This window comes from Scleropages formosus, chromosome 3, assembly GCF_900964775.1.
Source record: "Scleropages formosus chromosome 3, fSclFor1.1, whole genome shotgun sequence".
NCBI lineage: Eukaryota > Metazoa > Chordata > Actinopteri > Osteoglossiformes > Osteoglossidae > Scleropages > Scleropages formosus.
In genome coordinates, this window is record NC_041808.1 from 16,234,912 (window position 1) to 16,460,365 (window position 225,454).

General features: G+C 43.1%; 12 protein-coding genes across 29 annotated transcripts; 8 read left to right on the forward strand and 4 right to left on the reverse strand.

Moving 5' to 3' along the window:
• Positions 1–19,196: 19,196 nt before the first annotated feature.
• Positions 19,197–125,116, reverse strand: LOC108935166 (microtubule-associated serine/threonine-protein kinase 2-like). 5 transcript variants are annotated; one of them, XM_018753539.2, is made up of 30 exons: positions 124,533–125,116; positions 101,922–102,060; positions 101,514–101,647; positions 61,818–61,849; positions 53,095–53,186; positions 43,999–44,074; positions 42,641–42,661; positions 41,911–41,989; positions 40,079–40,233; positions 36,796–36,871; positions 36,318–36,527; positions 33,002–33,103; positions 31,087–31,219; positions 30,491–30,558; positions 30,298–30,389; positions 29,827–30,035; positions 29,400–29,538; positions 29,037–29,169; positions 28,777–28,942; positions 28,572–28,673; positions 28,356–28,478; positions 28,084–28,187; positions 27,788–27,942; positions 27,278–27,588; positions 26,267–26,443; positions 25,948–26,174; positions 25,590–25,712; positions 25,055–25,191; positions 24,147–24,334; positions 19,197–23,663 (listed from the first exon to the last, which is right to left on the reverse strand). In XM_018753539.2, exons 1-30 carry the CDS (start codon positions 124,596–124,598, stop codon positions 21,748–21,750), a joined length of 5,685 nt encoding a protein of 1,894 aa, XP_018609055.1. In that variant the 5' UTR covers positions 124,599–125,116; the 3' UTR covers positions 19,197–21,747. The 5 variants fall into 5 exon arrangements, with proteins under 5 accessions (XP_018609055.1, XP_018609052.1, XP_018609053.1 ...); XM_018753536.2 differs by having other exon boundaries at positions 26,267–26,446; XM_018753537.2 differs by having other exon boundaries at positions 41,911–41,992.
• Positions 125,117–125,810: 694 nt separating this feature from the next.
• Positions 125,811–133,236, forward strand: ipp (intracisternal A particle-promoted polypeptide). Of its 2 annotated transcripts, XM_018753250.2 has the most exons (10): positions 125,811–126,162; positions 126,581–126,993; positions 128,156–128,367; positions 128,467–128,686; positions 129,336–129,491; positions 129,684–129,851; positions 129,935–130,072; positions 130,428–130,550; positions 130,686–130,906; positions 131,396–133,236. In XM_018753250.2, exons 2-10 carry the CDS (start codon positions 126,615–126,617, stop codon positions 131,618–131,620), a joined length of 1,842 nt encoding a protein of 613 aa, XP_018608766.2. In that variant the 5' UTR covers positions 125,811–126,162; positions 126,581–126,614; the 3' UTR covers positions 131,621–133,236. The 2 variants fall into 2 exon arrangements, with proteins under 2 accessions (XP_018608766.2, XP_029105827.1); XM_029249994.1 differs by lacking the exon at positions 130,428–130,550.
• A 1,465-nt stretch (positions 133,237–134,701) lies between these two features.
• Positions 134,702–136,671, reverse strand: tmem69 (transmembrane protein 69). Of its 2 annotated transcripts, none has more exons than XM_018753782.2 (3): positions 136,548–136,671; positions 135,956–136,113; positions 134,702–135,643 (listed from the first exon to the last, which is right to left on the reverse strand). In XM_018753782.2, exons 2-3 carry the CDS (start codon positions 135,998–136,000, stop codon positions 134,900–134,902), a joined length of 789 nt encoding a protein of 262 aa, XP_018609298.2. In that variant the 5' UTR covers positions 136,001–136,113; positions 136,548–136,671; the 3' UTR covers positions 134,702–134,899. The 2 variants fall into 2 exon arrangements, with proteins under 2 accessions (XP_018609298.2, XP_018609295.2); XM_018753779.2 differs by lacking the exon at positions 136,548–136,671 and adding an exon at positions 136,205–136,294.
• A 74-nt stretch (positions 136,672–136,745) lies between these two features.
• gpbp1l1 (GC-rich promoter binding protein 1-like 1) lies at positions 136,746–147,978 on the forward strand. Of its 3 annotated transcripts, none has more exons than XM_018753777.2 (12): positions 136,746–136,960; positions 139,803–141,083; positions 141,708–141,822; positions 142,456–142,585; positions 143,117–143,454; positions 143,987–144,062; positions 144,198–144,394; positions 144,933–145,040; positions 145,386–145,541; positions 145,631–145,758; positions 146,058–146,160; positions 146,313–147,977. In XM_018753777.2, the coding sequence occupies exons 3-12, from the start codon at positions 141,763–141,765 to the stop codon at positions 146,463–146,465; spliced, it is 1,449 nt and encodes a 482-aa protein (XP_018609293.1). In that variant the 5' UTR covers positions 136,746–136,960; positions 139,803–141,083; positions 141,708–141,762; the 3' UTR covers positions 146,466–147,977. The 3 variants fall into 3 exon arrangements, with proteins under 3 accessions (XP_018609293.1, XP_018609294.1, XP_018609292.1); XM_018753776.2 differs by having other exon boundaries at positions 136,747–136,960; positions 144,933–145,073; positions 146,313–147,975; XM_018753778.2 differs by lacking the exon at positions 144,933–145,040 and having other exon boundaries at positions 146,313–147,978.
• Positions 147,979–148,773: 795 nt separating this feature from the next.
• Positions 148,774–155,084, reverse strand: nasp (nuclear autoantigenic sperm protein (histone-binding)). 7 transcript variants are annotated; one of them, XR_001966176.2, is made up of 14 exons: positions 154,172–154,396; positions 153,720–153,833; positions 153,424–153,504; positions 152,820–152,929; positions 152,146–152,445; positions 151,778–151,833; positions 151,341–151,414; positions 151,183–151,256; positions 150,767–150,955; positions 149,998–150,170; positions 149,832–149,885; positions 149,251–149,359; positions 149,008–149,131; positions 148,774–148,930 (listed from the first exon to the last, which is right to left on the reverse strand). XR_001966176.2 is itself a non-coding variant. In XM_018753301.2 (14 exons), the coding sequence occupies exons 1-13, from the start codon at positions 154,264–154,266 to the stop codon at positions 149,045–149,047; spliced, it is 1,479 nt and encodes a 492-aa protein (XP_018608817.1). In that variant the 5' UTR covers positions 154,267–154,395; the 3' UTR covers positions 148,775–148,930; positions 149,008–149,044. The 7 variants fall into 7 exon arrangements, 6 of the variants coding, with proteins under 6 accessions (XP_018608817.1, XP_018608818.1, XP_018608819.1 ...); XM_018753301.2 differs by having other exon boundaries at positions 148,775–148,930; positions 149,251–149,322; positions 154,172–154,395; XM_018753303.2 differs by adding an exon at positions 154,894–155,084 and having other exon boundaries at positions 148,776–149,131; positions 149,251–149,322; positions 154,172–154,216.
• Positions 155,085–161,159: 6,075 nt separating this feature from the next.
• prdx1 (peroxiredoxin 1) lies at positions 161,160–166,384 on the forward strand. 2 transcript variants are annotated; one of them, XM_029250500.1, is made up of 7 exons: positions 161,160–161,230; positions 163,114–163,230; positions 163,669–163,822; positions 164,281–164,403; positions 164,677–164,807; positions 165,041–166,059; positions 166,306–166,384. In XM_029250500.1, the coding sequence occupies exons 2-6, from the start codon at positions 163,125–163,127 to the stop codon at positions 165,121–165,123; spliced, it is 597 nt and encodes a 198-aa protein (XP_029106333.1). In that variant the 5' UTR covers positions 161,160–161,230; positions 163,114–163,124; the 3' UTR covers positions 165,124–166,059; positions 166,306–166,384. The 2 variants fall into 2 exon arrangements, with proteins under 2 accessions (XP_029106333.1, XP_018609228.1); XM_018753712.2 differs by lacking the exon at positions 161,160–161,230 and adding an exon at positions 162,527–162,990.
• On the forward strand, positions 166,073–171,029 carry LOC108935249 (HORMA domain-containing protein 1). The gene is given in 11 exon segments (XM_074559690.1): positions 166,073–166,450; positions 166,847–166,910; positions 166,997–167,033; positions 167,113–167,133; positions 167,289–167,315; positions 167,493–167,615; positions 167,617–167,797; positions 168,211–168,455; positions 168,725–168,767; positions 169,061–169,101; positions 170,070–171,029. Coding segments are annotated over 11 exon segments (1,005 nt in total). The 5' UTR covers positions 166,073–166,281; the 3' UTR covers positions 170,124–171,029.
• A 1,170-nt stretch (positions 171,030–172,199) lies between these two features.
• Positions 172,200–184,490, forward strand: uck2b (uridine-cytidine kinase 2b). Its single transcript, XM_018753129.2, has 7 exons — positions 172,200–172,698; positions 178,729–178,888; positions 179,952–180,048; positions 180,857–180,999; positions 181,190–181,287; positions 182,487–182,535; positions 183,304–184,490. The coding sequence occupies exons 1-7, from the start codon at positions 172,594–172,596 to the stop codon at positions 183,438–183,440; spliced, it is 789 nt and encodes a 262-aa protein (XP_018608645.1). The 5' UTR covers positions 172,200–172,593; the 3' UTR covers positions 183,441–184,490.
• A 4,570-nt stretch (positions 184,491–189,060) lies between these two features.
• LOC108935161 (mago homolog, exon junction complex subunit) lies at positions 189,061–191,266 on the forward strand. The gene is made up of 5 exons (XM_018753517.1): positions 189,061–189,205; positions 189,298–189,356; positions 189,758–189,868; positions 190,238–190,320; positions 191,134–191,266. The coding sequence occupies exons 1-5, from the start codon at positions 189,118–189,120 to the stop codon at positions 191,231–191,233; spliced, it is 441 nt and encodes a 146-aa protein (XP_018609033.1). The 5' UTR covers positions 189,061–189,117; the 3' UTR covers positions 191,234–191,266.
• On the forward strand, positions 190,250–196,023 carry czib (CXXC motif containing zinc binding protein). Of its 2 annotated transcripts, XM_018753516.2 has the most exons (9): positions 190,250–190,320; positions 192,362–192,567; positions 192,656–192,739; positions 193,227–193,283; positions 193,767–193,848; positions 194,151–194,182; positions 194,370–194,447; positions 195,490–195,555; positions 195,698–196,023. In XM_018753516.2, the coding sequence occupies exons 2-9, from the start codon at positions 192,562–192,564 to the stop codon at positions 195,773–195,775; spliced, it is 483 nt and encodes a 160-aa protein (XP_018609032.1). In that variant the 5' UTR covers positions 190,250–190,320; positions 192,362–192,561; the 3' UTR covers positions 195,776–196,023. The 2 variants fall into 2 exon arrangements, with proteins under 2 accessions (XP_018609032.1, XP_029105990.1); XM_029250157.1 differs by lacking the exon at positions 190,250–190,320 and having other exon boundaries at positions 192,030–192,567.
• Positions 196,024–196,103: 80 nt separating this feature from the next.
• On the reverse strand, positions 196,104–201,668 carry LOC108935158 (carnitine O-palmitoyltransferase 2, mitochondrial-like). Of its 2 annotated transcripts, XM_018753514.2 has the most exons (6): positions 201,603–201,668; positions 201,045–201,270; positions 200,049–200,129; positions 199,860–199,966; positions 198,443–199,747; positions 196,104–197,728 (listed from the first exon to the last, which is right to left on the reverse strand). In XM_018753514.2, the coding sequence occupies exons 2-6, from the start codon at positions 201,221–201,223 to the stop codon at positions 197,400–197,402; spliced, it is 2,001 nt and encodes a 666-aa protein (XP_018609030.1). In that variant the 5' UTR covers positions 201,224–201,270; positions 201,603–201,668; the 3' UTR covers positions 196,104–197,399. The 2 variants fall into 2 exon arrangements, with proteins under 2 accessions (XP_018609030.1, XP_018609029.1); XM_018753513.2 differs by having other exon boundaries at positions 201,045–201,660.
• A 36-nt stretch (positions 201,669–201,704) lies between these two features.
• On the forward strand, positions 201,705–215,736 carry scp2a (sterol carrier protein 2a). Its single transcript, XM_018753515.2, has 16 exons — positions 201,705–201,845; positions 202,878–202,935; positions 203,170–203,241; positions 204,139–204,270; positions 204,637–204,701; positions 204,856–204,982; positions 205,183–205,246; positions 206,313–206,399; positions 206,506–206,656; positions 206,874–207,021; positions 207,168–207,275; positions 210,330–210,483; positions 211,615–211,714; positions 213,383–213,512; positions 213,949–214,028; positions 215,045–215,736. Exons 1-16 carry the CDS (start codon positions 201,795–201,797, stop codon positions 215,138–215,140), a joined length of 1,623 nt encoding a protein of 540 aa, XP_018609031.1. The 5' UTR covers positions 201,705–201,794; the 3' UTR covers positions 215,141–215,736.
• Positions 215,737–225,454: the final 9,718 nt, after the last annotated feature.

Sequence of the window (225,454 nt, forward strand, 5' to 3'; positions counted from 1 at the left end):
TTCCAATCTTCATCCATCCATCCATCTTCTGTCCCACTTGTCCTAAAAGGGTCGCGGTGGCAGCAGGGAGAGCAGAGAGGCCCAGCCGCCCCTGTCCCCCGCAACTTCCTCCAGCTCAACCTGGGGGATCTTCTATTGTCCAATTTTGGTGAGCCCATGCGAATTGTAGCCTCAGTTTCCTGTTCTTAGCTGACAGAAGTGGCACCCAGTGTGGTCTTCTGCTGCTGTAGCCCATCTCCTTCAAGTTGCGACGTGTTGTGCATTCAGAGATGCTCTTCTGCATACCTCGGTTGTAATGAGTGATTATTTGAGTTATTGTTGCCTTTCCATCAGCTCGAACCAGCCTGGTCATTTCTCCTCTGACCTCTGGCATCAACAAGGCATTTTCACCCACAGAACTGCCGCTCACTGGATATTTTCTCTTTTTCTGACCATTCTCTGTAAACCCTAGAGATGGTTGTGCGTGAAAATCCCAGTAGATCAGCAGTTTCTGAAATACTCAGAACAGCCTGTCTGGCACCAACAACTATGCAACGTTCAAAGTCACTTAAATCACCTTTATTCCCCATTCTGATGCTCAATTTGAACTTCAGCAGATCATCTTGACCATGTCTACATGCCTAAATGCATTGAGATACTGCCATGTGATGGGCTGATTAGATATTTGCATTAACAAAGTGGCCGTTGAGTGTATCTGCCCAGAAAAGAGTAAAAAAAATATATATATATCCAGCTGCTCCAGTTTCCTCTCACAGGCCAAAGACATGCTGTTCAGGTTCACCCACAGTGTGTGAGTGACACAAAGAGAGTGTGTTCCAGTGATGTATGGATGAGTGATCCAGTGTAAATAGTGCATCTAGCAGTGTAAGTCACCTTGGTGAATAAGGTGTGTGGGCTGATAACACTACATAGAGTTCATTGGAAGTCACTTTGGAGGAAAACATCTGCTAAATAAATAAATGTAAATGTATGTCTATGTCTTTCACATGGAAGCCGCTGCTAATGCAGGGTGGTCCCACAGCAAACACTGATGTCACACATTTCTGCTACATATTTCCCCGAGGAGTGCCAAGGAAGCTGCTGATGCCACCTCCACTTAAGTGATATGCAGCCATGAGTTTTATGGTTACTAATTAGACCTCACAGTCACACTACAGACACAAACCATCACAATTTCCTCAGAGCAAGTGCTGTCCAAGGCAAACAATGACTATTCAATCACACAGTCATGGACTAAAAAAAAAGTTTTGAAATCAGTGTGAACTATTTTCAAATAAGACCAAATTGACACTGGAGGAAATCTGTAACACATACTGAAGTTAATAACAATTGTCTTTATTTACCTTTAATTGTCTTCTTAGACTTGTGAATTGTACATAATACTATAAATGGGGTGGTTATCCACACACTGGCTACTGCAAGGAAATAAAACCCCATTTCAGTGGCACTACAGACACAGTCCCTCAAGGGAGTTGGGAGGGCTGTTCACCAGCTCACAGTGTAAATTACTGCACCAGGGATGAGCAAGTGTAAAACTTCCTTATAGGGTTTCCAATTCAAGGAGCAGCCTACTGTTAATTAAAGTTCAATCTAGTAGAAATAAAAAATGTGCTAGTTCAACACATCACAATCTATAATTCATGTTTTAGGAAAGAGTATAAAGCAAAAATAATTTAAAAGAAATATAATGGTATTAAAAGGCAGCCATTACAATAAATTTAAGGATTGCAGTGATGCAGCTCTCTAGCAAGGCTGCTCCAAGAGCAGCTACAGGGGAATAAAATCAGAGGAAGACAATGACCGGTGCAGGATATTCACTGGTATGCTGCTATAAAAATCACAAATTACAGGGCTTAAAAGGGACTTCAGCAGAACGCATGGAGGTCATAAGGCCAAGGGAATGACTGAATGGGAATGCATTAAACAGATAATTATTCGCACAGCTGATGTACGGCGTCCGACATTTTTAGTGCGGGAGTTTCCGAGGAATTGCTTTGCATAGCAGATACCCACAAATTGAGCTGTACAAACAGAGCAGCAGAGAACGTCTGCCGGTCCAGGTTATATGGTATGCTTGTTCATGTGGGTGTGTGGAGGCCTGTGTGGATCAACCTGTTAAAGTATCTCTGTGCGTTACTGTGAGCTGAGTGAGGTACGTGGTTGAGGTCTTTTGCTATAATGGTTCATTTGCGACACTCAGACATAAGAGATATCTGTCAGAAGAAGTGTGTGTGAGAGAAAAAAGTATTATCTGCCAACGCAGCACACATTTATTGCTCTCTGTCTGACAGAGCGTGTGAGTGTGTGAACTAAAGTCCAACCCATCAAATTAATGTTTGTTTCTATGCACAGGAATGGCCTGCTTGAGCCTGGCACTCTTTCCATTCTGTCACGGCATTGTGAAGCCCTATCAGCATTTCCATTCTCCAGCACATGTTCCTTTACAAGCCAAGAGTTTGTCTGTTTCACTGCTGCTGAATAATTTGTTCAGGGTATTAAGAAGTTATGCTGTGCATAGCCATAACATGGCCCATAAACCTGAACAGGGTGGGTTTTCGTAGCTCCTAAGTTCACAATGCAGCCCTGTTGCAGGGTTTAGAACTATTAGTTTCTTAACTGGCACCTTCACTCATAAAGTATTAAAGCTGGTACAACGTAAGTGCTAAAACCGTGTCCTTAACCATAACATTATGTTTACTGTCTTTATAGGAAGACACTGATGACTGAGAGACAATATGTTGACAATGTATCCATCTTGCAAAAAAAGGAGAACTAACTGTTCATTGAAGACTGTTTATTGAATGCTTGCTATGCCTCACGTTTAATGGTTCCAGGTTTCAATCCCTCCTTCTGCTGTGGTACCCTTGAGCAAGGTACTAGGATACTACTTACTCTCAGTTGCTCCAGTAAAAAATACTCAGTTGTATTAAATGGTAAATCATTTTAAGCATATTAACATTTTAAAGCACTTTGTAGAAAAGTATCAGCTAAAACAATAAATAAGTAGTACCTAGATTCTTGAAGCAATTGTCAGGAAGATTTGTTTGGAAAAAACAGAAAGCTATCCAACTAGTGCAGCAAAACAAACAAATACTGCATGAACTATACCAGTAATGACTTGGTACTGGATTACTTTACTAGATTTTCAACACAACTGAATTTGGTCAAATTGCATGTACTGGCTGTTTACCCTGGCCGTATTCTTAAGCTACGATTCAACATAAGCTCTTACAATGGGACAGCTGCTAGTGTACTGGTTAGAGCTGCTGCCTTTGGATACAAAGGTTGCAGGTTTAAGTTTCACCTCCAGCTGTAGTACCCTTATCAAGGTACTTACTGTAAAATTGCCCAGCTGTGTAAATGAGTAAATAATTGTAAGTAGCTTAATGGTATAAGTTACTTAGGAGAAAAGCACCTGATAAATACCTAAATGTAAAACCACTTTATGGGTAAAAACTAAAGCCCTTTCAGGCATATATAATGAATTTCATTGTTTTTGTTCGGTATTGCTTCTGCATGCAATTTGCTTAATAATGAAAAAGCCTTTATGCAACTACTTGTTCATATGGTGGAATGTGACAAATTGGCTGTATGCAGGAATCACATACCTGCATCCAAATCTCTTCTTCTGTTGATATAATGCACTCTTTGTATTGTTCTCCAAGATGTACATCCCTCTGGCGAAAAGTATCTGCTAAACAAATAAATGGAAATATAAACAAGAATATATTAATATCCAAAAGAAACCAGACAACGTAAACAAGAATACATTAATATCCAAAAGAAGCCAGTCAATTTTAGTTACACAGCAGAAGACTTTGCCTCATGTGATACCATCATACTACAATCTACTGTATACATGCAAAGTGAAAATAAAACATTCAAGTCACGTACCTTGCTCAAAGGCACATCAGCAAGGTCCGTCATGGACAACTTTTTGGTCACAAGTTCAGTTCAACTTTTGAGCACAATGACGTATGCTTTGTTATAACATCTCCATGACATGAAAGTGGGGATGAAATTTGTTTGAAACTCAACAATCCTGGTTGCTACAGTAGTATATTAGCACTGACAAGCATAACACTTGCAGTGACAAACTGTCTGTTCCAGAGCCAAAAACAAGTCGTCAGAATCCCTTACATCATGGAAGCAGAAGGAACCACAGAGAATGAAAATACACTGGATTAACTTCAAACTCATTTTAAACGACACCTACTTTTTGTATTTGCACCAAAAAAGTCAATATTCAGTGTACCAGTATACCATCAAACCACATTCAAAACTGACTGCAACACTGAAAAGCTTGGATGATTAAAACTTGGACTCTTTATATGAAAAAAATTACATTAGAAAAATCAGATGAAAAAGTTGTGAACTTTTTTCAGTCAAGCAAGAGTTTTACTGTCACACTCATGTGTACAAGTTCTGTATATAAAACAAGATATTTCTCATCGATTGTAATACTCATCGATATCCAGAGCAAGTTTCTTTGACCGTCATTAAAAATAAAGTGACCTGTGTATTTCTTTCTCCAAAGCATATTTTATGCCACAGAGCATTCGAACACAACGTAACGCTTTTACGGCACACTTAAAACAGTATGAGATGGGAGAGCGTGGGGAGTCCAGCAGGCTGCAGTGTACTCTCTAACACACGCTCAACAGATGGAGAGAAATACAAATTCAGAACAAAGATTCACAGGACACAGCATCTGGGCGCGGTAAACCTGGCACTGAAACACTACTAAATCAATGATCATGAAAGTTTAATAGGCCTCCCAAGGCTTGGTTAACGACTACAATTGTTTCCCTGTTTACTGAATGTTTCTGTTTGGAGCAGGGTGTCTTTACTGAGCTCTGGCTTTTGTTTGGGAAGCTGGAGATGAGGGAAAAACAGCAGAGCAGTCTTTCAAACACTGCAGTTCTCCTCATACTGTAGAGACTCAGGGCATCAGTACAGGCGGCCATGAGGGTCACAAAGGCTGGAATGTCCTTTTTTTCCTGTAAAAACTACAGCACGCACTAGTGTCAATTGTATACACTTTGTATTTCTACTGCAATAGTTTCTTTGGCCACCAGGTGACAGTATGGAGCGAAAAAAAAAAAAAAAAATTCCTCTGGTTTACTGACATCACAGAAACTTAAAACTTATTATCTGCCTGCTTTCCTCAGTTTTTTTTAATAATTTCAGTTATGTTAATTTACTTGTCTGAAACCTTGTCTCAAAGCCACTTACAATTTATTGAAATTACTAATTTTTACTCTATCAGTTCAGGGTATGAACCCGAGTCAAGGAGCCTGAGGCACAACATGAGGTGCGATTCGAACGACTGCGCCACCTGTTGCGCTAATATATCTGCAAAGCAACAACTTCCATCGACAACTGGTATTAATGAAGACAGTTTGGACTTGTAAACGAACGTGTTAAATACTGTATTATACAGTTTCAATTATATCTGAAATGAACTGCAAACGTGGAAGAACCAACAGTCAGACATGATGAGCATCATCATCATCATCATCATCATGTCCCTCGCCAAGTTTCTCTCAGCTTCAGCCTCGGGCGTGTTGGTAACAAGTGTTCAAAAATGTCAGGTTTTATTACTAAGGGGCATATGAATTTACACATTTTTTATTTCTACACTCACCTGTTTCTGTTAATGCAAAAACAGTTAATTTAGCTGTTAAAACGTCCATCGCAAAGGCAACAGCTACTCTGCCTCACGCCACCCTCCTGAAAGGAAAAGGAGGAAAGTAGGCGGAGGAGGCGGGGTATTTCTGTTGCAACCGTCGGCTGTGCACCAATCAGACGAGGCAACGCATCGTTTGGGAAGCTAGACGCCAGTACTATTGGATTGTATCGATGTCAGTCACGGTGCCTGCTATCGCAGGGCAATATTATATAGTGACTCGCAGCTTTCGTTGCGTTACGTCGGCGAGCGCATTTTTATTTGTAAACGGCCGTAGTCAAGTGCCGGTGCTTGAAAATTTGACACGGCGAATACTCGTTTTAGGCAGTGTTTATTTAGTATAACCATTAAATCCCTGTGGTGTAGGCGTAATTGGAATCCCGTAAGTGGGTTTTATTGAATTTCTCATCAACGGGGGAGGCGTCAATAAAACTGAGACAGTGTGAGAGTCAGTATATGTGGTGTAGTCGTCTAATAGAAAAGTCTCCGCTTCCTCTACCAAAATTGCGTTTCGTACAAACATCCAGGCAAATAGTATTTCTCAGAAATTAAACTATAAGATATGGAAAAACTACGTTACACTAATAGTTTCAAATTCATTTTAGAGCATTCGTTTTCCTGTTAAAATACATTAGTCTAATAGTCATTATAGTTTAAATTGCTGATTTAACTCCACCACATTACTTTATCTTTGTGTGTATACTAGCACCCTTTCTGGCAGGTTTGTCAGGAGAGCTCAGTAAAAGAGGCATTCAGTTTGGTCTACCTTATATTATTTCCCTGAATTCTGAAAGGTTGGATCTATATAAATTGCAACTTGCAATAAATATATACATATATATATATACAGTCAGTTTAAAATGCTAAGGCAGTTGGTGACGTGTATACGTCGTGGGGTTAACTGGCGTTGCTATCCCTTGTTGAAACACCCGGCCGCACTTCCTCTCTGGGCAGGATGTGAGCAAGGAGGGGACTGGAGCTTATGGGGGCATCATTAGTTAAGCACTGTGTAATCTTCCACAGGAAGAGCTAGATAGCCAAAAGGTGAGGGAGAGCTGCTGTTCCTGGCACTGACCGTGAATGTGAAGGGCTCCTGTGTTCCTTCGTGTTCTATAAACAGCCACTGAGCTCATGCTAACGGAGTTAATAGAGCTTCCATGTAGCAGCCTGGAAACCACCGCCACTTAGCGATGATGTCCAACAGACGGTGCCGTGGCGCTGGTGGATCTGACACACGAACTAAATTTGTTCTGATGTACCGCTCAGTCCAATCACCTGAGCTGGAGAGCCTCCTGGGAGTTCAGAATACCGAAGGGAGTCATGCTAATTTAGCTCTGATAATGCTTCACCTTACATCTTCACGCAGAAAATGGCCACTTTATTCAGTGTGGCTATCGCTCACGTTGATCGTATCAGAGTTAGTCTGCTATCCACACATATAGGCACAGACGCACAATCAGTCCAGCAAGTAAAATACCAAAGTTAGACACAGTATATATACTGTGTGCCTCTCCAAAACCAGCTCCTCCAGCATTGAGTTACCCGTTATAACCTCTTATAGCAACATGTTTCAGAGCTGTGCAGACCTTCATCCTAGTCACACACTAGCTAAAACCACTTGTCCCAAGTGGGGTCGCGGTAAACCGGAACAACCCGGCAACGCAGGGCACGGGGCTGGAGGGGGAGGGGATACACCCTGGACGGGATGCTAGTCCATCGCAAGGCACCCCAAGCAGGACTTGAACCCCAGACCTGCCAGAGAGCAGGACCCGACCAAACCCACTGCACCACTGCCTTCATCCTACACAAATATACTGTATAAGTCACACACAGGTATGTCCCTCGATGTAATTGAAGCTAGCAGGTGTTATCAAACAAGTCTAACTGTCTCCCCTTCCATCACACTATTTGTAAAACCATCTACTGGGCATAGAGAGACGGAGCTTCTCGTTGCCCACTGAGGTTAAGAAGAGGCCTTGCTGAAATACTGTCAGTGTGAACATGTCCACTGTGAACACTTCAGTTAACATGCAGAAAGGCCCAGTTCCATCTTTTTGAACTCAACACTTGTAATGTTGCAAAGACTTTTTACTCCATTTTACTACACAAAATTTTGACTTCCCTTCTCCACATACTGCGCTCTGATGCATTGTCTAAATGAAGGGTATTTCTTTAGATGACAGAAGATACTAATGGTTCATTCATAGCAAACTTGTGTCCTGGCAAAGGAAATATCTGTCCTGAGATGAACTGGAAAGTGAGGAATAATGGTCGTTTTCACAATGGCTAAGAGCGTAACACTTGGGACTGAACAGGTCCGTCACATTTGTGTACTGTACATGGAGCCTCTTGTTTGCTGTTGTGGTTAACAGTCATAGCATGGACAGAGCCTCATGACTGCAGGGACAATGTTGAGTCAAGAGAAACCTCCCCAAGACACTTTGTTTGTACAAAATCCCAGACATCTTTGTTTCTGCGAACCATTTTCCAAAGTACATAGCCTGTGTGTTAGATGTACTGAACAGTGCAATGAGAAGTAGGGGGTGGATATCATTACTTGTTTGGCACAAAATGTCAGAATGAAAATAAATATGCACAATGTGCCCTAACAAATCCGAATAAGGTAATGGAAACAACTTACTGTGATATTTTCCTGGCACCTTTCAATTTGTAAATTTCATTGACTTCGGTATTCTTTGTTACACCCACAATGCTGTGATGTTGGATCGGATTATGTGCATGAATGAGGTTTTTAAATTAAAACAATACTTTTAGGTTGAAACATACTTCTCAGACTTCACTCATGTGGGTTGAAACTTCAGAACCTTGGTGTTCTTTTTAAAATCCCAACTATATCCCGTTCCGGGGCCAGAATTCACCATTGACATTTCCATGTAGGCATAGACTGGACCGGACAATCTGTTAGATTGACTGAAGCCAGGTTTTGAATACCTGAAGCATATTTTTTTCTGCCAAAGGTGTAGGTGGAATGCCACAGCAGAATTTTTTGCTGGGATTATTTACTATGTGGTTAGCCAGGTAAGATCACTCACTTCAGTGCACAAACTGGGCGTTATAGACCAGGCAGGGGTTTCATCATGGGCGTACTTTACAATGTAGTGTGACTGGGGGTTTCATGGCAATGGAACAGGTGTGTGTTTAAATTGACTACAGTACCTTATTACTGGCTGCTTGCAGTGAGGATGGACTAGAACTCCCGTAGGTGTTGACTCGCCTGCACAGTGACATGTGAGTCACAGTATGAAAGATAAGATGATCCTATGCATGCTGCTCTCTGGCACATATGGGAAGGTGATTTTGCTGCGGCAGCCAAAGGGGGATGACCCATTAAAGATCCTAGACACAGTAAGGCAAGGGCCTCTCCAGAAATAAGACTTACTATTCAAACTTTAGAAATTAGATTGATTAGACGGTGCAAATTATTCCCATTAAGCAGGGAATCCTCCTCTCCCATTTCTGATTTGTCCCATGGCTCAAGATGGACATTGCCCTTTTGTTACTGATGACCTGGTGTCTTATGGAATGCAACTGTTACCAATATGATAGCTCAAAGTGTACTACACAGTACATTACTTCAGGTTATGTTCTTCGCGTAAGGATGCCTGAGAGCCCCCCCCCCCCCGAGATGCACTGTCTGCTGTTATAATGAAACTGACAAGTTCACAGCATTTCCTTCACCAACAGTCTACAGGGTAACTCGTAGCCCTTTTTATTTGAGGAATAAAGTTAACTTTTTAGAAGTTGAAAGAGTGGGTGTCAGAAGGGGAGGGTATTGAAACCTCCAAGTTTTTGCTGATGTTTGGCTGTTGCCTATAATTCATCCACAGCACTCAAGAATATGCATTACATAATCCCACTGTGCCACGGAGGTTTATTCTTGATCCCTTGCCGGGAGTTTATCTGACAAGCCACAACTCACAGTCCCACCGAGACACACAGGCCCATTTTGTGCACAGTCCCTGCTTCTTCAGCATGATCTGGAGCCCAGCCAACAAGGTCCCCCAGTTACAAACTGTCCATATGGGTTCTGGACACAACTGGACATACTCTTTTTTTGTCTTGCATATGTCAGCAAATTGCTACATTGATTTTATGTTTCTTGATGTATCCATGGTAAACCTAAGTAGAAAATGTCTCACCCCGTTTTTTCCTTGTAAAACTATCTTGGGATAGGCTAAGGGTAGTCTCTTAAACTAAATTTCATATCCTGAAATGGCTTCTGAGAGGTTTTAAAATGAAGAATTTTTGCCCAAAAATTCCAACTAAATTAAAACCACAAAAATCTTGATACCCTGTTTTATGGATGATAATAATAGAAAGATGCAAGCGTGAAACAGTATCTACTGCTATTTGTCAAACAGAAATGTATTTATTACTATAAATCTGAATATTGTCACATTTGGGAAAAAATCACTATGGTTTTATCATAGGCATCTTGTACTTACCACTTGTTGAAAAACACAAAAAGCATTCGGGGAGCATGCAAATTCCTCTTGGCAGGTTACATTTTTTCAATTTAAAGAACTGATTAAAAAGAAAAATTCACTGAAAGTGGTATTCACAAAAGGGAGTCGGAGAACAGTGCAACCAAACACTGCCCTCCAATGGTTTAACTGAGTATTTATTACATTTACATTTATTTATTTATTTAGCAGATGCTTTTGTCCAAAGCAACTTCCAATGAACTCTATGTAGTGTTATGAGCCCACACACCGTATTCACCGCAGTGACTTACACTGCTAGATACACTACTTACAAGGTGTCACTCATCCATACATCAGTGGAACACAATCTCTCTCTGTCACTCACACACTATGGGGAACCTGAATAGCATGTCTTTGGAGTGTGGGTGGGAGGAAACCAGAGCACCCGGAGGAAACCCACGCAGAGAACATGCACATTCCACAGACTGAGTGGGGATCGAACTCACGTCCTCTAGCACCACCCAGGTGCTGTGAGACAGCAGCTCTACTCGCTGTGCCACCGTGCTGCCCCATTATTATTATTATTATTATTATTATTATTATTATTATTATTATTATTATTATTATTATTATTATATATAATAATATTTTATTATATATAATAATAATAATAATAATAATAATAATAATAATAATAAAATGAGATTCTGAAAATGATCAAAATTCCCCGTGAAATCCACAAAGTGCATGGAAACTTGGACTTATGAAACTTCTGTGAGATAAGAAGCCATGGAAGAGCACATGAGTTTGCCGACATACCCATACTGCCATGTGACACACCTAACCACAGTTCTTGCAGAGATTGCGCTTGAAAGAAATCGGTCACACGTAAGAAACAGCAGGTGCGGTTAGTGTGTCTTCCATCAGCAGGAGAGTTTGGTGATGCAGACATCTGTAGACGGTATCAGAGTGGGGGAAAGCTGCCTTTGTGCCATTCAATTTACAGTGAGGGTGGTGGCACTGCGCTCAGGGGAGAAGTATGTCCACCTGTATCAAGGCATCTTCATCTAGCCTTGGTGGCAGGTGATGCCTCAGTATGGCAGCTCCAGCCATCCATCACAGAACCTGGTGCACACAAGCACTGCACTTTTCAATACATTACATCCTGATGACTTTTCTTCTTCCACTGTGGAAAACAAATGTTAGGAGAAGGCCATTAGCCAGGCGGCACAATGCTGCTGGGGAAAGCAACTAATGATGTAAGCCAGCATCATTCATTCTCTGAGTTTCAGGTGAGATGAGGTGAGCAGGATCATGGCTTATCTAGATCCTGTACAAGCACTGATGGAGCTGCCTGTGAAAGATTACAAATGATTTTTTTTTTTGCCCTGCAGTCTGTTTCCCCCAGAGTGAAGCAAGCGGTGGCTGTTTTTTAAGAGGAAGACAACAAATTTATGAATCCTTCTTACAGAATAAACTAATAATGAATTTTAAACACTTGTATCCAGACTGCTGAATATTTTTATTGAGGCGTCTCAGCTCAAGTACAGTGTTGTTGGAAATTAATGCTGTAGCTTCTTATTTAAATGGGACACCAGTGTTATGATTATGCAGTCTCATGTAGTCTGTAGTAAAGCATAACAACGGAAAGAATATTTCACACACATTTTATCAATTCATTTTTTTTTGGAATTACCTACATTCTTCACATAACAGGGCTAATTCATTCCAAAAAGTCCCCACATTAGATAATTCCCATTGCAAAGGGGTTAAATTACCATTATTTGTTATGGAAAAAAATGAAAATGAATTAAACATAAAAAAGCTAAAATTAATTAAAATACCAACATTAAAGCTATTTTTGTGCATGACAATAATGCCAACATAACGTAACAAACTGATCATTTTCAGAAGCTTGTCTTTTCATTTTATATTTTCATTAATTTATTAGTAGTAGCTACTTATCCTGTGGAGGTTCAGAGTTTTGAAAAATACCCTGGAAGCTCTGGGCATGAGACAGGGTATATCCTGGATGGGGATATTTTGATAATTTTGCTACAGATGTTTATGATATAAAGAAGTAAAATTCACATGGTCACTGCCTATGTCTTTCACTTTGCAAACCACACTGACACTGTGCCATCATAGGTACTATGTAACATTACAAATGAATGTCTGATGCTAGACTTACTTAATTTGATCGTGAGATTGAATTTATTTCCATTACTGTAATAGCGGTGGGGGGTGCGGTGGCGCAGTGGGTTGGGCTGCAGTCCTGCTCTCTGGTGGGTCTGGGGTTCGAGTCCCGCTTGGGGTGCCTTGCAGCGGACTGGCGTCCCGTCCTGGGTGTGTCCCCCTCCGGCCTTACGCCCTGTGCTGCCGGGTAGGCTCCGGTTCCCCGCGACCCTGTATGGGACAAGCGGTTCTGAAAATGTGTGTGTGTGTGTGTGTGTGTGTGTGTGTGTGTACTGTAATAGCATTCATATTCTTAAAGCTGAGTAGCAGTTCAGTTTAAACAACAGTGGATATTCACATGTTATAGTTTAATTTCTAAAAGTTTGTATTAAGGGGGAGCAAGTAGTATGGTAGTTAGAACCTTGCACTGAATGGACCTGGGGCCTGATCCTGCTGTAACACCCATGATCAAGGTATTTACCCTGAACTGAATAAACATTACCCAGCTGTATACATGCACAAATCATTTTAAATATGTTAACACTGTAAGGGAGAGAAATATGTCAGCTACTGTATATGAATTAATCATAATGTTGAACTTGCAATTTCATTTGTGGTCTATATGTCAAATGTGGTCTATAAGTCGAACCATCAATCCATGGTTTTGACTGGTTCAGAATTTTTATATGATAGGAAGTAGGAAGCATACAGCTGAATTTGTTATGGAATAACACAGTAATAATAATAATAATAATAATAATAATAAGAAGAAGAAGAAGAAGAAGAAGAAGAAGAAGAAGAAGAAGAAGAAGAATACCATGTTAATAATGAAGGAAGTTAGCCAGGCTGTGAGGCACTGACGGTCAAAAACTTTTTGGGTTTCACACACCAGATGTGTATCTCTGTTCCAAGTAGAATGACCATAAAACAGTGAAAATGCCATTGTACTGAATAACAGGCCTGTTGTACGGAGAAAAGGTGTGTATTTTCATAAGCCATTGCACCATTGATTTTACTGTATTGGACTGGTGTATGAGGACTGAGTGTACTGTGTTTTGATGTCAAATCTATTAACAATCACTTTGGAACTCATAATCTGTACTTTTTACCCAAACCTTAACTGAAACTGCATAACCATTCAAGTGTGAGTTGAGTGGATTTACGTAAAAGGAATCCATGACAAAAGAGGGTCTCCATTGGACAGGTAGTTCCACCAGTAATACCTGCTTGTTTAGGAAGGCCTCAGCCTTCGTGGTGTCCCTATGGAACAGTTGGTCCTTGGATAGCAGGCTCTGCCAGTTCTCTTAATTCTTTTGCTTACGGGTTGATTGCTTCTCAACACACACAGTCTGAAACTGCTGTTCCCAAGCGGGGTCACGGCAAACTGGAGCCAAACATGGCAACACAGAGTGCAGGGCTGGAGGGGACACACCCAGGAAGGGACACCAGTCCATCTCAAGGCACCCCAAGCAGGACTTGAACCCCAGACCTACCAGAGAGCAGGCACAGGCCAAACCCGCTGCACCACCACACGCCCTTCAACAGACCACAAAAGTTTTAAAATTTTATTATATGTTCAGCAAGCTAGACATCACATAATCGCATTAAGTGGGAATAAACAAAGCTGTCTGACTGTGGCACAGGTTAAAAAAAATCCTAACCAGCAAAAGTCAACCTTCTAGTGTCACTAGCAAAAATGTAAACAGGTACAGTTTTTCTAAATCTTAGGAAAGAAAATTACCTGGGGTCCAGTGAAATACATGGAAACTGATTGCAGGCCCTGCACAGTATATGACAAATACAAGTGTTCTACACAGTTTACTGGGGGCGGGAACATGTTAGAAAGAATAACTGGATGTGATAAGTACTGCATATTAAAGTGTGAGCTTTTGGCAGCCAAGCATCATATTGCAGCAAACAGAATAAAGTGAGTTATTCAAAAAGAAGATGAGATTGAAAAGAACATAATTGCTCTAGTCATCCACACGATCAGTTTTGGCCACCAAAGTCTGATGACTGTCTCATATGACAACCAAGTTTAAAAGATTGGGTCTTGCAAAAACCCCAACCTTCAACATTTCAGTTACATTCCAGTACCTTAAACAAAACAATATCTGGCACAGATCTTTAAAAGTCGGTAGTGGGTTTAGCAGGAGGGCTCCCTCCACAAGAGGACCTCTGAATTGGGGATCATGGGGCACAAGGTTGTTTCCCTTGGATGATCCTCCAGTCCAATAAATCCTTTATCTGTGGAGGTGGTCTTCCATGCAAGAAAAGCAAAACCCCCCTCCACTTTTTGTCATCTTTAGAACCCTTTCCCACTCATCTCCAGCACCTCACACCCAGGCACTGCTGGCACTCCGCAGAGGGCCTTGTGGGAATTGTCTATGGTCAAGAACCACACTGTAACTGACCATTTCCATTTAATCAATGTAAAGTCTGACCTACTACCTTCTGTATACAGATTCCCCTCTCCAAAATCTCCTCTCTAACCTTGGGAAAACAAAGGTCACTTCCGAGCCATCCTGTATTTACTGTGTAGTAAACACCTGTGACACGAACAGGTATCTGTGGTGGTGTAAGCTGTCACAGCTGTAATCCTTAAATGCAATTACACATAAACAGGCACTGGCTCATTGTGCAACGAACCTTTTGCACAGCCACATGTTTGTCAGGATTTTCTTTGGGTGCTCCAGTTTCCTCCCACAGTCCTAAGACACGTTTCATGTTCATGTATATATATATATATGTATATATGTGCGTACATATATACATATATATATATATATATAGAGAGAGAGAGAGGGACATATATATGACCCGCGTTACTGTGTTTAAGCGGGAAATGTGTTTAATGTGAATAGTTGCCGGGTAGGCTCCGGTTCCCCGCGACCCCGTATGGGACAAGTGGTTCAGAAAATGTGTGTGTGTAAATAGTTGCATTATGGGAAAAACGAGTAAAGTAGGTGGGCAACCATTGGGGGGACTTATGGGCAAAATGATGGGGTGACCATGTTTGCCTAGGAGAAAGAGAGAGGCTGGGGGTGCTAAGGCAGGTTGGCTTGGTGTATAGGGCCTTGAGAAAATGGAGTCCTTGGATCAAGAACGTTATTTCTCTGTGTGTTGGTGTTCAAACAAATGTTTAAGATGAATGTTGCTTGTGTGTTCTTCTATCTATCATCCAAACCTGGGGTGCTGTGTGCCACAATATATGTATATGTATCTCCCATCCACAGGACACTCTGCCTCATGCTATATGTCTCCATGACAGGTTCCAGAAATCTGTGACCCTGAACTGGACAAGTGGTTACTGACAAAAGGATGAAGGCAAGACCTTAAGAGTGTGTTAACTGAGTCTAATTTATTTTTGAAGCAGTTTAAGAAAAGATGTAACCAAACAGCATATCCATGATAGCTCAACGTGATGTACTGTACAATTAAAAACAGTAGAAGAAATTCCATTCCGCATTCTAGCATCAACAGCACTTATTCTGTACCTTCTTCTAAGTTCAGGAATGAATCCATCTCAGTTTCAGAATGAAGGAAAACTCCCCATTCCATACTTTATTTTCTTTTCTTTTTCTTTTGAAACCCATTTTCCCCAGTGCTCCCCATTTGCTCCCTGTCAGTGGTGGGGTATGTGGTTTCTGCTTGGTGCTCTAATGAGTGGTTCAATGGCACGAAGTGCTGTCAGGGAGAGGCCTCCGGAACCATTTATCATGTGCTGCTGGCTGTCAGGGCTCCTGCAGGGGGTCACATGGTCATGGTGGAGTGGAGGCCAGTCCTGGGATGAGCATGCTCCCCAGTACAAAGCCGGCGGGGGGGTGGGGTGTTCAGGCCATGCAGAGCACTGAGACCAATTATCTTCTCCTTGCTCCAGTCTCAGGATGAGGCAGTTAAGGTAGCCATGGTACCTGCTAACCCCTTCTGTCTCACAGTTCACGTGCAGAGAGTGTGTGGTGAGACATCAGGCCTCCAGAGAAAACACAGTGGTATTCAGCTCATACCATGTAGTCAGTCAGCTCCACAGTGATAGGGACGGAAATGCACTGAGGGGCCTTCACAATCTTCCCAAACCACTTGTAGGATTCTAAGCTAAAAGGTACAACTTATTCCATTAAATTTCACAAAGCCAAATCAATTTACCCATTAAAGCATCACAGTTGTAATACCAGAAACTTGATATCACACTCAACGGAGACATTTGATTCATTACATTAACAACACAAATCTATATTTCACAGGTAAAAATGAACAAAATCCTGGTGGACTGATATTCTCTCCTACATCAGCGCATTTTGAACCATGGATTCAATATGTTGCGTTACAAATGAGAATGACAGGAATACAATGCAAGTAAATGAGCAGAACATTTACACTTATTCACTTAGCAGATGCTTTTCTCCAAAGCAACTTCCAATGAACTCTGTGTAGTGTTATCAGCCCACACACCTTCTTCACCGCAGTGACTTACACTGCTAGATACACTACTTACACTGGGTCACTCATCCATACATCAGTGGAACACACTCTCTCCATCACTCACACACTATGAGGAACCTGAACAGTATGTCTTGGGACTGTGGAAGGAAACCAGAGCACCCAGAGGAAACCCACCCAGACACAGGAAGAACATGCACACTCCACACAGACTGAGCAGGGAATCAAACCCATATCCTCTTGCACTACCCAGGCAGCGTGAGACAGCAGCACTACTTGCTGTGCCACCATGCCGCCCATCAATATGTATGACCACCAATAGTATGAATATGAGCACTCTAGAATGACAAAGAGGCTGGGATATGCAGCTAAAGATTTTCTTAAGAGAGATTCTCTTAACATCATTCTTGAGAGAATCTGCCACCCAGGAGTGACTCACAGTTAAAAGGACAAAGAGAAATTGCACTTATTCAGTACTTACAGTAGCTGTAACAGCAAGGATGGTGCCATGGCAACAGTCATTTCACTTCTTGGATCTTCTTGGGTCCACTTCTTGGGCTTGGACCAGACTCTTTCAACAGAACCCGTCCTCACAGAGAATGAAAGAGAGTGACCGGTAACGGAACAAACTGCCTTGGTCACAAATACTGCTATTAACGTCCAAGTTGGAAGTGTTCCACAGCCCAGAGAATATCTCCATGTCAAATGACATTTTGAATTACAAAACCAAATGTCCAATACTTCCTGAAATGTGTACTTCTCTAAAAATGTGTCTGGTTAAACAGGCTATAGTTCTATAATGAGGAGCAGGAATGTGTTGTTCTGTAGGATTTTACAACAGCACACTCACACTGTCTGAAACCACTTATCCCAAGCAGGGTCACAGCAAACCAGAGCCTAACCCAGCAACACAGGGCACGAGGCTGGAGGAGGAGGAGGGGACACACCCAGGATGGGATGCCAGTCCACCACTAGATACCACAAGCAGGGCTCGAACCCTAGACCTGCCAGAGAGCAGGACCTGGCAAAACCTGCTGCACCACCACGCTCCTCCATGCAAAAATGACATAACATTATTACAAAGGTAATTACAGCATTCAAAATACTTATGAATGCAAATTTGTATAAAAGACTGCTGAAAAGAATGAAATCATCTTGAAGGAAATTTAGGTTTGAAATGAACCAACTGAATTTTAATGGCTGAACAGATAAAAAATTCCTCTTAGTGGCTAGGACACTGCACATTTCTGCCTCTCACCGAGTGCCTTGTGGGACAAGGCTCAGACAAATGGGTTATTGATCGACACGCTGACCGTTCCACCGCAGTGCTCCGCACGCACACTGCTAAGCAGACTTGAACCTGAGCGTGGGCCAGATGTTGACTAATGAGTACCTTCTGGGTGGCCAAATCAAGTATTCTGCTCATTTGCTCTGATCAGGTCCCTCATTCATTCCCCATTCCTTCCCCAAATTCTTCCTAAGGTTTATGTACAGGTGTCCCATGAAGGGTCCTGCATCTTGACTCAGAGTGGAGGTGCCTTCTAAAGATACATTTAGATGTCATGGGTGCAAATTTCAACAGAGAAACAGCCAAGCAGAAGCAGAGTAAAAAGTGGATGCCAGCTCAAATCCCATGTGTAGCCATACTGTCACACTCTTATGGAAGGTTCTTAGCCTGAATTTGTGTAGCAGAATATCAAACTGTATAAAATTAAAAAGAACTGTAAACTACTCACTGCAGGGTACTTCGAAAAAAAAGGTCTGCACTAAGCAACAAAATAGCACTGCCACCTCAGAGCACCTGAGTATTGTGAGAAAACATAGGTTCAATCCCCGCTCAGTCTGTCTGGAGTCTGCACGTTTCTCCTTGTGTCTGCATCGAGTTTCCTCCGGGTGCTCTGGTTTCCTTTCACAGTCTAAAGACATGCAGCTCAGATGGATTGGTGTTGCGAAATTGCCCGTACTATGTGAATGGATGAGTGACAGTGTGTGTGTGTGTGTGTGTGTGTGTGTGTGTGTGTGTGTGTGTGTGTGTGTGTGTGTGTGTGGCTACCCTGTGACAGACTGGCATCCCATCCTGGGCGTACCCCCTTCAGCCTTGCATCCAAGGATTCCGGGATAGGCTCTGGTTCACTGTGACCCTGATCAAGACAAGTGGTTATCTAAAATGGATGAATGGATGGATGGATGGATGGATGGATGGACTATGTTACAAAATGAAATGAAAACCTGAATGCTGGAGAGAGTGATGTGTTCCACACTCAGAGAGGATTACATTTGGTGTGTGGTGCAAAATCAATGTGAAAGCAGGAGCAAACATTGGCTTTAGTTCAGACTGGCTTCTGTTTTATTTCCTTACATCTGAAGGGCAAAAGTGGCCAGTAATTTCAGTCAAGGCTGGTGGCTGACCAAAGGATCCAGATGCATCTGACGGAACACCATAGGCAACCCTAAATGATCTATACACTCTTAACACTGCAATGTGATCAACCCTGACACAAAAATGTGCAAAAGTGAAGACTACTTTTACGGTACAAAAAAGTACCAAACTTAAGCGAACACAGCAAATTGGTCCAAGTATAAAAAAAAAAGTAAAATAAAAGAAGGGACAACTGGAAAGTAGTTACCAGGGACTGTAAAATATTAAATGGTCATTCAGAGCCTATTCAAGTACTGAATGCATTCGGTTATTGACAAAGTCGTGGGTTCTTAAAGTGACAAATCCAGCAACAGAATGACTGCTGAGCTGCTCGGGCTTTCACTTGCCTAAGGAAGCATTTCACATGAGCCTGGTTTCTCTCTGCTTGCACAGAGATCATGGTGCAGGAAAGATGTATTGTGACCAGTGGGGTCTCCTAACATCATTAGCAGTATGGAGCCTTATGTGGTCTCCTAAAACAAACAGAAACACAAATTCTCACATACAGAACCACAACACACTTCTAGCAACATCCAGCTTCACTGTCCCTGAGTAAGAGACACTCCACATGACAGATCCAACTGTCAGAGTCAAAGACGAAAAGAGTTTACACACCAACAACAATTTACGCATGTCCTTCCAGCATCCAAACTGAAATACAACAATCAAAAAATAAAGAGCTGTATCAAGTGAAAGTAGCTATTTACACAGTCAAACATTTAAAAGTGTACATATTGTACTTGTGTACAAAAAGTACTTTTGGATGGAAATGACAGTGAAATAGACCACTTTGAAGGCAAGCTATGAGACTAGTCAAAGCCAACAATGGCCATATTTAGCATGGACTAGGTGGGAACAGGTGCTGGAGTGTAAGGTCTCTTGGGCAGAGCACACCAAAGACAACACCTCATCAATTTTTCGACGTGGGCAGAATATGATGTGCTGCAGAGTCTATCTAGCCTGTTCAGCTGGGGAACAGCTGATTTTCCATCATGCTCATCATGCCAAAAGAGAGGGACAACAGGGCACACCCTCAGTATCTGTACTATCAATACTGGGTGAGGCTGCTATTGTTGGCACCATTACCAGGTGCTGAAGGCCATGGCTGAGTCTATCAGTGTGGGGATAGCACACACTAAGAGCAGCCAGCCTACAAAGCAGACCATAATGTTTGTCAAAGAAGGTGAAAGAGTAGAATTGGTATCCATTGTCACTTCAGGAAACCTAGTGATGGCACAAGCGTTGCAGTTAATGGTTAAATTATAAAGGCAGCTTTGGATTTCCAGCCACCATCAGAGAGACATCTCTGATGTCAGAAATCAAACTACTGTCTCGAGGTGCAGAAGTAATCTTGTTGGAGCTTACAGTCCCGGGGAAGAACAGATAGAGGATGCCAGTGAGAGGAAGAGGATGTAGTATGTGGGACTAGCAGAGCAGGACCAAGGTGTGTTTCCATCAAGGTGGGCTGCAGGGGCTTTGCAGGGATGTCTTTGTAAAGACTCTGTGATAAGTTGGGTATCACAGGTACTCAGACCAGGGAAGGCTATTGCAGTTATCGAGGCTGTGGAGAGGGTGGGTATCTAGATGGCTGTGGATCAGGAGAGGTGAGCCGTGGGTTCAAGGTAACGCTACTTGGATGCAGGCCGGGGTCTGATCAAGTCTGGACAGGTCTTCCAGGTGACAATGTTGAAAGACCTGAAATCCCCAATGACCGTAGGTTACATTACTGATGATGTGTCCAAGTACAAGATGTGAATAATAAATAATTGCATGACAGTAGAGAACCAGATGAACACACACTGCCTGCGATATAAACGCTAACGAAGTAGTTGTATTTCCATCTCGGACAAAGAGCTATCATCACAGCACAGTACACCGCATCCAACTAAGTTAAAAGTATCATATCATATGTCTTCTGTAAACAGAATAATTCCAGTTCATTTGGTCATTCAGTTATCACAATATAAAACCATAACAAAACACAGAAATAGGAGAAGTCAATAAAGTAGCTGATGCAGACTGAACATTGATGATACAGGTTATCCATTTACTTTAAGTATTTATACAAATTGCTAAGTATACGCTTCCTTTATTGCTGTGATACATCCAATTCTTCCAGAAGTGCCTTAAGAAATAGCATGCAGATGAGTGTGAAATATCATATTCTTTAAGGCACAACCTGTTCCATTATCTATTAAGAGATGAAGGCTCTAACAGCGAAGTGAAAAGTGAAGAGGAATGGGAAAATAAACTAAGCAAATATGTGTGTGTGTGTGTGTGTGTGTATGAGTATGTTTAACCTCACTCTGAGGGGATCAATAAAGCTCAACATCTGTGTCTCTAGCTCTGCCCTTATAGAAAGAAATGCTGACTAAAAGACGGTACAAGGACTTTCACTGACTGAAAAATGAAAAATAAAGTATCAGTCCAGATGGCATTTTGCTTTGAAAACACAGAACACAAACAATCTTGGTTAAACTTCTCTCACTTCAGTGCTGTTAGTCCTTTTTTTAACTTTACCATGCATTTTTTAATTAATATATTCAAGTAACAGTCGGTCTTTACTCCAAACGATGCTGTTATGTTTTCTTGCATGTCTTGTCCTGTGGTAAGGCAGCCAGCCTTTGTGCAGCACGTATGTCCTGTCTCCTCCTCTGGTCTGGTTCTGTGGGCAGAACCTCTGTCTGTGAGGGGATGTCCTTATGTGATGACTCCGCCCCCTCGGTTGCAGTGACTCTTGGGATACGAGAAGGTGAGTCCATCGTAATGGGGTGTGGTCTAGGAGCAGGGTGCTGCCGAGAAGGTCTGGAGGGAGGGCACGCAGATGCACCCAGAGCAGTGGAGGTTTTTGGTATATCCTGCTCCTGCTTCAGTTCCTTACTCCTTGGATGGGCAGTCTCCTCTGGCTTCAGGTCCTTTCCTTTATCAAGGGCTTCTCTGGAACTGGGAATGCTCAGTTTGACTGGCCCAAGCACACTCTTAGCCACCGTTGCGAGATGGGATACCACCCTGTCCATCCCGCACTCGGATGCTGGCCCCACTGTTGCAACAGTCATAGCCTGCCTTCTGTTGTCTGCCTCCTTCTTTTCCTTACTGGTCCCTACAGAGGGGGTGGCCATATTCCTTCGTTCTGCTGGTGGGGTACTCATTCTGGACTGGGTCTCACGGTTCGTCTTCACAGTCTTCTCCTCCATTGTGTTTGGTGCAGCGTTCTTCTCTCTGGATCCCAGGGTGTTGACGTTCCTCCGGTCTTGCGGGAGAGATGTGGTTGGAGCTGAAACTTCAGCTGCCCTCAGAGGAGCTTCTTTGCTGTGGGGCAGTTGTTGGACCAGGGTGGATTTCACAGGGCACACTGAGGCCTTCTCGCTAACCTTCTCAGACTCCTTTATCTCACCTGGACCTCTTACTCTCACAAAGTGCAACGCTTTAATCTCTTCCGGTTTCTGTTCTGCAGCGGCTTCTTGAGCCTGTACTTGCTCCTGTTGGATGGGGTGTGAGGAAATGGTGAGCGAGTGTGGTGGTACGGTTTGTGTGGGGGGTAACAGGAACCCAGCGGAATAGGAAACAGGGCTGTTTTTTAGCGGTGGGGGCATGGATCTTCGTGCCGTGGCTTGGGGTGGTGAAATGGAGTCCTGCTTGCTGGAGCACGCAGGTCTATCATCCACCCAGCAGCTTGACTTTCTGCCCTCTCGGCCCTCCTCGGTCCCGTCATTAGACTCATCCTCGGAAGAGTCCACTTCATGGATAGCATCTTGCTTTTGGAGCGACTCCCGCCTCTCGGCGCGGTCCTGTCGAATAGCTGACAGCTTGTCTTTCAGCTTGCTCTTGCCAAGCCTAAGGGTTCCTGGCGCAGCCTCTGGGCCCTCCACAGAACCAATCTTGCGTACTGGAAGCTTCTGCAGACTGCCCTTCTCAACCGGTGTCAGCCTGGAACCAAGCAGAGCCTCGCCAGCAAGCCCTTGGAGGCTCTGGAGGCTGGAGTCCCTCTGCAGAATCTCCTTCTTAAAATCAGCGTGTGGGACATCCAGGATGTGCTTGCGGGCAGTGCTGGGAGCAGAAGCAGAGGATGGCAAGGAGGAAGGGCCAGCAGCAGAAGACAGAGATGCAGCCAGCTTTTCAGCAGACTGCACGCGCTTCAGCAGTGGAGAGCGGGGTGGTTCCGTGCTCTTGGGCCGAGAGATGTGGCGCACCAGCGGCGGGGAAGATGAATGCAGCTTGGGAGGAAAGGGCTGCCCTGTGACTGCAGTCCCCAGAGCGTGGCTAGGCAGGGGAGAGGGTGAGCGCTGCGGCGAGTGGCCCTGGGGTGTGGGTGATGGGGTGCGAGCCAGTGGGGATAGTGGGATGTTGCCTGCTGACTTGCGACGAGGTGAGCGGTACTGGCGCTGTAGCTTGGGGGCGAGGCCATGAAGTGAACTGGGCCGGATGTGGCCAGAACTTGCGGGGGAGTTGGGCACACTGGAGCTGGGGGAGCTGCTCTGGGATGAGTTGCCACCAACTGGGAGGGACAGGAGAGGTACAAAACACTTCTATTAATGTATTGCTTCCTTAATACTAAATAGTTAAGATATGTGCAGAACACAGAAGGAACACAAAAGACAATTTAAAAACACATTGTTAATGCATAATTCATAGTAAGCAACTGGCCGCAGTACTGTATTGCTACCACCCATTGCTTTCTTATGGTTTTTATTATTAATGAAAAGTAAGTTAAAGGCCAGCAGACAGTGTATTTGTAAAGACACAGTGTTTCTGGTGGCACTTGCTGTAGTTGCCTTGTGCAAATTACTGAGGCCTGATTGCTCCAGTAAAACATCCAGCTGCACATATGGGAGAAATTAAAGAAATGAAAGTATCCACTATGAGATGCAAAATAATCATGAACCAGTCAACCCCATGTGAGCAAAAGGGTGATTCAGACGCACTCTCCCAGACTGCATTTTAGATTTTCGTGTGTGTGTGCGATGCAGCAGGGTTGTACCTGAAAGGGTAGAGTCTGGGGTGGAGCGGTAGCCCTGGGTTGGGGAGCGTGGGGACAGTGCGAGAGTTGGGGATCCGGGAACGCTCTCGCTGGAGGACAAAGATCGATTCAGGGAGGAGAGACTGCGGCTGGTGTGCAAGAAGGATGACTGCTTGGTGATTTTGTGGAACAGGGAGGTCCTCTTTTTACTGTTATGTGAACACATACAAAAGCACATACAATCACACTTTTTAAATTATTTTGTTTACTAAATATATATTTTATTTCCAAAGTACATTAGAATTATCATGATTGAAGCAGTGCCGTCCTAAGTTGTACAATATGCAACTATAGTTCATATTCACGTAACTTGACTAATAGGGGTCTAATCATACCACAGACCAGTCATTCTATTGTATCATTTGTATTATTTTATTTATCGTTACTCACATAGTTTAGTTTTCTCAACTTTGTAAGCAACTGTAATCAACTATTTGCTATTTATTTATGGTTGGATCCTTGCAAATCATTTAAAATATTAAAATGAAGTTTTTTAAATTTCCTTTTTTGCCCAATACTCAACCACTAACGGGAAAAATACTGATGATCTTAACGAGAGGGAGCAGGGAACCGCAAACAAAACAACAATTTCCAAATCCAGTAAATCACTTAAAATATTTTTTTACAATTCGATTTTAATTTTTCTGATTATGTAGCAACTTTGTAAGATTTTTTTTTAAATTCTGGAAAATACTATATAGCTAAAAAATATTGTGATGCACTGGACTGCTCGGTCATTTCAATACCCAGTTAACTAACACCCATTCATCAGCAGATGAACTCTACAATGCATGAAAAATCAGATGACATGTTAAATGACATGTAAGTTACAATAAAATAATGTGTGATAAAGGTGGATCCTCACTCACTTGTCCTGGCCCTCTTTGTTTTTGGTCTTCTTGTTGCGACGAGCCATTTTGGACTTGGAACCAGCCTTGCGAGCTGGGCCCACTTTGATGGAGGTATTCTCGAAGGGAGTGGCGGAGATGGAGACCTTACTGCCACTCTGAAAGAGACCACAGTAAAGACTGCGGAGCCGAACCTAAAGCTTTGCGGGAAGTACAACTCGGGATGATACTAAGCCTGTCTGTGAGTACAAATATCTGTTTACGTGTGTTAGAGACCATAATTTGCTAACTTTAACGGTACTTTTCGAAGAGATGGTTACCTCAAGGACAGCAAATGTACCCACAAAATGAAGTCACTTTTTGTGTCCGGCCAGTAAGTTCAGTCAGCCTTTAAATAAATAAGAGTTCAAAAGCATTTTGTTTGTTGTCAGCTTTCATGTTTTTTATGTTTTTCTGGGGTGGCAGGACAAATTGTTCGTTGCATCCTCAGGAGGAACGCAAGCGTGCATGTGTGCGTTTTAGTGAATATGTGTACCTTTGTGTGTGTGTCCCTTACCTTGAGGATGAGCTCGACCACCTCCGTATGAACCAGGCCATGCACGGGCTCCCCGTTGACATGGGTGATGAGGTCTCCTTCTCGCAGTCCTGCCTCGTGGGCGGGGCCACTGTCGTCCACATGCTGTCCCACACAAAGAGACAGCAAACTTAAGTCACCCTTTGGACCCAGCAGTCTAACATTCACATTTCACCAGTTGAAGCAGTCCTTTCCCCCTCAGATTTTCTCCGTAAAATAATTTATACTGTAAGTACAGCAGTCAACATGGCAGTTCAGGAACTTGACTTGTGGCTAATATTAAAGGTTTAAGAGTGACAGCAGTGCCTGAAAGTGGTCTCATCTTTCCAGTCCTACTCACCCAGACCATGTGGTGCACAGTATACACATCTGTGTGGCCCATGTAGACGCGGATGGCCCGCAGCGTGAAGCCATACTTCATGCCAGAACGGTGGATGATGATGGCAGGTCTGGCGCTGCTGACGGCTGGTGAGAAGTCCCGACTGGGCGAGGAGTCCCGTGATGATGGGTTGGAGGAAAGTGAGCGGGGGGACATGGGACTTGCCAAGGGGGAAGTGCCATGGTGGTCTGGCAGAGAAGTGAGGTAAGGGATAGAGGGATTAGATCAGATGGCCAGCAGTTCAGCCACACACTTACCTCTCGAGTACTAGTGGGAGTACCTGCAGGAATGAGGAGTGAGAGAGTGGTGGCCGATGCGGATTTGATGACTTTGCTCAGAGGCCGGGAGGGGGGCTTCTCCAGCGTCTCCCCAGAGAGCAGCCTGTGGCGTGCGCGGCGGGCAGCCAGGTCGCTGATGGCCTTGGGGGCAGAGCGCTCTGACACATCACCCACGCTGCCTGCTGTGGAGGATGGAGTTACTTACATACAGTGGGACCAGTAACCAGTAACTGACACACAGTGGGACAAGTTACTCCCAGAAATGGTGAAAAATTATTCTTAGCAACTTGACAGTGTTAAATATATCAAACCTGGACTAGTATAACGAAATGAGATTCACTGTTAGTGATTTTGAAAAGTTCTGTTTTACTAGACATTAGAGTTGGTGAGGAAATACAGCTTTGATAGATCACAGAGATCTTTTGATGCTTAGCGATTTTATAATAAAATCTCGAAGTGCATACAGCACTTAAATTTATTTTACTTGTTATTTATTTATTTATTCATTCAGCTGACACTTCTCTCTAAAGCAACTCACAAAATTAAGCTACTCACAAATATTTACCCATTTGGGTTATTTTACTAGAGTAATTAAGAGTGTTACAGCAGTAGGTGAGAATTAAACCAGCAACTTTCAGATCCAAAGGCAGCAGCTTTAACCACGATGCTACCAGCTGTCCTATTTCAAAACAAGCCTGTGAAGGCTGTGAATGTGGGAATTATGTGCTTTGTGGGAGCTTATGTGCAAAATCCTGCATTATATCTCTAGACAAAGTGCAACCTATTACGTAGCTGTATTAGGAATTCCACTTGCATTGCTGTAGCCCAAGTGGCACAAGACAAACCAAAAATTTCTGATTCTGAAGTTATATGGGGCCAAAGATGGCTAAGGCGCAGATTTCAAACATGAATGCAAGACCACAGAAAAGACCAGGTCCGACACATAGGTGATAGCTTGACAGTGATTACGCAAGGCAGTGGATATAGGTCCGTTATATGAGCACAAAACTCACGAGTGAGCGTGGATCTGCTCAGCTGGTTGCTGGTGGAGCTTAGGGTCATGGGGAACTCATCAGGCTTCAGCTGCCTCTCTACATGTTGCTCTGGAACAAGTGATGACATGTCATCTCCCTGTGCAATCTTGGCCTGGTTTTGGAACTGGAGAATGGGGCTGCCCTGGCTGCTGCTCCCTTCACTCTCCCCAGAGATGGCAAAACGGGGCATCTCGATGATGGCCGAGCAGCAGCGACGACGTACTGTTAGCGGGGGGCTAGAGTCGCTCTCTGTGTGGGAGGACTCTGAGACAGAGAGGCGCTTCCGAAGGCTGCGGAGCACAAACACACACGTACACGCATGCACACAGTAACATATGTAAATACATGTACAACTGATAGCATCTTTTTGTGTCATAGTGCAAAATGCCTTCAGTGTATTAATTTCTTACATGGAGAATGTGTAGGTAGTAATAAAGTAAGAACTGCATTAATTTGTCATTCAGTGTTGATAATGAAGGAGGAACTCACATCTCTGGGGAGCCCACCATCCAGCTGCGGTCACGTGACTTGAGGCTGCCTAGGCTATTGACACGGTCACCCCCCTCCTCACTCAGGCTGCGCTTGGTAGAGGGGGTGGCTCGTTTCTCCTCATGAAGGGACAGGCGCTCCATGCTGCTATACACCTGGAGGGAGAAGGTGACACTGTTGACACTCTTTGTCATCTGATATGAATCTGCAATACTCATTAACAATGATCCATGGACAGAAGGATGTGAATTAAGGTAATAACCAGCACTGATCCAAGACCATTAACTGGGTCTAACCTTGCTAAATCGTGGGGAGCAGGAAGAGAACTGCCGCATCTCCACGTGCTCGTCATCATTGGTGTCTTCCTCCGAGTCCACATGCTGGTACCTATCGGAACGAGCTGGATGGGAGGCAAGAAACACAGAATTACTCAGGCCCTCCATATGGCTAGACTGGCTACCTAAAACCATAAAGCATTGTGTTAAAACGCAAGCAGGACGGGGCCTCAGTTATTGGACCGTATTGCATAGAATAGAGTGATGACCAGCAGTAAATAAAAATGCCTTACTGTCAAAGTAGCTGGTGTCATCTTCTGATTCTAGCTGAGGGATGAACTCTGCTTTCTGCCTCAGAAGGCCATTCCAGTCCAGCTCTGTGAAGAAGCGGTGTTGCTTCACCTCTAAGGCACTGCCTGCATAAACACACATGCCGTGGCAATAGAGACAGTCTGTACTGAAACAAAAAACTATACAGCAGAGCTAAACTGAAAGACACAAGGAAGCACCTGTTCCAAGCCGTTCCAAGGGATTCTGGCGAAGCAGCTTAGAGATGAGGTCTTGGGCATCAGTGGGCAAGGCCTCTTCTTCCTCTGGCCAGGTGATCTTATCTATGCAACACAAAAAGAGAAGCATTAAGTTCCAGTCATACAAAGTACATAAAGGTGTAGCAGATATTGTGGTTAACACAAGATCTGTAAAAATGGTACTGACCACTAATAACTTGCCCAAAGAGTTCCTCTGGTGTGTCTCCAAAAAATGGGGCACAACCCACCAGGAACTCATACAGAATGACCCCCATGGCCCACCAGTCCACTGGCTTGCCATACCCCTGCCGCAGAATCACTTCTGGGGCAATGTATTCTGGAGTGCCACACACCTGTGAATGCCACATCATATGGACATCAGACAGTAAACACTATCCCTTCAATGTTGTGCCCCCTTACATGGCTAAAGATCATCTATTGATCTACCTGTTTGTCCAGGAACTCGCGTGTGTCCTTCTCAATGTGACCTTCATAGAGATTGGTGGTCAGACTCATCAGGCCAATCTTAGACAGACCAAAATCAGTAAGTTTGATGTGTCCCATGGATGTGATGAGTAAGCTGCACACAAAAAAGAACACAAAAGTTCTATTTAAAACCACTGTCCTGAGATTTGTAAAAAGAATTTTGTTTCTCACCAACAACCAGACTAAGACTTCGTAACATCAGTTAAAACAACAAAATAATACAATTGCTAAGAGCACATTTTAGGGGACACAACACTTAAAAGACCAAAGAATGGCTGCACTTCCTTCGGCTGTATTTAGTTGTGCAAGGAAATCAAGTCTTACTTGTCAGGCTTAAGGTCCCTGTGGACAATGCCATAGTTGTGGAGATATTCTAGAGCCAGGACTGTCTCAGCAAAATACATCCTGGCCATGTCCACGGGCAGTGCCCCAATATTTTTCAACAGAGTGGCACAGTCACCACCTGGGGAGGGAAAGGCAGTGGCTCTGATAAAGATTCACCAACCTTCATTCCATACAGTATATAACTCATTTTCTCTTATGAAGCCTCATTAATTTGCAAGTAATGCCAAATCCTTCCAGTTGCACATTACTATGAAAGGAATGGGCTTATTCATTTCATAAACGGAATAGCTTCCTTTATGTTTCTGCAATCCAGGTACAAACAGTGAGATGCAGCACAATGCGCTTATGTTTTTTGCTTCATCATGAGGTACAGTGCTATCTTATGATGACATCCAGTGACTTATACCTTCCACATATTCCATGACCATGCAGAGATGCCGGCGTGTCTCGAAGGAGCAGAACATGCTGACCACGAAAGGGTTCTCAGCAAATGTGAGGATGTCACGTTCTACAAAGGCCTGCTGGATCTGGTTCCTGAGGATCAGGTTTTGCTTGTTGATCTTTTTCATTGCAAAGCGCTGCCGTGTTTCCTTGTGGCGTACCAGGTACACTGCCCTGCAGAGTGCAAAATCACAACACAGTAGTCAGAAATCCTGCTGGGGATGGGAAACATCTTACCACATTAAGCGTTACCATTCACTCCTGAAATGGCCGTCAAAGCATCCACACAGACGCTGCATTTTTCGAACTCCATGCTCCTTTGGATTCTAAATAACTACGTTTTTGTAGAAGTTTGTGTCACGTTCACTTGAGTGACTGCAAAGTGAACTTATAGTAAGTCTGTGCTGAGATTTTTTTGTATCCAGGACTGACTGACCCATAGGCCCCATTGCTGATGAGTTTTATGTTCTCAAAATCTTCTTCCCGTGGAGTCTTGGACTTTGTTTGTTGCACAGAGGCACCACGACTCTGAAATACACCATGACAGAGGAGGGACAGTGGCAAACCTGCATGTGTGGAGACAAACAGCAGTCATGCAATGCTATGGTTCCTTCCACTAGGATACTAACCTCCGCTGAGTCATCCGTCTCAGGGGTGTCAGGATGGCCACTGTCGTAGCTGCTCAGTTGGGCCATTTCTGCAAGGTGTCAGACAGTCAGACAAGCTTGAAAAATTCAAAGCTGTTTCAGGGCTTTAGTGAAAATTTAACATTTTAGCACCAATTAAGAACACAGGGACATGACAAGGACTCTGCCTTAAGGTTTCTGTGAAACCCTTTGATATTAACATTAGCGCAACTCCGTAACCAACAATGTGGATTATACATAAATTGTATTTTTGCTGAGATGTACGTCGCTTTGGACAAAAGCGTCTGCTAAATGAATAAATGTAAATGTAAAGATGCTATTGAACTGTACTGTATCGTGCTATTAACTCATACCAAACCCAGTCGTTTAGAAAATGTGTATAGTTACGAAGTATTTAAATCAAACATCTGAACAAATGCAAAAAAATTTGGTCTCCGATTAATATTAACTGTGAATTTTAGGTGTATTCTTATATATTTTTATACTGTATATGTCTTCCGACAGAATACATTAGTTTTCTTGTTGCAGAGACTAAGGTTGATTCTGCAGGATTTGGCAGGGCTGTGCTGAGCACACACCCTCCAGGGGATCCCTGGTGAGACCCAGCTGGCTGATGATGTAGCGAGGGATGTCCGACTTGATGCCCTGGCCTGCTTTGGCATGGCCTTCAGCTGCTTCAAGCAGGTGGTAGAACTCCTCAGGGTCAAACTCCTGCAAAACAGGGAGGGAGAATAACTTAGTGCATGGCATGCACATAGTAACCTGAATAGACACACACAGAAAATTAAAGCTTCTCATGGACCAAACCATTAAGCGAACTACAACTGAAAACTCCCTCAAATAATAGTGTGACAACAGAGTGACAATAATGACAATGTCTCATACCATTAAATTTGCATTTACGTTTATTCATCCAGCTGATGCTTTTTTTCTCAAAGCAGCTTACAATGTTAAGCTAAGCTACTTACTGATTTACCCTTTCATACAGCTGGGTAATTTTTACTGTATCAATTCAGGGTAAGCACCTTGATAAAGGTACTATAGCAGAAGGTGAGATTGAAACCTCGGCCCTTCAAAAGCAAGTTAGTTGCTCTAAACACTACGCTACCTGTTGTCCCTTAAATGAAAGCAAACCTAGATGGACAATAAACTGGGATTTGCTGAGTCTATAGATATTGCTTTTACTTTGTTGGCTTCCAAATAAGACGTGCAGACTCATTCTCTCACTAAGCACCCAGGTGGCAGGCAGCTGAGCTCCCATTTTTCGCCTCGTGCGCTGTCATAATTTGAGACTTATGACATACGTCAAAATTCCAGACTGAAATTAAGAAGTAACGAGGCACTTTGGAGGAGAAAAAAGCACAAGGTCTTGTGATGGACAGAGCCGTTGCACTCTGCCATGGATATAAGAGTATCAGGAGAACCAGTAAAACCTACACATGAAGCTCACAACTGCTGGCATTATAGTCACTGTAGAGATTATTTCTGGACCTCAAAGCATTTACCAGTTATGCTGTACTACAAAAATAACTGTTTAATAAAGTATATTTGTAAGGAGAAATGCTTGCCAATATGACTTTGACTGAATGGAAAATGTTGGTAATGGAAAGTTCTTGGTAGCTTGGTAGGAAAACAATCAAACTGAAGTATTAACTGAAACAATGTATTTGAAACCTGGATATGATTAATGCCATTTTAATAAAAAATTCCTGGAAAAGTACAAAAAATAAAGTATACAAAAAGCATAGTCATGTGAATGTCTTCAGTCTAGCCCTAATGAAAAGTTAAATACATTCTCAGCAAAAATGCAGGAGAAACTGTTACAAGTGGTACTGAAGCTTCCAGAAAAAACTAAATAAAGTGTTAAAGGCCAGCTCAATTTGAACACAAAAGTGACAGCACAACACGAACGCATTTTGGCCATCATCCTTCCTCACCCTGCACAAACATTGGTAGGGCGGACAAAAAAATAAAAGACAAATAGAGAAAGTCATGTGATAATAACTCAACAATGGTTCAACAACTACCAGTGGGAATGAGGGTTAGTTGGACACTGGCATCCATTGCATGGCAGGGCAATTCTTAATCAAAATAGATGCCTGAGGTAACCTTTACATTGGGTGTGAAATAAAAAATGGAGAACAGAACAACAAAAAACGCACCATCTATAACACGAAAGAAAATAAACTGGATAAGTGACCATAAGAAATAAAAAAGTAATTAAACATAAAATTTAAAAAAAATGGGGTAACAGATGGGTCTAGGGTTCGAGTCCTGCTTGGGGTGCCTTGCGACAAACTGGTGTCCTGTCCTGGGTGTGTCCTCTCCAGCTCTGCGCCCTGTGTTGCCGGGTTAGGGTCCGGTTCATCGTGACCCCGCTTGGGACGAGCGGTTTCAGATTGTGTGTGTGTGCGCGCATGTGTGAATTTGACTTTACCTCACCCCTTCACCTCCTCACTTTGCCCACCCATCCAGATCTAGCACCCTTCTTACCAAGCACTCCAGCAGGCGCGCAGGCCGGGCAATGACAATCATCAGCTTCCTCACCAACTGTGTGACGAAGGTCACCTCTGCGCTCTCTGACCGCTCATGTGCCTGTTCAATAAGAGAGAAACAATGATCAGAACAGCGACTGGAAAACTAGAATCACAGCCGTCAAGTTAGCAAGGACTCGCAGATATGTGAGTGCAATGGATTTCAATAAGCACAGGTTAGATGGTAGCTGAGAGAATTTTAAACACCGTCAAACACGTCACCACTTAAAGCAACTCTACGTTACTTCTATCACCAGCATGTACATACAGTATATCATACACGCTCCGCAAAAAAAGAACAGCACAACTGGTTAAACTACTCAATAGGTGCAAAATACATCATCACAAAAAAACAGATTAAAGTTTTTTAAAATGAATGAAAAATAAAAAATACCGTCTTCACAAATCTCGTATTTGATGCAGATTTTTTAAATTCCATAAATGTGTACAACATTCATAATCATGTTATTGATTAGCAAGTCAGGAACACCATGGATATGAGTTGAAATAAACATTCTTACAATATATTCCTGCTCTGTTTGAGTGTATTTTTCTTCCAACTAATGACAGAATGTATGAATGCAAGTTTTGCTGTGCAAAAGACAGAATTTTTTTTAAGAAGAATATGTAAAGAAAATGAAATGAAACATAGAATGGGTCTGAAGCAGCTTTTTTAAAATGAAAATTAAATAGACTAGAAAAATGTTTCCACCTTTAAAAATGTGTTACTCAAATATTAACATGAGGAAGCACCGTATATCCTCACCAACCCCCCCAAACTGTTAAAAGTACACAATAAGCAAAAATTGAATTATCAAAGCTACGTAAAATACCACTGAAATCATAAATAATGTGGACAGGAGGTAGGGATGTTAATGGAAGTCTCTTTGATTGACAGCATTACAACCGAGGCTGAAATCAGCCCATGAATAATTTATGGTAGTAATGAAGCCTGTCGCTGACCTAACGGAGGGAAACGTGGTCTGCTGGGTGGCAACGTGTGAGTAATGACCAAGCATGAGACCTTCTCCCTTGAGCGGGAGGCCTAATTAGGCACAAAGACAGACATTTTCCTGCAAGAAAAGCAATGTGCTTAGCTGGCATTTTTTGCAACCAGGTATCAGAAACTTGATCTAGACCCCCCCATCTGCCCTCCCACCCAATGATTGTCAATGGTCTCAGAGACTGCTTGTATTGAAGCCATAAATGCAAAGAGTGAGAATTTCAGGTCCCACTCTTGACAGAGGCAGCTGTACACCATCCTTCTCAGACCACCCCTTGGCAGGACTGAACACTACTAAGACAATGTTTACAATAATGTGATGCTTTTCTCCAAAATGAGTTACAATTATTTACCCATTTATACAGCTGGGTAATTTCACTGGAAGATTTTAGGGTAAGTATCTTGCTCAAGGGTACTACAACCAAAGTGAGGGATTGAACCCATGACCTTTGGAGCCAAAGGCAGTAGCACTAATCACTACACTACCAGCTGTGTGTTCAGTGTCAATTCATGCTGTTTTTATTACATAAATTGTATTTTCTTTGACAGTTTTTACCTTGCTCAGGAGTAATACACCAGCAGGTGGGATTTAAACTGGAGACTTTTACATACAAAGGCAGCAGTAGCAGCTCTAACCACTATGCTATTAGCTACTGACTACTGACATTGTACTCAAAAACACGCTATACACTGCCGCACACGTCGCAGGATCAGAATACTTTAATCGAGAGCATGCTCTGGCAAGACAGATATATAAGGAGATGCTGTAGTACACAGTACTAAATGTCCTACTTCGGCTACTTGGTATCAATATTACGGTACTAACACATTATCACAAAAAACCACTGGAGAACATTAATCTGAAACAAGAGCTTTAGAAATAGTCTTGTCCCTTAATGACACTACAAAGGCCCAATGCGTACATAGTATAGCTACCAAGAAAGCAGCAAGGAAAAGAACTCAACTGATGAAGAATCATGTAAGAGTGAATTCCGCTTGCAGTCCTGCAGAAAATGGTGCAACATCTCGTCTTTCTCCAGCCTTCTCTGCCATGATATCCAAGGCATCCTCCAAAGTAATCTGTTAACCCGGGACAGATGTTCGAAAACACCGCACTCAAAGTCTCTATGAGATGTCTAGTGCACGCAACCCCCAACGATGAGTCCTCCAATCAGCTGTTCCCAGAGACTCGTGTATAGCAAAGCAGCGATTTGACTGATTCGAAGTGTGCATAGATGCTGGGCTGTTTAAATGCACAATCCCCACCTAAGCCCACCCCCTTGTAAGGGCAACCTGCACAATACTCCCAAAGCACCCACCCCTCTCTCCTCTGGGAGTCCCTACCTCCTGGTTGGCTGACAATCTCATTTGTCAAATAAAGCAAGTCCTGGGAAATGTACAGAAAACAGAGAATCTCTGGGTCCATTGACAACAGAATAGACACAAGGATGATGGAGACCAGTGCTAAGGCCTGTGAATCACTGAGACTGTAACTGAGCCAAAGGCACAAGTGATTAACAGGGCTGGTCATCAGGCGGTGTGCAAGATTGGAAGTCGTGGCATCACTCCCCAGCTCCCCATGACCGTAGCAGCAGAGATAAATAGAAAATAATAAAGACAGATCCAACAAGTGATACTGAAATAACCAGCAAAGAAGACAACAGACCCGCTCCAGAATGCGAAGGCAGACATATTAAAGCAATGTTTGTATTTTTACTGATTCACAAACAATTTAATTAATGTAATTTTTCCTAATTTTTGGTGGAACCCTTGAATAAAATTGTATTGAAGGTCATCAACAAGTAACAACATGTAGCTTTGTCACTCTTTCCAGCATTGACCTGTAGCTCATGGAGTGCCAAACTCTACCAATCACTCTTTAAATTCAGATGAAATTTGGCTTTTTTAATCTAAAGAAACAGGATAATATCTTAAAATAATAATGAATAATTAGTAATAATTATATAATCATAGCGGTGGCGCAGTGGGTTGGACCACAGTCCTGCTCTCTGGTGGGTCTGGGGTTCGAGTCCCGCTTGGGGTGCCTTGTGATGGACTGGCGTCCCGTCCTGGGTGTGTCCCCTCCCCCTCCGGCCTTACGCCCTGTGTTGCCGGGTAGGCTCCGGCTCCCCTGTGACCCCGTATGGGACAAGCGGTTCTGAAAATGTGTGTGTGTGTGTATATAATCATATAATAATAATGAGCAATAATGAATCTGTATGTGACCCCAAGCGAGCCCATTTGACCCTTCAGCATATCCCTGTACACTCACATCTTGCAGCAGCTTCTCTAGGTTCTCCTGCAGCTCGTAGAAGTAGCGGGAGGTGATGAGGCCTTCGCGGGACTTGTCCAAGCAATCACGGGACAGCTCAATCAACTGGTGATGCACAAAGCTGAGGACCCCATCAGCCAGAGGCATCACCTTGTCTGGTGCAAAGGAAGCCAGGAAGTCTGCAAGGCGTTCCTCCATTTGGGCTGTTGCCTGCACATAGTGAGAAGTATATGAAGGAGCTGGGAGGGTGATGACAGTTGAAGCAAGGAGAGTTAGCTTTGGTATCACAGAAAAAGCACCTAGATGCACCCAGACTAGGGTATCTTCTAATGTTGCCTTTGTGATCTTCTAAAGATTCTTATAACTTTCTTTTTCATTACCCATGTTATACTGCAACTGTTAAGGGTGTTTTTGGTTTATCATTAACTATTACAGTAAAATTGCTTTTATAATTTCTCAGTTGTGACACTGTACTCACCTTTGGGAACCGCTCCTTGTATACATGATTCATCATGACGATCTCATGGTCGAATGAGACTGGTGATCGGCCAGGGCTGCAACATAACCCATTGAAGTGTGGGGTCAGTGGTAGCAAGCAGAATGCCCCATGTCCACTGGGCTTCTGTGGCTGAACAAATACTGTATGGTCATTGGCCAAATGCTTTTGTGTAACGGGCTTGGTCACAACCACACTAGTGAGGATTACAAAGGACCATAAATCTTGCTGAAGTCATACACTCACTGCTACTGCCTTTAAAAACTTAGAGAAGTTCCCACTACAAGTGTGATGAGTCTTTGTGGAGCGATTCCAAACACCTTGTCATTTGTCATGCTTCACTTAATACACCGAAGGGAAAAGGGGAAAGGTTTACTCTCAAAGTCAGCTAAATTCAACTCAGCTTCCATCATAAATAAGAGGCTTTAATCGCTGAGTTGGGTTCCCACAGCACCTCAGGCAACACGTTGCAAGAATGAAGGACTGAAGTGGGAAAATAACTGAACTGGTCGACTTGCACAGATAGTAGAAGGGGGTGGAAGATGTGAGCTGGGTGCACTGCTGTTTCCGGCAATACACTCTGTATGTTTCTGGTGGCACTGAGGGGAATTATGAGGAGAAAATCAGTATGGCACCAACATCTTAAAGCAACAGGGATTCTCTGACTCCAGAGAACAAAGAAGAAAGTGCATGTGACTGCCACATGAAGTAATGCATTAGGTCATTTCAAACAGCTTGAGAAACCAATTACTCGCACAATCGTTTGAGACTGGACAGACGGCACAGCAGTGTGTCAGCTTCCCCAATTCACAATAGGTATTTTCTTGTCAAATCCACACACGGTTTTCTTCTCCCCTAAATTCTCACTGCCCCACAGTTACTCCAACAGGCTGCAAGCCCTCTCTAGTTTGACAAGAAATAGACAACAGGAAAAAAAAAGCCACATGCTCGATGGCCCTCGAGTCTTTGATCAATTGGCATTTTCAGAAACAGCTCTATTCAAAATTTTAATAAAAGAGATGCCACGTTCAGCAAAGGTCAGCCATGACATTGACTGATTCGCTGCCGGAAGCAGTAGCATAAATTGCCAAATTGGGAGAGTGATGGACAAGTTGAAAAGCTTTAAAGTGATTCACTTCATTGGAATAGTGAAGGAGATGAGTGTAGGAACTTCTCTGAAAAAAATAAAGAAAGTGCTCATTCACTCATATCTTGAAGGAAACAAAACAACATTCAGTTGGTAGACACAAGGAAATAAATCATTAAAACAGCTTGCCAATACCATCAGTCTCTTAGCTGGAATACAGGTCACCTTGAACTTATATCTGCTCTGAATTTACATTAATTTATTTAGCAGACACTTTTCTCCAAAGTGAACAATGCTGTCTTCCAATGAACTCTATGTAGTGTTATCAGCCCACACACCGTATTCACCAAGGTGACTTACACTGCTAGATACGCTACTTACCATGGGTCACTCATCCTGCACCAGAACATACTTACCGGTGGTTTACACCTTCAGACTAGGGCACAGGTGTACGGCACAATACACTTACTTAATTTCATGTGAAAACTCATTAATTTCTATGTACTGTCTCTATAGAAATATTGCTCTATGAAATGTGTGTAAAAATTCAGGAAACCTTTACAGGATCCACAAATAAGAAAGCAATCGCTTTTTATTTTTGATAAACTTATTGATATTGGACCATTTAAAATGACAAGCACTGAGTAAATCAGGAGAATTTCAGTGAGCTGCTTTCAATACCTGTTTTGTAAATAAAGGCACGCTCCTTTATGCACCATAACGGCTGCAGTACCATCAGGTCAGGCAGCTGGGAAAATGAAAGGCCTAATTGACCGTGACGATGGCTGGTGTGTGGTGAGGCAGAGAAAACATTCCTCGATGTGGTCGTGCCTGGAACCATCAGCCCTGTAATTACATGGGTAACTGATTCGCCACAGAGCGCTTCAACACTGTTGGCCCAGAAAGGTTTAAAAAAAAAAAAAAAAGGTTGAAAAAAGAGGAGAAATGCAATGGAGAGACAAGCTAACGGGCTAAACCCTCGATATTCCGATTCTCTTCTCTCCCAGCATCACCTAATGAAATCTTGGATCTAAACCTCCAGACACGTCTAAGAATTGTGAGAAATGAATGAGACTCAAGGCACACAGTGGCTCTGCAGAAGGACTAGTGAGACTGCAGAAACTATCCCTCAGCAAAGTTTAGTTCTTAGAGTGACTGTGCCTTCATATGGAGGAGCACAGAAAGCCTGCGTTCTGAATACGATCCTCTAAACATAGCACCCTGAAGGCATCCCTATTCTTGGTGAAATGTCCATTGTGTGTCAGATAAACCCGAATTAAACTCACACTCACTGCAGGTGCAGCACCAGGCTCCACGTCAAAGACCATGGGAATTTACTGATTTCACAAGAGGCCAGATAACTGTCATCCTCACTGGGTCATGACAGAATGGCTATGAAATCAACATGACTGGAAAAATACACTCTGGTTTCTTCTTCTACCAGTCTCTACGTTTCACAACGGTGAAAGGTTTTTACTCCAAGCCCAGTTCATAAATCCACAGTATCTACAGGAATGGGAGAAGACCACAAGCAGCTCATATAACATTCATAGATTGAAAACCTTGTATTAAACACCGAATGTCTGCTGTCACCATTCAGGGAACAGAGAAGGATTTAGGGGCTCTTCCAACTTGTTATCTCAATCTGAAACGCTCCGCAAAGATCAGCCTCGATCCTGGTACAACTTACGGGCCCACTGTTAAAGCAGACAGAGGAGAAAGAGATAAAAAAAGCTTTGATGATATTTGGAGGAAACCTTAATTGCTGTATTCCAGACAGTGCCTGCAGCCTTGGTACAAAGAGGCGATTATTCTAAGGCAGATATAGGAACACAGCTTTGCACTTGGTTCATCCAAAACGGGGTCTGTCAGGCAATTGCAGAGACGTAAGCATTGATAACGAAGGGAGCGCATTATCACTGAAAAGTGTCAATGCTGTCAGCTGAAAAGACATGGCTAAAAGTAAGCGAAGAGCCAGCCCTTCAGAATTCTTGAGCGCTGCTTGAAAGAAGCACAGCACTGGTTTTGACCTTTCAATCCCCATCAGAGCCAAAGGTTGAGCAATCACAGTGGGCTGTCTGCAGAAGGGGGTGTGGGTAGTGTGGGTAGAGACTGAAAGGCCACTGAGGCGTGAAGGTTAGGTCTGAGAAAGACGAGCGGTGGTCAAGAGGTACAGACCTTAAGCTGCGTGAGCGGGGGCGCATGGCAGGCGAATGGCGGCACTCCTCGTCAGTCACGCTCTCCGAGCTGAAGTGCTTGGTAAGGAAGTGCAGCTCGTCAGCCGTGGGCTGGAAGGGGAGCTGGTGCAGCTTCTCTTGGGATGAACATGACGACTGCAAGGGGCCGAGAAGGCAGGGTCAGAAGGTGTTGCTTAAAGGCCAGAGGATGAGGCAGGAGTTAGACTCTGATTACGGGACCATACTTATAGACACACCAGTTCCACACAAGAAGGGGTTAAATTGCCCCATTATAGGAGAGGTTGAATTACCATTATAGTCTCTCCCCACCTTGCAAAGCTACTGTATGTCTGAAACACTCTTTCTCTAGTGAATTCTCAGAACTTGAGCTGTTAAAGGCATTGTGCAGCATTTTTAATGAAAGTTTGATTCTAGATGTCCTTCATTTCATCACAAGATTAAGCCATTATTTATGTTAGTATAATGGTATTCATGTTATAAAAGTTGTTAAAATTATTTTAACAATTCCCTTGTTACATTTATCTGATTCTTTTCTCCAAAGGGACTTACAGTGTTTAGTTACCTACTCATTTATACAATTCAGCAATTCTACTGGAACAACTGACAGTAAGCACCTTGCTTAACGGTATGACAATTGGCGGTGGAATTCAAACCTGCAACCTTTTGGTCTAAAGGCAGTAGCAGCTGTAACCACTACACTACCAGCTACCCAAGGTTTAGAGGTTCTTTTTAAAAGTTTGAATTGAATATACTATTTCAGATGTTTGTGATCAAATCTTTGGTGCGGTGGTGCAGCAGGTTTGGCCATGTCCTGCTCTCCGGTGGGTCTGGGGTTCGAGTCCTGCTTGGGGTGCCTTGCAATGGACTGGCGTCCCGTCCTGGGTGTGTCCCCTCCCCTTCCAGCCTTGCGCCTTGCATTGTCGGGTTAGGCTTTGGTTTGCCGCGACCCCATTCAGGACAAGCAGTTTCAGACATTGTGTGTGTGTGTGTGTGTGTGTGAATTTCTGTACATATGACTCCTAAAATACAATCTGATCTTCATACACTTCCATATCTTCATCAAAAGAATTGCTTAAAGGTTCAAGCTTACTCACAGAAAAAGTATGTGAACCTCTGGAATAATGCCATCTTGAAAACAACGTAACTCGAGTCAGGTATTCTACTCAATTCAGGTGTAGGTGTGAGACCTCCTGCTATATAAAAAATACCTACACCATTTTGGTTACTTGATCTTCACAACAGAATTCTGTTGAAGTGCAATGTGGCCCAATGAAAAGAAATTTCAGAGGACCTCAGAAGAAGAGCCGTTGAAGCTCATAAGACTGGCTTCAGGGGCCTGGATGGCTTGCAATTATTGAGGGACCAGTGAATTCTAAGTTGTATCGGGAAACTGAACAGCAGAATGTCATAAGGGTTCATTTACTGTTTCCATCAATGACGTTGATTGTTTTAACCATTTGTTCAAAAACATATGGCAGTGTAAACGTTGCGTGTGTTGTTTGTTAAATAACACTCTTCATTCATTATTATGACTTTGAAGAACATCAGATCACATTATAAAGAATTTCATGTTGAAATCTAGATGAAAGGATTTGCAAACTTTTTTGCAAGTGTAGTTGGCTTTCTTATGGATGAAGTGTGACTGCAATAATGAACTGTTGGAAGTGATATATGTCTTCATCCATCACCTATACTAAAACAGAAGGGTCTCGCCACCACGATTCAAACCCTACTTGGAAACTAGCTGTCATTGCTTCCATGGCAATCTAGGGGAGTTCAAAGACAAGGCTGCAACATGGGTTACTCTCTCACCGACACTGTGGAACTGGGTGTGTTGGTGCCGTAGCCCGAGGAAGGCAGGGAGGCCAGGGACCAGCGCCGGCCATCAGTTCTACTGAGGAAAAACAGGGAGACAGTGTCAGTGGGTCTGAGTCCCGCAACACACTCAAAGAAGCACTCAGGAATGAAGTCAACAAGATGCCATATACACAGCAATTACTTCACAAATGACATGGCAGGCCAGTGAAAATTAATCATCTTTAGGTTTGAAATTGATTATGGTAGCCAGAGTTGCAGCAAAAAGCAGCACTGCTTCACTTAATCAATCATGACCCTATTGCTTCCTGGCAAACGGTCCACAGTCATGACAGATTTCGCAATGATATAAAGAACTTCTTTAAAACCAGTTAGTATGGCTGGGAACATTGCATTGGACTCTTAAAACACTGCGAAAAGACCACCCAGTGCACAACATACACTGAAAGCAGGGCCTACAGAGAGCAACTAATAAACAAGCAGCAAGAAACCAGAGGGAACTTCATCTTCTGATTTCCAGCTAATGAACATGTCACACTCTACCACATGTGATGGTATTAGAGGAGCACAGTGGCTGAAGGACTGATGAGTTATATGTGGACAATCTGGAGAACACTCCTTCTAGGAAGCAAGCCATGCAGAAATGGAAGCAGGAAGAAGAGAACGATGGGAGAGGAGATGAGGTGAGCAGAGGGCAGATGAGGGCAAATGAGGTCAGACGGATTACCTGTCAGCTCTGTGCCCGTGACTGTGTGGGGGAGAGGACAGCGTTAGATTCAGGTGCCTGTGACACCTATGTGAACTCAGTTAACACATCCGCACTCTCACACCAATGTTCTGAGCTGTTTCAGGCTCTGTGAATGGATTCAAACCCTTCGCCCACCCACAGCCCGCTTCTTTTGCTACACAAACATAAAAAATTGACCACTGGAGAGTGACAGACGAACACTGACATCATTCGCCTCCAGTGCAGGGGCTCTAACTCTCTCACAAGGGGGCACTCTTGCTCCAAAGTTGCTCCAAAAAATTGCTACTGACTGACAAAGCTTCATGAACTAAGTCCAAGGAAACTAAGGTTCCACCCACACATGTAGCACAGCGAAGAAAAACGCTTAAAAATGCTCTGATTTTCTAATTTGTTACAAAAACTCTGTTCTCCTGCAAATATTTTCTCACAGCAATACCTGCAAAAAAATATATCATAGGGGCTTTTAATATGCGCATGGCAGAGTGGCACAGTGCCTTGATGGTGCGAGAGGACGTGGGTTCGATCCCTGCTCAGCCCATGCGGAATTTACATGTTGTCCTGTGTCTATGTGGATTTTCTCCGGGTGCTCCAGTTTCCTCCCACAGTCCAAAGACATGTTGTGCAAGTGGACTGGAGACAGCCATAGTGTGTGAGTGACAGAGAAACAGTGCTTCACCGGTGTATGCATGAATGTAAGTAGTGTATCAAGCACTGTAAGTCACCTGGGGTGAATAAGGTGTAGGCTGATAACACTACACAATGTTCACTGGAAGTTTCTTTGGAGGTGTTGAATGAATAAAGGTAAGATAGATTTATATCGGTTTTTTACAGTTTTACAAGAATTTAAGATTATATGCACTGGCTTCTAAAGCTGTGAATGATCAGCTTATGAATTTTTGCAGATACAAACATTTTTTGCATTTTTATTATTTAGCTGATTCTCTGCATTTTCCTTTGTATTTATTTAATTTATTATTTACATTTTAATCCATTTTCTAAAATTTGTGTTTAGGGAGCGAATATGACGAGTTGAAATGTTGATTTGAAAAAAAAGAAATGTGCAAAACACAACCAGACAATAAACTCATGCTGGACAGTTTGTGTCTAGGGTCTGTGATGCTGGTGATCAATAATAGCTATGGAAGGTCTATAGGTCTCAGTTGTGCTGTAAGTTGAGGGGTCACTGTTAGTAAATATATTTGTTACAGATTGTGCCAGCAGTCAAGCTGGACCCTAATCGTAACAGTCCAACTAGGTGAGACCAGATTCTGTGTAAGAGTCTCTGAGCAATGACACAGAGAGACCCACAGCTGAGCTCCTCTTCCCACCCCTCTCACCTGCGTGCCTGGACGAATGAGAAGTGAGCAGCCGTGCTTGGGGAGAAGTTCCGGGGACTGTCCAAGGGGCTGCTCCCTGAAAATGTCAAAGTGACAGGAAGGGGAAGATGACAAGACAGAAGAAGCAGTTCTGACTTGACGGGTTACTTGATAGATGTAGACAGAATTGCAGAAGCGGCAGTCAGCTGCTGTGAATGTTTTGGATATGAAAACACCAAGGGACATCAGAGCCATTCTGACAGCAAGCTAACACCCTCTGCCAAGCCCCTTTTCACAAGGGTAAGCCAAAAAGTATTGACAATATACACACAGTCAACAACCGCTTGTCCCGAGCAGGGTCACAGCGAACCGGAGCCTAGCCCGGCAACGCAGGGCGGAGGGAAGGGACACACCCAGGATGGGACGCCAGTCCACCACAAGACACCCCAAGCAGGATTCGAGAACCCTAGACCCACCACAGAGCAGGTCCTGGTCAAACCCGCTGCACATCCACAGTATATTTACGGAAAAACAATACCAAAAGAACACACAGTTCACTTGAGCATACTTTTTCAACACACTCACTCCAACTTTGGACCAGCTTCTGCATGCGCTCGAAAAAAAGATTTCAGCTGAGTGACGAGCCAGGAATGCACTGCTTCATTCACTGCATGGCCCATGAGTGTCTTTGAGTGGACCAAGTGGATAGTAGCCCAAAGGAGTGAGATCTGGACCGTATAGAGGATTCTCCAAAAAACCTCAGTCTTCAGGTTCTGAAGAGTTTCAAAAAGTCTGCACTGCTGTGTGTGGGTTGTCATTGTCATGCAACAACACTCCATCTTCACACAGTAAGTCTCAATGTTTACTGTGAATTGCTGGCTGTTTGTCCCACAGCGCTGCACATTAACGAACACTGATTACTTCTGAACTTCTCTCAACATACACATGTTCCAGTCTCAGGACCTGCGTGTCCCAAAAAACTGTGAGCATCATTTTTCCAGGTACTGGCTGTGTCCTGTATTTCTTCTTTACAGGTGATGTGGGATGCATCCATTCCAGGCTTTGGTGTTTGCTCTTTGGCTCACAGTGGAGGACCCATGGCTGGTGTCCAGTAATCATGAGTCTCAAAAAGGCATCACCTTTGTCCCAATAGTGGTTGAAATGGTGCTGAAAGATTTCCGAACAACATTGCTGGGGTTGGACGGTGGCAGGGCGACTAGCGTACTGTCTCACAGCGTCTGGGCAGCGCGAGAGGATATGGGTTCGATCTCCGCTCAGTCTGCGTGGAGTTTGCATGTTCTCCGTGTGAGTTTCCTACCACAGTCCAAAGACATGCTCTTCAGGTTCCCCCCATAGTGTGTGTGTGACAGAGAGAGTGTGTTCCACTGATGTATGGATGAGTGACCCAGTGTAAATAGTGTATTTAGCAGTGTAAGTCACCTTGGTGAATAAAGTGTGTGGGCTGATAACACTACATAGAGTTCATTTGAAGTCGCTTTGGAGAGAAGTGTTGGCTAAATAAGTAAATGTAAACCGTTGTTTACATACTGTGCTGAAAGTGATAATGGATCTGTGCTCATGATACCCCTTCAGCCAACAAAATAACAGATAACAGCATACTGCTCTTCTTTGGAGTATCCAGAAAGGGGAGCGGCAATGTTAACATTGATATAACATACAAAGAATTAACCAGAGCAGAGTATACATACCATTGACCTTAATAGCCATAAAATTTGGAACATAAGTTTTCCTAAGGTGATTTTCCAATGAAAATGTGTTTTGGAGCACACCGACAATGAGCACACTGAACACCGCTATTCACAGTGATCACAGAGCTAAGAAACAAGAGTTAAGAACCTTGGTGCTCTGGAGGAAAGTTTTAATGGCTCTCAGCACGCAGTGTAGGGGACAGTGTAAAGTTTATTGTTGGAGGCAAACATCAGTTTCACAGAACATAAAAGTCAACAAGCGATCAAAAGCAATAAAGATGACAGGGCAAAAGTCTGCCTGCATTTGTACGAAAGAGAGAAAGGAGAAATTCAGCATTTTTATCGAAACAGAGATTTTGTTTTACTGAGATTTTTATTTTTACTGCGCTAGAGTATAACAAGAGAGGTTAACCCAGGACTTGGACCCAGAACACTATTCTTCTTCATTTTAGAATTGCATGAGTTGGGGTTGCTTGGATGGACTCACATGAACCTGACTCAAGATTGATTATCATTAATAATACGAGACACCTTGAGCATGTAAAAGAATTTCAACATCTATTTAAAAAATATAAAAAGCTTAGAGAGCATTAAATGCATGGTGGCACTAATTAAAAGAACCAGCTGGAAAAAACAAAACACAAAATGAATCACGATGAAAATTCATTGATCAAAAGGTTTACTGTAACATGGCACAAGTATGTATTTTAGTACTGGCACAAATACGTCTTTCAGCAAGAACTAATATCATTTTGACAGGGAAAGTTTCATTGTAAAAATAATTCTTGGTTTAAAACTATAACAATGTGTTTGTATAGCATACAAATACATAAACAGAAGGTCGTTGCAGTAAATACCTGTAAGGGATACTGAATATGATTTTACTCTTTTCCTTCCCATCAACCCTAAAAACAACTGGCATTTAACTATTCACTCTCCAAAATCACAAATACAATGCTGGTCTTTTAAAGCTAATCCAAATGTTGCTGGAATTTGATCTGTAGTCCTCAATTGTGAACACATGAAAGGGAAACCATGGGGGGCTGCGGTCAAGACAACAGCACAATTAATCAGCCCAATCAATCGTAAACGTAGGCAAACCCATTTGAGCAGCACAGGAAACTGAGCACAGACTGGTTCAAAAATCCCCCTCATCAATTATGCATTCTCCCCAAGGCTCTTACAGAATGTTAAATATTAATGAGTGCATAATTCCCTGTCAGAAAGTAAACGGCCCCCAACTCTGGAGAACAGGGGCGCTCAACCAGAGGGGATGGGGGGAGACAAGAGATACAAAGAAATATGAGATGTGTCAAAGCATGTCGGCGAAGCCCTCCCCAAACCAACAGACATGAACAAAACGCACAGCCTTCACACCGTTACACTTCTGTGCCACATGGATGTAGGCTCTGTCGTTTTTTCACTGCACGGACTGATGTTATTCAAATTGAAAAGCATTTTAAGTGCTGAACTGACTGGCAAACAGATGTGTCAACACTTGACATAATGGGATCACAGTGAAAGGGTGGACTCGAAAATCACCTCATGAGGCTGCAGAAATAGAAAAAGTGAAGCGAAACTGGTTCCCTTGACCCAAAGACCTCTCGTCTCCTCTCGTCTCATCTCTTTTGCGCCTGCACACTAGGCGGGGAAGACCTCACAGGGCTGCCAATATGTAGAATTTTTACTCTCAGTAAATATCAGCCTGACCTTTTCTTGAGCAAATCAGCCAACAGAACCTAAATGTACATTTGTCTCAGTGTACTTTTCTAAACGGTAATTCTCGTTCACCTCCAAAACCTCAGTAACGCAGAACACTGCCTTTCCTAAAGGCATTCGAAACTTATATTTACTTCTTTAACTGACACTTTTCTCCAAAGCAACTTACACTTATCGATCCATTTACACAGCAGGGGAACTTCACTGGAGAAATTGAGGGTAAGTACCTGGCTTAAGGGTACTGCAACCAAGACTCAAACCAGCAAGCTTTGGATCCAAAGGTAGCAGCGCTAACCATGATGCTAACAGCTGTCCCCCATGCTAACTCATTTAAAATAGGACATTCATGCATTCAAAATTGTTAAAGGGAGACGTTCATGAGCAGTACCATGCAGCCGATGGAAGCAGATTGAAGTAACAAATGAAAGAGATTCTCTAAAGTGTTCAGGTAGATAAGAGTCTACTACACCCATAACACCTGGATTTTCTCTTTGTGTTTTAAATGAGTATGACACTCATCCAGTTCACAAGACTTACGGAACCAGATGCTGTGACTGAAGCCAGAAAGTGATAAAAACAAATTAATTATGTAATAATACAAGCATTGTGTAACCAGAGTGAATGAAGTGTAAAGGTACAGCATGCAGATGACATTTAGCTATCTCAAGGGAACAGTCCTCTATTACAGCGATCACACCAAATACGTGTCACGTCAGACGACTATTCATCTTGTTCATACAAAGGAATAAACCAGGTTTAAATGCTTTTTGTGAGGCTTTGGTTCTTACCCCAGGCTCTGAGGGACGGAAAATGTTAAGCCAGACTTTTGACTCCTGGGCTATGGGACCTAGTGGGCTTTTGGCACTGGGGCCTGGAACAGACCACATCGGTCACTCAACCTGTCAAACTCCTCAAGCATCGGGCATCTTCCTTCAGCTCATAATTTACTTGAGAGGAAATGAAAACAGCACTTATCTGACAGTTTCTAAGCCATTGCTTCCAACCTCAGTGTTTGCAAAGGGTATTTTTCTTGCAGTGCGAAGGCATATCACATATGAGATACCTATCCGGCTGTTATTCATGTTAGATTTATGAGCTCATACATTGAAAATATTAATTTTTGTCAACACAGCTTGCGTTGCTTGTTAACGGCTGTGGAAAAACAGAACGTCTATCCCAACAAGCGGTTCTCTCTTCCCCTGACCTCGCATGCACCCATACACGCATGCGTACGCACGTACGTATGCATTGAACGGCGATAACTGGACGCAGTTAAGCAACAGCATTTTCTCCTTACTTCTTTCAGGCTCGGTTTGTTCTCTCGGCCGTAGTCGAGAGGCGAGAGAGAGTTAGGTTCTTATCCACAGTTAAGCGGAAGCCCAGCGTCTAAACTGCTATTTTCCCCTGAAGAAGGTGGAAGGACAGAACCAGCAGATCTCAGAGAAGAGGGTGTAGATTAGGAAGCAGAATGCAGAACAACAGCTGGGTTTGCTCCAGTAATGCCAGATAAGCGCTGGATGCGATGAGGAGCTTGGGCTGCTGTGTTGACACAATTAGCGTATAACCGCATTTTGACTTCTGCACACTTTCCTTCGTGAAGAGCGGTGCTAGTAGTTACGTGACAGTTGAGGTGGAAAGGTAACAGAAGCTCCCAGGGTGCCTCCCCAGGGAGAATGAAGGTTGCCGTTTCCTGTAATGTGACAGAACGAGCCAGCAGACATTTCAGGTGGCCTTAGGGAACCGAAAGCTGTCGTGCTGTGCGGGTACGTGCGTGGGCTCCCGAATGTGCCTCTGCTGCCAGGATTGTTCCAAAAGTTTGGCAAACAAAAGACTGATTCTTCCATCTGCTTGTGGGACATTCAAGTGCCATTAACAGCTATAAATACTGTCTAATACGGGAGATACTGCTTCACAATGATTGTGGCGGGAGCATTCTTCACACAGTCAGACAACCTGAGACAGTGCTTTGTTCCTCCTTCATTCTCACATCTAACTGTGCGGAGGTGGGCATTTCACATTCAGCGAGCACAGAACAGCGTTCCATATTTCCACCCCATTCCCACTTCAGCATCTCCTTCTAATGCTTCGTGTGCCAAGCACCAATAAACACAAGAGAAAATCCTCTGTTCCACCAATAAACCTAAAAGAACATCCTCACTTCTGCCATCAGTAGAATCAAATACAATAACATGACCTTTCAGGAGAGGTCAAAGGCCACAAAACTCATCCATTGTGGGTGAGAAAATACAGTAAGTAAGTATTTTAGGTCAAATCTGCACATTTTTGAATAAAAGCACACTCCATTCACTAAGTCATGAATCCATCCACATCCTGAGCTGCACACTCAGTTCAGGGTCACGGAAGGGACACAGCAGCATGTTATTATAAGAGACAATCAAAACATCACATTTATTCAGCAGACACTTTTCTCCAATGCAATTTGCAATGTTAAGCTTCCAACAACTATTTACCCATTTATATACACACACTGGCTGAAACCGCCTGTCCCAAGCAGGGACAGGAAGAGCCGGAGCCTAACCTGGCAACACAAGGCGCAAGGCTGGATGGGGAGGGGACACACCCAGGACGGGATGCCAGTCCATCACAAAGCACCCCAAGCAGGACTTGAGCCCCAGACCCACCAGAGAGCAGGACCTGGCCAAATCTGCTGTGCCACTGCACCCATTTATACAGCTGGATTTTTTTTTTAAAGTTACTGGAGCAATTTAGGGTAAGAACCTTCCCACAGCTGGAGGTAAGATTCAAACCTGCAACCTTTGGGTCAAAAAACAGCAATGCTAACCACTACACTACCAGCTGCCCCCCACATTAATAACTGTAGCTATTGTGAAGCTATTTCTGTAACATCTAAGAACCATATAGCCACGTTTAAATGTTAAGGAAACGGCCTTGTTGCAGGTCATTTACGTCTAAGTGTGGCTGTTTCTTTCTGTCTGTCCTTCCAGCTACTTATTCTACACACTGTGCTGCATAGTTGGTTTCCTGTGGTACAAATGAGGGAAGGTTCTTCCCCATGTGTGCAGATGACAAACCCTTGCTGGGAGAATAATAGATTGGGGTAATTGAAATGTTTTGTATCTGAAGTTAATTATGCAAAAAAAAAAAAAAAAAAGGCAGAAAAAAATGATATTCAGACCTCATAGTGTGACTGAAGACCAGGGGTCCATCTGAGTGGAGCAGCAAGCTGTCGCAGGTGTTTTAAATCTGTAGACTTTGATTACCATCTGGCCCAGTGTTTGGAGATAAAGCTGTTAAGGTGTGTGCTACACAACTCACAGCCACTCACACCTGCATACGGCCTCCTGCAGTCCAGCATGACAGCAAAGCTACAGCCAAAATTAGAATGGAAGGAAATCTCAGAATGAGCTCACCGTAACAAGTATGTTAAGTGGAGCCAAGGACAAGATATGGAGTTTAAAAACATTTCAAAATATATATTATATTTATGCTTATTCATTTAGCAGATGCTTTTCTCCAAAGCGACGTACATATCAGAGAAAATAAAATGTGTACATTACATTAAGAGAAAGAGACATGGCTGCAGACATGTGACTCTTAAGTAAACCTAGTTTGGTACCTTCCACTTGATGCACCGATGTTCATTGCTCAAGTAGGTGCATAAAACGTAAGATAGATAAATCCTGATAACCTTCCTACAATTTTTTTTTTTATAAGGCACACAAACATTTACATACAATGCAGGGGTAGCGGCTGTATAAAGGCTTGTCTGGGGATGATCATAAAGTTATGGTGCATGAACATTTAAACCATACATGAGCTGGAGAGGTGTAACCTCCACCCCAATCCCAAACTGCATGCAGCTGAACTTAACTCCTAAAACACATATGTACAATATCAAGTCATGGAAGTAGATTTGTAAGCCTTTTTAAATTATTTTATTAGTTGCATTTAATCATTTAACTGATGCTTTTCTCCAAAGCAACTTATAACATGAAGCTATTTAGAATTTTTTACCTTTTTATACAGGTGGCTAATTTTACTGGAATAATTTAGGGTAAGTAGCTTGCTCAAGGATACTACAGCTGGAGTGGGATTTGAACCTACAACCCATGGGTCTATAAAAGCAGCAAATCTAACTACTATGCTACCAGCTGTCCCACATTTTTAAAATTGATTTCAATAAATTAATAAATAATAAAACTAATTAGATTTTAATACATGAACGAATCAAGCAACACTCGCTGCATCACACAGATAATTGTTAATCTTTGCAATCAGTCTTCGCACCAGTGAACGGCTCACAATGATACATTTCCAGTTATCATAAATTAGCTGAACAGAGTTAAGATCAGAGGCAAATTTAGCCTTGGGTACCGGGTATATTCATGCTTTCCAAAATGTTCACAGGTCAGTTTGTACAACTGGGAGACTTGAACTAGCCATAGGTCACTGTAGGCACTTCCGTGGTGGACTACAACAGGCACTGATATGCAAGAGGCATTCGGACACTGCATTGAATGTTCCAAGCCTTTTGGTGGCAGAACTGAAAGTAAAGGAGTTGGCAATGTGTTTTGAGTGCATTTCGGAAGCGTCAATGACATCTGGCGTTCGGAGTCCGTGCCTCATCTCCTACCATTCAGATGCCTCAGTAAGAGAGATTATCTGTAAACTTCCATTATGACCTTTTAACCACTTCATTAGCCTTGCCATTTTGAATCATTCTCATGTCAAATTGTCCTCATGGCTCAATTCTGCTTCATTACACAACTGCTCAGGGAGATACTGATTTTGTGGGAGGCCCATTACCAGGCTTTCAACTGGAAAACCTGATTCAAGTGTTATCTGCAATGGCTGTTCTAAGGGAGTGCACTACTGAGAGCTCAATTTGTGCTTCAAAGACTACTCAAACGTTGAGCCCATTGAGTCAAACCTTTGACCTTGTTTAACCACTTTCTTGAGTTCAAGTCCTCATTATAAAAAGCTGTCTAGGTTGGACAATCCACAGACTTCCTGCCTGTAGCATGGACCTCAACATTTCAGCGTGACAAAGGAGTCTGTACACAATCTCAGAGCACATCTGTCAAACTGCTGGTCAGTTCAGAGGTCTACAATTACACTTATTCATTTAGCAGATGCTTTTCTCCAAAGTGATGAAGCATCTCATAGAAAATACAATGTGTGCATTACATTAGGAGAAACAGACAGAGCTGCAGACGTGTGATTCTTAAGTACAGTTAGTTTCTTTCACCAGATGCACCGACGTTCATCACACAAGTAGCTGCATAAACCTTTACCAGAATATCGACAATTCCTAATCACTATCCTAATAGTATTTCTTTTTGAGATACATATAAACATTTACATTACATTGCAGGAGTACCTGTGTAAAGGATTGATCTGAGCATGATCATGAACATTTACATATTACATGAACTTAAGAGATCATGGGCAAAGTGAGTCCAGAATACATGAGTTTTAAGACCCTTTTTAAATGTGGAAAAAGATTCAGCAGTTCTGAGTGAGAGGGAGAGGTCGTTCCACCACAACGGAGCCGGAATCAAGAACCTCCGTGCTTTACCTTTCGTGCGTGGGACCACCAAGCAGGCAGATGTGGAAGAGCGTAGCAGTCTGGTTGGCGTGTAGCGAATGATCAAGTCTTGTAGATAGATGGGAGCAGGTCTACAAGAGCGCGGGTGTGCTTGCTTACCTGGGGGTCCGTGAAGAGGAGAGTGAGGCCTGGGCAGGGTTGGTGAGGTGCTGGATGTCACAATGAGGCTCTTGCGGTTGCTGGTTCGACAGCTGGGGAACAAAGCAAGAGAAAGAGAAGCCATGACTTGTAAACGGCAAAATAGGAGGCAAAGGCTAGAACCACCGCTTGGCCAAGTTTGAGGAACACCATTTTTGTGGTCGAATAGTGATATAAAGTGCAGCTTTACACATAAGTGTAGGGCAGAGTCTCAATCCATCATTAACTTTTCAATAATCATTTCATATGATTATTGTCCTTCCCAATACGTTCCAGAGTGTTTTACATAAGAAAGTGCACAAAGCTAGTATTTACTAGCACAAAGTACGTGCAGTTCAAAAAAGTAAGTGCAGAAGAAATGCTGTGAGTGAACACCATGCTACATTTGCATGTGAGTGTATGTTTCCTTTTCATCTTTCAAAGCAATGGACCGCAGGAACAAGAGAAACACAGGGACCCTGACCATCACCACTGACATGGTGCTTTCCTCAGGCCTCCTCTCTCCCCCTCTTTAGCATCCATTAAAAAACACTAAGTAAATAAATATATGAAGTGTCACTTAAGTTATTGTAAACTATCCGAATTTAATGACAATGCCACTAAGTTCAACTCAAGATGCACTGTGAAATTCAAATTTGATCGTTTTTCCTTTTGCGGCTTTTTACAGCGCACAGCTACCCGAACAAGGATATTTTACACTGGAAAACTCGTTCCCCTCGGAGAGCGTCTGAGTTTCAGGACGATCAGAAGGACAATTCAAACTGATTAAAGAATGAAATGTATTGAATATGGTAGTAGTACGTGTGGAAAAGTACTCAAGACTGATATAAATACACCCTGTCACACAACACCGATAAACCCAGTCTGGTTTTTTTATGAGGATTAGGAAGCACATTGTAATTAGCACCTCTGCTGCATCTGAAACAAGGCGAAAGGTGACGATGAACCAAACGGCCTTATTAAGACCTACCCTTAAGCAAAAAAGTAGCACACACTGAATCTTTCAGGACGTTACAGCTCAATTTTTTTAATAACTTCAATTCATGCAGCACATAACTAACTCTGAAACTCTCCAGAATGCACAGTGCAGTGATTTCAGCAGTGTCTTTCAAAGGAGTCCTCACACCAACTTGGGAATTGGCGCAGGAGGCACGTGAGAATTTGGCAAGGCATCCTTGAATTCTGCCTAGGCCCTCGGCTCTACTCTGCCAGATCAGCCATCTAACATCAGCTGAAGTCCAGCACGCTGCCCTCGATCAATGGGGGCTGGCCAGTATGGTGGGGCTGCTTCTCAGGCAGGATCCTCCACGGTTCACTTTCACACAGTTGATACAGAGCTCTAGCACCACCTGCATGCCTGAGTGGAGCTGATGGGAGCAGCAGATCTAGGGCAATGGGGTATAGAAGCAGCCACGTGTCAGCAGCTTGCCTGGCTGGGCTCTTGAAGGAGGAAGAGCAGACGAGGAGTCTTCCACCCATCACATGTTCCCTGACCGCAGAGATCAAAAGAGGGCAGGGGCAGCTTTCCATGCCTAATATCCTCCGCAATCCAAACAGGAGGATTCATTCATAGCCAATGTTCGTTCATTTATTTCATTTTAAGGATGAGGTATTCGGGTCACCAGTTGGCTGCCGAGCGAAGATCACAAGACTTTGCCCAGGAAATCATGCTTTAGCATCATAAGATTACTAAGATCTTGCTATACCAATAAAGCAATTTGAATTAGGATTTGCACAGGAATGTCCATGAGCGGTAAGCACTAGATTTCTGGTAGGAAAAGAATAATAATGCAATGAAACAGATAAAAAGAAATAAACATTACTGAAAAAGTGACTAAATCCTTATTACAGTTGTCCTGCAGAATCCATAATCCCATGGGGAAGTGCAGAATCCCTCTGAGTTTTTATGGTGCATGGGGGGGGGGGAGTCATGACAGCACGGGCCATTTCAAGTTTGCCTTAACGTCTTAGGGCTGTTATTAAGATGCCCACCCCCATGCATAAAGCCATAATCAAATGTGTTTCTAATACCAGATCTTCCCTGCAGTCTCTGAATCATCCCCCGCTGAAGATTTCCTGAAGGCAGACTGACGTCTGAGCTCAAAGGCCTGCGCTCCATAAGTGTGTCAGCTCATTAGAACCGGTGTGCCGGGTGCAGTGGGTGAAAGGAGGTACTGCAACACGGGAAGGCTGCCGTCACCAACCGTGCACGAATCTCATTGTGTACATGCACAGCTGAGGAGCTAGAGGAGTGCATGGTTACTGGGCAAAAGTGAGTCCATTGGCTTACCATCTCTGTGATGTTATATTATTCATATTGAGGGTAAAATCCAGGATCATTCAAAACCATTATTGTATCTTCTTCATGGATTCAGTGGATAATTACTTTATAAGGGAACATAAGTGCATTCTCCAACAAGGAGACACAGTTAAAGTACTTTAAAAAAAAAACTCAACCCTTCAATCAAGACTACTTTTACTGAACGGATGGTTTTGCCAAATGGTGAAAGAATTTAAATTATACATTCTCACACTGTAAAAAATCAATCTTTAACAGAGTGCTAAGCAAGGCTGCAGCATAATGCTTTGGCATTCGTCTATTTACCGTTTGCGTGGCCCTTGTAGCACACCATTATCCTAGGAAATATTTTGGCCACACAGAAAGCATTGTGTGCCAGGAATTTGAGGCGACGATTTCTCAGTTATTTATAATGACCCCCAAGCACCAGCTGTGGCTATCTTTCCACCACTGGGACTAATAATTGAGAACACCGCTCAGGGAACCTCGAGAACACAACTTAGAAAAATCCTATCTGGCCATCTTTCTGACTACTTGCCAGCCAGCTACATGAACATTATCTACTCAGCCATGTTTCTTCAGAAAACTCCACTTTGGATGGAGCAGCATAAAAAAAAAGGGCGCAACAGGCAGAATAGTGGTCAAAGAGAAGGTTATTTGCTGATGTCCCTGTAGGGGTTCTGACATCCACAGAGTGAACTGAAAGTAAAAATATGTAAAAGTGAGCAAAACTTGCTTCCAATAAAAGCACTGACACAGTGGCACAGCGGGTGGTGCTGGTAACTTACATCTCCTGGGTTGTAGATTAAGGTTTGGGTTTGAATCCGATTTGGTCTGTATGAAGTTTGGATGTTCTATAAATGTTCACATGGCTTTCTCCAGTGTGCTGAAAGTCCCCTCCCACTGTCCAACGACATGAGTTCCAAGTAAACTGGTGACTCTAAATTGCTTTTATGGCGTGACTGCATGAGTGAATGTATGTGTGCGATTGCCCAGGAACGGACTGACATCCCATGCAAAGTGTACCTCGCTTGCTTCTGGGGATATGCTCTGGACCACTGGGACCCTACATTGGACAAGTGGTTACTGATAATGGCTGGATAGATGGACAACAATTGCAAACTAAGTGAACTACGTTACTATGCACCATGAGTAATTCATGATTATAGAGGTCAGTGATACACCTACACATCTACACAAGAGATGTGCCAAAACTAGCGTACCAAACTGCACATCGGCTTGACATTTTAAAAGGACAATGTGACAGGCGACTGGTGAAAGGCAGTCATTTAGTTCTCAGAGACTCTGGTTCACTTCAGAGCATGAGCACTGGAGCCTGGGGGACACATGAAGATGAGGGATAGATCTCCAAAAAAACATGTAGGAAGGTTGGCTCCGTAAGAGCTGTGACCTCTCTCATTTGTGTCCCTGGACTCCAGTGAGGAGGTGAAAGGAGGGATGACAGCCCGGGTCCTAGTACTTTCATAGGATACCTGATCCACATTGTCCAACTGGTTGGCAATGATATTCCGGGAACCATGCCCTCAACACGTCAGTGTCTGTTTTCACTATTATACCCAGCTGAGCACTTTAAAGCACCCATCCTTTAGTCTGCTCTTACAGTACCAAGGGCTTGAACCCTGCAAGGTCTCCAGGGACAGAAAGTGCAGGGCACGGGTAATGTGGAGCTCCAGAAAGGTTCAGCACAGTGACAGATTATCACTTCTTCTCCCTATCTCCCATTCATCTTGTCTGTAGTTCACAGGCTTATACACAAACAGTTCACAGGTAGACTGATCAAACTCTTAGCTCCAAGCGCACAACTCCAGAGATGAAAGGAGGAACCCAATAAGTGACGAATCTGAAGGCCATTAACCCTGTGCGGTATGCCCGGTCTACACGGGAGGAGAGGTAAGGAGGAGGGAGTACACCCACAGCTGATCCTCAATATTTGTACAATTTAATCCATGTATCTAAAAATGAGAAGGTGAATGATGAGACAGAGAACCAAAGCATGGACAAGAAGGTCAAGAAGGGTCGCAACACCCCCAACAGCAACGGTCAACCCGACCCTGAGGACCAGAACCCCTTCTTACTGACACTAGTTTCCCCTGACACTCTTACACTGTGTAAATAAACTGCACGTGTGCTCACCTACATTGGAGATCCTGGGTCCTCCTATCACACCCCGTTCCCATTTTAAAGAGGCTAACACGATGATACAAATCGGTTTCAACTGTCACTAGTGTTTCTCTTCACAATGGGCTGTTAAAGTGTGGTCTTGGAGATTTGTTCTACAGCCAGGCAGTGAACCACCCCATCCAACTTACTATCTTACTACTATACTTACTACTATCCCTCCCTTTCAACAGAACCTGCTCCCAAAGACAGGGAAGCAAGAAAGTGTGAAGGGTCCATAACCAGCATGGCAACAGGGGTAGTGTAAAAGAAAAAAAAAAAGGTAATCCAACATGGAGCAGTAAGAGAACTGTACAGCTTCCTCACCGCCTTCTTCTGACATGTGGGGGAGCTCAGCTCCATATGATGAAACCCAACACAGCCACGTTCTTTTCGTGGATAAGCTTGCCTTTGCCGAGGGAGGAAATTGGATGTCACGCTGAGAATATCCTGTTACATAAAGCACAATCCCAACAGATCTGGGTCATCCGAGTTTTTTGGATTTTCACATGAATCGGGCAGAAATTACGACATGTAATCCCTGCGTGCTGTTGGTGAGGACAGGATGTCAGGACAGAGGTCTCTGGACACCGGCATGGAAGAACGAGAAGCCGGCCAGGATGCTGACGTTGACGACAGCGAGGTCTACAATTTCCACACTTGTGAGCAGGGCAGACCAGGGGCGACAGCAACACCATATGCACCACACAGATTTATGAATGACATTCAAAACAATTACACGTGGGGTTTATTACGAAGCATGAGGACTTTTGCCTAAAAAATAAGAAACGCAGACACCTTAAAGCAGAGTCAGCAGGGAGCATTATGAGTCAGAGGCCATTTCTTGGAGTCGCAAATCTCTGCTGAAGGGAAACATCCTCCCTGCTGCCCAGACACTCACCATGCTCATCTTTTCATTGGGAAGGACAGTGGCTTTGTAGTACAAGCTATTCTCCAAGTATGACTAACGTGTCCTTCTTCTTTGACCAGGCAACAGAGGGACAGTGAAGTTTCCAACAACGGAAGGAAGTGAGCATTATCACCACAATCTGTACGTAAAACACACATTAAAAGTCCAGGTCGGGTTTTCATCTTCCAGCTTTCACCGGAAACACAGCTGCCTGACCTTCAGCAAACACCAAGCAAAAAGGCAAGAAGCTAGTACCTCTTGGAGCGACGCAGCATGCTCGTCTCATGCAGGGAGAAATTGGAGAGCACTGTCCAGAAGGAGTCAGACATGGCCCATGGCTACCCACGCGGCTGGAGCGAGAGAGCCGAGGGTGGGGGTCCAGAGCGGCGGGGCATGAAGCCGGAGGACGTTGCTCTCAGCTGGGCTCGGAGCTGCTCCAGCTTTCGATGCTGCCGCTCATGTAAGGAGCTTCTGCATAAGGATGTGTGTCTCTGTGTGTGTCAGTGTGTTTATGTGCACTCTCCCGCTCTCTCACTCTCTCTATCTCTCTCTCTCTCTCTCCCCACCACTCTGCTATTCTCCACATGCTCACGCAAAACGGCAGAGTGACTATTTCCAGTGTGTCTTTAACGGTACCAACAGCTTTAAAACGGGCAAAGCGTTCACAGATGTACTATTCCATCTATGCACAGTGTTCCGTCGGTATCTCCCTACACGGCACAAAATTCAAGAAATGCTAGAAACGTGGACAGTAACAAAAGCTTGTAACTTGATCAATCCCAGGGATTCAGTATGTTTCATTGATATTATTGTTCCTTTGTACCGTGGGTATCGTCCTGATTCTGAGCTTTGACCGTTGCCATAACAACGCCACACTCTGCATCCTGTTCCCTCAAAGTGACCACACAACACTCGCTGCTGAGATCCTACACAAGGACCCTAAATGCACATGTTAAAATGGTAACACCTGACTGGTTATATGTACATGGAAATCTGAGCTACCAGCCTTTCACAGCCCAGGTACAACACAAAAGAAAATGCTGTCCTTCTTAGGTTAGGTATAGGATTTGCTCCACGGTCAGCAACATTTTTGTCAACCGCTCCATGTGGCAAATTGGATTCCAAAATCAGACAACGATACCTAATTAAATCTTCAATTTTATTGTACAGCTGTGCTTTATTGAGAATTGAAAAATCACGAATAGAAAGAAAACAGGGAAGTCAACGGTGGGGAAAAAAACACTACAAACACTGGTATCTCCAGCCTGTCACGAATATTTGTGTACTCCCACAAGATTCAACATAAACTGGCTACTTCCAGTTCTTTTATCTGTGTTTAGTGCAATGTGGCTCAGTGAATGAGCAGCCATCCATTCATCCATTATCAATAACCACTAACCCAGTGCAAGACCACAGAAGTCCAGAGCCTACGCCAAAGCAAAGGGGGCATGAGGCCCCCTTCATGGAATACCAGCCTATCACAGGGCAATCACACACATTCATTCTTACACACAGACACACACACACTACTGGAAATTTGTAGAAACAACTTCACTTAACTCACGTCTTTGGACTATGGGAGGTAAATGGAGCATCTAGAGGAACCTCGCACAAACACAGGGAGAACATGTAAACCACACACAGACTAAGCCCGACTGGAACCCACATCCAATCGCCTGACCCAGGAGCTGCAAGGCCCCAGCTCTACCTGCTTTTCCAACAACTTCAAGTCCAAATACAAACCTGCAACTCTGGAGATGAACTTAGAGATGGAGGTAAAATGTGGACTGAATTCAGATTAACAGTCAAGATTTGAACGGCCAGACAAGCAGAAAAATTAGCTGAGTTTCATATGAGAAGTCCATCCTTATTTTTTGTTAAATCTAACAGTCAGAATAGTACTTTAATAAGTTGATTCAAGAAAATTTTGCTTTTTCTATCTTTGATAAAGAAATAAGGCATCTATGTATCTGTACCTAGGGCATAACAGCATCGGTGAATGAGTTGGCAGGGAAAGCAACCAAGGGGGGGAGGAGGGAGGTGCTGTGTCCCCCAGAAGCTGTATCTAGTGGGGTTCCTGGGCAGCAGGTCAGGCTCCTGAGTGAGATTGGCGTGGGTGCCAGGTTGCTGTCATAGTACCAGTGCATTAGCTGGCCAGATTCTTTGCAGGGAGCCCTGGAGCAGGAGAAGTCCGCGTGTTAAGGTCTTGCCTGAATTTCAGGGCAATTACCCCATGTGCCCACGTTGAGCTGCTGAGGTAACCCTCTCCTTCAAACCCGTGTCAGCTGTCGTGTCTGCTGCGGCAACCAAACAGCAGGCACCGCACATTTACACAGCGACATGCGCCGCTCACATACGTGTCTTCGGACTGTGGGAGGAAACCCACACAAACTGCACGCAGGCTGAAAGACACAGGGGTCGATCTAATGTCCAATACCAAGAGTTCAGGCACCGTGAGGAAGGCGTGCTACCTGCTGTGCCATTGTGCTGCCCGCTGTCCTCCAAGCAACGAGCGCTGGATGTGACACGATTTGCAACGTGTAAGAAAATTTAACAGACAAAGAACACATTAATACTCAACAAATAAAGTAGGTCCTTTACAATTTGTTTTGTTCCTTCTGGCAGCCGTCGTTAAGTAATCTTCCCACTCAATAATGAAGCACTGCTGCCATGCTTTGTCTCACTCAACCGGTGTGTCACATATAAATCACGTGGTTTCACCAACTGTGCTTTATTCCACCTCGAGTGTGTTTCTGCGCAGCTGAGTGGCTTTGATTGCTGCCGCGGTATCTCTCCGGCCCAATAAAGATGGAACGGAAGAAAGCACCGTTACAACGGATACTGCATTTACTTTTATTTTTTCAGCAGATGGTTTTCTCCTAAGCGATTTACAATTCGTGGTGTATGAGTCACTATTAACATGCAGATTTCGGTTCAGCAGCGCCGCAATATTACAGCTTCAGAAGTGTAACCGGCAGTATTACACTGAGCTGCATATAACTTTTGAGACAGAGCTAAAAAACAAAATATAAATAGTAAATATAAGCAGTAATATAGACTTATGTATATTACAAAAATAGGAATCTGGGTCCTGTATCTTCCTGCCTAACCATGAGTTCAGTTTGCATCTCCTCACAGCTTTTACAGAGAACAAGCATGCAGTCTTTCTCACTGTGCAAGTAACGAATTCTGGTGAGGTTTAGTTTGTTTGTAAGCCAAGAAACAAAATGGTCTTCGCTATCTAACAAGCAGTGTCTGGCAGTCCGCGGCGACGGAGGAAGCGGCAGTGGTACTTACAAACTGCCCCTTCTGGGAAGGCTCAGCTCCTTCTGAAAGAGAAAAGAACAGAACACCATCAGAGTGCATTCGAACCCGGGTCAGTACCTGCAGAGGCCCCATGTTGTTCCGAACAACAATCGCCAACCACAAAACAGGCTGAAAATCCAATACGGAAAACTAGACTGTTGGACACACAGCATAAGAGGTGGGGCAGGACCTCACAACTGCACTGAAAATGTGCAACGTGATGAAGTCCACTGCTGTTTTTCATTCCTCTTAATTTATTTTCATTCATTTAGCTGACACTTTTCTCCAAAGCAACTACAGCATTAAGGTTACAATTATTTACCCATTTATATAGCTGGGTAATTTTATTAGAGCAATTCAGGGTAAGTACCTTGCTCAAGGATACTACAGCTAAAAGTGAGATTCAAACCTGCAACCTTTAGATCCAAAGGCAGCAGCACTAACCACTACACTATCAGCTGTCACTAATAGCACACTAACTTGTACCATGGGCATAGTGGTTAGAGCCACCAACTTCTACCCAATCCCATGTCCTGCTATAGTACCCTTGAGAACGATAATTACCCTGAATTGTTACAGCAAAACTGACAGAGCTGTAAAATGGATAAATCATTATAAAGAGGCATCATTATAAATCATTATAAATATAATCTGTAAACTACTTTGGAGGAAAGTATCAGTTAATCAAAGAGCTAAGTCAACTAGTCAAGTTAAGTATTCCAGGTGATCCTTCAAAGGGTTTACTTCTCAGCCCTCCCCACTAGATGGAAGCACTCAGCTGCTCTTCAGCGGCAAAGTCCAAGACGGACTCAACAGTCTATTTTTCATCCTCTTAAAAGAGCCGAGCTCACAGACTCAACAGTCTGTCTTTCGCGTGTACTTCAGTATGAGCACACTTGCGTCGTAACGACAGCAGCACTGGAGAGAGATCAGCAGGGAGCTCCGCGCGGCTTCCTTTCGGGGTTCATCCGAGTGCACTGCTGACCTGTCCCCCAGAGCGCTGCCATATGCCCAGTAAAACCTACCCCGAGTGGCCCGTGTCTGCCACCAGGTGGGGGAGCTGGCAGGCACACGGTCTCTCACTGGCACTCGCATACGATGAGACGCGTCCATGGCGACAGTACACTATGCAAGAGCGACGTACAGTACTGTACAGCATAGCAGACTGCACTACAGTACACTACGCTGTTAAGATACCGATGCTTCGCACCAGAACAACTTGCACAGCTGCACATTGCAGCGGAGCAGTTCAAGTGCATGGAAACCTTGGGTTACAGCTGTAGTTTCTCAACTGCTGCACGTTACTCTGCGACACAAAGACGAAAAATATAAAGACAACATAAGGAGATGGAGCAGAAGAGCAGGGGATCCCGATGATCAGCCATACTAGCACCTGCCCAAGAGTATAAAACAAGGATCTGCGTGGGACTTGAACCAGCACCCTTCAGGACACACACTCATATATTGTGGAACATTCTGCTGTCACAGGAGAGGCGCTGTCAGGACAGTACGGTGTGATTCTGCTGCGATTCATGTCACTAACAGGCGATGGATGGGGCAGCGTCAAGCCCATTTTCTGTTTCTGTTTCTAAAAAGAGCACGTGCATCCGGAGTCGGGCTTTTTAATTAGCGAGCAGAGCAATCTGGCACAGAGCTGCCTGGCAGCAGTCAGAGTTTGGAGGTGCTGATACGAGTCTTTGTCTCTCGCAGCAGCCAGACAAACGCTTCTTCTCGAGCAGGAGGGGAACTCGGTTCAGAGGCATGACTTGTGGAGCCTGCTGTCTTTGGGAGCTGCATCTGAAGACAAGCATGCCGTATTGTCTTTAGCCTCGTGAAACACTGTATACTTTTACTCCATGCTAGGTTTGTGTTTCTTCTGTCTTTCCCTGAAAATATAACTGAGCCTAGAGACATCCCAGAAAACAGACAACTTTCAGTCGTACTAAAGAGAAGAGAAAAGAGTTTCACCATAATACACAACAGTGACAAGTAGTGCCAAAAAAATAACTATATGAATGCACAAAACTTTCTTAAACATAAAATCCCCTTAGATAAAACCACCCTCTAAGTAACAAAGCAACAACTTGAATAATAATACCGCAAACTGATATTCCCGCTGCCTTCCGTTACTCAAAAACATACATCTAAGGTCAACCAGTGGCAATAAACTTTCTTCCAAATGTGATCGAGTGACTGTGTGACTCTATCAGTGATTTGCTTCCTGTGATATATTCTGGATCATTATAACCTTAATGATCCCACAATTAACTGTTTAAGCAGATACTGAAACTACTTGAATGGATGCTAATCGTTTTTCATACATTCTGCTTTACAGGAGATAAATTTGATGATCATCTATTTTATTTAATATCACTGTTCCTTTTTCACATAGTAAAGGAGGCAGAAATATTCCTGTTCTGTCACTTATGCTGAAGTGAACAGATGTCCAGAAGACTGTAGAATAAGACCTGTAAACACTCAACACCAGACCATGCAGACTGAGCTCACCCAGGCCCAGGAAGTGTGGAGGAGGGTGAGGAGAGGGCTGATGCTGAGCGGGACGGAGACCAGGACGAATGAGTCTCAGCGGTCGAACAGGCTGATGGGACTGGAAAGAGGAAGTGCAGGTGGGAACGGGTGTCCACTATGGCATTTCTCAAGTTCAGATTCGCATCGGGGCTACAAAAACAGAACATCAGCAGGGTGACGACCTGGACTGGCCTAAAGCAAAAGTTGTTATCCGTGACAGAGGGCCAGGACACTGCACCGTTTGGAAAAGTGCTAATAATGAAAGTGAGGTTGAACTTTGGATCACGTGAAATGCGTGCTTTAATGCAAATCTTCCTTTGTTTAAGTCAGCAGGAGAAATCCACATATTCCATGAGCTCTGCTTGGTACTCGGGTTCACCTTCCGCTAGTTAGCAGACACCTCTCTTCCATGCAGCTTCAGTAATTTACAGATTAATACCTGAATCGTTCCTGCTGTTGAATCTTCACATCAGACACTATTCTCCACTGTGATGCATGGTTCAGAGTAAACAAAAGTGCACAAAAGTAAAGAAGAAGCGAGAATTTATATGAAGATGACTGGCAAGATGCGAAAATGTACGTGTCGAGAACCTCCTTGAAATTTCGATGGGTTCCAGCAGTTCTGAGGTAGACAGGAAGCTTGAATGACCAACCTCAGGGCTAGAACCAAGAACCGACAGGTTTTTGAATTTGGATCTTTCATGAGTGGGACCACCAAACAACCAGACATTTTTGCTGGAGTATATCAGACCGTGTCTTGTGGGCGACGGCGTAATAATCCTTTGACCGTCTTGTAGGTTGCAACCAAAGTGTTGAACTTGGTATGGGCAGCTACAGGGAGAGACAAGGAGGGGAGGCACACCGGGACGCTTTGGCAGGTCAAACATAACTCATGCTGCCCCACTTTCGATTAACTGGAGAGGTTTCATGGCAGAGGCCGGAAAACCAGATGCAGCAGTACTGGTAAGAGTTTATTTACTGAAGTCATTCAGATTCTAGTGTTTAACATTTGCTTGGTCTCAAGTATAGTCCTGTAAATATTATGGTGCCTATAGCCTCTTACACTGCCTCCAGTGACAGTTAAGGCTCTCAGTCTGAGGAAGTGACTAAAATTCCACAGCTGTGACACACATTTACATTTACATTTATTCATTTAGCAGACGCTTTTGTCCAAAGCGACGTACATCTCAGCAAAAGTACAATTTATGCATTACATTAAGAGAAAGATTCATAGCTGCAGACATGTGACTCTCACATAAACCTAGTTTGTTACCTACCACTTGCTGCACCGAGCTTCATCGTTCAAGTAGGTGCACAAAACACAGGATAGACAAATCCTGATACCCTCCTGACAAATTTATTTTTTTTTAATATTCTAAGATACACAAATAAGCGCACACACACACACACTGGCTGAAACTGCCACGGGGTCGCGGCGAACAGGAGCCTAACCCGACAACACAGGGCGCAAAGCTAGAGGGGGAGGGGACACACCCAGGACGGGACAGCAGTCCGTCACAGGGCACCCCAGGCAGGACTCGAACCCCAGACCCACCAGAGAGCAGGACCCGGCCAAACCTGCTGCACCACCACACCCCCCAGTCACAACGCTCAGTATCCAATTAGAAAATACAAATGATGCTGAATTAATTACACTCATCAGGGTACGATAAGATGATGGAATTAGGAATTTGCATGCTCTCCTCGTGTTCGCATGGGCTTTCTCCAGGTGTGCGGCTTTCCTCCCACAGTCCAAAGATATGTGTTTTGGGTGAATTTTTGATTCCAAACTGTCCATAGTGTGTGTGTTACATTACTCTGGGGTATAGATGGCTGAATGACTCTAGGTAGTACACTGCAGTGTATCTAGCACTGTAAGTCAGCTGGATAAAAAGGTATCAAACATGTAGTGTAAATGAATTTTAAGTAATTATCAGTTTTTTAAATCTTAAAAAATGATAAACACGCATAGTACATGTTCATGACACTTAGCTACTAATACACTTTGAAAGTGTTTGAGAAGAGTCTGCCAAATCAAAAAATCTAAATGTAAATGGAAAAAACATTGATGCAACTTGTGACAGAAGGCAGAACAGATGATTATAACTGCATGCAAATTCATTTCACTTGTCCTTTCAAAAAATTAACATGCAACAACACATGCATGGAGATAGAAAACAGGTATGCCATAAGTATGTGGCATTTCATGCCTGCTGAAGAATATTTAAAATACATAAAGAATTTGTTGCATTAATCACCTGTTTCCACTAATTTAATACAATTATGCACCTAAACCTTGACTTTATAAATAATTAATAGGACTTGAATAAAAATTGCCATGACAACATTGAAAATGTATCTAGTTTCATCCAGGAAACCAGCGATGTCTATAATTAAATAAAATTATTTTGCCTTCTGCATTCAGTTACAAAACCTCCAGGTGTTAATAAGCTTGGGGGACACATTCTCCATAGACTTGCTCTGTTTTGTGACACCATTATCATTCTCCACAAAATTAAGTGACAAGATAATTAATACATTTTTATTGAGTTTATTGTGTATTGGGTTACGCTGTTTATTGTACACTTACGAAACACATCTTGTCTTTGTGCAGGTCATCTCCTGTAAAGACATGGGTCAATGATATGAGGTCTCTAAGTCTTCCATTCTGTGGTTCTCACTGTGTGGACTCAAACAGCATGACTATGAAAAAGGGCAAGGCCTGCCAATGATCACAGAAATAGTAAGCAAACAAGAAATAATTCCAGTTTGTGTGTGACCTTGACCCTATATACTGCATTTTTCCAAACCAGGATGGGAACAGCAGTAGAGATCTAACCTGCTTAAAGCAGAAGAAGAAAAGAGCACTTTCAGACCACAGAGCAGACATCTTCCAACATTGCCCCCAAGGTGTCAAAAAGCAGCAATTCTCTTTACAACAAGGGTTTGCCTTATTGATGTCAGGAGGTCAACAAAGTCAGAAGAAGCTATTTAGGGAAGTCAGACAGGTGTTTTTCAGATCCTTTCTAAAACTAAACAACAGTAAGTAATGCTCAGCTTGAGGTTAAGAAAACATCCCACTTTTATACTTAGTATTTCATGACCTGAGAAATGGGACCTGTTCAAAGCAGAAAATTCGTCCTGGATCAATAGAGCATACTGTACCTTCCTCAAGAGAACAGCAGAAGCCCCCTGGGACTTGAAGCCGAAACGTTAAAGTAACAAATTTTTTAAGTCCTCAACCGATGCCAGCTTGCTGTTGTCCCGTTTCGTTTTCTTTCGTTGACTCCATGGGTAAGCGCTAGTTACTCATTCAGGCAGATGAGTCACAACCAGTGCGATTTCATGTATAATGAAATAGAAGTACAGTGCACACAGTTTTAGAGAGTCTGGTATCACTGGTGGCTTCTGCTCAGAGCCCTTGAGCCACAACCTGGAACACACGCAACGAGGAGGTAACTGGAGCGTAAGCGACCCTGTTCTCCGGACAAGTTACCTACAGATTCTGTGCGTGTGACTATTTATCGTTTTTCTAAATGTTCTTGTAACAACGTATACGACAATAATTTTGCACCAGGTAGCATGGTAGTGCAGCAGATAGTGCTGGTGCTACACAGGTCCCGGGATATACATTTTGATGTGGGTTTGAATCCAACTCACTGTGAAGCTCTGTTTGTGTGGAGCTTGCATGTTTTCTCTGCGCTCATGCGGATTATGTTCCAGGTGGTCCAGATTCCTCTCACAGTCTCAAGACATGCTTCAGGTGAATTCATGACTCTACACTGCCCATAATATGTGCATGTGTGAGTGAGTGAATGAGTGTGTGTGGTAGCCCTGTGATGGACTGGCATCCCATCCACGGTGTATCCTGCCTCATATTCTATGCTTCTGGGATAGACTGTGGACCACCACAACCTTACACTGGACAAGCAGTTATTAATAATGGATGGATATTTTACACCATTGTTCCAATGTGTGTGCATACATTTCTGTAATACTAGATAATACAACCTAGTATTATACTGTATTACAGATATTTATACTCACACATACAGGAAGTAAATGAATGAAAGTGACAATGAAAATCTTATAGGCTCAAAGCCCACAAGTTGCCCTGTTGATGTAGCACTAAGCACTGTGTGAATTTAACTGCTTCAGTAAATATTCAGCTATTTGAATGGGAGTAAAATAAAAATGTACGACTGCCACACTCGTGATATTAGTGTTATAGCAAGGCTAACAAATACCTCAAACCTGATAAAAACTACTAGTTAGCATTATCAGCGCTGCATTGAACTTATAAGTGTCCTTTAACCAAAAGCGGAATAGTGGGAAAACTACATGGATTGAAATTTGACAGTTCTAGTTCCCAGACAGTCCCTGCTATTGCACCTTTAAGGAAAGGTACCTCTCCTTATCATAATTTATTAATTTAGCTGTCACTTTTCTCTAATGTGACTTACAGCATTAAGTTTGTAAACTAAGTGACTTACAGTGATTTACAAATGCATACACCTGTGTAATTGTTTTTGTGTAATAACTAAGGGTAAAGTACAATGGCCAGGGTTACTACAGCAGAGGGAGGGGTTTGAACCCTGGTCCTTCTGGTGCTAAATGCCCCAAGAAAATATCCAGCTGTTAAAACATATGTACAATTTCAAAATCCGTTAAACGAAACGTGCGCTGTAAGCTCTGCAACAACAATGATGATAATAATGAGATAGATGGATATTGCTCCTTATCCACCGAGGTACTTCCACAGAGCTCCTGCAGTTCACCTGCAACCCAGCACACAGGTGTGGGATAAAGACCCTCCAGTGCTTTACTCCTGAGTGAAAAGTCTTTCAAGTCTATCTAGGGAGTGCACAGTGGTAAGTGAGGAATCCTGTGCCACATCAGCAGCACAAAGCCAGAAACAATGGCCCAGAGACATGGCTGACAGGTGCTGACGATGATATTCTATTGTTCAGGCTGACTCGATTAAGCCAAAACCCTTGCAGATCATTCTCAGGAAATGAAGGAAAGGCAATATTGTTTTTGTCAAGAAGTCATTTTCACAAAGAATCATTAGTTTCCATAAATAAAACTGTCCACACGTAGAGACTCAATACTGTCAAACAACGTACATGTGAATTACCAAAGCACAACTGTGTATGAGATAATTGGGCTTTGTTGTTTAAATGTCATTCACAAGACTTCCTTTCAATTTTAGGTTTTTGATTGCTGCCCACCAATCTAGCCCAAGGCTGTGTAAGCAGGAGGCATCTGTCTTATATCTCAGAGCACGAATAGTTCTCTTTTCCTCTGAGAGATCGCCAATCACAGCAATCCAAAAAGACGACATCAGTCTGCCAAAGGAGTGAATGCACTCTCCAACACTAAAATATCCCAGGGGGAGGAGGGGTGACACAGGTTCAAACTAAGAATGTATGAAACAGTCCACCGGGTAACATAACCCTAGGGACTCCTATACACACAGGGCCAGTCCTAGGTTCGACATGGCCGCAGGGATTATGTGAATTGTATCTGCCATCAGCTTCTGGTCACTACATTCATCTCCTCTGCCCATATGCTTGTGACAGCACGTCATTTACCAATTCACTTTCTTAAGGGGGAACTCTAGCACTGGACAGCACGGCATGATTGTGGTATCTCAGTGGATTATATTTATTTATTTTGTTGATGCTTCTTTTCAAATCATTTTACAATCATTTACCTATTAGTATAGCTGTGTAATTTTCACTGGAGCAACTGAGGCTAAGTACCTTGAGCAAGGGGACTACAGAAGGAAGTGTGACTCAAACCAGGGTCCTTCAAGCAAAAGATGGCAGTCCTAACCACTATGCCACCTACTGGGTTAAAATTCTGTAGCACAGATTATACCATTCTGTTTTTTTTTTTTTTTTCACAATTAACAACCTGCTGAAGCATATTTTTTCCACAAAAATGCACACTTCTCAAAACTACGATAGATAAAAGATTTCTAGTTCTTTATTCAGGACCATGCCATCCCTGTACATTTAAATCAATAAGGGTGCCTGTTGTCTAGTGTTTGTCTTGATTTGGTCTCTACCTTTGACACAGTGTCTTTTTGCTTTTCATTAAGGATGTAATAAACATCCCACGGGTTAAGAAATAGCTGGAATAGTCCCAGGAATTAGCAATATCCAACAGCTGCTATCCCCGTCACCGGAACGAATGAGCAGGCAGCTGTTCAGACATTGCAATGCATCATGGGCAATTACCACATTAATTCTTCATTACCAAAAAATTCAGCTACATGTACTACATCAGATAAAGGTAAACACTCCAATCTTAGGTGCCCCGATGGAAAATAATTATATTGATATAGCGAGAGTTTCAATACTAATGCTTTTGCTATGAAAGAACAAAATATTTGCCAATTCAGTACCCATACAAAGTTCCTGCACAACTCGGCAGGGTGTTTTGTGTCTATGTGCTGCTGGATAATGAAGAATTGATCAACTATAAGTAACCCCGATGGAATGGCATGCGTCTGAAAGATGCTATGATAGCCACGCTGGTTGATTCTGTCATGATGTTGCTAAATATGAACAACACTTTGGACAGCAAACCCAGATCATGACACTGCCTCCTCCATGCTGGACATCAAGAACTACACACACACACACACACACACACACACACACACACACACACACATTTTCAGAATAAGGCTCTCATCCTCTCATGCACTCTGTGTCTCAAAAACACTGGTGGTTGAAATATTTTGAATTCTGACCCATTGGTGTATAAAACCAACTTCATCTCCTGTAGTGTTCAATTCCTCTGGTAACAAGCAGGTGTACTCAAGCATGTGACTGGTGAGGCAAATCAAGAAAAATCTGCCAAAAACAAGGTGTTCCAAAAGAAAAATAGCATTTCATGGAAGAATCTGCTTGTGAGTTCTACAGGCAGCTACTTGCGTAATACTTCAGCTCATCTGTTTTGTTTATTCTGAGTTGTCTCCAATTTCACTTTGGAGAAAAGCATCTGAATTTTGTGCAATATGAGCTAATTTTAAACTACCGGGATACATTCTTTCCTACAATCAACTTCACTTAGTATTCCAAAACAGGTGCTTTAATGTATAAAAATACTAGTTAAGGTCACCAGAATTTTTAATGTACAGTTGGTTCCCTTTTACAAACTTCATAGAGACCGAAAGCTGGTTCATTACTTGAGCAGTTCGTAATTTGAATGTGACAGGGGGCCAGCCAGGGACTCATCATCAATTCTGTATGTAATTCTCCTATTATGTGTACAGGTAGAAAAAACACAGTGGTATTGGACTAAGTGACTGTATTTTGATAACTGCATGTCTGCATCTGTAGTTCTCTGTTTGTGAAATCCATTTTTGATTACTCTGAATTATATGCTGATTACATAGGGAGTGCGGTGGCAGAGTGGGTTGTCTCCGGTGGGTCTGGGGTTTGAGTCCTGCTTGGGGTGCCTTGCGACAGACTGGCATCCTGTCCTGGGTGTGTCCCCTCCCCCTCCAGCCTTACGCCCTGTGTTGCCGGGTTAGGCTCCGGCTCCCCACAACCCTGAATGATACAAGTGGTTCAGACAATGTGTGTGTGTGTGTGTGTGTGTGTGTGTGTGTGTGTGTGTGTGTGTGTGTGTGTGTGTGTGTGTGTACTGATTCAGAGAAAAGCATCTGCTAAATGTATAACGAATGTATAATGTATCACTGTTGGATACTGCTTCCGGGGCAGCTGGTAGTGTGGTGGTTACAGCTACTGACTTTAGGCCTAAAGGGTGCAGGTTTGAATCTAACCCCTTGCTGTTGTGCGCTTGATCAAGTAACTTACCCTAAAACGCACCAGTAAAACTATCCAGCTGTACAACGAGGGAAATAATTATAAGTAGTTCAACATTGTAATATGCTTTGGACAAAACCCTTACTTAAATGTGTAAGTGTATAAAACCTTAATGTCAACAACATGAAAGCTCCGAGTGGTCAGAGGCAACAGTATGTTTTTGGATGGGAACTGAGCAGCAAAACAGACTATCTCACTCCCATTTACCAAGGGGAGAGACTTCCACTCCCTCTGGTCTGGACTGTCTGAGTGCCAAGGCAGGTGTCATGCTGGAACAATGGAAGCCGGGGCGAAGGTGAGTAGGACCCAATCGCAGGTTCCGTTTATTAACAGACAAAGCCAAGGGGCAAGACGAAGGGCAGTAGTCGGGGATCGGGGACAGGCGAGGGTCGGGCGATGAGCGTCCAGGGTTTCCTGGGACAGGCAAGGGATGTAAACGACGAGCTGACGCAAAGATTGGTAGCCAGGAGATCAGGAACTTTGAAAGAACAGGAATCGTTGGAGACACGGAAGTAGCGGTTGCTCGAGTGAGGTTCTGCAAGCAGGCGTGGAATCCCGGTCCTTTTATCCCATCCCGCCTTGATGAGAGGCAGGTGTGGGTGAGGTGAGCGTGACAGCAGGTGTATTTACAACACAGAAAACTAAAGAGCTCATGCAAAATTCACTAATATCTGATATGAGTGTAAAAATAAGAAACAACAGCAAAATTTTAAGAAGAAATTTTAAAAACTATGTTACATGTTATTTCCCTTGAAACACAGAAAACTGCACATCAACTTGGAGCCAGAGGTATTACATGGAGGGGGATGATGATGGAGTGTGCTCAGAATTGGTAGATGTGTACAAGCATGGGATCATCTACAGCTTGTTCACCTTCTGTTCACTTCTTTCACGTCATCTCCACTCTTGAAAAACACTTACTGTTCACAATCTCTATGTCAGCACATTAGGTAAAGCGCAATTCAAACTGGTACGCCAGCTATCTTAATAGGAAATAAACTAAACTAAATCGGTATGGTTACAGCTATTCATTTAGCAGAAGCTTTTCTCCAAAGCGACATACAACTCAAAATACAATGTGTGCATTACATCAACAGAAAGAGAGACTTAGATGTAGATGCGTGATTCTAAAGCGCACTTAATTTGTTACTTTCCACCATATGAACCAAGCTCTCAAAAGAGTGAAAAGTTCATTACTCAAGAGTTCTTAAGTAGAGGACCAACTGTGGTTAAAATACCTTTGTGAAAATTTCAGGATTTCGACAAAACTGAATCTGTTCAACCTAAATAGACATATATCATCACCACTCCCACAGCTACATGTTGTTCAGGACGTGAATTACACTATGCTCTAAACTATGCCATTTGCCTGACTACCGATATATGTGGACAATTCCAGAACATGGATCTGTCAAAGATTCCTTGATCACTACACTCTGCTTAAGTTCTTTGGTGGCACAGCAAGTAACGCTGCTGTCTCACAGCACCTGGGTAGTGTGAGAGGATATAGATTCGATCCCCACTCAGTCTGTATGGAGTTTGCATGTTCTCACCATGTTTGCGTGGGTTTCCTCCGGGTAGTCCGGTTTCCTCCCACAGTCCAAAGATATGCTGTTCAGGTTCCCCCATAGTGTGTGAGTGACAGAGAGAGTGTGTTCCACTGATTTATGGATGAGTGACCCATTGTAAGTAGTGTATCTAGCAGTGTAAGTCACTGCGGTGAATAAGGTGTATGGGCTGATAACGCTACACAGAGTTCACTGGAAGTCACTTTGGAGAAAAGTGTCTGTTAAATAAATAAATGTAAATATGACAAAATGTACACAAAGTGTTTTAAAGGGCTAAATAAGAGAACCCTTCAGGTGTACTTCCACTTAAGAGATCACATTCGGTGCTCATAATGTTTGATGTGTCCAAAGAGATGGCTGAAATCAGCTGTGGGCAGGTTCCTATTTCCATTGTATCACTAATCCAGAGTTCAACTGACTATTGAGAACAACATGACACCAAGTGTGGCCGACGAAAGACACAGACATAATATTCCAGTCATTCATCACTACCGTAGCCGGATCCTTGCTGCTCATTCCAACACGAGCTGTGTGCCACACAATGTAAGGAAGAACTCATCTGCATTTCAGTTTGAGTATGTGTTTGTCAGTCCTTTTTCGATATAATACTGTCTGGAAAAACATATTAAATAAAAAAAATACAACTCAGAAATACACAAAATGAAGATACGATCCTCTGAAAAACATTTAATTTGTTAAATTCCCAGTATCATATGTTGTGTGTCAAATAGGGTAGAACGTGCTCAGTGTTGGGTTTTTTCTTTAACTGACGCTAAGTCACAACTCACTGGGTGTCAGAGGTGTGCATTAAAGTACCGAAACAAGTGAGGGGAAAACGAACATATGCTACAGTATATGTCATATTTAAGTATACCATACTTTGCATGTGCCATCAAGAAATACACCATCTGTATACATATACTACACCACACTCCTGTAAACTGGCAAATGAACAATTCAAACAGCCTCCTTTCTGTCTTCAGGAAGGACCTAACCATTTTACACCAAAAGGGGATAGCGATAATGCACAACCATGCAAACCAAGTACGTACTGACTAAATTACACATTAATCAATGTATAAGTGATTCAATAAGATATTCCAGTTCATTCATGCACCTTAAAATCCCCCATTACTGTAACGTACAATGATTAATCAAAACCAAGTAATTACAAACTTCCCCAAGAATGAATTTTCCCATTCAGCTCCAAGTGAGAATCTGCACCATAGAAACAGGCAATATTTAAAGTCACCTAAAACATTACTTGGGTCCTTTGGTAGATTCAAGCATGAAGTGCTGATGGGTGAATAATACACAGGCAACACTCGATTATCACACGTTACGCATAACAGAGGGAGTTGACTGTCTGACATAAAAATGTAGCCAACTAAGTGTATGCTCGCACTGTTTGCTCTACTTTTTGGAATGAATGGATGAGTTTGTCTCCTGCAGACACTTAACTGTCGCAGACCTGCTCTATCACACCCACATAAAAATGCATCATTTTGAGTGACTACTTGTAATAAGTAGATTAAGAGTGAAGCAAACAGAGGATGGAAGGTAATCACTACTTTAGCTGACTCTGCTCCCATCAAGGCACCACATGCAACGGCAGAGTGTCAGAGACCACGGCAGAGTGAAGCAGATTAATGCAGACTTCGCTAAACAGACCTATTGTGCCCTTCATCCACTCTCATTACTGGACACCGCAAGGAACAATTATGAATATGAAATGCCACCTACACTTTGTGACATACTACATGTGAACCAGATAACCTTCATACAACACAAGATTCAAAGCCCTAGTTTCCGTGTTCCCTAACACAGCTTTTCCACAAACTGACCAGTCGGTATCTCACCCCATCAGTTAGAATACAGAAATACAGTCTACCACTTACAGTGGCAGGCAATTTTGGAAAGGGAAAGGAAACACCGAGGAAGCATCCAGCTGGCCTAAAATCATTAGCGGATGCCGCTTGCGCTCTTCTAATAAACAATTATCCTGCCCATTACCCATGGCTATGAATGGCCTTGCGGCACGGATTTCCGAAACAGCGGTGTATCAGGAAATCAATTGTAAAAACAAATGGATCTCCCAGTGCAAAGCCTTGAACTAACACTAATCACCTTGCTGAACTTCTCTGAAGAACACTAGCACAATCAAATTATCTGACACCTTCACCCAGAATTAGTTCCCAAATACACCTGGCCCTCAGGCTAGCCATCCAGATACTTAGTCAAGCGTCCAACTCCTGGCAAGACGGAATGCCTTACCTGCCCTGTCCCGTCCGCCGACTCCTCCAGTTCCCTTAGCAAAGTGAGCTTTGCTCCATACCAGCTGAGAGAGCGCCTGCTGCCCAGGCCTCTGCTGCCCTGATCTACGGACGGAAGCCTGGGCTCAGCCATAGTCCCTTACTGCTTAATGTGTGAGCAATGCAAAGGCAACGCAAAAGCAATGCCACCAGCACAGCTCATTATAATAACTTCTAATCCGTTAAACAGAAAAGGAGATTATGTGTTATGAAATTCCACAATCAATTAGGTGCCTGCACTGCACTGACATCATTCGGGAGCCAAAAACGAGATTAGGGAGGGCTAAGAGTGACTAGGTACAGAGGTGAAAATGAGCTGATTTTTTTCTCATGCTTTCAGAGGAGGTATGGCAACCTGACACAGCAGACAGCAATGAAGAAGATGCATTACTCTGAGAGGAGACAGGCTGTAAATACCCAGGTGTTCCACAAGGCTTGGCTGCCCACAGGTGCCCAGATGTCTCCTACCAGTCTGACACAAACTGTTAACGAAGCAGCAGCAGTCATTTAAAACACAATTTTGACAAGCAGACACTCTCACAGAGAAGACCAAAAACCCATGCATTAGTGAGCGCAACATGAGACCCCTCAGACTCTTACTGTCACTTAGCATTTTCTGCTGGGTGAACCTGACTTGTGATTCCTGTACTACTATGAAATCAAACTTGATGAAATTGAGTTGATAATGGCTAAGAACATGACTAAGACCCATTTTACTATTTCCAGGGTGTTCCATTTCTCTCTATTGCTTTCAGTGCCCTTACTTCCCTCAGCTGCATCAAGTTCCACACCCCCCAGGAGAGCTTAGTGCAATGAAGCAGTTGAGTGTACAGACTGTCCATCAAGCTCTCATGCCATCTAGAATAGAATTTACTGAATCATCAAGCAGCCTCAGGCTATGCTGAGCCAGCAGACAAGCCCAGCTTTTGAGGCCCCCAGGCCAACTGCCACCTAACCCTACCCCTCACTACATAACAAATACCCCAAACAGTGAAGCAGGCCTGATGGGCCACCACACGTGTATGTACGCAAGAGCTGCGCTCGCTTCAAAAACCTGGCAGTCACTTCACCCACAGGAGTTTTGCTGATGCTGACAAAGTAAAGGAGCTTACACAAACAGACCTTCACTCCAGCATTCTGTCATTCTACCCTTATTCACTCCACAAAAGAGGCTGTAAAAACACAGGCTCCAGAGTGTGTCCTGGGGCTGATTCATTCACCCTGAACCCCTTTTGTTGTGTTGAAACAGTTGCATACAACGGCACAGTTCGACAGGTTGATGTGGAGCTCCTTGCTCTCCTAGAGCCTGGCCAGTCCCAGGCTGCCGATCCGGGACAGAACTCTATTATATTCCTGCTGGCACCAGAAGAAGTGGGTCACTGGGAAGTCGGCACCCCTTCAGGCCACATGGCACCCTGGAGGATTTACTGAATCAAAGGCCCACTGCAGTTCACTAGACAGACACCGCTGGACAGATCAGCCTAGGGCCCTTGTCTCATTCATCAAGTCACTCAATGTGTGCTGGGGCTCTGTATTGACACGCCGACTCATGACTGAAGGTGTGTCCCTCAGGCTATTAGGTAGCATAGTGGTTAGAGCTGTAAAATTACCCTGTTGTATGAATGGGCAAATCTTTGTAAGTAGCTTAACGTTATAAGTCACCCTGAGAAAAGCATCAATGAAATGAATAAATGTACAAGACCTCCACTGACGTAGTGTCTGTGCAGGGCTTCTCTACTTGCGTACTTCGAGTCCAAGGAGGAATTTAGACCAGGAGTGCAGAGTTCAGTGTCCTTTATTACACCAAATAATCAGATAGTCTTGTGGTCATACTGTGCTCGGGTAAGAAGTGACTACAAACAGTCTTTTTCACTGCGGTAAAATAACACCTTTTTTTCTTTTTTTCTTTTTTTTTTTTTAACTTCAACCAGTCTTTTGTCTGCATATCACAGACACCATTACTGTTACAGTCTGCAGCCACATATTGAGATCTATAGTTAAGGAACATGTTCATGAATAATAACAAATATCAAAGTAATGAAAGAGAGACAAGGGATGCTAGAATAGCTTATCAAAATATCAAATAAATGTTTTAAAGCATCAGTGGTATCCTTTCAGCATACGAAACTGCTTCCAGGAAACTGTACCAAGACTCTGCTGTGACTTAACTTGCCCGTGGGGAGTTCTCTATGAAGAGTCCTTACCTGCAGTCCTCTGCGTCTCAAGATGCTGGAGTCATCCATGCTTCCAGCCTCCTCCTGGGGACAGTGCCACACCAGGGACTGTCGAGTAGAGCACAACGATGCAGTTGCACAAGGAGGTCCACGTGTTCTTTTCTTTCCCTGTTTACGGGATCACAGTGCTTCCATTGCTGCGAAATGAGTGCTGTCCTCCAATTTGAAGAAAACCTCCTGGAAGAAACCTTTGAAGTAGTGCAGATATTCAGGTGAAAATGTCCTCAGGGTGCACCTTATGCGTTCAGTGCGGTGCTGTTCGGGTCCGTGCTTCCAACTTCCTGCTCATCCACGTATCCCCCCCAGGGGCTCCTTACAGAGGCAACTCCTTCGCTAACCCCCGAGCGACTTGAAACACCGTTTCTTTTTGTCCTCCGAGGCCAAGCACAGGAGCTAGTGTCTCGTTGCAGATCTGCCCCGGAGCTCTCTCATAATGACAAGGTAAAGGTATAAACTCAAAACAGCAGTGCTGTGCGATCTATAAGGCGATCTTGACTGAGTGCGTGCCTATCGCTGGTATGGTGCATATATGCGTGTGCGTGCGTGAATTTCTGTTTCTGAGGGCTGGCTGAGCAACTGCTAAGACAGCAGGAGATCTAGCTTTGTGCATCTCTCCCTCTGTCTCTCAGTTTGTATATCCTGGAGCTCACCCCTCTAAGCGCTTCTTCCATTCATCCACTCCACAGAAGCTCCCTCTGAGCATGCTCCGTGCACAAGATCCGAGCGCTCCTGCGATGATGTCCTCATCGGTCCATTCTGCTTGTGTTATCCTTCACACGTGTATGCTGTTGCTCTGTATCGCTCCCATTCCACCTTTTTCTTAAGGACAGGCCAAAAGCTTCTTTAAATATTAGAAGTCATCAGACACCTCAAAAGGAGAATTTAATGTAAACTAAAATATAATATAAACTAAGAACGATCAGTCCTTGTAACTTCCGACCAAAACCTGAGGAAATGATCTTCTCTTTGGTACCTGCAAGGTGTTGGTCCAAAACTTAATAGTTGAAAGAGCTTAAGATGTACAGAAAGGGCAACAAAACCTGAAGTACTCCTGATCTGAATATTCAAAAATGGTCTTCAAAGTCCACAGCTGTGAAGATGTCAAAACGTGAAAAAAGAGACACCAGTGCTGCTCCCAGGCTACCAGGAAGCCCACCAACAATGGCACCACCACCCGAGGCTCCTCTCTCCCAGCAGGACAGTGCGTTGCCTCCCAGGTGCCAAAGGGAGCAGCTGTTACATCAGGGCTAGCCGTCACACTCCCCCCCTCCTTACCGGTCCGTTCTGCACGTGGGTGACACAGCGTGGCTAAGAACTGGCACCGCAGCTCGAGAGAGAGGTGCGCCAGGGAGCACCACGCACCCCTTACCCTCTGGTATCTCCTGAATTGCACACACAAGTCGGCAGCACTGCGAATAACTCGCTGTCACTCGTGCTGCACAAACGACATGCCTCTGCTCCCCTCCTCCTCCGTCACTCTTCCACAGCACGGTTCCAGGAATGGTCAGCTGGAGCAGGTGCTGACTGACCAGCGGGAATAGGGACACCGCTTCCTTTCACAATGCCCCTGCTCGGAGCTGCACTGCTCACTCGCCGCCGTTCGTTTCCTCCCATCGGTCCCCTCCTCATCTGTGTCCCACCCCCCTCCCTCCTCTACCACGGCAACGAAGCTCACACAGCAGCGCCCCTCCCTCGTGCTCTCTTCCTCCTGTCAGCTGAGCCGCTCAGGAGTGCCCGCAGCCACCAAATGGCCAATTGCACACAAGTGAGCCAGGAACTGATTTGCATAAAATGAATGGGAGTTAGAAAGCTCCTCCCACTCAGCCATCGAGGGCTACCACAGTTACCAAAGCCCCGTCTGCTCAACACAAGAGAGACCCAGTATTCAACTGCTGCTCCCACCCCCCCACATACATATACTTTCTGCTACAGCAGACCTACAGCGCAGTTATCACACCGGGGATCTGCGTTACTGCAGCACAAAGGACAAGGTGCTGGGAGAAGGTCCATATGAATAAATAACAAGGGCCATCTCCACAGCGCCCATGTGAAGAGGTGCCAGCAACTCAGGGGAGCAGACATGCAGAGGTGGTGACATGACTGCAAAGAGCTCCATCCCCTCCAGGGCAAGGCCTCCCACAGCCTTCATCCTCAGTGACAGCAAGGCTGAGGGTTCCGATAGCTGTAATGATGGAATGATCGTAAGTCCCCCTGAGATTGCACACGCTGAACATACCCTCCTGTCCATTCCCTTTATCAGTCTAGTGCTTTTATACAAACATGGTTTTTAACAACCGTCCCTTTAACAGCAGCGAGACTCAACACTGTTTTAAGTCAAGATGTCATGACACTAAATGCATTGTGCATTAAAAAAGTAGATTCGAAGAGAAGAAAATTCTTGAAGTAGACATGATGGGATGCAAAAACACAAAATAAAAAAACGCTTTCCACACGGTATCGGTTGTTTACACTTGTTGGCGTGATCGCTACAGAGACTGTGAGGGTGGTTCAGTGGATGCTGCGGCTTGCTGCCATCGCCCAGCATCGGGAGAGCGTATCGTACCGCATATCGCAAGCACGGGAACAGATCAAAATTCGAAGTACGGGTTCTACTGAATGCATATTGCTATCGTACCATCATAACTACAAAAAATCGTAAGTAGAGGAGCACCTGTACTACCTTATAGTAAGGTACTATGGTACCTTATAGTAAGTTTTTATATTAAGGTTGTATGGTATCAAAATCTTTGCATATCTTCTTTCAAATTTTATTCTTATTTCACAAAACAGAGGGGTGCGGTGGCGCAGTGGGTCCTGCTGTCCGGTGGGTCTGGGGTTCGAGTCCCGCTTGGGATGCCTTGCGTCGGACTGGCGTCACGTCCTGGGTGTGTCCCCTCCCCTCCAGCCTTGCGCCCTGTGTTGCCGGGTAGGCTCCAGCTCCTCGCGACCCCGTATGGGACAAGCAGCTCAGACAATGTGTGTGTGTGTGTGTTACACGAAACATAAGAATTTATTGATGTTTATTAGTTATTATCTGATTCAGATTTGCTTTCTTATTTTAACAATATCTTCAGTCAATTTTCAGTCAAATCTTTTTTTACGTACTAATATGAACATGTCAATATGAACATGGCAAACAACACCAGTCAGCCACATTAAAACCACCTGCCTAATATTGTGTAGGTTCCCCTCTTGCCGCCAAAACAGCTCTGACCCGTCAAGGCATGGACTCCACAAGACCTCTGAAGGTGTCCTGTGGTATCTGGCACCAAGAAGTTAGCAGCAGATTCTTTAAGTCCCGTAAGTTGCGATGTGGGGCCTCCATGGATCGGACTTGTTTTTCAAACATATCCCACAGACGCGCGATCGGATTGCGATCTGGGGAATTTGGAGGCCAAGTCAACACCTTGAACTCTTTGTCATGTTCCTCAAACCATTCCTGAATAATTTTTGCAATGTGGCAGAGTCACTGCCATCAGGGAATACTGTTGCCATGAAGGGGTGTACGTGGTCTGCAACAATCTGTTGGTAGGTGGTACGCGTCGAAGTAACATTCACATGAATGCCAGGACCCAAGGTTTCCCCGCAGAACATCGGCCAGAGAACCACACTGCCTCTGCCAGCTTGCTTTCTTCCCACTGTGCATCCTGCTGCCATTTCTTCCCCAGGTAAACGACACGCATCTAGCCATCATCAATTTGTGCTACAGTTGTCCTTCTGTGGGATCAGACCAGGCGGGCTAGTCTTCGATCCCCACGTGCGTCAATGAGCCTTGGGTGCCTATGATCCTGTCGCCAGTTCACCGGTCATCCTTCCATGGACCACTTTTGGTAGATACTAACCACTGCATACCAGGAACACCACACAAGACCTGGTGATGCTCTGACACAGTCTACATATCACAGTTTGGCTCTTGTCAAAGTCGCTCAGATCCTTATGCTTGCACATTTTTCCTGTTCCAACACATTAAATTCAAGAACTGACTGTTCACCATCCATCCATCTTCTGTCCCGCTTGTCTTAAAAGGGTCGTGGTGGCAGCAGGGAGAGCAGAGAGGCCCAGCCGCCCCTGTCCTCCGCAACTTCCTCCAGCTCAACCTGGGGGATCCCCAGCCGTTCCTAGGCCAACTGTGAGATATAATCCCTCCAGCGGGTCCTGGGCCGACCTCGGGGCCTCGTCCTAGTTGACCGTGCCTGGTATACCTCTAAAGGGAGGCGCCCAGGGGGCGTCCTTATCAGATGCCCGAACCACCTCAACTGGCTCCTCTCAATCTGAAGGAGTAGCGGCTCTACTCTGAGTTTCTCCCGGATGTCCCAAGTCCTCACCATGTCACAGAGAGTGAGTCCCAGCACCCTGCGAAGAAACTCATTTCGACCGCTTGTATCCGCGATCTTATTCTTTCGGTCATCACCGAGAGTTGATGACCATAAGTGAAGGTAAGGACGTAGATCGACCGGTAAATGGAGAGCTTCGCCTTATGGCTCAGCTCCCCCTTCACCACTACAGTCCAGTACAGCGACCGCATTATTGCTGTCGCTGCTCCCAGTCTGTAGCCGATATCACGCTCCCTTCTTCCCTTACTCGTGAACAAGACCCCAAGATACTTGAACTCCTCCACCTGGGGCAAAAACTCTCCCCTTACCTGGAGGGGGCATACCATCCTTTTCCGTGACAGAACCATGGACACTTTGAGGTGTCGATCCTCATCCCCACTGCTTCACACTCGACTGCAAACCGTTCCAGTGCGTGCTGGAGGCAGCCACGTGACGGTGCCAAAAGGACAACATCATCTACAAAAAAGCAGAGACGTCACCTTCCGACTCCCACACAGAATGCCCTCCTGACCTTGACTGTGCCTTGATATCCTGTCCATGAAAACCACAAACAGGAGTGGAGATAAGGCACAACCTTGGCGGAGTCCAACACCCACACTGAACAGGCCTGACTTAATGCCGAGTATGCGGACACAGCTTTCGCTCCGTACGTACAAGGACCACATGGCCCGCAGTAGTGGCCCCGGTACCCCATACTCCCGAAGCACCTCCCACAGAATTTCCCGGGGAACACGGTCATAGGCCTTCTCCAAGTCCACAAAACACATGTAGACTGGATTAGCAAATTCCCATGCCCCTTCAATGTGAGAGGATAAAAAGCTGAACCACTGTTCCACGGTCAGGGTGGAATCCGCATTGTTCCTCTTCAATCTGAGGTTCAACTATCGGCCGGAGCCTCCTCTCCAGCACCCCGGCATAGACTTTCCCAGGGAGGCTGAGAAGTGTGATGCCCCGATAGTTAGCACTGACTGTTCACTTGCTGCCTAATATATCCCACCCCTTCACAAGTGCCACTGTAATGAGATAATGAATGTTATTCACTTCACCTGTCAGTGGTTTTAATGTTGCAGTTGATCAGTGTATAAGGGTAAATTTACCATATATACTCAGTAAGAGGCAGCAGGTGGCTACCGCATTCCAATCAAAAGATTTGTCCTCTCTATGTAGCACATTTGAAGAAGGAATGAGCCAAATGAATACACACACACACAAACTTTCTGAACCACTTGTCCCATACGGGGTCACAGAAAACCAGAGCCTAACCCGGCAGCTCAGGGCATAAGGCTGGAGGGGACACAACGAGGGCGGGATGCCAGTCCGTTGCAAGGCACCCCAAGCGGGACTCGAACCCCAGACCCACCGGAGAGCAGGACTGTGGTCCAACCCACTGCGCCACTGCACCCCTGCACCCCCGCACCCCCACACCCCCCCCAAATGAATACGTGTAAGTCCAAATTACAGCCAAAACAAGACAACTGAAACTGATTTAGTACTTCAAACATCTCTCAAAAATCACCAACACTGGTTGCCTGTTTTCCATTTTGAAGTGGCAGTTCAGACTAGATGCAGCAAGCCATAATAGGGAATGGATAACACACAAATGCCGAAGCACTTCAGTATAAGCAGCAGTAAAAGATTACCAGTGCAGCCTGTTGTAATTGTTGTGTGGTGCATTAAAAAAGCAGAAAAACATGCACTCATACTTTCATTCACTCAAAACAATTTACTTATAGCAATGTATCCTTTATCAGGCATATATTTAACGGTAGTAAGGTTGTTGGTTTTGATACTTAGCCATGTGCCCCGACTCTTGCAGGTTTCAAGCCCAGCACTGATGTGCCAGAGAGAAATTCTGAGCATCAGTACTTCATTGAAACCTTCAGCTATACACTGGAGTGCAGTTAAAAATTGTGCATTAACGACTGGTGATGTAAAGGAATTTGATTTTCTTTTAAAAAAAACTTTCAAAAGCAATGAAACACATAGGTGTCCATGCACTCCCACTACTATGGATCACTAAATACTAACCTTATGTTTAGCACACACTGGGGTCTGCTGGCTACATGTCATACCCCCCTGTCTCCCTAACTACCTACATCTCCTGCCTTTTCGCATAACTGGTTCTATACCCAGGGGGGCTGTAATTGGACCGCAGTTCAACCAGAAGGCTGCATTACAATCGATCTGTAACACAGTCTCCTCTAACGTGACTGACCTATGGTCACACTCTCCCCACGTAACTAAGAATCCATTTCACATCGACAGCAACACCCAACGTAGATAGATGCAAATGCAGCAAAGCAGGAACACATCTATTTATCAGTTGTACTGATTTGTAATTGATTGATCGTTTTCAGATCCGAAGAACAATGGTATCATATTGGTTCATCTCATTAGGATCACCTTTCCTGCAACAGTGCTTTTCCATAGCACTGCGGTAAAATAATGTTCTGCCTTAAGGCTGACTCACTGTTTGAGGAAGCTTTTTTTCTTCTACATCTACGAGCACCAAATGTGGAAAAACTCATTACTGAGCCAGTGGGATTTTTCTAAAACAAGAGCGTGCTTTGCCTGAAATGACCCCATGTGACAGTGATGGGACTTAACAACCCCTTGGGCTGAGTTTACTTTTTATTTGGTCTGTTTTTTAATTTCTCAGACAAAACATTTACCAGCGAGCTCAGGTAAACTAATTAGCGAGCGAGGAACCAACTGGGTCAATACGTCAAACCTCACATGGCTCAGTATTTCAAACTTCACTGTGGTATTGAGCATACTGTCACACACGAAAATGATTTTCACATTAATCAGTAATGCAGGTAACTTCAGATTTGGACAGCAAATCTTGGATTGTCATTTTGTATTTGTAACGCTTGTTGTTCTTACAAGTGTATAAATTGCTTCCTCCTTCCTGCTCTACTTTCATGTCAGCAGCTCTTGAAGGAAGAGTGAAGAAATGACAGTCAGCTAGTAACTCTGAGACACAAAAGCGTAGGAATCCCCAAGACACAAGGTATTCGGATCTCCACGAACCATCCAGAGAACGGTACCAGAATAACTAACACATTTTCACATTTTAAACACAACACAGCGCAGGTGTGAAAAGTGACTGTACTGTCAGCTTCAGAAGCAGCAGCGTGCCTCAAAGTGAATCATACTAGTGAGTCCAAAAATAATTTTGCATTTACATTCTCCCACCCAAAAATGATATACCATCACGACACCTCCATGAGCCATGTCATTAGCAGTTTGCTGTGTTTAATTTGATTCAGCCTGCTAGCTTTTTCATAGCACTGCCATCGCAAACACACCCTCTCTAAGTAATTCCGCGGTGCAAGGAGACACAACTTCATTTGCCTGCGTCCAGGGGCTCTTCACCAGGAGGCCTGTTAATTTCATCCTGCATAAGCACATGCTCTGAAAAAACTGAGACCAGTGGAGACCTATTCCTACTTAAAAATGAAGTAGGAATGGGTCTCGGGAACCAAGGGAACCAACTGGTTGAAATCCATTCTAATGAAAAACACAGCGTGGGACACAGAAGAAACGGAAAATACACAGCAGTCACAGTGCCAAAGGTGAAAATCTTCCTCTTCCCTAAGTCTGTCCCGATGACGGTGACAGTCTTCATCGTCTCTGTCATGCCTTCAGCAGAAGTTGACAGTTTTCATCTACTGTGTCCATCCAGCTGAAGGTAACAATTTTCATCGTCTTTGTGTCTATACTGCCGAAGGTGAGAAGCTACATTTTCTATATACCTGCAGAGCTGCAGCCCAGTTCACCTTCTTTCAGCCAATGTCTCGACGGAATCACATGATCAGCCTCCAACACTAAGTGGCCTGCTGAGCCCTGGGTCACAACGCTGTAATCAGATGAAAACTGGAGAGGAATGAGAGCAATTAGTAAAAACAACCAAACAGGGGAAAGGGAGTGAGTGAGCCAGCCACAGCCACTTCCCCATAAAGCGGTGAACCACAGCCAATCCAATATGCTATATACTGGCAATAAAGGCTTCTGGGTTCTCAGGTACACTGGTATTCCGTCGATCTAAAGCAATAAGGATGTTGTATTTGATTTGGTCAAGATTTTTCCCTTTAAGATGAAAATTAGATCTGGGGAAAGGGAAGGTTCGGAACATCAAAGGCAACGCACATTGTCAAAACCGTATTTGTGCATTGAGCACTTCATTGTGTAAATTAAATCTGACATCTTCAGCATTCAATGTTCAAAGCATTGTCACATACTGAATATTTAATCTTTGAGCATGATTCCTGTCATAATTCACCAAAAACATTGAAAATGCATTTCTTATGCTATGCTCAAGTCTTCAGCATTCCTCATGTTTCGACACTCCACGATTTGGATCTGCTCTCCTGATAATATTTACAAAGCTTCTCAAAAACTGATTGAGAGAAACACATCAAAATCAGGAACGACAAGGCCACATTTTGTAAGGTTGTAATACTGACTAAGTGGTCTATCTCGTATCTTACCAAGATTTATTAACAAACCATATCGTGTTGTGTTGATAGACTATTTGTAGTGCTTTGAATTGTATCCATTTTCAACCTGCTCAGGAAGGAAAAACAGTCTAAACCATAACTAATGTGCTAGAGCAATATTCTCAAATTTCATAACCATGGCCCATGAACAAATATATCAGGTGAGACAAAATACTGCCCACAAATGTGGAAAAAAAACTGAGGCTTATGTATTTTCAGGCACGTATCTACACAAATATAACAAATAACCAATGTACAGATGGAGTCTTTTATCTTATGGAGACTATTAGAAGGTCACAGTAAATGCTACCAACACAAATGTAGACTGACAAATTAAAAAGTAGATTTTTACTGAATTACACTTCACTATGTATTGTAAATAAGGTGTGATCCTTGATGTGGTGGAATACTATCTGTTACCAAGCAGGAAACAAGCAGAATGCACTGATGTACTATAAAAGTGCTTCTCATTCTCCCTCGAGAACACAGGTCCTGTCAATGAACTTGGGCTCTCTTCTTACTGATACTCTAGATGGAATAGCAACTGAAACGGTGAGCTATCTGAGATGACGGCATTGCGTGCCGGACTGCAAGACATTTGCATAATGCTTAGCACTGCTATTGAAAGAAGCAAGCGTTTGCGCTCAAGGCTAAACCAATCTGAATTGTGGACAGATTACCACACACTAACACAGGATACAGGACAGTTATTCATCACATGAGAGCTTCTACAATGAGCAAACAACAAACTCACCTTCACATGTTGAACTGACACCCTATCAACCTCCGCAAGGCAGGCCATCAGAAGGTTTTTGTCCTCGTCAAGCAATCACCTAATACCTTTGCTGACAGTGAACCTCAAGGTATGCTAGTGCTTTGGTGAGGAAAACTAAGCACACAGAGTGATGAATTCAAAGCAGCTGGTGGAGACGCTGACCTGATAATGGTACGGTGGCACAACGAGTAGCGCTGCTGTCTCACAGTGCCTGAGTGGTGCGGGAGGATGTGGGTTTGACCCCCATTCAGTCTGTGTGGAGTTTGCATGTTCTCCCCGTGTCTGCGTGGGTTTCCTCCGGGTGCTCTGGTTTCCTCCCACAGTCCAAAGACACGCTGTTCAGGTTCCCCCATAGTGTATGAATGACACAGAGAGATTGTGTTCCACTGATGTATGGATGAGTGAGCCCGTGTAAGTAGTGTATCTAGCAGTGTAAGTCACTGCGGTGAATAAGGTGTGTGGGCTCATAACACTACATACAGTTCATTGGAAGTCGCTTTGGAGAAAAGCATCCGCTAAATAAACAATGGTAAATAACCTACTACTACGAAACAACATCAGTTCCACTGCCACAAAAGAGGAGCTTACATCCAATGGCAGAGTCCTTTAGCATTTTAATTGACATAAAGATTCACACAGATCACAAATAAAACCAGAAAAGCCAACAGTGAAGAAAATTTCATATCAACAAAGAGTAAAAGTTTCTAAATTCGAGTGTCTACAGTGGTCACTGCAACAGCAGACTGCTGTGTACAAAAACTGCTATATGCAGTAAAAGAGTTATGACTATCATAACCCTTTGGTAATATTTTGAATTAGAATGGCCTTACATTATCATTCATAATGAAGAACTCCAGCACAGGTGAAAGAATTCCGTACCTTTTGCTAAAAAAAAAAACAAAACACACCCCCTAGGCAGGAGCTTTGCTTTTAAAAATTGTTATTGATAAGACCGATCAATATTGGGCAACTGGCACATGATACATCAGCAGTTACACGATGCCCTACTTGTCTCACGATCCCTTTAAAGCACATAGGTGTCCTGAGGTTACACTAACCCTCAGACAGGGAGAAATCAATACTACACAGATAGGCCGGGTTGCTCCACCTGCCGCGTCTCACGAACGGAGAGCTGGTTGCAGGGGTGAACAGCCTCTCCGTGCTGCTCTCCGCACCCAACCCTGGTTCTCTGTCTGTGAGAAACAAGCCAGCGGAGGTTGAGACCCCTACGGGGGGCCCAAGAGAGCCGAAAAACAGGCGAAACTAGAAATAAATGGACAGGCAGAAAGACTACCAGACTCCTTTAGAGACAACGGGAACAGACTGTCCCGTCTCAAGCAGGATCATTCACAAAACGAACAAACACTCACTTATTGCAATGAGCCAATCAAGTTCAACAGCACTCACTAGAACACATTAATAATTTATTAAGACAGAATGGGCATAATGCTTGCATTGAATACAGCCTATCAAGCTCATACATGACTTTACTGCGCCATGGAAAATGTGTCATTTTAAAATGAAGGAGTATAAAATGAATACAGTGTGGTCTCAATATTCATAATCAAATGTTATGCCTACATGCACAGGCAGCTGGGAAATTCACTCACCCTGTATAATCCGGGCGGTGAGTGAGAAATGCGAGCGACCTTTTTAAGCACCGTCCTTTGGTTAACTGTAATATCAAGAATGAGAACTGATGGAAGCGGAGGGGTTAATTTTTACATTTATGGTAACACGACCAAACAGGGCTCCTGAAAAGAAGAAGAGGACCAGCAGAAATGTTAGTTTAGCAACAGAAGAATGAGCCAACAGTAGGAGCTCTTATATATGTTTATCCTTTCCTCTCTACATGGGCTCCCTTCTCTTTCTTGCACATAGCACAGGAGACTGCACAGAGTCTGTTACCTGCAAACGCTCGAAGATTAGCGTTCAAAATGTGCTTTTACGACAGTCCGAAGCTTGAGAAACCAGCGTCAGGTTCACCCAATAGCATGGGAAGTTACAGCAGATGCTGAGAATGCTGCTCCTCGGAGGTGCGAATTAAAGAAATCGCACATCCTTTAGAGAGTGAGTGAGTAAGGTCAGAGGAGACATTTCACACCTGCACCAGTCTTTGGGTCTCCTGTGACACCAGGGAGAGACCATTGCACAGGCTAATAAACAAATTAGCAGTTTCCGCACAGCTAATTTCTCGATTGTTCACGTGCTCAATCCCTACATCCTGTAGTGAGCATTAAACTATAAATAGTCCAAAGTCCTAGAAAACATTACTGACTTCGACTTCTCACTTGTGGAGCATGCTTTGAAAAACTACAGGCAACTTGCAGTAACAATAATATTTGAATATTCATTACTACACACACACAGTCTGAAGCCACTCAACCAGAGCCTAACCCGGCAATACAGGGCATAAGGCTGGAGGGGGAGAGGACACACACACCCAGGATGGGACGCCGGTCCGTCACAAGGCACCCTAAGCAGGACTCGAGCCCCAGACCCACCAGAGAACAGGCCCTGGACAAACCCGCTGCGCCACCGTACCCCTCTATATTTATTATTCATTCGTCAGAATTTGATAATCCATCTCATGTTTACAACACCCAGGGAATACATGACTTGTGGATTCTCGTCATTCACATAGTTAAAATTATGACATTGGCGTCACGTGCGAACCCCGACATAAAGAATGAAACGCACAACAAATGTTGAAGCTGTTTGAAATAGTCTGAAGTTGGTCACAGAAAGGAGATCCTCCAGAGCTGGTATGCACATGGCTGAAATACGTGGGGTTAATTTAGTTGGCGCTGTTCAAAAACTGCTACAAAGGCAGCAAAGACTAAGGAGAGCTGGTCGATTCACCGAACCGATGTTAGTAAAAGTCCCTGATAGGTGTTGCCAAGGAAACATAGCACACTCATGCCCCTTGTCAACGGCTCAAAGAGGCGAAAAAAACAGATACAATCTTCTATATTTTCAAGGGCTTCCCATTGCAGTGGAATGGAATCTCAGGGGTCGGTCTTAGCCACATACTGCTGTCTGCATACTGATGAAAAGGACACCGGAGTACAAGTGCGTATGAACTGGAAGTTGATATGGACAGGAAATTACTTGCGGAAGAAATGGGAAGGCGTTCACACACTCTGCAAGCATTTACTGAATAGCGCATGACCCCATGACGCTCAGTGCCACTATTTTTACCTGGCTTGTTGCTCGAAAAGTTTGACTCGTGGTTAAAACCTCCATGACTTATGCAACATTTCACCAAGCAAGACGAGTCCCAGCCTTATTAAAGCAGAGAAAAGAATTACATTTGTCTCTCTCCAGCTCATTTACGGTGTAATTGTTCATGCGTCGTAACTTCATGAGCATCCCCTGATACAACCTTTATTCAGCCACTACGCCGGCATTGTACTCGCTTATTTGTGTATCTTAGAATGTTTATTAAAAAAAAAATTGGTAGGAGGGTATCAGGATATGTCTATCTTGTGTTTTATGCACCTACTCGAACGATGAACCTCGGTGCAGCAAGCGGTAGGCAACAAACTAGGTTTACTTGAGTCACACGTCTGCAGCCGTGTCTCTTTATCTTAATGTAATGCATAAATTGTACTTTAGCTGAGATGTACATCGCTTCGGACAAAAGCGTCTGCTAAATGAATAAATGTAAATGTAAATGTAAAATGTAAATGTCTGCCTCCGACTCCATAGAAAGGCCAAACTTATGAAACATGTAAAATTCACACCACAACGTTTTTCCAGGTCGTCAGACTTTAGCTACTTAGTGAGTCTTATCTAGTGTAAAAGTGCGCGATTAAAATAATTGTCAAGATCAGCTGTTCTTAAACACTTATCCAAGCTGCAACGTGTGTTTACGTTAAAGTTTTATGTTACAAGTCCATTATGATGTATTGCTGAAAATTTGAATGCCCACCTGGGGGGGGGGGGTACATTTTACTTGCAGCCAACAGGCAGCCAGCCAGAAACAGAGACCACAAGGACAGTTGTGATCGTTGTGTGTGTTTAGTCCTCCATCGGAGCCCCATCCCCCAGCAGCAGGCTAAGTCCACACTCACATACCAGAGACCTCCAGCAATGGACAGATGGGTCCAAATAGCGGCCCTTGAACTAGCCGCAGGTGGACGGCGCACTCGGCTTTGACTCTGCCCTTCCCCAGAGGCGTTCCTCTAACAAACTACCTCAGCAAGGAGTCAGACGTGCTCACACTTCCAAGGAGAAAAGATATTTATTCAGGTTTCACATACAGACATCAAAACAGAACATTATAAAACACAGTAGGGCGTGCAAGGACTATGAATGCTAAGAGGGCAGGTATGTTTGGTGGTAAAAACACCACTACAGCAGAGCTGATAGAAAAGCAGACTTTCATGTTTTTTAAACAACATTTTATATAGATAACAGCAATTTCTACCGTATGGACTAAAATAAACGAAGCAAACTCACAATACTGTGTGCCGCTGATTCTATATCCCTTGTAATACTGTGTTTATATTTCATATCTATGCAAGGAGTCAGAATCCAGGAAGCCCAAGGGTCTCATTTACAGAATGTCAAACTGCATAGATTAATTTATAAATTGGGCATTCCCATGGTGTAGACATGATTCACCATGGTTCACCTGCCCACTATTATGGATATTTGCTATTTTCAAATACAATAAGGACAGTGGCAATACACACCACTAATTATGCACACACAGTTTCATGAATTGCGTATCAACACATCTTAACAACTTTCAGAACAATCATAATATGACCATACATGCAAAATGCTTTCCTTCAGAGATTAATCTCCAATTAATGTACAAAATATGAAGATTTAAGGCATTTAAAACACAATCAGAAGCAAGAAAGATAAATACTGACTAGGCTAAATGATACAAGGTGGTGTTAAGGTCCATTTATAAAAAGCAAACCGATGAACTAGGCAATTTAATATGAAATTAGCACAGACTCTATATATAAGGGCCCTGGTGAGGCTTCCTGCACTGTTCACACAACAGAGGACTGGACCCTGAAGCAAGCTGGACGGTCATCCAACAGCCCAGCCAGCTGGCGGGATAAAAATGATGGCCGGCGGCCACTCCTCCTCGCCCTGCGCCTATTGATTGTCTCCTCACTGGGAGCTGAAAAGATGAGAGCAGCCAGTGAAGGACAGTCCCGGTCCAAGGCCACTTTCCTACAGTTCAAGGCCGACGAACATGGCTTAGTGACTTGCTGAAGATAATCTGGATTCCGTTTTCACCCCCGAAAAGATCGAGAAGGTAAACACCGGGCTTAGGCACAGTCTGACGGTCAATTGCCTACCTTTCACACGGTTTCAAAGGCAGAGAAAATGCATTACGTCTCCTGGTAGCAAAACTAAACGTTTCTTTTGAAGTCTTCATCTCAGCTGTGCAATTCCCTTCAGAAATTTCTGAACAAAATGCGTCAGGCAATCATATCAACAAAGGATACAGCCTTAAGCCCTAAATAATGTATTTTTTTCCAGTTGGGCTGAAAATCTGTAGTTATTCTGCGAGGCTGAATTAAATTTAGGAATAATGCATTTTAATTGCTTTCTGTTCTTCCGGGGCTTCACATACGAGGTTGTAGGCAAAGTTCGGAATGACCATGGAAGTAAAAGTAGAAGGACAGGAGCAGTCGGGGAGGAAAAACACATTGTTACAGTGATGGATGAGGAATCCCAGAGAAAGAAACACAAGTAAGTCGGCAGACTCTACGTACATCAGCCCTCCTCATACTTGTCTAGGGTTCAGCCTCCACCGCAGAACAAAGGGACACTACTTAGAATGACAGTCTGACACCTAACTAGAGTGCAGTCAATGTTATTTGAAACATTCGAAAGGTGACGGGGGCATTAAGCAATAAAATAAAATGCTTACTTTAGAATTAAATCTAAATTTAAAAGAAAAAAGTTTCATTTCAAATAATGAATCAGTAAAAAACTACCATAGTTAAGAACTGAAAAGAATGCACTGAATGAGAGAGTAAAAATCGGACACACACACATTGTCTGAAGCCGCTTGTCCCGAGGGGGGTTGCGGCGAACCGGAGCCTAACCCGGTAACACAGGGTGCAAGGCTGAAGGGGAGGGGGCACATCCAGGATGGGACGCCAGCCCGTTGCAAGACACCCCAAGCAGGACTCGAACCCCAGACCCACCAGGGAACGGGACCCGGCCAAATCCACTGCGCCACCGCACCCCCCGGAGTAAAAATCAATATTTACAAATAAAAAAAAGAATATATCTTAATATTATGAAATCGTGCTGCACTAATCCAAGAAAATAAACAGAACTGCTTCTGGTAATAGGAAATTATGGCAGCAAATGCAGAAATTTCAGATGGTGGTAAACTGAAGAGACCACTGAAAAAATATATTAGCCTGAAGAGTACACACAGGAGAGTACATGTCTGCAAGCAGTAGATCTCACCTGATTACCATGCAACGTAGTGAAGACTGCAAGTTCTAAGGAAAGCAAGAGACCCTTCGTAATGACAAAGAAATTAATGACACCAATGAGGATTTAGTACATTTCACAGATACAGATGCTTTTTAAGGTATGGATAGTTCTAGAAAGAATGAGAAAGGTTTACACAGATCCGATTGGTATGGATTAAAAACACTGTACAGCACGTTATGGAGATGCTCTGTGACCTTCTCCTATACCCCTCTGCATTGTCCTCATGGAAATTAATGAGGGTCTCTAATGAACACAATACATAAGAAAATGGCAAACCTTCAAGCAAAGCAATTAACCTATAAAGTGTGTATCGAAAAGGAAAAAAAAAAGATGTAATAAGCCACGAAGGGAGCAGCAGAAAAAGAGATATGAACCAAGGAAATGACACAATTAAAAAAGCACACAAATACAGTAAGTAGGAAGTTATTTTCCAGGTTTTCTGCATTTAAATAAAGTTTTAACTGAAAATATAAAATGCATGTTTGCCTGATGGATAAACTCTATTCTTTCTGTCTTCAACACATGAAAAAGGCTTCATTTTCCAGGCACCGCTCAGAGCTTCAGTCAGATAGGCAGACACAACACAAGATGTGCTGTCTTTTCAAAGAGAAACTCCGTGAAGAGAAGTTTCTTGAATCATCTTAATGCCTGCCCATTTAGCGATGAACGTTTCCTGACAGATATTTCATGCTCCAGTGTAAACATGCAGAATAAGCTGTTTCCCCAGACTCGAGCTTCAAGTTCTCTCAGCACTTTAAATTGGGTCAACCGTCAGCTTAAAAAGTGCATTGTAACCAGGGAATTACGAGTTCAGAACAGAATGAGATTTATGCTTCTTTCTTTCTTTGCTAATAAAGAAGAAATCCTAACGACCGACAAGTCACAATAATAATCTAGAATAGAGGAATCATGACTGATCTTAATGTTTTAATTAGCGAAGGAAAAATACAGTCACAAATTATTCAAAAGCTTCACATTTAGCCAGGCTGACTGTGTTACTTTCTTAAGTAACCATCATTTTAAACAAGACAGAAGTAGGGGCAGCAGTGGTGAAGCAGGTAGAGCTGGTGCATCATAGCTCCAGACGGTGAGTTCAAACATGGTTTTGAATCTGGTTCAGTTTGTACAGAGTTTGCATATTTTCCCTGCGTGTGTGTGCTTGTCTCCTCCAGGTGCTCCGTCATTCTCCCGCAGTCCAACAGCATGTGTTTCAGGTGGAGTAATGACTTCAAAACTGCCATTAGAGAGTGTGTGCGAAAGAGTATACGTGACGCCCTATAATGCCGTCTTGTCCGACATGTCCCTCGCCTCCTGCCGTATGCTTCTAGGATAGGCTCTGGACCACCGCAACCATATGTTCTTCAAGCAATTACTGGTAGTGGATTGAAGACGGAACTGACTTGTTCTCTCAGTTCTAAAAAGAAATATTCTAAGACACCAATGACAAGAAAAAAAAACAAAGTTACCATTAAATCAGTGGCAGACACTGATTTGTAAAATTTAAGAGTTACATTCATTTAGAATCCAAGGGCACTACACACAAACACACACACACACACAAACACACACACACACACACACACACACACACACACACACGCACACATACACACACACACCGGCTGAAACCACTTGTCCCGAGCGAGGTCGTGGCGAACCAGAGCCTAACCCAGGAACACAGGGCCCAAGGCTGGAGGGGGGGGACACACCCAGGATGGGACGCCAGTTCGATGCAAGGCACCCCAAGCGGGACTCAAACCCCGGACCCACCAGAGAGCAGGCAGAGGCCAAGCCACCGTGCTCTCCAAGGGCACTATACCTCATCCCAATCACAAGTGCAAATTGAGTCCTGAACACAAAGTGTACTGCACACAGCAAAAAGTGGAGCGACTCCACTTAAAACTCACATTAACTTCACAGAATGTGAACAAAGCTTTCCCAGACCTTCAAAGTGTGCCAACCACTGCAAGCCAGGGATTAATAATTTGAGATGAAAGAGAATGAGATGTATGCTTCTTATTCAGTTGGAACAATTTAAAGTTTTCTGAGAACTTCACCGTAACTGGACTTCTTGAAGGCTGTATATGACTTTGTGTAGCTCAGGGGTGCCCAAACTCTGTCTTTAAGCCTTTCATAGAGCCTTTAATCTCATTGGTTGCATTTTTCAATTAACTGGTGAATTTATTCTTCCACAAACGGCTCCTTCAGATTTTTAAATGACCTACTTGCCTGGGGGTCCATATCTGAGCACGACCAGACTATGTGGTGGATACGGAGACCTTGACGAGTACATAGTTCTGGTCTTTCCTACTTTATTGACCAAATGAACACTACCTCTGTATGACTGAGCAGTGAGCCTGAGACTGCACTATGCCACTTCCCAATCTCCGTATCTAGGCTAGGTGTAGCTATCTTCAGAGCCACAAAGTAGGCGATTCCCTGTGTGAACATTATTTTATGCCATATGAATAATGAGCAGGGTACTGAGGAATACGATTAAAGGGGAGAGGGGAGTGACTTTCAAAGAGGTGCAGATTTTTTTGTCATTGCCCTACCTTTCCCCTGGTGGTGCTCTGCTTCGTGGAATCTTGAACAGTACCTCTGAGGTACATGTCCGCATTTGCTTGGAAAACACGTGTGGGGATCATGGCCGTTGGCAGGGAGGAATGGGAAGCGCAAGGATCATCCCCTGCACCTGCACCACAACACTACAACAGGAGTGAGCTCCTCAAAATAGCCACTAAAAAGGGCTTGCTGTCCGGAATATGCCATATTAAACCTAGAGCAGAACTCTTTCATTTAACATTATTACACAGACGCTAAGAAGTAGTCCCGGGTGCTGTCGTTCACAGCAATCTTTCGTAAAACCGCTCATGCAAATTTCATTGCGAACACAGATGGAAACCCCTTTGTGGGGGGAAGCGTGATGAATAAGACAAGAAAAACTTTCCGAAACTAAAAGTTTAATTACAATTCGGTCCCCACTGAGAAGTGAGTTTTGTGACCATTTTTGCATGCATGTGTTCATAAGTCTTTTTCTCCCTGTCAAGGGCAATAAATGTTTCAAACGGTATCTCAAAGACAACACAGTGATTCATATGCCACACATGCCCTTTTCGCTACTGTTTCCATGGTAAAGTACTAACCGTACAGTGTGACACTACTGTCACATCCGTTCATTAGTCGCTGAAAATCGCCATGTTCCCACGGTTTAAGGCTAACCATGGGTTTTGCGGTGGTTATCCAATACAAGAGTTTGCCCTTAGTTTTTCCCCAGTACGTCATTACAGAATTCAGCCACGCTCCCTTCAGGTGACTCTGTTTGGTAGCTTGTAGAGTTATTGTTACGCAATGTACCCACTCATGCAACGCAAAGCCACGTTGAACTTGGGAATGATCAATGTTCTAACCACTCCTTGCGCTACGGTTTCCCAGAAACAAAGAAAATGACTGTGTTTCTCAGTGTATCACATGACAGAGTGCAATAAAAGCACTAAAAGACTGGCTGGTTGTACAACTGGACCTCTTTCTATCAGGCAAAATTTATGCGGTCCCAAACTACCCAGCAGGGGCACTGAAGCCACAGAATGCATCTCTTAAGAAATGAGGCGTATGATTTAATTGCTTTCTGTGTAGCTCAAGAGGCAGCTGTGCTTCCACTTAGTACGCAGACGGCCGTAGGATCAAAGGCCTCCAAATGAATGTGCCCATCTTCACATTCATCACACTCCAGAGACGGACCTGTACTCCACACTTCAAACAAAAGCCTGGAGAAGAAGCGGGAATAAAAAGGTAAAACGCAGCTTGGTCCTGTTGTGTTTTGGTGAGCTTAACCTTTACGCTTCTTTGATACCTCATGAGCCACAGACGAACCAGAAATAAAATGCAACTGCATGATCAAAATCCCCTGGCATAATAAAGACATGCAGCAGAAAGCAAGCATTCAAATGTAAAACTTCACAACTACAAGCACTTAACTAAGAATCCTGGGTATCTGTGAGAGGATTTTTCATGCATGGATGCTCTGCTCTCGTTTAGATCTATTATTACTTATTCATTTCGCTGAAGCTTTTCTCCAAAGCAACGTACGGTGTTTCACTTAGAAGTTTACGTACAAAGCCACTTGCAATTACTGACACATTTTTTAGAGCTGGATCATTTTTACTGGAGGAATTTCCGGTGGGTCTGGGGTTCAAGTCCCGCTTGGGGTGCCTTGCGACGGACTGGCGTCCCGTCCTGGGTGTGTCCCCTCCCCCTCCGGCCTTACGCCTTAGGCTCCGGTTCCCCGTGACCCCATATGGGACAAGCGGTTCCGACAATGTGTGTGTGTGTGTGAATTCAGATTAAGTACCTTCATCAAGGGTACCGTAGCAGGAGCAGGGAGTCTCATCTGGACTCTGTGATCGCAAGGTGACAGCACTCAGGGATACCTTGTTCTAGGTCTCCTCAGACCTTGACTATTGCAGATACTACCGTGAAACAGTTGAGCGATGACTTCAGGTGGAGGCTCACTCTGGGCAAGGTTACTGTGGAAGACGAGCGCCATCTGTTCTATGGAGATGCTCCTAGGCAGGCAGACTGACATCCCTCCTCCACTGGGACCTGCTGCCGCCTCCCCACCCCCCCGCCCCCTCCACAGCACCACCTGTCCCGAGCCACCGCTCAGCCACACAAACACATTGGCTTTCTTTTCGCATCAAACCATCCTGTGATCATTATTGTTTGCCACTGCAGTGCTGAATGCTCCACACTTGGTTTGTGCTGAATGAATGGTGACTTGAAGAAAGAGTACTTTTTAAAAAACTTCCCATCATTCTGCACCAGCTGCATGATTCTAAGTTTGACATCAGTCTTAATGCTGCCCAACAACACCGCCCCTCATGCACAAATTCAGCACACAAACATCTTACTACATACACCAAAAAATTTATGAACAGAATAAGTGGAAATTCAACATCAATTACTTCTTATGTAAGTGCTGTAGAGGTCAGCAAAAAAAACGCACAACTTATTTTGTAATTGGTTGTGTGGGTAAATAAAACATTGAACTGTCAGAATCCTTAAAAACTATTTGAAAAAATATGCATAACTTATCATCAATTTATACAGTAACATTAAAGGAATTTTAGGGACTGGGAATAAATTCTGAAGAAACAAAATAAATATTTCCAGAGGGTTTTGGGGGATGAAATGAGGAGAGCTGTTGAGGGTGGAAAGAAGAGAAAGCGAACCATTCTCAAAAGCCCATAAAATACATCATCCCAAAACCTTTTGACCACAGACTTCAAACACCAACAAAGGCGTTGTTTCTAAATCAGTTTGGTTTATACGAAAGGCATTTTTCCACCCCGCTGTTATACGTATGGACTGTGGAGCAGTACTTGCTTAGAGCAGACAACAAGATCGAGAAGGAAAAAAATTGTTTGTCAGCAGTCAAACATCAAGGCATGATCTGATTCTACAGATTCCGATACCTGCGCCGTTCCCTGCGTTACCTTCCTCCATAACAGTCTCCAATATGTGACATTACACACTCTCCTGGAGAGCTCATTCGTAGCAGCGCTACAATAAATTGTCAGCTGTGCTAGTGCGCCACCTTCTGTCAAAACCGCAGCTGTCGCCCAAGTGTGAGACAAACCCACTAGTGGTAGTCAGTTTGCAAGAGACTTGAACAACTACATTATACTTACATTTATTCGTTAAGCAGATGCTTTTCTCCAAAGCGATGTACATTTCATAGAAAATACAACGTGTGCATTACATTAGGAGAAAGAGACAGTTTCAGACGTGTGGTTCTTCACACGAGTAGCTGCGTAAAACTTTTATCAAATACAAACAAAAATATATCCAAATGCACCCACTTATGCATCTTAACTGTATTATACTCTTAGCTTTCTTACGTGTGACTCACAGTTTTACCAAAGGAAATTTTCACGTACAAATTAAAGGAAAATATTTACTTCACATTCGATGGGTTATCGGTTTCACTGTCACACCTGCGCATTCCAGCCAATGAATCCAGTCACTGTTTGTCCTTCACTTTTGTTTGTACTGCTTCACTGTGACTATGGTTACGTGCCTGAGTCTAAGCAGCATAAGCTGCAGTACCTTACATCTGCAACAGCTGGAGCTGTAGACAACAAAACGAAATCAAAAACACATTAGCACACGTCTTCCACATGCAACTGTGCATCAGATGCATCTTATTGCCAGATGTTTAGTTGTGTGTCTCTCTTCCTTACACGTCGAACACGTCATTTTTTTCCCTTACTAACCCTTCAATCCCACCTCTTACCGCTTTGTTGAGATGACGAGCGCTATGACTCCATGTCTCTGACAAGGGTATTTTTCGAAAGTGTTTAACCACTGAAGACTGCATTTAAAATATCAATACAGATGTTGAATACAAAGATGCAGAAGATTAGCGATAATAAAAGTCACAATAACAAAGAGCTTTTCATATTAACCGCTTATTGGGTACTGAAACGGTGACGCTGTGGATTTAGGGGTCAATGATCTCAGACATGAAGGAGCGAAGACTGCAGATACAAAGCAGAACAAATCCATTCTACCTCATGTAAGCACAAAAGGTGGAGAAAATGCTTTGTGAGCCTCTTCCGTTGACAGGTTCTGTCTTTTTACCATCAGGGAAAGCAGGGCGCAGTGCGGCAGTGGACTCCACACACAGCTTGCCACATGCATGGTAACGTGAACCCATACTGCTCACAGCTACACACTGAGCTCAGGGGCCTCAGCAGCAACAACAAATGATCATGTAACAAAACTGTGAACGTGCTGCATAACGCATCATAATTGTGATTTTGAAAAATAATTCGAAAACATATTGGCACGACTCGGGGTCATCTAAGGCAGAATGTAGCACATTGGTTGAAGGCTAGAAGTTGGTTAAAGTATGTTCTTTCAGAAAACATTCAGTACATTTCAGTAACATTCATGTCGGAAAAAACGTATCAAGTGCGTGCGCTTCGGTGTGGGTTTGGTCATGTAGCTGTGTTTGTGTTTGTGCATGCACCGTGATGGGCTCTACGTGTACGTTTGCAGGTGTGCACACGTGATGCACGTGGCAGCGTTTTGTGACTCACCAGGCCAGCGGTGAGCGAGGGTGCCGATTGGCCCATGGACAGGCTGCGCATGCGCAGCAGGTTGCTGGCCTCTCCAGGTGGTTGCTGGGATACTCCGCAGTGCAAGCTGGCAGACAGAGGCAGGAGCTGCTTGCCTACATGGTGCGAGGAGAGCAACAGTCAGCTCCCACAGGAAGCCAACCAACAGACGACGTAATTGTGAAGGAAATGTAAATTACGACATCATTTACTCAGATAAATAGTGACCTAATCCATTTGTGCAAGAACACGAAAGGCTATGACATAATGTTTACTGATATTGCAAAGCTCTGTGGGTGAGTGTGTGAGTTAATATGATTTAGTGTAAACGCTTGTGTTTGGTGGGACATGAGCTCGTCTGCGAGGCAGTCCTGTCCTGAACTTGCTCACCGTACAGCCCAGAGCCCAGGGGGCCATGCCGCTCCTCCTGGCTCAGTTGCCGCTTGAGCCTCACTTTCCCGGCACTGGCAGACAGATCCGGGTTACTGAGCTTCCGGAACAACAGGCGAGGTGGGGCGGCGAACTCCTTCTGCCGGGGAGAGGAAAGAGGAGCACGTCTAAAACCACGACACTCAGCACAGAAGCCACATTGGACATTCCTGTACACGTGACATCATCATATAAACCGGAACACATCCGTAATCTTCACCCACCGGTGACACACGGGCCTGGAATTTAATCGCACTGGTGGCATGTCCTCAGTGTAACCCATCTTGAGAGACATCGCTCGCTCAGGGTGGAGCAGCTGCACGGTAGCTTACTCATCCTAACCATATCCTCACCACACTCTCACAACACCAGCCAAGGCAACAGAGAGCACCATGCCCGGATGTCCAGTCTCACGCTTGTCCGAGCCGTGCGATTCCCACCCGACATCCTGGATTCTTTGAGTCACTTGATGTGGACTCACAGAGCAAATAAACCCCGTGATGCACAATTGCAAAGCATTGCATCAGACCAGCGCTTCCAGGCTGCTCGATTATGTTGCAACATTTTCCCACATGCTCTCATTAATGTACTGATGGCATGTTCTCATTCATCTTTGCTGATTAATAATTAAACAAAGAAAATACTTATCAAAATAAGTGTGACACCCTGTAACAACCCCCCCTTATACTAAACTTTTAAACTTGCAAATGATTTCATGAGAATGTGTGCACTGTAAGGGGGGCGCGGTGGTGCAGTGGGTTGGACCAGGTCCTCCTCTCTGGTGGGTCTGGGGTTCGAGTTCTGCTTGGGGTGCCTTGCGGCGGACTGGCGTCCCGTCCTGGGTGTGTCCCCTCCCCCCTTACGCCCTGAGTTGCCGGGTAGGCTCCGGTTTCCCGCGACCCCGTATGGGACAAGCGGTTCTGGAAATGTGTGTGCGCAATGTACGTAGAAAATATTGCCGAGTCTGTTATTGCACTATTGCACACATTTGGGCGGAATTACACGTGTTCCTCTTCCCTTCGTAGAGGGTTTCCTCAAGACTTTCTGAAAGCGTAGCTGTTCTTGGCAGGACAAGAATAGCGTAGAGTAAAATAGAGTAGCACTGCTGTCTCACAACGCCTGGGTGGTACAAGAGGATGCGGGTTCTGTGTGGGTTTCTTCTGTGTGCTCTGGTTTCCTCCCACAGTCCAAAGACATGCTGTTCAGGTTCCTCCATAGTGTGTAGTGACAGAGAGTGTGTTCCACTGATGTATGGATGAGTGACCCAGTGTAAGTAGTGTATCTAGCAGCGTAAGTCACCTTGGTGAATAAGGTGTGTGGGCTCATAACACTACAAAGAGTTCATTGGAACTCACTTTGGAGGAAAGTGTCTGCTAAATAGATAAATGTAAATGTAGAATGACACAAAATGAGGATCAGAATGGCAAGTTATGGTTAAAAGATTCACACAGCATACATGTACACATAGACAAAACACCTAAATGGTATGAACGGAAGTGAAGTTTTGATGCACACAGGAACGCCAGCGCCGCTACACTCCGCAGAAAGTGGTCCCTGGTTTGAGTTACGTGCCTGTATGACACAAGCACGGCTCTTGGGACCGTGACCGGAAGCGATTCGTAAAGCAAGGAGCACAAATCATTTCTCCTTCCGTTGAGCTCCACACCAACAGTAGGCTTTGCCAAAGCCACGAGGCAGAGCTGATCCAGAGCAGAAGGAAAGAGTTGAGCAAAATGACCGTGGTGGTAGGAGATATTTAAACAGAAGTGTTCCCATCTGTATCCGCTGTGATGCTTCTGCTCACTACCCTGACCATGTTCATTTGAAGTTTTTACTCAATCCATGTTTCCTGACATGCTGCGTGCCTTCAGAAATAACAGCCCAGTACACATATGCGTATCAACCAACTTCACAGGAAGGCAGACATTAACCACTGAGGACCAAGCCATAAAGCCACAAAACCTTGTCTGGGATACAAGTAAACCATCTGATTGCGCAGTGCTGTCGCCAGCTGGCCTCATGGATGCTCTTTAAGATCTCCACAGTGGACACTTAGTGGTAACCTGACGGCGCCTGTATTGTACTGTGCCTTGGCTTGGAAGGAAGAGGATGACAAGAAGGATGGAATGTAGGACCAAAGTCACAGCAGCTAAGTGTTTTGGGGGGAAAAAAAGCAAAAAACACAACAAAAATGTGTTTGAGGTATGTCTCTTACGAAGGTACAGCAGAGCACCTGCATGCAGGATTCCCTCCTAATTAACAAGCTTCATCACTGTATTCTTCTTAACCATATTTGAACATAACCATGTTTGTCACGTGAGGAGGGGTGGCACAATTTGAAAAGCTTGCATGTTATCCCAGTGTTCATATGTGTTACCTTAGGGTACTTTGGTTTACTCTCACAGCCCTAAAGACGTGCTTCACTTGAACTGGTGACTTCAGAATTGCCCTTATTGTGTGCACTTTACAGTTAGAGAGTGTGCACGAGTGCCTGGTGATGGAACAGCATCCCGTTCAGGGTGTACCCTGCTTCACCCCCTATGACTTAAGGATTTACTACATTTCAATCCCATGTCTTGTGGAAAATGTGTTAGTTATTTTTGTCCATAAATACTAACTAGTAATCAAGCCATAAATACACCAAGTGAGTGAATTGGCCTGAAAACCAGTCAGCAAGAGACTTCAACCATGCCTGCATTAAAAATTCCCAAGGTAGACATCTTGAGCTAGAAGAAGCTAGATGTTAACCACATCTGATTCGCCAGCAGGTCCCTGCTATTTGTCATCTCAGCAGCTTACAAGCTGACACAGGAATGATGTTCATGCATTTGTTCCAAGGTGCGAGCAACACTTCTCGTCACTCCTGCGCCATCAGCACAGACACGTGTCCTGACCGGTGCATCGCAATTCTGCCTCTAATCACTTTTAACAGTGCAGCATGCTGCATGAGGTTTTAAAAAGAGACCATCACATTTCAGACATCCCTCAGGCACTTTCTTGTATTGTTTCATACTACAGGTACTAGAGGGAAACCCTGAGAGGGCATGGTTTCCCAAATAATTTATGACACGGTTAACTGCATGTCATACCACATACCTCACTTTCCATAGGGGATATCCCAACCCAGCACAAATACAGCACTGCTGCCTGCTGCTCAGCACCCCTGTATTCATGACTGAGGCAACAGAAAAAGTCCTGGCCAAATTTACCAAAACAGACACTGCTGTACAAATAACACCAAAGACACTCATGCAAACACATTTAATAAATTTCTGACTGAAGACAATGACAAAACAAAGAATGCTGATTTTTCATATAAACCATATTTTATTAAAGGTTCTAAAAATTCTGACAAAAATGAAGAAACATCCTTGTTTGAAACCACAATATACAGTAAAATAAAAAAAAGTGTATACCTGCTACATGTTCTTAAAAGTGCACACAGAGGTTGAACATTTATATACAGTACATTTATACTATATTGCATACAAGTGAAATACCATTCTAATCACAGATATTTCTGGAAAAGGTTCAGCCTGTTCTGTGCAGACAGACTCTTTACATTTAGCACAAGTGACAGCATACTCATAGTGTACACGTGATACCTCTTTCTTGTTGTGCCCTTTTCTTTCTCTGTGCTCTTCCTTTCCTATGGGTCAGATCTTGTTACCCCACACTTTTCCATGGCTTCCCTAATATTGGCAGGAATCCTTCGGTTTGCGTCAAGCTTTCTCCACATGTGTGGGGCAAGAAGGTACTTGGCCAGCTCTGACCAAAAAAGAAAAAAAGAAAAAGCTATAGCCTGTGAAAGACACTTCAGTGGGCCGGTTGAGGTTGTGAGGTAAACACAATGAACGTATTGAGGGCGGCAGTGTCAATCGCTGCCATGCCCACGTCATCGGAGTAATCGGATATACCTGGGGCTCGACAGCTTAAAAGACAGAAGCGAACGATGAGGGTTGCGGAACCTTGTTTGCCAATCATGCACTTGCTCTGCATCATCCTACCTGCTGCCTTGTACCCTGCTCCTCGCTCCTCTTCCCTTCTCCTGAGACCGCTCCCGCCCTGAACCCTGATCCACTCACTCGTGTTCTGACCCACTGCCTGTTCTCCCGACTCCGATGCTGGATTTCCTAGTTTAGCCCGTTTGCAGTCCGAAGACCCTTGCTTGTACCTGACTTCGATTCCTGTCTAGCGTCTGAATAAACCCCGGTGCACTCTGCACTTGAGTCCGCCCCTTCCTTCCGGGACGAAAACCATGACAGAAGGTTCCGCCTACGGAATGGACTCAGCGGAGCTCGACCGCGTCAAAAGGGCGCTCACTAACCAGGGAACCCGTATGGGTTCGATGGAACAAACCCTGAATAATCTTGCTGAAGCTTTCCAGTCCCTGGTGGAAATGATGCAAGAACAAGGTCTGTTCACGTTGGCGGCCTCCGCCTCTGCACCCGTTTCCAGGCCAGAACTGCCGCCCGAAGCGCCGCCTCTGCCTCTGCCTCCTCATGACCCCCGTCTTCTACCACCAGCTCGTTTTGAAGGTGACTCCGCTCGCTGCGCCGGCTTTTTGATGCAATGTGAGGTGGTATTTTCGACCCTGCCACAAGTTTACAGTGCAGACATAAGCTGTATAAACCTGTAACCTGTATAAACCTATAAAGCTGTAAAAAAGAGTGACATGATGGCGCCGCGGATGGCCGCCTCGGTGTGGAGCTCCACAGTTGTTTTAATGTTTTTGTTAGTTTGCCCTGTTTTTAGTTATACTCCGACAATCAGCTTTACCAGGGAAGAACTGCTGAACATTCGGCAGTACACACCACCAGACATTTTACCGGTTTTCGACCATTCTGACGTTTTGCTGGACATTGTAGTCGGAGGTGCAGCGGCGCTGCTCAAGCGCTCCAAGCGCTCCAAGACGCGCAAGCGCGGAAAGCGAGCCGGCGCGCTTGTCAAGCTCCGAAAGCGCGGCTTTAGAACAGCGCTGCCTAGTATCCATCTGGCGAACCTCCGCTCCTTACCCAACAAAATGGACGAACTTTTCCTCCTGTTCCAAAGAAACAAGGACTTTTTCAACTCTGCTGCTCTGTGCTTCACGGAAACCTGGCTGAATGAAGCCATCCCGGACAGCGCGCTACATCTGCCGGGCTTCCAGCTGTTCAGAGCGGATCGCGACGCGGAATCAGCGGGGAAATCACGCGGCGGTGGGACATGCTTCTACATCAACGAAAGGTGGTGTACAGATGTAACGGCGTTGAAGAAGATGTGCTGTCCCGACCTAGAAGCGCTCTTCATCAACTGCAAGCCTTTCTACTCGCCGCGGGAGTTTTCCTCGTTCATCCTCGTAAGTGTTTACATTCCACCGCAAGCGTGCGTGAACGCAGCGCTTCAGCAGCTGGGCGACCAGATCACTGACACAGAGCAACAACACCCGGACTCTGTTATAATCATTCTCGGGGACTTTAATAAAGCAAATCTCTCCCGTGAACTGCCAAAATACAGACAGCATATTACATGTCCCACCAGAGACAGTAATATTTTGGACCACTGCTACACCACGGTAAAGGATGCATACCACTCTGTTCCACGGGCAGCTTTGGGGCTCTCTGATCACTGCCTGGTTCATCTTATACCGACCTACAGGCAGAAACTGAAATCAGCTAAACCTGTAATAAGAACTGTTAAAAGATGGACTGGGGAAGCAGAGCAGGACTTACAAGCCTGCTTCGAGTGCACTGACTGGAGTGTTTTTGAGGCTGCTGCTAGCGATCTGGATGAGCTCACAGACTCTGTAACATCATATGTCAGTTTCTGTGAGGATATGTGCATCCCTACCAGGACTCATTTAACATACAACAATGACAAACCGTGGTTCACTGCAAAACTCAGACAGCTTCGTCAGGCCAAAGAAGACGCCTACAAGAACGGGGACAGAGTCTTGTATAAACAGGCCAAAAACACACTGGCAAAGGAGATCAGAGTGGCTAAGAGAAACTACTCTGAAAAGCTGAAGAAACAGTTTTCAGCCAATGATCCTGCGTCGGTGTGGAAAGGCATGAAAGACATCACAAATTACAAGACACCACCCCCCGGCACCGTGTCAACTCAACAACTAGCCGACGATTTGAATGAGTTTTATTGCAGGTTTGATAAACCCTGCCTCACACCCTACACCCATTCAGACCCTCTCTCCACCAATCACTTAACAACTCAAGTAACCCCCACCTCCCCCCCTCCTGTACCTTTGATCTGCGAAGAGGAGGTGCGTCGGGTCTTCATCAAACAGAAGACAAGGAAAGCACCAGGCCCAGACGGTGTCTCACCGGCCTGCCTAAAAACCTGTGCTGACCAGCTGGCCCCTATCTTCTCAAAGATCTTCAACAGATCACTGGAGATGTGCGAAGTTCCTTCCTGCTTCAAACGCTCCACCATCATCCCCATCCCAAAGAAACCCAAGATCACAGGACTTAATGACTACAGACCTGTCGCCTTAACATCTGTGGTCATGAAGTCACTTGAAAAACTGGTGTTGGACTACCTGAAAGACATCACTGGACCCTTGCTGGACCCCCTGCAGTTTGCTTACCGAGCAAACAGGTCTGTGGATGATGCAGTCAACATGGGACTGCACTACATTCTGCAACATCTGGACAAACCAGGGACTTATGCGAGAATCCTGTTCGTGGACTTCAGCTCAGCCTTCAACACCATCATCCCACACCTCCTCCTGTCCAAATTAACCCAACTCTCTGTGCCCACCTCCATCTGTCAGTGGATCACCAACTTTCTGACAGACAGGCAGCAGATAGTGAGGCTGGGAAAATTCTCATCCGAAACTCGCACAATCAGTACCGGAGCCCCCCAGGGAGGTGTGCTCTCCCCACTGCTCTTCTCCCTGTACACCAACGACTGCACCGCGAAAGACCCCTCTGTCAAACTCCTGAAGTTTGCAGACGACACCACACTCATCGGCCTCATCCAGAATGGCGACGAGTCTGCCTATAGACAGGAGGTCCAAGAGCTGGCTGTCTGGTGCAGTCATAACAACCTGGAGCTGAACACGCTCAAAACAGTGGAGATGATCGTAGACTTCAGGAGAAACACCTCAGCATTATCCCCACTCACCATCATGAACAGCACTGTGGCAACAGTGGAGTCATTCAGGTTCCTGGGCACCACCATCTCACAGGACCTGAAGTGGGAGCCCCACATAGACTCCATTGTGAAGAAGGCCCAGCAGAGGTTGTACTTCCTTCGCCAGCTGAGGAAGTTCAACCTGCCACAGGAGCTACTGCTGCAATTCTACTCTGCAGTCATCGAGTCCGTCCTCTGCACCTCTATAACTGTCTGGTTCGGCTCAGCTACGAAGTCAGACATCAGAAGACTGCAGCGGATAGTTCGGACTGCTGGAAGAATCATCGGCACATCCCCCCCAGCTCTCCAAGAACTGCACTCGTCCAGAGTCAGTAAAAGGGCGAGCAAAATCATTCTAGACCCCTCACATCCAGGCCACTTCCTCTTCGAACCCTTGCCATCTGGCCGGCGCTACAGAGCACTGTGCACCAGGACAGCCAGGCATAAGAAAAGTTTCTTTCCTCAGGCCATCTACCTCATGAACACCTAAATCTCTCACCTAGAGAGTAAACCGTGCAATACATAATGCTATTTATATTTATAACTATTTATCACATTTCTCTTACACTCCCTTGCATTTGTATCTAGCGACTATTTTTGTACTATTTTTGTATATTGGGTACTTTATATTTTTTAATATTTTTTGTCCCTTGCTCGCGTGCTCTATCTTCTCATCTGTGTCTTGTCACTGTCATTCTGTCTGTGCTGTGGTGGTTCCTGTCACCAGGACAAATTCCTTGTATGTGCGAACATACTTGGCAATAAAGCTCGTTCTGATTCTGATTCTGATTCTGTATTGCTTACATCATGTCGCTCCTCACTGGTCGGGCTTTGGATTGGGCCACTGCCACCTGGGAATGCAATTCTAAGTCAACATACAAAGGACTTCAAAACCCGATTTCAAGCCGTGTTTGGTCTACCCCCGTACGATGAAACTATCTGCGAGCGGCTGTTTGTGATAAGGCAGGGGGAACAGACGGTGGCAAATTACGCTACTGAATTCCGCACCCTCACCATGCGCAGTGACTGGGGCCAGACGGCGCTCCTTGCCAGTTTCCGTAGAAGCTTGGATTCTCTCGTACGCAAAGAGATGGCTTTCAGAGGGGAAAAGTGGACCCTAGATCAGTTAATCGACACAGCGGTGGCCATCGACAATGCCGCACGAACCAAGGAACCTCTGTGCCGCGCCTCTCCGGAGTGAACCGGTAATGATCGCAGGGGAGCGGAGCCCATGCAGCTGGGGCAAGGTCGACTGTCGCCAGCTGAAAGGCAGCGGAGGTTTCAAGAAGACCTCTGCCTGTACTGTGGGGAGCGAGGCCATCGTCGTCTCCGGTGCGCCCCCCGTACCAGAGCCCAGGTGAGTGGAATTCTGCACTGCGACTGCTTGACTGTAGCAGTTTCATTGTTATGGGGTAAGGGGAGTGTATCAGTCCAAGCTTTGGTCGACTCAGGGGCCGCTGGATGTTTTATGGATGCTAAGTTTGCCCGGTTCCACAAGATACCTATAGCCGTATGCCCCAAGCGCCTGAAAATCAACGCCCTGGAGGGGCAACCCCTAGGCAGGGGTTTCATAGATTCCCAGACTGTACCTATTCAAACTGCCATTGGAGCTTGTCACCATGAATCACTTCAGTTCTACCTTATTGCATCACCTGAGGTCCCTGTGATGCTGGGATTTCCGTAGCTAGCTCATCATGACCCCGTGTTTACTTGGAGTACAGGAGAACTAACAGCTTGGGGACGTCAGTGCGAAGGTCGCCGTCTTAAGTTGCCTTGCAGGGCGACCTCAATCGAGGGCACGACGCCCGTACAGCCTCTCCTGATCCCTCCTGAGTATCGAGAGCTGGCCCAAGTCTTCAGCCGTGAGCACGCCGCCAAGCTCCCTCCTCATCGCCCCGGGACTGTGCCATTGACCTCTTACCAGGTACTACACCCCCTCGTAGTCGCATTTATCCACTGTCCCGGCCCGAACACCAGGCACTACAGCAATATATCACAGAGGCACTCTCCTCCGGCATCATTCGACCCTCCACCTCTCCAGCCTCCGGTGGATTTTTCTTTGTGGAAAAGAAGGACGGAAGGCTCCGTCCATGCATAGATTACAGGAGCTTGAACTGCATCACTGTCAGGTGCCCCCATCCCATGCCGCTGATCACAGCCGCCCTTGAACAGGTACGTGATGCAAGGTGGTTCACGAAATTATACCTTCGGAGCGCTTATAACATCATACGTATCAGAGAAGGGGACAAGTGGAAGACCGCTTTCAGTACCACCATGGGGCATTATGAGTACCGGGTAATGCCTTTTGGCCTTGCCAACGCACCGAGTGTTTTTCAGACCTTTGTCAACCACGTGCTGGGGGACCTGGTCAACAACGGGGTGCTTGTCTACCTGGATGATATCCTGATCTGTTCTAAAGACTTGCACCACCACGTGGAGCTGGTCAAACAGGTATTAAAGTGTCTGCTCTGGAATCACCTGTATGTCAAGCTTGAGAAATCTGAGTTCCACCGACAACGAGCATCCTTCCTCAGCTTTGTACTGACCCCAGGCGGAGTGACCATGGACCCCGGTAAGGTACGTGCTTTATTAGAATGGCCATGTTCGACCACCACAAAGGCCCTTCGACGTTTCCTCGGGTTTGCAAACTTATCGTCGCTTCATCAGAAATTTCTGTATGATCTCAGCCCCTCTTGCTGTGTTAACAGCGAATAAAGCACCTCGACTCCCCTGGAACCCTGAGGCTCAGCAGGCATTTGAACTTAAGCATCGGTTCACCTCAGCGCCTATCCTGCACCAACCGGATCCTGAACTCCCGTTCATCGTGGAGGTTGATGCATCAGAGACCGGGGTAGGTGCAGTGCTGTCCCAACGGCAAGGTGCACCTGAGAAAATGTACACCTGTGCTTTCTTTTCTATGAAGTTGTCCCCTGCAGAAAGAAATTATGACATAGAAAACCAGGAGTTGTTGGCAATGAAATTGGTGTTAGAAGAATGGGCGCCATTGGTTGGAGGGTGCCAAACATCCCTTTTTGGTACTCGCTGATCACAAGAATCTGGAGTACCTTCAGAGCGCTCGACGTCTGAACTCCAGACAAGCCAGGTGGGCTCTCTTTTTTTCTTGTTTCAACTTCACTGTCACCTATAGGCCCAGAACGAAAAACACCAAGGTCGACACCCTATCACGCATTCACAAAGAAAAGTCATGCCCAGAAGAACTGGATTACATCCTGCCCCAGACCAGCGTGGTGGCTCCCGTACTATGGGACATAAACCAAGGACAGAACCCTGACACCGAACCCGAACCGTCCAGAAAACCCATTGGTAAGCAATATGTTCCCCCCGGAATGCGGAGGACGCTACTCCAATGGGCCCACAACCGTCCAGCCGCAGGCCATCCTGGCTTCAGTAAGACCCAAGAGCAATTACAAAGACAATTCTGGTGGCCTTCTCTGAAGGAAGACGTACAGGACTACATCCAGGCGTGTCCTGTCTGCTCCCAAACTAAGGAGCCCAACCACAAACCTGCCGGCCTCCTACAACCATTGCCAGTGCCCCATCGCCCCTGGACCCACATCGCCCTAGACTTCCTAGTTGATCTCCCCAGTTCGGAAGGTAAGACCACGATCCTGACTGTCATTGACCGCTTTTCTAAAGGATGTCGTCTAGTTCCCTTGCCCAAATTGCCAACTGCATTAGAGACCGCTGAACTTCTTTTCCATCATGTTTTTCGTCTCTACAGATTAGCCGAGGATATCGTATCTGACCGCGGGCCTCAGTTCACCTCATGGGTATGGAAGGCCTTCTGGAAGAAGTTGGGAATCTCGGTGAGTCTAACCTCAGGTCATCACCCGCAGGCCAATGGACAAGTAGAACGGCTGCAACAAGACATAGGACGTTTCCTCCGAAGTTATTGCTTTGACACCCCACAACATTGGGTACGGTACCTACCCTGGGCCAAATACGCCCACAACACCCTTACCCACACATCGACCAAGCACTCACCCTTCCAATGCATCTTAGGTTACCAGCCGCCGCTGTTTCCCTGGCATCCCGAGCCCAGTAACGTGCCCGCAGTGGACACCTGGTACAAGAATAGCAGGAAGGTGTGGAGGTCAGTACGGGACCATCTCCTGCGTCGTCGAGCACAAATCAAACAACAGGAGGATCGCCGACGACGACCCCTCACCAACTTGCCAGGTCAGAGGGTCTGGTTATCCACCCGTGGCCTACAAGGGCCATACATGTCCAAAAAACTCAGCCCCAGGTATTTGGGCCCTTTTAAGGTCCTATGACGGGTCACCCCGGTCACCTATCAGTTGCAATTGCCCTGCCACTTGCGAGTAAACCCCTCTTTTCATGTGTCGTTCCTGAAACCCTTGGCCATTTCTCTCCATCAGCCTCAGCCCGCTCCGATATCCTTGCCCGATGGAGGCGGCCCTGCTTACGTCGTTCGGGCACTCCTGGATTCCCGTCGCCGGGGACGGACCATTCAGTACCTGGTGGACTGGGAGGGATATGGCCCTGAGGAGCGCAGCTGGGTGGCAGCCCGTGATATCCTGGACCCTGACCTGATTTCTGCTTTTCACAGGGCTCATCCGGACCGGGCTGCTCCCGGGCCTCGCGGTCGTCCTCCGGGTTCACGTTGGCGTCTAGAGCCGCTGCTGGAGGCGGGGGGGGGGTCATGCCATGCCCACGTCATCGGATACACCTGGGGCTCGACAGCTTAAAAGGCAGAAGCGAACGATGAGGGTTGCGGAACCTTGTTTGCCAATCATGCACTCGCTCTATGTCATCCTACCTGCTGCCCTGTACCCTGCTCCTCGCTCCTAGCTCCTCTTCCCTTCTCCTGAGACCGCTCCTGCCCTGAACCCTGATCCACTCACTCGTGTTCTGACCCACTGCCTGTTCTCCCGACTCCGACGCTGGATTTCCTAGTTTAGCCCATTTGCAGTCTGAAGACCCTTGCTTGTACCTGATTTTGATTCCTGTCTAGCGTCTGAATAAACCCCGGTGCACTCTGCACTTGAGTCCGCCCCTTCCTTCCAGGACGAAAACCATGACAATCACGTTGAAAAAGGTCATCAGCAAGTTGTCTTTCATTTATACATTCACAATATCTGGTCCATTCTGTTCACACTTTGTTTTGTTGTAGAAACTTTTATATTTCTGGTTTCCTCTTTTGCCTGCTCTCATCACGAGAGGTATCTCTGTGCACGGTGCTTAGGAGTATGATGGCCTACTTCTTTGGGACATGGCTCACCATCTTATTCCCATGAAACCCAAAGCGACCTGTGTGCATGGCACTAGCTCTGGAGACCTTCATAATAGGTAGGCTGGTGCAGTGGTGAGTTCCCACAATTGTAAGATTTTCAGAAAGAGGAATACTTCTGAAAAAGTGAATTGTTATGTTACAGCTTGAGTTTCTCTGATGCACAGCTGACGGACTACAGTCTGTGCTCCCTCCCCGTACACACTAAGCAATCAATGGCATAGGGTACACAAGCATCACAGACCGAAAAAAATTTGATGCCACACTTTTCCAATTTCTTTGGCATGTACTTCCTGAATCTGCACCTCCCCCAGAATGGGACAAGTTGCTCATTTACAGTGACACAATTGAGGCACAAATCACTTCCTACACTTAGCTACAAAACGGTCCTACATATAACTGAAGGGAGCAAGATGGTCTTCTTACAGTCTGGAGGCTCTGGTCCTTCTGTTGTTGAAACAAGGTACAGATCTAATGTCCTCAAACAGTTCCCAACCTATTGTTGCTATATATTTGAGAAAAGATCCCCAAAAACCTGTCATGCCCCCGACGGCGGCGCAACAGGGAACACCTACCACAACTCGTTAAAAGCAGGTATAAGAAGGGAATGCGAAACACAGCACGGTGCAGAACCTTGTTCAGCCTTATTGATCACTCGCGCTCCTTGCCCTGCTGCTCCCGGTCCTCGCTCCCCGATCCTTGCTCCTTGCCCTGCTCCCCCCGGTCCTCGCTCCCCGATTCTTGCTCCTTGCCCTGCTCCCCGATCCTCGCCCTCACTCTGCTCCCCGATCCTCGTCTCCGACTCACTGGTTTGCCTGATCACTCGCCTGTTTCTTGCATTACGGTTCTTGGATTTGCCCCTTTGGATTCTGTTTGCACATTGGTTACCCTTTGCCTGTTTTTTTGATAATGTCTACCGAACTGCCCCATGACCAACCTTCTTGTGCTCCGCACTGGGGTCCGACGCAATTGCGCCGGGGAAACATCATGACAAAAGCGGCAAGAATAATCAGCCTAATAAATGCATTAAATTCCTCTTTGTTACATTTTTCCAGTTCATAAATTTTCCCATGGTAACTTTACCCCTCCAAATTTGTGCATGTTATTACCTCATCAACAATGTCTTTTTTGAAAACAGAGTGACATTCTGCTTTACATGACATGGTAAAATGTGCAACAGGCCCAGGAGAGCTTCTGAGGATCTTGTGCTTCCATGCTTTCCCCTGAGCTGGAGGTGTCTCTTCCCAATAAGTGCTGTTGCAGTTCTCCCTCTCTGGTTGCAAAGGATCTCATTCCTTCTCAGAAGACTCCTCTGAGCTTTCTGCATCAGTCTGAAGAATTGAGCTCCCTGACACACTAGCACCGGGATCATAATCTAGGTCCTCGGAGTCAGAAATGTCAAATTCAGATTCTAAACCCAGACCAGTTCCCTTGGGGATCTCCACATCTTCATACATATATCTATCAACCATCACTGTAAATGCTCCAAAGTACAGTATGATTGTCTAAAACAAAGTGTAAACAAAGGAGTCATGAAGTACAGCAACAGCAAAACAATATCAAGAACAAAATATCTACAGTACAATTTCAGGAAATAGCACTGAATAAATACTTACATTTAACAAATATTTTCAAGACCAGGAGAATGGGCAACAATACATGGCCCTGAGTCTGTGTGGAAGTACAGAAAGAGATGAAGGAATCTATCAATAATACTATATCATACATCACATATGGAACTTTGAGAAGGGAAAAAAAAAAAAAAAAAAACAAACTTACATGTACTGACTGCAAAATACACCTTTTTTTCAAAAAGTGGGGCTGAAGTCATATGCGGTACAGTAAGAAATGGAGCAAAGGACTGTTTTATTATCATATCAAAAACAAAGACGTATCACTTCCAGGCATGTAGTTTGTTGTCAGATCACATTTAACTGATGTTATGCATTCCAGAATAAATTTTTCTAATAAGCACAGAATTTCAAATGTATTACTGGGATGCAAAGCACCAACTTTAATACTTTTTACACATTACTCCATAAACATGCGTGGGGTCGTATTGATTCTTTTTTGCATCGTTTAAAAAACCATATTTCAAAAGAATAAAAACACTAAACGAAATATTCACTGGGTGGGGATGCAAAAAAACTGCATATCTCACCATTGAAAACATGAAATTTCATAAATTTTGCAATTCAGCCAAATAATGATGTCAGTTTGACCCCAAATCAATGCCAGGGCTGTGTATTCACATGAATAGCATAATCTGGGTATGGCCTCGGTGACTGGCACAAAACACTTGACCAACAACACTGTCCTATCCATAAAGCCCACACTGTAAAAAATATAGGACCATCGTAGCTGAACACATTGTGAAACTGTGTGCTTTCCTCAGTAAAGCTGTCTTGTTTCAGGAAGTCACTCGAAATCTCTCATGAGGCAGCAGCGCTGGTCACAACTTGCTTCACAGATTGAAACACAGGGTCCATCATTTCCTGTTTATTAACACACTGAGAAAAACAGGTAAGATTAATGACCCTTTCGAAACGGAATGCCTACATTTCCTCTGTCCAAGTCAGACAACCTCCAAGTCCTGAATCTACTATCAGCAGCACTGTGCAGCAGTAAAGCAACTAAGCTTGTGGAAAAAATGCTGTAAGAGTAAATTGATCTTTCCCAAGGCAGTAGCCAAGAACAGAATGCTGTAATGTAATGCAATGCAATTACATCACAGCAGGTAGAGACAGTTGTAACTACTCCAAACTGCACTCAAAGGATGCACGCTGGAACCCTGATGTCACAACAGTACTCCTGAGTAAGGTCCTTACCCTGACATGCTCCAGTAGAGGTTACCCAGCTGTATAAACGGGTAAACCCTTGTACAAAGCTCAGTATACCAAGCTAACACTAAGTCGCATTATGTCACCCAGAGGGTCATTAGTTTCACCATCTCTGTAAGAAATGTGCTTGTCACTTTCAGGCAGTAATAACACTATCACCTCAAGTTCAAGCTAAAGGTTCTTTTTTGACAGCATCACTTCCAAGTATCTGTGTATACATTTGAAATACAAAGACTGAGTAAAGCAAGTGCTAAGACTATGATATAGGGAGCTTAACTGTGTGAAGAAGGATGAAAGTGGGATGTGGATTGGGGAGAGGCTAATATTGCCTCCATACAGCTGCTCAATGGTTCAGAGAGGAGACAAATGAGGTGTGTCATCAGAAATCCCCAGCTATTCTCACTCAGAGTTCAGCAGTGCCTTCCCACAGCCTGGAATCCTCCTTCTGAATGGTAATGAAAGCAAAGTCCAGGGCCCCATATCATGAATCATGGTGATGAATGGTTCCACCACCTGCTGAGCACCTACAGTTGCAATTGCTTCCATCTACCAGGATCTGGACCCAATACTTATGTTAACTTTAAAAAAAAAAGAAATGGTAGTCATTCATAACAGTTTGATAACATTCAAACATTTAAGAAGCCTACTTAAAATACCCACCATTATTTAGAATTATGTGATGTTGATTATTGATTTGGCCTACCACTCAGCAAACAAAGAAGACTAAACTGGTAAATGACATGACTTAAGCAAAAACACACATTTACCCCCATTTTCCTGATGTTACTCTCCTTATTACTTTATTAGTATTATTTGGCAGACATTAAGCAAGTCTAACAACTATTAGGCAAGTAGTGCTTACTTAGCAGGCAATAAGTAAATCTAAGTATACCCAGCATTAAGGAGCTACACAGTACATAGTGTTAGTGCCCCTCCCTAATGACCACATCTATTACAAACATATTCTTCCCCATAACTGCCTTTTTGTATTTTTGTGCTTTGACCCCCTAAAAAACACTGATAACCAGGTCTGTATGGAAAGGGAAATTTTACATTCATTCATTCATTTAGCAGATGCTTTCTAAAAAAAAAAAAACCATACAATTATTATTATTAGCTTACATTCAGTGAATGCCTTTGTGCAAGATAACTTACAATGCTAGACACACTAAAGTAATTACAATTATACCCATCCACACAGTACAGCAGTGTAACATTCACTCATATATGCATGCAGAGAAAACCCAGGTGAATACAGGAGTAAGGCATCCACATGTACTGAACTGGACTCAAAACGGTATCCAAACCTACAGCCAGGGCACTATGACGCACCGGTGCTACCTGCTACACCACTACGCATTGAATCCTTATGTGGGTTCACTTCCATGCTATAGAAACAATTTTTTTTTTTTTTTTTTTTTAGCAGCAGCAACACTGTTTGATACCATAAGGACTTCACAGCCAGAAATGTGTGGCTTACAGTGAAAAGAAATCTAGAGAGGCAAAAACAAAGGAAAAAACAGGGTTTTCGATTTATACTGAAACCCTGGAAGGTGAAGATGAGAAAGTAAAAAAAAAACAGCAGTTACAGTACAATGGCATGGAGGAAGGAGGGAAAATGCAGAAGTGAGAAATGATTTAGGAACTCCAGATGTCACACAGCTTGGCCAGACTTCACACAGAGGCAAAGAGAAAGCGGCGATTTGACAGCACAGGGCAGGGTGGGATCATGGCAGCAGATGGCCATCTGCAATGTAGAAGGCTCACGGGAGAGTTTGAACCCCAATACGCCTACACAGAGGTCAGCTGCCAGAGAAGAAAAGCAGACCCTCCTCACAAAGCCAGAAACAGTAGAATGTAGGCCAATTTACACATACTTTGTCTTGATTCCCTGAATTATTTCTCACCTCCACATACTTCTCTCTTTCTTTATACTAAAATACAGGGAACCTCAACTTTGCATTCACTCTTACCAAGAATACCACTCTTTTAAAATGTATTTTTAGAGCACTCTTTTCAACATACTGATGTATTAGGCTGAACAGCTGATCACTAGCGACACAGCAGTGATAAAAGAAAATCAAAAGGCATAGATAACCGCAAGCCATCTGGCAACTGCGAAGAGGAAAACAGAAAACCTAAAAGAACTGACATTATTTAAAAATGTCAGACGTGTATCTACTTCTGAAGGTGAATTCAGCTGATCTCTGCAAAGGTCTTCACACAGGCCTTCCGTGTACAAGCAGACTGCTGGCTGGCTACAAATAATAAGAGATGAGCACATCTCCCAATGAACCTGTGGTGCATAAAGCAAGTCACCAGCTTGCCAGAGCTCCTATCACTGAAATGAACATCCTCCTTTTACAGAGGGTGTAAGGTATGTGCACAACTGTTAATGTTGCTTTTCCCTTTGCTTATCACAATCTTTTTTTAAAATAAAATTTTATCTTTTTAAGATAAAGGTAGAACTTACTCAAAAAAACTGACCTTTGTTTTGCTACTGACCACAAGCTAAAAAGAAAGCCCTTAAATCATGGCTTGGAATGTCAGTAATCCAGCACAAGCAATTATCTCAAAGTTCTGCATTTTATAAAGGGATTCTGTGGATATATTTTTAATAAGATGTGTATTACTACAGACTTGCACTGTATGACAGTTTTCATGTTAAATGGGACCTTTTACAAAGTCAGTTCATAGTATTCTCAAACTTAAGACAAACAAAAAGGCAATTGCTTATTTTGCACCAGCTAGACAACTATAGAAGACAAAGTATTGATTCTTGGCCAAATAGAAGATTAACAATTACCAACAGGCAAAAGTGTTTATCTAAAGGCCAATCCACTAGGAGAGAATCTGCATGTTTTCTGTGTACTCCCAAGAATGGGAGAGTCTTTTTCCTTTTCAGAACTGCACCTGCTACCACTGTTCCCTCTATAACAACAACACTGTAAAGTCTGGGACAGTCTATTCCCTTTTCTATTATTAACAACACAGCAATAAACAGGAGGAGAGCATCATAATCAAGAATAAGGAAGGGCAGTGAGATGCTATCGAGACTTACAGATTTTAACCCTTATCAGTAGACAAGTGGCCCCATCGCTGACTTTTAAACTAAAGAATTCTAGGTTTCACTATGATTTCCAATGTGGGCTTAAAAGAGTTCAAATAATTTTAAAGAAAAAAAACGCATGTTTCTCTCACTTGGATGCGACTAGAAAGGGGAAAAAAAAAAACATTTGGTAAAACTTATCTACAATACATGGGTTTTTTTTTGGGGGGGACGGTTTGTTTTCTTCTTTCATTATTTTTCAGCCACAACATGAATGCTGTTCTTATTTCTGCTGCCAACCCGACATCAATGGCACTCTTGAGAGCGCCTATCAGAGGCGCACAACTCTTTGTGAGAAAGTGCAGGCTGCCAAAAGGTGCCTTCCAAATTACTTGAATTGAGCAGCTTGGACTGTTTTTCATGTCCCACAGATGCCGGCAAAGTCATCTTCGCAACGGCACAGCATGTATGCGTGTGTGCGTATGTGTAGGCACACATACACACATTTTTTGTTAACTTCCCTTTTAAGATAGAACACGGAAATTGAAAGTTTATTAAAGACCCAAACCTTCCTGCGCTTCCTGAACATTCACGCACTAAGTTTTACTGAGTATTTAATAGTAATAACTCAATTTAAGGTGTGTCAGTCTCCTCAACAAGGTAGAAAGAAATGCATCTTTGGATGTACTTTGAATGGAGACATGTGGAGGGTCTGCAGCTGCCATCCAGACAGCGCCCTGAAGCCATTTCCTGGAGTCCCATTTTCCCAGGTCTTTGCCACCTCCCTCTCAAGGAGGCTTTGTGAGACACTACAGTGGGTTTATGGGTTAATCAGGCTGGGTTCTCTCTCCCCAGGCCCACAAGTCAGTTGGCACCACCACTCTAGCTGAGAAACAAGTCTAGCTGCAGCCCTCATTAGTCTTTAATATCAACAGCTTGTGGGGCGCTCGTGCGGTGCAGAGCCAGTGGGGGGTCAGTGAAAAACAAAGACCCACACCCCACTCCTTTAATCCATTCAGAAACTAATGAGCTTACAGGAACTGTGTGCGGAAGTGGTACTAATGAAGATGGCTGTAACAAATCTATTGGATTAGGGGAAACAATTAGATTTTGTTGTGGTTTAATATTAGGGGACAAATAACGGAAGACACAGACATGTGCAGAAAAACCACTGGCATCCGTATCACATTTGAAAGTGTGGACCGCTGAATCAGCTGTGGAATTCAATTATCCCCAACAGCCTGACAACCTCCCAGAGGACTCTTCGTACAATGACCTGCAGCGTGCGCAGGAACCCAGTGAACAGAATGTTTGTTGAATTTCTTTTTAACATAGCGAGCAGCAAATCAGCCGGCATTAGTTAATGGGGACAAATACTTTGTGACACAATTGGATGTGGGTGTGTGTTTAATTCATGCCCTACATCAAAGGAATACAGAAACAATGAGGATTAGTTTCACTGCAATTAAACTTAATAACATAGAGACTAAAACTGACCTGGTTTCAAAGTAGACAAACACCACCTTTATAATGCAAATGCTGCAAGTGTGAAAAAAATCCTGACCATCCATAAAAATATGCTAGCAGTACAGTTGTAACTTGGTTTGTCACACTTCAAAAAAAAATTGGTGAAAATCTTTACAATTACAGGAATACTGACCTGAAATAAAAAACACCACCACCTTTTGATATGTTTGATTTGAGATGTGCCAGTGATCGATGAACGCTAACCTGTTGGCAGATCTGGATGAGGGAAGATTTGCATGAATCAAAGCCCTTCACTGCACTACAGGCACATCCTGGCTGCTTACAACACTCATGGATACCCCCTTAGCATACTTTCCTAAAGGACATCCCTCCATTCTTCCACAGTGCACCATTATTGCTAATGAATACGGATGCAGCTAAAAGTATGTACACATAAACATACATACATGGACAAGCGGTTTCGGACAATGTGTGTATGTGTATGTATTCCACATACATTCATGCTCAGACTAACACAAAAAAGCAATAAGTGTTATTATGAAAGTGAAGGCTTAATTATTAATATGATTAACTGATAAATTGTATTTCTACCTCTGAAAATGAAAAACTGAACAGATCAAAAGCTTAGCCATAATAATAAATAACTAGATAATTACAATTATTAGTTACAAAGAAAACAAGGCTAAAGCTAATTTAAAGCAAAATACAGGCAAATAAGTGAAATATTCTGAATATGAAATGGTTATCTAGGGCAACTCTATATTTACCGTTCAAGACCAAGGCATCTTCCCCAGCGACATGGCCCACAACCCCTTTTTAGCCACCAAAAGGACACATTTCTAAGGGAGTCTGCCAGTCAGCACTGATGGGCAAGTTTCCAAACTGTCTGGTCTTTTGGGGGGGGTGAATGCGAGAACAGCAGTGGATGGCAACCGGCACTGACAACACATCTCCTTATATCCCTGCATCTGTGAATGATGTTTGGCTTTAAGGTGGTCATGTCTCCTACAGTAAATCATTTCACACAGTATGAATGTATACTGGGGCTAAGATCTATCTGCTACATCTTGAACAGGTGAAACTCACAGGAGTCGACTCATGCCTGTAGCCCTTACACTTGTGTAGCAATAAGCTTGTATGCACCTTCTGGAACGATGAACCTCGGTGCAGCAAGTGGTAGGTAACAAACTAGGTTTGCCTGAGACTTTCATGTCTGTAGCCATGTCTCCTTCTCTAATGTAATGCATAAATTGTACTTTTGCTGAGATTTATGTCGCTTTGGACAAAAGCATCTGCAAAATGAATAAATGTAAATGTAAACTCCCCAAGGGGGGTGTGGTGGCGCAGTGGGTTGGACCACAGTCCTGCTGTCCGGTGGGTCTGGGGTTCGAGTCCCGCTTGGGGTACCTTGCGACGGACTGGCGTCCCGTCCTGGGTGTGTCCCCTCCCCCTCCGGCCTTACGCCCTGTGTTGCCGGGTAGGCTCCGGTTCCCCATGACCCCATATGGGACAAGCGGCTCTGAAGATGTGTGTGTGTGTGTGTAAACTCCCCATTTTAGGATGTGTTACATTGTGGGCCTTATATGCAGAAGGCACAGACACAGGGAGGTGTGATTCCCCAGTTCTTTGTCCAAGATCATATCTTAATATTTTATGGCTCAAATTCATTACACTAATTACCACCCTGAAAAAAAACTCTTGCAGTATTACTATTGGCATTTAAACCAGACGAGCAAAGTGTAAACTGTAGTTTGAGCTACAGTAATTTTAAGTTATGGGTAAGTTTTATCTTTACATGAACAATATGAATTGGTTTCTGGTTTAACATTCAGAAAGTGACATCTGCTTGTGAAAACATTCATTCCTTACTGTTCCTATCTGCAGTACAGCAGTTATTTCATTTACATCTTGACACCTATTCAAAACTCGAATGCACACAACACTACAGTCACATCATCATCAGTTTTCTAAGCTCTTCACAAGTTTTGTTTCCACCTGGGAACACCAACTCTCGACAGCATCTGTGACGCATCTACTGGCATAATGGAAAACGGCCGTGAAACATCTGTGTCAAATAAGATGTCATTTGAGACACATTGAGCCAAGCATCCTAAAGACTGTCTGCGCTCATCACGGAAAACGAAAAACGAATCGATTCTCATCATCACAACTGAGAAAACTGAAAAGCTTGTCAAACCGTGCACACTTTTCATCAACTGTTTCTCCATCTTGGCGGACAAATAGCTGAGATTTGATGGATATTGATCTTTACTCAGCTGACATCTTTGTCCAAAATGACTTGAACTGTTAATCAACCTTACTAACAGAGTATCACCACTGTATCAGAGCATCGATTAAGCATAAATACCCTGATCAGGGGAGATACACCAAGAGGGGGGATCGGATCCCAAACAAGAACTTGATTGAAGAATGCGGGGCATCATCACATCAGCCCAAATCACTACGCCTCCTGCTGACTCAAGGCGAGCAAAACGATGAGGTGAGAGTGAACGGACTTACAAAAGATACATGGTGAAGGTCAAACGGCCATTACTGGGTTTAATCGCCTGCAGAACATCAGTCAGCCGTGTCCGTAATATCGCGGTCTGCCGCCGGCGAGAGCGCGCACACTCGGTGACTCGCACAGCTCAGCCGCTCCCTAACGCCGCCTGACGCGTTTGCGTTGCTCTGTCCACCGCCGGGCGACATTCCTTCCCGCCCCCCGCTGACTGTCTGAATCAGCCCAAGGACTCAGAAAAGACAAGTGAGCCGCTTCAGTTCAGCCAGAAACTCACCGCATCGCCCGGCTTCCCCTCCGAATTCGGCAGTTTCCGTTTATTCTTACTTGCGCTCCTCTTCATTTCGGGCAGCTGCGTTCTCGTACAAAAAAAAAAACCGTTACGGGAACAATTATTATTAGTTGGTTTAAGTACTAACTTTTGTTGTACCGGCTGTACAGCGACAAGAGCGCTTCTAGAGGGACACCAGACCCGCCGGCAACCAGTTTAACCTAAACTAAAGCTTGCGATGTAATGACTACGGCGAATGACTCATTTTGTTCAGTAATGGTATGCGAGCTGCGTCCCTCGCAGTCTCAGAAACTGAGCGCACTGGCGGCACGGGAACGCTGTCCTCCACTTCCCACGCCCCTCTCTTGCTTTTCTGCATATTTGCGTCTCTCCTTCGGCAACATACGGCGTATGTTGAAATGGCTCTCAGTGCCTCCCTTTGCAGTTCCGAACTGCGCACGGCTCCGGCCTGAAGCGCCTCGGCGAGGGCTGGCGGCACGTGTCGTCGCGGGAGGCTGCGCGCGCCGCTCTGCAGGTGGCTTGCGGTAAAGTCAAAGTGCTCGCGCCTTGTCCTCAGTGATTCTGGACGTTTCCGCGCGTAATACGTGCGCGCTCCGTTTATCGCATTCGACAGATGCGCTGAATTAGAGCAGGGATGCTGCATATTTGACGGCGTAAAATAACGTTCAAGCTCTTCCTCATTCCTTCAGTTATTCTTGGGTTCTGTATGAATCGGAATCAAATGAGATTTATTTATTTGGCCAGTTATGCACACGCATACAATGAATTTTGCTTCGATTCCCGTTCATTGTAGACAAAAAAACACAACATACATACATACACATGGGGGGGGGGGGGGAGTAAATAACGGGATGGAATCTGATGAGGGATCGAATAAATAAGAAGGGAATAACGAAGAGGGAAAAGTATTGCACATGAAAATTTAAACAGTAACAACACTCAGCTGTTCATGGATATAACAGCGTGGGGAAAAAAATAGAAGCAGGTAACCACGTTTTTTGTACGAAAGCCTACATTTTTATTATTACTACAGTATTATATTATTACTATTACTGTTACTACTACCACAGTACCAGGCTGTACTGCAGTGTAATAAACGAACACCACACAGCAATATCATGTTAAGCTGTTCTTATGTTACTTATTTTATATGCAAATAGAACTTGGACTTTATAGTTCTTACAGTGTTTTGCTTTTATGCAAAACAGATATAACTGTTGTTCATTATATATATATTTCCTTAAATTTCCCGTTTTACCCCGAATGATGTGAAACTCTGCCACCTTGCGCTCGCCTCATTTTTTCTGGAGTGATATCCTCCTTTCACTAGGTTCCACACGGTTCTTCAAATTGTGAACGTGTCTTGTATATGTGACAGACGATTAACTGAATTGTCCGTTTTTGAGTAAAAAGTAGTAGTTTACGTTCCAGTTGCTGTAAAAGTATATACGTCTACTATATCTGCAGCGGGCCGCCTCTCTGTGCTCATCTAATCCGGACTGTTACCGCTCCAGGGCGTGTAGTTGATAATCGATGTAATGGATTGACAGATGGAGGTACCGCAACATCCTCATCTCGCCACCGCTTGTTGATGGATAGGAGCCCACTGTTAATGGTTCGTGACTATTCCAAATTTGTCTAAAGTACATTCTGAAGGCGTTATTATGAATATGGCTGCCGTGCTAAAATGCTTGCTCATAGCTATAGAGCTTTCTCTCTGTGTAAACAGAAAAGCTAGTAGCCCTAAACTAACTAAAAATATAGTTTCGACGCAAACCGACCGTAACGCACTTACTTAGTTTTATACTAGGTGCTGTATATTCCGGCGTGGCGATTTGTAGTCTGTATACAACAGTATTATTATTTTTAGTTTTCGGTTGTGTTTCCCTGTCTTTATTGCGTTGTTTATCTGTCTCCCAGGACGCATTCCTGCTAACCGTGGCCCGCGGTGCCCTTCTCGGTGTCCGTGCGATACGGCGGTGCCGGTGGTGGTTCAGGGACCATCCAGTGACACTTCTCTGCTCTGTCCCCAGATCTGCGCGATGTCCCCGCTGTAACCGAGCCGCAATGGCGGCAGCGGCGGCCGTCCAGCCCAAGGCCGCTCCGAGCGGCGGCGGCGGCGGTGGCGGAGGCGGGGGCGCGGGCGCGGGCGCGTGTGCAGCCCCGGACCACGGAGACAACCAACATGCGCAGTACACCTCGGACCGCCACGCGCGCCTCGTGCTGGCGCAGATCAACAAGATGCGCGCTCGCGCCGATTTCTGCGACGTGCACGTGCGAGTTGGCTGCCGCCGGTTCGCAGTGCACAGGCTGGTGCTGGCGGCCAGCAGCCCCTACTTCGCGGCGCTGTTCGCGGGGGGCATGAGTGAGGTGAACAAAGAGGAGGTGCACATTCTGGGACTGGAGGCGGACGTCTTTGAAATCCTGCTGGACTTCATATATACCGGTGCGGTGGGCTGCAAGTCAAACGTGGCTGAGTAACTGTCAGTAGCGCTTGTGGTATGGAGCACGTTGATTCCTCGTGTTACGAACAGCTGAGTCTGAGTTACGAATTTTCGCAGACCCTTCCAGCATCATTTCCCCCTTTGTTCAGTCATTTAGTTTTAATGGCCTTTTCTTCACTCATTTATTAAACTGATGCTCTCGGAGCAAACCGTATGTGCTGAGGCCCCGAGCCGAGCACCTAAAGAGAATTCGGGGTGCGGGAGGTCTCGGCTCGGCTCTCTTCTAGAGTCCGCAGCTCCTGTCTGGCCCCTGTCAGCGGTGGCGATCAATAACGAGATGATCAGCATTGCACGTGGATGGATCGGTTAACTGTAGACTTTTAGTAGACGTCTGTGGAAATGGCATTTTCACACACACACACACACACACACACACACACACACATTTTCTGAACCGCTTGTCCCATACAAGGTCGCGGGGAATCGGAGCCTACCCGGCAACTCAGGGCGTAAGGCCGGAGGGGGAGGGGACACACCCAGGATGGGACGCCAGTCCGTCGCAAGGCACCCCAAGCGGGACTCAAACCCCAGACCCACCGGAGAGCAGGACCTGGTCCAACGCACTGCACCACCGCATGGCATTTTCAGACATTTGTTTTTAAGTTAATAAAGTTTAAAAAGATGAATGTTAATAAAAATACTAAAAGCTCTTCAGAGTCTTCAGATGTTATAGCTATACCTGAACGTTTTCTTTTACAGAACCTAACCTGCAAATAAATCTATTGATTATGATGGGGGCGCGGTGGCACAGCGGGTATGACCAGGTCCTGCTCTCTGGTGGGTCTAGGGTTCAGGTCCTGCTTGGGGTGCCTTGTGATGGACTGCTGTCCAATCCTGGGTGTGTCCCCTTCCCCTCCAGCCTTGTGCCCTGTGTTTCTGGGTTAGGCTCCGGTTCACTGCGACCCTGCTTGGGACAAGCGGTTTCAGACAGTGTGTGTGTGAGATTACGATGTAAGGGTAAAAGTGGCCTTGGAGTTATGAACAAATTGAGTTATGACCAGTCTTCTGGTACCACCTGTGTTCATTAGTTGTGCATTCACTGTACTTGTTTTTGTGCATGTTCTGCAGCTCAGCTTTCATTGGTTTTCTCTGAATGTTCAACAGGTGAGGTCAATGTGACTGTGGAAAATGTGCAGGAGCTGATGGTAGCTGCCGACATGCTGCAGCTAAGTGAGGTGGTCACAATATGCTGCGAGTTCCTCAAAACCCAGATGGACCCGTCCAATTGTGTGGGCATTTATCAGTTCCTCGAGCAGATTGCCTGCCTGGACATGCTGGAGTTCACAGAAAATTACATCTGTGTCCACTTCCTAGAGGTGAAGCCCCACAGCATTCACAAAGTGGCTGCTTTATTACTTGTAACAGCTCATTATCATTTTCGTCATAGTAACATTACAGCCGTTCCTGTCCCCCAGGTTTGTGTCTCAGACGAGTTTGCAGGCCTGTCAAAGGACCAGTTGGTAAAACTGCTACGTAGTGAAGAGCTGAGGATTGAGGATGAATACCAGGTCTTCACTGCTGCCATGAACTGGATCCTGCAAGATGTGGCCAAGAAGAAGAAATATGTGGTGGAGGTCCTGGACCCTGTTCGCTTCCCCCTGCTTTCCCCACAGCGTCTCTTCAAATACATAGAGGGTAGGAAGCAGCCAGGATCACAACCCTAAAGGCTCACATTTGGGTGCCGTTTTACATTTACATTTATTCATTTAGTTGATGCTTTTCTCCAAAGCAACTTACAATGTTATGGTTACAATTTTAGTGTGCACCTTTCTTTTGCCTTGATTAATGGCAACATCTGGGGGAAGGGTTGTCAACAAACTGATTTCTTTTCCCTTTGCTTGGGTTAAGCAAAGAAATTATGACATCCTTTGTGTAGATGATGTAATGCTTACACTGTAAATAGTGTATCTAGCAGTGTAAGTCACCTTGGTGAATAAGGTGTGTGGGCTGATAACACTACAAAGAGTTCAGTGGAAGTTGCTTTGGAGAAAAGTGTCTGCTAAATAAATAAATGTAAATGTATACTGAAAGCAGTAACTCATAAAACCTTTATTTTTAGCAACTAGAACTTTGGTGAGATTTTGATTTTGAAACTACCACAATCAGCCCTGCTTTGCTGTCATGATAATGAAAATGAAACTTGTAACGTAGTGTTTATAAAGATGATAATCATAGATTGCTTGTATAAATAAGTGGGAATTTTGGACTAATTTAGGTAATTCAGGAGTAAACTGGAAGGTAGTTGTAGTTATTTTCCTTTTGTTTATTATGTTTATTTCTTAAGGTATTTCTGACTTTAGTCTGCGAGTTGCGCTGCAGACGCTGCTGAAAGAGTACACTGAAGTCAGCAAGTCCCCCAAGGACACCAAGTTGTTCAGTTTGCTGCAGCCAGCCAAAAGCCGACCAAGAAGAAAGGCAAGGAAGTACCTTTACGCTATAGGTAAATAAAGCTACATTCATCCCACATACTTCATGCCATAATTCTCCGTTTGCATAAGAATATTCATCTTGTGATCCTGCTGAGTCTTTAGTTTTATCACTCAAATTCTAAATCAGAGCTACACGTAATGGGTTTTATCAGTGGACACTTATGTTTTGACATCCTTTCTCTTTGGTGCTGTGCTATGTGAAGGAGGCTACACTCGCTTGCAGGGTGGCCGCTGGAGCGACAGCCGCGCCCTGAGCTGCGTTGAGCGCTTTGACTCTTTCAGCCAGTACTGGACCACAGTGTCATCCCTGCACCAGGCTCGCAGTGGTTTGGGCGTGGCTGTGCTCGAAGGCATGATCTACGTCGTGGGAGGTGAGCGTGTGGGAGTGTGATGAATTCCTGAACCGTTACTATGGTGTGCTTCAAGGGATAAAGAGTTCTTTTTGTATTTTCAGGGGAGAAAGACTCCATGATTTTTGACTGCACAGAGCGCTATGACCCTGTGACAAAGCAGTGGGCAGCTGTGGCCTCTCTCAACTTTCCCCGCTGTGGAGTGGGCGTGTGCTCCTGCCATGGGGCCCTCTATGCTTTGGGTACCAGTTGCTCATCCTTCCACCACTAAGCTTACTAACACTTTCAATTAAGTTGTCTTCTGTTTATTTATTTTTTTTAATTTCTTTCCTTTTTTAACAAATGTATGATTTATAACCTGATCTTGTCATAGTCTGGAGTGCTATTTGACCATGTATAATGAACCGTTTAGCTGGGCTCGCCAACCAGTACAATTCAGAGTTTTCTTTAGCTTTAAGCAGTTACTGACGTTTTTCAGACATGGTGACAACATCCAGGTAGTCTTGATGAAATAGCATCCAGGCTATGTTACAGGACAATGCAGTAATTTGCCTTTGTCCTAATGCATGCCAGCGCTGTGTGTAATTGTGTTTTCAGGAGGATGGATAGGTTCAGAAATCGGTAAAACCATGGAGCGGTACGACCCTGCAGAAAATAAATGGGAGATAATTGGAAGCATGGCGGTTCCTCGTTACTATTTTGGTTGCTGTGAGTTACAAGGTACAGGACTTGATAAGCATGGTGCTGCATACATAGCTTAACACATTGCCACTAGTGTAAATATCACTGTTGGTGAATTATTTTGATTCTTGTTTGCCCATGCCGGTATTTCTGTCAATTATTCGGGTCTAATAGGGTTTATCTACGTGATTGGGGGCATCAGTGACGAGGGCATGGAGCTGCGTTCAGCAGAGATGTACGACCCCGTTTCCCGCCGCTGGAGCGCCCTGCCTGTTATGATGACACGTCGTGCCTATGTGGGCGTGGCCAGCCTCAACAACTGCATTTATGCAGTCGGGGGCTGGAATGAAGCGCTGGGTTCCCTAGAGACAGTGGAAAAGTACTGTCCTGAAGAGGTAGCCTTCACTGGTTCATTTTCCTTCATCTAGGTGGTCATGGATTGATACTTGTTCTTTTTTTCCACTCTATTTTAATGTAGTCCCTTCTCAAATTGCAAAAGTGTATTTGTCCCAAAACATGAAGAGATCCTCTCAGAAAGGGCTGCAAAAATCTGACTAAAATTGTCCATGTTGTTTATATGCAGTATGTAATGTAGCATTTGAGGCTGCTGCCTTCAAATTTAAAAGCTGGAACTTCACATTCCACTTGCAGTATTATACCCTTAATTAGGGTACTTGGCATGAACTGATGAAGTAAAAATATCCAGCAGTATAAATGGGCAAGTAATTGTGAGTAGCCTGATATATTACAACATTTACCTTAACTCATTTGGGACAAATGCATCGGCTAAAAAGTAATAACAATGATGTGTGTATGACAACACATGACTGCCTCAGTCTGTTTGCATGTTGTATTGCTTCCCACACCCACTCTTTCCACTGCAGGAGAAATGGGTGGAGGTGGCGCCCATGGGTGTTGCGAGGGCAGGGGTCTCCGTGTCAGCTGTCAACGGTCTGCTGTATGCGGTAGGGGGGCGGGCCTCCAGCCAGGACTTCTCTGCTCCCGTAACTGTGGATTCTGTGGAGATCTATGACCCACATCTGGACACCTGGACGGAGATTGGCAACATGATAACCAGCCGCTGCGATGGCGGTGTAGCCGTGCTCTGAGAACCAGCAAAATCTGCAGCTTCAAATAGGAGGGTAAAAAAGTGTACATCAGAAAAACAAAATGTGGACTTAGGGGTATTGTTAACCTTCACCATCTTATTTTTTTTACTTGCTATGTCAATTGTTGCAGATTTTGCTCAGATTTCACATTTTTTAAGTGACAGCCAGCATTCCTGGCTGATGGCAGCCAAGTCTCTTCCAGAGCACAATAGAAGGACAGCAAGGGTGATTGTGTGTTATTTTCTGGATTACTCAAGCAAACATCTGTGCCAATTGGAAATGTTTTGCATGCCAGGACAAAAAAACTTACTTGAAAGAGGTTAGATCAGTCATTCCTTGTGCCTGATCTTAATGGAAGAAGTTATGGGATATCAATTTTTTTAAAACTTTATTTATTTAGAGAGTTTAAACCCAAAAGAACAATTAACTACTTGAAGTGAAAATTAAATTAAATGAAAGGAAATGCAAAATATTTTTGTGTAATTTCATTTCTTACATTACCTGGTACCTCAAGTCTGTCTGTCAGGCAAAGGATTTCTTTGAACCTTTTCTTCATCTCTGGTTTTACATTGATTGTGAGAAGTTGCTGCCAGTGATGTGCAGCTGGAGAGATGCTCTTTGAAATGGGCCCAGATACTGTATACACTGAACTATTATCAGTTGCTGTCAGTGTAGTGGATGGCCGCAGCACACTTTTCACTGTGAAATATGTATATAGTCACTGGCACATTCTTCAGTGCTTCACAGTAATATGTGGGGAGGTACTGTCAAACCCAGACATTTCTAACATTGTTGTATCAGCTGAACCATTTCTTGCTATTTTGAGTATTAAACTCCTGAATACTTTGAGCAAAACATGAATAAATAACTTCTAAGGGTCTGAATTACAGTACTTTAAAAGTCATTCATAGCTCGTGTTTGTGCGCTGAAAAAATTATATACACTTTTGCTTATTTGTATAGAAATTAGTCACGTATGAATGCAGAAAGCACACATACTCACAGGGTTTACATGCTTCAAAATGACATGTTTACAGGGTGAAGTTTCACTGACCACAGAAGTGGAAGACAAGGACACTTACCTAAAAGTACTGAAACAACAAGACAGTTGAAAAACCTATTATGTGGCACCATGATGTGGATTGCAGTACTATTTATGATTGATGACAAATTGTCATTTGGATTTTAGTCTTTCAAGTGAAAAATAACCAGATTACTTTGTGTGTACTACATAATGGCTTAGATGAATACAAAATGAGTTATTTTTCTAATACAGATCAAAATCTAGTAGTGTTTCCTTTTTTTCATATTTTTTTTTTTAACCTTTTTGTATTGATGTACAGTTTAAGGATGAGAGGAATGCAGTGATGCTGGATTCTGAAAATGTGCTGCCAGACAGCTTCTTGTGCAGAGCAATTCAGGACTGGAGATGCAATCATCTATGAATACCAGGTCGTTGAAAATGGAAGAAGATGCACTGTGAGGAGTAGTTGCAATAAGTATTCTGTATAAAGGAGCTGGCAAATGGACACTATTAGATCAAGCTTGGATTTGCACTGTAATCTCTCATGTTTTAGCATATGTAAACATCAAAAACATTTCACATGAAACAATAAAATTCTGGATTTAAGAAGTAATGTTTGAGACTGTTTTCTTGTAATCTGAATGTCCTCAGCTGAATTGTTAATTGTCCAGCAACGTGAATCCCCTTGGACAAGGAGACTTCTAAATCAACTCCACCAAAGTACTGTAGTCTAGTGTATACACTATAATAGTGTTATACTCCCATTGAACTGTAAAGGGGGCCCAGAATATTTGGGAAAATCAAGAGCACATTTCATTGAAGGGATATGTACAGCACTATGTTGAAATTAATGTACATTTGGGAGCACTGTGCAAGGGCTGCTTTCTATCGACTAGATGTACTGTGGAGTCCAATTTGGAAATGCCGATAGCCCCCACTGTCATATTTTCCAAATGTCACCACCACCCTTTACAATAAAAACACAAAGAACTGGAGAAAGCAGATTGGACAAAATATCCAATCTGAAGGAGCCTAAAGGGACAAAGGTTGTGCACACCTGTTTTGATGGACTCCCTGATCCCTGAATTTCCTCTGTGAATGTCTTCAGTTGAATTTTCCTCTTCCCATGCCTCCCGCTGGCCTCATACATAACAATGAACCTCGTGGTCCCTTGGTGTCATTTCACAGTGTGACAGCAGGTGAGCAGTTGTTCACATGACTCAGAAAGAGGACAGTTTCACAAGCAGGACTGCCACTGTCCTCTCTGGGTAGTGTACTCAGCCTTGGTTGCTCCAGTATACTTTTAGGTGCAATGACACCTCCATACCGGTGACATACAGGAGCTCTGGACATCACTGTGCTCGAATCAGATATTCTGGAGCAGGTCCTCCAGGGTGAGGCACAGGTGTTATGATTTACCTCCAAAGGAGCGGAGCGACCCCTCCACTGCAGTATACTGCTCCTCAGGGGTGTGGGGTCGAAGTCAGAGGGGGCTGCGTGACTGACGATGGGTGTTTCTGCAGCCACTCGGTAGCCACAAGATGTCTGACCAGCTGGCGCATGCGCTCCATCAGAACGAACATTGGAGTGCCCACATCTCCCAGACTGGGAACAAGTAAAAACATGTTAATTCCACCCTGGTACTGTTGTTGCGCTGAGGCACTCCTTCAGTGTGACAAAGTAATACAAGGCACATATGTAGGACCCCACCATATATTGCATTTCACTACCTGTGCTAATTAGCGTGAAGTTTGCACACTTCCTGATTCAGAAGTGTGTGGTGTAGCTCTCCTCTGGGTTCTTTATAAAAGTCCTGAAACATGCAGTGCTGTTGGCATTATTTTCGTATTGTGCATTATTCTGAACGTTGGAAAAACAGAATTAATGTCTCAGATGGTCATAAATGCACTCAGGAGTGCCAGAGTTCACTTACAGTATACTATCTGGAGTACTTTTTTATACATTCAAAATGTATAAATTTAATGTAAATAAATTTTTTGAGAAAGTTCAAACAGTAGGATTACCAAAGCATAATGCAGCTTCTGATTCACCGATTTCCAGGAGGTACTGACTTTTATTTTTACAACAAACTCCTATTTACAATGCAATGACAGTGCTCTGCATTTTGCATTACTATTTACTGATTTCTCAGACTTCAAAACATGTAAATCACCCTATGCCATGGCTTTAAATTCTACAGGATTTGTCAAGGTTTTGTTGATTCAGATAAAGAATGTCTGTCTCAAGTCCAGTAGGTTAGTCATCTAACTTCAGCCTCTTCTCTGGGTACATTCCTTTTAAGCAAAGAGTAGCCACAAGGGAGAAAGTGGCCACAACTGTGAGAACAGTCCTCAAGGCTTTGAACCAGCTAGGATACGTGGGCAAGAGGGATAAGTCATAGTGGAGGGAGATACCCAGGCCTATAATCACCATCATAGCTGCCTCTGTGATGTTATCCCTGAATAGGAGTGCCACCCAGGCCAGCAGGGGGGGCACCACACTGTTGGCCAGATTCATCCAATCAGGCTTAGCAGGGCTGCCCTCTGGAAGTGCAAAACCCCAGCGAGCGCCACCCAAAAATGACACTATAGATGCCCCATAAACAACCTGGGCATAAGCTATATCAGGTAAGTAGAGTTCCGTTACTGCCATGATGAGAGGGGCAGAAACAAAAGGTATGAGGCCAGAAAATCCCAGGTATAATGCTGGTTTGGGCCCCTTTGTCAGTTCCTTCATGTCATAGCGCACCAGGTCCAGTTCTTGCGGCTCGGGCTTCTCGGTTTTCCGGCGCTTCTGCTGGGGCTGCGGTACAGAGCAGTGGATACCCCGGAGCCTCAGCAGCCTGCTGGCTGCTGGCTGCGTGACACCGTGCGTCTGTCTGTGAGACCGTAAGCAAGAGCTGGTCAGCAGTGTGACAGAATGGCCTTGAGGGCCCCAAGAAAACGCTCTTGCTGGACACACGAGCATGGTGGACGCTGACTTCCAACTCCGTGGGTTAGCCTGGAAACCACACATACAGAATCCATCATATGATATGTTTAGTTATTTAGCTAGCAAGCCACGTTTCTCCAGCAACTTAGACTTAGACGTTAACTTAAGTTAAGACGATTTTATCAGTCAAATAGAGCTAAGCTTAGTAATAAAGTGACATCTTTCAATACATCTCTGTAAGTTACCACTGCCAGAGTTCATCCCCTTGTACTTGCAGGCACGCGCATCGTCATGATGCGAAGGCTAGCGGTTAAAATCTGCACATTATTATTATTATAATATAATAAAGAAATGTGTCTCCACCAGTTTGCCCATCCTTACCTTGGAAAGACACACGATGGCTCTTCTCGCGACACAGGAAATCATCGTTTTTTTTTTTTTAAGAACTAGGGAAAGAATGTTGAAGAGTATCAAGAAAATGCACGGACGGACGAACGGAGAAAATTAGAATTCCGTCGACTCCTCCTCCTCGCGGGCTCCTGCAGCGAGACAGTTACAGAAGAGCCACTCACTCACACGTCTCTAAACACACATATATAACACGTATTTCATTAAAACATGCGTCGGTACCGGCTGCTGGCAAGTTTCAGGAATGAAAACGTCGATAACACCTAGTTGTGTTTTAAAACCAAGATCGACGTGTTCTACGTGGTGTACACATCAGTGTTGGTCCGACTGGGTACACTGAGTGTGTTCAATTAGTTCCGCGGATGCGGAGTCTCTAACGGAAAATACAAAACACAATCTGGTAGAGACCTTTATAGTGCTCCTTTTCAACAAATTTAACACTTAAAATGATAAGAAGGTAATAATCATAAATAATTGTGACTTTCTTGCATTTTGTGCTTTCGAATACTAAACCAGAAAAAAATAATTGCCCGCTATAATTATATAGTGAATATAATTACTGAACCTGATCTTGCTGCTGTGATTTCCAGTTGACTTTATATTTTGTATACAAGCGCAACCGCAAAGTCATCATGATATCGCTACCAGAAGCCTGCGTCCGACGGGCACTATATGATGATCCGTCTGCTGGCGCCTCCTCCATCGGTTAGTTCTGTGCTCTATTAGTGAGCCCTGCCATTGGTTAGCGCTGCGATCGATTGGCGCGCCTGGAAGCCGTAGTCAGGAACAGGGCAGATAAGCTGGTTTAGAGCGGCGGATCGAGCGAGTCAGAAAATCCAAAACAAACGACGTCTTCATGTTAAAGCCTAGACGAAAAACAGCACGTTGTTATAAGAAATAGATGCGAAAACGGGCGTAGTGTGCCATCACATATTGGAATACAGCTGAATAAGAGTCTTCGCTGAGGCCACAGACAAGGTATGTGTGAATGTGTGTGTCCCGTGCGGCTTGGTGGCCATTTTGGAGCCGTGTTGTTCCCCAGCCACCAGGAGCTCTGTTTACCTCCGCGCCGCCGCTAGCGGGCTAGGCTAGCTCGACCTCCGGGCTGCCACACACTCCGTTAGTCCGTCTCTCTTTCCGTCATCGCGCTGCACAACTGTTCGCTTTGATTAAAAACGTCGTTAATTACAGTTTACTGTAAGATGGCAGGATCATGATGATGTTGACGTGAGCGGGCCGTTTTTAAAGCGAGAGATGCAACTGCAGCGACTGGGGCCTAACAACATCGGCCCTGTGACTGTGTTTGAGTTAACTTGGTAAAGTGTGTGAGATAGTTTGCGTTGCGGCGAGATTTACGAAACTGACGCCGTTTACTCATGTTTATTTGCCGTTTGTCGCCGGATACGAGCAGACTTCATACCTGTATGATACCCTAGGCTGAGCTTGTTAGCTGTGTTTGCTAAGAGGCACTTAGACAGGTAAGTAATTAGACTGATGCTGAGCAGCCGAAGTGCATTGTTGGAATTACTGGGGGGACTTGTATACTGGCTTACTGTCTAGTCGTTTCTGTTATCGTAGACGAGTGCCGAGTGCGGCCCACCGAATTTACCATCCGTTTACGTATTTATTGTCACAACAGTGGTGTGGAGTGTCGTTTTTGAAGTGCCCACCGTGGAGTCGTGCACATGCGCTTGTTTACCGCTAGTAACGCGTCACCTGAGGAGCGCGCCGGGTCTCCCGCTGGGGAAAGTGGGCTGGTACTGAAATGAGTGTGATGCAGCGGTGACCGGTGGTCATATGGAATGTGGATCGCCGAGTCACTATTTCAACTTTGTTTCCCCCCTCTCCCCCAGAAACCCCATAGTTGAATTCTTTCTGTTTGCAATTAATTGTTATTTTCCAAACCAACGAATGTTAAACTAGTTACAGTGATTGACTCACTTATACAGCTAGGTAATTTTATGGTATCAGTTCAGGGTGATCACTTTGATCGAGGGAACTACTAGCAGTAGTAGGTGGGATTTGAACCTGGGGTCTTCAGGTGCAAGGTAGCGGCTATAATACACACCACCTGCGGCCCTATTTCTGTAATGTTATCTAATGTTCTCTTTTAGGATGCTTCATTATTTAATCTTTCAAACAGACTGGCCAGACTTTTTGTGCCTTCTCCACTGGATGTTAGTAGCTATGTATGGAGTGTATACATGAACTCGTCCTTGTCTCTAATGCATATGTGCGCACACACACAATGTCTACAACCGCTTGTCCCAAGCGGGGTTGCGGCGAACCGGAGCCTAACCCAGCAACACAGGGTGTGAGGCTGGATGGGGAGGGGACACACCCAGGATGGGATGCCAGTTCACTGGAAGGCACCTCAAGCAGGACTTGAACCCCAGACCCACCACAGACCAGGCCCTGGCCAAACCCACTGCGCCACTGTGCCCCCCATTCGTCTTTAATTATGATGCATTATTTTTACAGTATTTGGCTCATTTATACAACTATACAATTTTAGTGTTTCCATTCAGGGTAAGTACTGTACCCTGATCAAGATTGCTACAGGTTAAGAAGAAAGTGATTTTGGCCTCTCCATGTGCTTAGCTTCTATGCCATCTACATCCTTTTTGGTGCTTTTGGATCTGCTTGATGTCTCATATTTTCATATTCTCCAAAATGGCCCAGTGTGGCCAGTGTCACAGAATAACTTCATTCTGAAGTGCTGAACTTCGTTAACTTTGATCTAGGTGCTATAACCTCACTAGTTGGATTTTTTTTATTTTTTTTAGTTATTCTTTTAGTATTTAGAATTATTTAAAGTAACTTACATTGTGTGTGATTTGTCTACAGGTCACTTTTTCCAAAGTACATCAGTTTAGTCCTTTGACTTTCCCTGTACAGGGGGAACTCACGAGAGTTTTGCAGACATTAAAGCGGCACACTACACATGTTGTCATGAATAGTAGTTCTTGTTTGGATGAATACAATGCCAACATTGACAACCTTTTGTTTATTTATCAGCTTTCCCTCTCACTTTGGGTATAATTCATACATTTGTAAATGTTTGTCGAAGTTCTGCTTTTTGGTATCAAGATTTATTTTCCCTCATGCATAATTATTATTCATGTGGATTAGTACATCAGTAATCATAATCATGTAGTATTCTGTCTGTTAGTACCAGTTGTAAACTTGTAAGTTTCGTTTAGGCAGTAAAGTCCAATTAGGCATAATATTGACTATTGCTTATCAGTTTATACTTTTTCCTCTCATACTTGGAATGAAAACGCTTTATATTGTGTGTGGTGAAACATTTCATACCTGATAGCATTTGGTAAGACTAATGGGGTGCGGCATTTCTTTTTCATTATTTGATCGGTCCTTCCAAAAGAAAATTTGCATGAAAACAAATTTGTTTACAATTTGGCGGTATACAGTGCTGAGTTTTGACACTGATGTTGTTAATGAAGGTGTAACATTGGAATTAATCCCAATTTGTTCAAAATATGTATTAGTCCATATACATTTTGATGTATTCTACATGCAGCAGTCAGAAATCAGATTTTTATTATCCCTGTTAGAAACAGCAGTTTTTAAAGATGTAATTTTATAAACTGATGCCAAAAACTATCTTTCTGTGCTGTTCAATAAACAACTTTTTACAAGGTTTAGTGTTCTCTACCCAAAAGCAAAAGTTGAATTTCCATACAGATGCTGTAGAATTGGATTCAGCTTCAGGTCTTGGTTCCACAAAATGTAATTTTTTTTAAATGCTGTTTTTTTCATACTTTTTGTTTAATTGAATTTTTTTTGTTTTTATTTTCAGAACTTTTACTGGCAGAGGAAAAGGTCAAGAGGGAAGACAGTACAAAGGACTCTCACGATTGGATTGATTAAGGCTGTGTAATGTTAGGCTTTACATTTGAGAGAGACGTAGTTTTACATATTAGCACTGGACACGACCGAAGCTGGGCATATGCTATGTTTAAACTTGCATTTTGACTTAGAAAAAGGACCAAACTGTTAAACAGCCAGCATTTTTTTTTTTCCTGTATTCATGAGAAGCTTTTGTTCTCAGTTAACAAATTAGTTTCATGTCATACTTTGTGTATCGACTGTATGTTTAAAACATTTTTGTAAAAACTGGTGGGATGACTTAGTCCCATAATACTGACTGGTGTTTTTGCTGATTTGCAGTAACTGTCTAGCAGTTGCCATGTTGTCCTAATTTTAGGGATGCAAATTAAATCACAGATATGCTAAGGCCTGAATTTACAAAAACACAACTGAACAGTTGCAAGATATTTAGCATGTTTCCGTAAAAAAAAAAAAAATTGCCATTCACCAAAATTGTCAATACCTTGATTGTAAAATACAATGCTATCTTGTAAAAATTAGTCACTTTAGGTGTTATGTGACTATGTAACTAGGTCCCTTTTTTCAGACATTCACAGCTTACCTGCTATTTTAATGAGGTGAGCAATACTTTCCGGCGCTTTCTATAAGCCTGTTCTTTGGTCAGTTTTTTTTCTGTGCATGTTTGTGGGCAAAGAGTAAAATGACTTGGTGAGGAAGTAACAGAGAGTCTGCTGGCACATCGTGCTGCTTCTGAACCTCAGCAGAAGAGCCAGGTGCCTCTTCTCTAGAGTGGTGTCTGTTCTTTGCGCCATCAGAGACTTTCAGCTGCATCTGAACATTGCCAGAACATTGTCAGTGCATTGAACTGTGCTTGTTGTAGAACAGCTGGTTTGTTGTAGAACAACAACTCAGCTCCTACTAGGACATGTACAAGGAACCTTCTTAAAGCACATCTTGCCCACTCCTCACCCTTGCTGTTCTTGGCCAAATCTGTTCTACGTGCCTCTTGAGGAGCTCCAAACCTTTTGTGACGACAAACCCAACCACTTACCAACCCCTTCACCCAAAACTCAACCTGGAAGAACCTAGCTGGCTTCTTACAGGGACTGCGCTGTCCTGTACCTTCTGGGTGCTTGAGGGACAGAGCTCAGCCAGACCATACCAGCACGCACAGACAAGCATTGGGCCCAAAGTGCCATCTGTGAGGGAGGCCACAGGAGTCGCTGGACTTCAGAGCTCACAACTCTGGGTAAGGGACATGGTCTTCTTCATTTCAACTTGCACGGTTTTTGCTTTGGGAACGCTGAGTTTGTGTCATCGCTGCAGTGGAGATTTTCAAACTCAAGAGATACTCAAGGTCTGGGTACACTCTCTTCAATAGAGGAACAACCTTCAGCATCTTAATTAGTGTCAGATGTTCACATTGCTTGAAAGGTCCTGCTTTTGTATGGCCTCTGCATTCTGTTGAGAGTCATGTGACAATTACGTTTAGGTGTGTATTAATAATGCCCTTGTATTGTGGGATATTTGTGACAGTTAATCCTTTTAATTGTCTGGTCTCAGTTTTAGATTTTGGCAGCAGCATTTCATATCCCTTGTCATTAAAATTACCATTCAAAATTGTTGTCCCAACTTGTGGTAACCTCAGCAACCATTAAGTTGATGTGAAAACCAGTAATTAAAATTGAGGGTAATTTTGTATCCCCTAATGTTTAATTAACACTGTACTACTATTATCCTTGCTGAATGATGCGTGTGCTAATTTTTTAGTAGCAGTTGTATAGAAACTTCCCTCATACGCAGCTGTACATGAAATCTGCACAATTGGTTGACAAGCAGTTACCCTCCCCACTCCCATCATATGTTCTGTCAGATTCTGGCCATGAGGTTTGATGCCTCGATCCACTGACTGGAGACACTGGACCTAAATGGCGCAGCATGACTTTGTCCCTGCCTGGCTTAACTTCTCAACGCCTCAGCCTGCCAAGGTGAGAGCAAGGTCACTGGGGTAACAAGATTGAGGACACAACATGCTGGTCACCATGTTCCCAGGCTGGGGAGTCTGGAAGGTCTTTGCAGGCCTATGCAGTGATGCGCAGGACTAAGAGTGTGAATGGAAGAAAACCGAACCATGTTTGTTTGCATTTGTCCACTTGATTGTCTGCAGCTTTTAAGAGGCATTTTCTAATAGAATTCCATGACTCCTGAACTGTCCCTGTTAATATGTCCGCAAGAGAAAGTGCACAGCACTAGAGGATCAACTGCTCTGGAGGATCAGTCTTAGGGGGCTCATGAGCTTTTCTACACCTAAATAAGCTAAGTGGCAAAATCATTACAGGGTTTTTGCAACACTAGAACGCTAACATCATGCATCTTCCTCAGTGCTGTTCTGTGCCATCAGAGGTGCAAGAAGTTCTGCAGAATTGACAAAAGAGGCGACACAAAATAAAAACCAAAAGCATCTTTTGCTGTCAGCCCTGTTTGCTGTGTGTGTCAGTGGTCATCCTACACAGCATATGTCCATTTGACTGCTTTTGTGAAGGATTTGCAAATGGGTTGGTCAAGCAAGGATGGCTGTGAGGGTGTCCAGTAGTGACTGCTTGCCTTTCCTGTGTCCCTAGTCCCCTGCAGCCAACTTTGAGAGGCCAGCAGAGCACCTTGCTCGCGGTGATGGCCGGCCCTCCGTGAACAGGCGTCGCCACAACTCATCCGATGGCTTCTTCAACAATGGGCCCCTTCGAGCTCCTGCAGGTGACAACCCTGGGTTCAACTAAACTGCAACAGATTCGGGATCTGTTGATAAGAACTTAAATCCCCACACTGTATTCGGAGTCTGACCAAAAACTTTCATGTTGAAATTCTAGTGCAGTGTTTCCACATTTTAACATAAAAGTGGAGTTAAGTGTGAGAAAGTCCATGTGACATTGGTTGAAGTAATTTACAATATCAAACAAGCTTGTTTTTAAACCTAGCACTCATGGTCCCATTGTATGTTTCTAAGCTATTGTTGTTTGTAAACATCTTTGTTTAATGAATAGTTTTTCTTATTTTGATCATTAGGCATTAGTGGAATGGTTGTTAAATCATCTGAGACAATTCAGTTCCATAGAGCTCACGAATTTAAATGATGTCCAGACGATTTTATAGGTGTACCATAGCCTCTGTCTTTAATGTGTTTACCTGTGCTTATGCAGCTTTGATTTAACCCCCAGACATGTTAACTCGGGTTAATAGCACACTGGTTAAACAAAGCTGGTTGCACTAAAGTTTTCTCATCCTCAGGTGATGGTTGGCAGCAGCCATCGCTCCTGCGACATGACTCGGTGGACTCAGCCGTGTCCAAGGGTAGTCACGGAGGGCTGGCAGGAGGATCCGGGTGGAAGGAGCCCTCAGGCTGGCACGCGGCAGCACGGGGAGGTGAGCCCCCTCCACATCACCACCACAACACAGGCCGGCATCAGAAGCGCGGAGGGGACCGTGATCGGGAGCGGCAGGGTGGGCACCGACAGCGCAATTGCATCTTCCACCCCCGCAAGGGGGGCCCCTTTCAGGACAAGTTCTCCACTGAAGACCGCAGGGATGGCAAGGAGGAAAGGCTGAAGTTTGTGGAGGAAGACTTTGTGAGTGTCTCTTTACTGTGCAGTCTCATTGTTCCTATTTATTGTGAAGGTAACTGCAGAATTTCGTAATTTATTAGTTATTAAAAACCCTTTCTTTTGCTGATGTTGACAGTGCTGTGAAACTTTTTGAAAATGGTACTTTGTTATCCAAATTAATTCATTAACCCAAACTTGAGAAACTATTGGCAGTGGACTCAATAAACCAAAAAAGTTCAGGGAACAGTATGGATGTCTTAGGCTCAGTTGAACCTCCAGCCGGGAGATGCTTATCAGGTCAGCATAATTGGAGTGTTCAGTGATGACTCATTGTTTTCACTGGCTACAGCTCACTTCATGTACTATTTGCTGTGATTAAGAGCTCTGTTTACTGTTTCCCTCTTACAACAAATGAAAATCAAAAAGACCATTCAAATTTTACGTTCTCCTTAATTTTGTAGGATATGATGTAATGTGAAATTAATATCAATGATGAATATTAGTGAGTATGATAACTTTTCTTTAAAAAAATACTGAAAAGTGAATTGTTTAACAGCCCTCCCTTAACCCGGAAGCAACTGGAAAACCGGTAAACCAGACCCGTGCGGTGGCGACCCCTGCTGGTGTGTGGGGTGAGTGTTCTTTCTTTTCTTTCTTTCTTTGTCTTTTTTTTTTTTTTCTTTCTGTCTGTCTGTCTTTATTTCTGCAGAAAAAAATTCCCAAGACATGTCCTCAAGATGTACTCTGGACTTTTCTTGTGTCTGCAGAGAATCCCCCAAGTGCCAAGCAGGTTGTGTCCAAGATGCTTGTCATTAAGAAGGTTTCCAAGGAAGACCCCTGTGCCGCTTTCTCGGCAGGCTTTGCCAGCACTGGGCCTCTCCCTGCCAGCAGCAACAAAGTTCCCATCTCTGGACCCAGTGTTTACAAAAATCTGGTACCCAAGTCAGCTGCAGCCACCACTAAGGTACCACTCAAGGCTACATTTTTAGGTTTAAGAATCAAAATTAGCTTGACCTTTTCCCAGACTGATAGCACCATATCTTTGTAGCTGCAGGGTGTGCAGGTTATTGCTAATTATCTGGGCTGTCACTCCTCCTTCTGGATTAGATCTCAGTGATGATTTAAATTGTGGCTTCTTAGGACTAGATTTTATTGGTTGACAGCATAAATATTTTCTGCTAAATTAGTTTAGTATACAGTGACAGTGGTATAAAGATTCGTATATAGTGGGACTTAAGTGTGTTTTGTTTGGCTCTGCCATGGTCTCTCGTGACCGACAGTTGCATCAGTTCGATAGTGGGACAGCTGGTGGTGTAGTGGTTAGAGTTGCTGGCAATTATTCACCCATCTGTGTAAATGAGTGAATAAATGTAACTACCTAACATTGTAAGTTGCTTTTAAGAAAAGCATCACTTGAATGAATGAATGAATGTAAATGTAGTGGGCTTAGCAGGTATTGGTGCAGAATTCTTCCAAATCAAATATTTGGGCATATTCTACAGACAGGTCCTTGGAAGTCCAATGGTAGGGAACCAAAGCCAACTCTACACTTCTCTGGCCGGGACTCTGCCTTTGTCAGCCCAGTCTCTGTGACCAAACCCCAGACCCCTGTGAGTGCCCCACCCCAGGTGGCCCCCAAGGAGGTGAGGGTTTGTCATTAGTCGGTACAGCAAGATGCATCAGCTCAGTGTTAGCCTGATTGCCTCTGAAGCCAAACCAGTAATTAGCCCTAAGCCCAAGAACTTGGTCAGCTACTTGACATATTCCAATATCTTATCGGTTTTGACAAGTGCTAGCTTTGGTCACTAATCTGCTTAAGAATTAAAAAAAACCGCTTTCCAGATATAAATGAAGCATTCTGCATTACCTTTGCTTTTCCATTAAAGTTACAACAGCAGTAGATTTATCTTGTGCTTGGTTGGTCAAACCATAACCATCTTCTCCCAAACTCTCAGCTTCCCTCTAGCACCACTCCACCTATTGACATCACACCACCACGACTGAAGCTGATGCGTCGTGGCCCTGATCGCAAGAGTGACTTCCTGCGGGCATTAAAGGATGAGGGCAATGGGGAGTTGAGCACATGTGGCAGCCCTGGGACCCCAGGAGAGGTGAGGAGGTGGTATGGCTGTGATGGGGTGTAATGCAGTGCTGTGATAACCTTTCACCATTGACCTATGAATTGACGTGTATCACTCAGGCTGAGAATACCCCGGAGTCCAGGGAGTATGGTGAAACTGTGTGCCACGAGAATGGTGTGTCTCACTCTCCCAGTGACTCGGACACCGAACACCAGCTCCTGTCCAGCTCACTGGAGGCTGAGCACAGGTGGGTCAACAGATGCAGCGTCACATTATCCGTTACCTTCAAGTGTTGATGCTCCCACTTAATTTGTAAATACAAGCCTTCATTCTTAACTGAATCCTTACTATGTTTTTTCTCTTTTTGTAAAGCACTTTGAACTGCAACTTTGTGTAAAAGATGCTGTATAAATGAATTTAACACAAAGGAGGCAGAGCACAGCAGCAAGTGGGAGGAGACAAGAATTGAAAGTCAGTTGCAAGTAGTGAAGTTGTTTGTTTATTTATTTTTCTCTCCCTCCCCTCAATGACTTCTGACTGCTCCAGGCTCCTGAAGGCAATGGGATGGCAGGAATACCCAGAGAATGATGACAACTTCCTGCCCCTAACTGAAGATGAACTAAAAGAATTTCAAACTAAAACAGAGCAGGTCAGCAAATTTATATAATGAATTTAATATTCATAGGACATTAAACTAAAATGGGGTTTCATGGAGTAATGGGAGTATGAAATTCTGAAGTGGTTCCGTGTACCCACTCCATTAGGCAGCATTGTTTCAGTGTGTTTCTTCTCTCTCTCCAGCTGAAGAAAAATGGCTTTGGGAGGAATGGTGTGCTGTTTAAGACGCGGGGCGTGACCCTTCAGTTCACGCCTTGGAGAAACACTGTGGACGTGTGTGCGGACGAGGGCTCTGAGACCAGCAGCAGCCAGACCTCTGATGACGATGATACCTAATGTGGCTTTAAAAGATCTCTTGCCGTTTTTAGATTTTTTTTTTGTTTTTTTTTTTTTTTTTTTTTTTCTTGCACAAGGGAAACCAATCATATCCCAGTGAAGGAGGAAATTCTGGCTTGTAGCCTTTTTAAAAAAAATTTTTTTTAATTTTTTTTTTTTTTTTTTAATTTTTTTTTTTTTTTAAAACTCCCTCCCCCCCTGTCCTCTGTGGTCTCATTTTCCTGCTTCGTGGAACTGTGTTCAGCAAAAGAAGGGCAATGCACATAAGATTTTGCTTTAAAAAAGAGACTAACTTATAACAGTGACAATGATATTAACAATAAAAAATTGAGTTCTTGAAAATCTGAAATGTCTCAGAACAAAAACTGGCTCGGACATGTCTGTTCACAAAACAATTCCTAGCGGTAGCAATGAGAGGAAACAATCACGAATTACGCACATCGCTTTCGCTCCTGGTCCCTTGTGAAAAACGTGGCAGCATCTCCACTACAGCAGGGATGGTCCTCATAGGAAACTGAACGCCTAGAACAATCTTTAGTTGTGTGTGTGTGTGTGTGTGTGTGTGTGTGTGGATGAATGAAGCCAGCATTGTCTAGAAGCATGCTCAATCTCCAGTGCAGATAAACTGCTCACAACTTGTTCACTTTCAAAACCACTAGTCGGGGTGTGACTTAACTTGTTTTACTGTTAGCACTATTCGGTACAAACAAAAGATCATATTGTCGTGCGTGTATGCCACTTGAAACATTTTAAAAAGGTTTTTTGTACTTATAGTTCCTGAAGGAATTTCACAGTGCTATGATTTGAATCCCAGTGCAGATAAGTTAAATTTGAAAATGTTCATTACTACTGAAAGTTATGCTGTTGATGTTTTTGACTTCCAGACTTGGTCAGCACCTTATTTTTACCACCTTTATCAGCAGCATAAAGTCACAGATTAGTGGCCAAGATACGCATCACCAGTGTTATGACAGCAAATCTGAGTTAATGTCATCCAGTAAGATAACCAGTTTTCCTTAATGTCTTAAATCACAAATTATACTATGCCTTTCTAACTAAGGAATTTTGGTGATCTGTTAAAATGTGTCCAGTTCAACTACTAGAAGGAATGTGTATGAGTTGGATTTGATTTATGGATGAGGAGCTGTTACAGTAGAATGGATTTCCCACTCTTGCTAGCAGAAAGTATAATTGTACAGCTCTCCCACTGGGTGATTACAGCTGGATTTCTTTGTTATCCACCCTGAGCTTTCGCAGTCAGGAGTCCGTAATAACCGTGTCAGGAATAGTGTCTCAATAAGTCCTCCTGCTGAAATTAAGTTCAGCTTAAACTCTAAGATTCCTAAATGTTTTTCATGAGGGACAGATGTGTTAAAAGTGAATCTGGAAACTAGCACTATTTATTTTTTTCCTGGAAAAAATATAAAAGGCTTTATCACAAACCTGTTCCGTTGGGGTCTCTTGGTACAGCTGTAAGATTTTCACAAAAATTGGCTTTTGATTTTTTTTTTGCATTTTTTGTTCCTGTAGCCTTGATATTCAGGGTGGATTGTAAGATATAAAAATAAAGCATTTTGTGAGTTTAAAAGAGTATTTTGATAACATTTACAATTTAAGTGTCACATATAAAATGGGTTGTCTAAATAGGAAAAAAATACTGCATTCAGCAAAATAAATATTTTGCATCAGTTTACCAAACAGGTCTCACTGATTTTCAGTTGGTTATTACACAAGATGGATTTGATTTTCACATGCATAGTAATAAAACCAAGTATTTAATTTGTAATGCAGTGCTGTAATGATCATTGAGTGTATATGGCTGCAATGGTTTGGCATAAATATTTAATGTTCACATTCTAAATGTCATTTTCTGTATTACTCTTGCATTTTCAAGATATTCTGTGAAAAATCTCAGTATTAGCTTTAGGTTCTGTACAAGTTGTCTGAGAAACAATTCTAGAACTATGTAAAACAGCATAAAGTAATTCAATTAAATTCAAATTGTTCATTTGGCTTGCAAAATGTAGGTATTACAGAGCCTCAAGTTTTAATTTTGACATGTCTCAAGTGATGAATGGCATGTAGAACCCCATTGTAATATGCTTGCTTACCATAATGAAGTGTCCGGTTCATTAGCGCTCAACTGTAATAAGGATCCAGTACATTGAGGGGGAACAGGACAGACCCCCTACAAAGGCTTACAGATTTCAGCAGCAGTCTTGAGTAGACCCCTGCTTAAGCTAAATTCTAACTAGATGACAGTATATTCAGATCTAACATTAAGTGAATATGCTTGAAGTCAGTATATTTTGCAAATAATCTTTAATGAAATGCAGTTTTACAAAAAAAAATGAAAATGCTTTATTTACAAGACAGAGGATGAAGAGGGCTATGCTGGTGGAAAGATCTGCTGCCATGATGTGATTTTATGCAGAGGTTTCCACATGGGTACCTGGCTTCACAGGCTAGGGGGGTAAGGAATATTTCAGCATTAAAACAATTATTTCTGCAGCATTCTGCCCCTCCTATGTTGAGGACTTGCCTCTTTCTCCAATTTCTCCTGATCTCCCTGGCCATTGCTAACAGTTCTCTCCACCATTGAGTGCTGCCTCCTGTTTGGCCTTCTTGGAATCAACGTTCTTCACAGGACTCTCCTCTGGTTTCCTCTATACAGCACAGAAGGGGAACGAATTTACCACTCATGTCATTTTAACCCACTATGTAGAAGCAGGTCAAGTGGTGTTGATCATGCACAGGGCAGCACTTACTCAAAAACTGGACTAACCTTTTTCCTGACCAGATGGGAAATGTCAGATGCAGACTTTGAAGAGGAGGCTCCAACAGTTGATGTGGTGGCCTGAAACACACCAATTTAGTCTACTGCAAAAATCTCCCTGCACAAAGAAAAGTATATATGACCATAAATATTTAAACTACACCTGCTTATGGAAATCAAGTTCTATTACTGTAATAGATGACTTGGGACATTAAGACATCAGGAAGTGCACCTATTAAAGCTGTTGCCTTGTGATCAATAGATCCAGGTTTGAATTCATGCTCCCACCCAAGTATAGACAGTTTCATGTAGTTTAGGATAGATTTATTAATTTGAGACCTCTCCAAAGGAGCTTGCCAGGTTAAGCCACTTTACCCATTTATAAAAAGCTATTCTATTGGTGCACTTCAGGGCAAGTACCTTGCTTAAGGATACTATAGCAGGATATGGAACTGAAACCTGTGTCCAAGTCCAAGCATGGCACCCCTAGCCACTATGCCATCTACTTCCCCTAACATTGCAAGTTGCTTTGGAGAAGCGCATCAGCATAACATCTTTACAAGAGGACCTGCACCAAAAAGCTGTCTTACCATGGAAGATGAAGTAGCTCCATTTTCAGTGGGGAATCCTGATGAATGTCCTGTCTGAGTAGAACATTCAAACTCATGCTAGTTAAGAGTTCTTGGAGAAATTCCCAAATCTTTACAAAATATAAAAGACTTTATGCAACCCATTCCTTACTGGGTATCAACACACCAAAGTTTGCTGGATGGCTTCTGAGGCAATGACTGCAGTCTTTTGACTCTCTTGGGCATCCTCCACCTTCTCTCTGATGTCAGGCAACAGCTGCTTAAGTTCTTCCATCTCCTTTTGCTCCTCAACAACACTCTCTGACCCTTCTGCCTTGTCAATGGCCTCCTGAAGTGCTGCTGTAGAATACAATAAGAAAATTCTTCTTCTGGAATGAAGACTGCCTTTTACCATTAGCAAGTAGGAAGGGGTTTAACAGTACAACTCAAGTTACAAAAAACAAAGACTGAAATCTGAACTTAAGCATCACCTCACAAATATCTGGTTGTCCAAAGTAGTAATGAAAGTTTTCAAAGATAGTCAAACTAAGAAACCAGCTAGGGCAGCACAGTGGTGAAGCAGGTAATGCTGCTTCCTCACAGCACCTGGGCTGCTCAGGCATAGGTATTCTCCCCATGTTTGCATGGATTTCCTGTCAGTGCTTTGGTTTCCTCCTATTCTCCAAAGGCATACAGTTAACCTAAAGTGGATGCTCTAAATTGCCTGTAATGCATATCAGAGTGACTACCCTGCAATGAACTGGCATCCCATGCATGCGTTACATCTGCCCCATTTTGCACCAAGTGATTCTGGGATAGGCTCCAAGCTGCCATGACTGACTAGCACAAGCAGTTAAAAATTGAGCAAAACCCAACTAGCTGCTTGCAGACCAGTCACCAGAAGCAATTAGTATTTGAAATAGTTGAACAAAGTTAAATGGCATTTTCCCCCTTACCAAGGCAACTCTCAATAACCTGGATAGAGTTATTGAAGTGCTGGATGGCTTTATTGTACTGACTGGTATAACCAAAAGTCAGCCCAAGCTGGTACTGCGTTTCAGCCAACATTCGACTATGCGATGGAAGGTGTTTCAGCTGGATGGCAAGGCATTCTTGGAAGTCCTCCAGAGCCTGGCTGTAATTACCTTTATTTAAAAAAAATAAATACATAACAGGATTACTGGTCGAAGGAGTTTCCTGTAAGAAAACAGGCATACATTTTATTGCTAGAAAGATCCAACAAAAAAACTGGATCAAGAAACATTGGGGTATTTGTAAGTGGAGTTAAATTACATAAACTATGAATCTGAGAAGGATGCTATTCATTGTGTAATTTTTTTTTTTTTTATAAAAAAAAAAAAAAACACCATACCAGATTCAACACTTATTTCCCCTAGTTTGAGGTGGGCCTGTGCAGCCAGCAACTGGTCATCTTTGTTTTCTTTCCTTCAAAGAAATGGTAACAATATGTGATTACTCTTCACTATGACAGTGATATTAAAGCTATATGTGGTAATCACTGTTATGTACCTTTTATAGATTACTTTTGCAACTTCTAACATCTCCCAGGCCAACTGCAGGTTCCCCACCTCTTCTTCATTCTCCTGAAAGCAGGAAGATGGACGGACACACACACACACACACACACACACACACACACACACACACACACACACACACACACACACACTATCAGAACCGCTTGTCCTGTACGGGGTCACGGGGAACCGGAGCCTACCCGGCAACACAGGGCGTAAGGCTGGAGGGGGAAGGGGACACACCCAGGACGGGACGCCAGTCCGTCACAAGGCACCCCAAGCGGGACTCGAACCCCAGACCCACTGGAGAGCAGGACTGCGGGCCAACCCACTGCGCCACCACACCCCCTAGGAAGATGGACATTTACAAAAAATTTAAAAACATTTAGCTACACTAGAGTGAGGATTCCCAAAGGGAGGGAACTTTACCTTGTCTTCTTCAGCCTCACTTTCATCATCTTCATCATCACCACCACCATCCTCTTCTGGGGGGGGGGGGGGGGGGAGAAAAAAAAAAAAAAAAAAAAAAAAAAAAGGAAGCCTGTCAAGTCTTTGGCTAGGATGCAAACAGACTACTACATGTCAGCTGTTAATGGGTGGTTCTTTGGGCTCCAGTTAAGGAAAAGCCCAAGAAAGTGCTACTACAGCAGCATTTCTTCCAACAATTAAGACATGCAATATTTTATAGAAACTGGAGATTAAAGTAGTAGTCTTTTGTACATGTCTACTGCCATACCAAACCCCAGGTTCTCCAAGTGAACTTGTTCTTCGTTTCACAGGTGATCATTTGTGTTTACCTCCATCTTCCTCCATTTTCTCAGCCCCCCCATCTTTTTGGAGTTCTTTTGATGGAGCCTTTTCCCCTTTTACTTCTGGACCTTCCTCTTCACTGTCCTTCCCTTCTGAACTCTTCTCACTACCATCTGCCATCATTTCATCCTTTTGGGAGGGAGCACAATCTTTCAAAGGGGACTTCACACTCTCTTTTTCCAAACTGGTCTCTCTTTCCTTTTCACCATCCTCCATCTTGGACTTCTCTGCTTCCCTCTCTGACATGGCATCATAGACTTGCTCCCGCAATTCAGCCTTGGTTTCTTCTAAACACCCATGAAAAGGGGCACAAAATTAAAGAATTATAGTTAGTGATCATTGCACTAATAGTCTTTCGTGCCATCAATTTGTGACACAGGGCAAATGAGGCCTCCTAAAGATGCACCAGGAAAGCCTCAAAAACATCCCAGTGATGCAATGAACACTGCAAAAACAAGAAACTGATTTTGTTCTTGTAATGCCCGATTGTCCACCCAGAAAAAAAAAAAAAAAAAAAAAAAAAAAAAAAAGTCAACCTCTCCACCGAAAATAAACGGTCCATCACCTGTCCTGATTATCCCAATCCTGCACAGTTGAGAAGGCAGTATATTCAGAGAGGGGCAGAAAAATTAAGACACAAGACCAGTATTTATACACTAACCATCTACATTGTCTGCACTTTCAATTTTGGAGTCATCTAGCTTTTCCCCTGCTTCAGACTCTTCCTCAGGGACACCATCCAGAGCATTCCCCAGGACAGTGTTCTCCAACCTGAAAGATCCCAGTAATTTTAATGGAATAAGATTTATTCTATCAAATTCAGAAGAATTAATATTAAAGCCTTCAATAGTGTTCTAGCAGCCAGTGTTTATGGTTCACTCCTCTTGCTTGTATTTATCACTAATGGACCTGTCAACCCTTTAATCCTTTCCAGGAGTGAAAGCCATAAAATTTAAACCCCCAGGTACAGGTTCCATCCTTCCAGTCCCAAGAAAATATTTTACATCACTCCTTAGTGGCACAACAAGTACCATTTTAAGAATACTGAGCCCTCACTTTCAAAATACAGTTATACCACACACACACACATTTTTTTTTTTTGTACTACGAGTCCCGAGCACAAGTTCTTCTAAAAACGAAGAATTATTTATATATTATACATCATAAAAGTTAGCCATATGGTTTATATGTGGAGAATCTAAAAGCAATTCACTGAATATTAGTTTTAAGATTTGTCACCAAACATATAGAAAATAAGTACCTACCTGGCCAGTTCAAGCAGAGCCTTCCCGTAGAGAAAGAAGGCCTCCCCACACTCGTCAGCGGTGTCTCCGTATCTCTTGGCTCTAAGTCACAAGAAACGAGCTTACATTCCCATCTGTGCCACAATTTCGAAGGTGCCCGTTTCTCAGTTGAATACGTGGCTTCATCCGGTATTCCTGGATGAAGACGTACAAACGACGAAGCCGCACAGCAGCACAGCCCCCTTAGAGGCACCTAAGGTTTATGAAGATACTTGAGGTGGCTGTGCTGCAGGGGACCCTGGGGTCAGTGTACTCACAGCATGGCACAGGCCTCCTGCAGAACAGCCACCGCGGACACCGCGTCGCCCATCACCAAGTGCCTCTTCCCAGTGCCCATCAGCTTCTTGGCCTCCTCCATGATTCCAGCAGCACTAGTAGTATAGGATGGATTGGTCCGCATTACTCATCACACGCTGCACACAACTTACATTGACAAACTCATCATTTAGCAAACAAGAAGTTTCTCCAAAAAAAAAAAAAAAAAAAAAAAAAAAAAAAAAAAAAAAAGTGCGTTACAGAGGGAAACAAAATACACTATTTCCGTTAAAAACAGCATGACTCCTGTTCGCGAGCCAACTGAAGACTATTTCCATGCTTACATTTACTCGGACTAAAGAAGAGTCATTACTTCTCAAATCGCGTCAAGCGGAAAAGCCGCTTTAAACCGGCGCTCGTGCGCGGCGGCGGGAGCGGCGCGAGACGAACTCACCTGTGTGAGGCGCTCGTGGAGCAACACGGCTTCTCTTCATCCATGCTGCAAAGGCAGGGTGTTGAGTGACGCGGGTTTAGCGCAGTACAAGTCATTTGCTTTACAAACAGTCACTAAACAGTATGTGTGTACGAAGCGAAGTAGAGTTAAACCGACTGGTCGCTTTTACGAAAATAACTCATTCACACAATCATGATGGGTGCAGCAACGGGAAAAAAAAAAAAAAAAAAAGATTTGTAACAAACTAACATGCGTTCGTAAGAAGACATTTTCCTCACATATATAAAAACCAAGGAAAGGCTAGCCTGTGATTGCTGGAAGCAACTGCAGAATTTTGTAACTTAAGCTTTTAGTTCCTTGGCCAACAGAAGTTTAGCTTTGCTATGCCAGCTGCCGAGCGGTGAAGCACAGGATCATCCTATCCGAGAGCAAAGTTGGTGGACCACCTCCGGATCAGCACCCTTTGGAACAACGGAAACGCAGTATTGCCAGAAATATCCGATCGCTTAGCACGCAGGGAAACTGTCTGTATCAAAGCGCAGAAATTCATTGATATTAGGAGAACCCACTCCTCCACGCCATGTGAATGACTGTGTGTATCCCGGCGATAGCTGCGGATAGTCGCTGCTGAACAGTAAACCACTTTTAAGAGAACAACTAAATCATGTGCGCGCCACTTCTGGCCAACTTCGACCAACTGTGCTGCTCACTCTCCTCCTCACCTGTCTTTGCTTAAGGGGGGCACCGATCCCTCTGACATACTAGCTAAACAAAACACTTAATAATCTCAACTTTCTCCTTAAAAGCTTTATTTTAAAATATAAAAAAAAGGCTGTTTCGTGCTTATTCCTAACACAGGAAGAAAACATAGCAGGGTTGTTTCCCTATCCTCTCACGCTTTCAGTTGGCGCCTTTAAATATAGACCGTGCACTCACTTCCGGTTAACTCTGACCTTACAATCGAACCAAAAAGGCGGGAGTGAACATTAAAGAGGCCGCAAGCCGGCAAAATACATGCAACTGATGGACTTCTTCTTCTTCTACCGAATACAACATGCCGTCTATGAATATATTTTCAGTTTCTTCGTTTGATCTTTTTTAAATCCACTAGGATGCTACTCATATTTCTCCGATAATCACTAATTTTACTAAAGGGTATGGGAAGCTTAGCTGGCGCTGTGTTGAAGCGTTTCTTCTCCCTCGTGCGTGCGTGCGCCTCTCACTTTGAGAAGCGGTGCTTGTGTCTTTAATAACGCATTACTAGACCAGGAGATGTTAGTAACGTGTCATCCTTTGTTAATAAATATCCATAAACCCATTGAAAGGAAAAAATTACTAGACAGTACATTTTGAATTCAATATTTTTAGCTGCCGGGGGCGCGGTGACACTGTGGGCTTGGCTGAGACCCACTCTCTGGTGGGTCTGGGGTTCAAGTCTTACTTGGGGTGCCCAACTGGTGTCCCCCTTCCTCTCCAGCCTTGCACCCTGTGTTGTTGGGTTAGGCTCCAGCTTGCCACGACCCCCCCTGGGGACAAGCAGATCCAGCTTGTGTGCGTGCATGCGTGCACTTGCATTTTAGCTGCCTATTGGAAGCAAAAATTTAGCTGAACATCTTTAAAAAGGATTTTTCTTGCTCAACTGACTGAAGATAAGGGTGGGTTTGGAGCTAGCTTGAAACTAGACGTGCTTGGTATGTTGGCACAGCAGGTAGCGGTGGTGCCTCACAGCTCAAGAGCTCAGGCTTCAGGCCTCAGATCGTGCTGTGTTTGTAGAGTGTGTATGGTGTTTCCCCCCACACCAGTCATGTGGACGTGTCTTTCGGGTGAGTTGGTGAATCTATATTGTCTTTGTCTACCTGAGTGCTCTGTGATACTCCAACGTCCCATCCAGAATGTTGTCCGTATTCTGTCGTGTACTTTCCAGGATAGGCCCTAGACCCCTGTGATCTTGCACTGGGTAAATGGTTTCGGAAAATAAGTGGATTGTTGGGTGGAAAACTAGACATACTTATGAGAGTAGATGCAAGGTGAAATTTCTGAAAGAAATAAAGACAAAGACAGACATACAAGAAATAACCGCTGGATGCTTTTTGTTCATCTTAAACTCAAACACACACACACACTGGCTGAAGTTTGTTGCAGCGAGCCAGAGCCTAACCTGACAACACGGGGTGTTGGGCTGAAGGGGACACACCCAGGACGGGACGCCAGTCTGTCATAAGGCACCCCAAGCAAGACTTGAACCCCAGACCCACCAGAGAGCAGGCACAGGCCAAATCTGTTGTACCACCACACCCCCCTCATCTTAAACTCTTTTAAATCAATTTTTTAATATCCTAAACTTAAAATATATTTGATATCACCCTTACTAAAAGATGTATATTACACAATATATCAATAAACAATAACTATATGACTTGAGTATTCAGACTAATGAGTGAAAGCAGAAGTCTTTTTTGGGTTTTCCACTTAATGTGAAATAGTGTGTCATTCTTTCTGAAATTGTCACCATCAGTCATGGGACCTACCATCTTGCAACATATGTTAGTTTTATGAAAAATGTCTGTTATGGTTCTGTCCAATGTTTTTAGAACTGTGACACTGGAGGAGTGCAGCATGTGGCTGTCTTTTTCTGTATTGATTAGATAATGAGAGGATATATATTGTATATGTGGTATGTAAATTTCAGAGGATGGTGTACTAATGGCATCTGGGGAGCTAGTGTCAAGAATGAAATGAAAATGAAAGTAGTCTATGTTAGAGGAGAATGACTTTTGGTATTGTAATGTGGTTTCATAGATATCAAGTCATTATGATGATACACCTGAGTGAAGCACTAAAAAATGGGCAGGAAATATTCCCCAGGGTGCAACTACTTTTTTACTGCATAGAATGTGGTGTTATATAACATAAAGCCATTCTCCTTCTTTCACTGTGGCACAGTGGCATCAATATAAATTGATATGCAAACAGCAGATCATTGGCTATCCTGAAAGTGCTCACCCTAGCAGTAGGTTTTCTTGCTTAGCAATGAATGTACACTGAGATCTTGGTTAGTGTGTGGCCCAGAGAGCTGTGATTGAGATCCTGTGAACAGGCTGTCACAACCTGCTGTGGGTGGATACTCTGTCCACTGTTGACTGTCAAACAGAACATCTTACAGGCAGGTCTGGACTTGACACGTTCTCGCACCATGCCAGTGGTATCGTCTTTGTGAGGATATTGCTCACATATTCATGCTAAGAGGGGTTTTTCAAGTTAAATGCACAAACCTTACTGTATATAAGTGTGATTAACATTAAGTGGTTAATTTCTTTTCATTCTTTTTTTCAGTTATTTTGTAAGCTGAGATGGGTATCTTTTAACCTTGAGAAACTTTTGCTGTAGAGTTCACCAGTAGTAGTTTCTTTTTAATTAGCAGACTCCTTAAATAATGAGATAAAGGTCAAAGCTCTCCATTAGACAAAACCACATTCACAGAAATAAAATATCGTATAGACTCAAGCATCCAGTACTCCAAGGCTAAAACCAGCTACTTAAGTGATATACTTAGCTCCTTGTGTTATGAACTTTGAGTTACAAATGTTTGAAGATACAGATCATTTTTCAGGTTCTTTATTTATCTGTAAAAGCATTTAACTTACCCATCTTGTGAAATTTGTCTGTTGCAGAGGGACAGTGATCTGTATTTCTGCATCCAGTATCCTTTTTTCACTTCTTCATTTTCACTAGCTGCTTGTTGCAGAGGTCCAGAGCCCATCCCGAAATCACTGAGCACAAGACTCTGCAGTCATTTACTTAAATTATATGCCTAACCTTAGATTTGAAAGTTAATGGCATTTACATTACATTTAAATTTTCAATATGCATACTACATGTTTATAATGAGTTACTGAATAATACATTTTGAAATTATTCCGTTCTTACTAATGCCTTCTCTTTAACTATCAGTTCTGGAATGCAAAGTCTCAGGAAAAGCTTAGGAGAACAGAGCCTCAGTGTATCAAGTTCTTGATCTAGGCAGTCTATCATGTGCTTCCAAGTCCATCTAACCTGTTCAGCTGTGGAAAAGTTGATTCTCCATCATGCCTGTTTTGTCCAAATAGAGGGACATTGGAGTCCATCCTGACAGGTACAAAATAGTGCTGAGAGAGATCTGCTAGCATTGGTGTCATGTGGGGATAACACACAATAGGACCTTTTGGCCAGCAAGGCAAGCGATAGCATTTGTCAGGGAGGGTGAAAGAGTAGAACCACTACCAAGAATCCGTTACTGGCTTCTGACGATGCACAAGACTGGCAGTTGATGATTGATTTAGGAAGGCAACTGAGATTTCCAGCAATCATCCTATTAGCATCACTATGATCTGACCTTGTGCTGTTGTCTGGAGCTTCTAGAGAGGTTTTCTTGTTGGAGGTTCCTGTTCCATGGGAGGAATGCATAGAGGAGGCTAATTGCAGAAGATGATGAAGTAAAAGCAGCTTGGAGGGCAAAGTGTTTGCCCATTCAGGTATGTTGTAGAGACTTTGCAATAAGGTCGCTATAATAGATCTTACAGTATGTTGGATTTTGCTGGGAGTCTGAGGTTCAAAGTTAGTAAAGGTGTTACTAAGGTTGCACAAATGCTATTTAGATGGCTATGGATCAAGGAGGTGAGCCTTGGGTTTGAGGTAGCCCTACCTGGACACAAGCTGGGATCTGATCAACCCTGATTAGGTTGTCTGGGTGAGAGTGTATAATGTTGGAAAACCTGAAGGATGTTCTTAGTTATTTTGATTTTTGCATTGATTATGATTAGTTAAAGTTTACTGATTACAAAGATACCACTAATTCTTCTGGAGTGTCAGTTTTAGTTTGGTACTTTACACCCATTGGAAGATTCTGGAGAGCTCCAGAACATTCTAGAATCTAGAAGTACTACACATTATAGAAAGCATCAGATCCTAAAAGGGAATGGAATATTTGGTGCTTGGAAGCCGGTACCAAAATTCACCAAAATTTGCTAGTTTCAAGAATGTGGAGTATTTTTCTAAAAACTGACATATAGTACAAACTAACACCACAAGTATGCTTAATCTAAGAAAAACTGAATGGAAAATGCAAAAAATCGACAACAAAATTTCTGTTATATTGTGTTATGTGTCCAGGTGCATCACAAGATGTGTGTAATTAAAATAAAAATGACTAGATTTTTAAACAAATCAATGTACGAGAGGCCATTGGAGGCCAGGAGTGGTTCTCTCCTTTGGTCATTTCCTCCTCACTGGGACTTGGGCTGGTGGAAAGGTATAGAAAACAGATACGGAGGTGGAAGCAAATGATACTTTGTACTCAATAAACCTTGTTATAAATATGTTCATGGCTAATAAGGTGTGTTTGATTATAAGAATCACTGAGTATGGTCTCTTTTTATTTTGATGCTGTGCGACGATGAGAAAAATTAATGTTGCTAAGGATATAGAAAAAAGTAATGTTACTTATATACTGCATGTTGGCCTTACTGTATGTATCTGTTCCACAAGGTCAGAAGTGAAGCATAAAATATTTCTACCTCGTGTGCCTTGCAAAAACATGTTCTGCTGACAGCCAAGCCCATATTTTAAGGTAATACATTTGTTTTCTGCCTACTTCACAGACAATACATCACACCAGATACTACATTTGTCTAGTCAGGGTTTTTCTGTTACTTTTGTTATGTTTTCCCTTTTCCCTGGTTGGTTAATGATATGGATTGTATTGCATTTATTTAAACTCAGACACTGTAATTATAATAATTGTGAGCTTGAGGGACTTAAATACAAACTGGAAATGTATAAATTACTTACAAACACAGTTCTGTGCAGTGGATTTTTATTTCGTAATAGAATGTAGAGGCTTCTTTTCTCTTTCTGGTAAGAGTAGAAACTATGGCTGTCTTGCTCATCACTGCTTGGAATACTGTGTGAATAAAATTAAAACTCAATAAGGGAGAAGCAGAAAACATTGTTTTAACCAGTGCATTTACAATTCTTATACCAGTGGCCAATGAGTTCAAAAACAGATGGCTGCATCCAACGTTTAGAAACCTGTGTTTTTTAAATGAATAAAGCAGAATTCGAAGCCAGGGCTTCTTTGATCTGTAGTCTACATCTGTGTATTTAATAACTGCATTGTCTGCACCTCCACTTATCTGACCCCTTCATCTGGTCTCCATGACGATGAAACCAAATGCTTGCACTACAATAGAGGTAGGATCTGATCGGGCATAATTATGTTTTTGTGGAAGGCCAAGGTGCAATACACTCCAGCGTAACACACCACATAAGAGATGTCTTTCTGTGTTATAAACAATGTTACGTTTGGCATTTCACAATTACTTTTCTCAACCACCATGCGGTTGTGGGGTGAGAAGGAAATAGTTACACTTAGATAATTCCTGGTAGGGTTAAGGGAACAGTGTCGCAATGAATTACCTGCATGAAACTTATAGTGCATTGTCTTAACACCAGGATATTACTGAAAAACCTTTATTTGCTGATAAGGTGGGTCTCATATCACCACTGAGGAGTGCAGTGTAAGCATGAGCATTGCACAAGTGTTCATATATATAAGGAACTTTCATTATTTACAGTACAAACGATCCCAAACTATTACTTTTTACACAGGACATTATTCAAATGAGTCGAAAACGTACTCATACAGTCTGCTGAGACTTATGTGTAACCACAAATCCAGATTCTGTAGTGGTTGTTTATTAATGCTGCTTATTTAAACTCTGCGTGCCATGTCTAACGTCTACCATTTTCATTTCACAGTGGAATGGATTATCCAAATTTTACCATTCCTTGTTTCAACAAGGAAAAGCGGGTACTAAAAAATGCAAAGTCATCCTAAGTCAGACAGCAAAGGGAGCCACAATTGAACTGTCAAATTTGTACTGTACGCCAGAGGGAAAAGGAACGAAGCCTCCCGACTGTAATATCGCGATAGCTCACGCCTATAAATGAACGTGAACAGACGCCAGTTAGTAACTCCGCTGCATTTGTCGGGCGTGTGAGGTGAAGCAGTGATTGTAACGCGTAAGTTGGCTGGAACACGAATTAGGTGTTTCTCTCCTTAAACTGTCTTACGTTGGCGTACGAATGTTACATTTTGTTGAACTATTGCGAATATATTTACATAAAGGTAAAATTAAGAAATTCAGATACTAATTCCAAAAGTTCTTTCTAGAATTTGTTTTTGCTGCTCTTCTCATATTCAGTTTTAGATTTGTTGCTTAGTTGATGCAGTGGAAAGAAAGCGGCATGGGGGTGGGAACTCGTCCGAAACGGTACTCTGCTCTATTTCCTGAAAATTCGCGTCCTCCTTGTCAAGTGCTCGGGCTACTGGCGGGGAATCATCAATATCTAGTTTAATTAGAAATTGATTGTCCGAGTCGAGTGAAAACATGATGAACCCCCTTGAATACTTGTATTGTAACTTCAAGCTTGTTTTTTTTGGGGGGGTCATCCTCTAAAATTTCAGTTACTGATACTTTTCTTCCTGCAGCAGGTTCTCCGCGCTCATGTTGAAGGCATGATTTATATAATTAAACTTTTTTATTCATTTGTAGACGCTTTTTTTTCAAGCGACCTACATCTCGGAGAAAAATACGATTTCCTACATTTGCTGGTGATTGCGTGCTTCTTTTCTGTTATTTTCAGGACGCTCATAGTTTTATGCTTCCTCTTACCTTTACAAAACAATCTATCATCGTCTTCCGGCTTAACTATCGGCATTTTGATTGTTACTGACAAGTTGGCAACGTTATATTTAAACGTAGTTGCGTGGTGTGATATGTGTGGGCTAGTGAAATAGTACCGGGTACCCTCCTCAGGAATCATCCTACTCGTCCTACTTGATGTGCTAGAACATTTTCAGTGATATATTTAAAGTGTAATTTTCTTTTCTTTTTTCCCCCTTAATTTACAAAATTTTTTCTGTCCAAATATAAACTTAGAAACACGACTTTTTTTCTAAGTCCATTTTAGTCAACAAAAAATGACAATGGTGAGAAAACGGCTGATGTCGACGTGTAATATATATTATATGAAGAATTTAGTATGTTTTTTTTAAATACTAATTTAGGCATGTGACGTCAGTAGGGTATCCTTACAATAACTGTCAGTGATTTCTTAGCTAGTCTGCCCCCTGCTGGGGTCCCAGACCCTCATGTGATTGCTTTTAAGTTGGTAACCATAGTGAGTGTTACACACAACTGCTACATCACTTGCATTTGTTTATACATTTACATTTATTCATTTAGCAGATGCTTTTGTCAAAAGCGACGTACATCTCAGCAAAAGTACAATTTATGCATTACATTAGGAGAAAGAGACATGGCTGCAGACATGTAAGTCTCAAGTAAACCTAGTTTGTTGCCTACCACTTGCTGCACCTAAGTTCATCATATACTCTTCCACGTTCTAATGGAAACTCGCACCCTCCCTGGCGGCGCAACAGGGAACACCTGCCACGGATCGTGAAGCACAGGGATAAGAAGGAAGTGCGGAACCTTGTTCAGCCTCCTGACTTACTTGCACTCCTGATCCTCGCTCCTCATCCTGCTCCGCACCCTTCGCCCTACTCATCGTTGCCGGCTTTCTGGTTTACCTCGAACTCTTGCCTGTCTCCTGGTTCACGATTCTTGGATTTGCCCCCTTGGATTCCGTTCGAACCTCGGTGACTTTTTGCCTGTTTTTCTGACCATGTCCTCTGGATCGCCCCCGACCACTCCTCCTGTGCTCCGCACTTGGGTCCGACGCACACGCGCCGGGGGAAACCCGTGACAGAACCTACGGTCTCTTTACTATTTGGTTTCAATCCATCATACATTAACCAATCACTAACCATTTTAACTGTTTTCAGCAGTGGTGATTACTCAAAAATCTGTTTGTGTGTACTAATTTTGTCATTTCTTCAGTCAAGGTAAAGATGGCTGCTGGAAAAGCTCATATTGGGAAACTGGCTCCGGACTTCAAGGCAAAAGCTGTAATGCCTGATGGCCAGTTCAAAGATATCAAACTTTCCGACTATAGAGGTATCACCAAATTTGGACATGTTATTACAGTTAATTTAGCAGCTTCGCTTCTTCAAAGTGACTGACTTAAGCAGCTGATTGTATTTTTTTTATTGTTGTCAGTAATAGTAATGTGTATATAGTGGAACAATTCAGGTTTGCTATAATTGCAGCCATAGCAGATATTCAAACCTGAGTTCATAGTAAAGCTGATGCTGTAGTCCAGTGCATGTCTCCAATACATCAGTTGAAGGATTTTCTGAGAAACAAGTCGTTTTTTTTTTTTTTTTTTTTTTTAAGTACAGGGTAAATTGCTGATAAATGTGAAATGGAGAAATCAGAATGCTATTCTTTAAGTGTTTTGTGACTTTTGAATCTTTCAGTTTATACTTTTAATGATAAAGCCGTACATACATCAGTGCGGAATGTAAATTGACTTTTTTTTTTTTGGCTCAATAGGAAAGTATGTAGTCTTCTTCTTCTATCCAATGGATTTTACTTTTGTATGCCCAACCGAGATCATTGCCTTTAGTGACGCTGTAGAAGAGTTCAAGAAGATCGACTGTGAGATCATCGGTGCCTCTGTGGATTCCCACTTCTGCCACCATGCCTGGTACTTTATGCACTGTCATTGTCTATACGTTACACAGAGGACTAAGGTTACCATTGCAAACAAATGTCCATGCAGAACATAATGGCTTAAATCAATAGACAAGGGGGCAGACAGTCATGTCCTACTATGGCTGTAGGATTTTCAGTCCAAACAATTCCAAATATTTCATTGGATTTTAAATTAATTTTATCTGCTGAGTAAAGCATGACCTAGTAACTAAATGAGTCATACGAGTCAAGTGATATTTTCTGTTCAGATGATGATGACAATGACTGATGCAACGAAAGCAAACTCCATGTCTGTCATAGATCATAACTGATCACACCTGCACATGGCCTGAAGTGACACCGCTTGAAAGTTCTAGATTTATGGTTAAGGTTTAACTGCACTATTCTTGATTTGTCCAAACATTTAAGTTTACAGCATCCTTGTTGATAAATTACCGTGTCACTTAACAGGATTAAAACACCACGCAAACAGGGTGGTTTGGGTCATATGAACATCCCACTGGTGGCTGACAAACTCCAGACCATTTCCCAGGACTATGGGGTGCTGAAGGAGGACGAAGGCATTGCTTACAGGTAAAGGCAGTTGGCATTGCAGTTCTGTACCTGAAACATTATGATGTTGCTTCTGTTGTCTAAATTCTGAGCAAGTTTTAAAGTTTTTAAATATTAGAGTAGCTTCAGGTAAATAATTACAATGGACAGTCTACTTGAAATACTCCTACATGAGTTTGTGGCAGGTAATTCAATAAAACAGATTTCAAATGTTCAGTTTGAACATGTCAGTTGTTGCTCATTTTCAAGTACCGCATTTCTGTTTTTATGAACCACTGTTCAAAAATTTTTCAGGGGTCTCTTCATTATTGATGACAAAGGGATTCTGAGGCAAATAACTATCAACGACCTTCCTGTTGGGCGCTCTGTTGAGGAGACACTGCGCCTGGTGCAGGCTTTTCAGTTCACCGACCAGTATGGAGAAGGTATTGCATTTGAAACCTGACAGCCCAACTATTTATTTAATTTTGGTGTTCAATATCAATTAAATTTAGTTTGGGGAAAGTGATTCTCTGAAGGATTTTTGAAATGTTACTGTTAACTTGGTCCTAAAATTTCTTTCAAAACAGAAGCCAATTATTGCAAGCCATAATTCTCAAGAGTTTTGGTATTAATGTAATTCATAGTTTTTATTCTTACTATAACATATGAATTACAGTGTGCCCTGCTGGCTGGAAGCCTGGAAGTGACACCATCAAGCCTGATGTCCAGAAGAGCAAAGACTTCTTTGCCAAGCAGTAATGGCTCAATACTCAAACCTGCACTGTACTTTAGGATTTATTCTTAGGGTGCTTATTAGGTCTTAAAAAAAACTGGCAACAGTGAGAGCATGTATGTCAAGTATAAATCAACTGCTTCAAGATAAAATCCATGCCAAAAATGTCAGTGTGGGGTTAAATTTTGTGCCATCCCAATTAATGTGTAAGTGAGGTGGAAGATCTTTGTAAAGGTGAAAATTGTGGCTACTTGATATATTTCTCAGATGACTTGTGTATTAGAAAAGGTTCAGTTCTACACTTGTATAACCAGCTTTCATAAAGTAAATGTGAAGCATTACTTTTGTGAAGTAGTTATGGTATTTTGCTGTTACCGCTATTTGTTTGCAGTGTTGTTTGGTAAATAAACAGTTCTGAAGTTGTAGTAAATGCCAACTTTCCTCTAGATCTGTATTTAAACGCAATATAAACTACTAAATCGCAGTACATTTAAGCTCATTGACGAGTATCTGTGCTAAATTGGAATTTCTGTATTGTACAATAGAGCGGAGACTGCATTTCCACAGCTGTTTTGAATAAACTTGAAGTGAACGCGAGTGAGCTGCTTTAGACTTAAGTATTGTCCGGGTTTGTGGAGCGGATGCCCGCGCGCAGTGTTTGCTGTCGTACACCAGATGCAGAAGTTTCAATGAACGGGCGCGCGAGTTGCTCTGCGCGAGGTGGCGTCTCGCGGCTGAAATGTGGGCGAGATAATTACCTCAGGAATGTCCTCCTCGTTCTATCGCGTCAAGTAGAACATCTTCAGTGATAATATATTATTTAAAGTGTAATTTTCTTAAGTGAAATACAAAATTTTTTTTCTGTCCAAATATAAACTTAACACTTTTTTCCCGTTTCCGTGACCGAAATGACGACGGCCGGTAAACAGCTGAACTTGAAGTCGACGAAGCGGGATGCCACGGTAGTAAGTTTAGTTTGTACAGTATTGTTTGTAAATGCACACCATGGCATAGTTCATCTTAATATTGTTTTTTCACAAGGAAAGATAGGACATTGTGGTCGCCTCGTACACTTCTCTGGGGGAAATTTCATTTGAAGATCACCATCTATCATTGTATGACTGAATGTATGATCATAATGGTGGTTGTGGTTGTGACTTGAGTTGTGTAAGTTTGTTTGTTTAATGTGTGTTTTGTTACACGCTCAGTGGAAAAGTCTGTTTGAAAACGAGCTGAGGACACGGGAGCAGTCCGAGGTGTTTGTGAAGCAAATGGTAGCGCTCGCCGTGTCCTCCATCACGTACCTGCGCGGGATCTTTCCGGAGGAGGCCTACAGGTCCCGGTATCTCGAAGGTGGGCTGGAGTGCAAACACGTCCGGTTCCTTAACTTAAGTTGAGTCACGTTTTCCTGGAGTCGCCAATCAATCCATTGAAACCTGTTACTTATAAGTGTACGTTTCTGTATTTTTTTCAGTCAGGGACGCAACGACTTGTCACGTCTTCGGGAAGAGCAGAAAGAGTCGCAGTAGCACTCTGGAGTTAAAATATTGGCTTCTTTCAATCGTGTCTTACAGATTTACACGTTAGACAAGGAGGAAGGGACATCAGGGTACTGTGGACATGATGAGGACATGTCCACTATTACACGTGTTATCGGTGTTGTAACTGTTAGGTGTTAGTAATATAACACACTGCAGAGTTATGCACAGACTCACTTGCTTCAATCTTGTACACGTTTCTATCATGCAGATTTATGTGTTAAACTCATAAGAGAAGATAGCACCTCACGTGGAGCTTCCAAAATTGTGAAATGGTAGGTTTTATGTGTTAATTGTATTTCCCTTGTGGTTATATAATAGGTAGTGAATAAAAAATAATGTATTCAATTTCTGTTTTAAGGATGATGGGGTGTTTTGATGCATTGGAGAAAGGATATGTAAGTGATGTTTTATAAAATCTTGAACAGGAATTTATAAATGACTAACTTTTAACCTTGATATATAATATTTCAACAGCTCCATATCCTCTTCATTGGGGTATGTATTGCAGGATTTTTGTTCATGATATCATGTTTTATATTGCAAAGTGTAAATATTCTATTCATGTACAACATCCTTTCATTTCAACCATCATTGCTTAGTAGATTTCTATTATTTACATTGATGATTCCAAATCCTCTTTCAAACCATAGGTACACACCAATCCAGATGACCCAAATGTAAGTTTTCAAGTTAAAATTTTCCCATATTAGAAGTGATGAGAGGTGGTGCATTTTTCTGTTTTTTTGTTATACAGTTTTTCAGTTTCATAAATTATGTAAAAATTACATTTTTCAAACCATACAAACACATTTTTAAGGTGGAGTAATGCACCACTGACATTCTTCTACCTGCAGTATATCACTGAATCTTACCAGTTTAGGTTCAAATACACAGCTAAAGGACCGCAGATGGATATTCTGAGGTAAGCCTATTTTATAGGTCCATTATCAGCACTTTATGTAGAAAAAAATCCTGCTTTTTTTAAGGTTTGCTTTGTTTTGTATTTTAAGAAACAAGAATGTTGAAATGCAGATAACAATAGAGGACATTAAGCAGGCCTCAATGCTCCTGGTCCGGAAGCTGTTTCTTCTCATGCAGAACCTGAATGTCCTTCCTGACGATGTCTTTCTTTCAATGAAACTATATTACTATGATGACGGTAAAAACAACTGTAATATATGTATAATGGACTAGATAAAAGATTGCAAAGACACACGTACAGAATCGGTAAATTGTAGATAGTATAACCTCATTGTGTCAAGGTAGATTTACAGAAGATAGTCTGCTATTTTTCATTATAATATCTGTATTTTGTTTAAATTGCAGTTTTATATTTAAATGAGAATCTTTTTACTCAGTTTCAAGGTACTTCTAGTAGCTACTATGATGCAGTTTAATTAGCTAAAGTATAATTTGTAGTTAGAGCCTTTCATTTGAGCACAATCCATATTAATCTTTTTATACATTGGCACACAAGGATAAGAAAGACTTACAATGAAAGTGGAAGAGATTTGTTTGACTAAAAGAAAAATGAGCAAAAGTGATATTACTTTAATTTTGCTTTCTTTGCAGTGACACCCCCCAAATACGAACCACCTGGATTCAAGGAGGGTGTGTGTGACACTCTGTGGTTCGAGGGGACAGCGGTGCACTTCAAAGTGGGGGATCTTCATACTCCATTTCACAGCTTGAAGGTTCAGGTTGCAGTACAGAGTAGCCGAGTTAATAAGCTGCAGAAAGGGAACGATCTGGAAGAGACCAATGAGACCTCACAAAAACACCTCACAAACCTGGAAGAGCTGAAACATAGAAGAACAGTATGCAGTAGTCATTCTTAATAAATGTAATTGTGTGTGTGTGTGTGTGTGTGTGTGTGTGTGTGAGAGAGAGAGAGAGAGCGAGTGGGTTCCTACATCATGTTATAATTAAAATGAGTTAGCATAAAATATGCGAAGATAGATGTCCACAAACCTTATTCTGCAAGATGAAATGATTGAACATAATATGAACCTTAGACAAGTCATCCCTTGCTATATTTATATATCTAAGTAATGTTTCACTGAATAGTTTACTTGTACTTTATTAGGGCCCTGACACATGTAAGGAGGAGGATCTACCATCTCAAACTGGTAATTGTTGATTTAATTAGATTTAATAATTTACCAAAAATTTTGAAAATTTTTTTTTTTTTATGTTGCTGAATTTGCTGCACATTTTTGTATAATATCAACATTAAATGATAATGGCATTCTTTTCCGTTGTTAGATTACAAGTTGCCCTTGTAATGTTACAATGAGTATGTTTTGGAATGATGACACTGGCAAATTACTTTGAGAATAACTTGTATCATGCTTCCATTACAGAAAATCCTGTGTTATAGCAGGAATGTTTCATCACTCCTTTATCTGCTTTGTATTTTTAGTGTCTGCAGAGTTCAAGACACCCAGAAAGGCAAACACAAGAGTAAGAAATGTTTAAGAACAATTTGTTACAGTAGGCTCCTTACCAAAAGGTAATAGAAAAACAGACATAGTAAGTGAAATCTGTTGATTTCAGCCTTCATAATTCACATCATTGGGTAATTTATCGAAAAACAGGACAGCTAAGCTTGAACATCCTAGGTGATAAATATAATATATAAATATAATTATAAATATAAATCTATATAAAAGGGCTAAGTGTCATGCATATAAACAATTGTGCAGTAACAAATTAACATTTTTTTCCGTTGGCATTTAAGTTAAAAAGCAGCAGCAGCAGAGAAATATCAGTCATTACATGATAAATACCCACCCCCACACACATTTTCTGAACCGCTTGTCCCATACGGGGTCGCGGGGAACCAGAGCCTACCCGGCAACACAGGGCGTAAGGCCGGAGGGGGAGGGGACGCACCCAGGATGGGACGCCAGTCTGCTGCAAGGCACCCCAAGCGAGACTCAAACCCCAGACCCACGGGACAGCAGGACCCGGTCCAACCCCCCGCGCCCCCCTATAATAAGTACCCTTTTCAGACAATGGCAATTTATTTAGGGTTTTTAAACTCTAAAATAATGAGTTATTTGTCCCTTTTAAAAAATCAGCAAAAACAACTAACAACACTGGGAAAGTTGGCTATAATAATCATAGCATAATTCCTTTTTCACATCTGTCTATTCAGGCTGGAGACTTTGCCTTATATTATACTTTTTGCTCAGCAGGTGGTGGAAGTAACTGGTTATTGTACTGATTATTAACTATGGTATTTTTCAAATGAAAAATTTCACTGTATCCTATTGAAATTCACACTGGATTTGTTTTTTTTAAGGATAAAAACAGTGTGTACATAACAAGATGACTGCTGTACTGCAAATTTGTGTGAATTTTTTTGGTTAACTTTTGTTGTGTACTTAAATAAATGCTATAATATGATGCATGGTTTTTATTTACAGAGAAAATGTATTCCCAAGAAGCCTCCAGTGAAAAGAAGAAAAAGGGAACAATGAATACATTTTCATTTGAATCCAAATGTGCACATGAGGCAATCTGGAGGAATGCACTGTCCTTAATACTTTTATTACACCTTGAATCTTTTTTTCTACCATAAAGGATACTTCTGGGTTGAAGTGCTCATAAGGAGTTTATGTTCAGTAATATTCACTTCATCCATTCAAGCAATATTCCTCAGTAGTTGCAACAGAAGATTTTTCATGGTTGATTTCACATTCATGCATCTTAGAATTTAATTTAAAAAATCTTCATACAAATGTATGTTCTTTATAGGTCATTATAGTTGTCTGCTACTTTTACAAATGCATTTCTTTTGTATCTTCAGGGGATAGAACATCTGCCTCGTGCAGTGTTTTTCATTTATAATGCTGTGTATGACCACCTGAAGAAATGAAAGAAAATGCTAACTGTAAACTCATACAGTAAATCTTAATTTAAAAACATAATTTGTTAGTATTGTTAGTTGAAAATTGTTTTTGATAGTATTAGCAGGTGAATTTGGATATTGGTGAACATTGGATAAGTAAAATGAATACAAGAGAGGTGTGTTTTTTTTTTTCTAACAATGAAATACAGCATTGACAGCTTCCATCTGACAGTCAGGGACTGTTTTGTGGGGTCAAATTAGCTGCTGCTTCACTAGATGGCGCATAAGGACAAATACTGTGTTGACAGTATGAAAAGGAGAGGTTATTCCACAGAGGGCCAGTGTTCCTCCCAGTAGAAGATGGTCTGAAATAACATACTGCGGCTGCCACTGAAGTACCTACACAAATACTATTCTGGGTACAGCTGCAGAGCAATTGTAAAGCAGCAGAGCTCTTGGCAATTCTTAAAGTCTAAGTTTTATTTAAAAAAGAAAAAAAAAAAAAACTTTCCAGACAGTAACTGCTGTAGCACAGATGGGAAGAATATAATATCTCCTATCGTAATGCTTTGAAATGAAAAAAGCTACAGTATGGTGAGGAGATATAGTTCATCTGCTGTAGTGGTGTTATTTGGCACTGCTTAGAGCCAATTCAGTGCTAGATCCCTAACAGTAGATGTGTAACTGGGAAGTGTGAGTGCGCAATGTGAGGTGGTGTGTCAAAGTGCTCTGCACACAGGGTTCTCTGACACGCACAGCGAACTCCAGTTGTCCTAATGACTTACTGATGACTCTAAGGGGCAGCTTTAGCAGGGGAGGAAAATGTGAAAGCTGTACTTTGGTTATAAATCTTCTTTAAATCTGTTTACCTGAAAAAAAGTTGACAATTTCCTTGCATGACAGTTTCCTTCTTTCTTTCCGTGTTTGTTGCCTGTGCTCTTGCCTTGTAGCGACTATTTGGTTGAATTGTGCTCATGGTCACACCATTGGGCATGGTCTCTCTGTGTATCATTCAATTCTTAAAACTTTTACAGGAAATTAAATTATGAATAGGGGGGCGCGGTGGCGCAGTGGGTTGGACCGGGTCCTGCTCTCCGGTGGGTCTGGGGTTCGAGTCCCGCTTGGGGTGCCTTGCGGCGGAATGGCGTCCCGTCCTGGGTGTGTCCCCTCCGGCCTTACGCCCTGTGTTGCTGGGTAGGTTCCGGTTCCCCGCAACCCTGTATGGGACAAGCGGTTTGGAAAATGTGTGTGTGTAAATTATGAATACATTCAGTTGAAGTTTTATAGAGCTTTCTTATTGAGAAAAAAGCTGCTAATCAGAGGGGTTCAGTAACAAAAAACATAACCATTGTTATGACTATTGTTCTGATAAACGGTGGCTTCTCAAGGCCATATATTTTAGTGTCAAACTTTTATCAACATTTATATAGTAGGGATAAAATAGTCTGTTTTCATCCCTAATGTTAGTTTGATTAACATTGTTTTTCATTTACACAACTGTATTAGGAAATTAATATGGTATTCAGTTATTAGTATAAATATTAATTTTTCAGATGAGATATATAAACAGGCTGTTTTTCCAAATTGTCCAGATGTTACTGCCAAGCACTACATTGCTGCTTGAGGAGGCGTCAAAATATGTACGGTGGGCGGGTAATGTCCACGCAACATAGACATAGTTTAAGACAGTGATTTACACACACAAGTTTGGACTCTCCACTAGCAGCTTGCCTTGGAAAGACCGAGTCATTTCGGTGCCGTCACTCCACTCTAAGTGTTGTGTGTTTGGAGAAAATTAATTAAAACCACCTGGTTAAAAACCAACGAACGCGCGGAAGGGGTGTTGGGTCGCGCATTTGGGCGGCGCAGGGCATTAGGGCTGCATGGGAGCTGAGGCTGAGTCACACCCCTGAGAAGTGGTACTGGGGAGACGGGCGGACAGGAAGGGAGCGAGTGAAAGAGAGAGAGAGAGAGAGAGAGAGAGAGAGAGAGAGAGAGAGCGAGCGAGCGAGCGTGTGAGTATAGCAGCAGTTGCGACGCAGCGGCACGTCGGAGCGGTTGGGTTCGGCTCGCGCAGCCCACGTAGCGAGCGTGCAAGCATGGCCGGCGACAGCGAGACTCGAGCGGAGGACCGAGAGCACCGCAAGAACGGAGTCCGACAGCCGTTCCTCATCGGCGTGGCTGGGGGCACTGCTAGCGGCAAGGTAGGTCATGTTGTCGACGGATTAGTTTTGTATAACTTATTTCATCTGAAGAGAACACGGAGCCTGATGGGTTGGTTATGGTATATGCGCCGACCGCGTGGTGCGTGGCTCGGCGCTGTGAAGAACGACACTCTCTGTCTGACACTTGACATGTCCGCGGGATACGAATAATGCGGCTGAACGAGACATCTCATCTTAATGATGCTTAGCAGACCGCACTTGGACGTGGGTGAAGGCACACGGGCCCTGGTCCTACGTGGATAAACACCGAAACACCGGGAACGCGGACGCTCTCGCGAACAAACAAAAAAGCCGCAGTCACAGCGTCGCTCGTTGCTCAATTAATCAATGCGTTAAATCGGCAGCTCTTTCATCACACACAGCCTCTCTCGGATGCCGCGCTGCTGTGATGGTGTTATTTCTGCGTGCGTATCTATAATATATAAATAAAAGCTATATCACTAGGGGAAATGAAACCAAAGTTGTCGAACCCAATGCCAGTTACTGAAGCAGATGATGACGTGAAAAAACAGCTCCTCTCGTCTCGGCGTCCTTCCATTGTTTAACTCGTGGAGTCTGGAGACGCGGTGAGTCACTGTAGTAGATAACGAGTGGCGCGAGGACACGCACACGCGCGCGTGTACCCGCGCTCGCGCTACGGGGGCAGTGCGTGGCGGCGGGGTGAATCATTACGCGATCCTCCGATGGCGCCACTGACAGCAAACCGGTGGCATCCTAGACTAGTCAATACAGAGCCTCAGTTCTCCGTGTGCCCGTTTATTCTTCTTGTACCTGTTATACCTAATATGGTGTCCGGCCGCCAATTGAGTTGCCTTGCAGGGAATGTTGAGGAACCGCCATACGACCTCCCTCTCTGCTCTGTCAATAGCCACCAGTCAGCGTGTCAATGAATGCGTGGATAGTGAACAGAACACCTGTCCCGCCGTAGTGCAGCAACATACCGAACTCAACTGTCGGTGCTTCCGAGCGGTTCCAATATGTTTCTTTACCCACCACGTGATCCTGTCCCCTGTCCCTGTCCCCCTGGGCACAAAGTCCCAGCGGGCCTATCTCCGTCACCCTCCGTGTCCATTGCTCTCCTACTGTATTGCCTGTTTCTGAAAGTTTTCCTACAGGAACCCCAATGGAGCACGTCCCGGAACTTCGAAAGCTAGCGTTCTCGAAACAAAAGCGCCGACTGTGTAACTTCGAGCATTTCGGCCCCGGTTGCGGAGCTTCTGCGCGTTTTTTTACGCGGGTTGCCTCGTGCCATCGGCGTGTGGGAGTCACCAGCGTTTACTACAGCGTTCTTACCCTGCTGGCGGTGTGTAAACACAAGGGCGTTACCTTTTGTCTCAGAGAGAAGCTTGACCTCAGTAGTTTTGCGCCACGTGTGCTGAAACTTTCTCTCGAGCATAGTTTCATTACAGGGTGGTTTTCTATATTTTGGGACTATGTGGTTTAGTGTGTTTGTATGCCATCGATGAATCGATTCATTGTCCTCAACACCAGAGGAACAGGGTGGGTGACTATTTTTTAAAGTGTACACGGTTATTTGCGTAATGACAGCATACTGTCATAATACTGCTAGACTGCGGCAGAACCACAGCTGTGTTTTTAAGATATCAAACGGCAGCTGCGGGGAAGACGTTTCAGTTCCTTCTTGAAATGCATTTGTGCGCGCGTTAAAAGCATCTGGCAACCTGGCGGCTTTTTCCTCGCCTCACTCTTTTTTTTTACCCCAGCTGTCGTCTGTTTGGCGCTCGTGTTTGTTCGGTTCATGTTTTGTTAAACGCTCTAATTTTTGGCGTTAAACTGACGTGATCTTTGTTTCAGTGGTTCCTCATTTCTCTGCTCTTAGGGCTCCTGCCTCCTGACTATGTGCTGGAATACACACTTGAGGAGACCTAGTCCTTCGCTGGTGGTTTTAGCTTTGGAATTAAGTGACTCATCTGAGTTCCTTCTAATTATGTCTTCAGTATTATTGGGTCTCTATCTGAATAAGTACAAGGACTAGGGAATAAATGTTTCGGTGCACTGTACACTTTTTTTTTTCTTTCTCTCTGGAAAATATGTTCTGCGCTTTGACAGCTGTATTGTTAAAACACTTTGTAATGACTATAACTTATTTTGTGTGGGATATGCCATTTAAACAGACCCGTATAGCTTGCTCTGCGGTTATTTTCACTGCATAATGGAGCAGCCTGCATTACGTTGCTCAAAGATGCAGAGTCATACACCACAGATTAGAGGTATCAGTCTTTCGTTAGCGAGTCCTTGCTCCTCTTCGCCCGGACCCTCATCTGAAATGGAAGCAAAACGCTGAAAGAACTGGCGCCATTTACAAGAAAGCCTGCCAACTTCTTGGAAAAAGGTGCAACTATTGTACAGTCTTCTAGTGTCAGTCAGTAATCTGTTGTTTGCACAGTTATGATGGGCATGCTGGGCATTGAAATGCTTGTGACAAGGCTCTTGTGGGCGTCAACAGACATGAACAAACACGTATTTAGACAAGGATGTTCTGTTAAGGAAGGCAGCACAAATAAGTATAAAAGGGCAGGTACAAATAAATACAAGTACGATAAATAGTGAATATTGAGTAGTAATGTCCAGGTCTGTGAAAGAGAAGTAATAAAGTAAAAGTAGTGATTTCAGATACTGTATCTCTTCTGGTGAAACGCTATCAATAACACAACGCAACAACATTTTTCAGAGTTCTTGGTTACGCTGATTTTTGCATTGGTAAAGATTAAAGTTTATGGGTTACAAAATACCACTAGTTCTTCTAGAGTGTCAGTGTGGTACTTCACAGCCATTGGAATATTCTAGAGTGCATCAGATCCTAAAAGGCACTGGAATATTCGGTGCTTGGGACCTGGTGCCACAATTTGCTAACTTCAAGGATTTGGATTTTTTTAAGTTTTTATTTTTTTTATGAACTGATGCCAAAAGTATGCTTAATGTAACAAAACTGAATGGAAAATGCAAAAAGAAACAACAAATTTATGCTCCATTGTCTAATGAAGTTATTGGTTCCACAATGAACTTCTCTGGCTGGATGGTAGCGTTGGGTTGTTGCTGCACAAAGTCTGGTCATTCCTTTGAGTTTTCTCTATACGAGTTTCTCTTTGTAAAAAGACTAAATACAATTTCACGTTCATTATATTTTATTATGAGTGAAATTTTGAGATTATTTATAAAGTGTTTTGTCTAACCACATGTTTAAGGCACAACATGGTCAACTCTGCCAGTTGTTGCAGTGACTTAATCGCAGAATAAGTACAGTATGTTACTTGGGCAGAACCACCCATTCACCGTTCCCTTAACACCCAATGCTCTTATCAACTTTGGTATTACCAAAACTGATAGGTTCTGTTAGTGGCAGGAGAAAATATGTTGACTTGTTCAGCTTAGCAGTTTCTTCCTATGGAGCTAGAAGTTGTCTTTCCACCTTAAGATGAGTGTTTTACATTTGTCTTAGATGCTTTTCTCCAAAGTGACTTCCAGTGAACTCTATATAGTGTCATCAGCCCACACACATTATTCACTGCTAGATATGCTACTTACAATGGGCAACTCATCCATACATCAGTGGGATACGCTCTCGGTGAACCTGAACAGCCAGTCTTTGGACTGTGGGAGGAAACTAGAGCACCTGGAGAAAACTCATGCAGACATTGGGAGAACGTGCAAATTCCACACAGACCGAGCAGGGATCGAACCCACGTCCCATCGTACCACCCAGCCTCTGTGAGAGCAGCTCTACTCACTGCCGTCATGCCACCCATTAGTAAGAGGTAAAAATTCAGTGGAAGACATGGTACTGTATGTTTTTAAATATACAGTGACATCTTCCACTGAAAGTTTACCTCTTAATCTGTAAATTCCTTTATACACCCAGTGTTTTAACCAGCAACAAAAAAACAAGCAGTTCATCTTTCAGTAGAAACAGAAGCCTGAAGAGTCAATGCTTAACTTCTCACCCCTGGATGTAGTTGGAATTGGGTACTTTTACAGACTTGTGCTAGTTTATCACGATACCAGGACATAGTACGCTGAATTATTCTGCCATCATTTTTAGGACCATCACATTTTAGCTTTTTTTTTTCCTCCCTCCCCCACTATAATTTGCTGGCTTATTTCTGATCTAAAGAGAAATGAGTTCTGCATTAATTATCCCTTGAGTGCAAATTCCCTCTTGTGTTTTGCTGTCACTGTGTGGCAGGGGCGCAGGTGGGTCGATGCGGGCGGTGGCTCTCGGAAAGTCGAAGGTGGAGCTGTCGACGGCTGCAGGGAAGCCTGGCGACTGCTGCTTAGCCGTTCCGTGGACTGGGTGGAGGAATGTGCAGTGAGTGTGGGTGGTCATCAGATTGTACCATGGAGCAAAACTGCTGTATCGCTTGTTGAAAGCATGTCTTGCCCTTGTTGATGTGATCCTTTCCTTTCCTTGTGGGCGTTGGCGAGAACAGGTTTCCTTGAAGACTTGCTTCCTTTTGCCTGTCTGACCAGATCATCTAGTGGCCTGTCTGTTCATGCTGGCCAGAAGCAGGGTTAGATACAGGTTTGCTGCGTTGATGTGCTTCTGGAAAGGCCGTGTTGCGTAAGTCGGGTGTTGAGGGTTAGGTTCGATTATCCCGAACTTGCCCATCCATAATTTTAAGCGTTGTGATAAATTGCCACGGCGCAAGGAGCCAAGCCAGGTGTGTGAAGGAGTGCTGCTGTTCCTTGTAGGCGAAGTTGTTTCTTGGTAACGTCAGTTAACGTCAACTAAATGATACAAGGGACTACGCAGATTTCAGTAGGTCTGAAAGTGGTCAGATCGGTTATGCAAACCTACTTTATGAGGCTGAGCTCAAAAAAAAAAAAAAAACAGGTTTCAGTTTTTTGTTGCGCTGTAAGCTGAGCGTGAAAGAAGCAGGGCGGGGTGGAGGGATGTTGGCTCGGCTGTGCCATCGCTCGCCGCGCTCCAGCGAGTCCTTTCGCGGAAATGCACTATGCTGTGTGGAATAAGCCACGTGTGCCTGTAGAGTAAGCGGCTTCCCATTCGTTCGCTTCCTGTAAGGAGACGCTGTTGGGAATTTGTGTGATTCCCGAAAGCCTTTCTGGCTTTGCTGACTGCGGCAAAGCTTTTGCTACTCGCTGCTGCCAGTTTGTTCCTGTCGTTTTTGTCTGCTTTTACAAACCTTTTATGGTGGTGCCTGAATGCCACCTGTGTTCTAAGAGGAACAGGAGAAAGGATTTGTGCAGCCCCTTGACTGCTGCAATGCTGCACTGGACCAGAGCCTATCCTGGAGGCACAGAGTGCTAGGCTGGGTAGGGTACATCTCAGATGTTAGTTTGGTTTTTGTTTCCCCCCCCCTGTTTTTTGCGCTGATCTAAGTGCGCTAAGGACCATCTGCAGTCATTTAAATCACCCTGACTGGCAAACCGGCAATAAGCTATGTTTCGGTTCCAGAGACGTGTCGGACCTCTGATAATGGTCTCTTCGTATTGACGGTGTCGTCTTTGCAAGAGTTCAGGATGCGCACGCAAGTTTCAAAGTACAGGTTCACCTAGATTGGTGTGACTTCAGCTCACTCCTGTTGGCTTTCTTTTCCTCCCCCTTTTTCTTCTCTCAGCAAGTGGGCAAAATGCAGATCTAGTGAGCCAGTGGCGCAGAGCTAATAATGCACCGACGCACTGGTCGATGGTGATGGGAGGTGGGTGCAGTGAGATGGATGCAGCAGAGGATCCAGGTCTAATCCTTTCGTGGCAGGGGGCAGAATGTGAATAACTGCTTAGTCAGCTTTGGCAAAGGCCAGGAAGGGTGGCTCTGGATGATGATGATGACGATGGTGATGATACTGCAAAAGAATGACAGACAATCCACTGTGATTTTTACACGATGTGTGTATGTGGGCCGGAACGTAGGCATATCCTTTTGGTGGGAAGGCTGATTCACAAGGGCGGATTGTAACTATGTTGGCTGCCAAGATCTGCTTTTGATGATGATCCCTTTTCCCTGCATTATTCCGTACCTCTCGCCACCAGTCGTCTGTCTGCGGGAAGATCATGGAGCTGCTCGGTCAGAACGAGATCGACCATCGTAAGCGGCAGGTGGTCATCCTCAGCCAGGACAGCTTCTACAGAGTGCTCACCCCCGAGCAGAAGAGCAAGGCACTCAAGGGCCAATTCAACTTCGACCACCCTGGTAGGTCAGGGCCCTGGGGCCCCCTCAGCCACCTGCTCCCTATCTTGAACAGAAACCTGGCTGTGCTTCATGTACGGTGAGGAAAAATTTAAAGTGGGGGGGGAATAAGTATTGTTTCAACAGCGGGCTGCAATTTGTCGGACCTCCTTCACGTAGTCGGATATAAGTCAGACCAACGGTAATCCCCAACGCAACTGAATTCTCCCCATAACTGAGTTCACCAAATTTCACTGTCAGTGAACATGATATACCTAACAGCACCTACATCACATCATAAAGTACTTAAAATTACATGGCACAGGTATATAAATTTGCATGCACATTTTAAAAAAAGTTTGAACCCAGCTGTATGCAGAGTAATGAGTGTCTTGTGTCCTGCACTGAGTAAATGTGGTCATCCCTGCGGCAGACGCTGTCCTGGTTGTGTAGGAGTAGATCAGGGATGCGGTTCCCATCACTGCTTTCCACTGCAAGATGATCTCCGAAGCCTGGTGCCTAAGAATACAAGACATTTTTTGACTGTAATAGCCCAGTGGTCTATGAGAAGTGCTTTCAAGTAGTTTGTACAGACGTATTGTAAATAAGCAGGCATGGCCTCTAGCTGTAGCTGCTGTTGATGTTGCGGTAGGAAGTTGTTTTTCGGTCATTTACGTTCGTTGAAATAACTACGGCGTCACCTTTCAAGTGTGGGAGAAGCCGAGGATGTCGGCATATCTCGGCGAAACGCTCGCGCGGGGCGAGCTGCGGTGGGTCCGGACCCGGAATGCACCTGGTCCCCACGTTTAGATCGTCGAATTTTAACGTGAACTCTGTTGACCCTAGTCGTCCTCCTCCCTCCACGCACACTGAGCCGCTGGCGCGTATCCCTCGTTTTCCCTGGCTCAGCGTATTGGAATCCCCTGCGGTCAGCAGTGTCTGTCCAGTGTGCATCTGCTGCTGGTTGTGCTGTCAGCCCCCAGCTGCTGTAGGTGGGGAGAGTGCTAGAGTCTATCCTGCTTCAGACTCCTGTGGTTACTAGGATGGATCTCAGCCCCTTTCCCTTCTCTCGACCTGTTCTCTGCAGACGCTTTTGACAATGAGCTCATCGTCAAGACCCTGTGGGAGATCATGGAAGGCAAAACCGTGCAGATCCCGGTATATGACTTTGTCACTCATTCCAGGTGAGCGTAGTTGCTGCTCTGAGGGTTGTGTATGGGGATCGTAGCCATGTCTCTGCCTGGGCAAAGGAAGTTGCCCTTTCCCTTCCACAGAAAAACACACAGCAGCCCCACCTTTGAGTCACATGCTAAATGGTGACACAGGTGTTCTTCACAAAGCAGGTCTTGTTCAGCCATTTCCAGGTGCTCAGGGCTGTGGGTACTGGAGACATCTGGAGCTGTTTGGGCGGGGGGGGGGGACTCCCTAGAAGTGCTGCTGAAGTGTGCAAGGGTTCCCGTGAGTGACTGCTTGGGGGCAGACTGCAACTGTCATGAAGGGGGAAAACTTAATTTAAACTTTTTTTTTTAATTTATTTTTTTTATATTATTACTTTTGGGAGATGGAGCATTGCTAGTCCACAATTATTCTTAATATCTCCAATTTTCAGAGACTTGGTTAATCAACATCTAATTTGTTTTAATAAATTAATACTTCAAGTGGTTTGCAAGCATACAACTTAAGTACACAACAAATAATAAAATTTACTTTAAAAAAAAAATTGCTTATAACTAGTAGTCTCTCAATATGGTGGAAAAATTCATGCATATGAGACATTGGAATGACGAGTCAGTTGCATGACCCCCATTAGTCCAACGATGTGAGGATGAGCTACACTGAAATTTAACATGTTTACTTTGGATTTTTTTTCCCAAAATTTCTGAATTTTTCAAAAGTTCAGTAGCAAAATGTGACATGGCCAAATGTATATTTGTACGAAGGTCAACTGGTGTGAAATGACACGTTCTGATTTGCGATCGTGTGTAAAAACAGAAAGGAGGAGAGCGTTACCGTGTACCCTGCGGATGTGGTGCTCTTCGAGGGCATCCTCATGTTCTACTCCCAGGAGATCAGAGACGTGTTCCAAATGAAGCTCTTTGTGGACACAGACGCAGACACTCGATTGTCTCGCAGAGGTACGCGTGGTGATCGGAACCACGTTTCTGTTTCACAAGTGTTCCTTACCAGTGTCAAATGTATATTGGTGAAGTCTTATCTTGGAATTCCATGGCCTCTAATGATTGTGGTTAAAAACTAGTTGTTAGGATAGTTGGCTTCTGAATGTGCATCTGCTCTTGTCATGCCCATGGGCCCTGTGTGTGTCAGTGCTACGGGACATCAGCGAGCGTGGCCGTGACCTGGAGCAGGTGCTGACACAATACATCACGTTTGTAAAACCAGCCTTTGAGGAGTTCTGTTTGCCAGTGAGTACCACGGTCTCCCTCCCCCTCCGTGTGACTGTCTGGGACCGATGGACTCATTTTACCCCAGAGTCAGCCCTCTTACTGATTGCTTACCACTAGTAACAACTATAAATTGGGAAATTAGTAGAATGACGACACGTGTGGAGCATCGGTGTGTTTGTTATACTTCGTTGCCGCCTTTGGCCGATTCTCACGAGGCACACGGATGCGGGCAAATCTGCAAAGTTTCATTGGCATCAACCAGCAACGGAAGTGTCTTAACTCTCCTCGGATTACTCGGCATAGTCTAAGTGACAGCTGTGACGCAGCTTCATTGATGTTTGTGAAACCTGGCAAGCAGTCAGCCAGACGGTTTGCACGTAGAACACATAAATACACCTTTTTTCATGACATGAGGTTGCTATACGTCATCACGTAATGATTATTGATATGAACAGCCAGCAACCTGTTTTCAATCTTCAGATTCAATGTGTTTATCATATACTGTATGTTTGCACATGTGTATTTATACAGTGCCTCTTGAAAGTATGTGAACCCTATAGGGATGGTCATTATTGTATAAAATGCTAAATGTATTAAGTTATAAAACAACACATACCTGCTTCTACTTACCTACTCGGTTTAACCGAAGATATTGGGGTGCAATTACTTTTGTACCTGCACTACTTCTACTATGGTATACACCTGATTTCCTCTAAAGCAACACATGTATCTGGTATTTACACACCTGTTATGTCCTGTGAGAAAGACTGCTTCTCATATAACACTTGCACTAAAACTAAGGGACACTAGGGATTCTCATACTTTGAAGCAGCACTGTGTGTCTCTCAGAATATAGTTTGACCGGTTTAAAAAAGTGATTTATAAATGCTCGGAATGATAAGTTTATGTTCTTGGCTTCCATAACAAAAAGGGATATTTGTAGTGTTTTTCAATCTGTATGCCCACCTTCAGGGTTTTTTTTTTTTTTTTTTTTTTTTTTTTTTTTGGTCATAAGTATTCAGTCACCTTGTTTCCCTCATCTAAGAGCAACATGTACCAAGTTACGATGTTGGCCAGATGTTCATACTTCATATGCTTAGTTGCTGGCTATAGAGTGACTGCCCTGACATGAGTCACAGGTTACCATTGCACAACACACATCACCTGGCCTGCTTTTGCACATGTCGTGAACATTCCTTTCTCCTTCCTGTGTCCAGACGAAGAAGTATGCTGATGTGATAATCCCTCGTGGGGCAGACAACCTTGGTAAGAGCTGTTTTCCTGCTCGTTTTAAATTCTGCTAATATCTATACTTTCACAGCCACGGAGCAGCTAATCTCAGACACCACATAGCGCTGTTTTGGGGACAAGTCCAAAGATGGGCTCTTGTGCCGTCGTGTGTCTCGGGAACATTGTTATACCAGTGTGAAGCAGACGTGAAAATATTTACGTGTCTTAATCTGTGAACATCCCGTTGAGCTCTATCCCACAGACTATATCAGTGAACGCTCTCACTGGGTTGAGTTTAGTCTCTTTCGCTTTAGTTTAATCATGCAGTCGGACATCGGATTTTATTCGCTGGAGCGGTAGGTACTTGTGCCGTAGTTTCAGTGGCCCATGGTGTTGGAGATTGTTGGATGCATTTTGTGTCTCACACTAGAGGATTGCTTCCTTCAGACTTGTTTTAAACAGGTCTGATGTGGAACAGTCTTGGGTTGCGTCTCTGTAAAATGAGGACAGCAGACGGCATAGTGGTTAGGTGTTGACTTGAAGTCAAAGACCCTGCAGTACCTTTGAGTAAGGCACTTACCCTGAACTGCTCCAGTAAAACTTACCTTCGTGTATAAATGAGTAAATAATTGTAAGAAGCTTAACCCTGTAAGACCCTTCGGAGAAAAGTGTCAGTTGAATGAATAAATGAGGGGGGGGAAATGGATGGGGTTTACTTAACGCTAACAGAGGTGTTGAATGGTGTCCAATGCAGGAACTTTAAACCTTCTAACCTGTTTCTTCTGTATTTCTGCATTTCTGCAGTTGCCATAAACCTCATTGTGCAACACATCCAAGACATTCTCAACGGGGGGCTGACCAAGCGGCAGAACGGCTGCTTGAACGGCTACAGCACACCCCGCAAGCGGCAGGCCTCCGAGTCCAGCAGTCGGCCGCACTGACCGCGCCGCCCTCCTGCTGCCCCCCTGCTCTTAGCAGGCTGGCTTTTTAAAGGAGGGGAAGTTATGGTGTACATAGCTCCAGTCCGCCATGCTGTATTAAGTGACGATGCAAGAGTTTAAAACTGATGGCTTTTTTTTTTTTAAAAAAAATACTTTGTTCTTTTTGGACTGAATTAATACTAAGGGGCATAAAATGGGTTCCTGATATTGTAATGCTTGCAGGTCAAACGTCACTCCTTTTTAATTTATTCATTTTCTTATGGCTTTCTTTTAAGCAGCCCCTTGCTGTCTCTTTTTAAACTTTCTGAAATGAATAAAGGAAGACAAATGCTAGTTGTTAGACAACACTTAAAACCCATGCTGCTTACTGAGAGTGACCGGTCGTATTGCTTGTGATGTCCGGACGACGGGAACACCCTCATCGGGTGGCAGGGGTGAGCGGCTTGTTACGGGTGGTACAGAGCTTTAGCAAGAACTCAGGACTTTGGAGGTTTTTTGTTGTTAAAACTCTTGTTATGCACAAATACCAATGCAATTCTTGCCGCCTTCCCCCAGCTCCTCAGTGCCATTTTACTTGCAGTTTTCCCTCTTTGGCAACAATAGCAGATCTTGCCTTGGGTCTTCTGTTTCCTCGCGAATCAGCGTCTGCACTTCGCTCTGAATGAAAGTGCTTGGTGAATAGATGCATAAGTCATATTTAAAAACCTACGGCATTCAACTGACTAGGTTGATGTTGGGTCTGCAGGCGGTGTGGTGCTCCTGTATAACCTCCCCAGGCTGTTTTTCCACCAAGCCAGTTGAATGAATATTTTTGTGCACAGTTTGTGTGTCTACACATCGGTTCAGCAATGCAGTTTGAGGTTAGGTCTGTTTCAGGTCCAGCAACTTGGTGTGCCATCTTTAAAGAAAAACTTAGTCTTTGTGCCATTTAATCCTGTTTTTCATTCAATAATAATAATGATGATCATAATCCATTTTAGAATGTTTATTTCCAATAAGCTTTTCTGTCTCAAATGAGCTGATCTCTTAGGTAAGAAGGTCAAGCTAAAACAATGGAGGAAAGCTACCATGAGAAATTGAAGCCACACCTTGTGATTGGTAGGATCAGTCACTTCCATCTGCCTCCTGTCCAGGAACTTGATGTGGGTGAATTAACCTCAGCTGGTATCTGGGGCTAGCAGGTTTATAGCCCTGTTGGCATCAAGTGTTCTACTCTCATGATATCCATCCCTGTGTGCCTTCTGTTGTGCGTTTAAAAAAAAAAAAAAAAAAAAAAAAAATGTTCCTCCAGTCTTATTGGTGATACTCCAGTATTAGTAATGCATTCTTTGGACTAATTGTTATGGTAATATTCAGTTTCCCCCTTGAAAAAAATGTGCTGTCTTGCAAATAAAAATGCAACTGATTTGCAGATTATATATCGAACAAACAGCTTTTCTCTGGTTTCAGTGAAATATATACACTTTCTCCTTCACTGCTGCTATTAAACAGGGTAGTTGTTTATTGAAGTGTCAGCTAGCCAGCTCTTACAAACATCATTATGGCTATGGCAATATAAATGTGCACAATATTTTCTCAACTAAGATGAGTTATTGCAATGTAAAAAATTGTGCGGGTAAAGCCTGGGGATGGGTTTTGGGAGGGTAGTGTTCAATAAAATGGATGCTATTATGGAAAATATTGCTATGAGTAGTCTCTGTAACGGGGTGTCCTGTGCTTTGTGTCATTCTTATCTGTTGCTTAGCAGGATTAATGTTATTACTGTTGGAGATTCAGTCACAACAGAGGACTCAATTAAATACTTCTCAGTTTACCTTGTGTATCACTTGTTTGGCTGATTGATTTAATCTTTTGACACTTCCAATAGGTTGTTACAGTACAGCTTGATATTTTCTACATCAAATGCATGATATAACACACATTTGGTCTTTTATCGCCTTTAAAAGATAGCCATTTACTTTTTGATAATATAGAAAACACATGCCAGTACTAACCCTAGATATACAGTAGATCTGACGAAAGTGTGTAGCTGCTTATGCCTTCAAAAAAAAGTTTCCAAAGGTGTGGCTGTTCTAAATTTTTACTGTTTTAAAAAAAAAAAAAAAAATTTGATGCAATGCTTTGAGGGCTGCACTCAGTCCTTAAGGGCTTTCACTTAGTGACCAACAACTTCACTGCAAGAGTCTTATTTGCAACACTGAGTAAATGAAGTTTCAGTTGGTTCAAAAGAAATTTATCAATGAACCTGAACTACTGTTCTATATTAGCCTGCTGACACGTGCACTATATATGCATAGAAATATGACCTCTTGCACTGATTTACTTTTATTGCTATGCTGTTTTTCACTGATATATAAATATACACATGCACACATGTGTTTGTGTGTATACCATTTAAAGTAATCCTTATCAGGTACACAAGATTTGTGTATTGCTTCAGAGTATCTTGTATTGTGCCTCAGATTTAAGATGCCTAGGTAATGCAGTCCACATGAAGTTGTTATGGACAGCATGGGAAAAGTAGGTTATGTAGCTGCACCACAACTGCTGAATTTTTGTAAAAATTCCCTCTATACCTTGTGCAAATTTACATGCAATATGGAACTGCAGATTTTATCTCCATATTGGGAACAAAATGCATTTTGCCTTATGTAGTATTAACCGGGTATTTCTTTATATGCAGTGCTGTAACAAAGTGTACGTCTCTCCCTGATATCGCTTGTATTCAGAAATGTTGTTTTATGCACTGAGGTTAACTTTGGATGAGTGCTTTTTCTACTGGATGATGTATCCTGTTTGCTTAAGCTTGTGTGTCTTGTTCCAGGGTATACGAGCAGACACGATGAGCTGGTTTGGATGTGCAGGAACCACTGTAGACACAATTCAAGGCTTGTAGACTGCCAGTTTCCGGTATCTGGGTGTTGGATGCTTGTTCTATTTCTTCACAGGTATCTTTGAAATGGCTTGTAGATGAACATTTTGTAGATTTTGTTTAAAATCTGCTGTGAAAAAAATGTACTTGACACCCAAAGGTTTCAATTACATCCTTTTGGTTTCATTTCATTATTTTTATTGCCTGAATGCTTGTTGACAGATCATGCTTATTAAAAAGAATGATATTGTTCCTATTTAATGAACCGTCCTCCAACGATGAGCTATAAAAACTACAGTTCACTTTAAAACACTTTGCGTCGGCTCAAACCAAAATTTGCTATTTGCAGCACAGATTATTTCTGCGTTTGTTGTGCTTTGAAAAGATATGTTTAAGTGAGAATTCCACATGTACAGTATGGATACAAGGTAGGGTTGTGGCTGAAACTTTGGAAAAAATGTAATTAAAATGTAATTAATTGTTGTGCTACAAAAATGCTCTGGTTCTGGGGACCGCTGGTAGTACAGTGGTTAGAGCAACTGCCTTTGGATCCAAAGGATGCAGGTTCAAGCCTCACCTCCAGCTGTAGTACCCTTGAACAAGGTACTTACCTTGAACTGCTCCAGTAAAATTACCCAGCTGTATAAATGGGTAGAAAAATTGTAACCTTAACATTGTAAATTGCTTTGGAGAAAGTGTCAGATAAATGTACTGGCAAAAAAAGTGATTGGAACTTAATGATGCTAGTGGCTAGATTGATATTCTGTCTAAATCTGGACAACCTACTTTGTTTGAAACTGAATACAGTTGCTGAGGTTTCCTGATCATGAGTGCATTTTCTCCAGTCACTAAAAAATTCTCCAAAATAAAATAACAATGGAAAAAATAAAAACTCAATGATGACATTAGTGTTAAAAAATCTGATTTAACATTTCTTAGATAACACTATTCCAAAGCAATGTACAACTGTATCCTTTTGGAAAGTTCAATAATGTTCAAGAGCAATGCAGATTCTTTTTTTCAAGGGTAACGCAGCAGTGGTATGCTCAAGATTTGAACCAGCAGCCTTCTGGTTACAAGACTCTTTATTTTACAAATGTAGTATTGGCTGCCCGAAAGATGAAGCAAAACTGTATCTGCTAAAAAAGTAATGAAAAAGATTTTCCCACTACACCCCTTAATAAAGTACCATCCAGCCATGTGAACTTGTCATTCGGTTTCAGTTTATGTTTTTAATTTTCAGGCTGTGTTTCCATAATTGGTAATATTTCACGACGTCATTGTGACATATGACTTTTCGTTACTTTAAATTCTCGAATAAATGCACTATGATGGTGATTCAAATGTTTTGTAATCGAATGCAATCTTGTTTTTTAAAAACCAAATAAAAAAAACACTGCAAAGTTTTGGTTCTTCTCTTATGTAGTGCAACAGATATCCACTGAATGTGTGAGATATGAAAAAATTTAGTTTTTTTTTTTCCCCCCCCATTTTGGTAAGGCAGAACTTTTGCACTTTGTAACATGCAGGAGAGCTCGGTATCACATTGCGTTTGCTGATGCAGGTCACTGGAACAGATGCACCTGCTAGTAAGAGCTATGAGAGCAGCAGGCCTCGCCACTCAGTCATATGAACATCTGGGCCGTTAAAGTGACACCTGGCGCCAACAGTGTCTGCAACCCACATCCAGTCACAAGGAAAGGAAACGGGCCCTTGGCTGCGTACAGTCCCTTGTATGTCACACAACAGGTACACTCCGCACATGGAAGGGCGTAATGTCACTCCCCAGATGTTTTTGGATTTCTCACAATATTCCAGTTCTTTTTTTTACTTTAGTTTTAGACTGAAAAACAGCAATTACAAAAGTTTGAATAATGAAGAAAACAAAACAAAAAATCAGATCCAAATATCACAACAAACAACAATGCCAGGGGGAATAGAACAAAGGGAAGAAAAATGATTGATAGATAGATAGATAGATGGGTTCCCCTTGGTGTGTGAGTGACAAAGTGTGTTCCACTGATGTATGGATGAGTGACCCAGTGTAAGTAGTGTATCTAGCAGTGTAAGTCACCGCGGTGAATAAGGTGTGTGGGCTCATAACACTACATACAGTTCATTGGAAGTCGCTTTCAAGGAAAGCATCAGCTAAATAAATACATGTAAATGTAAATAGATGAAGACTTCATTGCGAATGGAGTAAAACGGTCAATACAAGTACAGTTCTCTGAACTTGGAGGTTTTTAGAAAATAGAAGTGTTCTTGTCATGTTTAATTTCTTTTATGAGCAGGGGAAGAAAGGCTTTTAACTGATAAATGTACATTTATGTATATTATATTTGGCTAATAAAAAAATACGTTTCATTATGTGGTGCCTTGGCATCGCTGTCGCATTTGTAAAATCCGAGCAATACGTTTCTTAAAAATAAAGGAGAACTCAGAGGAAAAGCAAGTTCCCACTGACTGAGGCTCCGTCCTATTTTCTCAGCGTTATTTACAGAACCAAAATACTGTGATGCAGAGCTGTTTCTGAGGGACCTTCACTAAATGAGGACATGGCGTCTTTTTTTACGTTTTTCCATAAAGTAAGACTTCGGGTAAATTGTGCGAAATAACTTATAGGAGACTTCTCTCATTAGTTAACAGAAATCGCATGAGCAACGTCCAAGTTTCTCCAGTTTGTCATGACGCGTTCGCTCCAGCGGTGACATAATAAAAACGCGCCCGTCGTCAGCTGCGCATGCGTGCTTGACTCTGGCGGCGCGTGGGGCGCAAGTTGTCTTCCGCCGCTCCGGACTGCGAACGATGTCGAGCGACTTCTATTTAAGATACTATGTTGGACATAAAGGCAAATTCGGACATGAGTTTCTGGAATTTGAATTTCGCCCGGATGGTAAATGTCGATACTCCTTGTTCTGAATTTTGTGAACTTACTCACTGTTTCCTCTGGAACAATTAACCCGTTCTTATGTTTTTTTTTCCCAGGCAAGTTGAGATACGCAAACAACAGTAATTACAAGAACGATGTCATGATCAGGAAAGAGGTTAGTTTTATATGCACTTTTACGTTTTACTCACTGAAAGTCGTTACTTTTTCTTTGTGTGGTCCCCCCCGGTGACCATTTTTACTAGATATAACTTTAACTGTGTTACTGAGACCTGAAGGCAGCTCATTATTCCAGGGCTATGTTAAATACTAGAATATCAAAGAGTGCTTAAGTGCAAAAATGAAATGCACAGTGTTTGTAGCAAGTCAAATCTTTGTCAAGTACAAAGGTTATTTCTTTCTCACTCACCCTTTGAGACACATCTGTGTTCAGATGTTACATTAGTCCGAGTGAGAATTTGTCACGCCAGCAGCTTATTTGTTTTTGTGCGCACGTGCTTGGACAAGGCTCTTTTAGTAAAAGTTTTAGCTGAGGCTTCTTGTTTCTGTTACACACAGGCCTATGTGCACAAAAGTGTGATGGAGGAGCTGAAAAGGATCATCGATGACAGCGAAGTAACGAAAGAAGACGATGCACTGTGGCCACCGCCAGACAGAGTAGGCAGACAGGTTGGTATCACAGCCGCAAAGTATACGGTGGTATTTGTCTGTTTTCGCATCTCGTTTCCGTTTGTGGTTGGTGCGCTTGCCAGCAGTGTATTTTTTTTTTTTTTTTTTTTTTTTTTTTTTTTAAACACTGTTTTGTGGTAGCAAGTGATTTTATAACAACTGACATCTCAGTGAGTACATGATGCAGAGGGACATTTGTCTGTGTGTGTTGGAACAGTCCTGGTCTTGCATGAATGCTGAAGGAGGCATGTCAGAATGCATCTGTGCGTTGTCCAAAATAACTTGTTTCTGGGTACACGGGTGCTGCAACTTTGTTATTTCTAATGCCAGCTTTTATGATGATGTAGAAAAATATTACTCTCTTTTTAGGAACTGGAGATAGTCATTGGAGATGAGCACATTTCCTTCACAACATCAAAGATTGGGTCACTGATCGATGTGAACCAGTCGAAGTGAGTACATGGATCTGTCATGAATCTCAGAAAGGAGGTGGTGGAGGCAGTGATATTAAAATCAGTTTCTGGGGTTGAGCTTTGTGTAGCTTTTAATAATTGTCAGTTTTGGTATATTTCAGAAATGAAGCACTTAATTGTAATAGTCACCCTGAAAGATCTTTATAGCCTTCTAAGCTGACAATTTAAAAAGAGCTGGGGGGGGAAAGAAAAACTGCATCCATAATAGCTGCTGTGTCTTGGCTTCAGGGCCAGTCTGCAGACAGAGGGTCTGCAGGGGAAGGATGGCCAGACTAGAAGTATTTTCAAGCATTGCATCAGCTCAGCATCCCAGACTTAGTGTATGGATTCAGTTGCTTTGGTTTGTTCTATTAAATGTTTAAAGAAAATATAATCCTGTTGGTAAACATGCAGTTATTAATTTATATTCATGATAACAAGGGGTGTCACAGCAACTAACAGTGACTCACAGCACCTGAGTGATTTGAAAGGACATGGGTTTGATTCTTTGCCCAGTTTATGTGGCGTTTGCATGTACTCTGGGTGCATTGGTTTACTCCCACCGTTAAGACATGTTTCATGTGAATTGGTGACTCTAAATTTCCCCATAGTGCACGTGTGTGTGTGTGTGTGTAGATTGGTGTCTAGATGAGTGATTGACTGAGTTAGTGCACTGTAGTGTGAACAGCATTGTAGGTCACTTTGGATGGAAGGTGTTGGCTAAATAATACGTAACATTCATTTTAAGTTGCTTTAGAGAAAAGCATCTGCTAAATGAATAAACATAAATGATAAATGTCACATTTGTTTCAGGGATCCAGAAGGTCTTCGAGTTTTCTACTACCTGGTTCAGGATCTGAAATGTCTGGTCTTCAGTCTCATCGGCTTACATTTCAAAATCAAACCTATTTAAGATGGACACTTTTTCCAGGTTTTTTTTTTTTTATTTTTTTTCTCGTTTGCTGTCTGAAAACATTTTGTACATTTTCAAGGGTTTTCTGTGGTTTTCAATAAAATGTTCTAATTCCTGTAAATTGTGTCTTCAGTGGTTTTAAGTGCAAAACACAGGACTGAATGTGTTGGAGCAAGAATATGAAGTTGGAAATAATCAAGTGTTTCTTCAAAGCTCTGAGCACCAAAGCACAGCATTGTGTTGTGGCAGTTCAATAAAACCTGTTCAATTTATACATGAATGGCCATCATGTAGACTGAAGCACTCCTGGGATCTGTGCAAAGTTGTTTAATATAAAGTGTGGGCAGCATGGTGCCATAGCCAGTAGCGCTGCTGACTCACAGCACCTGGGTGGTGCCAGAGGACATGGGTTCGATCCCCTCCCAGGCTGTGTGGGTTTCTGCTGGGTGCTCTGATTTCCTCCCACAGTTGAAACACATGCTAGAGAGAGAGAGAGAGAGAGAGAGAGAGAGAGAGAGAGAGAGAGAGAGAGAGAGAGAGAGAGAGAGAGAGAGAGAGAGAGAGAGAGAGAGAGAGGAGAGGAGAGAGAGAGAGAGAGAGAGAGAGAGAGAGAGAGAGAGAGGAGAGAGAGAGAGAGAGAGAGAGAGAGAGAGAGAGAGAGAGAGAGAGAGAGAGAGAGAGAGAGAGAGAGAGAGAGAGAGAGAGAGAGAGATCCTCTGATGTATGGATGAGTAACCCAGTGTAAGTTACCTTGATGGTGTGTGTGGGCTCCTAACACTAGAGTTCATCGGAAGTCGCTTGGGAGAAAAGTGTCTGCTAAATAAATATAAATGTGGAAAAATAATATGAAGTGAAAATTGTTCTGTTGTGTGCTTCCTCGGGCTATGCAGCTAGAAAGAGTTTGACCCAGCGCCGCTCAGCGAAAGTTAAGGATCGCTCGCGTCGCACAGCCCTGCTTCTCTATGGACACGTGCGCGCTTTGGCTAAACGCACTTTCACTTTATAGAAGTATTCCATCAAACGAATCATTTTGTGGTAGTGCAGTTTCTGTTAGATTTTTTTTTGTGTTAAAAGGTAAACATTAACTCATCGACGCCTTTATTATGCTTTCTTCGCGGACTTCGCAAGGTTTTCACAGCAAGACAACACCCTCGGCCCAGCGCTCGAGCCCTATTCGCAGGGCGGAGTTGTACCTCCCTGGGCGGAAGTGCCATAAAAGGAGCTGTCATTCCCACCCAGTGCACACGAGGGCGCCAGACAATCGACTGCACGGTGGACGTGGCCGGATCTGCAGACACACAACACAGAGAGCAAGCCAACAGTGGAAGATGGTGGTAAGATCTGCTTCGCCGCGTTTACCTGCATTAGAACCTTAGACAGCTGCGCCTCGCCACTGATTCTTTTGAGTGTCGATGTGTGCAGAAATTCGCGCTGCAGTTCAAGGCGACGCTGGAGCACGTGACCAACCTGCGGCCCGAGGGCGACGACTTCCGCTGGTTCTTAAAGGTGGAGTGCGACGCGAGGGGAGCGGGGCCGCGCACGTTTGCGTCGAGCTCGTGCCGGAGACCGTCGTGCGCCAGTGTCACAAAGATTGGCGCATTTTAGCTCGTGCGGCAGTTAACTACATGATTTCCTGGAGTTGTGCAATAGTGTCGCGTACACAAAGGAACAGCCGGAGGGCGCATGCGTCCCGGCTCAGTTTAGCAGCGTCTGAGGCGAGAGGGCTTTTCACCCAACTAAAGAAAATACTAGAAGTGATTGAAACACATTTGACGTGCAGTTTAAGTCGGATCAATACAAACAAGTGCGATCCGACTGCTGTCATGTTTTTGCCATCATTCTGTCACATAAGAATGAGCGCAATATTATGTTTAGCAGTTTAACACTGAAGACGTGTGGCTTATTTGCTCAGTGTGGTGTTATTTGGATGAAAAAATGACATAAATGTTTAAGTAGAAACATAAAAATGTGACAGTATTTTCCTTTTTCACAGCTTAAGTGTGGAAACTGTGGGGAAATATCAGACAAATGGCAGTACATCACTTTAATGGTAAGAGGCTGAATTGTAAACATTTCGCTATGAAATCATGGTACAGGAGGATGAATAAGGTGGAATAAGAAGCATTACATTTACATTTTATTTATTTAGCAGATGCTTTTCTCCAAAGTGACTTCCAATGAACTCTATGTAGTGTTATCAGCTCACACACCTTATTCACCAAGGTGATTTACACTGCTAGATACACTGCTTACACTGGGTCACTCATCCATACATCAGTGGAACACACTCTCTCTGTCACTCACACACAGTACAGTAGGTCCTTGAAGAGTGGGAGGAAACCAGAGCACACCCACACAGACATGGGGAGAACATGCAAACTCCACACAGACTGAGCAGGGATTGAACCCACATCTTCTCGCACCACCCAGGCGCTGTGAGGCAGCAGTCCTACTTGCTGTGATACCGTGCTGCCCCAATTTTGCATTATTTCCTAATTCTGTTCCATCTCTGTTTTTTTCTTTCCTGGCGCAGGACAGCGTGCCCCTGAAAGGAGGCAGAGGAAGTGCCAGCATGGTGCAGAAGTGCAAACTGTGCTCCCGGGAGAACTCGATCGGTGAGGACCGCTGTGTGTGCCACTGCCTCTCCTCTCCTCTCACCAGCATCACAGCATCACCTTCACAGCCGTGTGATGAGCACTGCGTTCCTCTACATGCTGTCCCTTCAACCGGCTAATGTGGCACACGACCGGGCTGTACGTCTTCCTGCAAATATTGCACAGACACATAATTTGAAGAGTGAAAAATGTGGCCAGTAGTGAACAATAGTTGAAAGTGGTTTGTTTTCCCTGAATGTACTAACTCCTTATGTCTAACTGCTACTAGAAATGTTGAAAATATTTACTTCATGTCCTAACAGATATCCTTAGGGACACCATCACTCCATATAATGTAAGTACTTTACTATTTGAAAAGTATAATACCATCTACATACAGAAATGTAAATATCTGGGTCAGTAATTGTGTTCAGTTTGTGGTGCAAGACATCCATTATGTAAAAACGGAACTCTTTTCAGTAGTCAACCAGATTTGAACTGCATCTTAATACTCAAATTTTGTGTTTGATATAACCCCGAAGGCAGACGACAGTGAAAAATTTAAGACCATGGTGCAGTTTGAATGTCGAGGACTAGAACCAGTTGATTTCCAACCCCAGGTAAAAACATTCTGCTCTTAACTTTCCCATAAAACAGATACACATTTTGCTTCCAAAAAAAATTTGGTGATTCTGATAGCTTCAAGCTGAACATAAATATAGTCTCAATTTGACTGTATTGAGTAGAATTTGGAGAAACATGAAATGAACTTTTATTGAACTGAGCATGTTTAGTCGCATAATGATGCTGACACGTTGCGTTGGTTCAACTGAGCTTTCCCAGCATCCTGGTGAAATCTTTCTCCATGTTCCACGCTCCAAATATCTTTGTTCAACATGCTGCACTTTTCTACTCTGCCCTACACATAAACCACTTGTCGACCCAACAAAGATATTTTTTGCCTGTTCTTCATATAAAGCTCAGACCATTGAAAAACTTAGTGAAAGTGACAAATGGGGAACAGCTAGTGGTGTGGCGGTTAGTGCTGTTGCCTTTGGACCCAAAGGTTGAAGGTTTCATTCCTACCTCTTGCTGTAGTATCCCTTCCCCAAGGCACTTACCCTAAATTACTCTGGTAAAACTACCCAGCTGTATAAATAGCTAAATAATTGCAAATAGCTTCACAAAGCTTAATGTTGTAAGTCGCTTTGGAAATGGTGTCAGCTAAATGAATAAATGTCAATCTAAGGAAGTGATAGAAAAGTGGTATCGGAGCAACCGGAATCCATCCATGCTGGCTGACTATTGTTGGACACTGAAACGAGAAGCATCACATGCTGAATACAAATGAAAGTCAGGAGTAAAACATTTTTAGCTCAGTTGAGCTAATGCAATATGTCAGCATCATGATGCAATTAAACATGCTCAGTTCAATAAACTTTCAGTACATTTTTCAGGAAGCAAAACTTTTGGAAAAAAAAAAAAAATTGTTCAGTGAACATGGAAATAATGTGGAACAGTGAAAGAGCCTACAGTAAATGAGAACTACATTGTAAATGTCAATGTACTGTAATATGAAGGCTTAGGATTTGAGCCACAAAATACACACATTTGTTGCACCTGTCATTCAGGTGACAGATTGTCATTGCTGTCATATTGCAGGCTGGATTTTGTGCAAAAGGGGCAGAATCGGGAACTCCGTTCTCTGAAATTAACCTACAGGAAGCAGTTAAGTCCTCATTTTAACATTCAGTTTATACTGATAATCAGTTTAAGAACCGCTTTAACATTAGAATGTTTTCTGAAGAATATTGTAGCACAAAATCAGTACAGTCAGCTGTAAGACTAATTTGAACATTTTGAATTTCAGGATTGGACTGACTATGATGAAAAGGTCAACGAATCTGTGGGCATCTATGAAGTTACCCACAAGTTCATCAAGTGCTGACTGACTGTAGGGTGTGGTAACTGGGCTTAAACCAAATTGATTCCATATTCCCACAAAAGTCTGTTGAATTGATCAGGTTTGAAGACCCATAGAAGGTCTCGGGTATCTGGGAACGCAGCTCAACTCTATTCAGTCTTTGAGAAGACATGGAGGGATAAGAATGTAGAGGATCCATTCTGTTGTGGATGGAATGATTTATTTTGCACCATGCTGTTCTTAACAGCTTCAATAAAGACGGTGAACGAAAATTCACTATAAAAGTTTGTGCTGTGACGTGCGTGGAGGCAGTGTTAAATAAATTTCAGCATATACCCAAAAAGGATGAAAATTACACTAAAATAGAGAGACCAAACAGTATAGTGAGCTTCAGTAGGTACATGACCTGCCTGAAAGATGACATTAGAAATTCTGTGTATTCAAACATGGAACAATTAATTGAAAACGATGCAGCAATATATTTCTTGTAACACATTTCATAATTATTTCTTCCATTTTTTCCAGTTCTATCAGTGGTAAGTACTGGTAAATCATCCTTCCATCTTTATATTTCTGTCTAACTATTTCTGGAATTTATAACTTGTATTATTGTCCAGTATAGTTTGCAGAGTAACATATGTATAAACCATTAAAAATCAAGCATTACTGTGGTCATGTAAAGGCTCCAGAAGACTTTATTAAAGGCACTTATTCACTGGCACATTAGCTTCTTTCTCAATCTTGTCTGCCATTTGATAAAGACAGCAAAATTATGGTGATCAGGATTAAACTTCTTTAGTAATACCTTCATATGATCAAATGTGATTTTTTTTCATTAACAAGGACAACATTCTTGAAGACTTAAGACACAAAAAAAAAGCATAAAAAAACTACAGGTGAACTAAGGAACTACAGTATATGATTTAAGTGGTAAAACACTATAGATGGAAAATGAAGTTGAAGAGTTTGAGGACACCTATAGACCAGGTGAAAATCTCCAATCCTGGAGGGCTGCACTGTTTTTGCTTACAGCTCTTACTTGAGGTAATTACGTGGACATAGTGTCTTGGGTGTAAATGAGACAATGATTAATGGATTCCCCAAAACATGCTACATTACAATAAGGTTGGCCAACTGCAGTAGCAGGGAAAGGGCTGTTATGCAAAGATTCACCTTGTCTCCTACACCTTCCCTTTTCCACACTGTACATTTTGGTGTGGCACGCTAATGCAGCAGGTACCTCACAGCTCTCGTGTTGTGGTAGACTCCAGTGTGGGTTTGACTCTGGCTCAGTCTGTGGAGCTGGCATGTTCTCACAGTATTTTTGTGGGTTTTCTCCAGGTGTATGTTTCTCTCCCATAGGCACAAGTTACATTTCAAATGAACTGGTGACACTAAATTACTTGTCCTGTATGAGTGTATATGATTGCCCTGGGGTAAATTAGCATCCTGTTCCGGTTGCCCGCTACCTCATACCCTTTGTTTCTAGGATAGGCTCCAGACCACCACTCCTCTGCACAGGATAAACAGTTATTGATGATGGATGGAGAGAGAACTGGGTATCAGCTTCAGTATTTTAGAACAACAACTTTCCCATCTGTGTCCTGAATCATATTATTTGTAGTTGCCTGATTATTCTGTTTAGGTCTTAACTAATAGACTTTCCTTCCAGAACACTAAAGATATCATCCAGTGACTTGTAGACACAGCGCAAGAATTCTTCAACATCCCGGGCAGGGTAGCTGGATACATTACAGCCAATCCATTCCTCATGGACCCCATAGCCAACACCAAATCCATCTGGCACCACCGGGGCAAATCCCCCCAGTCTCACGGCTGGGCTTGTGAGTGTGCTAGTGGACAGGATGTTGTGGTTGATGGCGGCATAAGCTGGGTCCTGATACAGGCTCGGCAGAGCCATGTCCTTGGAGTTGGCCAGATAGCGTAAGGCAAACAGATGGCGGTCAAATCCTTGACCTAATAAAAATAAAGATTAAATTCCATAATTAATTTACATTACCATGTTTAATGACCGGTCAAATGTATTAAATAATTGACCAGTATAATGATGAGCAGTTACCGTATTATACTATTATATATATGTAACAATACTCATTATGTTAATATTTACATTTTTTCTTTTAGCCAATGCTTTTCTCCCAAGCAGCTTGCAATTTACCCATTTATACAGCTGGATAATTACTGGAGGAAATCAGGGAAAGTACCTTACTCAAGGGTACAACATTAGGAGGTGCAATTCAAGGCTGCATCCTTCAACGTTAAAGTTGTCAGCGACTCTACTCGCTACGCTACCTTACTTAACTTTACAACTATAATATGCTGAATGGAAGGATTTGCTTATGAGATTTGTGGTGTAATTCCCTGCATACAACCATTCATCCAGTATAAAAATAACCATCATACACACCAAAGGGGGGGGGGGGGGGAAAAAAAAAAAAAAAAAAAAAAAAAAAAAAAAAAACTCTGGAGCAAACCTGCATTTCTCAAATCTCTCATTTCAAGTTTGCTTCTACAAATAAAACTCATCTTGTTTACCCATTTAATGCAACTGGTTAGTCTTGTCATGAAGCAGAACAAATACTTAAAATTGTGAAATTTTCTGCTAAGCAATGCTTTTCTAACAAGCCTTCAAAAGGGCCTGGGGTATAGTACACTACTAGCAGTACGTACCCATAGCTGCCTCTCTGGTCAACTTGTTGTGGTACTTGGAGCATTCGGTCAGCATGGAGCGCAGTTCTTCTACCGAGTACCGGCCAGGCTGCTGGAGAAAGGCGTGGGCACAGCGCTGCGTGTGGATAGTTGCTGACCTGATGGTCTCTGTGCGGCCGTGGCGGAAGGCTGCAGTGCTGCAGGACTCATAGGTGGCCACTGTCTGCCCATACTGCCGCAGAAAGGCCATCTGAAAGGCGAGCTGCACCACTGCATCAGGGCTCAGCTTCTTCTCCTTCAGCATCTCTTTACCTCCCTTCTTGAACTCCATAGCAGCAATTGTCAGTTTGGAGATAGCAGATTTGAAGTTCTCTTTGGCTTTGCTGATGCTATTCTGTAGAGTTCCATTCAACCTGAACTCAAGTCGTCGCACTGCAGTAGCCGAGTCCACAGTAGCCATGGGGGTGCCAGGGTTTAGCTGGGGCCTCTCTGTGGTTTCCTTGAAGACTTCATTCTGGAAGCGGAGCACAGCTACACCATCTCCCCAGGAATGCTCGAAGTTGATGGCAGCAGTCCCATCCTTGACTATGATGATGCTGAAGGACTTGTCAAACCATCGGTTGGCACCGTCACCATGGAGCATGTTGTGAGAGATGTGGATGTGATCCCGCATTGGCTCTTCATCCAGGCACAAGCAGAAGAGGGCACTGTCCACGAGTGCCAGAGTCTCACCATTCCCCATCTCCACCAGCTTCTCCCGCAGACCTGCCCACACATCCCGGTTCTCGCTGGTCAGGAAACCAAGCGGAAAGTCAGGTGGTGGGGCCGAATCCACTAGGATGTACCGCAAGTGGGCCAGGATCTCGGCTGGCTTCAGCATGTTCCCATCACGGTCCAGTATATCAAACACATACATGTTGCCTTTCCTCATCACCAGTAGATGGTGTCCTTTTTTGTCAGTGAACAACTCATCACAACCAAACCTGGGAATGCGGGTGGAGTTGAAGAGGCGGAAATACTGGGACATATCTAGCGGGTAAGCATTCACCATGTAGGCCCCATACCACGACAGCGATGGTGGCACCCAGCGTATTAGCTTTTTGAAGCTCTTCGTATCACTCTTAGCTGGATTTAGGTGAAAAACCTCAGGCTCTAGGAACCCCGCACGTAATGTCTTCATGAAGCGGACTGCGGAACAGACCATGTTGGCAGCCCGCAGAAGCTGGTTGTTGTAGTCTGGTTTGGGGTCTGGGTTGAAGGACATGAAGGGGTTGAAGTTCAGGACAACAGAGTCCCGTGCAGAGAGGTACATGTCAAACCATGGTCCTAAAAAGACAAAAATTCACTTACTACATGCATTTAAGATGAATAAATACAGCAAAAATAATCAGGCAATGAATAATTAATGTGGTGAAAAGATGAGGGTCTGTTGACTCACTGGAGATGTAACTGGTATGCTTGTTCTTTTTGTCTTGTGCCACCAACTCTGCATGTAGTTCTTTTCCCACCCCACTTTGGAAGTTCTGAGCCAGTTTCTCTGTGTTTCTGCAGCAACACAATCACCAGAAAGTTTGGGTAACTAGACACAAAGCATTATTGATTATTGATTTTCCTGACTGTCATTTACCTGTACTGGTCATCATTTAAGAGTGGTCTCTGGGCAGCCAAATATCTTCTTATCGTATCTTCCAGTTTAGGGATAGGTAATCTAATTAATAAAAAAAAAAAAAAAAGCCATGTTATACTAGAAAATATTAAACAATTAAAACCGCAACAAATAATAATAATAAAAAAAAACATAAAGGCATGCACTAAAATAAACTTGTGTTAATTGATCAGTTTGCCAGGTTGGCACAAGTATACACTACCAGTCAAAAGTCTGAGTACACCTGAGCAGTCTGGACAGCATACCTGTCTGGGACGAAGTGGACAGAACAGCAAAAGCAAAGCAACGCAAAAGTGTCCTACATTTCGTGTTTCATTATCAAAATTGTAAATCAAATGCCTCACGAGGAACTTAAGACTTCTGAGTGGTACTCCACATTATATTGTGCAGATTGACAGATTTATGCACCTACTTGAACGATGAACCTCGGTGCAGCAAGTGGTAGGTAACAAACTAGGTTTACTTGAGACATGTCTGCAGCCATGTCTCTTTCTCTTAATGTAATGCATAAATTGTACTTTTGCTGAAATGTACATCACTTTGGAGAAAAGCATCTGGTAAATTAATAAATGTAAATTATGCAGGGGAAAAATAGGTCAGGAGAACTGCAGAGAAAGGGCAAGACCTCAGGTAGTTTTTTTTAAGAGGTGGGGTTCTTTTTGCCTCCCAGATTGGATGCCTTCCTCTTCCTGGTGCTGCAGTTAGAACAGGGCTGATTGAGTCATGTTGCCCACAACTGGAGACAGTAATAGACAGTAAACAGCTACAACTCACCTGCCACCTTGATCAGAAAAGCCACAAGCAGAGGAGCAGACAGACCCACCCACAGCTGTTGTACATGATGCCCGGATGTACGTCATATGCCCTTTAGTCTACATTCCGCGATGTCCAACACTTGCACCACATATCCTGCATTTACTACTAGTAGTCATTGACTGACTGAGTTAAGGCACTGACCTTGGTAAACTTTTCTGGTAATGCATTGTTGGCACGATGCTCCTATGCAGGTACTCGTCCCCGGTTGTGTACCTCCTGAGGGCCGTGCCACCGGCGGTAACGAGCGGACCGCGTCTCAGTCTGCTGCTTACTCTCACTGTCCAGCCGAGCTCCCCGACTCCTGCGACCAGCAGTGCCATGGCAGCCCGTGTACCGACCGACCGGTCCAGAAAAAGGCGCACAAATCCTATACCAGTAATTTTATAAGCGCGATTTCAAATTGAACCCTAAATCTTGGCTTTAAGAACAATGAATGAGAGCGGCAAGTTTTGAACTGAAGCGACAATTTTCACGTCACTTTTATTTCCGGCGATGCCACTGACTCGAAATTACTGGGTTCCACGAGCTTTATTTCATTAATTAAGAACTAGAAGGCGAAGTTAGTTTGCCCGGAAACTGTTATGCTACCAAATTAACGTGATATAGTTATGCGAAATGTCAATTGCCTGTGTCTTCTGGGTGAGCCAGCGTCAGAAGAAAAAATACGTTTAGAAAACGCAAAGAATCCGTGGAACTGACCGCAGCATAGAAAGCCCTCCGTTCGCTGACCGAATTCAGTTTAACTGCTTTTCGCAAGGCATTGTGGGAAGCAATCACGTGATGTCAGCGGAGCGGCGCTGAGGGAAGTGAGTGCATTCAGTCCTCCGCGAAGTGCGCGAGTGTCAGTAGGCGCGTGCAAGCTGCGGTGTGTGTCGTGGGAGGCTCAGAACGATGGCTCCGGCGCGAAGCAGGGTGTTTGTGGTCGGCGTGGGGATGACCAAGGTGCGTGGAACACGTTCGGCTGCGGAATAATGACTGTGTGTGTGTGTGTGTGTGTGTGTGTGTGTGTGTGTGTGTGTGTGTGTGTGTGTGTGTGTGTGTGTGTGAGAGAGATCACTCTCACCCAATGTTGAAATCATGATGTCTGTGTCGTTCGGCCAGGCAGGCAGTCTCAGAGTCTGAAGTTGTCTAACAAGAAACATTGTCGCTTTTCACGTCACACGACGTGCGATTCAGCATAGGAGACGGAGGTCGGGTGTAATACCATGGTGTAGCGGTGTAAAGAGGTCACACAGGACTGTGGGGTATGCTAGTGTACAGTAATAGGTCGGAGGAGGGGACAAGGCTGTGGGGTGGCATGTAAAGATGTGGGGCTGTACAGCAATCTGGAGGAGCAGGAATATAGTGGGGTACAAACATTTGTGGACTGGTGGCGTAAAAAAAGTGTGTAGAGGGGTATAGTATGGCATAGAAGCCTAGAGCGAATACAGGACTGGGGTATAGAGGAGTGCAGAAGAGTACAGAGAAGATGCTGTACCGGTTTAAGTTTTGCATGACAAATTGTTGGACTTGACATCTGACTTTGACCCCAGTACGCTTATTGCATAACGTGGTAGAAACCTTTATCTGAAAACAAAGTACAAAAAGCCAGGGTCATGGTAAGGAAATAGACAAGAGTTTAATGCTGCAAGTAGCATGACATTAGTATGCATGTTAAAGCACTTAACATTTCAGCATGATTTTTATGAAATTTAAGCGTAGCTGTAATGTGGTTCTATGCGAGGTGCGGTGGCGGGGCGGGTTTGGCCTGTGCCTGCTCTCTGGCGGGTCTGGGGTTCGAGTCCTGCTTGGGGTGCCTTGCAACAGACTGGCGTCCCGTCCTGGGTGTGTCCCCTCCCCCTCCGGCCTTACGCTCTGTGTTGCCGGGTTAGGCTCCGGCTCCCCGCGACCTTGTATGGGACAAGAGGTTTCAGATGGTGTGTGTGAGAATTATTTGTTTCTATAATATATATATATATATATTTTTTTTTGTAGTTTGAAAAGCCAGGAGCCATAGAAGAGTTTGATTACCCTGATATGGCCAAAGAAGCAGGTAAACTCCACAACATACCTTGTCCCAGGTTTATATTTACTTGCACTGTAATGCAACAGAAACCATCTTCATAGATGTGTGATTACATGGACTGATTGTTGTATACTGATGTGTGAACATACACTTGTTAAGTTTCAAGATGACATGTACAGTATTTTGTAACCAGCAGAACAACTATTTCTGGTGAATGTTGTCTTACTGATTTGTCTTTTTTTTTTTTTCTCTGTGATTCAGGCAAAAAGGCTTTGGCAGATGCTGGGATCCCTTACTCTGCTATTGAGCAAGCCTGTGTAGGCTATGTGTATGGTGGGTTATTAGACAACATTAACACTTTGCACACTCTAAATATGCCACCGCCCAGCAAGTATGGATTATTTTAATCTGTAGGTTTCTCCCCATGTTCGCTCAGGCAGTTGAAGCTGGTCGGAATTCCTAACACACTAACTTTTGTATTACAAATGTGGAGGTTTTTTGTACGGTATTGTGATATTACAAATGTGAGAGGACTTGCACACAAAATTATTTCTTCAGAAATTAAAAGGTTTGAATGAAGTTTATATTCTTTTTCCCCCCACTACTAATTTTTTTGACATCAAGTCTAAGCAACAGCACAGATCTGAACAGCCTGTTGCAAGAAACACACAGAAAAGATTAATGCGGCGTTAATACCTGGATGCCTGCCTGCTAAGCTGACACACAGTCCCTGTTGTGACATACTAAGCACTGACATGACCTTTGCTGTGTACTGTTGCGCTTAAAGCAATAAATAGGAGTCATGACCCTGCGTAGCTCATGTCCCCGCGACCTCGTATGGGACAAGCGGTTCTGAATATGTGTGTGTATGTGTGACCCTGCGTAGCTCACCAAAATGCAAGATTGACTTAAATGGCCTCACTTGATTGACTGACAACAAGTGTTGCGATGGTAGGTGAGGTAAATGCAGTTTTATTCACTTGACTTGTGTAACAACTCTTTACTTCAAATGTGAGACAGTTTTCAGAGGAGTGGTTATCACAGCACTTCAACCTTGCAAAGCATCCGCAGTAATTTACATTTTTTTCGTAAAGCGCATGCGTTTCTCCAGACTTCCAATGAATCCTACAGTTTCAGATGATCTCAGTCCAACATCCAGTTCCTCACAGTACTGTTATGACACATACTGGAGGTCTTGAGAGGCCTGATTTTTACACTGTTCTTACACAGGGGATTCCACCTGTGGGCAGAGGGCCATCTACCACAGCCTGGGCCTCTCAGGTATTCCCATAATTAATGTGAACAACAACTGCTCCACGGGATCCACAGCTCTCTTCATGGCTCGTCAGCTGGTGCAAGGAGGTGAGGGAGGCAGGACAGTTACTTCTTCAGCAGATTTTCTTGAAACTCAACCCTTACAGCTATGTGTTCCACTAACCTGTGGTCAGTAGATAAATTGGTTTGTTGCTCACCTATACTCAGTACCTGTACAAGTGACTTTTAAATTGATTTACCCTCTGAGGAATATCTGCATAGCTCTTTATAACATCTTTTTATTCCAGATAAACTACTGAATGTAGTAGCAGGTTTCTTGGTAACTGAACTGGTAACCTCTTGTTTATAGCCTCTAATTCCTATGCTAACTATAGCCATTACTGCATATTTCTTTATTAGGTACTGTTGAATACTTTTTTTTTTCCCCCATTTTTTTGTGAATTTGCATTTCAGGTCTAGCAGACTGTGTGCTTGCTTTGGGGTTTGAGAAGATGGAGCAGGGCTCACTTTCTACAAAGGTATAGAATGAGTGAGATTTAGCATGTTTCCACAGAGTTTATGCTCATGACTGAGAAGTGTGGCTTGGAGGTTGTGCTTGTGAAGGGTTAGTTTCCTGGTAAAATGTTTGCCCAGTTAGACTGGAATGATACCATGCTGGAATTTGTTTTCCAGTACACGGACAGAACTAATCCCATGGACAAGCATGTGGAGGTGATGATCAACCGCTACGGGATGGTTGCAGCACCAGTGGCACCTCAGATGTTTGGTAACGCTGGCAAAGAGCACATGGAAAAATATGGTAAAACCTTTGTGGCTGTTATTGTTGCAATGTGCAATGCATTATTTTTAGGCTTAAGCTGATTTTTCAAAAGAACTTGGATAAGCAATCTAGTGAACAGAAAAGAATACAATTTATACTACACATAGCAGTAAAAAACCTTGAGGTCCTCTGTTGTGTTTTAATCTTAATGCGGATTTTGCTTCTTCATTTTGTAACAGGTACCAAGCCTGAACATTTTGCCAAAATTGCATGGAAGAACCATAAACATTCCACCAACAACCCGTAAGGATGCTGTAATAAATTCAACAAAGTGGTACATATTTTTGTTGAGGGAAGGGCAGACTATATGTATTGCGTAAAGACGTCATATTTAATTTTGGTATTCATAAATGTCTTTATACAACACATATAGCCTGTCCTTATCTTTCGGCGGTAATGTATTCCAAAAAAACACTCTGTAATGTTAATTCTCATACCTCGAAAACATAAATAAAATGAGTTTCAGTGGTAGAACTTAATGTGCTCTAGAGCCCTGACACTAACACCCATTAATACTAAAATATTACCAAATGTCCAGTTTAATGACAAGTTACTTCAACAGTTAACATTATTTATCATAACACAAGGCGGTTTGCTTTGATTTAACTACTCTATAATAATGTGTTGCTGTTTATCTGCACTCAAGTTCTTTTGTAGCTATTACTTATCATACACTTAAGATGTTTGTTTCCTCCACATACTCAGACGCATGTGTTTTGTGTAGATTCATGATTCTAAATGACCTGGTGTGTGTGTGTGTGTGTGTGTGTGTGTGTGTGTGTGTGTGTGTGTGTGTGTTGCATTGCTCTGCTGCTGGCACCAAAATGTAAAAGCAAAGAGCCACATAAACCTTGTGGGATATGATACAATAAATTTGTACTTACACAAAATAAGTAAAACATATAATGCTGAATGTGTTTAAGTATTTATTTTCATTACAAAAATGAAACAGTAAAAACAGCTGTATGTACACAGAATAAATATATCTGTAAATGCCCCCACATCTCCTTGTGTCATGGGTTTTCCACACACAGTCCAAAGATGTGCTTCAGATGAATTGGTGACCCTAAATTGCCTCTGTGTATGGATATAAATATTATTGTATGTCACTTTGCTAATTACACTCTCTTCCTAGTCCTGAGATGTACCTTTTTATTCTAGTGGGGTTAAGGGAGGATGTACTGTATGTTCCATGGTCACACTAAACCCTTGAAGTGTTGCTGTGTTCAGGTGCTCTGTGAACTGTAGTGTGACCTTGATTTTCGGAAGCTAGCGATAATAGTTTTGTGTCTTGTGTTCTTGTTTCAAGCTACTCCCAGTTTCAAGATGAATACAGTCTGGATCAGGTGTTGAAGTCACGGAAGGTCTTTGAATACCTGACTCTGCTTCAGTGCTGGTAAGGAGCTGCTTTGGACTAACACGTGTTAACTGTGTGAATTTCCAAGAGAACCGACTTGTAAACTGCATGTCTAGACAAAGTGCATTTGTTGCCCCCCATGCAGCCCAACCTCAGATGGGGCAGGGGCTGCAGTCCTGGCCAGTGAGAGCTTTGTAAAGCGTTATGGCCTGCAGGACAAGGCAGTGGAAATCGTGGCTCAAGAGATGGTGACAGACCTTTCTAGCACCTTCCAGGAAAACAGCTGCATGAAAATGGTGAGGTGTTTGCAGCCACTCTCAAAGCAATTGAGTTCTATTTAAATTGGCCTGATTATTGAAGACTAATTAAACAGACCTTGAAATTCTGCGATCACTTGTTAATTTCTGGAAATGACGTACTTTTAGCTGTTAAGATGTCATGATCACAACTAGGATCAAGATACTGGCTCTTGTTGTGTTTCTTTTCTTTTTTAAACTAATCTCTTCCTTCCAGGTTGGCTATGACATGACCAAAGTGGCAGCCAAGAAATGCTTTGAAACAGCAGGACTTAAACCAACCGATGTGGATGTCATTGAGCTACATGACTGCTTCTCAGCCAATGAGCTCATCACGTATGAGGCCCTGGGGCTGTGTTCTGAGGGTAGGGTTCTCTACAGAACTACTTTCTTCTGTCTTTTTGTTGGCTCTCATTTCTCACAAAAACTGAAATTCCTCTGAAATGAGTGCTGCTTTTAAGTGGCTCCTGCCTTTGTTGGAAATAGTAACTAGTTTCACTGGTTTCTCCAGGTAAAGCTGGGGAACTGATAGACAGAGGAGACAACACTTATGGGGGAAAGTGGGTGGTAAATCCGAGTGGAGGCCTCATATCCAAAGGACACCCGCTTGGTGCAACAGGTAAACGTATCTGCTGTGACTTCTTTCACTGGAGAACACAACTTCTCAAAGATTCCTGTGGTGACCGAGTGTTTCAGCTCACAAACATGTAGATCTGCCTGGAATACAAGAAAATATGTCTCTCTGAAATGGGTTGTAGTAAACCTCATGTAGCTTTACACTGATTTAAAAACAGTGTACACATACCTTAGCTGCACGGTAAGTACCTGCAGGCACCATTTGCTCCACCAGAGGACAGTAACACCAAGGTCCAGATTCGTGAGGGGGACGTATTGTAAGCTCCTTCATGCTGTGTGTCACGTGTTGTAGAAGCAAAACACAAAATCCCTTGCGATGCTTTCCCTTTCCCACGGGAGTGCAAACTAGCCAGTGAGAGAGTGGTGTGTGAACCTGCACTACTCCACCACCCCTCCTTTCTGCGCAGTGGCTTCTCGACTACATTAGAACAGGTAGCATGACATGGCACAGACCTCGTCTCGATGTGGTTGTTTATTCTGACCACATTCTTAATTGCTTAAACTTGATCAGTGTTAAAAGCACTCATCTAAAGGCCACATCAGCTCATAAATATATGGACACCTTTCTTTTTGATGAAGATGAGGATTTCAATGTTTGTCCTGATTTGACTGCCTCTAATCTGCCCTGCTGAAATTCTGTAAGCATAAAACACAACACTGAGCCTGTGTATCCCACTTGAAATTGTCCAGATATGTAGTGCTGATAGGTTGTCTACAACATGGGTTAATGTGCCAGCATGTGGACTTTAAGTCCCTTATCTTATTGGGGTAATTGTCAAACAAAAAAGCCCATTACACAAATGAGATAAAATACTTAGCTTTAACACTAACAGAGGAGACAGATCTGTGGAGATTAGGTTAGCATTGAGTTCTTGTCAGTACATCATTGTCGTGTTGTTGATGGTTCCTTAAAACCAAGGTAGTAAGCCAAGTAACAGCAGGTTAGTATGGATGTCACATATAACCAGTACAATGCATTTGTTGTCATTAGGAGTGGAAAAATTGTAGTGGCGTTTAGATGTGTGAAAGTGGCAATTGAGTTACTGTACTTTTTTGCCACTCAAGGAGAACAAAATTGTTTATAGATTATGAAAATTAATGATTACTTTCTTCACAGCAAGCAAAATTATATTATTACAAGTCTTGGTTTTATTATTGGGGAAAACTCCCCCCCCCTCAAAAATTTGTAACATCACAATATCCCTGGGTCTGTTACATGACCTCTGTCAAAGTCCAGGTATGATGAAATGCCTTTCCCTGAATTGGCTGCAACCTTGTCACTCTTCTAAAGAGGCCAAATTTCTGTAGTGTTGGAGGTTTTTGACTGTTTTCCATTCAGTCCTTGAGCTCTGCAGCTTGCTATTTCATCGACAACCGACTTTCTCAGTTTTGTAGGACTGTCTGATCTTGCTGGTATTGATTTCCCTTTTGTCAGTTTTGTGCCAGTGGATTTAGTTGTACTCCTGTGAAGGTTCAAAGCTTGGTTAATCTTTCTGTAAGTGTCCTAATATTTCTTTCTCCTAATATTTTTAATTTCAAAGTTGCACTGTCACGTTTTGTGTAGATTTCATGACATCAATGACTTTTTTTAAACTGCACTTTCAAGTCTAAAATCTTAATTAGTAATAATTTACACTTTTCTCCAAAGATACTTATTTATCCATCTATACAGCTGGTTAACTTCTGCTGGAGCAATTTTTGGGTAAGTATGTTGCTCAAACACTACAGCAGTTGGATTCAAACCTGTGACCATTGATCTGAAGGTGGCAGTGCTAGTCACTAGACTACCATCTGCCTCACTCATTCCCCACACGTGAAATTGAACGGAGGTGGATTCCAAAGCAAGTTTTACATGGTAATGTGATCTGTCATGGAAGAGGAATACAACTTGCCCGGTTTAGGTTGTCAGCAAAAAGCACTTACTGGTTAAGCCATTTTCAGGTTTTTACATTTTATACTATTCTGCTCTGAATTGCCTGTAGTAGAGTGTGAGTGTATGGTTGCCCTGCAGTGACTGGCGTTTATAAATCTTATCTTGGCTGCTGGTAGGGTAGTTGTTACAACTGCTGCCTTTGGACCCAAACGTTGCAACTTTGAATCACACCTTCGCCTGTAGTGCCCTTGAGTAGCGTACTTACCCTAAGTCACTCCGGTAAAACTATTCAGTTGTATAAATGAGTAATTGTTGGTATGTTAACATTCTGAGTTGTTTTAGAGAAAAATGTCAGCTAAATGACTGAATGTAATATAAATCTGCCTCATGCCCTGTACCTGCTGATGGATGGATAGTATCCTACAGAACATCTGTTCAGAATGCTGCAGTCCATCACATATATACACAGACTGTAATTGCAATGTGTGAGGCGTTAACATAACGAAATGTGTAATAGAAATGGTGCCATTTCGAGCGCTACATAGAACATACTGCTTTACCCACCTGTGCTGTACTATATCAATATGGCCTCGGTCTTTTTTTTAGTTGTCGTGCTCCGTGGCTGACTGACAGTTGGATTATGAAATGTTGGAGAGCCCTTTTTTTTTTTTTTTTTTTTTTTTTTTTTTTTTTAAAAATCTTTTTTGAAGTCGTTTATCACTCATGTATTTTCTGAATTCTTGTTTGTAGTGAAGGGAAGGTGGCCTGTGAAAACCCGCTGAGCTGATAGGTGGCAGTTAAAGCAGACCAGACCAGAGCAGAATAGGCGTGTAATTGAATTTGCTTCCACTGTGTTTGCAGCTCCTGTCTGGTGTTTGTAATAAGACGAAAAATGTTGCACAAGTTTATGGGATAAATCGGTAAACGGCAAAAGTAAGTTTCAGCAGAAGTTTTTTGGAGACAAGTTTTACTTCGACTTTTTTTTTTTTTTTTTTTTTACTTGATTGTGGTTAAAGGTTTGTATATTATAGTTTAAAATATGCCGGTATTTTTCAGAACCGGACATTTATTAAATCGATTATAAATTTCGGTCCCAACTGTATACCGAACCGCTGCACTGCATTGTTGTACTGTGTGATCGTGTGTCTGTGCTCGATTATACAGGTCTGGCGCAGTGCGCCGAGCTCTGCTGGCAGCTTCGTGGGGAAGCGGGGAAGAGACAAGTTCCCGGAGCAAAGGTCGCTCTCCAGCATAACATCGGGCTCGGCGGGGCGGTGGTGGTCACTCTTTACAGGATGGGCTTTCCTCTCACCGCAAGGTAACGCTCTTCGTGTACGGTAGGGGAGAACAATGCGAAAGTCACCGCGGAACCTCCGTTTTTGCGCTCACCGGGCTCTCCGTCCTGCAGTGCAGCCTTGGCGTGTGCAAACCGGGCCCGTTCGTTCCCGGGGTGTTACGTAAAATAGCAGATTGAGAGGCCTGCGTAACCTGTACGTGACCCTGCGCTCTTGCGCTTTGTTTGTGTGTTTAATTTGAGAACATTTAACACAAAAAACTGACAAACACACAGCATCGATCGGATGCGCAGATTTAAGTTAATCCAGTGCGTAAGAGCAAAGAAGTTCTTTTTGCGCAGTGAGATCATCTCGATATCCCTTCAGGCAGGTTTTCTGATCTCAGCCTTGAAGTTGAACTCGAGGTTAATCAAACATTTAGTCTGCACAGAGCAGTAGGACAGGAGGCAGAACTGCGCGCGCGCGCACACACACACTCTGTGCCTGTACCACAGAGCAGACACCATTGTTGTGTTAAACTCAGGGTACATGATGTAAATTAACAGTGAGTGTAGCACGTTTCCAATTCATCACCTCATCATGTTTCCAGGTTACATTAAACTGCTTGTTTTCTGTAGGCCTCTAGCTTACATGTTAACAATATCCATTTTAATACATTTCTCCATTAACATCACATTTAATCAATGGAACATTTAGATGTTCAGATTTCCTTGATTTAACTGCAAATTTAGATTGTCAGCTGCAAAATGTAATATCCCATTGATATTGTTCCTAAGTCTGTGAGTGACACAGACTCTAGAGTGTATGTGTGTGTGTGTGTGTGTGTGTGTGTGTGTGTTCCACTGATGTATGGATGAGCGACATCTTGTAAGTAGTGTATCTAGCAGTGTAAGTCACTGCGGTGAATATAAGGTGTGGGGGCTAGTAACACTACAAAGAATCCATTGTAAGTCGCTTCGGAGAAAAGCATTTGCTAAGTGAATAAATGTAAATGCAATCCCTAATAGTATATTCCTTACACTTTATCCTGATTGGGGAAAAATAGGTACATTTACTAATGATTTAGACATGCTTCAGTGCCACATTAGTCAGTGACTCTGGTACCTTTGGAAACACTCTGTTTTGTAGACAACTTCTAAATTTTATGTTCGCAGGGCACAGCGAATCCAGGCAGCCCCAACTGGTGCAGCAAGCGACCTGGAAGGATTCAAAGCCCATGCCGTCTTTCAGGAAATCGAGAAGAAGCTGCAAGAGGTAGGCTTCCACATTCCATCTGTTTGTAACATTTGACTGGAATTTTTGACCTTCCAAATTAAGGTCGTAGGTCAGCGCAGTTTGAAAACATTGTCTAAATAAGAACTGTAGCGGTGTAAAAACCTCTACCCCTGATTTCATGCCTTATTTCATACAATTCAGATTTGCGCTTGCCAATAAAACCAGTCTTCAAGTAAAGTTAAAACGGTACATTTTTCTAGTAAAAATTACCCAGCTCTAGAAATGGATAAATTGAGTAGTGTGTAACTTTTGAATTTTCTTGAACACAGGCTTCTGTCTCAAGCTCTGTAAATTAAAATAAAAAATAAATTTTGGTTATTTAAAAGGGTTGACTGGTCCCTATTACTCAGATTGTGAATTGATTTCCAACAAAAACTACGACACCACTAGGCAAGAATGTTGTGAACGTTTGTTTTGTACATTTATACGCATCAATTAGCTTGGTTGCATTGCTGAATTCTAAATTTACCTTATGACAAAATTCCATACCCTAATTTGTCTCCTTGTCATGTCTTAATTGTATTTTATCTTGCACATGATACTGATTAAAATATGAAGGATGTGGCCCATAAGTGTCCTATAAATGCGCTTCTCCTCATCCTTACAGGGATAACTATTATCTGTCCTTCATTAAACATGTTTAGCCATTGAAGACCCAAGTATTTTTTTCTAGGGTTGGACACTGGTATCTGGTTCTAGTACCATTTCATTTACTGTTTTATACTGGTAAATGTAGATTTCTGGTACCGTTATCGATATTTTAGTCCAACAAAAACTTTACTTTCTATATTAATCTCTGAAAAAAGGAAGTCTTACAAAACAACGATAATATGAAGAATATTTTACAAAATCATGCTTAAGAAACATGGCAATCTACAATCACAAGACCAAAATAATACTCATTTGATTTAACCACAAGGGGGGGGTGTGGTGGCACAGCAGGTTTGGCCAGGGTCTGTTCTCCGGTAGGTCTGGGGTTCGAGTACTGCTTTGGGTGCCTTGCAGTTGACTGACATTCCGCCCTGGGTGTGTCCGCTCCCTCTCCAGCCGAACGCCCTGTGTTGCTGGGTTATGCTCCAGTTCGCCGCAACCAGATTAGCGGTTTCAGACACTGTGTGTGTGATTTAACCACAGCATAATCCACACTTTGAAATCAAAATAAAATAGTTCTTCAATGTTTTATCAAATGTTTGAAGGAAAGATTCCACTGTTTGCAGGTTTGATGCCAAAGTATTTCCGTGTACCAGGAAGCACTGTGTATTTAGACAGTGTTTTCTTCAGCAGGCAATGCAGTCAGTCAAGAGAGGTCTCGTATGGTTATATCAAGTCAGTGGGTTAGTGTTATTGAAGAAAAATGCTAATTAAGTGTTTGTAATAACTAAAACTGAAAACGGACTTGTTCAGATTAAGTGTAACAACAAGACACATTTACTTCAGTTTGAGTTTCATTTTTGGTATCTAGTTAGTATTTATGCTGTGCATAAGATGTACATTTTTAATACTATTCAAATACCATACAGTTTCCTGATATTGTACCATACTGCTTAATCCTTAAGTGTCCAGCCCTAATTTTATTCCATGGTACTTTTTCTGCTTTGGCAGCACTGTAGTGTTCAATTTTCTCTTCTCCCACCTGGCTTCATGCAGGAAGGAGAGCAGTTTGTGAAGAAGATTGGAGGAGTATTTGCCTTCAAGGTGAAAGATGGGCCAAATGGGAAGGAGGCCACATGGGTAGTTGATGTGAAGAATGGCAAGGGCTCAGTTGAAAGCAACTCAGGTGAGTGCTGTGCGAGGTTTTGCAGGATTAGGCGTTTGTGCGCCGCTCAGCACGTCAGCTCTGTTGTAACAAGCTGGAGATCCTTCTGGAATGTGCTTTCGGAGAATCTCTAGGGATCAACTGTGTCTGTGGGTCAAAAGATTGCTCTACATAAAGAGCTATTGCAAGCAAGGCTGTGATTCAAAATTATTGTTCTAAAGTAATATTTATGTAATTCAGTATAAATGTACATGATCTGATAGCAGTTAAACTATCTAACTATACATGGCAGAGCAAAAGTAGCATGTCCTATATTTGATGCTGTGTGATGAAACATGACTCCTAAGTGTATCCATATGTTTGATCGCTAACAGATCACAACAGCATTTGCGTTCCTGAAGTGTGCTGACTGTCTGCCAGCTGCTGTGGTTGCTATTGACTGTTTTATTTCTTACAGCAAAGAAAGCTGATTGCACCGTTTCCATGTCAGATGCTGATTTACTTGCTCTCATGACTGGCAAAATGAATCCTCAGACAGTAAGTTAAATGCTCACCACACCAAAAAACTGCATTTCTACTTAAAATGTATATGTGCAGTCATGCAATTCTTAATTCTTTATATGCAAATGTAAATTAAATCCTTTTACAATATATGAATTTTCAGTAAATGTTTTATAGTTTTATATGTTGATCTCTAAAACAATGTTAAACTTTATAAATACTTTGATAGGCTTGCAGTTTTCTTCTAATACATTTTATGTTGAGTCCCTACCGTTGTTTCCTAGAGCATTTTCTTTTTAACATTTTGACATGCCTGAAGGTGATCGAGCCCTGAAAGGCAAAGATGGCAGCATTTTAGTTATTATGGAAATTTATTGGCAGTAAACATAAAAATGTCTCTACATCCTGCAGGAAAGCAAGCTTTTGTGGATGATTCTAATGCTCCAGTTACAAGTGTCATGCTAATCTGGGTTCTTTGTAGCCTGATTATGATCAGGCATGTGTGAATACTAACAAGTTCTTATTTCACTTCTTCATATGTTTTTTCTTTCTGCCTGTCTTTTGGTTTTTCACTGGATTATTTTCCCTTTGGCACTTATAGTAGCAACATTTATCACTTATTTTTCTAATAGAATAGCAGAAATGTTATAGCAAATCATTTCACTTAAAAAGGTTTAAGTAATTCCTGCAAAGTCTCTTAACATACTTGAATTTGTTCTATGCCTCCTAGCTTTTTAACACGGTTTTATTGCATAGATTGAATAATTTAACATAATAATAATAATAATAATGAAACATGATATGGCTTGAGGAAAATGTGTTGCCTAACCCAGATAGGAAGTGGGTTAATAATCAGGGACAATCTGGAGCATGCAGCATCTGTCTCTGGAGTCATTGGTAGAGATTAATTAAGTAAATTACTATCTGTTTGACAGTCCGTGCTTTGTTTTTGACTCATTTTATTTGCATGATGAATTTTTGGTGTGTTGTGGGCCTGCGGTGAACCAGTTTGTAAGATTCTCTATGCTCTTGTTATGCTTCTTTCTCTCAAGGCCTTTTTCCAAGGCAAGCTGAAGATCACTGGGAACATGGGCTTGGCTATGAAGCTACAAAACCTGCAGCTCCAGCCTGGTAAAGCTAAGCTGTGAGAGCCATTGGCCCTAGATGGCTCAGCCTCTGAGCTTACAAGGGATCTCTTATCACTGTTTTAGGGAGTCCCTTTGTTTCATTCATGTTTTGTTGAAAGTGGTGGAAGGTGGATTAGAGCTTGAGATGGTTTGTGTTCCTTCTTCTCTCAAATCATTGAATGAAAAAAGAACTGTAGGGTTTGAACATGTTAAAAACACCTCCGTTCCTTGTACCATTAATTTGTGTATGATCAAGTCATTTTTAACATTGCACTTGTTTGTGCATATAAGAAATAGATTGAAATTTGGGATTAGTGTTAACCTTGTACTGAGTACTTTGTTCTCTAGCCTTTCGATCAGTTATTGCCTCCTGAGGGACTAGTGTAGATGCATGCCCATCAAGGTGCATGCAATGAAGTCAGCCTGAGTACTGTTATGCTGTCATTAGTAAGACCACTTAATGTGCCTCTGCTGTGTAGCCACTGTCCTTGAGATTGACAGTGTTTTCTACAACTTGACCCATTAATAGATTTAAATGGATCTAAAAAAAAAAAAAATCTGGGTTTTGAATAATACAATGTATATCTAATTTTAATAAAACAATGCATTAACAAACACTTTTGTTGTCTTTAAGTACCTTTCTGGGATATTACTAATTTTAATATTTTGTTTTGTGAAATGTTGAAAGATGCAGTATCAGTTCACTTTTGCACAATTGCAATAGAAAGTGTGCGATTTAAAAATAAAATTGGAAAAACAAGACTAAAGTAACTGTCAGTGTATGTGCTTTCCACATATTCAGATCATGCCGCAATGCTCAAATTGGTTTGAGTCCATGCCGTTTCATCCATTTATTGTGTCCATTGGACAAAGGCTAAATTGCACTGAAGAAGGGGGTATTTGATCTGTTCGTATGTTGATAGACATCAAAAGACGTGTCCTTCAACAGGTAGTGGGGCAACTGATGGTCACTAGTTATTGCTGTTGCCCTGGGACCTAAAGGCTACAGGTTCAAATTCTCCCTCCAGCTATAGTAGTACCCTTGTGCTAGGTACCTACCTTAAATTACACGGCTGTATAAATGGGTAAATTTAATTGTAAGTACCTTAATATTGTAAGTCACATTGGAGAAAAGTGTCAGTTAAATGAATAAAGGTAAATGTAGTTCTTGAGTTGTACATGCAACTTAAGATGACCTAGATCCTGTGTTGCTCATTCCAACAGGTGGCCCTATAACATTCTGTTTAAATCCAAAAGTTTAATGATGACCCCTACACCTGCTGTGCAGTAATACCTGATGGCTACTCTACCTGAAGGCATTCATGTTATTGTTTGCGTGTTTAGCAGATTGCGTTTAAAAAAAAAAAAAAAAATCTTGATTCACTTCGTTATTTAAAATGGCTGGCAAGTGAAATGGTGAGTTGTGGTGGTGCTGAATAGGAAAAGCTTAAGACAATAGATTGAGATGAAAGTGAAAATAGCACAACATGAAGATATACCATGTACAGTATTTAATATTAGTACTTTATATTTACACGTCAATATTGAAGCCCTATTATGCAATGTAGAATTCATGCATGCTATTCTTATATTCTTATGATTAGTGTTAGGGAGAATGAATGAATAAATGTAGGGGATTTTGTTGGATCAGAACCATGTCATAAACTGAGGACCACCTGTATTGTTACCAGCATGGTGTCAGTTTAGATGCTGAGTGAAAATAAAGGGAGTGTTTCAATCAGTGGGGCATATGTTGACTGTCCTCGAAATTTTAAGAGCATTTATGAACTCTGATAATGATGCAAGTAATGAATATGACTTGTCATGCAATATGAATATTCAAAAATGAAACACTAAGAATTTTAATGAACTGCGTATTAATGCTTAGACAACAAAATGTAGGCTATAATATAAAGCCAAGAATTCCCACCTGGGAATAACCTCAAATAATTTCCTCATTCATGCAGAGAATGTGTGTTCCTGCTATGCGGGACAAAACCATACCATAGTAGCAAGTCACACCAAAAGCAATACCAAGTTTACAGTATGTGGTATGTTTCCTTCTGGCATGTCAGTCTTGTAACAGGTTTTCTTTTTCTAATATTCTGATTATTTTCTATGAAGTCCAAAATCACTTGGTATTATGATTGTGCTATTGGTTGGCTGTGAGACTTCCAAAAACAGTAATGGCATTGTTGAAGGGTAAATTTAAGCAGGGTGGTTTGGTTTGTCAGATGCTATTTAATCTTGTATGCACATCTGTGACCTTCCATCTACAGCACAACTGGGTTAATCTTGGTTTGAGCTGAAAAATATTTGTGCAGTTTCCCAGTTCACAACTGGCTACCTGACATAAAGTGGATCCCCCTGTATAAATACAATTGGAACTGTAAGTTGGTGGCACAATTTGTTAGTAAGCCTGAAGTCTTTCACCAAAAGTTACAATCAATAAAATATCAATAATACACATGTCACTTTTATTCACAGGTAAGGTTCTATGAAAACCACCGATAAAGCTATAATAAAAACCACCTTGCAAGACTCTTATTTCTATCAATCCATTGTCAGTAATTGCTTGTTCAATGAGTGTGACTGTGGTCCAGAGGCAATCCTGGAAGCATAGGACATGTGCCAGGATGATTATAGACATGCCAGTTCATCCCAGTGTAACACTGATTACATTATTAATTTCTAATTACATTAACTTTAATTTACAAATACTTTAAAATGTTCCAATCTCCATAATTCCATTTTGAATGCCAGCTATTGATGATTCATCCCATCAGCATATGTAATGTTCATCTTTTGGCCACATTGTTTTCTCTATTCTATACACTATCAATACAAGCTTAATAATGCAGATGTACCTGTCCTTAAATATAGCTATAAAATATGTACTTAGACAAGCAATGAGCAAATTGGTTTCTGGACCAAATGGAATGCCATGCAAAGTCTACAAGGACTGCCCAAAATGTTTTCATAGACATTGAAAGTTGCTGACAGTAATTTGGAGGCAAGGAAAGATTCCCCTGAAATAAATCAGTTTAGAACAATCTCTCTTTTAAGTGTAGGGGGGGAAGATTCTTTGCAATTCTGTCATGACAGGCTGATAATGCACATGTCAAGAAATAATTATATAGTGCAGAACATTTACTTCAGTGCAGGAAGGTGGTGTTCCAGGGTTTCAAGGATGCATTGAGCATAGAAGCACTTTAAGCAAACTAATAAGGGAGGGAAAAATTGCCAAGGACTCAGAAGTTATGTGGCCTGACTTTGCTGATGTTTCTGGATCATTGCCTCATAAACCGATAGAAGCTATGTCATTATTTTACCCCAGGAAAAACAGAGTATAATCACAGGGTGTTTGACCAACACAAAAATGAGATTCTCTGTGGGAAGCACTATAACTGCCTGACAAAGACTTGCAAAAGTTATTGTGACTGTACAATTTCTTTCGCTTCATTTTTGATGGCCTTGAACCTGATCATCAGAAGTGCACAACAAGAGTCCAGAGGTCCTAAGAAGAACTCAGACGTCACAGTGCCACAGATTAGAGCTTTCACTTATAACTAGTCATTTTGATTCACTAGAAACCAGCACTCACATGCAAACCAGATGGATTCTAAGAGCACTGGACCCAGCTGTGAAGTGGGCAAGGACAAGGTTAAAGCCACACAAATCAAGATCTTTAGTAATAATTAAGAGGAAAAGTCACTGACAGGTTTCTGCTTAGTGTGCAAGGAGAGCAAATCTCCTGGATAACAGCAGGATGAATTAAATGCCTTGCAAAATGGTTTGATGCAACTCTAAAGGCCATAAAGAATATGAAAGAAGTTGAGAAATAAATATTATAGATATTGAGCAAAATCAATAAAACTGGGAAGGAAAGTTTACCAGGAAAGTTTAAGGCTTGACTTTATCAGCATGGATTATTGCTGAGGTGTCTGTGGCCTCTTGCGACGGACTGGCGGGACGTCCCGTCCTGGGTGTGTCCCCTCCCCCTCCGGCCTTACGCCCTGTGTTGCCGGGTAGGCTCCGGTTCCCCGCGACCCTGTATGGGACAAGCGGTTCAGAAAATGTGTGTGTGTGTGTGTGTGTGTGTGTCTGTGGCCTTTAATGATCTATGAAATTGCAACCACCATAGTTGAGCTTTTGGAGAAGAAAGTTAACAGATTTTTTTTTTTTTTTTTGCTGTTTGCAGCAAATGCTCAGAATTACAGCTTTATATTTCATTCTTAGTTTAGGATTTTAAGATTGAAAAGGCCATACTTGTGATAACTAGTCATGACTCAAAGGATGGGAAGATCAGAAACACAAGAAAACAAACGATAGAAGGTTGACAAAAGGGACCCAACATGCACAGTGCAATTTGCAGAAAGCAGAAAGCCAACTAAAACACACACACACACACACACACACACACACACACACACACACACACACACATTTTCAGAACCGCTTGTCCCATACGAGGTCGCGGTGAACCGGAGCCTACCCGGTGACACAGGGCGTAAGGCCGGAGGGGGAGGGGACATACCCAGGATGGGACGCCAGTCTATCGCAAGGCACCCCAAGCGGGACTCGAACCCCAGACCCACCGGAAAGCAGGACTGTGGTCCAACCCACTGCACCACTGCACCCCTATCCAACTAAAACATCAAAAAAAAAATTAGATAACTGTTGGCTGTCAAGGGCTGTGCTTTGCAAGCAAGTATAAAAAAAAGGCCGGGAGCAGCCTAATGTGAGCAAAAATATGAAAGAAGGAAGAAGCGGTCTGCATTTCAAAAGCTGTACAGTTGGGAAAACGGAGCTTGGACCGGATGGGAGACAACAAGTAGAAAGCTAAAACAAGTGAGATAAGGAACTAGAAGTATGTAGATTCAATTTCTACTGCGTTCAGTCTGTGATGTTTTGCCCTCTCCAAGCAACCTCCACAAGTGGGGGTGATCTGAAGGTCCCTGCTTTTTGGTTTGTGAAGGACTAGACAACCTTGAATATATATTATGCTGAAGCATGGCACTAGGGCAAGATAGATATTAGTGGCATCATGACAAACTACTCAGGGCACCAGCCCTGAACCGGGAAAAAAATCAGAAGACCAATAAAACCTCAGCCAACACAATAAAACATTTGGACTGAAACTTAACTGTTGGCATCCTCAAAGCCCCTTCAGCACACACTGCACAACAGAGGTCAACCTACATGAATGAACCGTGTTCTCAGACATAGTCCAAAAAAGCCCATTGTCCGATTAGTCATGCGGCTCCTCCACAGGAAGGCCATAATCATCACACAGCTGATAGCTCCTTGGAAAGAAAGGTGCGAAGAAGCTCTTCAGAGAAATAAACTAAGTATGATGAGCTGGTGAACAACATCAGAAGCTAAGAGTAGAAAGCCATTTCATTTCTAGTTGAGGTAGGATGCCACGGTTTTACAGCTATTACTCTGCAGAATGTTTGTGGGGTTGTGGATGATTGGCAGAGAAAGAAAGACACTGGTCCAACAGGTGATGGAGACAGCAGTGAAAGTCACAAGCTGGCTCTGGTATAGACAGGAAGAACCAGTAGGGTCACTACAAGCTACCGGTGACCGACCACTACTGCTGTACTGCTACCCTGAAGAAGTACTGGGCTATGGGGCAGAACTTCTAGTGACAGACTGACCCAGCTGCTAATATCAAGTCAAACTGTTTAATCTCATCTGTAATCTTGTATACATAAACACAAGTTTCCTTTGCTTTGCAACAGTCAGAAATTGTTTATAATAGATATGTGAAGAAAATGTAAGTAAATGTAAATTTAAGTCACTGTCTATGTATATACACTCACTGGCCACTTTATTAGGTACACCTTGCTAGTACCGGGTTGGACTCCCTTTTGCCTTCAGAACTGCCTTAATTCTTCGTGGCATAGATTCAACAAGGTACTGGAAACATTCCCCAAAGATTTTGGTCCATATTGACATAATTGCATCACGCAGTTTCTGGAGATTTGTCAGCTGCACATCCATGATGCGAATCTCCCGTTCCACCACATCCCAAAGGCACTCTATTGGATTGAGACGTGGTGACTGTGGAGGCCATTTGAGTATAGTGAACTCATTGTCATGTTCAAGAAACTAGTTTGAGATCATTGGAGCTTTGTGACATGGCATGTTATCCTGCTGGAAGTAGTCATCAGAAGATGGGTACACTGTGGTAATATAGGGATGGACATGGTCAGCAACAATAGGTAGGCTGTAGTGGCTAAACGATGCTCAATTGGTACTAAGGGGCCCAAAGTGTGCCAAGAAAATATCCCCCACATCATTACACCACCACCACCAGCCTGAACTGTTGATACAAGGCAGGATGGATCCGTGCTTTCATGTTGTTTAAGCCAAATTCTGACCCTACCACCTGAATGTCACAGCAGAAATCGAGACTCATCAGACCAGGTAACATTTTTCTAATCTTCTATTGTCCAATTTTGGTGAGCCCGTGGGAATTGTAGCCTCAGTTTCCTGTTCTTAGCTGACAGGAGTGGCACCCGATGTGGTCTTCTGCTGCTGTAGCCCATCTGCTTTAAGGTTTGATGTGTTGTGCAATCAGAGATGCTTTTCTACATACCTTGGCTGTAATGAGTGGTTATTTGAGTTACTGTTACCTTTCTATCAGCTCGAACAAGTCTGGCCATTCTCCTCTGACCTCTGGCATCAACAAGGCATTTTCACCCACAGAACTGCCGCTCACTGGATATTTTCTCTTTTTCTAACCATTCTCTGTAAACCCTAGAGATGGTTGTGCGTGAAAATCCCAATAGATCAGCAGTTTCTGAAATACTCAGATCAGCCTGTCTGGCACCAACAGCCATGCCACGTTCAAAGTCACTTAAATCACCTTTCTTCCCCATTCTGATGCTCAGTTTGAACTTCAGCATGTCTACATGCCTAAATGCATTGAGATGCTGTCATGTGATTGGCTGATTAGATATCTGCATTGATGAGCAGTTGAACAGGTTTATCTAATAAAGTGGGCTTTGAGTGTGTGTCTGTGTGTATATACTGTATATATATATACACACACACACACACACACACACACACACACACACACACATACACACACCATTTATATACATACTATATATATATCTATACACACACATATGTGTGTGTGTATATACATATATTTATATATATATATATATATAGAGAGAGAGCGCAAGAGAGAGAGAGCAAGAGAGAGATAGACACACACACACACACACACTTATTGTCCAGTATTGGTTTGCAGTGGTCTAGAGTGTATACCGGAAGCATAGGGCATGAGGCAAGGTATCCCTTGATATGACACCAGTCAGAAAATGTATTGTGCTCATATTGCAAAGAAACCATTTTTTCTACTGATCCTCCACCAAACTCTGATAAATCTGCTACTGAAGCCAGTTCAGCATGCCTCGTAACCTGCTGCTTTCTGAAAAACACGGTGGAGATGCAGCTTTTTCACAGAGAGCTTCATTACATCCAATCTTGTGTGCTGGACCTTTACAAGTAAGTTTCTCAGTCTGTGGGGCATATTTTTATATCGAAGCATGTTACTGAAGGTTTTGAATAGACGGTTTCAGACTGTCTGAGCTTCAAATTAGCAGTCAGGAGTTGTTTTAATATTTTTTCGCTGAATGTATCAAAAACCACTAATGGTAGTGATTTAATAAAAGACCCTGATCATAACTGCTCTACAGTTTCATTGTAAACAGCTGCTGCACCAGCTTACAGATTTTTCCAACAGCTGGACACCTTTTAGTGCGGCTGCATTGGATTGGGATTCAGGATGCTGACGTTCAACGGGGGCAGCAAAAGGCAGATTTCTGTCAAATTGGCCAACAAACACACAGCAAAGGTCATCATGTGAACACATGGTACTGCTGTACATCCGATTTAGTTTCTAATTCATACTGTTGTGCATTCTTAGTAAAACATTTAATTTAATTTGACTGGTAAGCCAAATGATTTAAATTCTGATGGATATCACTTGCTTATGATAATATTAAGGTTTCCTTCAGAAAAGCTGTAATTTCTGTTATGGGCAGTATTTGTGTGTATCATCTTGATTCTGATAAATGAGGAGGACAACTTCACACAAAGCAGGCATAATTTGTCCTTTTCAAAGGAAGGTTAAACACAGATCTGCCAGAGAAGTGAAGGGATATGACCAGACATGGAAGAGCAGACCAACACCTTTCCATGTCATCTGGGGTGCTGTAGATTTTGACTTCTTTGAACCCAAGATTTTTCACACGCTGATAACTTGCTGTTCAGGCTCTGATATGAGACTAGCATCGTAGGTGCTTACAGACATAGTCACAAAGCATACAACAGATTTAAAGGGAGGGCACAGTCTGTTATTGGCTGCAATAATGGATCATGCAATAAAACACCATCTGTTGGTTGCCATGGTAATATTTTTTTGCTTCAGTGCTTTGACTTTTTACCGAAAGATAAAAGATTCTTGGAAAACCACTTTATTTTTTTTTTCTCCCAAGAAAATCCATATTGTTTCTGGAAATGAAACATCATGCTAGGAAAAAAAAAACATTTATTTCAGAAATCAGCTTTTCATTTATATACGTTAAGGTATATTATATTTATTCCACTTTCATGTGTTATACTCGACAGTTCCCTGAGGCCCAGAGTCTTTTACTGAGAAGTAATTGCTTTCATCTCTCTCTTAAATTCAGTTAGTTTATCATAAGAACAATTTATTCTCCAAATTAATTTGATTTTAGTGTAATTTTCAATGTGGTAACCTTGAAGTGTAAATACAGTACTATAAATGATCAAGGACATGAAATAACCAAATAGAGAAAAAGAATTTCATTAACATCTAGGAAAACACTAACTGAAAAAGTCATGAATGACTGATTCATTGTAATCTGGTACAAGTCTCACTATGTGGAGGACAAAGTTAATGTAATTCCTATCAAGAGGCAAGGAAAGTGAAGAAAGATGATCAATTTTTTTATATTACTGTTTTAGTTATGGTTGCAAAAAATGTTTCATTTGATAAATATACAGTGATGTTAACCATTTGAAATTATTTCATTTAGAAAAATTAAAGATGACATTGTTGCATTCTTAATTATCTTTTGAAAAGCAAAATTGTATTTTATAGAATGAATTATATTTTTGCGTTTTCCTCTTGTTGAATGTAGTGCAATAAGAATGTTTAGAAGTTCTGCCAAATTTCACCTCATACATAAATAATTCTGAAATACCAGAGATCTGTCTATTGCGGTTAGATTGCATCTACATTTTAAATTTTGTAAAAGAAGAGGCTTTAAATTGCATTCATGGAATTGACAAAACCATTTAAACAAAACCATTTTCTTTATAAAAGACAAACACTCTTATAAACTTCAGATTGCACATTGTACTTTATGAAGGTTATTACTCTATAGTTAGTTATGGATATATGCCTTCAAACAGCACTGAGCTGTTTTGGCATGGCCTGATTTACTTTGCTCTGGGTTATGCATGTTATTTTGTCTCTTGGGAAGGTACTGTGAGCCATCTTATTTCTGCTTTATTTCATAAGGCAAAGAAGGAAAGAGGGAGTACTAAGCACAAGCACAGCCTTTAGAAGTCTTAGACCCTCTTTCTTTACGTTTCCTTATTGTAAACCTAATCATAATGTGGTTCTTGGTACCTACTGTGTACACCATAGGCTGTGGGGGAAAGGGTGCACACCTGTAACCTGAAGGTCATTGGTTTAGGTTGCGGGAGGTTCTTTGCTGTTCCTCTTTATCACCTGAGCTGTGCACATGCTTTGCAGGTGAGAAGAACACAAATGGACCGAAAGGCCACAATCACCTACCTCTGACGTGGTTGAAAAGGTTTGATCTTGTGCTTCGAAAACTACTTTCTTCCCCTAGCCATATTCTTCCAAGATATAACATGAAATTTTAGAAGCGGATAAAATCGAGTAATTTTTTCAAAAATATGTCAGCTAAGCAAAAATAATAAAGCTGGTTTGTTTTCACACTGAACTTTTAATTAGTCTCAGTCTCATAGGAGATTTTGATGGAGCTATTGAAGTCTGACTGATATAATATCAATTTTTATGATTAATACCTTACATAATCAAAAATCTCAGTAGTATATATTATTAATTGACCTTTACCTTGTTGTTTGAAGCTCCTGAAAAATACTAAAGACTTTTAGGATAAACTATTTCAAGAGGTTTGTTTGAGGAGCACAGGTTTGCTTCATTATCAGAAGTAATGTGCATTAATGGGTTTTCAAAAGACCAATTGCTATCATCTTATGACAGATAGGACATCTATGTTGGTATTTTAT

Bases quoted from the DNA above. Each gene is read 5' to 3' on its own strand.
- LOC108935158 (XM_018753514.2), bottom strand. From the start codon at position 201,223: ATGGCACTGCTGGTCGCAGGAGTCGGGGAGCTCGGCTGGACAGTGAGA. The intron at 200,130-201,044 runs GTCAGTGCCTTA...TTTATTAATTAG, and splicing joins TACCAGAAAAGTTTACCAAG to ATTACCTATCCCTAAACTGG. The intron at 197,729-198,442 runs GTACGTACTGCT...TATTTTTATTAG, and splicing joins GACCAGAGAGGCAGCTATGG to GTCAAGGATTTGACCGCCAT.
- uck2b (XM_018753129.2), top strand. From the start codon at position 172,594: ATGGCCGGCGACAGCGAGACTCGAGCGGAGGACCGAGAGCACCGCAAG. The intron at 172,699-178,728 runs GTAGGTCATGTT...TCTCGCCACCAG, and splicing joins GGGGCACTGCTAGCGGCAAG to TCGTCTGTCTGCGGGAAGAT. The intron at 182,536-183,303 runs GTAAGAGCTGTT...GCATTTCTGCAG, and splicing joins TCGTGGGGCAGACAACCTTG to TTGCCATAAACCTCATTGTG.
- LOC108935166 (XM_018753535.2), bottom strand. From the start codon at position 124,598: ATGAAGAGGAGCGCAAGTAAGAATAAACGGAAACTGCCGAATTCGGAG. The intron at 30,559-31,086 runs GTGTGTGCTCAG...GACACCTTGCAG, and splicing joins CACCAGGGATCCCCTGGAGG to AAATGGCCCAACTGAGCAGC. The intron at 28,674-28,776 runs GTCAGTACCATT...TGTGTTGCATAG, and splicing joins CTTTGGGCAAGTTATTAGTG to ATAAGATCACCTGGCCAGAG.
- gpbp1l1 (XM_018753776.2), top strand. From the start codon at position 141,763: ATGGCGCAGCATGACTTTGTCCCTGCCTGGCTTAACTTCTCAACGCCT. The intron at 144,395-144,932 runs GTACCACTCAAG...CATATTCTACAG, and splicing joins CAGCTGCAGCCACCACTAAG to ACAGGTCCTTGGAAGTCCAA. The intron at 145,542-145,630 runs GTGAGGAGGTGG...TGTATCACTCAG, and splicing joins GCCCTGGGACCCCAGGAGAG to GCTGAGAATACCCCGGAGTC.
- nasp (XM_018753301.2), bottom strand. From the start codon at position 154,266: ATGACTTGTACTGCGCTAAACCCGCGTCACTCAACACCCTGCCTTTGC. The intron at 153,505-153,719 runs GTGAGTACACTG...CTTGTGACTTAG, and splicing joins CAGGAGGCCTGTGCCATGCT to AGCCAAGAGATACGGAGACA. The intron at 152,930-153,423 runs GTAGGTACTTAT...GGGATCTTTCAG, and splicing joins GCTCTGCTTGAACTGGCCAG to GTTGGAGAACACTGTCCTGG.
- LOC108935161 (XM_018753517.1), top strand. From the start codon at position 189,118: ATGTCGAGCGACTTCTATTTAAGATACTATGTTGGACATAAAGGCAAA. The intron at 189,206-189,297 runs GTAAATGTCGAT...TTTTTTTCCCAG, and splicing joins ATTTGAATTTCGCCCGGATG to GCAAGTTGAGATACGCAAAC. The intron at 189,869-190,237 runs GTTGGTATCACA...CTCTCTTTTTAG, and splicing joins CAGACAGAGTAGGCAGACAG to GAACTGGAGATAGTCATTGG.
- scp2a (XM_018753515.2), top strand. From the start codon at position 201,795: ATGGCTCCGGCGCGAAGCAGGGTGTTTGTGGTCGGCGTGGGGATGACC. The intron at 204,983-205,182 runs GTAAAACCTTTG...ATTTTGTAACAG, and splicing joins AGAGCACATGGAAAAATATG to GTACCAAGCCTGAACATTTT. The intron at 207,022-207,167 runs GTAGGGTTCTCT...TGGTTTCTCCAG, and splicing joins CCTGGGGCTGTGTTCTGAGG to GTAAAGCTGGGGAACTGATA.
- prdx1 (XM_029250500.1), top strand. From the start codon at position 163,125: ATGGCTGCTGGAAAAGCTCATATTGGGAAACTGGCTCCGGACTTCAAG. The intron at 163,823-164,280 runs GTACTTTATGCA...GTCACTTAACAG, and splicing joins CACTTCTGCCACCATGCCTG to GATTAAAACACCACGCAAAC. The intron at 164,404-164,676 runs GTAAAGGCAGTT...AAAATTTTTCAG, and splicing joins GACGAAGGCATTGCTTACAG to GGGTCTCTTCATTATTGATG.
- czib (XM_029250157.1), top strand. From the start codon at position 192,337: ATGCTTTCTTCGCGGACTTCGCAAGGTTTTCACAGCAAGACAACACCC. The intron at 192,740-193,226 runs GTGGAGTGCGAC...CCTTTTTCACAG, and splicing joins ACTTCCGCTGGTTCTTAAAG to CTTAAGTGTGGAAACTGTGG. The intron at 195,556-195,697 runs GTTAAGTCCTCA...TTTGAATTTCAG, and splicing joins AAATTAACCTACAGGAAGCA to GATTGGACTGACTATGATGA.
- ipp (XM_018753250.2), top strand. From the start codon at position 126,615: ATGGCGGCAGCGGCGGCCGTCCAGCCCAAGGCCGCTCCGAGCGGCGGC. The intron at 129,492-129,683 runs GTAAATAAAGCT...TGCTATGTGAAG, and splicing joins GAAGTACCTTTACGCTATAG to GAGGCTACACTCGCTTGCAG. The intron at 130,073-130,427 runs GTACCAGTTGCT...TTGTGTTTTCAG, and splicing joins TGGGGCCCTCTATGCTTTGG to GAGGATGGATAGGTTCAGAA.
- tmem69 (XM_018753782.2), bottom strand. From the start codon at position 136,000: ATGATTTCCTGTGTCGCGAGAAGAGCCATCGTGTGTCTTTCCAAG. The intron at 135,644-135,955 runs GTAAGGATGGGC...TGTGGTTTCCAG, and splicing joins CCATCGTGTGTCTTTCCAAG to GCTAACCCACGGAGTTGGAA.